The following is a 288,358-nucleotide window of genomic DNA, read 5'->3' as shown; positions in this document are numbered from 1 at the left end:
TACATTCTGGGCTTCATGTCTAGTGATTCTAACTCCATTTCTTCAGTGTTTCCAATCAGTCTCCCTGGGATGAAAAATTTCTCCAATATCGTTCTAGTGTATTCTAAGAGTATTTTGGCACCAGCAATGTGTTATTAAAATACTGCAAAAGCATGAAAATGCTTATTAGGATAAAAGAGATCTATTTCTCTCTAGATATACATAGTAGAAATTCTTCTCTTCTTGCTTTGTAGGGTTGTTTGTTTATGGTTTGTTTTTTTTTGTTTGTTTTTTTTTACCAAATCCGCAAAATAAAAATATGGTCTGGGCAGAGAGGTCACTTGTGTTAATGACCCTTGTCCATGTACCCTCTTATCTTCAGAGGACTCATTTAATCACATTTACCCCCACTTAGAGTAATTTGTCTTCTTTTACTAGACAGAGTCTGTAAACAGGAATAATGACAAACCTAAACTAACACCTGGAGAATGCTTTGCTTTGTACCAAGGCTTTCTCTGTTTGAGACTAAAGGTGATCCGATCGGTCATATGGTGATGAATAAATAAACGAACTCTCTGGGGCCGTTTGTGGGCACTTGCTGCAGAATACCTCGCAAAAAAATAAATAAGTGCCTCTCTCCCATCTTATCCCAGTTTGTTCTTTTCTCTAAAGAAGCTGGTCTACTTTTCTTTTCTCTCAATAACTTCCTACTGCCGTGGGTAACTCACCAGTGCTAATTAGACAAAATAATGCTGCTAAAAAAAAAGAAGAAGAAGAAATAACACATCTGTCATGAACTCCCACCAGATCTTTTAGAAATGAGACATTTTAAATATTTTATGCTGAACACAAAATATCTTGAGGAAATAGTTTTCTATTCTGTATCCCAAAACAAAACCATCAGTGTGCTGCTTAAAAACATTCCACTTTATTTTATTTAAAATTTCCTCACACTTGAAATGTAGGTCCTACTGGCTACACATGAAATCCAGATTGTAAAGTAGAAAAAACTTAATGGAACTAGAATAAAATGAAAGATACAATTTTATTTTTGAAAACCTTGCCTTTATCAAGTGACACTAGAAAAATGTTCCATTTCACTATCTAGAGACAACTGTGTTTCATGTGTGTTTGTATAACTGATTAAAATGAAGTTTGGTTTCATTTGGTTTTTGCAATGGCTGAAATGACTGACAGACCATGTAGAAATGAAGGAGACTGAAATAACGTTCATAGTCACACATTAAGCTTCTGGTAGCATGATTACCAGAGAAGGCGATGGCACCCCACTCCAGTACTCTTGCCTGGAGAATCCCCTGGATGGAGAAGCCTGGTGGGCTACACTCCATGGGGTTGCTAAGAGTCGGACACGACTGAGCAACTTCACTTTCACTTCTCACTTTCATGCATTGGAGAAGGAAATGGCAACCCACTCCAGTGTTCTTGCCTGGAGAATCCCAGGGACGGGGGAGCCTGGTGGGCTGCTGTCTCGGGGGTTGCACAGAGTCGGACACGACTGAAGTGACTCAGCAGCAGCAGCAGCAGCAGTGTGATTACAACTGAAGCAACTTAGCAGACACCCAGTGTGATTAAAACAGTCAAATCTGAGTGTGATTTTCTATAGTTTTCTAAATTACTTAGAGATTAATAGTAGCTAATGCCCAACCTCATACTTGCAAATCATAGTTCACATGTAAATAAGGAGATTTTTAAAATTCTCTTTTCTTCACATTTAAGCACAGTTTAGTTCTGGACTAAATTTTGTAGTCATTAGTGTCTTTAAGTATTCCTTAGCCATCATCCTTTTTCTGTCTTCTTTCCCTTATTAATAAAGGCTTTATATGTACTAGAACATCAGTGATGCAGGCCATATTTTTGTCACACCTTTTTCCAAAACTGCCATGCAAATGTGGTTAGCCCTTTAGTTCATATTGTTCTTAGGTCCATCACTTTAAAAATATTGAACCCAGTCATGCCCAAGCCAGATCCTTAAAGAGATTTGGAACTGTTTTATTTTTCATATGTAAGTATATTCATAATTTAGAACCAATAATTGATTATGAAGTAATAAAATACTTCCTAAAGATTTGGAGATAATTCTCAGCCCCACTCAGACCCACAGGGAATGGTAAGCTGATCATCAGCAAGACTCACTCGCCTCCTCCTCAAAGCTGTGTCTCCTTAGGCAGTGTTCAGTGCTATGCCTGCACACTTACCCGTCCTTTTCACCGAAGTAAAAAAGCATTAGTACATCTCTAACAGTCCTACTTTTCTTCACACTGCCTTCTACCTCGAGCCTTTTCTAAGCTAGTTCTTTTCTTCCCATTTAAAGTTTAAATGATCGTTTATTTTACTACCAATCAGTCTAAAAATAAAATCAGCTCATGAAAATGGTATTCTCCCTGAGCTTTGAGTTTCTTACTCAGCTTAAGAGCTTATTTGAAAAATTACTGGAAAATTCTGGAAAGAATCAGTTACAAATCCAATTTTTTTTCTATAAACCAAATTTTGCTTTATTTTTTAATAACGTCTAAAGACTGACGATGTTTTCAATTTCTAGTTATAGCTGTAATTCCCACTTTTTACTAATCAGATTTGGGGGATGGTTTTAATTATACATAAAGGTCTTTAAGGAGTTCAGTCTTCAGCTTTTATTATTTGCCATTTAGAAGAAACTCTCAAGTAACACTGTAATTCTACTTTAGCTTACTTTATCAGCCAAAATTCCTTTTTTACACTTGGATTTTTGTCTTTATTCTTACTTCACATAGCGAAAACTGAATGTTGGGCTTTTGTCTGTCTATTATAATTCTTATATTCCAAACTTTTTAGTTGTTTAAAAAGCTAATAGTAAAATTGTTATTGAGCATTATTTCCCGGTAACAATTGATATAACAGTAATAATGACAGTATGAATTCATGTTGTTAGACTAATTTGGCTTCTTCAAGATTCTGGAGGATTTGAAATTACTAGTGTCCTGTCAGATAAAGTCTATGCAAAATGTCTTATTTTAAGGGTTTGTAATGCTTCCCATACTAATGAGAAAAGCAGGTCGTCATTTCCAAGTGTGTAGTCAGTGCCGGTGTTTGTACACCACAGTGGAAGTCCTGGAACAGTGGCATTCTGGACGCTCCTGTGAGGAGCAAAAAGAAAACTTCTTTCCTCTTGTAAAGCACTTTTTCAGGACTTCAAATAAGAAAAAAATATATAGTACAATTACTTTAAATAGTAGAGTCGTGAATGAAAGTAGTGTGGATCTTTTCAGCATTGTAAAGTACTCAATCACCGTTGCATTTTATATATAAACAGAAGACTGGGTATAATTCTTGAGAAAATCTTGCCCTTTCTAAACTTATAATTTTTGCATATTTAGACATGTACATGTTTATCATCTTCCATTATGCATTATACATAACAAAGTACAACAAAGAAATAATGAAACTGTCTTTAAATTGTTTCTGCAGAAATATTCATTTTGTATGAATTAAAACAGTCTGCTGTTTTGGTTTTTTTTTTTTTTTAATGACATTGAGAGCATTTCTAAGTGCAACTCACAAGTCTTGATCATGATAAGTATATTTCCTTCACCTTCAGAAAAAGGCTACTTAATTTACTTCAGCCTTGAAGATCCATAGATTTACTCTCCACAGACCGAGGAAACAGAAAGGAACAGAAAGAAGGCAAGTGATGCCAAAGCAGGTAGAGCAAGGAGAAGATAAAGGCAAGGGCCAGACTGTTTGGGGAGCTCTAAACCCAGAAACCACCTTCCCGTTTTGCTCTGAGGACAGTGGGATGCCACTGGAGATCCTCAAATTACAGATCAGATACCAGAGAGAAAGTAGACTGGTTGGGGAGCGAAAATGCAAGGAGCTGAGCACTTAGGAAGCTATTGCAGTAGCCTCGGCAGGAGATGACTGTGGCTTGAACCATAGCAGCGGTGGAGATAGGAAGGAGCGACCAACATGTCTGAATCATTTAGATGTGGGAGGTGCCAGCAAGTGAAGGGACAAAGGGTGATTTCTCCATTTCTAGCTTGAACATCTGGGTGAGGTCAGTTACTGAGATGGGGAAGTCTGGGAGAGGAATAGATTTGGGAATGATAATTGCAAGTAAAATGTTGACATTTGACCATACTCTCTTTTTTAATCTTTAAACATTTATTGAAGAAAACATTCTGGAGATCAGAGGTGGGTTACAAGGGAAGAAAGAAAAATAGCAAATGCATGACATTAAAGTTTTTCTTTCATCAGCACAGGAGACTTCTAACTATAAGTGAACTAGAAGTTATTCAGCTAGAAGGTGCGGATCTAACAGTGTTTGATGAATATTTAAAACTCACCATTGACTAATATTAACATTAGGGCTTCACTGGTGGCTCAGAGGGTAAAGCGTCTGCCTGCAATGTAGGAGACCCGGCTTCGATCCCTGGGTTGGGAAGATCCCCTGGAGAAGGAAGTGGCAACACACTCCAGTACTTTTGCCTGGAAAATCCAGTGGACAGAGAAGCCTGGTAGGCTTTCACTTCACTATGGACTAACATAGGCTATTCAGTTCAATTCATTTCAGTCAGTCATGTCCAACTCTTTGTAACCCCATGGACTACAGCACACCAGGCTTCCCTGTCCATCACCAACTCCCGGAGTTTACTCAAACTTATGCCCATTGAGTCAGTGATGCCATCCAACCGTCTCATTTTCTATCATCTCCTTCTCCTCCCGCCTTCAATCTTTCCCAGCATCAGGGTCTTTTCAAATGAATCAGCTCTTGGCATGAGGTGGCCAAAGTATTGGACTTTCAGCTTCGACATCAGACCTTCCAATGAATATTCAAGACTGATCTCCTTTAGGATGGACTGGTTGGACCTCCCTGCAGTCCAAGGGACTTTCGAGGCTTCTCCAACACCACAGTTCAAAAGCATCCGTTCTTCAGCACCCAGCTTTCTTCACAGTCTATCGGCCGTACACACCCTCACATTTAGCCACTTCTCACTTGTGCAGATTACATGCAAGTTGTTCACGTCAGCTGTTTCCCACTGTGATGGAGACAGTTTTTCAGTAGCCCCAACGTAACTATAAGCACATAACTTTAAAAGCAAGTTCTCATTCAAACTGACAGTTGCCGGGGGGAAGCTTGGTGGAAGGGATAGTTAGGGAATTGGGGATGGACATGTACAGACTGCTGTATTTAAAACAGGTAACCAACATGGACCTACTGTATAGCACATGGAACTCTGCTCGATGTTCTATGGCAGCCTGGATGAGAGGGTAGCTTAGGGGAGAATGGATACATGTATATGAATGGCTGAGTCCCATCACTGTTCAGCTGAAACTGTCACAACATTATTTGTTAATTGGTTATACCCTAATACAAAATAAGAAGTTCAAAAGTTTGTGATTACTAAAAAGAGAAAGAGATATTTCAGAGATTAGAAAATAAAAAGCAAGTTCTCTTTCCCTGGATTTCTTTTTTAAAGAATTTTAATGACATTTTAGTAAGAATCCACAGCTTAATGTTACCTTACAAATTTAGGAATTCTGTTTTATACAGTTTATCTTTTCCCCCAGTGGGTAAGTAATCCTTTGCAAAAAGAGTAACCCAGTCAAACTTAGGGAAAAAAAGAGTCTCTTATACCTTTTGTCACTTAAGGATGAAGAAAAGATGTTCCCAGATGCTACCTAATTCTTCCCACTTCCGTGATAGCCGTTTACCATTTTAGTGTTGTGGTTCAAATGTTTGAAAACCATATCCTGCAACTGTTCAGCATCCTCACCTTTTTAAAAGGTAACATTTGTGTGTTTTGTGTATTGTTCATGTGCTACAACTCAGAGGAGCAAGGTTATCTACTTTGGCAGACTATGCTATGCTAAGTCACTTCAGTCGTGTCCGACTCTGTGCGACCCCATAGACGGCAGCCCACCAGGCTCCCCCGTCCCTGGGATTCTCCAGGCAAGAACACTGGAGTGGATTGCCATTTCCTTCTCCAATGCATGAAAGTGAGAAGTGAAAGTGAAGTCGCTCGGTCGTGTCCGACTCTTAGCAACCCCATGGATTGTAGCCTAACAGGCTCCTCCGTCCATGGGATTTTCCAGGCAAGAATACTGGAGTGGGGTGTCATTGCGTTCTCCGTTGGCAGACTAGTTTGTGTTTTTATTCTCAATTTTTATGTGGTGGGGAATACAGCAGTAATAAGGAAAACCTAATTGGGAAGGGACAGATTTGGTCTTTTACTTCAAACATACAAAGTGTTTACATAAAAAAGTTATGATCACCATTTGTACCAACATGGTTGGACCTAGAGACTGTCATATTGAGTGAAATCAGACAGAGAAAGACAAGTGTCATATGCTATTACTTACATGTAGAATCTGAAAAATGGTACAAATGAACTTATATCCAAAGCAGAAGTAGAGTCACGGATGGAGAAAACATGGTTACGGGGGAAAAAGGGAGGGGAGGGAGAAATTGGGAGGTTTGGATTGACACATGCACTATATATAAAACTAATCAGAACCTACTGTATAGCAGAGGGAACTCTACTCAATATTGTAATGGCCTATATGGGAAAAGAATTTTTAAAAAGTGGATATATGTATAACTGATACACTTTGCTGTATAGCCAAAACTAACACACCGCTATAAATAAACTGTACTTCAATAAAAAATTTTTAAAACGAAAATAAAGTTATGATCCCATCAACTTGATTTAGATACTTAAATATTTAGAGAATATTTAAATGTCTTAAATATTTAGAGAATACCACGGAGAAGCCAGTGGCACCCCACTCCAGTACTCTTGCCTGGAAAATCCCATGGGCGGAGGAGCCTGGTAGGCTGCAGTCCATGGGGTCGCTGAGGGTCAGGCACGACTGAGCGACTTCACTTTCACTTTTCACTTTCATGCACTGGAGAAGGAAATGGCAACCCACTCCAGTATTCTTGCCTGGAGAATCCCAGGGACGGGGGAGCCTGATGGGCTGCCGTCTATGGGGTCGCACAGAGTCGGACACGAGCAGCAGCAGAGAATACCAGTGTTATCCAAAGTCATTACTCAAACATTACACACATTTTTGTATAATTATCAGCTTGCTTTTGTGAACATCAAATTACAGGTCCATCCTGTTTCCCCCATGGCAGATTGACAGATCAGGTAGATTGAGTAGATGTGTTGTATATTGATGCTAGTAAAGCTATCCATTGTCTCATTCATGGCCTGATGATCAATAATAAGGAGGAAACATGATGAATGATAAGATTAAGAGAGAAGACTTTGATAAGAAGCGGGCCTTACCAAGTGTGATGATAGAGGAGAACAAAATACAGAGTGAAATGAAATTGGGAAATAGCCCCAGGTTTATAGACTTAGGTACCCTGTTCCTAAAACTCAAAAAAAAAGAAAAAGAAAAAAAAAAAAAAAACAGTTAAATAACATCTTACATGTATTGAATTAAATGGATTCAAATTTGCATTTTCTTCCGTCTAGCTGTCTGTTGGTATTTGGGGAAGTTCCTGATTTTTTCCCCACCATGTTGCTTTTTAGAAGCCCTGTCAACCAAAATCCTATTCCCATTCCTTTGTTATCCTTATACAATGGAAAAGGCATCTGCTCTGCTTTTGAAGATTATAGTCCTTTATGCCCTACAAAGAAAATACCATTGACTCAACATAGTATTAATATTTGTATACCACTTTTCAAATTAAGGTAACTTTATCTTATTAAAAAAGAACAACCCCCCCCCCCAAAATTAAACTTAGTTGTAAAAAAAAAAAAAAAAACACTAATATACGAAAAAATGAGTATACAATCATGAGTATCTAATGTAGTCTTTCTTTGTTCCTCCTTTACCATCTAAACTTTATCTCTTTGAGGTCATCACATCCAGTCCCATCACTTTATGGCAAATAGATGGGGAAACAGTGGAAACAGTGTCAGACTTTATTTTTCTGGGCTCCAGAATCACTGCAGATGGTGACTGCAGCCATGAAATTAAAAGACACTTGCTCCTTGGAAGGAAAGTTATGACCAACCTAGACAGCATATTAAAAAGCAGAGACATTACTTTGCCAAAAAAGGTCCGCCTAGTCAAGGCTATGGTTTTTCCAGTGGTCATGTATGGATGTGAGAGTTGGAATATAAAGAAAGCTGAGTGCCAAAGAATTGGAGCCTTTGAACTGTGGTGTTGGAGAAGACTCTTGAGAGTCCCTTGGACTGCAGTCCATCCTAAAGGAGATCAGTCCTGGGTGTTCATTGGAAGGACTGATGCTAAAGCTGAAACTCCAGTACTTTGGCCACCTCATGCAAAGAGCTGACTCGTTTGAAAAGACCCTGATGCTGGGAAAAATTGAGGGCAGGGGGAGAAAGGGACAACAGAGGATGAGATGGTTGGATGGCATCACTGACTCGATGGACATGGGTTTGGGTGGACTCTGGGAGTTGTTGATGGACAGGGGGGCCTGGAGTGCTGTGGTTCATGGGGTCACAAAGAGTCGGACATGACTGAATAACTGAACTGAGGTTATCAAAAGTGACATTTGAATCTGTCATATCTCAGTTCAGTTCAGTCGCTCAGTCGTGTCCAACTCTTTGCAACCCCATGGACTGCAGCACGCCAGGCTTCCCTGTCCATTACCAACTCCAAGAGCTTACTCAAACTCATGTCCATTGAGTCAGTGATGCCATCCAACCATCTCATCTGTTGTCCCCTTCTCCCGCCTTCAATCTTTCTCAGCATCAAGGTCTTTTCCAATAACTCAGTTCTTCGCATCAGGTGGCCAAAGTATTGGAGTTTCAGCTTCAACATCAGTCCTTCCAATGAATATTCAGGACTGATCTCCTTTAGGATAGACTGGTTGGATCTCCTTGCAGTCCAAGGGACTCTCAAGAGTCTTCTCCAACCACAGTTCAAAGGCATCAATTCTTTGGCACTCAGCTTTCTCTGTGGTCCAACTCTCACATCCATACATGACTACTGGAAAAACAATAGCTTTGACTAGATAGACCTTTATCAGCAAAGTAATGTCTCTACTTTTTAATATGCTGTCTAGGTTTATCATAGTTTTTTTCCAAGAAGCAAGTGCCTTTTCATTTCATGGCTGCAGTCACCATCTGCAGTGATTTTGGAGCCCCCAAAAATAAAGCCTGACACTGTTTCTACTGTTTCCCCATCTATTTGCCATGAAGTGATGGGACTGGATACCATGATCTTAGTTTTTTGAATGTTGAGTTTTAAGCCAGCTTTTTCACTTTCCTGTTTCACTTTCATCAAGAGGCTCTTTAGTTCCTCTTTGCTTTATGCCATAAGTGTGGTATCATCTGCATATCTGAGGTTATTGATATTTCTTCTGGCAATCTTAATTCCAGTTTGTGCTTCATCCAGCCCAGCATTTCACATGATGTACTCTGCATTTAAGTTAAATAAGCAGGGTGACAATATATAGTCTTGATGTACTCCTTTCCCAATTTGGAACCAGTCCATTGTTCCATGACATTGTCATATCTAGTCATTGTGAAATTCACCTCTGTGTGCAAGTGTTTTATGAGTTTACTTATAAATTGACTCAATAAGTCAATGAATACCAATAACTAAATTATGGCTTTACTTACAGAAATGTGTTGTTAAGAGTCCTAAGTTGTTAGCATCGCTCAAGAATATCTTTTTTCTTTTTTGGTACCCTTTTACCAGCCTTTCCCTCTATCCCCCACCATCCCCCAGCCCCTGGAAACTCAACGTTTGTTTAAGACTCAACATATAAGTGATACCTTGCAGTATTTGTCTTCCTCTGCCTGGTCTGTTTCACACAGCATAATGTCTTCCAGGTTCATCCATGTTGTCACAGATGACAGAGTTTCCTTCTTTTAAAGCTGAATAATACTTCATTGTGTGTGTATATCCATGTTGATGGGCACTTAGGTGGTTCCTATGCCTTAGCTATTGCGAGTAATGCTGCAGTGTACATGAAAATACAGATATCTCATCCACATGATGGTTTCCAGTTTTCCCAATAGCATTACTGAAAAGATATTTCCCTTATTGTATATTCTTCACTCCTTTGTCACAAATTAATTGACCGTATGTATACATGGGTTTATTTCTCGACTCTGTTGCACTGATCTATCTCTTTTTATGCCAACGCTGTACTATTTTGATTATTACATGTTTGTAATATATTTGAAGGGGCTTCCCAGATGGCCCTAGTGGTAATGCAGGTGACGTAAGAGACCTGAGTTTGATCCCTGGGTGTGGAATCGAGGAGGGCATGGCAACCCACTCCAGTATTCTTGTCTAGAGAATCCCATGAACAGAGGAGCCTGGCAGGCTACAGTCCACAAGAGTTGGATACGACTGACGTGACTTAGCACGCACATACGTAGCATCATATCATATGAAAATAAGGACAGTTTTGCTTCTTCCTTTCCAGGTTGGAGATCTTTTGTTTCTTTTCCTTGCCCAATAGCTCTGAATGGGACTTCTAATACTCTGTTGAGTACAAGTGGCAAGAATGAAAACCCTTGTCTTGTTTCTGGTCTTAGAAAAAGTTTCAACATTTCACCATTGAGTATGATGTTAGATGTGGGCTTGTCGTGTGCTTATTATGTTGGAGTACGTTCCGTCTATGCGTAGTTTGTTGAGAGTTCTCAGGAGTATGCTGAATGACTAACACTACCTCAGGCACTATAGGAGATTCTAGATATATAGAAATGGTAGGTATATTTCTTATCCATTACAAGCTTTCAGTTTAAAGAAAATTCTAACGTTTACTTCAAGAAGTACTAAACAGTCAGAAGGTAGGGAAATGAACAGGTTATCGAGAAGAGAGAGAGGGCAAAATAGAGCTTCAACCTAAAGGTAGGAATACAGAAGGAGAAGAGAGGAAAGGAAAGCAGTTGAAAGGGTTTAAAAACTAACATTGCAAAAGAACAAAAGAAACAAATAATGTCAAAAACCTGTTCACTGCCAGTTTTATAGATACAGCTCATGACCACGAACTGATATAACAATGGAATAACTATGTTGGATGTTGTCTCAGAGCATGGATTGCAATATGAAGTTTACAGACACATTTCTGGACTCTAAAAGGCTAAAAAGTCCAACTCTCCTTTTATGAAACACAAATTATACCCCATTTCTTGTATTTACAGGTCATGAATAAAGTTTCTTTTAAAGATTTTCAGTCCGTTGTCCACTGATAATCCATGTACGTGGTTAGCAGCAGTTACTGATGGTCTCCTGTATCTAACCACCACACCGTGACTGGAGCCTTAAGTTAAAAGCTCCTAAACTGACAGCTTTGAACCAATTTGAAGAAAGTCAGGTATATGCATTGTTGAGTAGGAAGGTAAGCATTCCAGGAAACAGACGGAATATGGCAAGCACAGAACTGTAGAAGTGGTAACAAGGGAATAAAAACGAATTTTATTGATTTAGTTAGTACCTGTCATTTGTTAGAAGCTTACATAATCTTCTTTGGAATGGCCTATTAACACAGATTTAATAATAAATCTCCATTCCTCTATTAAACGAGCCAGAACAAGTAGTATTCGGTACACGTCCCTGTAAGAAAGGCTACAGCAACGTGGTGATAGTTTTATGAATTTCTAAAAGTTGACCTAAGCACCAAGGGGTTTGGGTTAGAGAAAAATACACTGTCTGCATATTTTTTCCTTTGCAAGTTTCATAGTATGAAATGTGTATCCGGTTTTTCATGAACAAGCTTTTTTTTTTAAATCATCTTGACTGATTTATTTCTAATTATCAAAGCGGGCAATATGCCCTCCATATGTCATTCGTGTGAAATGACTGCATGTGCCCCGAATAAGATCTGGATGCAGAGGATCTATGCGTCTTACATGTATTCAAATGAAGACCGGAGTCTTTTAAGACACCCACCCAGGTATCTTGTGTAGTCTTCTATCAGGACTGTATCTCTGTTGCAGTTTGTATGACACCACCTGTTTGGAACAGGATAAAGACTCAACGCTGACTGTCGGCGCTGATTTCAAACTAAATACTCATCTAGTCCTCTGTGGCTACCATTGTTATCATGCATTCAGAACAGCTTCCCTTTGCTGATCTGCCATTTTCCTGCAAATCACTGTTCCCTTGTATGATTTCTAGTGAGACAAGCTTCGACCTGGCTGCCTTTCTCTCAGTAATAGAGAAAAGAAATGTCTCTGGTGCCCATGCTGCAAAGAAAGTTGATTCATGTGTAAATTATCGTTTGGCCTTTATATGCTTGGCCTGTGGAGAGTACACAGGCAGATAAAGACTCTGTGGGTCAGGGCTCAGGACGGGCAGGTTTCTCCCGTGGCTACAATTGTTGTCACAGATTATCAGACATGCTGTGATCTCGTATCATTATTTATTTGCGGTTTTCCATGTAAAATAAATGCTAACACAGGAAATGCTTCTGTATACGATACTGTGTACCTGTCCCGGTTTTGTTCTGTCAGCTCATGTTTTAACTACTGAAAAGTGCTTTCTGTTTTCTTGAAGTTCGAACCAGTATCTTTCTGTTTCTGCCATCAGTGCTTCAGCTCCAGTGTATCTCTTTCATTCGCTTCTACTAGCGTTGTCGTTTTTTCAAGCTTGGTTGTTGTCCACGTTTGTTGGGAACTATAGATAGTATCTCCGTAAGGTACCCTGTTAATCAAAGTAGATGTAAATTGCTGTGTGGGGTGTGTATAGTGGCTTTATAGACACTATGCAGAAATCAGATAGTTATATAAATCTATTTTATATAACTTACCTGTGACTCAGTTGGTTTTCTTTAAAGTAAAATTACTTAACCTGCCCTCATTATTATCCACATTACTAAAAGAGGTAAGCAAATCTGAATTTATAAGGTAAATCTCTGTATACATACAGTCCATTAAGAAAAGTATTAATAAATCCCACAATGATATAATGCCTTCAGTCTACTTTTATTGTGAAGGTTTTATAATATGTGTCATAAGGATATACCGGGTGTATCTATTTCTGCAACTTTATTTATTTGTGTAATTCATATTATGTGTATATATTTTCACATTATGATCCATGTACTTTTTTTAAAGCACGTTAGAAACCAAGAGAATATAACACCTACCTTACTGAACTGATGTTTATCAGAACTCTTGATTCATGAACCCTTCGGTAGACTTTCCTCTTATTACAGTAAAATTTAGTGTTTTAAATAATACAGTTGGTATTTTTAAATCTTCCTTCATTTCTTTCAAAACGATTTCTTCACTGGTGAAGACATTGTGTCCAGAAACAAATTTCTTTCACTGGGCAAAAAGGTATGATTTCCCAGTGCAACTTTTGGTATTGCAGTGGGAAAATAGCCCACTGTTTATTTTGTGTGCGTTCTTGTAGTTAAGCACAGTTTATTGTCCCCCAAACCTGAACTTTCCCTCCCCGTCCACTCCCCCTGCTGAAGCTCCGCTGTGGTCTGGCAGGAGGCAGCCCGGCTCTGTCATCGCAAATGCCCTTAGACCAGTGTTTCCCTGACCAGCCCTTACCACGGCCTCCTTGGCATGGAGCAGGAGGGGGACGGGTGTGTATATATTCAACCTACTTCTTTCTTCCCCTGACCTATTAAAATCACTTTACTCATTTTCTCCTATTTTTTTTTTTTTTCCTTATCTCCTCCTTGGCTGAAGTAATTCACTGAGTTTAGCCTAACTGGAAAACGTAAAACAAGAGGAAACTTCTAAATTTCTTTTCAGGGACCGGCACCACTAGCTCAGCTACCTTGCATGCCTGCGTGCTAAGTAGCGGCAGTCATGTCCAACTCTTTGTGACCCCATGGATGTAGCTCACCAGACTCCTCTGTCCATGGGATTCTCCAGGCAAGAACACTGGAGTGGGTTGCCATGCCCTCTTCCAGGGCATCTTCCTAACCCAGGGATGGAACCCAGGTCTTCTGCATTGCTGGCAGATTCTTTACCAGGGAAGCCCTCAGGTGCCTTCCTCAGCCCTAAATAATAACTGTATCAAAAAGTTCATATTTTGAGCCTGCGTAAACTGGTCCAGATAATCTAACCATTCTATCACTTGATTGACTACGGTTGTCCATAGTATGGTTCCAACCAGGAGAGGGACTAGGGAAAGCTCAGCTGAGGAATACAGAGGTTGGCTGACACAGTAAGAAGACAGCCGTGGGTGAGACTCGAAGGTGAAGTTATCGAGAGCAGTCTTGCTTAATCCCGTCTCTCTACCCAGTGATGCACTCTCAGTGTTCCTGTAACGCATGCAGAATTACGAGGAAGTCACATGCTTTTGTTTGCACAGTTGTATAATTGATGTCTACTAAGGACATTAGTTGGGATTCCCAGACGGTGCCGCAGTAAGAAGCATCTGCTTGCCAATGCAGGAGACATGGGAGGCGTGGGTTCAATCCCTGGGTGGGGAAGATGCGCTGGAGGAGGAAATGACAACCCCCTCCAGTATTCTTGCCTGGAAAAATCCCATGGTCAGAGGAGCCTGGTGGGCTACAGTGTATAGGGTCGCAAACAGTTGCAGATGACTGAGCAGTCGAGCACTCATGCATTCAAGGACATTAGTTAGGTGTGTATAAATATATTTCATGTATATGGTATCCAGCATATAAATATAACACTTGAGTATAAGTATCAACAGTTGTGGCAATTTTCCTAAGAATATATCATATGCATCTGTGTTGAGAAAGGCATGCTATAATTATGACAATTAAAGACATTTAAAGGTAGTGAACAGATTTGTTTTTCTGTATACTAATTTATTTACCCTGGTAGCTGAACTCAATACAGCATCTCCTTTTTAGTTTATCCATGAGGGGATATAGTGTGTTTCAATTTAAGCCCTTTTGTCTACAAGCAGTAGAGACCCGCTCAGCTCATTTGGATTGAATTTATAATTTGTCTCCTAAAGAAGATTTTTATAGGAAACGTGTAAGAACTGAACTCTATGCTGAAAATTTAGTTCAAGCTATTTAGACTTTATAATGTTGCTGTAATGTGAAATGAATCCAGCAGGGGTGATTGTGAGGGTAATCATTGTCTTGTGATCGGAAAGTCATTGACAATTAATATTGCTGTGTGAAACAGCCACTCTTGCCCATTGTCTCCCAGGACACATTTTCCCTAGACGAGTCTCATTTCTCTCTTAATTCTTCTGTTCACTGTGTATTGACCAACTTCTTCCTCTTACTTGGGGCTTCCCTGGTGGCTCAGTGGTAAATAATCCCCCTACCAATGCAGGAGACCCAGGTTCGAGCCCTGGGTCAGGAAGATCCCCTGGAGAAGGAAATGGCAACCCACTCTTGTCTGGAGAGTCTCATGGACAAAGGAGCTTACTCTCCCTGCCCACTGAGAACCTTGGCAAATGCATGGTCTTTAGGTCTCTCTAGTTCTCACTTCAGCTGCAGTCCTCCAACAGTCTCTTTGTTTCTTCCATTTAAATTCTTCAGAAAAAACAAAAAAAATTTTTTTTCATCTCTTTGCTTAGATCAGAGATGGTGGTCCTTTGAGTTGGCTGCATCAGTGTCCATCCCTGGCTCAGCCAGCTGGAGACAGGAGGCACAGGGTCATGTGATAGAAAAGATGGCCCCTGCTGTCCCTGGAAACAGGTCTATAAGTAATGCAGTTTCACTAAAAGGGGTGGTTGATGAGCACACATTATGATTGGCACCTCTGGTATATAAGCTTTCTTCAGATGGAACACCAGGCTACTAAAAACCTATTGCTTAAATGTTGCTTCCTCAGGGAGGTCCCAGACTAGACCGCATACGTGCTCCTAGGATGTGCTGTCCTGATACTCTGCATTTAATCATTATCATACTAAAACTCAACCATCGTTAGTGTAATTCCTTATTCAGTGCCTCTCCTCTCGCATAAACTCTAGTTTAGTGTGTCAAAACAGGGACCATATCTTTCTTGCTCACTGTTCTGTCTTGTACCTGTCCAGTTTCTGGCTCATAACAACACCCAAATGTTTGTTGTTTGAGAAATAAGTGCCTCAAACCTATAGGAATCAAGTGTTTCAAATCAGAAGTTTAGTCATCTTCCAAAAACCAGCTTTCCTTCCTTCCTAAATGTCCTCATTTCTGACAGTGATATTATCAGTATCTGTCACACCCATACCGACTCACCCCTCTCTTAACCCTCGAGTCAGTCGTGTTGGCTGGTTCTTTCTTTTATCTGTTTTATCTATTTTTTCTTCTGCATTCTGACTTCTGCTGCCTTGGTCCAGGTCTTCTTCACCTCCACCTAACTGGTTGTGTGGTTCCTAAAATGTCGCCCTTTATCATATCCTGCACAGCTTCCTAAAAAGCAGCTTTTCACACCTCTTTCTCTATGGAAAAAAAAAAAAACTTTGTTGGCTCCCCTTGTGTGTAAAGAATGGAATCCAAATTCTTCAGTTCTTTGCTCTCTTGTTCCTGCTAAATCTCCGGTTCAGCTTGCTACTACCATCCTATATGAGCTGTTTCATGCTATCCAAAAGATCTAACTCTGACCTCCGAATACCTTATTAGCATTTCTCTCCATTTTTTTGTTCTCTTAACCTCTTGCGTATCCTTTCAAAACCCATTTCGGTTTACCCTTTCTTCATGAAGCTGTCCCTCCTGCCCAGACCTCAGCAACCACTTCTTACTCTAAAGTTAGAGGACTTATGACCTCTGCCCTTCAGCTGGCCTTTAGCATATGCCACCTTACAATAATGTTTCTCTTTTTGGCATGTGCATACTGTTTCTCTTTTTTGCATGTGGATAGTGAAGAGAGTGAAATGCAGTCAGGCTTCCTTGGCTCAAATCCTGCCTCTGCAAGTTACTATCTGAGTAACTAAGCAAGTTAGTTAACCTCCGTAAACTTCAGCTGTGTCATCTCTAAGATGGAGACAGTAACAGTGCATCCAACATAGAGAATTCAGCGTAGCAATGCATCTAAAGCATAGTAAGTGCTCAGTCGATGTTTTCTATAAAATTATTTGCACATTATTGATTAATTGGCCATTTTCTGATACCTGTCACGTGCTACACACTGTGCTAAGTAGGTTCAGTATAAAGGGGTTAAAACCTCTGCTCGCAAGGAAGTTGCCTCTGTTTTATCTCCCCGCTGGACCATAAGCCCCTTGCCGTCTCATTCATAAAATTCATACATATTTACTGAATATCTGCTGTCTTCAGAAGCCCCATGCCAAGCTTTAGAAGTTAAGTGGAGGCATAATATAAAGTCCATGACCTTCAAGACCTTCACAACTGAAGCCCCTGCCATTGTACTTTGCACACAGAGAGAGCTTAAGTGTTTATTGGCATCAGTGAGCATGGCAGTGACGATGAGGACTCCAGAGCACCACAATTTCTAGCCTCTCTTTAGAGCTGTTAACTTTATTTGGCTTCTTCATGTCTTCATTTTCCAGTGAATGAATGCCAGGAAGTCTTTTTCAATTTTTTTTTTTTCTCTCTGATCAAGACTTAGATAATGTCTGCTTCTTTTGGTAGCTAAATATCCCCCAAACTCAAGCTTCTTGCTTCAGTGAGAAGATATTATGGTATTGCCAATGGAAACCACTTCACATTTGGGCAACATCATGATGTCTAAGTGGCTCAGATTCAAGTTTCAGTAGAGATTCTGGTTCCTGCACATTTGCTGTCAAAAACCCCTTTATAGGAGCCAAACTGTGGAATCCTTCCAAGTGGTAGGCACTATTAGAAGTACCATTAAAGTATTGCAGAGTTTCAAAAGATTATGAAATTCTGCTTTTTTAACATAAATTGTACTATGGTACTTCCATAAAAATTTAATCAATCCCTTATTTCTGCCATGGGGCTAAAGGCAATTAATATCCCCTTTTTTTTTAATTTCTGGCATCACAGATTTTAGAGACAACTCCAAGTTGAAACTTCTAAAATAATTTTATACTAATTTATAGAACAGTGGATATATAGAACAATTCTGAGAATAAAACTTAAAGAAGACGTGATTATTTCTGTGTATGACTTGTAGCTTAGTCCCCTCCCCATACTCTGTCCCTCTCTATTTCCTTGGTCACCTTGCAGGAAATAAGACACATTGACTTAACAGTTAAAATAAAGGTTTGTATAAGTTCAGAAGCTTTTTTAATTTATCATGAAATTTTCCTCTAGTCAAGTCAAGAAAGGAAATAGTAACTATATCTTTCTCACTTGAAAAGCAAAAGCATACATCTGAATAGCCATCTGAAAAGATATTTACCTTGTAATAAATACCAAAGAAATCATCACATAGTGTTTATTTGTAAACAAGCAATTATTTGTAAAGTTACTTGTTTGGTGTCTACTTCCATATTATACTGTATACTCCTAGAAGTCATTGAGCACATCTGTCTTGTTAACCATCACATCCTCACTCCTGGGAAAAAAATGTTGGTTGAAATTAAAATAAAATGAAATTACATGGATTCTTATCTAAGGAGCACTGACTAACATCATAGGCCACATATTCCGTGAAAATATTATACAAAAATACAGTTAGCATTTCAATTTTTTAGCTTTATTGAGGTATAATTGACAAATCAAATTTAAGATATTTAAGGTGTACAATGTGATGATTTAATTTACATATACACAGTGAAAGAATCGGAGAAGGCAATGGCACCCCACTCCAGTACTCTTGCCTGGAAAATCCCATGGGCGGAGGAGCCTGAAGGGCTGCAGTCCATGGGGTCGAGAAGAGTTGGACACGACTGAGCGACTTCACTTTCACTTTTCACTTTCATGCATCGGAGAAGGAAATGGCAACCCACTCCAGTGTTCTTGCCTGGAGAATCCCAGGGACGGGGGAGCCTGGTGGGCTGCCGTCTATGGGGTCACACAGAGTCGGACTCGACTGAAGCGACTTAGCAGCAGCAGCAGCAGCAGTGAAAGAATTCCTCCTACCTAATGAATTAACATATCCATCACCATAAATATCTTTTTTCTCTTTCTTTATGAGAGTATTTGTTATACTCTCTTAGCAAATGTCAATTACACAACTCAGTGTTATCAGCTATTACAGTCACCATGTTATAGTAATACATCCTACCTACTCATCCTAAAAGTCTGTACGCTTTTACCAGCCTCTCTCTATTTCTTCTAACCCCCAGCCCCTGGCAAGCGCTTTTCTTCTCTGTTTTTATGAGGTGACTTTTTCAGATTCCATATGTAAGTGATACCGGGCAGTATTGTCTTTCCCTGTGGCTCGTTTCAGTTAGCATAATGCCCTAAAGGGCCATCCATGTTGTCACAGATGGCAGGATTTCCTTCTCTCACGGCTGAAATAGTATCCAGTATAAGTACCACATCTCCTTCCTTCATTCTTTGATGGACACAGGTTATTTCCATGTCTTGGTTATTGTGAACAATGCTGCAGTATTCTCGGAAATGCAGATGATCTTCAGTATCCTGATTTCCTTTCCTTTGGCTGTGTTTGGATTTTTAGACCTATATGAAATGGCTGTTCTGACAGGTGTGGAGATGGTATCTCATTGTGGGTTTGATTTGCATCTCCTTGATTATATTGAGTACCTTTTCATGTATCTGTCTACTTTGGGAAAATGTCTATTATGTTCCTCTGCCCATTTTTAATAAGATTTTTTTTGGGGGGGGGGGTTTTGAGTTTTATGAGTTCTTTATGTATTTTGAATGTTAACCCTTTATGAGATATGTGACTTGCAAACATTTTCCCCCATTTCATAGGTTGCTTTTTCATTTTGTTGATGGTTTCCTTTGCTCTGAAGATGCTTTTTAGTTTGATGTAGTTAGTCCCCCTTGTTGATTGCTTTTGTTACTTTCACTTCTGGTATCAATCCAAAAAAATCACTGCCAAGACCAGTGTCAAGGAGCTTACCCGCTGTTTTCTTGCAGTTTTAGGTCTTACACGCAAGTGCTTAATCCATTTGAACTGATTTTTGAGTATGGTGTAAAACAGGCCCGGTCTCGTTCATTTCCTGTGTCCGTTCAGTTTCCCAACCCATTTATTGAAGAGACTGTCCTTTACCCATTGTGTATTCTTGGCTCCTCTGTCAAAAAGAAATTTTTATTGTATGTGCATGGATTTGTTTCTGGGGTCTCTCTTCTGCTGATTTATTTTTCCATTATTATGCTAATATCATACTCCTTTGATTTCTGTATGTTTGCAGTATATTTCTAAATCAGGAAGTATGATGGCTCCAACTTTGTTCTTCTTTCTTAGGATTGCTTTGCCTATTCAGAGTCTTTTGTGGTTCTGCACACATTTTAGGATTGTTTGTTCTGTTTCTGTGAAAAGTGCCATTGAAATTTTGGTAGGGATTTCATTGAATTCATAGATTGCTCTGAGTGGTATGGACATTTTAGCAATATTAATTCTTCTAGTCTATGAGCGCAGAATATCTTTCCATTTATTTGTGTATTCCTCACTTTCTTTCATCACTGTCTACAGTTTTAAATCTATAAATCTTTTACCTTCTTGTTAAATTTACTGCTAAGTATTTTATCCTTTTCTGATGCAATTATAAATGAGATTATTTTCTTAGTTTCTTTTTTTGATATTGTTAACTTTTTTTATTGATGATCAATCAAAGCCTATAAGCAGGGAGAGCAGAAAAGAAATACAATACAATAAAAATAAAACTAAGGTAACATTAAATCATGGCTCAATGATGAGATTTCGATAGGAGATAACATTAATTTTTACTGTGACTTACTGTAACTTTACTATAACCAAAGATGGAAAGATCTGGAACATGGATAGTAGCATTCGTCTCACACAGATTTTTGACAGGAGTTGAACGTTGGAGAATCCAAAGGTAAAAGCAGTGATGGGAGTCTGGGTGATCATTTCTGGGTTCCTGACTAAAACAAATGCAGACGAGCTATAGTACAGTTGGTACTCTGTTAGAAACATGAGGAAGCATAACTGAAAATTGGATAGAAAGTCATTCAGCCTTCACAGAGAATAGACTGGAGTCTCATACTAGCCTAGTATAGATAATAGCCATTTATTTAATAAAACTCTGTGAAAAATTAGAAACATTGTTTTAAAGAAAATAGGGCACATTATGTAGCAAATGTAATTACTGTTGTTTTTGGCAGAAAAGTCTCTGTATTAGTTTACTTTTCTAGAGGTACAGTGTAGTAGAAATAGTGTGTCAATTCAATTGGGAGATTCGTAATGCTATGTCATTTGCATTATAGGCAGAATTGATGTATCCAAATATTCTCATATAACATTTAAATTTCATTTTAATACCATTTATCGTGAAGTACAGTTTGGAATAAGGCAGGTATGTCTTAGATTCCTTTCGAGGGCCGTTGGAACTGTCATCTCCAGGATAAACCCTGTGTCTTCGTTTCTTTGTATGCCCACTGCCCGTGTGTCCAGTGTACACACGGCACTTAGGAGATGTGTGGAGCTCTCTTAAGGTTATTATCCTTCAGCCTGTTTCTTCAAGACAACATTGTACTTAGGCTACAAGGTACTAACTTTGTTTTTCAATTTAACATCTCTATACTGTGAAGTAATCATCATTTTCATTTGTATTACATTATTTTCTATCGATTGCTGACAAAATGTAAGACATGTCATGGAAAATCAGATATGACACCTCTAGAAGATCAGCAGGAAGGCCCAAGGGAACTTACTCTCCAGCTTTCTTTGTAGATGTTTAGTAGCTCAATGCAACATTGATCTTGCCCACCATAACTATGTCCCCGTCTTCCCACTTCTAGCACATTCTTTCAGAGGACTGTAGCAGCCTCCCAACAAGTGCAGAAGGATACAAATTGGTTGGGAATTGGTACTATTAACTGTGATCTGAGAAAGGCCGCAGTTGCTATGGTATCAATGTTCCGTTTATCTTATCTCAGATCTACAGATATTGCAGAGTGTTAACTTACTCCTGTATCAAATTCTCAGTCTTCTCTCTGACATATGGAAGTCACACCTTTTACAGAAGCGCATCTTCCATATCCACAGTTCACACTTACTGAGGCATGACGTATGCAAATAGTCAGCAGCTAACCCCTGGCTGGGAGAGGGGATGGTATACAAAACCGAAAACATACCTGCATGGTCCCTGACCTTACATAGAGCCCTGTGGAGCCTCACTGAGACAGGACTCTCCCGAACGGAAAGATTTTTTTCTACCATATAAGTGATTATACAGGGGCCTAAAGCTGCCTCCCTGAACGAATTTCAAAGAATCTGCTATGTAGTGTTACAGATAGTTTTGGTCTTTCTTTCCGGGTGGGAAACAAAAGAAAAATGTGTAGTGTTCTGTTTGTGTTTGTTTCTGTTTAAATGTGAAAATACTTTGAAAATCAAAATGGTGAACAGTGTCTTATTTCTTCTCTTTACCGTACTTTTGCAAAACGAATGTGAATTGTACATGAGTCCTTAAAATTATTTCTGTGGAATAGAAATAGCTCTTTTTAGTGAGAACCCTGTTAACACAGAAGCTATAAAGTGGTATTGAATTCCGTTTTGAACCAAATACACAGTGAAAATTATGTTTCTTATATTTTCAGAAGCTTTTAACAATCATATTTTTTATGATCATTTTACTGGAATGATTGGGTTACTGAGACTAACAGGCTTATCAGCAGGTTAGAAGCAAAACCTGCATTATCTTGTCATTTTTAGTATTTGGAACTTTGCATCTACATTTTTCAAAAAGCATTTAAAGAATTTTTTATTCTTTTATTTTTTCATAATAGTATATTTCTTTCTCTGGAAAAGAAAACATTTGACGTTAAGTACTTAGCTCAGAAAATAGCTGTATCTCACTTTTTTAAATTCACCGTTACTGAACTCCCACTATTCAGAAGACTCTACCAGTCAGTCATTCAATCAGCAGATGCTTGTTGCACTTCTGAGGTGCGCCCGACACTGTTCTAGGCGCTGAGATGGATAGAGCAGGACACACAGCAAAGCCTCTGCCTTGAAGGAGCTTGTGTATCACTTGAGGCAGATGGCAGTTAATGTAAAAGCCAAAAAACAAGCTAGTAAATAAAGAAAAAATAAGTATTATTTCAGATGTTACTAAGTGTTGTGATATACAGTTAACAGGGTAGAAGATTGGGAGTGACTGGGCAGGAAATAAAGGAGCAGAGATGCTCCTTTAGCTAACTTTTTTTCACACTTCGAGCCTGCCCAGTCCTGCTGCTGCTACTGCCCTCCATTAAATTATTAACACATTCTCTTTGGGCGTGCGTGCTAAGTCGTTTCAGTCATGTCCGGCTCTGCGGCCCGTGGACTGTAGTGCGGCGGGCTCCATTGTCCATGAGATTGTCCAGGCAAGAATACTGGGGTGGCTTGCCATGCCCTCCTCTAAGGGATCTTCCCGAGCCTGGGATTGAACCCACATCTCTTATGTCTCCTGCATTGGCAAGAGGGTTCTTTACCATTAGTGCCAACACTGGGACGCCCCATTCTCTTTGTACCACAGAGTAGTGTGACATCACTGACTGAGTTGTTTTCTCCAGAAGTGATGAAAATACACTTGTCCAACCACACTTCCTGCACCTTCCCTCGTACTCTGGTAACTGGTTGAAAAAGGTGACGCTTCCCACCTATACCCCTCACTACTTACACTGTGGTTTTCCCTAAGGCGTGGAAGAAGCACCAGATGCTGGGCAGCAACAAAAAGCAATCTCAAGTGTCCACTGTAGATATCAAGTCGAGAATATTTGAAGAGGATACCAGATTTAAAGACTCAAAACACTCAGAATGATAGAGTCACTGAACATAGTCAGAAAAGTGAGGGAAACGGATGGATATGAGGCAAAGCATTAAGTTTTCCATTGCTAATATATTCTAACTGTAAATCTGTCCTATAAATTGGCTCAAGCCAGTCTCCACTTATATATATACATAGTCATTTATATGCAAATGGTAATATAACTGAAAAGTAAGCTCTTAGAGGGAATGTATCTAGAGAGTAAAGAACACAAATAACTCATCTCATCTGAAACTGGCAGATAATATTTCTGTTTGGATCTTGCTTTAAAATGTATAAAATGCTTTCACATATAACATCTCATGGAGCCATCAAGAACAATGCTGTGAAATAGGTATCGTGATTATCTGCATTTTATATGTGAACAAACCGAGGCTCAGCAAGGTGATCCACACAGAACCATAAAGCTGGAATGTTAGAATTAGACATTTCACCCAGGGGTTGTATCTGCAAGGCCGTTATGTTCTCCAGAACACTACAAATAGATATTTTACGGGAGGAAGCAGACACAAGAGGAAGGAGTCAGAGAGATGATAGGATTGAGTCTGAAGCTACGGCTAACAGGTCAGTGAGAAAGTAATCAACGGTGTCTTTTAGCAACAGAAAGCTAGAACAGAAAAAGTGGATCTCACATTCAGTTAGAAAACTAATCAATGATTTTTGAAAGGAAAGTTTCCAAACAGCAAAGTGATGATGATAAAAGCTTTGCAGTTATCAAGGAGGGATTTGATTTAAAAAAAAAAAGAAAATGGAGGGTTCTTATGCCGAGGGTGTGTTCAAGTAATTCTATAAGCAAACAGGTATTAAGAATCAATGTATAGCTAAGATAAGGAATAAAGTTCGGGAAGCATGAGCGTGCCAAAAGGAACGAGGATAATGTAATAGAAACATAAAGACATCAAAGAGAGGAGAAATACATTTTCGTGTGATTGTCTCGCAACTAAGCATCCTAAAGTACAAAATGCATTTCTGTGATCTGTTGTGGAAGGAAGAACAGACACAAAGAAAGGAAGTTATTTCAAGCTGGAGTTATAGAAACCGTAGCAAATGCTTCCTCAGCATTCTCCATTACCGTGTGGTGGAATGCTAGTGACTGTGAAGGGGCACAGCGAGGACCACAAGCTTCATCACAGGGCACGCTCTCCAGATTTTCTCTCTTACACAAAGCCCTTTCTAGGGTCACCATAAACTCTCTTCCAGTGGCCTCTGGGGAAGTAGATGCCAAGAAGCATTCAAGGTCATTACATAGAAAACTACTCAGAATCACCAATTTTCTTTTTTCCTCCCTGTGTTTGTTTTTTTTTTTTAATTTTTCTGAATACAACTAAATGATAAGCTCTTCAAGGACGAAGACCAACATGTCTAGTTTATTCATCCTCACACTTAGCACAGTGTGTATAGCATATAGGAGCAACCCAATCCATGTTTACTGAACTAAACTGAATTATTTTAAAATGTAAAATCGGAGTCACTCATTCATTCAGATACTCAGCATACTGACACTAAAGTCAGAAACACAAGTTTGAGTCCAGACACTGCCCACTTGCCAGTTTTGTGACTGTGGGCACTTCATAATATTACCTCTCTGGGCCTCAGTTTTCATTTCTGTGAGTTAGGAATGTTGACTTCTCTATTACTAAGCCCACTAGATTGTTATAAGGACAGAATCTGATAATGCAGATGAAGATAAACCAGAAGTTATCAAGTGCTATACCAAAAAATGGCATTTTTCTATGGAACCAGTAGTGCCAAGATGCTCCCGTGGTTGACAGGTTTCTTCATCAAATCTAAATGCTGAGTTCAATAAAGGTAAGCAGGCTTATTATGAGCAGATCTTAGAATCTTTCAGTTGCAAATAAACTTTGTGAAAGTATGAAAATGGGCTAGAATGAATGTCTTTTTCTTTAAGACCGAAAGAAAGACTTTTGGTCCCAGTGGGAGAGGGAGAGGATGGGAAGCCTTGAGAGAGTAGTGCTGGAACATGTATATTACCAGGTGAAATAGATAGCCAGTGGAAAATTGCTGTATGGTGCAGGGAACCCAAAGCCGGTTTTCTGTGACAACCTAGGTTTAAGGAGGTTGGAGAGAGAGGGGACATGTATATGCCTGTGGTTGATGCATGTTGATGTATGGCAGGAACCATCACTATGCTGTATAGCAATTCTCCTCCAATTAAAAATAGAATTTTAAAAAAGCTTCCAGTTCATATGAGTGAAGTGAAAGTCACTCAGTCGTGTCCGACTCTTTGCGACAGCATGGACTATACAGTCTGTGAAATTCTCCAGGCCAGAATACTGGAGTGGGCAGCCTTTCCCTTCTCCAGTGGGTCTTCCCAACCCAAGGATTGAACCCCGGTTTCCCGCCTTGCAGGCGGATTCTTTACCGGCTGAGCCACAAGGGAAGCCCAGGTCATGTAAGTCACATAACAGTCAGTCTTATTTTTCAGGGAGCATCATGTGCCGGGTGCTGTCCTTGCATTTTACGTACATGAACCTAAGTTCTCATCACCAACTGCAGTGAATGTATTGTTGTTATTTAATCCCATTTTTACGGATTAAAAAAGAAAGAGGAATTAAAGAACTTGCTCAGGATTACAGCTGGCAAATAGCATTTTTACATTTAAGGAAACTAGCACTAAGATAAGTGACTTAAGCAGTATTTGCTCTTTCTTTTATTCTCTTTTTTTCACCCTGCTACAACTCTAGTTCATATCTATATTTCCTCTAGACCAAAGTATTCCAAAGTGTGTTCTGTGAAATAAAATCCACGCAACTCTGCCCAGAGAAGCACGTTGGTCAGATATGTTTGGGAGATGGTACACCCTGAAATCCTCCTTGTCTGTGTCACAGGGCACATTAATCCCTCTGAGAAAAGCTGCTGTAAGGAGCCTTCCAAAACTTTTAACAGAACCTTAAATCAGCAGCCCTGTTGATGTCCCACAAAGCCAGAGGTCCATGGAATGAACTTTTAGAAAGGTTGAGTGTTGTTAATTAGTAAATGCAATAATCATAATGCCAGTTTGTACCAAAAGATGTGGAGTACCATCTTCACCATAAAACATGTAAAGTTGTAAACGCACAGTTGATCTGATAATTTTCCTAAATGAGTTTGACCAATTTCCTAAAGATTTTTCCATGTAATGTTTTCTTAATTTTGACCACAGTTGGGGCTATAACAAAAGATAACAGAAATTCAGATCATTTTTTCAAGTGAGAAACTATACCCTAGCAGACGGTTGGATCTATTCTGTATTACTGAGAAGTATTACCTTGATCATTAAAAACAAGGGTAAGTCAGTGATTTTAATCTAATGGAGTAAACATTTCAACTTGGAGGAAAAGCCAATGACAGAACTATTTCTTTCTCTTCTAAAACCAAGAGGAGAATAAAGAATGTTAATTCATTTAGCTCTGTCAGACCAAGATCCTCAATTACTTGAGTCATTTAAAACTTCTTTTGAGTAAGAATAGCTTGGTACCCAAATTCATTTGAACGTCAAATACTTTTGGATCAACTCGAATAAAAAATACTGTTTTGTCTCTTTTTCTCCTTGGAAAACATAATGTGCATTGCCTGTTTTCGTTACTTCATTGTCATGTATTTTGTTAAAGTGGCATAGAGTTTAAGTTATTATTATATGCCCATTAGTTCTGCTGCCTTGGGATGTAATGACTCATATTAGTAGTCTATGTAATAAAAAGGGTTGGTGAATTTTTACTGAACTGTCCTTTTGGGACTATAATTTTTAATATCCTCTGGAAGCCTTGCAAATCCTTTAATGATAAAGTGCTCTTACTCTGTCTTTATCATCGACAAGTTCATAAAGACCAGAACTGTTTGCTGTAGATGTTGAACCCAACACGCTGTTGATATGATAAGTTCCATGCTTAAAGAGTCACCAAGAATACGTAATTAAAATGTTGCCATCCTAAGGCAGATAAGGTGATTCTGTAATCTTGTTAGCAGTAACACTTGACTGAGGTTTCTACAATTTATTACATGAGTTTATCTATTTGAGGTAGTTACAAACACCATGTAATTATTATAGACATATTCTTGTCCTAAGCTTTAAATCATGTAGGACTGTAGAAGAACAGAACTGATACAGACTAATTAGCTCAGTTGCTAGTATGTGTTCAGTCGTGTCTGACTCTTTGTGACCCCATTTACTGTAGCCCACCAGGCTCCTCTGTCCAAGGAATTTTTCAGGCAAGAATACTGGAGTGCAGTGCCATTTCCTACTCCAGGGGGTCTTCCCAGCCCAGGGATCAAACCCATGTCTCTTGTGTCTCCTGCATTGGGATGCCCATTTTAATTATATTTCCATAGATTCTTTTTAACCTGTTCCAAATTTCATATGGGCTTCCCTTGTGGCTCAGATGGTAAAGAATCTGCCTGCAATGCAAGAAACCTGGATTCAATCCCTGGGTCTGGACGATCCCTTGGAGAAGGGCGTGGCTACCCACTCCAGTATTCTTACCTGGAGAATTCCATGGACAGAGGAGCCTAGCAGGCTAAAGTCCATGGAATCAGAAAGAATCAGACATGACTGAGGGACTAAAACAAAAAAAAACACAAAACTCATATAAATGGCATATAGGGCATCTATTCTTTTGTGTTTGACTTTTTTCACCTAACATATTCTTTTTGAGATTCCTCCAAGTTGTTACTTGTATCACTGGTTCATTCTTTTTAATTACTAAGTTGACCCATTGGAAAAGACTCTGATGCTGGGAGGGATTGGGGGAAGGAGGAGAAGGGGACGACAGAGGATGAGATGGCTGGATGGCATCACTGACTCGATGGACGTGAGTCTCAGTGAACTCCGGGAGTTGGTGATGGACAGGGAGGCCTGGGGTCGCAAAGAGTTGGACACGACTGAGCGACTGATCTGATCTGATCTGATCTGATTCATTTTATGAATATTATCAAAATTTATGTATCCATTTATTTCACCTTAATTTTTACCAGGCATGTTTTGATTGGAAGACGAATTCTGGGTTGGTGAGGGTGTTCTTTTCCCCTCGTTTTGTTTGTTTTTAATAATTATGTTATTGTCGTCTAGCCCCCATTGTTTCTGATGAGAAGGTGACTATCATCCGTATCACTGTTCAACTGTATGTATTATGTCCCTTTTCCCCTGGCTACTTTCAGGTTTTTTCTTTGTCTGTGGATTTTAGTGGTCTTACTATGATGCGCCTAATGTGATATCCTTTGCATTTACCCTGTTCAGCATTTCCTTGACTTTGATACATAAGTTGGTGTTTTTACAAAACTTGGGGTTCATGGATATTACTTATTTTTGCTGCCCTATTCTCTCTTTTTTCTTCTCTGGGACTCCAATTACATATAAATTAAATGGTTTTATATTGTCTTACAAGTCACTTAAGCTGTGTTCATGTTTTTCCCAGTCTTCTTTCTATTTTTTTTTTTTAGCTCTGTTGATTCCACTTGGTCAGTTTTCAAGTTTACTGGAGCTTTCTTCTGCTTCAATTAAGTATATCCAGTGAATTTTCCTTTCAGATATTATAATTTACAGTTCTAGTTTTTCCACTTGGTCGTTTTTTAAGGTTTCAGTTTGTCTGCTAAAACACTGTTATCTTTCACTTAATTCATCCATCTCTTTAAGTCTTTGTGTGTGTGTGTGTGTGTGTGTATGTGTGTGCTCGCACTCGTGCACGCGTGCACTTAGTCACTCAGTCGTGTCTAACTCTTTGCAACCCCATGGACTGTAGCCCACCAGGGTCCTCTCCCCATGGGATTCTCTAGGCAAGAATACTGGAGTTGCCATTTCCTACTCCAGGGAATCTTCCCAACCCAGGGATCAAACCCATGTCTCCTGCGTCTCCTGCGCTGGCAGGCAGACCCTTTACCACTGAGCCACCATCTTCCTGGATGCATTTCTAGTCTGAGTTTGCTGACTCTGATGTCCAGATCATCTTTCTGTTTCTATTGTTTTCTTTGGTTCACATCTTCCTATTTCTTTGTGTACCTAGTAAGTTTTTACTACATGTTAGATATTGTGGATGATGAATTGTTGTCTCTTGGGATTCTGTCTTATTCTTTTGGCTTTTTTTGTAGTGGGCATGTAAATTATGGATGGATGGTGGATGACCCTGAACTTATTCAGACTTGGTTTTGTACTTTGTTACGGTGAATTTTGCCCTTATTTTTAGAATGAACCCTTAGACATGGGACGCCACCTTTACTCCTAAGGAATAACCCTTCTGGGTATCCATTTATTTCACCTTAATTTTTACCAGGCATGTTTTGATTGGAAGACGAATTCTGGGTTGGTGAGGGTGTTCTTTTCCCCTCGTTTTGTTTGTTTTTAATAATTATGTTATTGTCGTCTAGCCCCCATTGTTTCTGATGAGAAGGTGACTATCATCCGTATCACTGTTCAACTGTATGTATTATGTCCCTTTTCCCCTGGCTACTTTCAGGTTTTTTCTTTGTCTGTGGATTTTAGTGATCTTACTATGATGCGCCTAATGTGATATCCTTTGTATTTATCCAGCCTGTATAATTTGATAGGATTCAAACTCTAAACTGTCTCTCCCGTGGTGGACAGCTGCTTAAATCTCTGCTCAGCTGTTTCAGCTTTCCGTCCATAGCCTTCTTCTGATTCCTTGGAGTCTTCTTCATGCAAACATTGTTCAAAATTCCTCTAAAAACTTGAAAGGAATTTATACCTATTTGGAACTTTCCCCCTCTGTGGTTGGCTACTTTTTTCAGGAATTTTCCTTCCTAGTTTCCAGCTGTTCTGGCTCCTAGAATTCCATCTTCTTGACACTTTGAGCCAATAATTACAGTCTTTTGCTTGGATTCTAGCCACCTGGCATTGTGTAGAAAGGAGAATTCTCTCAAGTTAAGAGCCACCCAGTGCAGATCCCTGCTTTGAAGAGTTTAATCTCCAGTTTATACCTGCTTCTGGTTGCTTTCCAGAGCCATCAAATACTTGTATGTCATGTTTTATCCAGAGTTGATTATTGCTACCAGTGGAAGGGTTACCTGATGATCAGAACAAGAATTTTCAGTATAGTATTTTTAAATGTAAGTGCATCGAACTGTGGTTAATTTATCTGTTATTAAAGTACTGCATTTTTGTAAACAAAAAAAGTATGTTTTGCATAGGGAAAACAGCATCTGAAAAAATAGATTTCAGGTTATTTCCGAATGGTGGAATTATTAATGATTTTAATTTTTTTCCTTTTTCTTATCTGTTTTCTTCTTTTTCTCTGTAGCAACCATAGGTTGAACATTATGTTCTTTCTGTGTTGTCCTAAGCAAATTTTTTGTTTATGATGCCTGTTTATAATAATACTTGTGCTTCTTCAATGCATTTCATATTATGACTTCACTAGGTTAACTGCCTAATAAAATCCTAGTAGTATATCTATATGGTAAACAATACTCCTTCTGCTTTTAGGAATAGATAAATTGAGACAAATCAAAGTTAAACAGCTTATCCAGAATTTCATGCATATTGATAGACTAGTCAGAAATAGATTTAAAATTTTAAGTCCCTCAGTTCAGCTGTGTAAACTATTTCTAAGCCATCAGCAACAATGTATGCAGTTAATTCTGCATTCTCTAATGGGTATGGCAGAAAATTATCATAGTTAAATATAAGCCTCAAATATTTTAGAAACTTCACTTTTGTCACTGCTTTTGATCGCCTCTTCATCAGATCTTTTACTGGAGCTTCCAGCAAGTTGAGAATTTGACTGATTTTAATTATAATTCAGATTACCTTCCAAGGTCTAACAAGAAAATGACAGGAAGGCAGGCCTTGAGATAGGAGTTTTCTTCTTTCCTGGATTGCAAACTTCTTTTAAAAATACAATCAAATGAGTATCTGTTATTTACTGATAGATTATGTAAGCTTAAATTGGAATGTTTTAATCATTTTCTTATGTTTTACTAGTTACTAAGATAGTTTACTAGAAATGTCATAGATCTTAATGTTAAAATTAGTGTTGTCATTCTGGAGTTTCAACCTTGAAAGTGTCAGTCGCTCAGTTGTGTCCAACTGTTTGTGACCCGTGGACTGTAGTCTGCCAGGGTCCTTTGCCCATGGGATCCTCCAGGCCAGAATACTGGAATGGGTTGCCATTTCCTCCTCCAGGGGATCTTCCCCACCCAGGGATCAAGCCTGGGTCTCCCGCGTTGCAGGCAAGCTTCCTTACCTTATAAAACTACCTTGTAGAAGATACAAAATAAAGTTATCTTTTAAACATCTACAAAAATGTATGAAAACAAGAATTAATAATTACTAAATCTTGATAGGTTTCCCTCTGTGATCCTAGATTGAATTTTTGTTTAATGTTTTATTTTTTGGCCACGCCACACAGTATTGTGCGATATTAGTTCCCTGACGAGGGGTGGAACCTGCAACCCTGCATGGCAGGTGCGGAATCTTAAGCACTGGACCACGAGGGAAGCCCCTGGACTGGATTTTGTATTAGAAAGTAAAAATGCCATAAGCATAGCTGGCAAAATCGGCATACAGATGGGAAGATAAGAGAGTCTCGTACAAGCGTAAACTCTTCTGAGTTTGATTACTGTAGTTTACATAAGAGGGTTTCTTCATTGTTAGAATATATTCCATATTCTAAAGGGTATGACATTTATAACCCGCCCAGATAATTGAGAAAAAATAATGTGTATACACAAATACGAGTGTGTTCACAGAAGTGCACAGAGTAAAAGAGTAAAGGCTAAAACAAGCATAACGGTTATTCTAAAGTTTGAGTACATAATATTCTTTTTAAACATAATACGCACTGTACCGTCCCTGAGGCAGTTTTCTGCACTGCGTGCCGTGAGAAAATAGCGTCAAGCCCAGAGCTATGTCTCAGTTGCTTAAGAAACTCACTTTCTAATGAAATTCTCTTTTCAGGAACTGCTTTCTTCAACTATAATTTTAGTTTGTAAAAGATTCACTTTTCTAAATCAGGTATTTCCTCTCTGGTGATAAATCTTGAACTGCTATATTTTGGTCAAATGCAATTCTGAAATAAAGTGTGAAATATCATCAGTGATAAAGCACATGTAATGTTCTGACTTACATGTATAAAATGTAAGTTTAAAATTCAGGCAAAGATTATTCCCAAAATTTCAAAACATGTTCTCTAATAATTACGTTAGATACTACATGTCAGTGTCTTAGGCTTGCATCATCCCAGAGTCTCAGCATTTTCTCTATTTCACTTTTAAAGATAAGAAATGAGAGTTTTACAGTTCCCATGTTTCACTGAGACCCATGCTGTCCCTCATCTTTTTGGCTGTTCTTTTGTGGCAGGAAGAGATGTGAGTTATATAAAATTGAAAATGTTGCTTTCTGTGTGAAAGTCTACAAAAAGCTTATTGTGCTGTGTTGGAGGGGAAAAAATTCTTCTTTTTAAAAATATTGGATCTGGAATGCTTATACAGAAACCTGACGTTTAGGAAATGACCTATTGATTGGCTATCTAAAGTTCATTTGTATTTGTGGCTTATAGAAAATTGGTATCTTTCATCAGCTGAGAACAAATACTGATCTTCCCACACTCAAGACACATTCAAGGTGCTGTTTTAACAATAATAATAATAATATGGATATAAAAAAGGAAAATGCAGATTTTGTAGAAGTATCATGCTAACCTATGACAGTTAGGTTAGTTATAATAGTTCTTTTCTGTATTCCATTAACTGTGTCCATATCAGATCACTGTGGCATGGGTCATCATTTTATTTGGGGACACAACTACTGTGGAAAACTTCTGTATTTAATGCCCATCTTTAGAAACATAACCGGGAAATGTGGATCTTACAGCAGATTTTTATCCGGCTTTAAAAGATGAACTTAATGAGGGAATGAAGAAAGAAAAGCCTACAAAAACTAAATACAAAAATGCATTTAACGTTTGTATTCTTTCTTGCCTGCACTATACTGGTTACCGACCAGGAAGAAAGATGCTTTCCAGTTTGGGCATTTTTGTTGTTGTTGGACCATTCACGTGTTTCAATCTCATTCCCCTTTGATCAGTTCAGTTCAGTCTGACTCTCTGCGACCCCATGGACCGCAGCACGCCAGGCCTCCCTGTCCATCACCAACTCCCGGAGATTACTCAAACTCATGTCCATTGAGTTGGTGATGCCATCCAACCATCTCGTTCTCTGTCGTCCCCTTCTCCTCCTGCCTTCAATCTTTCCCAGCATCAGGGTCTTTTGCAATGCGTCGGCTCTTCGCATCAGGTAACCAAAGTATTGGAGTTTCAGCTTCAGCATCAGTCCTTCCAATGAATATTAGGACAGATTTCCTTTAGGATAGACTGGTTTGATCACCTTGCAATTCAAGAGACTCTCAAGAGTCTTATCCAATACCACAGTTCTAAAGTAGTTGTCTGAATAATATAATAATACAATTGTCTTCAAAAAATATGGTTCTCTAAAGAATATATAGGTCACCCATTCCTTTAGATGTGTATGATTTTATCTCTTAAGCACCTGACTGTCAGGTCACCTAAAATTCATTATACTGATGTACACCTATTTTACTTCTCCCAGGTTGCCCTTTAGTAGTGTGCCATAAGCCTGCATTAAGGATGCAGTTATTAAAAACAACTATTCTGCACAACCGATTTGTTTTTACCACCTCGATGCAGTGAATTATCATCAACTGTGTTGCCTTCTCTGTATTTGTCAATGGAAAGCTCAGTCAAATTTTTGACCATCATCTGGCAATTACACAGGTTTACATATGAGTCATCCTTATGTGTTAATCTTACCCTATCCCTGCCTCTACACTATTTCTCTACTGTTTTTCACTTATTTCTCTTTTGTCCTACTATAATGTATATATAAGTCCTCTTAAATGCTTTTTCAATGAAATGTATGAATAAATATTAAATAAGTAAAAGTAACTACTATACTTTTGCTTAATATAATATTATTAAAGTTTTCACTGTAGGGATTAAATCACTGTAGAGATACAATTTTAGCCCCATTTTTTATATTTTGTAAATATATTTTTTTCTAGTCAGTGGGTTATAGCATTCTTTATTAGAGATTCCTGAAGTACTTTTGTCTTGATGATACAGGTCTTCCTTTATTTTTTGTAGGAAAGTTTTTAACAACTCATGATTCCACCAGTCCATAGACATTGTCGTGCCCCCAAACACTGCAGTCTGACTAACTGAAGACATCTTACTGTCAGTAACCAACATCTTCATGTCTCACTGTACAGATTAATCCTCCACCGTAGTTAACCTTCTCAGTGGATTCACAAGCTTTCCCACCCATCAGTGTGACTTTTTAAATTTTCTCTGTGGAAGAGAAATAAAATAATAGATGCCATTCACATTCAGTGATGCCCAAAGGATACAGTTGAGATTCTTTGGGTGGTAATTCCCATCCATTGCCACTTTAACAAGATCCAAGTAATAACTGTAACAATGATTTTAAATATTGGGGGGGTGGGGAAGAGACCTTTATGACCCTATAATCAACTTTAAAATGCTGCTTGGAACCAGGGTACAAAGCAAACAAGTAGGAACAATATGTACTTGGCAAATTTTGTACCACATGTAAAATCTACTTTACATCCATTGCAATATCTCACACCCCAGTATTGCAACTGTTTACAAACCCAAAAGTAAATTTAATTCCCGAGAGGAAAATTTAATTTCTTGAGCAGTAATGAAAGATTCCCCCTGTAAGTCTTCTGGACAGTTGCAGAAAAGCCTATATGGACAGTCCAATTAGAATTTTGAAATGTCTTTTTAGGATAAAATTTAGTACAGATGCAGTAAGGGTTATAATTATAAATAATTTTCATAACCCTTCCTAATAATTACTTAGCCGTATCTATTTCTATTCAGTTTTTAATCATAACTCAGTCCTTAGTGGAACTTAAGGACTGATACTCTAAAATATTATCTGGCATTGAAGTAACCAGTCCTATCTAATATATGCCCACATCATTTTCTAAACTAGGAATAATAGGAATTTACTGTGTTTACATGACATATTTAAGAATATATATTTCATTTAAAATCAATGCATTTTTTATCTTAATGGGAGATATTATTCTATATGTATTGTCGGTGTTGTGTAAATAAGTTCAGGATCCTGTAAGGATTCTTCTCATGTAGAAGGCAGTTGGATTATGTGATTTTTTTTTTTGTTTAAGAAAAGGACATTCAGAGAGGAAATGCCTTGGGGGACAGAACTGAGAATAAAATTAAAGTAGTATCAGACAGGTGAGGGCAAATTCTAGACTTAAATTGAAAAGACATCCCAGTGTCAGGAGCACAGGTGATCCTCCAGAAGCTGTATGCCGTAAGGTGACCGCGAACTTTCATGACCAGTAGTGAGCAACTAGATGACATCACCTGACAAAACCTTTTCTTTGTTTTTTTCTTTTAAAGTGCATCATCACAAAATCAATCAAAATAGACAATGTAATAATTTTATGCCAGATTTATATTATTCACAATAATTTGTTTTATGTGATATTTCATTTGTCTCTATTAGTTAATGTTCTGAGTACACTTGGAGGCTATTTTGCTAATAGTTCACAGTTTCCTTAAATTTACGACTAGAAGAAATGAAAGCTCTAAGAATTACAAAAGAAAAAGCTGAAATTATTCAGATATGATTGTTTATGTAGAAAATTCAAAATCTACAGATAAATTTTTAGGATAACAAGGGTAATTTAGGAAATTTGCTAGATACAAAATAATTATACAAAAACCAATTGCATTTCTATATACCAACAACAAGCAGTTAAAGATCTGTTTATGGTAGCATCAAAAACATGTCATACTAAAAAAAAAAAAAGTTAAGGGACATAGCATGTTCATAAATTCACTCGACACAGTAAACTTGTCTTTTCTCCCCAGATTGATAACAGAAGTTTAAGGTAATTCTTATCAAAATCCCAGCAAGATTTTTTTGTAGATACAACCCTTTGAGGTTTCCAAGACAACCATCACTTCTGACACCAACCACAAGTCGGCGTCACTAAGCCATCTTCAGGTTTCGTCATTTGCCAGGAGCACGCACAGTGCTCACTGTTACAACAGTAAAGGGGTGTAGATTAAAATTAGCCAGGGAGAAGCGCACAGGGCAGAGTCCAGGAAAGTTCCAAGGATGAATTTCCATTTGTCCTCTTCCAGTCGCGTCTTGGCTAGGGCTATCTTTTCCCAGCAACAGTGTGTAAAAATACACATAGAATAGTGCAGACTGGGGAAACTCACTTCAACCATGGTGTCCAGAGTTTTTACTGGGACTCAGCTCATATTGATATGGTTGACCACCTGCATTGCTGACTTTAATCTCCAGATACTCCAGAGGTCCAGCTGAAGCCTTTTGAGGCAAGGTCAAATAAATCATTACTGTACAGTAGACATACATAACTTTATTCTAAAATTTATATAAAAGGGCACAGGAACTAGAATGTTCCAAACAACTTTGAAAAAGAAGAATAAAGTGGGAAGAATCAGACCCTCTGATTTTAATACATCACTGGCAAAGATACAAAGAAAACTAGATCACTCACACATTGCTGGAAGGACTGTAAAATTGTGTGATGACTGTGGGAAACAGTGAGGGAGTTTCTTGCAAAACAAAACATGCAAGTAATATACAGCCCAGCAGTTGTACTCTTGGGCATTTATCCCAGAGAAATGAAGATTATGTCACAGAAAAATTCATACATGAATATTTAGAGCAGCTTTATTTATAATAGCCAAAAAACTGAAAACAACCCAGATACCTTTGAAATGGGAATGGTTAAACTGTGGTACATCCCTATCATGGAACACTACTCAGCAATAAAAAAGAACGAACTATTTATTCATACAACAACCTGGATAAATCTCCAGAGAATTAAGCTGAATGATAAAAGCCAGTCCCATGAGATTATGTACTGCATGATTCCATTTATATAATATTCATCAAATGACCAGATTCTAGAAATGAACAGATTAGTGTTGCCAGAGGTTACAGAAAGGCTGGAAGGAAGGTGGATGTGGCTATAAAGTGAAACATGAGTGATCTTTGTGGTGATGGAAAGTTCTGTAGCTTAACTGTAGCATGTTAATACCCTAGTTGTCGTATTACACTATGGTTTTATAAGGTGCTCCTGTAACAGGAATCATAAGCAGGACACAGGATCCATTTGTGTTATTTCTTACAATTGCATATGAATCTATAATTATCTAAAAATAAAAAGTGTGATTATAAATGAATGAACCCAAAAAATTGAAGTGCAAATCCTCTGTGGAGAAACTGATAAACCTTCATTAAGAGACATTAAAGATGATCTAAATAAATCGCAAGACGTATCACAGTCACCGATTACAGGATTCAACATTGTAGGTATATCAGCTCTCCCTAAATTAGTGTATAGGCTTACTACAATCCCAAGTCATTGAGTGGCTGCGGCAGTCTATAGTGGCTACTTTCCCACCTTGTCTTGCCTTCACCTCCTCCTCCTACTGGCTGCACAGCAGAGGTCTGTGCTTTTGAGAGTCTGACAAAACAATATAAAATGATGCTGTAGATACAAAGGTTCATCTGACTCACGTATGTATTCAGAATACCACTAGCACTTTGCTTTGTAAAGTCACCAGTTTTAATTGCTGTGATCTTCCGTATGCTTCCATTTCCTTTATTTCAAAAGAAGACCCATCATCAAAATAGTGCAAAAACCATAGAAAACATCTATGAATTTATGTTTTATTGTATCTTAATAGCATTTAATAAGTATCAGGTTTCTGGTGAATTCATTTCTAGACAGTTTTTTATACAACACATATCTATTAAGCCTCAGCTGTGATTTCTGGAATAAAAAGTTTTGAAGCATTACCCTCAAAGGATTTGGAGATAAAACAAGATATTTTCATACATGAAATGACTAGTTAAGCAAAGTAAGTATATGATAATATAGTATCTGCTATATATACACAAAACACTGAAACATGAAGAAAGGAAGTGGTTGGTGTAGGGTAAGGAATCAAAGAAGTTTTATTAGAGGAAGTAAATATTGAACTGAATCTGAAAGTAATAAGACATCTCTGAAAATGTTTTATTATAATGCTTAGTCAGTTTAGAAATATTAACTGTATTTAAGCAAAGTGTCGGTATAGCTACGGCCTGTCACAGCTGCTCTGGACTTTAGATTTCTCACTTGTGAAATGGAACTGTTAGATGAACTTTTATCTTGGGTTCTTTCCACGTCTTTACTATCTTATATTTGCTATGTTTCTATCTGCATCTAAATTTGAACCAAGCTCACTACATCTTGGGAGTGCAAGCTCTTGAACAGTTAAAGTTTGACTCTGCAAGTTCTCAGTTCTGACACTGTCCTAAACGTCATTTGATGCTAGTAAATTGTATTTACTAGAGAAGGACGGCATTTAGTTAAGTAGAACTATGAGATACTCTATACTTACCAGCTAGTTACTGGCGGGCTGTGGATCACCTGCACCTACCTCCTCAGTTTGTTGGAGAGAGCAAGAAAAACACTCTACTCCTTGAGTTTTGGTTATAGAGTATCCAACCACTATTACATTCCAATTTTAGAGGATTTTATTTCTAGACTCTAAAAGCTGGTATACACTTCAGTATAGGGTACATTGGTCCATCTGTGTTGAAGATGAGTAAAGTTTGACCACTGCCTTCAAAAACTTCACCATGGTAATCAATCTCTTCTCTGACTGGACTTCAGAATCACAGATGCCCAGACCCTGAGATTTTGAAAAGGTTTAAAAATTGTCAGATGACCTGGGCCTGGGAGAATGGGGGATATTTATAGAAAAACAGTTGATGGATTAAACCCAGAAAAGAAGACTTAATCTAGGGAATGGAGGGCTTTAAACCACGTGGAGGAATTTCTACATAATTTGAAAGATTCTGAAGAAAATTGGATATGTTTGAGCAGAGAAAGAGGTCTGTGACACAGAGGATACTTTAGAATGTTTCATCTGGTAGCAGGGTACAAGACAGAAGAGGGTGAAGGCTGTGAAGTTTGTTAGGAGGAAGTTTCTGGAGGCTAAATAATAGGTCATTAAATCCAGACTGGTAACAGGGGAATAGAAAGGGGAAAAAAAAGAGATTGGAAAAACTTTGCTGAGGTATAACTGTCAGGATTTGGTAACTGATTGGATCAGGAGTCAGGGAAGAAGCAAAAACAAAATCAAAAGCGACTGAGAGGTTTGTCTGTTCATAGAAGCGAAGAAAGTGGGAAAGCCTGCCTGGAGAGTAAGTCCACAGTCACCTCTGGGGGCCTGCAGACATGGAACACAGTGAGAGCACATTCCCAGCCTGGTACCTTTCCACCACACACACCAGCCCAGAGTATCAAGAACCCAGATGCATCAGCGGAGAAGAGCACAGTTGTTAGGAAAATGCTGTTTCTAATCCAGCTACTACTTTGAAATATTTTATTAGGCTGCCTTTCAACTCTTAACTGCATATGACTGTTGCCTACTACTATAACTCACTTTATGTGAAACAGAAGTAGGTGTGTTTTACACTCTGAAGTGTGCGGGAGGAGAATGATCTACAGGTGGGAGGAGTTGATAAGTGCAATCAGGGAGGGTTAAATCCATCATTCCAACTCCCCCATAATCCATTCAGTCTTTACCAAAAAAAAAAAATAAAGGGTACTCTTTAAGTACAAATTATATTTCTCCTTTGATGAAACTCTGCTGCTTGTACTTGGAATAAAATTAAATTAATTCCATTGTACTTGAAATAAAATCAAAACCTTGCACTGTGGCCTGAGAAACCTCACATGGCTTGGAGGCTGCCCACCTCTCTGAATCGTCTTCCACTTTCCCCTCACCCTCCATACTCTGGGCACTGACTCTTCAGTTCCTTGACTGTGACTTGCTCGTCCCCTGCTCAGACCCACCCCCCCTGCACCCCCGCCCCCAACCTCCCCACACCCCTGGCCCTTGTTCTCCCAGGACCCTGCCTACAGCATCCTCCCCAGACCTGCATCTGGCTCCCTCTTTCCATTCTGGTCTCGGGTCAGAAGTCTTTTCCATCAAGTGTAAATGGATGACCACCTCTCCTCCTCTTTGTTCTCTTCACCTCTGCCATTGTGTGTGTGTGTGTGTGTGTGTGTGAGATTCCCCTACAGTGCTTCTGACTCTGAAATTATCAGGTTCATTGGTGTACCTGGTTATCACTTGTCATCCCCACCAGCACATATGCTCCAAGAGCAGAGTCTTTGTATATCACTCACAGGACCCATGGAAAAAACTTCCCACAAAATATATCCTCTAGAATAGAATCCACGGTTGAGGGAAGAGGACCACAGAAGACTCAGATATGTGAACTAGTAAATGATTTTCTTTTGCATAGAAATAAAGTATTTTGCAATCCATTCAGTCTCTCCCTGCTGTCTCTTTCTCATTCTCTCTCTCCCTTCCTCCCCCTTACTTCCCTTCTCTTACTTTCTCTCCCTTTCTCCCCACCTCTCTCTTACTTACACAAACACACACACACACAAAGTCAGACTGGCAGCCATAAGCCATGGGTATGTAGCGAGGAACACAGAGAAGCTGGAAGAAAAGGGAAGCCTGACAAGATATCTAGAAAGCTGCACTAGCCCTCGTGATCAGAAGCAGGCCCAGAAAGCTCTTTGCTGCTTGTGTTGGAAATAATACGATCAAATATCTATGGAAACAGCTATTTCGTGATTCTTTGCATTCCTTATTTAGAGCTCTGTGCTCGTACGATCCTCTGGTAAGTTCAGTTCAGTTCAGTCATGTCCGACTCTTTGTGACCCCATGGACTGCAGCATGCCAGGCCTCCCTGTTTATCACCAACTCCCAGAGTTTACCCAAACTCATGTCCATTGAATCAGTGATGCCATCCAACCATCTCACCCTCTGTTGTCCCCTTCTCCTCCCGCCTTCAGTCTTTCCCAGCATCAGGGTCTTTTCCAGTGAGTCAGTTCTTCGCATCAGGTAGCCAAAGTATTGGAGTTTCAGCTTCAGCATCCAATGAATATTCCAATGAATATTCCAATGAATATTCAGGACTGATTCCTTTAGGATGGACTGGTTGGATCTCCTTGTAGTCCAAGGGACTCTCGAGTCTTCAACACCACAGTTCAAAAGCATCAATTCTTCGGCGCCCAACTTTCTTTATGGTCCAACTCTTACATCCATATGTGACTACTGGAAAAACCATACCTTTGACTGGATGGGCCTTTGTCAGCAAAGTAATGTCTCTGCTTTTTAATATGCTGTCTAGGTTGGTCATAGCTTTTATTCCAAGAAACAAGTGTCTTAATTTCATGGCTGCAGTCACCATCTGCAGTGATTTTGGAGTCCAAGAAAATAAAGTCTCTCACAGTATCGATTGTTTCCCTATTTAATTGCCATGAAGTGATGGGACCAGATGCCATGATCTTCGTTTTTTGAATGTTGAATTTTAAGCCAGCTTTTTCACTCTCCTCTTTCACTTTCATCAAGAGGCTCTTGAGTTCCTCGTCACTTTCTGCCTTAAGGGTAGTGTCATCTGCACGTTTGAGGTTATTGATATTTCTCCCAGTAATCTTGATTTCAGCCTGTGCTTCATCCAGCCTGGCATTTCGCATAATGTATTCTGCATATACATTAAATAAACAGGGTGACAATATACAGCCTTGACGTACTCCTTTCCTGATTTGGAACCAGTCTGTTGTTCCTTGTCCGGTTCTAACTGTTGCTTCTTGACCTGCATACAGATTTCTCAGGAGGCAGGTCAGGTGGTCTGGTATTCCCATCTCTTTCAGAATTTTCCACAGTTTGTTGTGATACACACAGTAGATCACAGAGCTGGTAAAATTACTTTTGAAAATGACAAGGGGAACCTAGAAAAAGAGAACTTTTGCCCACACCTGGGCTCATATTTGACAGGGAAACAGTATTCCTGGAGGCCAGGCCTTGTGACAACACTAAGAGTAGTACACGAGACAAGAGGACTTCCACACCACCTATCTGGGTTTGATGAGCAATTATAGCAACTAAAATGTGTCCATCTTCTATTGGCTAGGAGAGGCGCACTAGAGAGGTCTGCCAGGTTTAGTGTTGAAGACCCATAGCTACTGCAGGCTCTCTACTCTGCCTGAGAAATTTGCTTCCCAAAGTTGTCTCCTTGAATCTTAAGCTGCCCAGTGCCCAAACCACCACCCACTCCCCTTCCATAGATGAGAGAAAAGATGCTGGAGGAAAGGACAGACTTTCCCAGTAGCTGCGAATGACCCAGAAGTTTCTACCACTGATTTTTTTGCCTTTGTTTCAGCCTGTTATCCCTAGTCAAGCTTGATGACTTGCCTTTAGGGTCTCAACACGATCTCAGCCTTAATGGGTTTGCAGCGTTGTTAGCAGTCGAAGACTTGCCTGTCTCTCCTTCCACGAGTAATTTAAGCAGGCATGTGACACGTTTAGTGAGCTGCTCTTGGCATTTTCCTCACTCAGTCTCAGTGATCACCCCACTTTGTTTGCCCCCACCCCCACCCCCACGTGACTGAGTCTCACACTTGTGCCTTCTAACTTGGAGAGTCACCATCAGGAGCCCTTCTGTGTTCAAATGTTGGTAGATTTATTCTTTTAAATGATGTTCTCCTTGGAAGCTCTAGAATTCATTTTGCAATGAATTTTAGTAGTAATATATGTTTTCTTTCTTTTTAGAAGGCACATTATTTTTCCATGCTCTAGTATTTCTCTAATTCTTTACAGCTTTCTAAAAATAACCACTGGTGAGCTCATAAATTCATTAGTTAATCCCACTGGGACTCAATAATGCATATTACAGACCTCCTGATTTTTATATATTAGATTTTCTCAAGAATTCCCTTACCTGTTATTATCAACATAGCTATATTGACAGGGTCTTCATTACTTCCTAATTGCTCATGTTTCTTTTTCTTGTTAAAGATCAATTTTTAAAATAAGCCTCGCCAGTTTGAAAGTATCATAGATATGTTATCCTGTTAATGTGTTTCATATCTTTCTTGTTTTTTTCCTTTCCCCCTTTATCGTAAGAAGCATATAAAATTTATTCATTATCTTTTTCTTTAAAAACAAATTCTTTTGCAGGGGAGGGGGATGTCAGGGAGAGGGTAGGGAAACATAGTTGTTTTTCCTCCTAAAATAAAGATATTAAAAAGGATATTTCATATTCAGAGGTGACTTTGCGAAAAGTGATATTCCCTATTCTAAACCAGACCCTAAAATGTAAATTATGCATAAATTGTTGAAATTATTCCATGACCTTTTGGTTTCAGACCATGTAAAATAAGGTGACTAACAATAACTAGAATAGTGAATGGCTGCCCAAGAAATTCTTCTAAATTATCTTTTCAATGAGACCTTACTCATACTGTCCATCATATTATAGTAGTAAACCTCACCTCTGGAAAATCTGGGTGTGTGTGTGTGTGTGTGTGTGTGCGCGCGCGCACACGCATGTGTGATGTCACTTGAAGACTGATTATTTGCTTTCCCAGAGAATTCTTCACTTTATTAAAAGATTCACTGAAGAAGTAGATAACCTGTTTCTTCCTTTAAAAATATTCTATTTACAGAAATTATATTTAAATATAACTTTTTAAGACATCTACTGCATAAAATGAGGTACAGCTTCACAGTAGTCTACATCTACCAAAGTAAACATCAGGATTTTGGCTGCTAACTCAGTAGCATATTTTGGCATAGTTTTTGCCAAAAAAAAAAAATTCTAAGCACTAAGATCAAGTGAAGAGGAGTATGGACAAGGCAGATTTGCAAGAAACACTTGAATTAAAGTCATCGTAGGAAGAAGTAAGGGGCATTAGACAAGGCAAAAGACAGCAATGTTTTCTTCTCTCATGCTATTCTTTGAGCATTCCACTGACAGAACTATTTCCAACTGTTTCTTGTTTAATTTCTAAATGCTGATACATAAATGCAGCCTCCTTTCTCAGCTCCATTACAAGACACTGTAATGTGTGGTGTGTGTGGAATGTGTTTGTATGCATAAAAGACACATAAAGTCTTTTGGGAAAACTTGACACATTTTAGCAATTTGATCTTCCTCATATGACTTATAGTCTTATCCTTTATACTTAAAGTTTCTAACCTTTTTGACCATTTGTGCTATCTCTACCTCCTTGAAATTTGCTATAGTTCATTTTTTAAACAATTGAGAGATAAAGAACATTCAGTGTAGTATTTTAATTGGAAGATCCCCTGTCTACTACCTTTTGGTTATTTCACAATGAACAACGTCATTGACAAACAGTATTTGTGAAAGAAACATTAAGTAAGAGAAGTAAAAGGCACTTTCTACCCTGTGTAAGGATAAAAGAGCTAGCTGTAGGTAGGGTTCAGGTTATAATAAAATTAATCTCTAATGTAATGAAAAAGAATTAACTTCATTTTTATTTAAGCTGACCCTTGATCATCTAAAAACATACTATTTTAACAAATATTTTGTCGTGCTTTTAACTATCCTTAAATAAATTCTAGAGATAACATAATTCACCTACTTACAAGATTGCTAAATTTTTGTATCCCCCTAGTTAACATATGAAGGAAATAAAAGAAAAATAACCCATAATAATATGCATGCTAAGTCGCTTCAGTCGTGTCCGACTCTGTGCGACCCCATAGACGGCAGCCCACCAGGCTCCGCCGTCCCTGGGATTCTCCAGGCAAGAACACTGGAGTGGGTTGCCATTTCCTTCTCCAGTGCATGAAAGTGAAAAGTGAAAGTGAAGTCCGACTCTAGCGACCCCATGGACTGCAGCCTATCAGGCTCCTCCCTCCATGGGATTTTCCAGGCAAGAGTGCTGGAGTGCGGTGCTATTGCTTTCTCCAAATAATATGCATATCACTATTTAAAGTGCTCAAGAAAACCTGCGTGGGTCCTGTGCATCGGCTCACCAGGAATTCTACATCTACAAATACAGGCCAGTTGCAGGTGTGCTTATCAGTGGCTCAAGAACTGTGAGCAGTGAGGCCAGTGATGAGATATTTCTCATATAGTAATCCATTCTTAGTAATACTCTGAACAACACAAGGTACAAAATTCCTTCACTTTACATGGTACCTGATTCCTGGAAAATTCTGTTATATTAAAGAATCATGCCGGAATACTTTGTTAAACAAATCTAAATTCTAAGCCCATAATCATAAACAAGTTTTACAACTACACAAAACATTTGAAAACCATGTACAGTGCAGAACAATTCTTCACGCTGTAATGCCCTGCAAACTGAAGGATGTCCATCTCCCCGGCCTTCTCCCAATAAATGTCAAAAGCTCCTCCCAATTGTCTTGACCTCCAAAAAATTTTCCTACAGATTTCCAAAATGCCCCAGAGGCCACTACCATGTCCATTAAGAACCACTGATTATGACTGAGCAAGGGCACTTTTTTGTAATAAAGAACTGAGATCCTGCACATTTTTTTTTTTTTTTTTTTTTTGTCCAAGGGTCAGAAAGCTGTGGGTGACTCTGAGGGTGGTGGGTGGTGTTTGCCTAGGCTCCTGTGTGAAACCCCAGCCTCACTGATGAGGTAGGAGAAGTTGCTATGTGCTGCTGGTAAGCCCAGGTGATGAAGGGAAAGGACACTGATGATGGATGCAGCGCCCTAGAAACAAGGAATAAGTCAGGACATGGGATGAGACTCATGGTGTTCTGAGGAGCAGCTCTCCAGTTAGAAATGATGTGTGGGAAAAAAAGAGTAAAAAGTATTTGCATCATTCTCGTGTCATTTTTCTGTCTTATGTATATTTTTTCCATGCCACCCTTACCCTAAACTCACTCCTGTGTTTGTATCATTTTCCACCTTGGAAATGTCTTTATTATAATTATTATTGTACAGCTGAATGGGTCATCACTTAAACTCCAGGAGAACTGTAGTGCATCAGACAAGCGGGGGCCTCAGGGAGTGTTCAGTTCAGCACTTGCTGAGGCCCAGAGGACAGTGATGCTCTTGGTTCCTCTGAGTTATCTGGATTTTGTCCGTGAAGCTGCCCCTTCTAGGGGCCATGGTGGCCTTGTAACCGCCAAACTGAATACTTTTCTTCCACTTGAGTTCTTCCAAACCTCCCTAACACTGTTCATCCAATCCATCCAAGAGATGAGGATCTCTTTCTTCAGCTTCACAGACTGAAGAACAGCACCTAAAACACAATGTAAATGACCTGCAGCCCAGACCTCTTCCTGACTTTCCTATCTTTTATTGAACCATCACCATCCTCCAAGTCACTGTGACTGGAACCAAAGTCACTTCTTTATTTCTCCTCTTTATTCACCAGTAGCAGCCATCGCTTAATTAATAGGCAGGTCTTATTCATTTTTCCTCAATACCTATTGAGCCTATTTTTTTGTTTGTTTTTTGTTTTTTTTCAGAGTCCATAAGCCTGTTCTATACATCAGTGTCTCTTTTGCTGTCTCGTATACAGGGTTATCGTTACCATCTTTCTAAATTCCATATATATGCGTTAGTATACTGTATTGGTGTTTTTCCTTCTGGCTTACTTCACTCTGTATAATAGGCTCCAGTTTCATCCACCTCATTAGAACTGATTCAAATGTATTCTTTTTAATGGCTGAGTAATACTCCATTGTGTATATGTACCACAGCTTTCTTATCCATTCATCTGCTGATGGACATCTAGGTTGCTTCCATGTCCTGGCTAAGAATGGCTGCGATTCAAAAGTCTACAAATAATAAATGCTGGAGAGGGTGTGGAGAAAAGGGAACCCTCTTACACTGGTGGTGGGAATGCAAACTAGTACAGCCACTATGGAGAACAGTGTGGAGATTCCTTAAAAAACTGAAAATAGAACTGCCTTATAATCCAGCAATCCCACTGCTGGGCATACACACTGAGGAAACCAGAAGGGAAAGAGACACGTGTACCCCAATGTTCATCGCTGCACATTTATTTTGATACTGAATTGATTTTATGGACTAGGAAACTGAATTTGCCCCAAAGGTGAATCATCCAGTAAGAGAAAGCCTGCCAGTCTAAAAGGATACAAAAATCAACCTGGGAAAAACCTTTATCTCCTCATTGTGGGAACAACTTAGATTAGGAAAATGGGAGTTTGAAAAGGAGAAAGATGTTCACAGTCCCTAAAAAGAGGAGTTTTTGCTAAGGGTAAAGTTGTGGTAGAGCAAAGACCAGGCCTAACTATAAAACCATGTTTATCTCCTTCAAGTAACATACGTTAGTGCTGACTGGACTAGTTTCCATGATACCTACACATCACTGCCGTTTATTAATAAATGGCTGCTTTTTTAGTTAGCCTAGACTTTCCCCCTTTATTTGCTCTTATGAACAGATGATATAATGGCCTTGTGTTCCCATCCTGACGGAAGAAGTTCCCCTAAAGTGGTATATTTCTTAATTACTAGAAAGCTGCTGTCTGAAGTTTCCATTCTGTTAGTATTGCTATGGGTGGATATTCATACTAATTTTGAATATTTTGATTGACCTTTGGCCTTGAATTTTCAAAAATGGTCTCCAAACATGTTTTTGAAACGTGCATACACAGCCCCAGATGGACATGCAACTACCTAACTTCCAAATGCTATTTTTAAATTATTAAAAATCTACTTTCAGTAATTTAGAAAAGAAAGCCATTTTTATATAAGATATTTATGTTACCACTCCTTAGTTCAGGGAGAATTCTCCCTCCCCAACTTCCTTCTTCATAATTCAGTTTCTAACCCACCTTGCTTATTACTTTACTCCTAGCAATTTCCCTTCCTCTGACAGAGCACACATTCTCATTATTTATTCTCTTAAATTGCAAGGGTAAATACTGAGGGCCAGTGCAGGTCTTCAGTTATCTCAGGGACTTTGGTCTTTTCAGCCCAAGACTAATCAAGCAGAGAGTCATCATAAGCTAAAACTAAAAAGCCTTTGTAGTGACTTTATCACCAGGGAAATTTGTTCATCCTTCATAAAGACTGTCACCAGGAAAGAAAAAAAATAAAGGCGTTAAAATTGCTTCAGACCATTTGACTCCTTAGGTCCCTCTAGATTCATACATTGAATTGGTTTTCAAGGGGTGGGAGGAATTATGAGAGGAGCTCCCTAAGAAAGCTTACAAATTCATCATAGCCTTGATAACATTAGTAAGTCTAAGTGTGATCACTACGGAGGAAATGCCAAATGAGCCTGGAAGCATGGGAAATGAGAAGGAAAAGAGACAATTAACACCTTTTTTTTTCCCTATTGTGTTTGGGGATGGGTGTTTCCATGTAGTATGCATCAGAGAATAGTCAATACAATTGACTTAAAAAATGTTTTTTCATTATAAGTGCTACTAATAATTATTATTGAAATGAAACTGGACTTACAAGACTCTAGAAACAGGGTTGGTCATTTCATAAACCGGTCCAGAAACTGGGCCCCCTTCTAAACATACCCATGAAATATTATTTAAAGTAGGTATGTCTGAGCTTATCTAGAACTGCTCACAAACTTCTTTTGTATTTGGAGAATATAAATGACTCCAAATTCAAAGGAAGTCTTTAAGACTGTTAGCTGAATAAATCAGTGAAAGTTATATACTGACAATAAATATCAGGAAGTTAAATATATTCTAAAGAACTTGAAATTTTACACTTATTGATGCAGGCACACATATATATAATTTTTTTTTCCCCAAGAATTCTACTAAGACATCAAAATCCAGTCAGGCACGTTAGGATTTGCCAGGATAAACCTACACTCATCTTCTTTCTCCCCCTGACTAACATTGAATTTTGCCCAAAATGAGTAAGCAAATGGAAAGATGACCTCATTTTTCAGTCTGAACACAGCAGTGTTGGGGGATATTTCTCACGGATATGACTTCAGTACTAGATCTTAGTTCCAAATGCAGGTTCATTTGGCCAATCTGTAGAGGACAGGAGGGTAGAGAGCATCCTTCTGAGGACACCTATTAAAAGAGGGGCTCTCTAGTAAGGCCAGCTCCCACAGCTAAGTCACAGGCACAGAATATAGCTTTCTGCTCTCTGGTCGAGGCAGCCATAGCATCCTTATTGTTGTAACTCCCAGATTGTGATACTGTCACAAAACTGTTGCTAGGCAACAAATGTGGTTACCAGGACTCAGCGAATAGCTGAAGGGGAAAGCAAAGTGTTGCACCATTGTAGAGTAACCATAGCAATGACCTACTATTACAGACTAAAGAATTATCATTAACAATGTTAAAGTATCAGACAGAGGCCCCGAATCCAGAGACTTCCAGGCAGTGTCCCTCTGCATAATTGAGTGATCTAGGAAGCGATTTCAACCGTTTCAAAGCTATTCACTCATTATTTCTAGGGGGACAGTCTTTGTTGCTGTCATTTTTTTGTTTGTTTGTTTAAAAAGTGTTCCGTTTATACAGCTATTAGTAAAACGATGTAAGCTATCCCAAGGAGTCAAAAACAGGTTAACGGCCTCATCTCTTCTGTCTACATCAATGTTATTATTATTATTATTTTGGTCTGTCTCAAACTGAAGATTTTATTAAAAAAAAAAAAACAAATTTACATTAGCATGAAACTGAAGCCCACAGAAAAGAAGCTGTAGTAAAATTAAAGAGCTCCATAAACTGACCACTTAACTTTCATTTGGTGAGTTGCATTCCTCTTGACAACATAGAGGGGCCTAGAGGCTGTTTTACTAGTGACTGCCTTGAAACATTGAGGGGTTTTGTTTAGCTTCTGTAAAACTGTCCCCTAAGATCTGTTAAAAAAAAAAGGAAAAGAAAAAACACGTAAGCTGCTGGGACACTAAACTCGGACGTGTTTGCTTCTCTCGGAAAGCAAAGAACCGTGAGTGCTCCGCGGTGGGTGCGGCCGCGGCCGGGACGCCGAGCCGCGCCGGGGAGACCAATCCCCGCGCGCGCCGGGCCTGGGGGCGGTGGGTGGTTTTCCCCGGCGGGAGAGGGAGTGGCCCTTCCCCGCCCCGCGCCTCGATTGGCCCGCAGGGGGCTGAGGCCGCGCCTCGGGCGACCGCTGGGAGACTAACGGGCCGCGGCCGCGCATCAGGGTCGGGGGGTGGCCGTGCTGGGGGGGCTCCGGCCCGCGACGGCGGAGTCCCGGGGTCGCGGACCCGGGCGGGCGGAGCCGCGGAGTCGGCCTGCGAGCCTCCCCGCGGGGCGGGGGGGGGACCCACGTGAGCCCTCAGGTACAGGGGTGGTCCCCAGGGGTCGACCCCAGGGGGTCGCAGGCCGCGGAAGGGCGGGGGCTGGGGAATGCTGGGGGGGGGGGGGGGGGACGCGGTCTCCGGGACCGACGATCGGCGGCCCAGTGTCCCCCCGCCCCTCCTCCCGCGCCTGCGGCGCGCGAGGCCACCGCGTAACCCCCCTACCCCTTCCCCTGTCTGTGCGTTTTTTCAGGCACCGACCGCCACGAGCTCACTTCCTGGAAGAGCTTCCCGTCTATTTTCAAATTCTTCACCGAAGCCTCCGAGGCCAAGAGCAGCTCCCTCAAGCCGGCTCTGACGCGGCGCTCGCACCGAATAAAGCACGAAGAGCTGTAAGAGGAGAGCGAGAGCGAGGACGCGGAGGGGGGCGGTAGAGGGGGGGGCGAGGAAGCGCCCCCGGAGCCGGAGTCCGCCCGCCTCACCCCTTCACACACAAACACACACACCCCGCCGGGCCCGGCGAGCCGACTCCCAGCCCCTCATTAGATTGTTTTCCCCCTCGGGCCACAGGGCCGTGATACATATATATAGAGAGAGACACATCTAAACGGCGTTCGGCATTATTTCTAGATGAGTGCACTGTCAAAGCAATCCGGATCCACCGGTCGCGCCGGCGCTTCCTGCGGGCCGAGCCCGCGGCTCCGCGCAGACAGAGGCTGACGGCGCCCTGCCCGGCGCGGCCCGCGCGCCTCAGACGGTCCCGACGGAGCCCGAGCGGGCGCGGCGGGGCGAGCGGCGTCCGCGCGGTCCTACCGCCCGCCGCCGCCGCGTCGCGCCGCTCCCACGGCCCCCAACCCCCGCCCCCCCCGCCCCCCCCACACACACTTTACCCAGAATCGTGTCCATTTTTTGTCTCTCCGAACCCAGGCAAACTTTTTATTCTAGACTTAAAACTCCCATTTTCAATAGAATCTTTTTTCTCTCTCCGAACCCAAGCAAACTTTTTATTCTAGACTTAAAAACTCCATTTTCAATAGAATTTTCCCTAAGGACTTCTTTTTTTTTTTTAAGAAGTTATACAGTTACCCATCCAAAACCAAACTCAAACCCCCCAAAGCCAAGTTCAAATTCAGAACATGCATGCGGTGATGTACTGTGTAGTTTGAGTGGGGCAACTTGTGCTTTCCCTAACAATCTTATTTTTGAGACCAGAAGTGCACACACACACACACACACACACCCCCAAAAAATGGATAAAGTACCGAATCCACGTTATGGCGGAAAATCCTTGCCAGTTGAATATGAGACTTTACACAGGTCTCTAATTGCAGAAGAGTGTTCAAACCAGTGCATAATGATGAGCAAATCGTTTAAGTGTATGAGTGAAAGGTTTCATTTTCAGTGAAATTTCCAACTTCATCACTAGAATTTACTTTCCAAAATACACAGTGTGTATTGGGTAGCATTGTAATTTAGATAGCATAGTTAAGTCTTGTTTAAATCTTAATGTAGAGGAAGTTTGTTGTTAATCTTAAGTGGATTGATATGTTCTGAGCTTTGGGGGTGGGGGGTTGTTAGGCCTTTTTAGGGAGATAATTTTTTATCCTCATCAGGAAAATGAACTTGTCTGCTCTTGAACCTTTTCCTTCTGAAAGACTTAGTGGAACTAAGATGATTCTTTTTAGTTTTCTGCTCCAACAGTATGAAAGACTTTTCTCCTCCCAACCCAATGGTATAATTCATAGTTCTCCACCTCCTTTGTAAGGTTTTGCCCTACAGTTTCAACAGTTAAGTTTTTTAATCCAGCTAAGATCTGGCCAACAACACTGTGAAGTATAAGGTAAAAAAAAAAGTTAAGATTTTGCTGACTTTTAAATTCACATGTTAAATCTTAACATTATCAATTTTTTAATTGCTTGTATAATTTAATTACCTAGAGAAGATTCTGTTTCTAATAAGTGAGGATCTGAATTTAATATTTTTCCATCCTTTTTTACAGTATATGCAACAATATGCCTGCCTTATTTGAGGTCATGATAAAATGTACCCAAAATGACTTAGGACTGTCTGACTCCTCAGAAGAATAACTTAAAAGGAAAACCTCATTCTTTTTATATTATGAATCGATTTCAGCAAGTTTTAAAACTGATAGTATCTGTGTTTGGTACACAAGTGCTTTAATTAGTTCTCATAATTTTAATGATGCTAAGTTAAGGTGATCTTTCTTCAGTAGTCTTATATGAGTATCTTTTGATGTTATTTTAGCAGAAACAGCATAGGTGGGAAAATCAAAACATCGTTTTATCCAAGTATAACTCCAACAATGTCAAGCATGTTGGTCTGCAATCTTTTCTGTTTAGAAGTAATGGTGAACTGTGTTAACTAATGGTACCTTCCACTGACAGGCTTTGAGAATTTATATTGATTGTATGTATTTGTCAAAGTGTTACAAATTGTGTGGTGTTTTCAGTATCTGAAAATGTTCATAGGGAACTGATTTTATTGTTTTTTTTTTTTTAATCAGCACTTGTACAGTAGTCGGTTTGTGAAGCTTCTACAACTGAATTAGAGCAAATACGCTCGGGTTATAAACCAAATCACTCCTATTCCTTCTCTTCAGTTTTCTCACCTCTTTCTTTAAAAACCTTTACTGGTAACTGGAGTAAATCACTGTTTAAATTGCCTTTAAAACTACTGTGTTATTAGGCCTTATTTACACTATCTATAGAGAGCTATTTGCAAACTTAAGTTGTGTAAATACAGTTTCTACTTGTGGATCTAAGCTGTTGCCACCGCGAGAGAGCTAGGCATCCCGCCCTAGACTTCCAGCTGATTATTAGTAAGATTCCTTGTAATGTGGAATTTTTTATAACCTGTTGATTACAGGTTTCTTGGTATGAATATAATACTGTTATATTCACCTCAATTTTCCAAGAATAACAAGTTAGTTGGTAGTAGCCTGCCTGCTTGAACGAGATAAAGGGTTAACAAAATTTCTGCTCTGATCTCCCATTCTGATTTCTTTAAACAAGTTTTCAGCAGAGTAGAGGTTTAAAGTTTGGAAGTGGGTTTTTATCTTTCTTTTTTTAACTGTATAGTGAGTTCTTAGAGGAAGTGTAATGGGAAGCAAGGAGTTGCTGATAAATCTAAGGTTCAGAATAGTCCTGTTAAAACTTAAAAGCCAGATCCTGGCTTTGGAGCTTTCTAAAGATACATAACCATACAGCCATTAAAGGTTTTCATGGATATTTGAATGGGGAAGGAGGAGATGTACTTGTAATAATTGTTCTTTTCTCAAGTTTCTACCTTGTGCTTCAACTTGGATTACTTTATTGTTTATACCAAAAGAAAACTAAAGCACAGGAGTTTCCTATATATGATATATTTCTGTTTACTATTTTAAAATAAAAAATAATTTTCCCAATATTCAGTGATGTGTTATTCTTGTTCAGAAGTTCATTTTATCACATATAGAGGTCAATAAAAGCAGAAACTTAAAAAGAATGATGGGACAGCATTTATCAATATTATAAACCTTACAGCTGCTTATTATTACTATTATTATTGCTGTAAAGTAATATCCTAACTTCAGTTGAGTCACTCTTTAGGTTGGAACTTTCACAAAGCTAACATTTGTTTTTAAGACCTGAAATATCTCCTTAGCTACAAGGAAATTAGAACCTGTTGTTAAACTATCATTTTATAAGATATATTTTACTATATATGGTAAACAAATGTGTTTTCCAGAAGGAGTCTGCTGAGATTAAATTGCTCCCAAATCCCTATATAGATCCTGGATGTGTTATTACCTCTAATCTAAAAATATCCTGTTTACATGTATTTCACAGCTTTTCCTTCTTTAAAACCTGTAACTCCTTTGAGGGAGTGTGGATGACAAAATAATGTTTCCTGTATTATCAGTGCTAATAAATTAGAATTTTTCATTTTTCTCTGGATTACCGGGGGGCGGGGGTGGGGGCGGGTTCCGATCCAGACACATGTGTGTCTCCCGTTGTAATCATGGATTGTAACTGTAAACTGACAGGGTCCTTTCGGTGTCTGTAATCCTAGCTCATTTCAGAAAGATTACTATTACAGAAAGTCTAAAATTTTCTCAAAAACTTTGCCTATGCCTCTATAGAGAAAAAAAAGTCTTTAAATAAATGTAAAATAGTCTCATTTTTGAAATATGGGTGGCAAAAAAGGATAATAGTGGTGGTTATTTCATGATTACTTATTAGGAGGTATAATAATATAAAATAAAAGACTCCAGGAGGTACCCCCTTTCAAAAATTGAATACTTTCCTTCCTTCCTTCCTTCCTTGTATAGTGTGACTGAGTGGGAGTCTCTTGAATTGTTCGTCTTCCTTTTATCTAATATTCTATTAATCTCCAAAAAGATCAGTTTGAGTCTGGGAAAGGGTTTTTAATCAACACTTCACAGAGCTTAAAGCTACCCTACCTAAAGCGTCAGCTTTGTTAGGCGGTTTTAGATTTAAAGCACTGCAACTGTCATGCACTGTACTAAAAGTAAAGAATGTACACCAAGTGGAAGACGTTGAAAAGAGGAAAATAGCACAAAGTCGATTAACAGATTCGAGAATAGAAGTAGCCATCAAAGCATTCCAGCGTTTATCTCAAAATCTATGTAGGGTTAAAAAAAAAAAGGCAACAATGATAGTTTTAAACCTCACACTTAGGAGGGATGAATGTTGATTTAATTGATTCATTTGGATCGATGTTTTTAAAGTTTCACACCACTGATCTTTCATGCAGTGATGTCTTTAGCAGTCAGTGGTCTGACATGAGCCTTCTCAGATTTCATCAGTGGAGCTGTCTGTGACATCTGAAATTATGCAACAGCCTGCGCAATGGTAACTCTGGAATTGGGAGACCTTGATGCCAAAGAGCATGGTTACATTCAAGAACTCTTGTTAATTCTTAGCACAAAGGTTTTAGAGGAGTGGTAATTATAAATGAACCTTAAAGGTTAAAGTCACCAAATATTATGTAGTGGGCTTTAATTGCTAGATAGGAGAAAATCGTCCTGAAAGTTTGACCATTAAGTGGATATCATGCAGTGACCAGCCTTTTCCCTTTGAATGGAAAAAAGCTTGAAAATGGAAATTTGACTTAATCCATGAGGCCTTCCAGGCAACTTTTCCCAGTCCTTTGCCTTGAGATTTGTTTAAAAAAAAAAAAAAACCTTTCATTATATTCTTTGTATTGTTGAGTTCTATTTGAAACAGACATGAAACATGTTTCTAGAGAGAAATCTAGAGAGGCCCTGCATTTTTCTTTCCAGATCATTCCACTTTTTCTTCCTTGGCTAATGCATCGGGTAATATGGGAGACTGTCATAGGTAAAATAATGTTGAACTGTACTTTGTAGCCAGCCTGCAGTACCAATACAAAGAATCCGAAATGAAAAGACAACCAACACCCCCACGAATGATATGTCTCTTTTTAAAGTTTACAATTTGAATAATGAACTTGGATAGAAACTTGGCAGGAAAACAAACCATGGCACCATCACATCACCAACCATTTTCACTTTTCTGTCCAATTTCAGAGTGCATGTGTTTGTGAGTATTTCACTAGATCAGTGACAGCTCTTTATTTGCATAATTATATGCTCTGGTCTGAAGAGAAAACTAACCCCCAAATTTCATGGGTCACCAAACTGCAACAATCAATGTTTTATCACGTATGCTAAGCAAAATCTAAGAAGCTATATGAAGTTTCTTGGGGAGTTTTTACTCCTCAGAAAATTAAAGAGTTTTCCCCTCCTGAATAGATTCAAAATCTTTCCAAGTTCTTTGTAACTGAATTCTGTTTGAAGGCAAAACTAGAGATTAACATGTAGATCTGGATCTTAAACTGACTAGCATTACTTCAAAGTGGCTTAAGAAGAGCAGCATTTTTGGAACGCTAAACTTTTAAATTCTAAGTATTGCCCTTCATGCTAACAGGTAAAAATTATTGGTCAAATTATGATGAGCCAAACTGAAGTCCAAATTAACAGCAATTGAATATAAAGTTCATTACCTTTTTTGAAATACTCAGGGTTTTTTTAAGACCTAACAGAAAAATATGTATATATGCATATATATCTGTGTGTATGTGTACACACAGACATGTACGTATCCATCCATGGGGCATATATGGCCATTCCACCAGGATAGACAACATATACAGTATATGTGTATCTTTTCAGTGCAGGTAACCTAGTAGGTAGTCCATATATGTTGGTCACGAGGATTGTTTGTAAATTTACTTTCTCTTAAATAAATTTTTCCTGTTGAAATTCTGCAAGACATTGTAATAAACATTTTGAATGCCTCAAGTTCATTTGCATCTGTAAATTATCTGTATGTAATGTGTGTAAGGTTGACTTTATTTCATTAAAGAAGAGTTGATATAAACCATTGGTGTCTTTAGTTTATAGGCAATTGGCCAGACTTGAAATAAAATACAACACAAAGACACATGCAGAGTGACTGTTTGTTATGGAATTATTCAAAATCCTGGAAAATATACTTTTACCTAGGCTTTTAAGGAGCATACTAGGTGCATGATTTAATTCTATTGCAAAAGGACTAGGTCTGTATTTCACTTAAAAGCATAAAATGCAATGCCTTTTTTTAAAGTGACCTGTTAGTAATAATAAATTAACAATTTATCATGTAATTTACTTTCATCAAGAAAAACATTAGAAAAAGAAACATTGAGCTAAAAATTTTAAGAAGTACATGGTTTTGAAGTATTTTATTCTCTGTCTTGGAGAGGGAGAAGTCTTTAGGTCAGGCATCTGAAATTTCCCAAAGTGTCCCATTACTTCAAGCAAAAAAGAAACCAATCTCTCCCAAGTTCTTAATTAAAGTTGGATTACAAGTGGAAAACTCTTCTTTTTTAGTGCAAAAACTTAAACATCTGCTTATCAGGAGCACAGCACATCTCACCTTGCTACTGTCTTTCCAAAATGTGCACCTGCTTATTATACTCTCTCTGCACCACCCTTCATCTGCCTCCCCAGAATCTGCTGTTTGTCTTGGATTCCTCTGCGTGAAAATTCCTCAAAACTGAATCTGTAAATACAAATAAAGTTTAGCTTTTCTGTCAGAATGAGCTAGTAAGCAAATGTTAACACTGCTGTCTGACTAAGCAGTAAAGACTGAAAAATAAAGAGTAGAACCCTTCTTGATTACCATTTAAAGATTTATAGGTTGGGGACCTATGAGCGGCTGAGATCAATTTGCATTTTATTTTTAATGTACAAACTTAAAAGGAAAATAATAGGCAATATGTATACCTAATTACTTTTTTTCCCTCCTTGTGACCTTTGTGGGACCTTACGATGAGTTTCAGGGCTCTCAGTTTTCTCTTCTGCCTAGGACACAGAAAAATCTGTTACTTCACACAGAATTCTACACATGGAGCAGTTGCCCCTATAGCTGAAAGGGCTAGCATTCTCTTTTTATCATTTTCATTTCTTTTTGCTCAAGTACTACCTAATCCCATTGTGCCTGAAAAAGGTACCTCTGATTCAGTTCATCTTCATGTACCTCCAAAGAGTTTCCCAAAGGGTTGCTTTCTTCTTTGTTTTAACTATGATTACATGGCTTTTTTCCAATAAATGTTCCTACCTTCTCTGGGTACTGATAATCAGGATTTACCAACTGAAGAAATATTGACGGTTTGTTTTGGTGGTTTTGGCTTTGAGATTTTGGGGGGGGGGGGTTGTTGCTTTTGCTTGTTTTTTTTTTGTTGGTTTTTTTTTTTTTTGCTTTGCCTCAGTAAATTACTTAATATCATCCCCTGGAATAGCCATCTCTAAAAATAACCCTAGCACAGAGTGTCACAATTTGGCTTTCATACAGTTTCAAAAGAAAACCATTAAAATTGCATTGATCTCACAAATATTGATCTGGTGCTTGATATCAAATATCAAATGAGATGCTGTCAGTTGCTGCTGATCATCGTGTCAGCTGTTTGAATTCTTGTCCCTTCTTCATTGTCACATGGATTCAAGTTGCTAAGGCTAACATTTTTCATGTTAACACAATTAGCCATGTTTTTCACACTTTTGGTTTGACCAAACATAGTTACTATTCTACCTGAAATTTCATCACATAGTTTCACACACACACATTACACATACAAACTTTTTGTAAAAAACATGTATTTTACACATATGTAAAACCTATATATGTTTTTTTCTCTTTCTTAAAAGAAGTATGCTTTGCTTCCTAGGTAAGCAATGTTTCTATTTAGTTCTTTATTCTAATTTTGAAATACTTTCTATTTGTATATTGTCTTTCTGGACACCTGTCTTTTAAGAAATCTAATTTGTTTTAAGAGAATGCAGTTATTATAATACCATTTTGAAGCTTAAAGTGAAATCAGCCATTTCAGATTCACACACACACACACACAACAATACATAAACCACTTCTTTTATTCTTGCTAACAAAAAACATAACTGCAGTATTTGGCTAGCATGAAGTTTAGAGAATTACTTAAATATATGATATTTTTAAAAATAATTTCTCAGTAAGCTCATCTAATGGGCTAAGTCATGCGGTTGTATTAGTATATGATATCAAACCTGAAAATAGCTAAATGCCTTTGGATATGTTTAAAGTCTCAAATCACCCTTTCTTCTTTCCTCCTTCCTCTTTACTTTGTATGTCAGTAATTGATAATTACATTACTTTGAAAAATTGGAACACTTTAGGGAGGAAACCGTCCTGTAATGACCAGTTACTGCTGACTCAGCTGTGCAGACAGAGAAATAGGGTAGAACTCTCGTAGAGAGCTGTTTAAATTATACATCATTATGCGTATTTTCCACATTCATGGGAAGAAAAAAATATCTCAGCAGCTAAAGTTTTCGGTTTCTCCGTCTCTTTTTTTTTTTTTCTTTTACACCTGAGCTCGGTTTGGGTGCCGCAAAAAGAAGCGAAATGAAGCCGCGTTCTTCCCAGCACCATGGACAGCACCCAGCGCGCCCCCCTTCCCGCTCCCCTCCGCCAGAACCCCGAAGTTGCAGCCCTCGCCTGATTCCTCTCTCCGACCACCCCCTCACCGTAGGAAACTGGCTCAAAATCTTACGATCTGAGCCCAAAGCGACAATGGGTTTTAAAAGTCTACAGTTCGTGGGTGGAGAGGCTTGCTTGCTCCGTGCCCGGTGTTAACTAGAGTGCCCCAGAGTTGACACACCATTTGCCTGCTCCCCGAAATTTGCATCTACTTTATCATGAAAGCAGCGCCACTCTCAGTCGCTTGTGGTAGAAGTCTTGGCCGCAACTTTGACCAACTTTTCACCACCACCTATAAGCTGGCCAGAGCTGTACCGGCTCACCGCTTTAAGAGCTCTGTGCTATGAGCTTCATCCTCCCTGGGCTGGTGATCTCAGCCACGAGAGACCTGTGGTCCGAGAGCTGTACGTCCAGACCCATTGGGCCCTCGGTCGCACGGCTCTGTCTGGGACTAGAGCCGTTTCCCCGGGGTGCACCCAGGTGCTGGTTTATTACCTCCCGGTAGCAGGTGGCTCTGCAGCGGGCGCCCGGTCCGCGGCGTGCTAAAGAGCTTGCCAGAAACTTATCTGACAGCACTAAAGAGGGGGCGCGCCTGGCTCAGTACCCACCATTACCTCTTTTCCTACTTTCAGACCTCAACTCCAAGATCCAAATTTCCGCAGGTCTCACTGTTTGGATCTCCGTTTTACCGTAGGGTTAAGCAAAGTACAATAAAGATCACTTTCCGCTGGTGTCTTTTCATTGCGTCATCTCCCTAGCAACATATAAGTCAGCACGCTTAAGACTAGTTTTTAAAGATTTCCAACTGCACCTTCCTTTACTGAAACTTGCCTCACTTGTTGGACTTTGAGTGAAATCTCTTCCCTGCCTCCTGAACCCTGTTCTAATCATCTAGTCTCTTGAATCGACTTTGAGGACAAAAGTATTCCATTCTGAGTAGGCAAGACGGCCCAAACCAAATTTCTATTAAAATATCGATTGTACAAAAATCGTTTCAAATCAGCTTGATCCAAACTTGATCAGAAAGGGCCAGGAAAGTAAAAAGGGGAAAGACTTTGGTATCTTACGGTAGGGGGTTTCTTTCCTCTAAAATAGCCTCGATAAACTGATTACAAAACAGCCTTTGTATAGTAACGTGAATTACAATACGTTTCAGGATAAAATGATCCTCTATTTGCCACAGTATAACAATGAAAATTTTCTGTGAATTCCTCAGTTTAGCGGTCAGTCAGCTTCAAAACTCTATTGTTCTATCTCTTAAGACATACAAATATTAAATATTTCATAGGTTAACAATTTAGTCTGTTTTCTCACACAGTGCTGCTTGCACAAAATGTTTGCCCCCTTTTTGGTGTGCAAAGTCACTGCTGAGTTATCCCCAAAGATAATTTTTTTTCCTCATAGTTTGGTCAATTTTGTTGTCTCAAGAGTCGTTTTGTCCAAACTCTAAGACAAGTCCGTGCTACAAGAGAAACTCAGCCATGCTGGGAGCTGTTTTACACTAGCGGCATGACCCTGTGAAAACTAGGCAAAGGCAGCGTGGCAGCTGAAGTGTGCAGGATAGCAAAGGGCACCTGTTGAATAATCGTGACTCAGAGATTCGAATATTCTTGACCAGGATCCGCCTCCCCGTGGTGAGACTAAAACTGAAATATCACGATAATGTTTGAATGTCTTTGGTTGGTGTATTTTCCCAGAGCTTATTCTCTGAATTGAGCTTCCATCTTTGGGTAAATTCATTCTTAGCTACCGAGGTTCGGTAACAAGAAAGGGAATCAGGTGTGAAGGACATGGGGCTTTCCTCTGCTGGTTCGGGGGACTTGTGGAGATTTGGGGGAAGTACAGAGCAGTTACTGAACTCCTGGGTGCCTAACATTTGTTTCTTCAGTCTGGGTTTTGGGGAACCTCTTTCCTTGACTGGAGATTTTTCCTTATGACCTGGGGACAGAGTGGCTAAGATTCCTAATTTATTAATCAGGAATTTCTTACTTTAAAAAAAAAAAGTGTATTCTTGACACAGTTTCAGAATGACTTTTCTGGGTTAGTCTAAGTAAATCAGAAACTCCCAGACCTGGGTGGATATTTCAGGACCACCTTTGCCAGAGAAAAACATGGTGAAAAGAAGTACAAGAAACCTTCTTTTAAGGAGACAAATCACAATCAAGACACTGAGTGAAATGATTAGGTCCCCGGAAAGGAGGTTCTCCAGTGATGTTTGCTCACCACCTGTATGTGTTCGGTGAAACTTTAAGCCATTTTACAGCATAGATGGCCACCCCCATACACCTTATTCCAAACTTTTTCTTTAATTCCAAGCCCACTCTTCTAGAGGATTGCTTCTGTCCTATTTATTTGTTCTCCTTCAAAGTCATTTAAAATAAGTTTCCTGTCTCTTGCGCATTTGTCAATGTCAAATATACGCTATTTAGTTAAAGAAAAGTGTGTATTTCACATGTTATAAAAGAACAGATTTCTTTGGTTTCTTGGAAATCAGTAATCTCTTAAATACTTTCCAAGACCCCCTGCGGAGGTCTTGGAAACCATGTAAACAATAACTACCAAACTTCAACATGACAATATTAGTTAAAATCTGCAGGATGATTATTCAAATTCAGGGTAGGTAATAGGGAGTGATTTCCTATCCTGAGATAAGAAAGGACCCAAGGTGTCTTCTGCAACTTGCCTAGAGAGCTAGCCATCTTGGAGAATCCGGAGGTAATTCTAAACTAGCTTACCTGGAATCTTAAAAGCTAGACTGGTCATCAAATGACCGAGCTGGGAGATGGTTGTGTGACCACAGGGAGGTTGCAAAATACATTTACCCCTTAAAAAAAAAAAAAAAAGCATGATATCAGTCTTTCCTGACATAATTAAAGGTGTGGGTAACACTCTCTTATTTTGTCTCATGCTGTGAAAAAAGATCACCTGCACCTCTGATGAATAAAACTTTAAAGAAAGTTTCAAATAAATCCAACAGTTTAATTTCTGCTTCTTAAAGTTAGTGTGTATGTGAATAAATAGAAAAGGCATTAAAGCAACTGAGTTACACATTAGCTATCTAGTAGTTTAACATTAGACAAGAAAATACACCTAGTTTTTCAACTTACCCAACTTTTAAAACTATATGTGTTCCTGGACAGTAATACCTGATTGGATTAAGTTTGCCGGAGATTGTAAACTAAGCTTTCAAGAAGGTAATAAAATATATTAACTCTCTTGAGTAAGTGGTTGGGAGGGATTTATAAGCATTTGAGGATCCGGTGATCCACTGGAAGCACAGTTTACTCAATTTTGAATTTTTCTGATCAACTTTCAACCCTGAGAAAACGAGAGCCATTTGCCTAACTTAATCTGGAACGTATGTTTGCACCAGTAGCAGGTTTTTTGGTTTGTGGTTGGGGCTGATCAAGTTGTAAATTTTCCGCTTTAGGTTTTCAGCGCCTGCTGGTTTCAGCCTAACACCTAGAGAGAGGCTTTTCGGGGCTCTCCACCAAAGCAGCCATGGTTTGACAAAAGGTTTCCAAACCACCCAGCTCTGAGTGTTACCGATTTTCCTGAAGATGGGACATTTCTATACAAATTAGTTCTCTGAATCCAAAAGACAAGTAACAAGTTACATTCTCTTTTGTCAAAATGTTTGTAAAATACCTACATGGAGGGTCCCCCCCATTTGCCTTCCTCACCTGCAACCTTTTCTTTGAGGGACACACACCGGTTGAGAGCAGTGAGTGCTGTGGAAGTGACATCTTCCTTCATTCGACAAAACAATATACAGGTCCTTTTGGCTCATCTTAATTTTTTTTCCCATCAGAAACAGAACTGTTGGTATTCTGTCTCTTTGTGCTTCCACACAAAGGATTTTTTTATAAGTGTTCTGAATATCTGAGAAGAATCACCTCGTGATTAAAATAAATAGACATTTAGAATCCACAAATCACCCTTCACAAGCTTTATGGTAGCTTTTATGACTAATACTGAAACACATTCCTTTATGGACCTGAAATTTAGTATTTGGTCTTTAAACAAATGATAATACTTTAAAATCAATGCATGGTATACCATAATGATAAATCAAAGCAGTAAGTTTCCTAAGACTAGCTTGACTCATCTTGAAATGGAAATAGGTATTAGTGGTGGGAGCGGGAGGTTAACTCTTGGTGGTAAACCTCAAGGGCTATAACTAAGTGTCTGGACCTGCTGATTTATCTTCTTCCTGAAAACCTCAATCAGATTACTGGAGGAAAAGTTACCCAAGTGCTTTTTGAAACGCATCAGAACTGGTAATTGAGCCATAAATGTGCCCTAAATTCAGGTGCAGAGTTGCACTAAATTTTATTATTATACAGATGAAGGTGGGCAGCTCCCATCTGGGCGCTACCTTAATCAAACAGTGAACAAGGGTGAAGAAACAAGGGCAGTAAGAGCATTACCAGCACTGTGCGAATCAAATGCCCACAACTAGTTGAGAACAACGGTGCTAAAAAGCTGCTTTAATTCTGAAACGCAAAGTCCTGAGACACCGAGCGCCATCTAGCAAGCAAAGTTAGAATCAAAGTCAAGCACAGAGCACAGAGCAGCTAGGGAATTGGGAGGTAAAGGGGGGCTTGAGAGGCACTCGCTGCGACTTAACCACTGGCCCTGTCTCACCTGAACCCAGCGTTGCTCGCGGGGTTTCTGCTCTTCGCCCCACCAGCCAGCTCAAACAGACTTAACTCCTGAGGTGAGACAGACCCTTTCTGCCTCAAGCTAAGGCTAAAGGACAGCTCCTCACAGGGTTGCTTATTGTCTTTAATTAGAACAAGCGGCCTTGCCGTTTCCACCATCCCCACCTCCAAAACCAGTGGCGGCTAGCTAACTCTGCACCTTCCTCTCCAGATGGGGACAAAGATCAGTGCCTGAAAGGCTCACCTTGGGCTGACACGACTCCCAGGGCTTCGGCGCAGAGGAAAGCACATCGCTGGGAAATCCTAGCAGGATTTGAGAAGTCATTCTGAGTTTACAAGGCTGCCTAGACGTCTCCTGACAGGCGATTCGAGCCATCTCTGAGTGGCATGAGACACAGATTTCCTTAACAAGGCTCGGCTGGTCATGGAAACTGGATGCTGCCTTCAAAATATAAATAATATAACTTTATTCTTCTCCAGGCAACCAGGTCTTTGATATCTCCTTTGGCTGAAGCAAAGTCCAAAGGTGGCCAGCATGTTGCCAAATAGCCCTGTTAGATTGTAGCTTGAGGGGGGAAAACAGCACTTTCTCCATCTTTAAGGGTTTGAATGATGTTACCTAATTATATGAATATTCTGTGGAACTGAGCTAACAAAACACAGCTTCTGAGATTTGTGATGTGAAGAAAATCAAGAAAAAATCACTGGTTTCTGGATAGGCAAAAATGCCATATTTTTCCTTTAAACTAAGTCGGTCTGAATTCAGAAGACTAAGGGGTTCATCTCATGTCTGCTTTCTAAAGTACTTCTGTTGGTTCTTCCCGGAATTTCATTTACAGTTTGGTGGTGGGGGAAATCCATGTAGATACATGTTAGCCTTAAACTACTCCTAATTTCCTGCTACTGAATATTGTCTTTATAATAACTCATTGATTCAGAGAATACAGAAGGCAGAGCTTGGGTTTTCTATTGTTCTGTCCCCTGCCCCCACCCCACACATACAAATTTTCCCAGTGAAGTGTTTTGTAAAAAAAAAAAAAAAAAAACCTAACCAACCAACCAAACAAAAACCTTAGGAAATGAATATTAAAATATTCCAAATGAGTTTTAAATGCTACCCCAATCTGAGGTTTGCTTCTCAGTGAAAAAAGGCATGGCATAATAGATATGAAATAGCAATTCTCTATTTTCTGCTAATCTATTTACTGTGCAAAACAACCACATTGAGAATCAAGGAACTGCTAGATAAGAATATACTCAAAATGTTCATTAAAACACCTCCACAGGTTATAGTATTTACAGGGGGAAAAAAATCCCCTAAAATCATAACCCACTTAACAAACCCAAGCCAGTAAGGAGCTTAAGCGACAGTTTACAAAACATCTAAAACGTTTCTATGAAACCTCCTTGTCTTCTTATGCCTCAAAACACATGTAAAGATCTGAAGATGGAAAATGTAGGTACAATTCACACTGCCTCCTCTTCCCCTTTTCCTCTCTGAAGTTCAGAGAAGTTCCCAGGTCAGTCTTGCCTCAGATCACAATAAAAATTTAACTTTTTTTTTGTTATTGGTGTCTAGTTAAATAGCACATTTCTCCCATCAAGGTCTTCTTAAACACGGAAGCTTCTCCTAGACAGGGTACCCAGCTGTTTAATTTAACATTGATTTATTGCTTTTAAAAGTAAATTTACACACATGCCAGCAGCGCTCCGTTTTGTTTCCCCAGACCCTGAGATTTATTTTCTACTTAGCGCTTGTCTGACAAAACAATGTCCTTTAACTTTATTACACATCGATGAGGAAATCTGTCTTATTTTTGTTCAGATTTATTGCTGGGTTGTTTGTGGGGACTTCTGTGATCCAGAAAGGCCGAGATCCGAAAATAAATAGAAAATTAAACAGAGTTGATCACAAAATAATAGTCAAAACCTAGAATATGGCCCAGCATATTCTGACCTGCTGGGGGATGAAGTGGGGTGAAGGATGAAGCTCCCTCTGTGAGCCCAGTCACTCAAAAAGAAAAAAAAAATATTCTAATGGGCACATAGCATTTGAAAGTTGAGTAGCCAAATCTGTGTTCTATAAGGTCTCCAAGTTCTTGGTTAAAATATATTTGGAATTCGAGGGCAGGGAACTGCGATGTGTAGGCTCCCCACCCCACAGCCGCCTTACCTCCCTGCAGAACTCCCAATTATCACATGTTTGTGATGGTTGAGCCCAAGGGAATTAAGATGGACTTTGAAGCAGCTTTTACGGTACACTTCATCTACATTTGGGTTTTCTTTAGTTCTCATTAAAAGGGCCACTTTCTTCTTTTCATTGATATACTGTCTTTGTGTCCTTCATTTCACACTCTTTAAAAAAGTTCTCTCATCAGATCAAGTGCAAAAAGGAGGGATGACATAATAACCATCATAATCATGATAACAACAACAAACAACTGGAACTGTGGGTTTAAATCTTTTTTTTTTAAGAAGGTTTTTCTCCTCTCTAAGGCATGGTCCTTCAACAACACTTAAAAAAAGCTGAGGTTGAGAATGGACATAATAAACGTGTTTCTAAGGTTAAGTTGGAAATCCAGACAGGCTGCGAAACTCGGCGCGTGTGTGATGATGAGCTTTACTTTTCCAGCCTGATTTCTCAGAGGCATCCAACATCTTCGAAGTGTTCAAATAAGGACACACTCTTTTCTAGGAAGAAGTAAACTTGTGATGGGTTTTGTTATTGGGATGAGGGAAAACTTTCTTACCCTCACAAACACCTCATCTTTAAAGACCTCAGTGTGAGAGCTTGACCATTCCACTCCGGTCAGTGAGTCCACAAAAACATGTTAAAATGTTTCAATAGTTTTTTACAAACCCCAGAAGATTTTTTTTAAGCTAATGGATCTTTATTTTTCTCCTCCTGAAACACAGTGAGACACGTTGGCACGCGCACTTCCTACCTTAAAAAGAAAGAAAAAGGGAAAGACAAGACAAGGGAAGAGAGATCTCTGTCTTTAAGGAGGGGGAAGAGGGGGGAAGGAACTCTTAGAAACCTTGAAAATTCTCCCCTTCATTTTAGGAGCTTCTCCCCAACCCCTCTGGCCGTTCAGCTCTTTGAAAAGGAGTCCTGTCACTCAGAAAGGAGCTGTGCCTCCAACCTCCTCCCCATCCACCCACCCAGCCGGCCCCCCTCAGCCTCGCCGCCTGGCTCCGGCCCACCCTGCGGCCCTCCCCGCGCGCGCACACACACACACACGCACACACACGCACACACGCGCACACACACACACACACACACACACACACACACACACACACACACACACGAGTTTCTTCCAAGTGCTTTTTCAAGTAAAAGCTGGAGAGATGAGAGGTGCGGCTTCTCCAACGCGGAGCCAGACAAGTACTTCTCAGCTCGCGGAGCGCGGCCCGGCGCGAGGCCCGGCGCGCCTTGCACGTCCCGAAGCCCTTGGGCACCCGGGGCAAGCCGGCCCTCCCCGCGGCGCTCCGGCCGCTCACGCGCCCGCGCCCCGCGCCCCACGGAGCCCTTTGTTCGGCCTGGGTACCCACGGGCCGCCGCCGCGGGAAGGATGCTCGGGGTGGGATGGCGGGGGGTGACCGCGGGGTCGGCCCCAGGCTGACGCCCCAGGCGCCGGGCAGATCAAGATTCCTGGCACTTTGGGGCCCTCGGACCGGGGTCACCCCCCATGTTTCAAACCCGTGGCACAAAGAGGGGGTGAGGGGCCCAGGGCGGGCGCGCTCCTCACAGGGCTGTAACCACTGTGCTGACTTCCCTCCTCCACCCCATCCGCCTCACCAGTTTCTCGTCTTTTTTTTTTTCTTTTCTCTTGTCTTACCCTCTTCCACGCTCAGAGGCTCAGTGGGTGGGAGTGTGTGTGTGTGTAAATGTATGTGTGTGTGCAGTTAGGTGGAAATTTCATAAGAATATGCCCCGCACTTATAAAGTTGCCAGGATGGGGGAGTATGCTCCCGAGCGGTGGGAGAGTTTAAGCGACTTATTTGGGAGGAAATAGGGGGTCAGATTTGGTCTAAGTGGAACATCTGCAAAACATTCAAGCAGCTTATTCAACAAAGAATCTAGCCATTTATTGTAGAAATAATAAAAAGCCACTAATGATTATGGTTCCCACCCCTTCCCCCAAAAGGCCAAACCCTAATGAAATAATTCAAAGGTAGGCCTCATTTCCTAATAGTGGAATTAAACAACAACAAAAAAGAGCCCAACTAAACTTTCCAGCTCTGCCTTCTTAAGGGCCTGGGAACCTTGCTGAGAAATTAGGTAAATAAAAGGCGAGTTGGAATTTCTGTTGAGTTCAGGCTGCAGTGCCCCGACTTGCCGGAGTTCTGCCTTGATACACAATGACAAATTCCTCTTTAAATAATAAAATGTGAAAGACTCTTCAGGATGCAAAGATGTCTGGGGTTAAGTAGCTTTTTAAACCATCAGTTTTAAAATGCCTTGTGCAATGAATACACTACCTTTAAATCCGAAAACAATTATAAATATGCTATACATCTGGGTGCCAGTTTATCTCTCCATATTTCTTTTTAAAATGAGGAACGCATTCATAAAAAGCTACTTGGCACACTTTATTTTAGGAAAGCAGATGTTAATTTTTTCACGTATCATTTTATGACCAAGTACATGTGTAACGTTGGAAAGCATCCAGAACGCCTCTATTATTTGCTAAATGACTGTGAGTTGAGGCATATTATTCTCAGCCTAACCATGGTATAGGTTATACCCATAAAGTAAACATCTGTGATTTTTTTTTTTCTTCTTTAAACCAGGGGATGGGGGGTATATAGAGTTACTATAAACGAGGGAGGGGAAAAAAAAAAGAGTTCGACTAGGAAGCGCACACCTGTGTGGTAGCAAATAGGATATTTATATTGTTCGGTGCAAAACAAAGTTCACAGTCGGGCACTTGGGGATATTTACATGACGGGAGATAAAGTTGAAAGCCTTTCCCGGCGTGCCAAATGGGATTCTCCCTGTGGCCTTCTGCGTGGCAAGATAACAGGTATTGAGCGCTCCTGGCGGCGTCGGGCCTCCGCAGCCGCCTCCCTCCCCCGCCAGCCGGTCCGGGCCCAGCCCGAGTCGAGCCGGGCGCTCGGGCTCTAGGAATTCCCAGGCTCTGCGGCAATTTCCGCGGGGTTCCCAGCCTAGAAATCTGTTCAGGAAGCGTCCTCATTTGCCCTGCGTCGCTCGAGGACGCCGGCGCCCGGGATCAGCCAGTGGCGTGATAATTAATGGAATACAATATTTATGGTCGGATGTATTGACTCGGAGGCAAGCGCGCCGTGTAGACAGTCCGTGGGGGTCTGACAAACAGGGGGGTGAGTGAACAAACATAATGACCGGAGTACTTATGTCTATCCGGTTGACTCACTTAAACCCGAGGTATGGAACATCATGATAAATATTAATATCCACCTAGACAGTCCCGCCGTCCTCCTAAGCTCTCCCTTCCGGCGCGCTGCCCTTTACAAAAAGGCCAGAGAGGAGGTTGTTTTTTTTTTTTTTTTAACATAAAATGCTACAAAATATGAAAAATAGGTCACCAATAAAATTGGTCTCAGCATGGAGCGTAATTGCAACAAAGTGCCGCCGAGTAAAATCGAGGAGTGAGCTGGCTGGGGCGGCACAGTCGCGAACCATCTGGTGTGTATTAAAAGTGGTGCTGTAAATATTGCTGAGAGCTAATGCATTATCGGCTTCTATAAGTGCTCGGGGCCTGTAAGCTTTCCATATGTTAGAATATGTAGATCGCGGGAGAGGAGAGAAAGGTGTTCTACCAACCCCCGACTTCGCAAGCATTGTTTTGCCCACTGTTGGTGGAACTGGGGCCCCCGAGTGTAGAAGACTCATTCCCATGCGGTCCTCTGTTCCTCCGGTTTGCTTTTTCTCTTTTTCTTTAGCTCTTTCTCCCAGCTCCCTCCTTCCATCCCCTCCTCCTCACTCCCTTCTCTCCAAGGGGATAGGACAGGCCTTGCTGACGTCACTTCACATCAGTAGAAGAGAGTAACTGTTTCAGAGAGAGAGGGAGGAAAAAAAAATCATCTGTTTTTCATCAGTGCTCAAGTTTTGCCTTTTTAATAGAAATGAGCTGCTCAGGCTGAGTACTCCTTCTGATTTGGAGCTTATGGGGGGTGGTCCAAGAGCTTGGGAGGTGTTCTTCATCTCAGGGGCTGAATCATCCTGGAAGCGGGTCTGAGGCCAGAATGAGCGCCAATTGATGAAACCAATTAAAAAAAGGAGATGCAAAGATGATGTCTTCTAGAGTAGCTTTCACATCCACACCTCCTAGGCAAACTTTTGCCAAGGAGGGTGGAGGGCTTCTGGTTCCCTGACACTTCTGTTTGGAGTCCTGGAACTTCTTCCCTCTTCTCTGGTTCCTCTCTTCCTAATTCCACCCCCCACATACTGAAACCGCCACACACAGCACAGCTAATAATTTTCCTGCTGTCACATTACTTTTCTAGGGAAAACAGTGAGAGTCCTCCCTTTCCTGATGATACCCTGCTTTCAAGAATTTACCATAATTACCCCTTCATCTCCTCTGAGCCACCCCCCCCCCATATTTCACACTACACGTTTTTACTCAAAGCCTGTGCAAAGAAATTTCCCTACATTGTCCCACAGATCATTTTTTCCTTTCCCCTAGTTGTCCTCTTCACTCCATTCTTCCTATTCTATGTCATCTTCCCCTTCCTCTCCACCTCTCCCTCTTGTGCACACACCTCCAGGAGTTCAAGTGTGGATAAACCCGCTGGTCATGACAACACAAGTTCAATCAGCAAATAAATAAAACTCTTACTTTTTTTTTTTTGGCTGCCGGCTGCATTCCCCCTCTGGCCGTTGCCTCCTTTAATTATAGGAGCTATATTTCTTCCCTGGGAGATATTCGAGGGGATTTTTTAGCAGGAAACTCGCTTCTGCTGAGTTACTTTAGAGCCAGGACCAGTGAGTGAGTGGCCGGTACTCAGAGGCTTTGAGTGAAGTGCAGATTGAGACATATCGAGTTCCCTCTAAAAGGATCATTTCATGTGGGAGGTTGGACACAAAGTTTGCACTCGTGACTGGCATTCCAGTGAGAGACATGCATATTTTAAAACAACAAAGCAAGCTGGAAAGAAGGCTTAGGGGAGGAGAAAAAAACTTGGAAAGAAGTTACTAAGTGACAAACATCTGTCAACATGGGATAATTTGTACACTATCTGCCTCCTTTGATGGTGGTTCAAGGCAGAGGATCTAAGAAAGCAAAGTGGATACATATTTATCCCTGTGAAATATGGTGAAAACACACTTTTCTCCCCAATAGGTGTAAGGTGATTAAAGTTGCTTGAATGAATATTATTTTTTAATGTTTCTTAAAATAGTAGAGACCTCTAAAATTGCTTATTTCTGATAGTACAAAAACTAGATCTTAATCTTGAAAGAAGTTCATTTAAACAACGAAGAGCGATAAAGTAATAGCAGGATATTTATTATAGAAAATAAAATGAATCTCATCATAACAAACAAACAAACAAAAAAAAAAACCCACAAAAGCAAGCTGAAGAAAGAAGAGAAACAAAAAGCTCAAACAACCCCTGGTTGCTATAGTCTAGAAATCTTTTAACTACAAGTACCAGATTTACATGTGTCTGTGAGCCAAACATATAAACATCCACCTCTCTGCGTGTCAACAAGGAGAAAAGGCAAAATATTTTTCAGAGGATTTTCTGTCTCATTTAAGCTTGGAGTTTCAACAAGCCTATTATAGCAAAAAAGTTTCTTTCTTGGGGATGAAAGTTTCTAAAAGCAGAGTAAAAGATCAGGCAAGATCCTAGGATCTTTTCTTTTCTTTAATACCCAGAATCTCCAACAACCAAATGTAAGTTCAGGCTCCAGCTTCCACGGAGAAATCTTTTTCTCCTCCAGATCTGAAGACAAAAGGAGAGGAGGCCTGGTGGTGAGCGGGATATCTCTGTTAGTTGTCAGCGCAGGTCCATGGGTTAGGAATGCTAATGAGCCTCTTGGCCAGCTGAAGACTCGGTTCTCTCTCGCACACCCTCACGCTCACACACACTCAGGCTCATGCATGCCGACTGACAAGCACACAGAGGCTCGTGCACGACCCTGTCTCTCTCCTTTTTCCTCTGAGCCTAGAGATCGATCGCTGACCCCACTGTTGGGCCAACGCTTTATTTATCTGGCTGTGCAATGATATTATCAGCCTTAAACGTTAATATACAGCAAATGTCTTCCTAAATCAACACAATAGGATAGCTTGCGGAGACCAGCCTGGTCTGTCTTAAAGAAATCCCTGGCTATCTCTCTCTCTTCCTCCCTCCTCTCTGTTACAGACACCCCTTTCTCCTTTCCACCTTCACTACTGGGGCTCTTTTATACCTTGGGCTTGGGGATTTGATCTCTTTCTCTCAGCTTGGTTGGAGGAGGCCTCAGCCGACTAGGAGATGGATAGACACATTATCCACCCATCACTGTGATCTCCTTCAGGGGTTGCCTTGTCAGCTGCCTCCAACTGCCTGGATCCACTCTATTCCCATGATCCCGGATTGCTCAAAATTGGGGTAGAGGAGAAGGCGAGGGGTGGCCAACCGAGTGTGCAACCTTGCACCGTGTTAATTGTTTTCTTTCCTCTCAATTACATTCATAAACCTATTTTCTGCATTGCCTGTTATTTCTTTGTGCTTCAAAATTGAAACCACGTGCAGCCTTCGTCCCTCAGCACACACAATAAATGCGCTGCGTCCCCCACCCCCACCCCACCCCGCACCTCCTCCCCCAGCCCATCACACAACTATTTACATCTTGGTTACTCACTCCGCGCTCCGGGGCCCCCGGAGAAGAAATTGGCCCCACGGGACTAGGTGAGGCTTTGAGTAAAGCATCTCTCAAGTCCGGATCGTATCTCGTATCTCGGGCCCCCCACTCCGGGAGAGAGGCTCGTGAACTCCCCGGGCCGGCCTCCGCCCACCCCTGCCTCGCACAGGTGGTTGTGGCTGACTCTGGGACGAGCTAGCGGGGAGGACATCCAGGCAGAAAGGCAGCTCTGTCGTCTCCGGGCGGCCCACCCGCCGGCCGCCGGGGTCAGCGGTGGCGGCGGACGAGCCTTCCGCGCCCCTGCTCCACGCAGACACCGGGTAGGAGCGGCCAGTCCCCTGGGAGCCTTCCAGACCCAGGTCCTCCCAGGCAGAGGAGTGCCCCCCCACCACCACCCCCTAAATAAATAAATAAAGTCCAAGGGGGGAGGGGGAGCTGGAAAATGGATTCGCTGACAAGGAGAGATAATAAATGAGGGGCGCTTTCAGATAGATATCTCAGACGTGAAATTGCGCCCAGCTGGTTGTGTAAGCAAACAAATAGTTTCATGTTAGGAACTCTCAACTTGGGGCTTGATGAATAGAACACGACAGAGGTAAATGGGTCTTTAACTCATTTAGGAATACAACTCTTTGGCTTTCCGAGCAAAAGGCCCAGTGACGCCACGGATCCCGAGCAGGCCCTCTAACAAGAGTTTTATTAGTTCCCCACTTGGGTTTCCCCGCAATCCCCTCCCCAACGCTCCTTCGTGGTTTCCCACTGCGGAGACGTTCAGGTGATGTGTTCTGAGACATCGAGGAGCTTACGAGGTGATGCTGCCACTGTAGGAGGTAGAAGGACTGCCTACCAGCGGAGGTGGAGAAGGAGGATTCAAAAAATAAATAAATAAAAACCAACTTTTGCCTGTTTCAAGCAGACTAGCTCAGGTAGCCTTGGGTGCGGGGGGACTGCAGATCCCCGGCGCTCCTGGCGCAGAGTTGGCCCGCGGGGCTTCCAGGAGCGGACAGACCCCCTTTGCAGCAGCCAGAGACCCGTGAGCCTGAACCCCCCGAGGGGAGAGTTCCAGAAGCCCTAGGTGGTCCTGAGGGGGCCCATCCCCCACCCCAGGGCTTTCGGCCAGGCCTGGTCGCAGGTTGAGTTGTGCGTGTCGGGGGCAAAGGTCAGATTTTAACTCCCTTGGGCCCGTCCTTGTCCTTCCACGGCGGCTGAGGGCCGCAGCCCCGGGGCCCTAGAGATTCCTGGAGGAGAGCCAGCCCCAAGACAGTCTTTTTTTGATGTTTTCAGCAAAGCTGGGTGGCTAAAGTAGTTTAAATCGACTTCAAAGGCCCCTCAGATTCTCAGTCACCCAGCAAGTGTTTGGGTTAGAAAAGGGAACGCTTGGCTTTTAGATGTCACAGGTAATTTCCAGAAGGAAGTCACCTTGTGTGGGCCGCTCTCCACCTGTTAAGATGGCTTTCCTCAGGCCCTGGGTCGGGATGGCGGGGGGGGGGGGGGGGGGGGGGTTGCTGTTGGTTCTACACCCCTCCCCCACCCCGCAGTGAGACCAGCTCCGCTCCCCCTGCACTCCCAGCGGCCGGTCTGGCCTACACCTGCCCGCGGGCCTCACACCCGGGGCCCAGGGCTCCTCCTGGCGCCTTTTGCTCCAACGCGGCTCGCTGCTCAGGGGCCTCCAGGCGGCCACCCAAGGCAGAGACGCCCCCAGTCCAGGCGGCCTTCTGCCCAGTGGCTCCCAGGGTCTGAGGACGTCCAGGATCCAGAGCACGGCCACCCCGGCCTTTCCTGGGCTGCTCCTCCGTGGGGCGACCGGCCCTTACCCCCCCCCTCCCCGTGCATCCCCTAACAACTCCCCGAAACCCCCGCCCCCCACCGGCCACTGGTCAGCTGGGCCAAGGAGCGTTTAGATGGCTGGGAGCAGAGACAAGGCTTCCTGGTCGTCAGAAGCCTCAACCGGTGGCTTAGATGCCTCCGTCTCAGTTCCTAAACCTTCCCTTAGTGCGAGCAGATTCCTGCGGCAGGACTGCGCCGCCCTGAGAGATGAAAGCCTCGACGGGCGGACACCGCACCCTCTGTCCGGCTCTGCAGGAGGCGCCCACAGGGCCTCGGAGTCCCCAGGAGGCTCCATGTTTCTGGCTGAGATACAGAGACCTCTTAGGATGACTGTCTCCGTGTGTCTAATGCAGGCAGGGACCACCCCAGCCACCCAGGAGACGGCAGATGGAAACCCCCTACCTGCAGCTCCCCCAGGCAGGGCTGCCTGAGAACTCAACAGAGCATCTCTTCTACCTTGCGCCGAGCCTCCCTCCAGGTTCCTAGACCAAGCCTGTGAGGGACTCTGTGAGACCCCGGGAAGGCCAGGTCTCCTTCCTATGCTGTGCTGGTCCTCTGCCCACCCACCCCTGCCCAGTTTAGGCCCAGGCTTATTTAGAAAGGTCACTGGGATCCCCCCGGCTGTAGGCAATGTTCCTGGCCCTGTCCAGCAAGAGCCAAGTTAACCAAGTCCGAGGGTCAGCCCCAGACCCCCTGGAACAAGTGCTTCCTACACCCAGACCTTGGTTTCCCGGACCAGTCCCACACTGGGTGCCTTGTACCTCCATATTGAAATTAATTGAAAAATATGTTTCTGACCTGGGAAAATGTTTATCTGTTTTCATCAGAGGGATCACACTGTAATGAATATATTTACATCTCATTTCAAGAAAGGCAGGGAAGATGGGTGAGAGCTTGGAGATGGCTCAGCTCCCCTCCCCCACCCCCAGCATTGCCCCCAGGAAGGCCCGGTGAGACTTCCTGGGAGGTGGTCTGCGGTTGAATATGAGTTCTTCCCACACCCCTCCTGGCTTGGGTGCCCAACCTGCAAACAATTCAGCCTAGGCCCCCAAAACATTGTCCCTGGGTGTGGTGCAAAGGATGAGGCCCAGAGCTGGGTGGGACCTGCAGGAAGGCAGGAGGGACCCAGTGGCCTGAGGGGGGCTTTCCACACCCCACACACCTCATCAGTCTAGCTGTCCTAGGGCTCAGGCCTGTCCCCAGGCAGACCTGCAGGGGCTTCTTCACAGAAAGTGGTGCCAGGCTGCACTGCACCCGGAATATTAAAACTTTAGGTGGACTGGAGCCACCTGGAGACTTCGAGACAGCAAACTGAGAGCAAACTTTGCCACTGACTTCTGAAAGTATAGCTTTGGCCTCATCCATGGCTGTTTGGGGCTGGGGGAGAAAGGGGAGAAGCAAAGAGGTGTTATTCTAAAAGACCTGGCTTTATTAATACATTAAGAAAAAGCTCCCTTGGCTATGTGTGTTCTTGCAGCACCAACTCGGATCCTATAAAACATTCATGCTCTGAAAGCTGTTATAGAGGGCACCCTCCCTTGCACCCCCCAAGGAGAGGCCTCAGGAGGAGGTTTCTGCCCTAAAAAGTCCACTAGGACTCCAATGAAGCTTCTCAAAAAAAAATCAGCAGCTCTAGTCCAGCTCCCAGACCCCCAGGTTCCAGGTCCACAAGTCTAAGTGCCACAGGGGGGCCCTTCCAGATGTCCAATGGAGCTTGGAGGGCCCTCCAGGGAACCCCTGTCACAGGGTCTGGAGTGAAGGGCAAAGCATAGCCAGCTCTTTAGCAAACCATAAGGGGAGCAAAGCCAGGGCTCACAGCTGAAACCCCAGTTCTCTCTAGAGAAGAGCTAGAAAGAGGCTGAGCCTCTAGTCACAGCCAAGTGCAGAGGCATCTTTCTGTCCTGAAACCCCTATGTCCAGGGCTCCATGCCTCTCCAGCCAGGCATGTTGCCACCTGCAGAGGCTGAAGCTGGCGGCACAGAGACTCGACCCTACGGGGACCAGGTCCGTCCCAGCCTCTCAGCCAGCTGGGTGCTGGCTGCCCACCACCTACAAGGCCACTGTGGCTGCTGCCCGCGTCCGCACGGAAGGGTGATCTCCCTGCCCACTCTGTCCCACGCAGAGCCTGGGCTTCCACACTTACAATCCCAAAGCAGCTCCTTGGTTTTAGGAAATAAATCTAGCCAACTTGGTAATGGACCTTAAAGTTGCCCCCCTCTCCCCGCCATTCTAATAATAATTGGAGTGGAAATTAATTGGAGGGTTCTCTTGCACTGATGACATCTGTCAAGCAACCAGACACGTGGGTTTTGCTAAATTCTTTTTATTTTTTGTTTAAATTTTCACTTCGATTTTAATTCTTGAAGAACAGCCTCGACAACATATATCGCACTCATTATAAGAAGCAAAGGGTTATATCAAAAATTATTAGTATAGAATCACAGGAAATCTGGTTTGGAACCAGAAAAAAATACAAAACAGATATAGATACATAGACACAGGACAATTTTTTTTATAATTATTTGGAAAATGTTATTTTCCCCTAATTCTTGTTTCTTTTTTTATGTGCATACGATGTTTAAATTTTACAAAAAAATGAAAATAAAGACTAGTATTTTACAAAATGAATAACAATGTCTGTGTGTGTGTGGTGTGTGTGTCTGTGTGTGTGTTTCTACATAGGATTCGGTCCACTTTCATGGGTGTTGTTTTCTGTACAGAATATATCCACATCCGTCCACAATAAATCCTGGAAGGTCCTTTAGTCTCCTTCTGTTTTATTAAAATTTTCATGGTCCTCTCTTCCCAAATTGGTTTTCTTTTTCTCACCAGACACAAGGGTCTGTTTTCTTTCCTTTCCAACGTATTCCCGGATCTGATACTAAAAAGAGTCTCTCTCTCTCTTTTTTTTTTTCTCCAGGTTTGCAGCTTCGGTTTGCCTGTCTGCGCGGTGGGCGGCTCCTGTCGCCCCCGGCCCTCCTCCCCGCCTGCCCGGCCCTGCCGCACCCAGCATCGGCCGCCTGGTGTCTCCGCGGCTTTGGAGTCCACGGCCCCCCGCCGGTGCTGTGAGTCTCTAGGGGCTGGGGGCAGGTGGGAAGCGCCCAAGGTCTAGGAGCACTGGATGGACATGTAAGGCCAGTTGAAGCTGCTCCCGGATAGTAACATGTCGCGGATGAGAGTTTCGATGGGGGTTTTACCTACCAAACGGACGAAGAAGAGTTGCTCGATGACCGAGGACGACACGGTGCGCAACGAGGGCAGCCGCAGCAGCAGTTTGCCGAAGCGGCTGGGCTGGTTAGGGTACTGGCTCCTCACATATTCCTCCAGCGCGCACTGCGACTTCTCTTGGAGGCTTTCGATGTGGGCCGCATCCGACAGGCCACAGGCGTCTGCCCGCGCGGCCACAGCAAGGAGAGATCAGGGGAGGGGCACACGGTTAGGTCAGCTACCAGCAAGGCCACAGACAACACGCCATTCCGTTTTTTTTAATAAGAAGCAAAGGGGGGGAAACAAATTGGAGGAAAAATAAAAATCCTCCCCGTGGCTCCCTACTCCTTCTTCCCTATTTCCTTCCCCCCAGCCCCCAAGACCAATAAAAATATAAATCAAATCCCCACCATGCCTAGGGGAGCCGAAGAGAGGAGCGCACACTTGCAGACACACTCTCTCTAGTTCCTTTGTGTTTCCTCTTTCACCTTTGGGTTAAATAATGTACGATGCTGGAGCCATGTTTGCTATACGGAGCAACCTGGCCTCCGCCTGCAGGGGAGCATCTTTTCCGCTGTGCTCATTAAAGGAAGGACTTCTGCCCCCTTTGCCCCGGATTTTTGGGGTGTCCAGGAGCCCTGAAGAAATATGCAGCCTGGAGGCGGCTCTGAAACACTTCTTGGGAGTCCCTCTCTCAAACCCAAACGACCCCAAGCAGGAGAACCTAGATTGTGTAGTGATCAGACGCATGGGAGGGGGTAAGGAATTGTAGGCTGGCAGAACCTGCAATCAGATCAAGTCCAGGCTTTAGCAAGATAGGATTTGCGATCCACTATCTATGCAAGCAAGAGGTCTGCAGCAAATCCTTAGTGAGGGTGAACACTTCTATCGGTGCCTTAGATCAAGTAATTGAAAACTGGTCACATCTCTGTAAGCTGTATAATAATCAGAAGGAATATGGCTTAGTTACTTTAGGCTGCAGAAAGGAGACAACTTCAGCTATCAGACACAAAGCTGGGCTGGGGGCAGCTGCTGCTGCTGCTGCTTGAGAACTGGGCAGTGGGGGCTGAAGGAGGATTTGGGGAGACAGGCTTCCTGTCACAGGACTAAGAGAGAAAAATGCACTTATATGCAAGGAAACGTCTGAAAACCTGTGTGTTTAATCTCATGTCAACCAGCGGCTCTTCTTGGTCTACTAAAAATATTTTGAGACAGCAGCTTATACTGTATCAACGAATCAGAGGCAAGCCAGTGGAGGGGAAGGTGGAATCAGAGGAAGCGAAGGCTTCTTCTCCTAGTTCAAACACCCATGTTGTTTCCTGTATTAATAATAAATATTTAAAAAAACAGGAAGATCACAGAGGAGCCCTTAGCCAGTCAGGAGGTTGACTAGAGATCAAAGACGGAGTTTGCTAATATATAGATAGATCTGGGAAGAAATGCATGGCGATGCCCCCCCTCCCCCAAGGACTCTGTCTACTTGTGAATGGGCAAGTGTAACCCAAAGAAGACACAGAGAATGATTCAAAGAGGAACCTGTGTCTGCTGAGTTTCTTGAGCTTTATGTCTCTATTTCAAGAACTGGGACTTACAAAGCATTCTAACACCTTCATCTACAAGGCTATGGCCTTGAGCAAAAATACAAATAAAACCAGTGATAATTCAAGAACTTCTGAGGCAGGTCTCCTTTGACCCCAGATCCAGATTGGGTTCCTTTCAGATGTCTAATGACTCTAGCCGGCCAGTCGGGTGCATCCACACTAGCCTGACTTGGGAAGTCAGGGAGATTTTATGGCTACAGGCTGAGGGCAGGAGCACTTTGGTGCTTCAGTGCTTGGAGAGGGGACCCTGAGGTCTGCCCTTAGCTCTGCAGGCTAACCTGATCCTGCTCTATGACCCCTGGGCAGACTCATATTTACATATATCTTGCTTTACAGGCTTTATCTGCCCCTTATGGCACAGGATCCCACTCAGCCTTAGAAAATGCAGCATGCAAGGGACTCACTGGCACCCCAGCAGATTTTTTTTTTTTTAAAGACCCACATGGCATCTCTTTGGATCTGTAAAATATGTATCTGATGTTTACACTTAGGGCCCCCAGTGTGCAAGGTCACTACCTGTCCCCCAGCTAGGCAACTCCCAGGGAGCTGGAAAGGCATGCCTGGGCCCTGTGTTTGCTTCCTTGTCAGAGTTCTTTCCTGCTTTGAAGGTAGGATGCCTGTAGCTGGGCGCCTGCTGCAAAGTGCCAGCCGGCCAGCACTGTGGCCTCCTCCAGGGCAGAAGCCCTAGACTGGGTCTGGCTTTGCACTCTAGATATTCATTCCTACTCCATATATTTTTGCCACAGGATTCCCCCAACTGTGGAGTGATAGTGTGAGCTCTCAGACCAAGTAGGTGGTTGAGGCAGCAAAACTAGATGAGCAGGGGGTGAGATCCAGTATATATTTACACTCCATGAGTTATACCCCAGATAAGAAAAGGAGGCAGAATGTGCAAAATCCATGTCTCGCTTTTTATATGGGAGTGTCAATGTGGGAACCCTCGATATTTCCTCTACAGTGTATGGAAAAGAAATTATGTAAATAAATAACCATTACCGCTCAGGCCTTCCCGGCTTAGCCTTTGTAGTGCAGAGAATGTATTTCATGTTGTGCATTCAGAAGAGTTTAGTGTTCAGGAAATATAGATGTAATCAGCTGCCATAACTAGAAATCAAAGTTATTATTGTGCTGAAAATGGATTTATTGTATTTATGTTAACTAGATGGCTCCTTTCAGGGAAAGTCTCATTTATTTGAGAGAATATTTAGGTGTATGAATTAATGAATTTTTTTTTAAGTAAGTTCAGGTCATGACCTAGTCCTTGGATGCCGTCCAGAATATTAAGGATTAAACATACCATCCGGAGGCCAAATGTGAAAACCACCACAGGGAACCCCCGTGCCAGCTTCAAATACTTAGCCGGAGCAAACCTCGTTGGACAATATGTCTAAAACTGTCTTTTCCATCATTCAAAGTTTGCTTAAAAGTTGGATGACTTTGAGAAGGCTTCCCATGAATTCCCTTCTGGCTAGCAATCAAAACAAGTTTAGTCAAAAGTGGAAATGTGTTATATGGAGGGGGGGTGAATTACTACTGACAGCTCTATTTCCATTTTCAGATAGTCTTCTTGCAATTTTCCCAACAAAATAATGTCATTGTTCACTTCTCGGCCTCCCCTGCACCTTGAAGACTTGGTTTAAGAAATGTCTTTAGGAAAACTTTTTTTTAAAAAAAGAAGACTTTTCACAGGGACATTTTAGGATGGAAAGTTGAAAGAAAAGCATGAATAATTCCACAATCTTCCCTGCAGCCTGCACGGTCCTCGCCTCTCTCTGGGAAAGGGCAGGAGATCAGAAAAGTCAAGGGGGTTCAAAGAACCTTAGGAGGGGACAAGGAAAAGGGAGGGAGACTTTGCTTGAGAAGACCTCTGTCCAGCTCCAAGTCACATTTCTGCTTCAAGACACCTCACTGGGTGAGATTTTAAAACCCCAGCTTCCCCGACACTGGCTTGCTTCCTGATTAATTTGGCTAAAGAGCTGGGTAGTGGAGAGCCAGCCAGGCCCTAGGCCTGCCAGAACTAAAGCAGCCGGGTCGCTACTTCCCAGGCTCTTTGTCACTTTTGAAAAACACGTTTCCATCAAGAAGACTTATTAAGATAAAACGCATTCAAACACCGAGGAGGCGATTCAATAAATCTTCCATTTGTTTTAAGGTTCTCACTTTATCCTCTTGCAAAGAATAACTCCCTCTCCCACTAGCAGACCTGCATTTGCACTGAAAGTAAAAGGGGGGCAGTCCAAGTCCATGGCTCAGGCCACCCTGCATACAAATGAGATGCTCTTGTCTAAATAAATTATCTGCTGTTCAGATCGATATTAATACTACATTTGCTACATTACAATATTGTGCAAATTTAAGAGTCATTTTAATACAATGTAAATACGATTCTTCACGCATGAAAGCCAGGAAATATTGATAGATTATACCACTGCTTACTGTTCAGCAAGGCCTTGGGAGAGGGGTTTTGCCATCCCTACTCAAGAATGGTTTTAATTTGGCCTTTGGAGGTCCTGGCTCTAGGATAGATTTATTAGGATGGTTTATTTGTTCTCTGAATGGAGGAATTAAAAACAATAGCGCCAATAACGGTGGTAAAAACGGCAGCTAACTCTACTCACAGTGGGCAAGGCCGGAGACCCAGTCTGAGCAGCTCTGTTCCCCACCAGCGTCCTTTCTGGCTTTGTTTATATTTCCCCCCATTACCTGCTGTCCTGGGTGTTTATATGTTTCCCTCTTGCAGGTTACAATAATAAAAGGGGGGCAGTGTTCTCAGAGGCTCAGACGAGAGCCTTCAAAGGCTACGCTAATGCACTTTCCTGGAAGTTAATTTGAACCATCTATCATAAGAGAAATTGTTAACATGCATGTTACCACTGCCTACATTTAATTCGATATTTTTAAGGCACTCTGTTAAATTTCCAACGTTCGTGCGCCTCGCATGGGCTATGAGATTTATCTCCGGGCGGGAATCCTCGCATACTTGCGGGTTCTCCGGCATTGCTTTTGTTTTTTATCTTTCTTGTTTAGGTCGAATCCATTTTTTACGACCCTCAATAACCTCAGCAACTGCAAACATGAATGGTTTCCGATAAGGGAAAATCAGGCAGCCATAAAGCGGGATTATTTATGATTTATTTGCGCGGATTCTTCTCTTGCCACCTCTCCGTGTGTGTGTGCCTCACTGTGTCGGGAAACTCAGCCAGGGACCGTGCCACGCAGAGGAGAAAGCCACGTTCCCACGTTCCCTTCCTTTCCTCTCCTCCCCCAGAAACGCCGAGCTCAGGCACACACGCGCGCACACACATCGCACACACATGCACACCGCACACACGCGCGCAGCCAGACGGATCCACGGCACCGCCTCCCCGTCACCGCCCCCCCCAACTCCGACCCGGCCAGACACGCGCCCGCCGCCGCCGCCGCCGCCCCGCGTGGGGCTCCAGGCCGCCGGACCGGGCCGAGCCGGGCCACCGAGCGGCCCGCAGCCGCACCGCCTCGCCTCCCGCACCGCCGCGCTCCCAAGATGGCAGCGGCGCTACCGGCCGCTTCCCTCGCGCGGGCACCGCAGGCTCCGGGCTCGGCCCGGCCTCCCGCGGACCGACGAGGGCCCGGGCCGCCCCGGGAGCCGAGGCGCGGAGCGGGGCCGGCGGGCGGGCGCTCCCGGCGCCGGCCTGGCCCTCCCAGCGGCCGCAGCCTCACCTGACGTGAACAGCACGATGGCTTTGAGGCAGCTGTACTCGGCCGAGTCGACGTGCAGCGCCTTGAGCTTCTCCACCTGCTCCTGGAAGATGCGGATGTGGTCCATGAAGGCCACGACGCGGTCGGCGGACATGGGCGAGGCGTGCAGGCCGGCGGCGGCCAGCAGCGGCGCCACGTGCAGCGGCATGGAGCACTGGGCTGCGTTGAGCACGAACAGCTCGCTCCAGGTCAGGCGGAGCAGGGACACCTGGTCGGTGATCTGCAGATCCGGGAAGAAGGGGATGTTGCGGGCCCACTCGACGGCGCTGAAGAGCAGGCGCGCGGCCAGCTCGCAGATGTTCTCGATGCCCATGATGTTGTTGGGCTGCATGCACTGGCTGCCGTAACGCGACGTGGGGTAGGGCTCCGCGCGCAGCAGCAGCGAGATGTAGCCGGACAGGTAGCAGTGGCCGTTGAGGGGGTCCCCGTTGGTGAGTGCGTACTGGCCTGGATTGGGTTGAGTGGGAGGCATTCTTCCTCGCTGAACCGCTGACAAAAAGAAAGAGAGAAAAGAGGCAATGTGCATCCAGGGGGCTTGCGAACAGTCCGGGCCGCCCCGCAGCGCACCGACACAATGCGGAGGCTGGTCTCCGCGGCCACCAGCGCCGAGCATCTTCCTTGGCGCTGGCCTTCACTCCCGGCCCACACCCGGAGGAAGACGGCGTAGGGGTGAAGCCCTCCAGCTCCGTGGCTCGATCCGCCCGGCCATCTCGGGCGCTCTTGTCCACCCCAGACCCAGGCAGAACTAGGCCTGAGTTAAGGGCTTCCCCGCTCCAGCCCAGAGTGACCGAGAAAGTGCACCCCAACCCCTCGACCACCACCAGGTCACACGCAGATTAATGACATCCCACTCACCCCTCCAGAAGGAACCCAATCAGGATAAAACAAAAACAAAAACCAGGCGAAACCAGAGAAAAGGTTGTGGTTCTAGGCACATGCCTAGCTGCCTCTTCATTTGCAAGCAAGCAGGTTTTGTTCAAAACATTTCCATATTCTCTAAAAATGCTATGGAATTATCCTTAAAACAGACAGAAGTTACATACCCTACTCACCACTTACAACTTTTGAATAGCAAACTAGTATCCTGCACCCCTCCCCTATCCCCTCCTCCCCACCACCCCACACAAAGTTCTCACTGTTAAAAACAACAGAAAATTGAAAAAAAAAAAATCAAGAAAGAAGTTGAACTTACAGTAGCCAAACATTATTGAAAAAAGTGGAAAATATAATTAATGTCTGTCCTGTGAGGTGCCACAGCAACCTGCAGCCAGCTTTTGCCCAGTGAATGCACGAGCTTGCAACTGCAAAAACACTGGATTCATTAACCATCTGAATGCAGAACGTAAGCATGCTTTGAGTTCTTAAAGCTGACCAAAGTTTTTTTTTTTTTTTTATGTATATGTTTTACTTCAACAGTGCCAGCGTTTTAAATTGCCATGTAAACAAAGACAACTTTAGGAAAAGTTAGGGCTACTGAACTCTCCCCCCCCCAACAAATTAATATAGATATGTCCATGTAGACGTAGCTTTCTTAATTCAGGTTGTACACTATTTTCTTAAGTTTGCACTGATTCTCATTTTAATGCAAGCCTCAATGCAATTTAAACTCTTAAAACATAACTGGCTAGAATACTTTTTTCTAATTATAGTTTTGAACTTGGCAGTTATTTTTCAATTAAATGAGAGTACAATTCAAAGTTTGTTTTTTTTTTTTTCCTTCAGATGCCTATAAAATCTCCCTGGAGCTAGAAATGAAGTCGTCATATTTGCCTGCTCCTTGAGATCTGAAGAAATTCAATTTCTTTTCTTGTGGCATATAAAATATAATTTTAAAGTCAATTACAAGAAGAAGTAATCTGCATTCTGCAAAATTGACTGGTTTGCTAATTTGACTATAAGACATCTTTAATGATTGTCAGGAGATAAACTTTAACTGTAAATGGCTAGATATATTTATAAGAAAAGTGCTGCATTTCTTGCCACATGAACATGAAGCATATCTAAATACAACATCAAAAGTTGTGTTAAAAGAAACCAAAGCCATACAACACAGGGATTAAATGATGTCGAAGCTCATGCCAGCTGCAGTCTATGCATTATAGCCAAATCAGAAGGATCGGTAAATGCCGTTGTTAATTGTAATTTGTATGCAGTATTTAAACAGAGGGTGGAGTTTGATGAAGAAATAAAACGAGTATCATGCTTAAAAAAAAAAAATGACACGACTATGAAAGCACGGTTCAGTCACAAACTTTCCTTTGAAAGTAGAGGGGTGAAAACAAGGCCACAGCTCTGGAGGAGGCGGCCCCAGCTCGGTGGAGAGGAGAGGGAACCAGTGAACAGGCCAGAAGCCCCCCCTCGCCCCCCTTCCCTCCTAATTAGACCTACAAGTGCAATAAATCTCACTCCTCTTTTTCCAAGCTAAGCTTCCAAAAGGATGATGCAGTCAGGGATCTATGGTTCAGAATCCTCCAGTCTCCTCCAGCCCTCCCCCATCTTAAATAAAGGGCAATGAAGACATGGAGAGGAAAGGGGAATGAAAAAGAACAAAAACACAAAAACCACAGAAACCGAGTTTTCTGGGGGTAATAAGCAGCCCTCCCCCCAAGTTCATGCCAGCACAGCTCCAAGCATCCTCACGCACACGCGGGAAAGAGACACACACCGAGCACATCCAAGACAGAGGGAGGGGATTTTCCAGCACAGCTCACGATCCTAGGGGCACCGTCCCGAGCAGGCAGCGGGCGGGGTGGAGAAGCCGGGGAGACGAGCGCAGGCCGGGAGGGGGAGACAGCGGCAGCGAGCTGGGGCGGGGGGTAGGGGGTGGGGTGGGGGAGACGCCGGGGGAGGAAGGCAGCGGGGATGGGGGGAGCTGGGACGGGCCGGGACCGCAGGAGCCCCAGCCCCAGACAGCAGCCACCCCCGCGAGAGAGGGAGAGAGAGAGAGAGAGAAAGAGGGCCGGGGAGGCGGGCGAAGCTCCGGGAGAAAAAGCACGGAAGAAATATTCACCTTCCCGCCTCATGCCCACTTTCAGGCACTTCTTGAGGCGGCAGTATTGGCACTGGTTGCGGTGGTGCTGGTCGATGGGACAGTTCCTGTTGGCACGGCATGTGTAAGTTAAGTTCCTGCGGACGCTCCTCTTGAAGAAACTTTTGCAGCCCTCGCAGGTGAATTGGCCGTAGTGCTTGCCGCTCGACTTGTCCCCGCACACCACGCACTCGATGTGCTGCTGGCTCTGGCCCGAGCCGGGCGGGCCCTGGCCCTTGTCCCCTGCCGTGCCGGGGGTGGCGGGTGCTCCGGGCTGGCCCGGGGTCTGCGGCGTGTGCGGCGCGCCCGAGCCCGCCTGCTGCTGCTGCTGCTCGCCGGCGCCGCCGCCGCCGCCGCGGGCCGCCTGCGCTGCGGGGTTGGGGCCGCCGGGGTTGCCCCCGGCCACGTCGTCCTGCGGATCTCGCCAGCTGCTAACTACCATTGCCATATCTTTGGGCCCGGGGAGCGCTGGGGGGGAGCCGAGCTGCTCGCCGAGGGCCGCGGGGCGCGCGGGCGCGCTGGGAGGGGAAGGGGAAGGGGAAGGGGGGAGGGGGCGGGGGCGGGGGGCCCGCCCGGCGCCCCGGGGTCGCGGGAGCCGAGCCCGAGCTGGGCACCGGCTGCTGCCTCCGCCGCCGCCGCCGCCGCCGCCGCCGCCGCCGCTACTGCCTCGGCCGCCCCGCTGCTGCTGCTGCGCGCCCGCCCGCCCTGCTGGCGTTTTGTTGTGGTTCCTGCTGTTTTCTTTCTCTCTTTTTGCAGCCCCCCCAGGCTCTCAGGCTCCCCCCCCAACACCCCTGCTCCCCTCGCCCGCTCCCCCCCGCGCTCCGATCTTGGGGGGGCCCGCTCTCCTTCCCCCCCTCCCCACCCCCCCCCAGCGAGCAAGCTCCCTTCTCTCGCTTTTTTCTTCTTCCCCCAAGTTGCAAAATCAGAAATGGCACAGGCGGCAGCCGGGAGCGGCGCGGGGCGCAGCGCCGGGGGCGGCGGGCATGGGCCACGGCGCGCGCACACACTCACCCTCCGCCTTGCCCGCACCCCCGCGCGCACACACACACACACGCACACACACTCGCACACACACTCGCTCACCCGCGCCGGACGCCCGCCCGCCCGCCGGCCGGCCGGCCGCTCGGGCTACGCGCTGCGCGCCTGCAGAGCAGACATAGAGGAAGCCGGCGAGGGCGGCGGCGGCGGCGGCGGCGAAGGAGGAGGTCGCGGCCGCAGGCGCCTCTGGAGCCTCTGTCTCAGCTGCAGCGGCGAGCGCCGCTGGAGGAGCCGGGGCCCGGGCCGGAGTCCGAGCTGGAGCCGGGGCCGCAGTCGGAGCGCGAGCCGGGGATTGGGGCTGCCCGCGCCGCCGCCGCCGCCGCCGCCGCCGCCGCTGTCCCGGCGGGAGCCCTCGCTGGGCTCGGGATTGAGGGGAGCGCGGTGAGCCCGAGCCGGGCGCGAGGCGAGGCGGCCGGCGGCGATCAGGGCGCGCTGGTGTCGGGCGGCCAGGTCCAGGGCCGGACGCAGCCAGCCATTCAGGAAGGCAGCGCTGGAGAGCGGGAGGCAGCCAGCGAGGAGGATCACACACTTTGCTCTTTTTGTTGTACCGGTGGCGCCGGGCTCTCGCTGCCTTCTTCTTTCGGGAGGTGACGGAGGGGGAGAAAAACACGAAATAATTCACGCCGGCGACGAATTCACAGCGGAACAGAAAAAATCAAAATCAGAAGAAAAAGAATTGCGCAAAAAAAAAAAAAAAAAAAAAGCAAGAGAGACATCCAAAGTAGGTCGAATAAATAATCCTCTTCTTTTCCTCTTTCTTGCTCCTTCTTCTGCTTCTTCTGCTATAACACACAGAGCTAGTTAAAAAAACCCTGGAGATCGCCCAAAAATGTTCTTTTTTTAGTATTTTAAATAAGTGCTCTTCAGCCGGGAACCAACACCCTCCCTCCAAAAAAAAATCATATATGTATAAAATAACGATAAGAAGAATACGAAGGGGGTGCCTCCTCCTCCTCCTCTCTCTCTCTCTCTTTTTTTTTTTTAAGTTTAGCCCTCACTCTTCTGCAGGAATGGAGTAAAAGAGACAAGGAGGAGGGAGAAAAAGGAGAGAAAGAAGAATACGGGGAAACAACTAATAGAATATGTAAGAAAAGAGAAAGGGGAGAGAGGAGAGAGAAAGAGAGATAGAGAGAGAGAGGCGGAGGAGAGAGAGAGAGGAGAAAGAGAGAGAGAGAGAGAGAAGAGAGAGAGAGACCCCAAAATTGAATGCGTTTAAACGGGAGGACTCGCAGAGCAGTGTTTCCGAAAGGGGGATCTGTGCGAATGTCTGTATATAGTGAACTTTGACACTACTATTGAAACTGACACGTTTCTATGGAGATCGCTGCCTTATATGGAGCTCGTGTCAAGGAGCCAAGAGAAGGGCTGCTGGCAACTGATAATCAAAGGCGACTGACTGGTCAGAGCCCTGAATTGGGGGGAGAGAAAATGGGAGGCTAAGGTTAGCCAAGCCTCCCGCACGCCATTGGTTGGAGAGCCCCTCCCCCCTCCTCTTTTTCTTTTCTTTTTTTTTCTTTCCCCTCCCTCTCAGCTACCTACTGACGGGGATGGCGAGGGGAGGAGGAAAGAAAGTGGGGGGGGGGGGCGGGTTGTGTGCTTCTGACAAGCGCAATTTACATTGAGATCGCCCTGCGCTGCTATTTACTCTGAGACCTGATTAGTATGGGTCGTCTATGGTCACACACACACACATACACACGCACACATACACCAACACCAGAGGGGGAAGGGACGGCGAGGGGAAGAATGCCTTCCAATGGGTAAAAAAGAGAATCAGGCATTATTTTGTTTTCTTCTGAAAAGTTTTTAAATTTAGCTTTTATGAGCATGAACACGATCACTGGAAATGTTAGGAAAATTTTAAATGGGAATTAAAACTCTTACCGTTCTAACGAGTCCTGAAAAATATTCTGGGTTTGTATTGTTTTGTTTTTTCACATACAAGCACAGCCCTAGAGTAGATTCTGCTCATTTTATATTCCTTTAAGAAACAAAGTAGGGACTTGCTGTTTTCCGCACCCCCCCCCCTCGGTCCAACGTATATTTTGGTTTTAAAATGAAAGGTTCAATTATGACAAAACGCACTCCTGGAATTCGCAGAAATTGCCCCCCAAATCAGTCCGAATCAATGGTTCCTCTTCATCCCAAAGGTGATTTTTAAAATAAACTCCCCCCCCCCCCGATTTTTCCTCCTTTTTTCCCTTCCCCTTTTTGATATCCTCAGGCTGATCTAACCTCCAAAGAACGCTCCAATAATTGTTAATAAAAGAATAGTAAGTTCTTCTATTGCTGCGGGGTGGGGGCCTGGTCAGTGCGGGCCGCGTCCGAGTCCCAGGAAAAGGGGGAAAGGGGTGAGAGAGAAGAGATGCGGATGGGGATGGGAGGTGGGGAGGAGGAAGGAGGTGGGGAAGAGAGGGAAGAAAGGACGGAGGGGGGCAGAGGCGGGGGGGAGTAGGGAGGGGGCAGAGAGAGAGACAGACAGACAGAGGGAAAGAGACGGGAGAGACCCCCGGTTCCCAAAGGCGATTGGTCGCCGGAGGAGGCCCGGGCGGGAGGAGCGGGTCCCGCCGCGAGGCCTGCAGGAATCGCTGGCTCCGGCTGCCACCTAGCGGACGGGAGCCGCGTCCCGGAGACGCGCGGTCGGGTCCCCTCCTCCTCCCAGCCTCCTCCTCCCGACAAGCAGCCCTGTGCCTTTTCTGCAAACCAAGACACAGCACTTTGAAAATTCTTTCAATGGATTTTTTTTCCCTCCTCCTTCTTCCTTGAAAGATCGTACTGAGGGAAAATGATACTTCTATTAGTTACATATTCTCCAATCGCACACTCGCATCTTTCCCCCCCACCCCACCACCTCCTCGTTCTACGATCGCTCCCCTAGGCAGGCTCAGGCGGGCGCGCAGCGGCGCCGAGTGACAAAGCCGCCGCCCGCAGCCGCCTGGGGGTGCGGAGCTGCGCGCCTGCCCGCCGCCCCTCGACTCCGGACAGCATCAAAGTTTGTCTCAGCTCCAGCACCCCCGAGCCTCCACACGCCCTCAGGTGAAGGTGGGAGTAAAAAAAAGGCCACGCTGTTATTGCCGGAGGTAGGGTTTGTGTGTTTCAATACTCGTTCTCCCTTTAAATGTCATCAGGGAGGGGGTTTGGGGGAAGCGCTGCGCCTTCGGGGTGCGTTTTGCGCTTCCCGGTCTCTCTCCAGTCCTACTGAGAGTCAGGAACCCGGCGACCGCTTAGTGACGAGCGACGACGCGAAAGAGCAGAATAAAGGCTTTTCCGTGTCTTGCCCCCCGCCCCGCCGCCCCGCAGCCCCTCCAGTTCGAATAATGAAGGAACACAGTCCATGCACTCTGCAAGCAGCCGCCCCATTGTACGCTGCAGGGGAGGCGACGGGGGCCGGCGAGGGCTCCTTGCCCTTTCTCGTCTCCCCAAATAATCGCGCCGAAGGCTCCTGGTCAGTTAAAAGGTGAAAGGAGGAGAACACGATTAAAAGAACAACAACAAAAAAAAAAAAAAAAAAAAGGAAGGAAGGAATGAGAAAAAAAGAAGGAAAGAAGGAAGCAAAAGAATGAGTTTTCTCATATGAATTCTAAATGTTCCTAGAGTACAAAGGCAGGCAGTCGAGGGCAGAGGAAGCAGGCAGAGAGAGAGGGAGACCGGGAGAAGGAAAAGAGAACTTGGAGAGAGACGGAGCGAGTGCAAGAGGCAGCGCGAAGCAAGCGCCAGGGAACCGGAGGCTCCCCCCGCCAGGACGCCCGGCTCTCGGGCCCGGCCGCCCTCGGACCCTGGACCGGAAGTCTTGGGCTCCAGAAGCCAGAGCCGGCCCATCTCTGCCCCACCAGGCAAGTAACGCGATGATTATCGTTTCTTTTGAACTAGGGGTGGTTGTTGCAACGCGGACAGGCCGGGAGGCAGCGATTGCTCGCACGGGTTCCGCAGGCCAGGGGGCGGGGGGATGCCCTCGGTCTAGCCAGCCGGGGAGGGTCGAGAAGAACTTTCCGCAGGGGGGCCTGCTCCGGAGCCGCCCTCCCCCCGGCCTCTGTCCCGCGGCGGAGTGGAAAACAGGGATCGCGGCCCGCGGCGCCGCCCTGGAGCTGAGGATTGCGCCCCACCGAGCCTCGGTCCAGATTCAAAACTGATTGCCCCTCCATCCCCATTCGCCACCCTCCTCCCCCACCAGCGGGAACAGGCTGCGGAGCCTCCAGCCTGGAGGGGGGGCGGGCGGAGGGTCCACAGGTTGGGCAATCCGCGCCGCCGCCCCTCAACACCCCCCCATCTCCTCTTGGCGGGTGCCAAGCCGGAGCCGCGGTGGAGTCGGCGCGTAGCCCGCGCCTTGCCCGGCTGCAGCCAGGCCTGGGTGAACTCGGCTCCCGCGCCCACCTGCGGACGCCGTTTGCAACGGGATCCCCCTAATGTAATGCGATCGATGGCTGCCTGTTTGATGTGGGTGAGAGCGTCAGCGGATTAAAAGGGACCCGCAAGCCGCTCTCCCCAGCGGAGAACCCGCGGCGGCTGTGGCGAGAGAGCCCGAGATCTGCAGCCAGCTCAGCAACCAGGGGACTGGGCCAGTCCGGGGGCGGGGGCGGGGAGGGGTCACTTCCCCCAGGGGTGAGGACTGAGCCCGAGTGCATGAAAGGAAGAGCCGCAATTAAAACCGACCAGCGAGCTCTCCTCCGCGCAGGCAGGGGCGCGCGTTTGCGTCAGAGGGCGCGCGGGGCGGGCGCGAGGGGCGGGGGGAGCCGACGCCCGGGGCCGCGCCCGAGGGCTGGGTGGGCGCGGGAAGGAGCCCGCGGAGCTGCCTTGGCCTTCCCTTGGCCCGGCGGGCTAGGGGCTAAGGCGGGGCCGGAGGACGAGCGGCGACTCCCCGAGAGCCGTGGGGGCCCACTCACCCTCTCTAAGGGGCTTCTTCCTGCCGTCCCCCCTACCCTGAGCTTCCAAACTTGGAAGAGGCCCAGGGGGATCAGGCGTGCCCCCCGGGGGGCTGGGAAAGAAGTGGAGACCTCGAGCGGCTTCAGGCGAAGCCTCCTGCTTCTCCGGAAGGAAGGGAGGGAGGGGTGCGCCCCCCCACCCCCCGGCCTCAGTTACGGAAAGGGGGTCGGGCGGCTGTTGGAGATGGTGCTCTGAGCCGTGGAAACCCTCGGGTTTTCAAAGCAGGGGGACAGATCCCGCTCCTGCAGGGCATATGCGCCAACTTGTCGTGAGAGGGGGCAAGAAGAAACCGAATCTTTTCGAGAAGAGGCGCTTTCCCCTTCTTGGACTCTAGAAGTCCGAGACTTTTCCCCCTCTTGGACTCCAGCCTAAGCGGCACTCTAGGCTCAGTTTCTCTTCTGGACTCTGTCGTTCTCCTATCGCCTTTGCGCGCCCGCAGAGCGCCTCCACTCGGGCTGAACACCCCACCCCCAGCTCAGCTTCTAGGGGAGCTTAGGCTTTGTCTCTGCGAGGCTGTAGTTTGTTCCTAGTTCAATTTGGCACTCTGGTCCTGAGGCTGGATGCGCCCCACACTCAACCAGGAGATAATGGTATCTGTTGTTGTTGGGGAGGGCACTTAAGAGAAAGTGATCATATTTTGCGGGAGCAGGTAGGTCCTCAAAGTGTGAAAAATACACCCACGGGATTTTCAGGCATGCTCAGCTGCAAGGGCAGAAAAACATTTGGAATTTGCGTCTTTCTTCCACTCAACCTCTTTCCCAGGTCTCTCTCCCTCCGTTCTCCACCAAGGCCTTGTTTGGTGGGGGGGACCTCTAACTTGAGTCTTAGCGTGTGGACTTGGCTCCTGGATCCAGATCCACTGTGGCCCTTGTCTCAGCACCCTCCTTGAGACTGCCAGCGTCGTGGCCATATATAGTCAGCCCTCTCCCAGGTCTCCCTTCTAAAGCCATCCTCTGTCCTAGTCCTCATGGTCTAGTTCAATGCACAGAGTCTCCGTGTGTCTCCCCAAGGGACATGAGAAGGTACTCTCCGTTTGGGGAGAGAAATCAGGCTTATTAATACCTCTTGTGGATTGGCAGCATCAGAGCTCAGCCTTATTCACTTTTTAAACACCTTCCACACAACACTTGCTCTCTTTTAGTGTGATAGCCAATAAACAGTTGTGACCTGGTGGGAGAAGGAAAGACGCAGTGGTTTCACATACAGCATGACTTGCATTCCAGGCCCCAGAGGGGCCACGAAGACTTTCTAGTTGATGAACAACCCCCCTCCCCACTATCTTTCTTTCCACTAAGGCTGGAATCATTCTTCACTAATCCTGTGACCTCTTTGATATTGGTATTTTGCTTTCCCAAACTCAATGGATCGTTTGTTTTGTTTTGTTTTGTTTTGGTAAATCATACTGAAAAAAAAAGGTGGCCTTGTAAAAACGTTTTCTCAATCTAGTTCAAGAGCCCCTACAAATGACCAGATATGTGTAGAAAATTCTCTCCTGTATGTGTTCCCTATCCCCTAAATCGTTACAAATGGTACTTTTCTGTTTTGAGAAACCATAGAACAGCAATGACCCCATTTTATCAGGCCCATCTGGAGAAATGAACGAACATGCCTGCAATTGTTGGGAGGAAGGTCAGTTCTTCTGATCTTACTGCAGACCTTTCCCAAAGAGCTGATTTTAAAGGTGCCGAATCAATTAGTCTCCCTTGGTATGAGATTAAGGCTGTGAAAAATGAAGTTGAAAAAGATGTATTTAAAATGATCTTGCATAGGTCTTTTGAAGAAAAGGATGAAGAGAGGCATAGTAATGCCTGCCTAATGCTTTGTGATTGTTTTAAAAACAAAATCCCAAACAAACAAACAAACAAAAGCCTTGCCTATGTCAGAAACCACCCCCCTCTTGCAAGACTGAACTCAGTCTGTATTGTGGCTGCCCAGCTGTAAAAAGGTCTGCCTTTGTCAATGTGAAAACAAGGGTGGAAAGGCCAAGTTGGGAGTCAGACTTCTGATGGACTGCCTGCTCTCAGCCTGCCTCTGTAGTTGAACCAGGGATCCAGCAGGCTTCTGCACTCACTAGCACGCTGGTATGTCTGGGTACTACTTCTTGGTCACCTTTGGGCTGAAATGCCCAGACAAAAGTGATTTTCCTTTAAAAGCAGTTTAGTTTTCTATCACAAACTGGCCAGTTAAAGCCTGTGTTTTGGAAAAGAGACATAAGGGAAACACTTCCCGTTTTTTTGCTTGGGCCCCCAGTTAAAGGGCCCAGGAGTAGCCTCAGGAAAATGGCAGGAGAGCAAGTGTTGACCTTTGGATGCAAATCAAGCCTTTTGTAGGAGGAAAAGTGACAACAGTTTCTAGCACGCCCAGCGCCAGTGAAGCCAGGGACAAATATTTACTTTTTGTAAAAATCAAGCCTTAGCTATGTGAATGCATTTATGCAAAAATTAAGAACTGGAGACAGTGTTAGGAAATGTATTTCTTTATTTTAAATGTCTGGCTTGAGTGAAGAATAACTGTGTGGCTCTTCTTCCTAGGGAAAATGACTTGGATTTGGAAGAAAAGTTCAAGTTTGAAATAAGTTTGAAACTTCTTAGAGTACATTGGCAACACAATTAACTACACTCTGTAATACCTTCTCTTAATAGTTACCTGTCAGAGCACCTATTTCTTTTACTCCAGGATTAGCCCATCAGAAGTAGATCTGAGTTGGACATTCACTGATTAAAAGCTGCTGGAATATGTTTAAATCTTCAATGCCACTTTCTTCACTGCCTATAAAGTAAACCAAAGTAGTGGAAAAGTATTGGCTCACAGAGCCAGCAGATCTGTCGGTAACTATGGTCATGCTGCAATCCTGTTTTACCCATCAGAAGTTTGATGTAAATAAAAACCTAATATTTCTCTCTAAACTGTCAGTGGAAAGATATGTTTATTACAGTGTCCTCCATTAGTGGGGGAGAGGGGCTTTAGGTAAAGTTCAAATGAAAAAGCAACGAGCATAGTACACCACTGATACAAACCACATGGAGCAGTAAATAATTATGCCCTGTTTTGCTGTGTGTATTTTATTTACCCACTTCAGAGGTGGATAATAAACCTAGCCCATCTGTGGGAGGAGTTAATAAAGTATTCCCAATGCGTGATCTAACAAACTTGGTGATAGTTCTATGTTTTATTGTTAACCATTTGCGTGAAATCTTCTGAAGCTGAAAAGAGAAAGGACAGGGCTTTTGTGTTGGTTGATCCTTGGCTATTCTAGGGCTCAGGTTGGTGTGAAAGGGACGAGGAGGTCACTTGAAATCTCCTTTTATCTACTCTTATTTTCTCTCTGGATCAGCAACTTTGAATAGACATCATCTAATCGCGCTTAATGGAAAGAAACTATGGGGAGCAATGAAAATGCCTTTACTCCAGGAGTGAATACATGTGTGTGGACAGCTAGCTGAGCTTGCACAGGACTACATCTCTGTACACATGTGCTTAGAGATTTTGGGGGGTGTAAGGATGTATACATAAATGTGTCCCATACATTCTGGGTTTGGGTGGGTTTTTTTTTTTTGCCCTTACACATAAGTGTGCATACACACATTAGGATTCTCTACCAAGTCCAGGCTGATTCTTTTTTCAGCTCCCCCCACCCCACTCTCTAGGATGTCATATTTAAGTCCTGAATAAAAAAGCAAGTAATTGAGAACACGATGAGCAGTCTTTTAGTGAAGACATCTTATTTCCTTTCCACTTTCAACTGGAAGCCACATTGACAGGAGAATTTCTCTTTAGAGGGTACAAAGTGTATGACAGGTGGGAAGTGATGGGGTAAGATGAGACCATTACTTTCGATTTCTCCCCAGTAATTTTTTTTTTTTTTGGTTTTTATTGGAATTAAATTGGCTAAAACAAAAATAACTGGAAAACAAGAGCCTGACATTAGGCAGTTTAAAAGTTTGCTTTTTTTTTTTTTTTTTTGCTATAGATATTTCCAAATCTTTCAAGCTGAATAACTGATTATAATTTGCTCTGAAATGAGAACTGTTATAGTAAGTCTCACATGTTGACTACAATACTATTTGAATTGTCTTCTTAGCCATTGTTACATGTCCTTCATAAAGGAGAAACAGTCTCAGGTTGTTAGGTATGAATGGCTATCAAGAAAAGGACATTTGATTTCTAGGGCTGAAGGCACTGGGCTTTACTTCCTAAGAAACTGTTCTGGCCCTCACCTCCCAATCCCATATTCTTCTAAGTAAAATTCGCATTGCTCTCAGAGTGTAAATTCCTTTAAGGGAATACTCGGTTACCAGGGCTACAAGTTCCCATCTAGCCTGGCAGCCTCCCCGCCCCCTGCTCCAGACTGCAGAGACCCTTGGCTGTCACAGCTGGGACCTTGGGCCCCCTCCCCTAACACCCCAGCCTAGCGGAGATCGCAGTTCCAAAGTTCGAGGTTGGGTGGGAGAGGATTAATCCCTCTTTAACTCTTCTTCCTCCCGCCCTCAGTTCTGAACCCCAACGGATCGTTTCCTGGGGTTTCCTGGTGAATAGGAGTGTAGGAGCTGCCCTGTCCAATAAAGATTAAATTAAGTAGAAGAATCCCAGCCGCTGGATATTTGGAAGCTCCGGTGGGGCGTCAAACCGACGTTTAACACATTTTTTCCACTCACTGTGCACAAATCTTGGACCTGTTGGGCTTAACTTTAGAAAGGAAAAAGAAAAAAGCTAAGGAAAGTACGAAAAAGAGAAAGGAAAAGAAAAAGAAAAAGCAAAAAAAGGAATTCATGTAAACCCACCAGCTTCAAGGGGACTTTGCACTCAGAGAGGCTGAAGGCAGAAGCAGGGCTTTCTAGTCTGCCTGACCTTTCTAGTCTTTTCTTTCACCAACCGCTCTGAGAATTGAAAGAATTGAAAGATCCCTCTCCCCCGACCTGGAAGAGGGCTCGGGGTTTTGCTGTTTTGGAGTCTGAGTCTACTTTTATCCTTTAGGGACAGTTAGGTGGCCCAGGGTCACAGCTTCGTGTGCAGCAGGAAAGGTGTGCCAGCAGAACGCAGTCACCTCCTCTATGCTGATTTTTTTTTTTTTTTAGCACTCAGCTTTTGGTAGCACAAACTGAGAACTGAGCAGTTTCTTTCAGTTACTGGCCAGCAGAAGAAACAATGGCTTTCTCTGTCGGCGGCAGCGCTTAGTGCGCTGGACACTGACCTTGAAGCTGAGGCCCGGCCAGGCGCTTCCTCCCCTGGGAACCATCCTGACTCCCCAAACACCGGGCTCACTCCCACCTGCTCTTCTAGTCCCAGTGCGAAGTCTGGTGGGGGCAAAAGGCAAGTCCCTTCGTACGAACCTTGCAGGGTTCGTCCATGCAAATACAACACTGAATAAATTAACCTCAAACCAGCTAGTTGGGGTGTAGTAGTTTAGCAGGACTAATTGCAGACAATGGAGCTGAAATGACTTTTCCAATTAGCTGCTGGTTGGAGTTTAGTTGGAGGAACTGTCAGCTCCAACGATGGGTAATTGCTTTATTGCTCACAAAACTATCATCTATTTAGAACATATGTGCTAATTACTCTGGATGGGCGTCGAAAAAGAGACCATAAATCTAATAGCACTTTAAAAAGTCTATGGTGCTTGTAAGCAACCCCAGTCCCTTGCACTTGTTTCTCCTGCCCAGGTCGGCGTGATGGATGGCTATCTTTCAGAAAGGCTAAGGTTTGGATTGGAGGCACCGACGGGAGGCCCTGGTCAAATCGCGTGCAGGAGAGCGAGCGGCCAGGGCCCGCTGTGCCGAGGCGATAAATCACTGTCATCAAAAGCAGTCCCCTCTTTAGCCACGGACTTTTTTTTTTTTTTTCATTTTCGCAAAAGATTACTTTAGAAATCTTTTAATTGGATTATGCTGGGAAATTAATCTCCTCTAGCCTTGGCTAAATTTATTGTGTCCACTATCGGGAGGAAGGCCCTGTAACTGCAGCGAGGGCCACGTCCCCTTGCTCCCCACCCCCTTTCCTCCGCCCTCCAGGGTCTCCCAGCCGCGTGCGGCAGGACAGCCGTGTTCCAAGTCCCCAGGAATGACTAGGGTGAGGAAGAGTGGAAAGGCACATCACGGCGGGCGGTCTCTAGTGCACCTCCTTTGTCCTAAACGCCACGTTTCCGTCCAGGATTCCCTAGCTCCAGTTCTACCATCTCCATAGCACCGCGTCTTCCTCCACAAGGGGTCCTGGGGGCCCGACACCAGGGAGGAAGGAGGCTGGAGTGGCGGGAAGAGGAAGTGAGGTGTACCGGTGGAGGGCTGCCAGCCAAAGTCACTACTTTGCCCTCTTGCCACAACTCCGCTGTCCCCGTTCCGGGTCTCCGGCCAGGGAGCTGGGGCTTCGCTCGCACTCTGCACTCTACTTTTCTGCGTAAAGACGCACGGCTAGCTCTTGGCGTTTTTCCTGGCGTAACTCAGGAGACACTTCCCCTTGACGGCTCAGCAGTTGAGGTCCGAGGGCTAGGGCCCTCCCCGTTCCCCGCGGCTCCTGGAGCGCCAGCGCACTGTCGGGTGGGAACCTCCCTTCCAGCCCCCGGAAACCAGAGTCCTTAGCCTGGTCCTGCGCAGCTCCGGCGGCTGCGGAAACTGCTGGTCCGGCCCGCCCGCCGCTTATCTCCGCGGGAGATGACAACATCTGCCCGAAACGGGATACCTACTTTTGCAGCTCAATTTAGCTCTTAATAGCAGCCCTCTGAGGTGTGGTTAATTGACGGGGGATGAAGGCATAATGACTGGACGGGGAGATGCCAATGAGCCTTTAATATACTTTTAAAAGAAACAACAACCACCCCCCAAACACCGGCGAGTCATTGCCCGCTGGGAGGATAAGACCCGGGTCTGGAGGCAGGAAGAGCGACGCCAGTGCTGTTTGTGTCTAGAGGCTCGCGGTGAGGGGTGAGCCCTGGCTCTCTGGGCTGGGGCACCCGGAAACCGGCAGGGCGCGCAGCTTCAGCTGGCAGGGTGCTGTCGCGTGTCCGCGGAGAGCGGAGCGTGGCGAGCACCCGGCAAGCTCGGGATGACAGGTGACCCGACCTAATGGCGAGGAGGAGAGCCCTGGGCCATGGAGAACGCCGCCTCTCCCCGGGCGCGGCCCCTCGATCAGCCCTTACCCTGGGCGGGGCTGGGTGCCCACCGAGACGGGCGCCTTCGTCTGCCCTCCTTCCCCGGCTGCAGCTACCCCGGCATCCAGCTGAGAGCGAAATGGCCAAGTGGCGGTGCCACGCGGACACCCGCGGGGTTCCTAGGCCTGGACAACCTCGGAGGAACCTCAGGACCAGGAGAGAGAGATGCACGCGTCGGGTGTGTGTGTGTGTGTGTGTGTGTGTGTGTGTGTGTGTGTGTGTGTGTGTGTGTAGATCGCCGAAAGTCAGAGTCAGAGTACAGCAGCCCCAGCACGTGGCCGGATTCTGCGGGGTCTGCCCAGAGCCCGGTGGCCGGCGGTTCTGGGATTCACCCGCGCGCACCTAGGTCCCGCCGCCCTTGCGCAACCACCCACTCAGACTTCTGCCAGCCACTCTCTCCAGGGCACTTTCCCTTCCCCTTCACCCCATCCCCCTTCGCTCGGTTCTAGTTTACTCTCCAGAGGGTCAGAGGAGGGTGTTACACTGCACAAGCCCCCAATTTAGGCTCACACACAAACACACGAGAAGGAGAACCATCGGGTCGTCTCTTCTGTTGGCAAAGGGGAACCCCCCTTCTGGTGCGGGGCGGCGGTGTTCCCAGCCGGTTTGGCAAGCATCCTGTTTCACACTTAGGGGTAACCTTGAGGCTTCAGGTTTGAGCTCCCTCTGGAAGCGGAAGGAGAAATGACTCCAATCACCGTCCATATATATATATGTGTGTATATATATATATATATTTATGGTATTGAGAGATCGCAGGTGTTTCAGCTGCTACTATTATTTGTCGGACTTCCTCCCAGAGCAACGTAACAGGAGTAAAGAGTCCCGGGGAAAGTTCCTTTCCCTGAACCGTCTCGCGGAGAGGGCGGGCGTTGTCACAGGGCAAACAAAGCTCTGAGGTAAAAGATTTGAAGAAGGGCAGTGAGGTGTCCTCGTTCGCAGAAGTGTGCCTGTGTCGGGGCAGGGGCGGGGGGTGCTTCTGTCTTTCCACTGTCACTGTCTAACCTCGTCTGCTGTGATTCTGCCGTCTGTGATGTCTAGGAATTCGGGACTCACGGTGGCCTAACCGTCGAGCGCCCCCCCCCCCCCCCGCCCCGACCGCCACCCCTCCGCAGCCCCAGGCGAGGAGGACTGCCAGGCCGCGGTCTCCAAGGCCGTCGGACGCCCCCAAGGCCGACTGGCCCCCAAGTGCGTGCCTCAGGGACCGAGAGTCCCAGATCGAGGTCTGTGTCCTGGTAGGTAGGCGACTCCCGCTCAGGACCTCCTTGCACCGGGGTGAAGTGTGTGACCTGGCGGCGGGTCCCCGAGAGGCCGTCGGGGGCCCGCCGGGGTTCTAAAGTGATGGCGGCGGTCCCTTCGTCCGCCATCTAGCGTGGCCCTTGGCGCTGCCGACGCCCGGCGCCGCCTCAGGGGAGGGAAGCCCCTGCCGGAAGCCCGCGTCGTCCCCACGGCCGTCTAGGGCCCTCGCTGCCCCTGTCGCCTCACATTCTTCAGCCCCACAGGGGCGTCCCCGGAGAACGAATTCTGCGCTCTGCGCACCCATCTTCCCTTCAGGGCCCCCCTGGGGTTCCTTCCCTCGAGGCCCGTGCTCTCGGGTCGGAGCCGGGCCCGGGGTGGGCGGTGGGGTGGGGTGAGGGGAAGGCCTTCCTGGAGGCGAGGCCCACATCCGGGCACAAAGGCCCGCTCGCGGGGTGGGGCGGCCGGGCGCTCGACGCGAGCCGGGGGCACTCCGAGCGGCCGAAGGGCCTGGGCCGTGCCGGGATGGGCCGCGTCGGGCCCTCCTCCGAGCACTGGAGCCGCGCCTTCGCGGGCGCCAAAGGCCCCCCACACCTCGTGGGCGGGCCAGAGCGACCGAGGCCCCGGGCCCGCGCGGCGTGGAAGGTTCAGGAAGGAAGCCAGGCCCGACCGGGGGGTGGCGCACGTCCCCGAACCCCGGGCACGCGCCCTCGGTCGGGCTCTGGCGGGTCTCCCCTCGGTTCCGCGCCGCCAGCCTCTCCGAAATGGACCCGGAGGGAGGGAGCCGGCCTCCGCCCAGCCTTGTAAGGTGCTGAGGGAGACCTACCGTCGAGCGAGACGCCTTGTGCGAGGCTAACTCCCTGCGCTTCTCGCTTCTCTCCTTTCTTGGGCCCGGAGCGCCCTGGGCTGCCCCACGGGTTGCCCGTCTCGGCCCGCAGGTCCTCTTTAGGTGTTGGGTGTAGAGACAAGAGGATAGGGAGCAAGGTCCTGGGGGGCAAGGCGGGGAGACCTCAAACCCCACTTTCTAGTGTAAGGGGGAGCTTGATTTTAAGAAGTTGGACAATCACTGGGAGTTTACGTTGTGGCCTTCGGCAGCGTGGAAAATATCCATCTACAAGGCGGGAAACAGCACAGAGAAACTTCTGCGTAGTTAATTAAAAATGATTTTTTTGGAAGCCCCGTATCTGGGGAGTGTTCCCAGAGATTGTTTTATCATGTCTCAATCTACAGAGTTGCTGTGTATCTCGCCTCTGGTACACTGAATAGGATCTTCCTTCAGACAGGAATGGAGAAACGGAAACACCACCACCCTGGGGCCGAACTTTCTGGACGGATGGGGGGCGGAGGGGGGTAGGAAAAGTCCAGATGTTGCACTAGAGGCGCTGCAAGTGTGAGCAGGTAATGCGGAGAAGAGTGACATTGTTAACAGAAAGCATCTAATTAACAATGACTTCATTTGATTGGAAGGATGAAAAAGCCTTTTTAAATCAATCCAGATTCACTGGCCTAAAACTCAGGCAATTTATGAATATGGAGCCTGACGGGGTCTGCTTTCTTTCAAAGATGTCATCTTAGGGGTAATAGCATAGGTGAAGTCATTTGGTTACACTGTGGAAACTTTTATAGTGCCTTCCTTGGGAATTTAATTCAGTGCTTCTTCATTTTATTAGGAACAGACCGACTCCATCAACTGCGCTCTCCCTGTTTGGAGGCAGGACTGCTTGAAGCAATTAGGTTCACCAATTAGCATAGTTTTACTGACCCCAGAAGCAGCACTGCTCCTTAGATTATCCATTTCTTCAAAGTCGGGGGAAAGCTGGAGCACAACACGCTTCCCAGGTGTCCAGGTTGGGGAAAGAAGCCCACAAGCAGGGTAGCGGAGCAGCGCAGAAAGCTTTTTAATATTCCCCAAGTGTCTGTTTCAGCAACTTTGGTGGCTTTTTCTCCTCCTCTCTGATTCTGGAGCCTATAGTATCTCTATCTTTTGACATACCCTGTAAAGCCTCTCTCTTTTGGTTGTATTTTTGGCAGAATTGCTTTTGAGAAAGTGAATTGTCTCCTTTCTTTTCTGTCTGCCTGCATGCTAATGATGCCCTGGACAATGTTGGGGGCCAAAAGGAAACTGCTGAAGGGTTCCTTTAAACCCTGAGGTGAGGAGGTAAAGGCGCAGGTCACTGGGGGTGAGTGCCTGTGTGTGCCTGCAGGCACCTAAAAACCTTCGAGGAGAGGCCAGAGATGGGTATGGGAGATAAGTCCTTGCTTTCCCTAATATTGAAGGTTTACCTGCAAGGCTTTGTTGCAGTCTCTTCATTGTGACCTCAGCTAGCTGGTGGCCAACATCGTCAGTAAATATCTGGAGCCCAAATCAGTGTGAGAGAGAAGGGGCTTTGGTCTTGTCACCATCATGGGTATTGAAGGGATGACATTTACATAGCTATTGCCTCCCTCCTCCATCTCTCCCTTCCCCCACCCACACTCGTGCCTAAAATATATATTCCTCTGTTAGATTTCACTAGATTAAATTGCTGACAGTTCATCAGTAGCAGCAACAATGTAATACCTCTAACCTTATTAAATCAATAAATACTAGATCCATGCATTGAATTAAAAATGCATCAGCAGGTCCAGGAATTGCAGTCATATGGCCATGGACCTCAGAATCGAAGATGCCACTCAGAAATCGACTAGTTAGCATTTATTTAACTTTTTTTTTCTGATTCATGATTAGATATTCTGGGTTTTAACATTTCAGGGACCATTGTGACAGGTTTGTTTCTGTTTTATTTCTTGAAAATTCTTTTCTTTCATTAACTTCTCTCATTTAGCTGTGAAAAAGATGCATGCATTTAACAATAGTAATACACTGTGACTTTATAATTCTTGTCATTCGTTTTCATCTAGGGAATATACTTCACTCAGAATACATTGCTCTAGGATGACACACTCAGGTGCATAAATTTCTCCATAGGCATAAATAAATTTAGATACATATGTTTTTGTGTATATATAAACAAATACACAGTGTAAATGTATTGCTGTACATTGATTATAAGTTTATTTTTAAAAATAAACCATATTTATCTTTCATTTTCTAGTATAAGCCAGAGAGCTATTTATCATGATAAAGCAAGTTATTTATTTATAACCTGGTTGGCTTGTTGGACTTTATACCATAAGAAATGAAATTAAAGTTTTCATGCCTTTAGACTTAACGCAATACTTAGGAAGTTGTATATATCTTATACCTCAAATGTGGTTTACCAGGAATTGGTCAGTTAAGTTATAGATTAATAGGTGAATTTACCGTTAGTCCCTACTGCAAACAGAATGTGTTTAATACCTAGAAATTTGATGGAAAAAGTAATATTTGTTCATACTGATTAATGATGCTAATTATTTTAAAACACCCATCCCTTATTGATGTCAGCCAGCATATATGGTACTGAATTCTGAAGATACAGTCATCAGGCCTTGGGTTCACCACACTGTGAAGGAAAAAAAAAAATCTTTATTTGATGAAATAGGCAATCAACTGAAATCTATCCTCTTTAAATAAACTGATTCCTCAGTATTTTCCCAGTGTTGGTGTAAGTTGTTGTCTGTGATGTCCCCCAGGGCTCTCTGCTCTGCTCTCTGATTTGGTATATAAAAGCAGCTCTGAATGATGGATTACTGTGTCATTGCAGCCTGCGAAGGATTAATTTGTTTCATTGATTTCTCTTTAGGCAGATTGCCAGAATTTGCTGCTTCCCACCTTTCCTCAAGACTTCTAGAAGTAATAGACAGTAATAGCCTAAGACAAATCAGCTCTTTCTTGTAAAAATAGAATCCTGAAATTAGGAATCCTACAAAAGCTTATGGCAAACTTTTGATTTGCATTTTGGGAGAGCAGTTAATAGGCTACTTAATATGCTTTAGAATTATTTTTAATTGAAAAATTTCCTTAATTTTGTGACTTAAAATACATCATTTTAATAGCTCTTAAGTAAGCGTTTGTAATGTTTGTTCCATAAAACTTTTCCTTAATTTGTGAGGAAAAAAAAAAATTTAACTCAGGAAAAAATGCAATGTCTATGTGACTGACAAATACTTTTCTTTCTATGCTAGATTTTGGGATGGAACAACATGTCAGCATAACTTTAAGTCGATTTACGTATAAACATTTGTAAGAATATTTGACCCAAAGAATTTTTAGAAACTTTGGACAAGGACAGAGAGTATTAGAGCATAGAAACAGAATTGTTTAACTGTTTAAAGAAAAATTTATCATTTTCTGATTAAAAAGGTAGTATCTGCTCAGAGAATTTGAAAAAGTTAGAAATGACATTTTGTATGTTTTTCTAAGAGTTTTCCCCCCAAACATTTTATATATATACTGTAGCTATAGACATAAACTGTCCTGCTTTTCTTCTGTTGGTGTTATACAATGAAAATTTTCTTATATAATTAAAATTATCATTAAAGTCATTTATATCACTTTATTTTTTCACATATATGATTTAAGTAACCATTGGTCTACTATTAGTTACATTTCTACTTTTCCATGATTATAAATAAAGTTATGAAGAATAGCATTTAAAATAAAACTATCATCCCTCTGGTTAATTTTGTTACAATATATCATTAGCAAAGAAACTACTTGGATTGAGAGTATAGGCTATTTTTTAAAAGTCTTGATATGAACTGCCAAATTGTTTTTGGAAAGGTTCTTCCAGTTATACTGGTACTGTTTAAAAAATGTTCTCTGTAGAGGCAGCATTTTAATTCATGTTACATTAGCAAAGAAAACAGAACCACACTTTTCCTTGTGTTCTGAAAGCAGTGGTAGCATTTTGCATATACTTAGTCTCTCAGAAGTATTTTCCCAACTGCAGATGTGAAATAGGCTGGTTATACAAATCTATTTGTTTCCCTTCTGTAGTGCTGAAAATTATATTGATTTAATGATCTCAAGTTGTACTTTTTATGCAATTAGTTGTGTAGTAAAAACTAATATTGTCATGTGCTAATGTCTTTTTTTCCTCTGTTGTGCTATGGTAGTAGTCCATGCAGTATCAGCAAGTTTATGCTTTTCCTGTGCTTTGCTGAAAGGAAAAAGGAACATCTGTTTCCATTATATATCTGCATCATAATGATAACAACTAAATAGCTATTATAGTAGTGTACAGTAAATATATTTTGCTGAATGACCTACACTTTCTTGTTGGAAAATTTCAGGGATTTCAGAAGCACTTAGTTTTTACAGGTAGGTTCCATGTTGAGGTTTAGAAAGGCCTTAGCTTACTTTTGGTAAGCCATTTCAGTTCCTGTTTGTCTCATTAACAACAAATAAAGAATCCTGATGATTAAACAGTAGCTCCTTAGGTGAGACTCTTGAATCTGTTTCTCTTAGGCATATACAAATTATTGGGTATTTCACTCACTATTCTTAAATGGGTTAATCAATCTACTAGTAATACAGTTCCTTTTATGTTTTGTGCCATTTGTGTATTTTTAATATTTTACTAGGCTGGAAATATAGCCTATTTTACTCTTGTATTCTTATATTAGGGGGCATAGTGATATTTACCTTTTAAACTCAACAGAAGAATGTTTAAAATAGTTTCCAGAGAAATTTCATTTATTTCACTCAGATTTTGGTTAAAGATGTTTTGGTGGTTACTTAAAAAATTACTAGAAAACATTCTAGACAAAAAATGACATATAAAGAGAAACAAGCATTCTTGTACTCTGAACTCATTTTGAGAAATAAAATGCTACCAGAACAACTGATGCTCTTCCTGATTCTATTCCCTTATGGCTTCTTGAAGAGAGAATTATCATCCTAAATTTGATAATTTTCAACCTTTTTTGCCTTTTATTTACTTTTTTCACGTGGCCTAAAAATTTGACATAAGTTACTTGTCATTTTAAGTAAATTTTAAAAATTGAAGCTGCAATGCCTATTAGAACCCTTCTCATCTAATTGCCTATGGCTGGGTATACTTCTCTGCTTTACTGTCCTCATCTGTGAAGTTGGAAATGGGTCTGTGTGATCTCTAATATTTTCCTAGGCATAATTTTTAAAAAGTTTTTTGATTTCCTCTTGTTTTCCCTGTGATACAAAATAAAACATAATGAACAAGAGATAGAGGTCCAGAGAGGTTAAGTAACTTGCCTGAGACCATGAAGGTAAATCACAGAGCTGGGAATAAAACTCAGTTCTTTTCACTTCCATTCAAACTCCTTTCTTCAGTTCACATTGTCTGTCTTCTTTGGGTACAGGCTGGCTGACTGCTGCTCTAGCCTGTGATTAAAGACGATCCACAGGCTTGCATGATTTTGATTGTGCATGCAGGAAAGTTTTTTTTTTTCCTCTTAGACTATCTTTTCTGTGGGGAAAAACATTGAAGCCATATCACCCTGAAAGCTACTTATAGAATGAAAGAATGTGTGCCCTGCAGTGCCTGTGATTCCCTTCTATATTTTCTGGACTTCCCTGGAAAGAATGACAGTTTGGATATAATGAGACTTTCAATAGGCTCCTTACCCTATCATTAATTATCTGATTTTTGTCAGGGGGTAACTGCACCAGGAAAATAGGGAGGGGCACAAACACAAGTGTCTCTTTGCATGTACTTGTATCTACTTTTCAATATGTTTTGGCAGTCAGGACCTTAACAAATTACTTCTTCCTTCTTTATGTTGCTTATGCTATGGTCAAATCACAAATGACTTTCTTTTGGAAAATGAGTTCATTTCTTGTTTCTATTTAGCAGCCAACTTACCAGAGCACTAAAGTGAAAGTAGTGCAAATAGAATAATGTAGAAACATGTTTTTAAAATCTCTATGGAGCAAAACCCCATTCTAAAAATGGCAACTTTGAATTACATGCATCTTTGTTCTCTTTCAGGTTTTTACTCTAACAAATGTAATTTGTTGATGAGTAAGCTTGAGTCATAATATTCACACAGACAGTGCCATGCCTCTCCTGTGAAAAAATAGCAGTGTAACTAGAAGTGAGTTCTGTGTCCTATTGTAAAACTATCTTTCCCCAAATCTGTTGCTTCAAGACCAAAAAGTTGGCTTAATAAATTGTTTGCTTCCTTCTATAAATACATACTTGGAAACTTGTAATGGTAGTTAATTCTTTTTAGGGCCAATGAAACTACTAATAGTAGCTTTGTCAATGCTATAAATATTCTCAAGGTGGTTGTATTTTAACAATAAGCCAGGTAACACATTTTTCTCTGAGTATTTTAGATTAATTAGCTTATGTTCAGCAGCTTGTAGTAAATTTCCCATAGTATGTTAGGTTGAGTAGGAAAGACCCAATGCGATCAGACACCAGCATTTAGTACCTCTTATTTAGCCATTGCTTCATGTGATTATACTCACTGAATACGATTTCTTTAATTTCTGTAGCATTTCTATCTAGAGAGAGAGCTGTGGTATGTGTATATGAAGTGTGTGTTGCTCAGTCATATCTGACCCTTTGCGACCCCATGGACTGTAGACTGCCAGGCTCCTCTGTCCATGGGATTCTCCAAGCAAGAATACTAGAGTGGGTTGACATTCCCTTCTCCAAGGGATCTTCCCAACCCAGGGATTGAACCCAGGTCTCCTGCATTGCAGGCTGATTCTATACCATCTGAGCCACCAGGGAAACCCCTGTGTATATGTGTGTGTATTTCAAAAGGCAGTTCTTATCTAATTGAAAGTTCTGGTGAACATCTGTAGTCTGTAGTATAAAGAATTCTCTATACTGGTTAAATCCCCCATATTGCTTTAGCAGGTAGGTGAAACTCAAGAGAAAAGGTGTAGGTTAAGGAAACTACCTCCTGACTAACCCATTTTCTTCCTGACCACAGGATAAATCTGGTTGGTGGTGGTGAGTATACAGACTTTTAACCATCAAGCCAACAATGCTAATATCAGAAAGGTCCCTGTAGACAGAAGGATATATAGTCTGTGTATAGTCCACAGTTACCACCTTACTTATAATAGTAGACAGGTGGTGTGCTGTTTGCAAAAACATCAACCAAATATGGTAAAAAGATAATTTTCTTTTGGCCATATGGACTACCAGGATTATATTTAGGTCCTTCGATGTCTGCACCGATTCTCCTCTGTTCTTAATGACTTCACTTTATTTATTGGGCTTCCCTAGTGGCTTAGACGGTAAAGTGTCTGTCTGCAATGCAGGAGACCCTGGTTCGATCCCTGGGTTTAGGATTATATTTAGGTCCTTCGATGTCTGCATCAATTCTCCTCTGTTCTTAATGATTTCACTTTATTTATTAAGATTTTTAAAAATTGAAGTATAGTTGATTTACAATGTCGTGTTTCTGGTGTCCAGAAAAGAAAGATATATATATACTTTCCCATTATGGGTTATAACAGGATATTGAATATAGTTCCCTGTGTTATATAGTAGTATCATGTTTGTTGTATATTTAGTGGTTTATATCTGCTAATCCCAAAAGTGAAGTCACTCAGGCGGGTCCGACTGTTTGCAACCCCGTGGACTGAGGCCACCAGGCTCCTCTGTCCATGGGATTCCCAGGCAAAAATACAAGCTCCTAATTTATTCCTCCCCAACCCCTTTTCCCTTTGGTAACCATAAATTTGTTTTATATGTCTGTGGGTCTGTTTCTGTTTTGTAAATAAGTTCATTGTATCTTATTTTAGATTCTACATATACATGATATCATGTGGTATTAACCACAAAAAAGAATGAAATAATATTTGCAGCAATCTGGTAGTGAGTATCATACTAAGTGAAGTAAATCAGAAGGAGAAAGACTTTGCTTTAGGCCAAGTTAAGATTATTATAAAACCAGCATTGACTGTATAGCTTCTGACACAGCCAATATACACTTTCCATCTGTGACCTTGGAATTTGTCTGTGGGTTACAGGGGGTAGAATTTTCTTCTACTAATATTAGAATTTGCACGTTGTAAAATTTTGTTCACGGCTTGTTCTGAATTCCCAGCTCTTTAGAATTTTCCTATTACTTGATTCTTAGAAGAGTTATGTTACGGTTGTGCTTATTGTTCTTGAAGTATCAGATCAGATCAGATCAGATCAGTCACTCAGTTGTGTCCGACTCTTTGTGACCCCATGAATTGCAGCACACCAGGCCTCCCTGTCCATCACCAACTCCCGGAGTTCACTGAGACTCACGTCCATCGAGTCAGTGATGCCATCCAGCCATCTCATCCTCTGTCGTCCCCTTCTCCTCCTGCCCCCAAACCCTCCCAGCATCAGAGTCTTTGCCAATGAGTCAACTCTTCGCATGAGGTGGCCAAAGTACTGGAGTTTCAGCTTTAGCATCATTCCTTCCAAAGAAATCCCAGGGCTGATCTCCTTCAGAATGGACTGGTTGGATCTCCTTGCAGTCCAAGGGACTCTCAAGAGTCTTCTCCAACACCACAGTTCAAAAGCATCAATTCTTCGGCGCTCAGCCTTCTTCACAGTCTAACTCTCACATCCATACATGACCACAGGAAAAACCATAGCCTTGACTAGACGGACCTTTGTTGGCAAAGTAATGTCTCTACTTTTGAATATGCTATCTAGGTTGGTCATAACTTTCCTTCCAAGGAGTAAGCATCTTTTAATTTCATGGCTGCGGTCACCATCTGCAGTGATTTTGGAGCCCAGAAAAATAAAGTCTGACACTGTTTCCACTGTTTCCCCATCTGTTTCCCATGAAGTGATGGGACCGGATGCCATGATCTTCGTTTTCTGAATGTTGAGCTTTAAGCCAACTTTTTCACTCTCTACTTTCACTTTCATCAAGAGGCTTTTTAGTTCCTCTTCACTTTCTGCCATAAGGGTGGTGTCATCTGCATATCTGAGGTTATTGATATTTCTCCCGGCAATCTTGATTCCAGCTTGTGTTTCTTCCAGTCCAGCATTTCTCATGATGTACTCTGCATATAAGTTAAATAAACAGGGTGACAATATACAGCCTTGACGTACTCCTTTTCCTATTTGGAACTAGTCTGTTGTTCCATGTCCAGTTCTAACTGGACTTGCTTCCTGACCTGCATACAAATTTGTCAAGAGGCAGGTCAGGTGGTCTGGTATTCCCATTTCTTTCAGAATTTTCCATAGTTAATTGTGATCCACACAGTCAAAGGCTTTGGCATAGTCAGTAAAGCAGAAATAGATGTTTTTCTGGAACTCTCTTGCTTTTTCCATGATCCAGCAGATGTTGGAAATTTGATCTCTGGTTCCTCTTCCTTTTCTAAAACCAGCTTGAACATCAGGAAGTTCACGGTTCACATATTGCTGCAGCCTGGTTTGGAGAATTTTGAGCATTACTTTACTAGCGTGTGAGATGAGTGCAATTGTGCGGTAGTTTGAGCATTCTTTGGCATTGCCGTTCTTTGGGATTGGAATGAAAACTGACCTTTTCCAGTCCTGTGGCCACTGCTGAGTTTTCCAAATTTGCTGGCATATTGAGTGCAGCACTTTCACAGCATCATCTTTCAGGATTTGGAATAGCTCAACTGGAATTCTATCACCTCCACTAGCTTGAAGTATAGTTAACATTTATTGAGTTCTTTTGCTTAAGCATGTGAAGTAGATAAAGGCATAGTCCCTGTCTTCAGGGGGATAATAATTGATACTGTCTTTTGCCAATAATTTAACATATTGTATTTTCTTAATATAATGAATTTGTGTGATTTTATATTTATTAGGACATAAAAGAAAAAGAAAATATGCTTAGTTTTCTGTTGCTGTTCTTTACCTTTTGAGAAGATTCTTAGAATTATAATTTGAGCTCAGCCAAAATGATATTTTATTATTTTTTATTATACAAGTATGGCATTATAATGTGACATTTGTATACACTACAAAGTGATCACCACCATAAGTCTAGTTGCCCCTCTCATCCATTTCACCCACCTCTTCCCACTCACTTCCTCTCTCATAAACGCTAATCTGATTTCTGTATTTATTAGCTTGTTTTTATTTTATTTTGTTTTGTTTTGTTTTTTTTTCTGATTGCACATGAGTGAAGTAGTGTGATATTTGTCTTTCTCCATCTGACTTATTTCAGTTAGCATAATACATTTGTCAAGGACCACCCATGTTATTGCAAAGGGCTAGATTTCACTCTTTTTATGACTGATTAATTTTTCATTACACATAAACATGCATCACATCTTTTTCATTCATTCATGTACCATTGGGCACTTCAATTTCTTCCATGTCTTCGCTATTATAAATAAGCTGTAATGAGCATAAGGGTACACACCTATTTTAGAACTAGTGTTTTCATATTCTTTGGATAAATACCCAGAAGAGGAACAGCTGGGTCATATGGTAGTTCTATTATTAATTTTTTGAGGGATCTCCACTTTGTTTTAATACTATGTTATTCTTTATTTTTTATTGAATTACAATAAAATTGTAATTTGAATTTTACAGTTGAATTACAATATTGTGTTAATTACTGCTGTACAACTCAGTGACTCAGTTATACGTATATACACATTCTTTTTCGTATTCTTTTTGATTATGGTTTTCCACAGGATACTGAATATAGTTCCCTGCTCTATACAGGAGGGCTTTGTTGTCTCTTCATTCTGTATATACCAGTTTGCCTCTGCTAATCCCCAACTCCCAATCTAACCGTGTCCCATGCCCTCCCCTTCACAGCCATCAGTCTATTCTCTATATCCCTGACTCTATTTATGTTTCATAGATGGGTTCATTTGTGTCACAGTTTAGATTCTACATATGAGTGATACCATATGGTAATTGTCTTTCTCTGTTTCAACTTATTTTACTTAGTATGTTAATCTCTAGTTGCATCCATGTTACTGCAAATGCCATTATTTCATTCTTTTTATATGGCTGGATTGCATATATGTGCCACGTCTTCTTTATCCATTCGCCTGTTGAAGTACATTTAGGTTGTCCCCATGTCTTGGGTATTGTAAACAGTGCTAATGTGAACATAGGGGTGCATGTAGCCTTTAGAATTACTGTTTTGTCTGGATATATGCCCAGGAGTGGAACTGCTGGATCGTATGGTAATTCTATTTTTAATTTTCTGAGAAACCTCCATACTGTTTTCTACAGTGGCTACACCAACTTACATTCCCACCAACAGTGTAAGAGGGTTCTCTTTTCTCCACACCCTCTTTAGCATTTGTTATTTGTAGACTTTTTAATTGTGGCCATTCTGACTGGCATGAGGCGTTAGCTCATTGTAGTTTTGGTTTGCATTTCTCTAATAACTAGTCATGTTGAGTATCTTTTCATGTGCCTGTTGGCCATCTGTATTTCTTCTTTGGAGAAGCATCTCTTTAGGTCTTCTGCACATTAAAAAATTTTTTTGTTGTTGTCAAGTTGTATGAACTGTTTGTATATTTTGGAAATTAAGCCTTTGTTGGTGCATCATTTACAAATATTTTCTCCCATTCTGTAGATTGTCTTTTCATTTTGTTTATGGTTCTTTTGCTGTGCAAAAGCTTGTGAGTTTGATTAGGTCCCATTTATTTATTCTTGTTTTTACTTCTATTGCCTGAGGAGTCTGATCTAAGAAAGCATTTGTACAATTTATGTCAGAGAATGTTTTGCCTGTGTTTTCTTCTAGGAGTTTTATGGTGTCATGTCTTATGTTTAAGCCTTTAAGCCATTTTTCCAAAGCAATCCTGAAGGAAAAGAACTAAGTAGGAGGCGTAGCCCTCACAGACAATACAGTACTATAAAGCTACAGTAATCAAAACAGCATGGCACAGAAACAGGCAAATGGATCGATGGAGCAGAATAGAGAGCTCAGAAATTAATCTACACACCTATGGTTAATTAATTTTTGACAAAGGAGGCAAGAATATACAATGGGAAAAAGACAGTTTCTTCAGCAAGTGGTGTTGGGCAGGTTAGCTAGCTGCATATAAATGAAGTTAAAACACATTCTCTCACCATACACAAAAATAAGCCAAGAAAAATACTGTCATAATATAGTATTTTGAATCAATAGAATATGGCGTTAGCTAACTTTAAATAAGTTAAAAAATAAGACCTAAGAATTTTTCTTTATGCTCTGTTTATATTAAATATGCCAATCTGTCTAAATAAAATATAATTACATAATATTTTTTGAAAGGTGACCTCCATTTCCTTATTTGGCAAGAAGCAGATTCATTTTTTAAAGAAACTAAATTGCAAAGTCTATTTGAATTAACATTAGGACATATACTAAGTATGAAGGCAAAACATGTTTTTTTATAAATGTTTAGAAATATACATATGTTTGGTCTGGACCTCATGTTATCTTTAATATTATTTAATTTATTACAGCATTGAACATATTTTTATTTGTTGTTTTTCAGTCACTAAGTTGTGTCTGACTCTTTGCTACCCTGTGAACTGCAGCATGCAAGGCTTTCTTGTTCTCCACCATCTCCCTGAGTTTGCTCAAACTCATGTCCACTGAGTCAGTGATGCCATCCAACCATCTCATCCTCTGTTGCCCACTTCTCCTTTTGCCCTTAATCTTTCCCAGCATCAGGGTCTTTTCCCAGCATCATCACACTTTTATACTTCACCAAATTTTATTAAGAGTACTATAGAATAATTTACTATTTGGCATTCTCACAGGGAGAAGTGTGTTGTTGGTACATTTTCTAACAAATTTGACCAATGTAGATCCTGCTGGCTCAGTGGTAAAGAATCTGTATGCCAATAGAGGAGATGCAAGTTTGATTCCTGGGTCAGAAAGATACCCCAGAGAAGGAAATGGCAACCCACTCAAGTGTTCCTACCTGCGAAATCCCACAGACAGAGGAGCCTGGCGGACTGTAGTCCATGGGGTTACAAAAGAATTGGACATGACTTAGCACCTAAACAACAACAACAACAACAGATGATAGCTACTTTAGGTGAAAAGGTTGACAAAAAAAATACCACCACTCTCTCTGTAGTAGTTTCAGTCTTTTTTAGACTTAATTAATTTCTTTTTTTTGCCATGCTACATGGCTTGTAAGATCTTAGTTCTCCAACCAGGAATTGAACTTTGGCCATGGCAGTGAAAATGCCAAGTCTTGACCACTGGAATGCCAGGGAATTGTCTTTTATTTCTTAATATATAGATGTATAAGTGTCATTTAAGTATAAGTTTTGGAAACAGTGTCAGACTTTATTTTTGGGGGCTCCAAAATCACTGCAGATGGTGATTGCAGCCATGAAATTAAAGGATGCTTACTCCTTGGAAGGAAAGTTATGACCAACCTAGATAGCATATTCAAAAGGAGAGTCATTACTTTGCCAACAAAGGTCCGTCTAATCAAGTCTATGGTTTTTCCAGTGGTCATGTATGGATGTGAAAGTTGGACTGTGAGGAAAGCTGAGCACCGAAGAATTGATGCTTTTGAACTGTGGTGTTGGAGAAGACTCTTGAGAGTCCCTTGGACTGCAAGGAGATCCAACCAGTCCATTCTGAAGGCGATCAGCCCTGGGTGTTCTTTGGAAGGAATGATGCTAAAGCTGAAACTCCAATATTTTGGCCACCTCATGTGAAGAGTTGACTCATTGGAAAAGACTCTGATGCTGGCAGGGATTGGAGGCAGGAGGAGAAGGGGATGACAGAGGATGAAATAGCTAGATGGCATCACCGACTCGATGCACATGAGTTTGGGTAAACTCCGGGAGTTGGTGATGGACAGGGAGGCCTGGCGTGCTGCGATTCATGGGGTCGCAAAGAGTTGGACATGACTGAGCGACTGAACTAACTGATTGCAGTGAGCAGTGGAGGTATAATTTATATCTTGTGAAGAGTGTTTGCATGATATAACAAGATTCTTTTGAATTTTGGTAATCAGTTAAGTTTTGCATTATTTTAAAAAAGGCAAAAATACATCAGTAATACCTGATGGAAAGTTATAATGGATGATACCATACCATTAGAGTTAACCTGATGTCAGTCTAGGTTGTAAAGGTAGTTTGACATCTTAGCATGTCTGACAGTTTGTGACCCCATGGACTGTAGCCTGCCAGGCTCCTCTGTCGATGGGATTCTCCAGGCAAGACTATTGAAATGGGTTGCTTTGTCCTCCTCCAGGGCATCTTCCCAATTCAGGGATCAAACCCGGGTCTCCCGCATTGCAGGCAGATTCTTTACCAGCTGAGCCACCAGGGAAGCCCCATGGGATGCTATCATCCTCCAATGTAATGCTATATGTATAAAGGTACTATATAGGATGAAGACTGAATCATATCCCATTAGAATTTTTTGGCACCAGGTTGGTTTAGCTGCTAAATAGCACTTTTGCTATAAAGTTTAAAAATGAATAGGAAGAAATTATTTCTGATTTGCATTCTTTCTTCAGAATGTTTTCATCTTTAGTGACTTTCAAAGGAAAAAATCATGGTTTCCTTTAGTGGATGTGCTGTTTTGCTAGGGCTGCTGTAACAAAGCACCACAAATGAGGGTAGCTTAAGTAACAGTAACTTACTGTCTCTCAGTTCTGTAAGCTAGAAGACCAAGACTGAGATGTTGGCAGGGCTGGTTCTTCTGAGGGCCGTGAGGGAGAAAATCTATTCCATGCCTCTTCTGTAGCTTGTGATGGTGTGCTGGCAGTCTTTGGTGTTCTCTGACTTGTAGATGCATAAACCTGAACCTGGCCTTCGTCTTCATGTGGTATCCTCCCTGTGTATATTATTGTGTCAGTGTTCAAATTTCCTCTATTTATAAGGACATCAGTCATATTGAATTAGCGTTCACCCTAATGACCTCATTTTAACTTGATTATCTGCAAAAACCCTATTTCTAAATAAGGTTGCATTTGCAGGTACTGAGAGTTAGGATCTCAACATCTTGTAGGGGGCACAGTGCAACTCATAATAGTAAGCAATTTCTTCTGAGATAATAGATTTGAAAATTCTTTTGTAGTGGTTATATACATAAAATTTCAGTTTATTAAGTCATTGGTATAATTATATGCACATATATCCATAAATGAGTCATGTCTGAATATTTGTTTTAGAATAGGACTGATTTTGCACTAGCATTGTTTTTTTATTCACTAGTATCGTAGAAAATTGTAGGAAGAACAAAGTGAAAGTGAAGTCATTCAGTCGTGTCCAATTCTTTGCGACCCTGTGGACTGTAGCCCACCAGGCTCCTCCGTCCATGGGATTCTCCAGGCAAGAATCCTGGAGTGGGTTTCCATTTCCTTCTCCAGGGGATCTTCCCAACCCAGGTATCGAACCCAGGTCTTCTGCATTGCAGGCAGACCCTTTAACCTCTGAGCCACCAGGGAAGCCCAAACTGGGGAACTATTCAAGAAGGGTTTCAATAAATAATGTGGTTGGATGTCACAGTGTGTGGGGCAGATAATGAGCTTTTGGTTATGCATGTATAATATCATTATAGCTGTTGGTGACCATGCTAAAGCCTTTGATTGTGTGGATCACAACAAACTGTGGAAAATTCTTAAAGAGGTGGAAATACCAGATCGCTTTACTTGTCACCTGAGAAACCTATATGCAGGTCAAGAAGCAACAGTTAGAACCGGACATGGAACAATGGACTGGTTCAAAATTGAGAAAGGAGTACATCAAGGCTGTATATTGTCATCCTGCTTATTTAACTTATATGCAGAGTACATCATGAGAAATGCCAGGTTGGTTGAAGCACAAGCTGGAATCAAGATTGCTGGGAGAAATAGCAACAACCTTAGATAGACAAATGATACCGCTCTAATGACAGAAATCAAAGAGGGACTAAAGAGCCTCTTGATGAGGGTGAATGCAAAGAGTGACAAAGCTGGCTTAAAACTCAACATACAAAAAATGAAGATCATGGCATCCAGTCCCATCACTTCATGGCAAATAGATGGGGAAAAATTGGAAGCAATGACACATTTTATTTTCTTGGGCTCCAGGTCACTGTGGATGGTGACTGCAGCCATGAAATTAAAAGATGCTTGCTCCTTGGAAGAAAAGCTGTGACAAACATAGATAGCATATTAAAAAGCAGAGATGTCATTTTGTTGACAAAGGTCCAGCTAGTCAAAGCTGTAGTTTTTCCAGTAGTCATGTACAGGTGTGAGAGCCGGACCATAAAGGAAACTGAGCACCGAAGAATTGATGCTTTTGAAATGTGGTATTGGAGAAGACTCTTGAGAGTCCCTTGGACTGCAAGGAAATCAAACCAGTCAATCCTAAAGGAAAACAGTCCTGAATATTCATTGGAAGGACTGATGCTGAAGCTGAAGCTGAATCCCCAGTACTTTGACCACTTGATGTGAAGAGGTAGCCAAGTAATTGAAAAAGACCCTGATGCTGGGAAAGATTGAAAGCAGGAGGAGAAGGGGGCAACAGGATGAAATGGTTGGATGGCATCACTGACTCGATGGACATGAGTTTGAGCAAGCTCTGGGAATTGGTGATGGACAGGGAAGCCTAGCATGCTGCAGTCTATGGGGTTACAAAGAGTTAGACATGACTTAGCAACTGAACAACAACAAATGATGAGGTTAGGATTTAGATAGGCATTCAGGGTAAGAGGAAATTACAGAAGCAGAAAGGGAATGGGTTTATGTTCCCATGTAGGCGTGCGTATTTTATGTCTAGTGGGCTGTGGTCGTGAAGGGAGCCTTTGGAGTCAATTATGTTGTCAAGGAATCCTGGCACTGGCCATTTAGGGTTAATGCCAGTTGTAGCTTTTATGTTTCAAGAAATTGCCCTGAAATTTATTTTTAATTCTAGTGTGTGGGAAATTTTGAATATATCAGTAACAAGAAGAAAAGTATAACCTGTAATCCCAGTACCCTGAGCTAGTCATTATATTTTGGTATCTTGATATAATTTCTTTGAAATTCCTACTCTGCTGTTTGGTTGAGGTTATATCACATAAACAGTTTTCTAAAATAAGAATCTGTAGTAGTCTCTAAATGTATATCTAAGTTTAAGATCCGCTGGGTAACAAACCTAATGGTCACCCATGAACTAGGTCACCATAGTTTTCATAAACCATTAAAGTCAAGTCATCTTTGTCTCATAATTTGGTCCCATGCCTCTCTCGTCTTGTCTTCCCTCTGATGTTTCACACTGCTGCCAAGATCTTTTTAATGGTCATGTCATATTCTTGGCTTATCTCCTTTAGTCGGGACAGAGCTGTAGCCTTTTAGTATCATAAGGCATCTCTATGATCTTCCGTATGTCTTTTTTTCCCCTCATTTGCTACTTTTCCAAAGGCTTATCAAAATTCTCAATATATCGTGTACTCTTTTGCATATCAATAATTTTTCACTCTTTCTCTTGCTTAGAATGCCCTTTCTCTGTTTATCTTTCTGTTCAGCAGCTACTTATTTGTTAGTACTCATCTTACATGACATCTCCTCTCTAAAGCCTTTGTTCTAAGCCAGTTTTCCTCCCTTTTAGTATCTGTAGCACTTTCTATTAAACTTGTTATAAACTGATTTCAGTGTATTATAATGGCTATTTTCCATCTTTATCTTTCTTACTAGACTGAGTTATTTAAGGGCAGTGATCATTTACACTAATATCCATGGAAGTTAACATGGTACCTAGTAGGTGTTTGAGCAAAACATTTGTTGAATTAATAAATCATTTTATCTTTTCATCTCATACTGTCCTGCCAAGAATGATGGGTGTTCAGTTCAGTTCAGTTCAGTTGCTCAGTTGTGTCCGACTCTTTGCGACCCCATGAATTGCAACACGCCAGGCCTCCCTGTCCATCACCAACTCCCGGGGTTTACTCAGACTCACATCCATCGAGTCAGTGATGCCATCCAGCCATCTCATCCTCTGTCGTCCCCTTCTCCTCCTGCCCCCAATCCCTCCCAGCATCAGGGTCTTTTCCAATGAGTCAACTCTTCGCATGAGGTGGCCAAAGTACTGGAGTTTCAGCTTTAGCATCATTCCTTCCAAAGAAATCCCAGGGCTGATCGCCTGCAGAATGGACTGGTTGGATCTCCTTGCAGTCCAAGGGATGGGTGTAGTTAGCATTAATGATGATTTTGTGGGTGACAAATGGACAAGTAAGATAACTAGTTCAGTTCAATTTACCAAACATTTATTAAGCATTTAAAAATTGGAAGGTGCTCTGCTAGGCATTGTGAAAATGGGAACCACAATGAAAAGGAAGTTTAGGAGTTTGCAGCCTAATTCTCAGTTTTGATGAGTTGGGTGAGAGATGATGGTAAGGAAAATAATGAAGAGGTGATAAGGAGAATGACCTTTTAAAACAGAATTGTGACTGGAAACAGTTTAGTCTGCTGCTGCTGCTGCTAAGTCACTTCAGTCGTGTCCGACTCTGTGCGACCCCATAGATGGCAGCCCACCAGGCTCCCCCGTCTCTGGGATTCTCCAGGCAAGAACACTGGAGTGGGTTGCCATTTCCTCCTCCAGTGCATGAAAGTGAAAGTGAAATCGCTCAGTCATGTCCGACTCCTAGTGGGTGACCTCATGGACTGCAGCCTACCAGGCTTCTCCATCCATGGGATTTTCCAGGCAAGAGTACTGGAGTGGGGTGCCATTGCCTTCTCTGACAGTTTAGTCTAGTGCCTTAGAATTAACAGTTTATTTGTTTACAGGTGGCAGTAGACCCCCATCACAGGTGGTAGCAAATTTTCTCAACATTCCTATTGAAATTTCCTTATCTCCATTTGCAGGAGGAGCCCCAGAGCCTCATCCCTGTGGTAGCTAACTTGTTCTGGTATGATGCTGTGCTCTTCTACTTCATGCTTCCTGTTCTAGCAGAGGACCTGGGTTGGAATTTAGCTGTTTATTATTGCAGGAACTATGTAGAAGTGGAAGTGGGGAATGTTTCAATAATACTGATATTATGATTTCTTTGAGATTGTGTACTATGCCTTGTTATTTTTATACTTGATACGGAACCCCGTATCAACCCCTCCAAATAGACTCAGAGGCTTCCCTGGTGGCTCAGAATCTGTTTGCAATGCAGGAGACCCAGGTTGGATCCCTGGGTCGGGAAGACACCGTGGAGAAGGAAATGGCAACCCACTCTAGTATTCTTGCCTGGAGAATTCCACAGACAGAGGATCCTGGCGGGCTACAGTCCATGGGGTTGCACAGGGTCGGACATGACTGAGCGACTAATACTGCTCATCATAGGTACTTAGCATCATGCTTTTGTTTAAATTGTATCCAGTTGTTAGCTGCTGCTTACTCATTTTTTTCTTTTTTTATTAAATTTAAAAAATTTTAATTTTTTGGCTACTTTGGCCATACTACGTGGCTTGTGGGATCTTAATTCCCTGACCAGGGAGCAAACCCACGACCCCTGCATTGGAAGCACAAAGTCTTCACCACTGGACCTCCAGGGAAGTTCTGCTTCTTACTGACTTTTAACAAATATTAATCTCTTACTTCCTTAAATAACAAAGAAGCCCATACATTAATTTTACTTTTACTATAAAGTATATCTTCAGCAATGTTTAGCTAGCTTCCTCAACTCTTATGAAGGAGATTCATCTGGCAACTGATTAAATTCCGTATCAGGAATATTTAATTACAAAACCTCTGTTCTGCATTAACATGAATGAACACTGAAGCTAGTAACGAAAGTACTTTTTCTTCATGAAAAGTAGAAGTATTTTTCAGGATTCTGGGAAATATTGAAATAATTTTGGTTGTAGTCATACTGTTTTTAATGCTATTGAGAATATTGCTAACATTAACAAAAATATTCTGTAATTTCCTCAGTTATTGCTACTGGTGATGAGGGATGTAAAGTTGGCATGCTTTCATGTTTTGAGCATTTTCATTATATACTTCGGGTTTTACATGTCAGATGCAATTTTTGTTGTAGTTAAGATGGCTGAGAACATTTTTACTTAGGGATAGAGGTCAGGCTGTGGTTATTTGTATTTTTAGGTCAGTGATATATAGAATACAATTAATGTATCAGAGTAAATGCATATGCAATTTTGTTTTTAAGTATTATACAGTACTTATATATTTTTGTGACTTCATTTTTAGTTCATCAAAATATAGTGGTTGGGACCAAGGCATAGGTTTCATTTCTATATTGATAATTTTATTTTGTTACTTTCTGTGACTATTGGTAACACTTATCTTGCAGATACAAGCTCTTATTCACCAGGGATCTTTGGCAAGAGAATGGCTGTATCAGAAAGTCTATCTTCACTGTGGAAAATCAGCTTGAAGCTCATCTTTGTTGATGGTGAGTCAGTGTCATCTTCATACAGGAAAGATCATACTAGCATTATTTTATATTTTCAGTGTTATCAAACAACTATTTGGTTTAAACTTTTTTTTGAGACAGTATTTTGGGAGTGACAGAGGCTGAGATGGTTGAATGACATAACCGACTCAAGGGACTAGAAAGTGAAAGTCGCTCAGTCATGTAGGACTTTGTGACTCCATGGACTATACAATCCATGGAATTCTCTAGGCCAGAATGCTCGAGTGGGGAGCTGTTCCCTTCTCCAGGGGATCTTCCCAATCCAAGGATCGAACCCAGGTCTCCTGCATCGCAGGCAGATTCTTTACCAGCTGAGCCACCAGGGAAGCCCCAATGGATTTGAGTTTGAGCAAACTCCTGGAGATGGTGAAGGACAGGGAAGCCTAGCATGCTGCAGTCCATGAAATTGCAGAGCTGGACATGACTGAGTGACTAAACAACAACATTAGAATGTTAAACCATAGTGCTTCATTACTTGTGTCTAAAGGATTGCATAAAATTGGAATGGAAGTAATAATTTTCTATTTATGAATATACCTAATAAAAGTAGTTTGATTACCTTCTTTCTCTCACCTCTGTTCTTGTTTCTATATAACACATGGTAACACGACTGAAGCGACTTAGCAGCAGCAGCAGCAGCTGACTTATAATTCATGACTTTTATTTGAATAAATATGGGTAGAATAGAACCACCTGTATTACATGCCTATTTTAAAATATATTACTGAGGTTTAGGAAATTTCAGAATAATTGCAGTATAATTGTAAAGATTTTTTTCCATTTTCAAATATATAGATTATGATTTTTCAATGGGTACCTGATGTTAATGCTTGCTGCATGTTTTCTATCTCAGAAACACAGTGAATGACTACATATGTATGTTTAATATTATCACAAGAATTAGTAGTGTATAGAAATCTGTAGTTCAGGTTGATATCATTTAATGCATATTTAATAATCATAACTTCATTTTACTATAGTAATTACATTTTTGACTTGACCCAAATTTACCTAATCTTGAGTATAAGCAAGAGAGTTCCAGAAAAACATCTATTTCTGCTTTATTGACTATGCCAAAGCCTTTGACTCTGTGGATCACAATAAACTGTGGAAAATTCTTCAAGAGATGGGAATACCAGACCACCTGACCTGCCTCTTGAGAAACCTATATGCAGGTCAGGAAGCAACAGTTAGAACTGGACATGGAACAACAGATTGGTTCCAAATAGGAAAAGGAGTACCTCAAGGCTGTATATTGTCACCCTGCTTATTTAACTTATTTGCAGAGGACATCATGAGAACCGCTGGGCTGGAAGAAGTACAAGCTGGAATCAAGATTGCTGGGAGAATAACCTCAGAATATCAATAACCTCAGATATGCAGATGACACCACCCTTATGGCAGAAAGTGAAGAGGAACTAAAAAGCCTCTTGACGAAAGTGAAGAGGAGAGTGAAAAAGTTGCCTTAAAGCTCAACATTCAGAAGACGAAGATCATGGCATCTGGTCCCATCACTTCATGGTAAATAGACTGGGAAACAATGGAAACTGTGAGAGACTTTATTTTCTTGGACTCCAAAATCACTGCAGATGGTGACTGCAGCCATGAAATTAAAAGACGCTTACTCCTTGGAAGGAAAGTTATGACCAACCTAGATAGCATATTCAAAAGCAGAGACATTACTTTGCCAACAAAGGTTCGTCTAGTCAAGGCTATGGTTTTTCCTGTGGTCATGTATGGATGTGAGAGTTGGACTGTGAAGAAAGCTGAGCACCAAAGAATTGATGCTTTTGAACTGTGGTGTTGGAGAAGACTCTTGAGAGTCCCTAGGACTTCAAGGAGATCCAACCAGTCCATTCTAAAGGAGATCAGCCCTGGGTGTTCTTTGGAAGGGATGATGCTAAAGCTGAAACTCCAGTACTTTGGCCACCTCATGTGAAGAGTTGACTCATTGGAAAAGACTCTGATGCTGGGAGGGATTGGGGGCAGGAGGAGAAGGGGACGACAGAGGATGAGATGGCTGGATGGCATCACCGACTCGATGGACGTGAGTTTGAGTGAACTCTGGGAGTTGGTGATGGGCAGGGAGGCCTGGCGTGCTGCGATTCATGGGGTTGCAAAGAGTCGGACACGGCTGAGCGACTGAACTGAACTGAACTGAGTATATGTATAAGTAACTTGATACAGTTACCATGTTGCTTTGGCCCTCTATTCTAGTTATTTTCATTTGAGTCAGCTCTATTGTCAGACTGTCAAAGTAAATTTTCTTTTACAGTCTTGCTTTATTAGTATTCTACTTTTTTGTTGCTTTATTGTTATTCTCTTTTTGTTGTTGTTGTTGTTTTTTCAGGTTATAAACAAATCTCAAGATCGGAGACTGTTAGGACTGATGCTCACCGAAGTCAAAGAAAGACCTCACTCTAGGGAGAAGATCCTTATACTACAGGTACATGTCATTATGTGATTATAACCAGCCTCATCATCTATACTAAATCTTTTAGTAAGAGGCAATGAAATTCAAAAAAGGAATGACGTGACACTGTATTTGGAAAAAAGATTTGACTGTAGTTTTCCTTTTCCTGAAAGAGGCTCCCAATAGTCCTATAGTGATTGGACTCACCCTTCCCATGCTCTGGAAGTAATTAAGTATAATTTGATGCATTTTTCAAAACCTTTTTCCTTTAAAACATTGTTTTTAGATGATTTTCTCATATTATTATTTTCACATTAAGCCTACATCAAATATTTTCAGTTGGACTAGACTTTCGTAATTTCTTTAATAGTCTATGCAAATAAACCAAATTTTTTTAGTGTATAAATGAGTTTATCATAACTAGAATAATTTCTATTCTATCTATAATAATAAGATACTATTTATTGAATAATTAATGTTTGCTCAGCCCTGTGCTAAGTACTTTCTCTACTCATTGTGTCTTCATAACAGTGTTGTGGGACAGAAATAATTATCCCAGGCTTATAGATAAGGCAACTAAGACTCAAAGAGGTTAATAATTTGTATAAAGTGAAGTGAAGTCACTCAGTCCTGTCTGACTCTTTGCAACCCCATGGACTGTAGCCTGTTGGGCTCCTCCATCCATGGGACTTTCCAGGCAAAAGTACTGGAGTGGGTTGCCATTTCCTTCTCCAGGGTATAAGATTGTGGCTAATCCAGGATTCCAACCCTGGACTCTGACCTCAGAGTTCCTGTTTATAAATGCTGCATTAAGCTACATGAAGCTTTTACATATGCAATTCAGGACTGGGGTACTTTATTTTTGAAACATAGTCTGGCTAGTTCATAGTGATTTTGTACTACTGATTGAAGTATACCAAAATGTGTCTATGTTAAACATTTGCTATCATAACTTTAAATGGACATAACGTTTGAAAGTCAATATATTATCCGTGTTGTATGTGTATGTATATACATATATCACATGTATGACTTCTCTAAGTAGAATCTTGATATGCTTCCTTGGTAAACTTGGTATATTTTTAGTGTTTGCCACACTCTTCAGAATTGCTGTTCAATTCACAAGTCTGCTAGAGGCTGAGACCCTTGTTTTGGGAGATTATTTACATATGAATATAAAATAAGTAGGCCAAAATAGTGGTATTAGTTCTCTATAAGCTACATAATAAAATGTAAAATGTTAATTTGACCATTGTGAAGGAAGCCAAATGCATAAATTGTTTAGACATTATGGAAACCTATGGCCCTGTGATTTTTATGCTTAAAGTTCTTCAAAAGTTTCTATTGTTTGTAAGACATATATTGTGTTAGTGTACAAATAGAACTTTTGTTATTGATCTGTTACATACTACTTCAGGCTTACTTCAGGCTTACTTCTGGCTTACTTCTGGCAGCCTTCTTCCTCACCACCCAACTTCATATATATTCTTTACATGTCAACTTCAGTTAAACTGAGTAGCTTGTGGTCACCCTATGGTAATTTGCTATTTGGCACTTCTTTATTAATATTCTCCTTCTTACCATTATGGTCTTTTCTCCTTGCTTCCTGGTGAATAGTGACTTTTCATATAAGATTCAACTTTGTTATCTGTCTCAAGCTTTTTGTGACTCCTGACCTCTGTCATTGTACCTTACATTCTTTGAGTCTTTCCAGTACATAGATCTATTCTAGAACCTTTATTTTATTTGTTTTCCTGTATGAATCTTTCTAACTAGATTATGGGTCTCTCAAGGGTGAGTACAAAGGCTGTGTGTCTGATTCATTTTTACATCCCCCGTTTTTAGCACAGTATCTGACACATGCTGCTGCTGCTGCTGCTAAGTCGCTTAAGTCGTGTCTGACTCTGTGCGACCCCATAGACGGCAGCCCACCAGGCTCTGCTGTCCCTGAGATTCTCCAGGCAAGAACACTGGAGTGGGTTGCCATTTCCTTCTCCAATGCATTAAAGTGAAAAGTGAAAGTGAAGTTGCTCAGTCGTGCCCAACTCTTAGCGACCCCATGGACTGCAGCCTACCAGGCTCCTCCATCCATGGGAATTTCCAGGCAAGAGTACTTCAGTGGGGTGCCATTGCCTTCTCCATCTGACGCATAATGGACACTTAATAAGCATTTGTTGAATGAATGGTTAATCTCTGTAGGAAAGGGAAGATGATTCTCACAGTTGGTGTGATAATGGTGATAAATTGAATTCCAAAGAAGAGCGCTGCTATACTTTTCAGGGACTATCCAGAATGAAAACCAGTGTCTTTCCTGAGGTCTCACCGTAATTGTCCTTGCTTCTTGGAGTCAGTATAGTGTATGCATGGAATTTTGTTATCTTGAGCATTTATTATTGGAAATTAATCCACAAAATGTAAATAGTTGAATTTTTCATAAGTATTAGATTTCAATAATGGGTAGAATAGGTCTTGACTTAAGGACTTATTACTTATAAGGAGAGCCACGGGTGGTCTGGTGTTGTAATCAGTCTAAATTTGGATAAAGACTTTTTTGCTTGAAAATTATGAAAAATACAACAAAGAATGAGCCTATTTGTTATCACATTTACAGTTTTATTTGCTTTACAACTGGGTAGTTCTTCTGTTATGCCATCTTCATAACATGCTAATAATAGCCAATATTATCAGAGTGACAAATTCTTACATAATTTAGTATTTTTACATTTTGAAAAACACTCATTTATCATATTACCCCTTTAGTAATATGCCAAGCTGTAAGTTGGTTTATATTTTTTATATTTGTAATTTAATAAGATTATACTAATAACTATAGATATATCTATTATATACTTTAATATGACTGTATATTATAATAATTAATATTATATTATGTATTAGTTCAGTTCAGTTCAGTTGCTCAGTTGTGTCCGATATTTAGCAATAAATATATATTATTTAATAACATATGTTAGAGGGCAAAAGTTCTTTGGCCATCAGCTTATGTTATAGTTTTAACTGAGGAAATAGTATGTGATGAAGATATTAAAGGAGGTTTAAGGCTTCTGATATTAACAAAATTCTGTTAAATGATTTTAGACTATATAGAAACAACTTGAGAAAGTATTCTGAACTACAATAAGCTATCCAGAAATAGCATAGTCACAAAATAATTTAAATAAAATAAGGCAAGTATTGAGGGAGTTGGAAGATAATGAAATTTTCTGTGCTAAAGCTATAATCACTAAGACTTTTAATTTTGTAGGGAGACATTAAATACTCTGGTCATTCAACTTGTGTATCCTTTAGCCTATTTAATAGTCAAAAACTTCTAAGTAAATATGTACGATTTAATTTGTGCTGCTGAGAAACAGCGATCAAAAATGGCAATAAAAGTCACATAATGAAATAAGAATACTAAAAAAAAATCCAGGGATTTTACTGTGGCTCATTATTCATTCCATTTCTGGCAGCCTTCATGATTACAAATCACTTGATTGACTAACTAGACATTCTCAAAGTGAATTATGAATCAGGTTCATTTTTCCTGGTTGATAGTTGGCACATGCTGTAACTCATACTTTGTGATATATCAAATTCTTGTAACAGTAATAAGAGATATAATCAACTCTTTACTTCAGGAAAACTAAATTACCTTTTCAAAAAATGAAATGCGGTTGCTAACATTTTAACAACACAATGTAATTCCCGCTTCTGTGTCCCAGGGTGGAAATCACAGTGATGACGTTATTTTTCAGATAAAAAAAAATCTTTAGAATGATTTTCCATCAGGCATAAAACTCCTATTGATATCAGTCCCCCATAGGCTGCTTGGGCAGTTGCCTGAGCCTAGGTTGCAGAAAACAACAGTTACATTTCTTTCTTAGTATTTAAAAAATGCATGTTGGAGGAATTGTATATTTTTGTACAATTCTTTTGTAGGAAATGTGTTTTCCCCTAAATACCTAATTCATAATGAAGCAATGATATTGCAGACTGTAAAATGTGAAGCATTTTAATGCTTATTAATAGGTCTCTTTTTGAGTAGGGAAAAGTGACCTGAATCTTGAATCTTTTCATTTGTAAAACGAAATAAAGGGGTCAATTCTGCTTTCAAATGTATTCTGTTTTCTTTTGACTTAGAGTTCTTCATGCATAACTACACTGGGAATTGAATGGTGGAAAATTCCTGTAGTATAATTGCATTTCCTTTGATTCTATCCACCCAAGCAATTGAAAAATAAAATGGATGCTCCATACTGTGATATATTCAAAATTTGAGAATTTTGCACAAAATTCAGTCATTGCCATAGTAAAAATATGGTTCCTTCATTGAAAACTCTGAGGCTTGAGAATGTAGGACGTCAATTGCTTAACAGTATTATTATGAGATTCTCTTACTAATAAAAATATTATATATGATAAAGTAATTCTTTGTTGCTTATAAAGGCAAAATCAAAGTTAATGGGAGCTTTGCACATAGAAGCGTCATGGAATTGTACTATCATAATTTCTCTCTATGTAAATGCACAGTAATTAATATCTTAAGAGTTCCAACGCCTTTTAACTTTCTTTGCTTTCTTTTATGAATAAGATTTATTTAAATTAGAACTAAAAATTGTTTTATTGCTGTTTCATTGCCTTTAAAAATGTTTTACAAAAGTTTTTTTTCTGAATAAAGTCTTACACTATATTAATTTATGTGGAAAGGTGGATAGTAACTTATAATTACATATAATTTTATAAACATAGCTATCATCTTTTAGTTTTAATGTTGTGTTACTCTAGAATTGTCTGCAGTTCTTGAATTTATGCTTTAGTCACCTTGAAATTTAATTTTTGTCCCCTAACACCATTAATTATGTGCTTAGTAGTTAAAATTGCTATTAAACATCTTTTATGGGATTAAAATTTTATTCCTGATTAGGCAATGAATTATATATTTAATCAATTATTCATTTAAAAATTATGACCAAAAGATTAATTCTCCAAAGATGTTTTTAACAATATAAACCATCCTAGTAGAATTGAAATTGCAGAATTAGTAATTAGAAATGAGAAGACAAAGGATCAACTTATTAATTTTATCAGTAGAGAAACAAACTTTAAATCTTTTATGACTTTGGCAGATTTTGTGTAATGACCATAAACTAAAGTAGGACCATAAAATACTGTCATTTTCCAGCCTGGCTCAGTGCTTTTTACCTCTGTGACATAGCTGTACATTTGAAATCTAGAAACATTTATTGTACTTCTTTAGGTATATTGAGGTAAGCAATAGATAGTAAAATGGGCTTTTGTTGCTGTGACCTGGCTATAAGACTTGGGAATAGAAGAAGACTAGCATGGAAAGGAGGACACAAGAACATTTTTTAAAGTCACAGAAATGGGCTGAATTATTTTAATCATTTGTTTATGTTGATTAAGTAAAATAGATTTCTAGATTGTCTACATTTTGTGATATATAACCTGATTGCTTCTATTAATTGATTCACTTGAAAAATTTAGCATTAGTAGAGTGAGAGAGAATGGAAGTGTCTGTAAATTATGGGAAAACTGAAGCAAAATATATAAGAATAAATTTCTGGTATTTACATTTCTAGGTGAGTATTTAACAGGGTCAGAATGTTCAGTGTAAATAAAATATGCCAAAGGCTTTTGTTCCAGTTTACACTTTAACCCTTGACATTTAATCTCCATCTCTTTTATCACTAAATGTACATATAGGAAAGTAAAATTTGCATTTTTGTAACATGTTCCAAGTGTCTCATATTATATAAATATATATTGCATTTCTCAATATCAACATTACACTGGTGTACCTTTTCTAGTTTTGTACAATAAAAGTAGCAGTTTTATCCTAATGATATAAAGTGAATCTTTAAGTAGCATCTGGTGTATTAAAATATATGGCCCTTTTGAATATTTTTGGTTAAATCCATCCTTGGCATAGATTTGATAAGCTCTTTATTTCTCTCATGTAGGTATATGCTAAGGAGTGGAACTAAGGATTAATAGGTGTGGAGTACATGTGTTCCCCATCCTGAATCTCCTCCCACCTCCCTTGGCGGGTTCATGTCAATGTATGGCAAAACCAATACAATATTGTAAAGTAATTAGCCTCCAATTAAAATAAATAAATTAAAAAAACCCAACCAACCAACCACACAAATAAAAAATAGATGTGGAGTACACAATTATATCTTACTTTTTATTATATGAACACTAATAGGGTATTAGTGCATGTTGTATGATTTTAAGTCTTATGCTATTAATGTGATGGATAATCTATAAAAGGATTTTTAAAGAAATTCCTTTCTACTGGATTTAATGATATATGGTTAAAAAATAGTACATGGTTCTGATACTGAGAAATCTCTATCTTATTATGCAAAAATATTCAAGGGACTTGAATTTTAAAGATGATAGATGCTGGTTGGAATCAGTACTTTAGCATTGATATCAAAGAAGAATAGAAAAGACACATATTGTTTTAGTTAAAACTATAGGTTGAAAGCAACACACAATATTATTTTTGGTGTATTCTACTTTTCATGTTGACTTAGTACTTTAAAGCCTCAAACAAATCATTCAATTCAGTGGTGTATTAGTCAGGGCTCCCCAGAGAAACAGAACCAATAGATATATGTATAATAAACATATACACACATGCATTTATGATTTATTTTAAGAAAGTGGCTCACTTGATTGAGGGGACTGTCAAGTCTAAATTCTGTAGGGCAAGTTTGCAGAAGATAGGGAGAAGATAATGCTGCAGTCTGGAGGAAGAATCTTCTTGCCTGGGACCTTCAATTTTTGCTCTTAAGGCCTTCAACTCATGGTTGAGGCTCACCCAAGTTACTGAGGATAATTTCTGTTACCTAAAGTCAGCTGATTGGAGATAGTAACAATATTTACAGAATACCTACATAGTAACACCTAACTTAGTGTTTGATTATCAGTTCAGTTCAGTCGCTCAGTTGTGTCCGACTCTTTTTGACCCCATGGACTGCAGCATGCCAGGCTTCCCTGTCCATCACCAACTCCTGGAGTGTTGCTCAAACTCATATCTGTTGAGTCGGTGATGCTATCCAACTATCTCATCCTCTGTCATCCCCTTCTCCTCTTGCCTTCAATCTTTCCCAGCATTAGGGTCTTTTCTATTGAGTCAGTTCTTTGAATCAGGTGGCCAATGTATTGGAGTTTCAGCTTCAACATCAGTCTTTCCAACGAATATTCAGGACTGATTTCCTTTAGGATTGACTGGTTTGGTCTCCTTGCAGTCCAAGGGACTCTCAAGAGTCTTCTCTAACACCACAGTTCAAAAACATCAATTCTTCGATGCTCAGCTTTTTTTTATAGTCCAACTCTCATATCCATACATGACTACTGGAAAAACCATAGCTTTGACTAGACAGACCTTTGTTGGCAGGGTAATATATCTGCTTTTTAATATGCTGTCTAGGTTGGTCATAGTTTTTCTTCCAAGGAGCAAGCGTCTTAATTTTATGGCTGCAGTCACCATCTGCAGTGATTTTAGAGACTCCAAAAATAAAGTCTCTCACTGTTTCCATTGTTTCCTCATCTATAACTGGGTATTATAGCATAGCCAGGTTGACACATAAAATTAGCCATCAGAGTTGGTCATTTAAAAAACCTGTTTATGTCACAAGTCACAGAAATGCATAGAGTCAAACCATCACTGCAAAATATATTAGACAACGTTCTTGAAATGAAAACTATCAATTCCAGAGATAATAGCTGATACCCATTTTTTGATTAACAAATATCGAGTGCTCTGAATGTGTCTATACTGGGAAAGAATGGCATGGAAAACCATGAATGGACTCTACCCTTATGTAGTTTACTGGTTAATGTTGATGCTTGGGAAAAAGGCAAAAATCGTTAACCCAACGATGAACCCACTTGACAAAAGCCCAGTTTTCCTTTGACTTGCCTTATGTAAATGTATATACACAAACCTTATGATTTGTGTACAATAGTCAACTTTCTCTTCATTTATATTACTTCCATATTGTTCATATTTTAGTTCATTGGTACTGTGGAGCTGACTATTCTTTAAGCACCATACACTTTGATCTATAAGTAGAAACTCCTCTCTGTATCAATTTACATTGCCCCTATGTTTATGATTATGTGCTATAATAATAATAATAACTTTTTTAAAATTGAGAATTTATTATATGCCAGATACTTTATAAAACATCTCTCTAGTTCCTTCATTCATACTTCTGTTTTAGAGATGAGGAAATTGATTTCAGAAAGGTAAGTAACTTGCCAGGTTTGTACAGACTGTAGGTGATGAAACATGTTTTTGCTGTTCAGTTGCTAAGTTGTGTCTGACTCTTTTTGACCCCATGGACTGCAGCACGCCAGGCTCTCCTGTTCTTCAATATCTCCCGGAGTTTACTCTGATTCATGTCTACTGAGTCGGTGATTCCACCCAAACACCTCATCCTCTGTTGTCTCCCTTTTGCCTTCAGTCTTTCCCAGCATCAGGGTCTTTTGCAATGAATCAGCTCTTTGCATCAGGTGGCCAAAGTATTAGAGCTTCAGCTTCAGCATCAGTCCTTCCAATGAATATTCAGGGTTGATTTCTTTTAGGATTGACTGGTTTGATCTCTTTGCAGTCCAGGGGAATCTCAAGAGTCTTCTCCAGCACCACAATTCAAAAACATCAGTTCTTTGACACTCAGCTTTCTCTATGGTCCAACTCTTACATGTGTACATGACTACTGGAAAAATCATAGCTTTGATTATATGGACCTTTGTTGGCAAAGTGATGTCTCTGCTTTTTAATATGCTGTCCAGGTTGGCCATAGCTTTTCTCCCAAGTAGCAAGCATCTTTTAATTTCATGGCTGCAGTCACTGTCCACAGTGATTTTGAAGCCTAAGAAAATAAAATCTGTCACTATTTCCACTTTTCCCCCATCTATTTGCCATGAAGTGATGGGACAGGATGTAATGATCTCAGTTTTTTGAATGTTGAGTTTTAAGCCAGCTTTTTCACACTCCTCACTCACCCTCATCAAAAGGCTCTTTAGTCCCTCTTTGCTTTCTGCCTTCTGCCATTAGAATGCTATCATCTGCATATCTCAGGTTGTTGATATTTCTCTCATCAATCTTGAATCCACTTACTGATTCATCCAGTCTGGCATGGAACATGTCTGAAATTCAATTCTGTCTGAATATGAGGCCCACGTTTTTCTCCTATTGTACCCAAGTTATCTTTGTATGAAGCTTCTTAGGTTGGCTACTGGATCTCTTGGAACAGCCTATATAATTATATATTTCTCAGAATATAAGGATCTCTGTTCATTTTCATTATACTTTAGGGCTAAATGAAGATTTGTGTGTTCTACTGAATATACAATTTTTGGTAGGTAGGTGACTAAAATGTGCTATTTCCCTTTTTGCCTTGGATGCCTATTAGCTCAAGTTTTAATACTGATACTACTTACTTTTAGTAATTTCCTCATGTGTGGTTGCTTATTTAACTGTGTTCTTGTTGCTGTTTAGTCGCTACGTCATTTTCAACTTTTGTGACCCCATGGACTGTAGCCCACCAGGCTCCTCTGTCCATGGGATTTCCTAGGCAAGAATACTGGAGTGGGTTGCCATTTCCTTCTCCAGGGGATCTTTGACTCAGGGATTGAACCCACATCTCTTGTGTTGGCAGGCGAATTCTTTACCCCTGAATTTGTTCATGTAATTATTGAGCTTCCTTTGTCTTTAATTTTATATTAACCTGTTTCATAAAATTTTTTCAATTATAAATCAGCACAGTCTTTTTAAAAGGGAGGTAGGGATTATAGATAGATGAAAATGAATACAGAACAGTTGTGTATTATTCTGTAATCTGATTGCTTTTTTCCCACTGTTGTGTCTATATACTTAAAATAGTAGATAACACATAGTAGATGTTAGTGAATCAGTGGATTGAATTAATGTACCTTCTATCAGACATCTAGTTGATTCTAAGGGTTTAAATTTGATCACACTCAATGCATTTACTGATGTGGTAGGCTTTGCTGTTCTGTTTTTCACTTTCTATTTGACGTGTCTTTTCTGTTTTGCTCTCCATTTTTGCTTTCTTTTGGATTGATGTGATGATTAATTTAATGTGTCAGCTTGACCAGGCCACAGGGTGCCCAGATATTTTATCAAACATTCTGAATGAGATTAACATTTGAATTGGTAGTTTGAGTAAAGCAGATTGCCCTCCTCAATATACGTGCATCTCATCCAATTTGTTAAAGATTTAAAGAGATCAAAAAGGATGAGTAAGAAGGAACTCCTTCTGCCTTATTGCCTTTGAGCTGGGACATTTGCTTTTTCCCCATAGTCAGACTCAACCTGAAACATCTTCCTGGCTCCCAAACCTACTGGCTTTTAGACTAGAATCATACCATTGATTTTCCTGTTTCTTAGGCCTTTGGACTTGGACTGGAACTATACCATCAGCTCTCCTGGGTCTCCAGGTTGCTGACTGTAAATCTTGGGTCTTGTCAGCCTCCATAATTGCATTGGCCAGTTTCTTATAATAAGTATTTCTCTCTCTCTCTCTCGACACACACATGTAACACACATGACAAACCCTACTGTTTTTGGTTCTGTTCCTCTGAGTAACCTTGACTAATACAGAGTGCTGTCTTCTGTGCTTAGTCGCTCAGTTGTGTCCAACTCTTTGAGACCCCATGGACTGTAGCCTGCCAGGCTCCTCTGTCCATGAGATTCTCCAGGCAAGAATACTGGAGTGGGTTGCAATGCCCTCCTCCAGGGGATCTTCCCAACCCAGGGATCGAACCCAAGTCTCCCACATTGCAGGCAGGTCACATTGCATCTCTCAGATTCGTTACCATCTGAGCCACCAGGGAAGCCCTAACAATGGATAATTTTTTTAAATGATTTTATTTTCCCTCTAATAAAGAAGTTATATATTCTGTTTCTATTCACTTATTGGTTACTCTGGAAGTTATAATAAACATAATTATCAGAGTCTTAAGTTATTATCGGAGAAGGCAGTGGCAACCCACTCCAGTACTCTTGCCTGGAAAATCCCATGGATGGAGGAGCCTGGTAGGCTGCAGTCCATGGGGTCGCTAAGAGTCAGACACAACTGAGTGACTTCACTTTCACTTTTCACTTTCATGCATTGGAGAAGGAAATGGCAACCCACTCCAGTATTCTTGCCTGGAGAATCCCAGGGACGGCGGAGCCTGGTGGGCTGCCATCTATGGGGTCACACAGAGTCAGACATGACTGAAGTGACTTAGCAGCAGCAGCAGCAGCAACAAGTTATTATTATTACTTTTAGCTTCCTTCTTGATAATATAAAGACGCTTTAACCCCAGTTCCCCCTCTCCTGAAAATTGTTGTTTTATGATTATTTTTAATCCCATGAAACTTTATTATTACTAATTTTTATACTTGATATTTATGTACGTACACTCACGTATTTGTCACTTTATTGTTGCTGGTTCTTTCTTGCATGTTAGCTCATTCATCTGGGAGCTCATTCCTTCTTCTTGTTGCCTTGTGCGGTTGCCCAGTCACGTCTGACTCTTTGCGACCCCATGGACTGCAGCATGCCAGGCCTCCCTGTTCCTCACAATATCCCAGAGTTTGCCCAAGTTCATGTTCATTGCCTCGATGATGCCATCCAGCCATCTCATCCTCTGATGTGCTCTTCTCCTTCTGCCCTCAATCTTTCCCAACATCAGGGACCTTTCCGGTGAGTCATCTGTTTGCATCAGATGACCAAAATACTGGAGCTTCAGCTTCGTCATCAGTCCTTCCAGTGAATATTCAGGGTTGATATCCCTTAAGATTGACTGGTTTGATCTCCTTGCTGTCCAAGGGACTTTCAAGAGTCTTCTCCAGCACCACAGTTTGAAGGCATCAGTTCTTTGGCGTCCTGCCTTCTTGCAGTCCCAGCTTCCACTGGGAAGACCGTAGTCTTGACTATACATACCTTTTCAACACACTGTCTAGATCTGTCATTGCTTTCCTGCCAAGAAACAATTATCTTCTGATTTCATGGCTGCGGTCACCGTCCATAGTGATTTTGCAGTCCAAGTAGAAGAAATCTGTCACTATTTCCACTTTTCCCCCTTTTATTTGCCATACAGTAATGGGGCCGGATGCTGTGATCTTAGTTTTTCAATATTTAGTCTTAAGCCGGCTCTTTCACTCTCCTCCTTCACCCTCATCAAAAGACTCTTTAGTTCCTCTTCGCTTCCTGCCATTAGAGTGGTATCGTCTGCATATCTGAGGTTGCTGATGTTTCTCCTGCCTAAGTTGATTTCAACTTGCATTTCTGACTTGCATCCAGCCTGGCATTTCTCATGATGTGCTCAGCATATAGGTTAAACAAACAGGGTGACAGCAGACAGCCCAGTAGAACTCCTTTCTTGATCTTGAACCAATCAGTTATTGCATACAGGGTTCTAACTGCTGCTTTTTGACCTGCATACAGGTTTCTCAGGAGACAGGTAAGATGGTCTGGTATTCCCATCTTTCTAAGAGCTTTCCACAGTTCGTCATGATCCACACAGTTAAAGGCTTTAGTGTAGTTGATGAAACAGAGATAGATGTTTTTCTGAAATTCTCTTGCTTTCTCTATAATCCAGTGAATGTTGGCAATTTGATCTCTGGTTCATCTTCCTTTTCTAAACCCAGGCTGGACATCTAAAAGTTCTTGGTTTGCATAATGCTGAAGCCTAGCATGCAAGTATTTAAGCATGATCTTACTAGCATGGGAGATGAATGTGATTGTCCGATGGTTAGCTTAGTCGCTCATTCCTGTTATCTGTAGTTTATTCTTTAGCAGTTCTTCTAGAGTATCTGCTGATTACAAACTCCAGTTTCATTGTTCTGAAGAAGGCTCTGTGTGTGTGTGTGCTTAGTCATGCAGTCATGTCTGACTCTGCGACCTCATGAACTATAGCCCACCAGGCCCCTCTGTCCAAGGGGATTCTCCAGGCAAGAATATTGGAGTGTGTTGCCACCCCTCCTCCAGGGGAATCTTCCCAACTCAGGATCTCCCACATTGCAGTCAGATTATTTACCGTCTGAGCCACCAGAGAAGCCCAAGAATACTGAAGTGGGCAGCCTCTCCCTTCTCCAGGGGATCTTCCTGACCCAGGAATTGAACTGGTGTCTCCTGCATTGAAGGCAGATTCTCTACCAGCTGAGCTATCAGGGAGGCCCGAAGAAGTCTCTGTTTTGTGTTAATTCTTTAAATATATTTCACTGGGAATAAAATTCAGGGATGGCAATTTTGTTTGTCATCGTGTATAAGATCTCAGTGTCTTGTTTTCTGGTTTTCACTGTTGTTTTTGTGACATGAATTACCAGTCTGATGTTCATATATGTATATACGTATGTATAGTCATACGTGTTTGTATATATATATATGTTTGTATATATAGCTTTGGGGTATATCATTTCACCCATTGCAAGTATTTATTCAATGACTTTTTTTTTTTTTAGTAAATTTAACAAATTGTGCAGCCTTCACCACTGATCAGATTTCAGGCACTTCTGTCACCCAAATAAGATCCTTTATGTTCATTAATTGTTAATGTCCATTCCCTCTCCTTTTTCTTAAGTTTAAGTATAGTTGATTCACAATGTTATATTTCAAGTGTACAGAGAGTGATCCAGTTATGTGTGTACATGTATATATTCTTTTTCAGATTCTTTTCTATTGTAGATTATTACCAGATATTGAGTACAGTTTCCTGTGCTATATTGTAGGTCCTTGTTGTTTTTATCTATTTTGTATATAGTAGTGTGTATCAGTTCGGAGAAGGCAATGGCACCCCACTCCAGTACTCTTGCCTGGAAAATCCATGGACAGAGGAGCCTGGTAGGCTGCAATTCATGGGGTCGCTAAGAGTCGGGAACGACTGAGCGACTTCACTTTCACTTTTCACTTTCATGCACTGGAGAAGGAAATGGCAACCCACTCCAGTGTTCTTGCCTGGAGAATCCCAGGGACGGGGAAGCCTGGTGGGCTGCTCTCTCTGGGGTCGAACAGAGTCGGACACAACTGAAGTGACTTAGCAGCAGCAGCAGTGTGTATCAGTTAATATAAACTCCTAATTTATCCCCCATGACTTTCCCCTTTGGTAACTTCTATCCATTTTTCTTACCCTGGACAATATTAATCTATTTTCTTTCTCTGTAGATTTTTCTTTCCTGGAAATTTCATATAAATCAAATCATACAATATGTGGTCTCTTATGTTGGTATTCTTTGACTTAGAATAATACATATATTTTCACACTGGAAATCTTTGATGTCTAACTGTTTGGTGTACTCAGTAAGTATTCACTATCATCATTCATTTATGAAAATTATGAAAGCTTCTGAAATATTAAAATGTGCTTAAGTATGAAAATACTTTATATATGATAATTTCATTAGGATGATTTATTGTGCTTTCACTTGTGTAATGTTACTGTTACTGTTTAATATTAACATTTTTATTTTCAATTTTTATTTCTTTAAAAAAATTTTTATTTTATATTGGAGTTAGTTAACAGTGCTGTGTTAGTTTCAGGTGTTCAGCAAAGTGATTCAGTCATACATATACATACATTTACTCTTCTTCGAATTATTTTTCCATTTAGCTTATTATAGAATATTGAGCAGAATTCCCTGTGCTATACAGTAGGTCCTTGTTGGTTAACTCTTTTACATATAGCAGCGTGTACATATCAATCCCCAAATCCTGGTCTATTCCTCCCCCTACCCTTTTCTCCTAGAATAACAGTTTTGAGGTTCGTGTGTTGAAGCATGTGTTAATAGTTTGTTGTTTTATTGATGAGCAGTGTTCCACTGTATGCATACACTGCATCATGTCCGCCCATTCATCAGTTGATGCACATTTAGTTTTTTATAGTTTTTGACTATGAATATGAATAATGCTGCTAAGAGGATCCATGTATAAGTCTTTGTGTAAATACATATTTTCATTTCTCTTGGATAGATACCTAAGTGTAAAATCATTCAATGATTTGGAAAATTTATTTTTAACTTTTAATGAGACTTCAGACTTTCCAAAGTAGTTGCATTATTTTGTGTTCCTACCGGCAAAGTATGAGGACTCCTTTTTTCCACATCCTTGCTAACATTTGTTATTATCCTTTTTTAAAAAAAGTTATTACAGTCATCCTAATGGATGTGAAATTGCTTCTCATTGTGATTTTAATTTGCATTTTCCTAAACTAACATGGAATACCTTTTTGTGTGTTTATTAGCCACCCATATATCTTCTTTGGTGAAATGTTTTGTCAAAAATTTTACCCAATTTTTGATTGGGTTGTTTGTCTTGTATACAAAGAGTTCTTTGCATATTTTGTACACAAAGTCTTTATAAGATATATGTTTCCCAAATATTTTCTCCCAATCTGTTGCTTATCTTTTAATTTTCATAATAGCATCTTTTGAAGTGTAAAGGATTTGAATTTTGATGAGGTTTAATCTACCAGATTATAAAGAATGCACCATGTTTTTGGTGTCATATCAAAGAAATTTTTGCCTGACCTAAGGTATTGAAGATAATCACCTGTGTTTTCTTTTAAAAGTTAGTTTTGGCTCTAACATTTACATCTGTGATTTATTTTGTATAGTGTGAAATAAAGGTGTAACTTTATCTTTTGGCATATGCATATAGAGCTTTCCTAGTACTATTAATTAAAAAGCCTATCTTCCTTCAGTGAATTTCCTTTGCACCTTTATTGAAAATAAGTTCTGTTCTAGTGATTTACATGTCTGTCCTTGTGCTGGTACTACACTGTTCACAACTACTCGAGTAGCTTTACGTCAAGTTTTGAAATTGGGAAGCATATGTTGTCCAGCTTTGTCATTTTCAAAATTGTTTTGGCGTTCTACATGAATTCTATATAAATTTTGTAATTCTATGTAATTTGCAATTCTAAACACATTTTAGGATCATCTTGCCAATATCTGCTAAAAGACTGCTGAAAATCTGGTAGCAATTGATATATGAATCAACCTGGGGAGAATTACTATTCTGAACGTTATTGAACTTTCCACTCCATGAACCTGGTATCTGAGCTTCTTTTGAAGGTAATCTTTGTCTGTCCCTCCCTCTACTGTGCCCTGATGGCTTTTAAGGTCTTTCTCTTTCCTTTTGGTTTTAAACAGTTTCATGATAATGTGTTTTAAGTGTGGACTTCCTTTTATTTATACTGCTTGGGAACTTTTGGCTTCCTGCATACATGTATTGCGGAGAAGGCAATGGCACCCCACTCCAGTACTCTTGCCTGGAAAATCCCATGGATGGAGGAGCCTGGTGGGCTGCAGTCCATGGGGTCGCTGAAGAGTCAGACACGACTGAGCAACTTCACTTTCACTTGTCACTTTCATGCATTGGAGAAGGAGATGGCAACCCACTCCAGTGTTCTTGCCTGGAGAATCCCAGGGACAGGGGAGCCTGGTGGGCTACTGTTTATGGGGTCGCACAGAGTTGGACATGACTGAAGTGACTTAGCAGTAGCAGCAGCAGCATACATGCATTGGAGAAGGAAATGGCAACCCACTCCAGTATTCTTGCCTAGAGAATCCTGTGGACAGAGGAGCCTGGTGGGCTGCTGTCTATGGGGTCGCAGAGTTGGACACCACTGAAATGACTTAGCAGCAGCAGCATACATGGATTGATGTTTTTCATCAATTCCGGAAAATTTTGTTGCTCTCTTATCTCTTTTTAATTGAATATAAAATATCATCAGTTTTAAGATGTACCATTTATGTACCACTAAAAGAGAAAGAATATACTACTAATGCCTTAATAATAGTTAATGAATTAATTGGTCATATTGACCCTAATCACTTAGAAATTTATGATTTTCTCAAAGGATCTGGCAAACATTTCTTCAGTTGCATTGCTTGATGTAGGGTCTCACATGTATCTTTGTAAGAAAGCATATCACAATTTCATATACTTGTATCTTGTTTTCTTAGATTCTGTAACTAGTTAGTTGTTTCTTTGCAACATGTTCAAGTCAGTTCAAAGTACTCTATCGAAATACTATAAACTGGGTGGCTTAAACAACAGTTATCTCCTACAATTCTGAAGGTTGGGAAGTCTCACATCAAGGAGCTGGCATAGTCTGTGTCTGATGAGGACCCTCTTCCTGGTTTATAGATGGCCATCTTCTTTCTGTATTTTCCTATGGTGAGGAAGAAAGATTCTTTCTCTCATGTCTCTTCTTATAAGGGCACTAATTCCATTCATGAAAGCTCCTTGCTCAAGACCTGATTACCTCACAAAGGTCCTACCTCTAAATACCATCAAATTGGGATTAGGACTTAAGCATATGAACTTTGGTGGGGTGGACACAAATATTTAGCCCATATTATAAGAATATAAGGGCTTTCCTGATGGCTCAGACAGGAAAGAATCTGCCTGCAGTGCGGGAGACCTGGGTTTGATCCCTGGGTCGAGAAGATCCTCTGAAGAAGGGAATAGCTACTGCTCCAGTATTCTTGCCCAGAGAATTCCATGGACAGAGGAGCATAAGAAAATAATCACCACTAATTTGTGGTCATAATTTCAGTTATGAATATTTGTTTCACTAATATCTGATTGAGAAATGCCTCTTGAGAAACCTGTATGCAGGTCAGGAAGCAACAGTTAGAACTGGACATGGAACAACAGACTGGTTCCAAATAGGAAAAGGAGTACGTCAAGGCTGTATATTGTCACCCTGCTTATTTAATTTCTATGCAGAGTACATCATGAGAACTGCTGGGCTGGAAGAAGCACAAGCTGGAATCAAGATTGCTGGGAGAAATATCAATAACCTCAGATATGCAGATGACACCACCCTAATGGCAGAAAGTGAAGAAGAACTAAAGAGCCTCTTGATGAAAGTGAAAGAGAAGAGTGAAAAAGTTGGCTTAAAGCTCAACATTCAGAAAACTAAGATCATGGCATCTGGTCCCATCACTTCATGGCAAATATATGTGGGAACAGTGGCTGACTTTATTTTTCTGGGCTCCAAAATCACTGCGGATGGTGATTTCAGCCATGAAATTAAAAGACGCTTACTCCTTGGAAGGAAAGTTATGACCAACCTAGACAGCATATTAAAAAGCAGAGATATTACTTTGTCAACAAAGGTCCGTCTAGTTAAGGCTATGGTTTTTCCAGTAGTCATGTATGGATGTGAGAGTTGAAGTATAAAGAAAGCCGAGCACTGAAGAATTGATGCTTTTAGTCCTAAAGGAAATCAGTCCTGAATATTCGTTGGAAGGACTGACGCTGAAGCTGAAGCTCTGATACTTTGACCACCTGATGTGAATGACTGACTCTTTAGAAAAGACCCTGATGCTGGGAAAGACTGAAGGCAGGAGGAGAAGGGGACGAGAGAGGATGAAATGGTTGGATGGCATCACTGACTCGATGGACATGAGTTTGAGCAAGCTCTGGGAGTTGGTGATGGACAGGGAAGCCTGGTGTGCTGCAGTCCATGGGGTTGCAAAGAGTTGGACATGTCTGAGTAACTAAGCTCAACTGAACATTTGGATGCATGTATCTTTTTGAATTATGGTTTTCTCTGTATATATGCCCAGGAGTGGGATTGCGGGATTATAAGGTAGTTCTATTTTTAGTTTTTTAAGGAACCTCCATACTGTTCTCCATAGTGTCTATACCAATTTGCATTCTCACCATCAGTGAGAAGGGTTCCCTTTTCTCCACACCCTCTCCAGCATTTACTTTTCATAGATTTTTTGATGATAGTCATTCTGAGCAATGTGAGGTGATACCTTATTGTAGTTTTGATTTGCATTTTTCCAATGATTAGTGATATTGAACATCTTTTTATGTGTTTCTTGCCCATGTCTATGTCTTCTTTGGAGAAATATCTGTTTAGAACTTCTGACCTTTTTTTTTTTTTGATTGGCTTGTTGATTGTTTTTTTTTTTCTTAAACTCTTTGTGACCCCCATGGACTGTAGCCTGCCAGGTACCTCTGTTCATGGGGATTCTCCAGGCAAGAATACTGAAGTGGGTTGCCATGCCCTCTTCCAGGGGATCTTCCCAGTTCAGTAATCAAACCCAGGTCTCCTGCATTGCAGGCAGATTCTTTACTGTCTGAGCCACCAGGGATCCCAAGAATACTGGTGTGGATAGGCTATCCCTTCTCCAGGGGGTTTTCCTGACCCACGAATTGAACTGGGGTTTCTTGCATTGCAGGTGGATTCTTTAGCAGGTAAGCTACCCAAGAAGCCCAGTAATTAGTGATGAACATCTTTTCATGTGTTTCTTGGCCATCTGAATGTCTTCTTGGTAGAAATGTCTGTTTAGAACTTCTGACCATTTTTTTTTTTGATTGGGTTGTCGATTGGTTTTTTTTTTTTTTTAATATTGACTGCATGAACTGTTTGTGTATTTTGGAGATTAATCCCTTGTTGATCACTTTGTTTGAAATATTTTCTCCCATTCTGTGGGTTGTCTTTTTGCTTTGCTTATGGTTTCTTTTTCTGTGCAAAAGCCTTTAAGTTTAGTTAGGTTCCATTTGTTTATTGTTATTTTTATTTTCATTACTTTAGGAGGTAGATCAAAAAAGATCCTGCTTCGATTTATGTTAGAGAGTGTTCTATGTTTTCCTGTAAGACTTTTATAGTATCTGGTGTTAAATTTAGGTCTTTAATCCACTTTGAGTTGTGTGTGTGTGTGTGTGTGTGGTGTTAGGGTGTGTCCTACTTTCATTTTTTCACCTGTAGCTGTCCACTTTTCCCAGTACCACTGTTGGAGAGACAGTCTTTTATCCACTGTATGTTCTTGCCTCCTTTGTCATAGATTAGTTGACCATAGATGGATGGGTTTATTTCTGGCTTTCTATCCTGTTCTGTTGATCTATATTTCTGTTTTTGTGCCAGTATCATTCTGCTTCGATAACTGTAGCTTTGTAGTATAGCCTGAAGTCAGGGAGCCCGATTCCTCCATCTCTGTTTTTCTTTCTCAAGATTGCTTTCGCCATTTGGGGGCTTTTCTGTTTCCATACAAATTGTAAATTTTTTGTTCTAATTCTGTGAAAAATGCCATTGATAGTTTGATGATATTGCATTGAATCTGTAGATTTCTTTGGGTAGTGCAGTGATTTTGACTATGTTGACTCTTCTAATCCAAGAACATGGTGTATCTTTTCATTTGTTTGTGTCATCTTTGATTTCTTCCATCAGTATTTTATAGTTTTCTGAGTACAGGTCTTTTGCCTCATCAGATAGGTTTGTTCCTAGGTATTTTGTTCTTTTTGTTGTGATGGCAAATGTGATTGTTTCCTTAATTTATCTTTTTGATCTTTTGTTTTTAGTGTATAAGAATGCAATAAATTTCTGTGTATTAATTTTGTATTTTGCAACTTTATCAGATTCACTAATGAGCTCTAGTAGTTTTCTGGAGGCATCTTTAGGATTTTCTATGTATAGCATCATGCTGTCTGCAAACAGTGACAGTTTTACTTCTTTTCCAGTTTGTATTCCTTTTATTTCTTTCTCTCCTCTGGTTGCTATGGCTAGAATGTCCAAAACTATGTTGAATAAATGTGGTGACAGTGGACATCCTTGTTTTGTTCCTGAGCCTAGAGGAAATGCTTTCAGTTTTTCACCATTGATCATGATGTTTGCTGTGACTTTGTCATTTATTGATTTCATTATGTTGAGGTAGGTCCTCTCTATTCCCACTTTCTGGAGGATATTTTTATCATAAATGGGTGTTGAATTTTGTCAAAAGGTTTTCAGTGTACTGAGATTATCATATATTTTTAATCTTTAATTTGTTAATGTGGTGTATCACATTGGTTGATTTATGTGTACTAAAGAATCCTTGCATCCCTGGAATCAGATCAGATCAGATCAGATCAGTCTGGGATATATCTCACTTAATCGTGGCCTATGATCCTTTTAATGTGTTCTGGATTCAGTTTGCTAGTATTTTGTTGAGAATTTTTGTGTCATGTTCAGCAATGATATTGGCCTATAATTTTCTTTTTTGTGATATCTTTGTCTGGTTTTGGTATTAGGGTGATAGTGGCCTTGTAGAATGAGCTTGGGAGTGTTCCTTCCTTTGCAGTTTTTAGGAAGAGTTTCCGAAGGATGGATGTTAACTATACTCTAAACATTTAATAGAATTTGCCTTTGAAGCCACGTGGTCCTGGACTTTTATTTGTTGAAAAATTTTTAATAATAGTTCCAATTTCAGTACTCATGATTGGTCTATTTGTATTTTCTTCCTGGTTCAGTCTTAGGAAGTTGTACTTTTCTAAGGATTTGTCCATTTCTTTTAGGTTGTCCATTATTGGCATATAGTTGCTTGTAGTAGGCTCTTATGATTCTTTATATTTCTGTGGTGTCTGTTGTAACTTCTTATTTTTAATTTCTAATTTCACAGATTTGAGTCTGCTCCCTTTTTTTCTTGATGGGTCTGGCTAAAGGTTTATCTATTCTGTTTATCTTCTCAGAGAACCAGCTTTTACTTTCTTTGCTGTTGTTTTCTTCTTCTCTGTTTCATTTATTTCTGCTCTGATCTTTATGATTTCTTTCCTTCTACTAACTTTTTAAAATTTTTTTATTTATTTATTTTTGGCTGTGCTGGGTCTTAGTTGTTGCAGGGGCTTTTCTGTAGTCCAGGAGAGTGGGCTCTGCTCTTCTTTGTAGTAAGCAGGCTTCTCATTGCAGTGGCTTCTCTTGTGGAGCATGGGCTCTAGGGCACGCAGGCTTCAGTAGTTGCCATGCATGGGCTCAATAGTTTTGGTTCTGGGGCTCTAGAGTACAGTCTTAATATTTGTGGCACACAGGCTTAGTTACACTGCGGCCTGTGAGATCTTTCTGGACCCTGGACCAAATCCGTGTCTCCTGCATCAGTAGGTGGATTCTTTACCCCTGAGCCACCAGGGAAGCCCTAACTTTGGGTTTTGTTTGTTATTCTTTTTCTAGTTGCTTTAGATGTAAGATTAGGTTGTTTATTGGAGATATCTTTGTTTGTTTGCTTCCTGATGTAAGATTGTATTGCTATAAACTTTCCTCTTACAACTGCTTTTGCTGCTTCTAAAGGTTTTGGATCATGTTTTCATATTCATTTGTCTCTAGGTATGTTTTTAATTTCCTCTTTGATTTCTTTAGTATCCTTTGGTTCTTTAGTAACATATTATCAGTTTAAGAATTTTTTTACCTTAGTGAAAATGAACCAAGATACAAGGTAAGACAGAGCCTGCAGCTGGAGGGTCAGAGCATTGTTGAACCCCTATGAAGAGTTGGGGAAATGTGAGGGAAAACAAATGAAGTGAGAGGTATCATTGGAAGGCATTTTGAGGCATTTATTTCTAAACTGTTAAAGTGAGAAACCCATTTTCTTTTATTAAACCAGCCAATCATGTGTCATCAAAGCATTCATATACCTTCATATACAGTGGAATAGTGACTTATCTTCCTTTATTGATGTTCCCAGGTTTTCCCCTCTAGAATCTCTCAATTCCAGTCATGTCACAAAAATTTTATTGTGTTTTTTTTCAGTGGATAAAAAATGTCCGCTTGTGAATGTGTGAGTTTTAAATTACTTTGAAAGGAAAATTCTTTATCTGAATCCTCATTTCTAGGACATGTTCTTTAGTTGTCACTTTGTGTCATAAATCTGTTTAAACTAATGTCTGTTTGCATTATAGAGGAAACACTAAGGTCTTCAAAGCAAATTTTAGTGCTGAAATGTCAGAGAAGTAAAGGAATTTTAGCAATCAGATAGGATTCCATAAGGACAACCCCTTGAGCCTGTTTGATAGAGCATCAGAGCTATGAAGAATGATGGGCTTTGTAATCAGTATCTGTGAGTGAGCTATAGCCCTTGAAATAAAGAGAAAGGGAATCCAGAAACATCTATAGGTCTGTGAAAGATCTTATCTTTTTTCCTTTTTAAACAGATGACACACACTCATCAGGCATATTCTTCCTTAGTGGAAGAGGGCTTTCAACATAGATGCTATGCTATGCTATGCTAAGTCACTTCAGTCGTGTCCGACTCTGTGTGACCCCATAGACGGCAGCCCACCAGGCTTCCCTGTCCCTGGGATTCTCCAGGCAAGAACACTGGAGTGGGTTGCTATTTCCTTCTCCAGTGCATGAAAGTGAAAAGTGAAAGTGAAGTCACTCAGTCATGTCCAACTCTTAGCGACCCCATGGACTGCAGCCTACCAGGCTCCTCCATCCATGGGATTTTCCAGGCAAGAGTACTGGAGTGGGGTGCCATTGCCTTCTCCATCAACATAGATAACTTCCCATTTTTTTTTTCTTGGCACATTTACCCTCTAGCTCCCAAAATGCCATTCTTTCCTGTATGTAAAATTATTAACAACTATAATATATATTTTTGAAATATTCCAGTGAATATTTAAAGATAAATATATCACATAGCAATTTAGTAAGTTAATTGGCAGCCCAGAGTACATTCATGGTCATGAGGCATATTCAAGAAGCTTTTTAGATTGCACATTATAGACTTTCTAAAAGAGTTTATCATTGATTAATCCATATAGGTCTTAAGATACTTTGACATCAGCCTAATTTTCCTTTAAAAATCTTGATTTCTTATTCATATTTATTCATTTTCTTTAAAAAATTTATATTTTTAAATTTAAATTTTAAAGCTCTCCATTTATTTATTTTTACATTCATTTCTTCTTCTTTTCTTTCTCTTTTCCCTCTTATATTTTTCTTTGCTTTTTTTGGAGGGGGTAATGACTGCAACTATGCCACAGACTTGGCCAAAGACAGTCACAGATGAGAAAAGTTCAGGCCTTATTCATTCAATTTCTAATAGGTCTCTCTGCCTAAGGATGGCCTCATAACACTCTTTACTCTAGTAGCATGTGGGCTGACTTTCCTTATTGTACTTCCTGCTCTGCAGATGTCATAGTTAGTCTTTCGGAAAAGATACTGCTTTCTAAAATTGCATACCATCCGACTTTTATAGATATCTGTTTTAAAATCTATTATTACTGAAACAGTTGTTGGCTTCTAGACAAATCGAGAACCAAGAGCTGGGAGAGTACCTCTTGGGAAATGATCTTCCATGTAATATGCCTAGCCTAACCTTGCTAATAATCCAGGTGATGGTGAATCCCTTAAAAATGTTCATGGGAGGAGGATTGGTAGAGGTTCTAAGTCAAACTCTTAGTACAGCTTTTACACTATCCTGGTTCTAACTTAGTTATTTCTTGGGTGATCCTCTTTGTTTGGTAGGATCATGGGAGTATCCTTTGGGTATAAGGCCCTCCTGCTCTTCCTCCTCATTATTTGGATTAAGAATGTATTTGTGACTACTTAGTAAGGAAAATGAAAGTCTCACTACTAAGAATTACATGATTTTAAAATATGGAACTGAGATTTATTTTCACGAAAATGTTTTACTATAATACTGCTTTCTTTTAATGTTAAATTGAGAAAACCTTTACTTTCTTTTTTTAAAATGTCATTCTTATTGGAAAGTCTTCATTCTACTTGTCATTGAGTGAATAATATCTTAGGAAAGATTTTAGTGTGGAATAAGGAGAGTAATTATAGCTGGAAAAATGTAAGACATAATATTCCCCCTCCAGCATTCTTGCCTGGAGAATTCCATGGATGGAGGAGCCTGATGGGCTGTGGTCCATGGGGTCGCAAAGAGTCGGACACGACTGAGCAACTAATACACACACACACACACAAGACATAATATTAAAAGACCAGGATTGGCATCCTCATTCTATTATTTATTAGCCAAGTGACTTTGGGAAAGTCAGTTTACCGTTCTTACCTTTAGTTTCTTCATTTGCAAAATAGGAATGCTATTACTTCACAGGATTATTATAAGACTTAAATGAAATATTTGTGATGGTACTTTATAAAGTGCAAAGTGGTATTTAAATTTCTAATATTCTAAGTAATAATGTGTTATTTTACTTGTGTACTTGGTGAGTTATTTTCTAAAGGCCATGGTTTTAGAGACAGTAAAGTCACATTGCTGTAAGTTCAAATTCCAAATCTTCCTCCTGCTAGGAGTGTGGCCTGATCTCTCTTAGTGTCACTTTCTTCATCTATAAAATGAGAGTGATAATAGTATCTATCTCATAGGGTTGTTGTGAAGATTAAATTATCTAATCCATGTCAAAATCCTTCCACATTCAATACATGTTACCTATTGTCATTATTATTCTTAGATTTTAAAAAAGAAACTCTTTTCGTAAAGTAATGATCATCCTTACCATTTTTCAAGTGGCCATTCTGTTGTGACATATCCAAGCAATTAACTCAATTTTTCCTTAGTAGTAGATACATATGTGTGGAGAAGGCAGTGGCACCCCACTCCAGTACTCTTGCCTGGAAAATCCCATGGACGGAGGAGCCTAGTGGGCTGCAGTCCATGGGGTTGCAAAGAGTCGGACACGAGTGAGCGACTTCATTTTCACTTTTTACTTTCATGCATTGGAGAAGGAAATGGCAACCCACTCCAGTGTTCTTGCCTGGAGAATCCCAGGGACGGCGGAGCCTGGTGGGCTGTCATCTATGGGGTCACACAAAGTTGGACACGACTGAAGTGACTTAGCAGCAGCAGCAGCAGATATATATGTGAATACAGTGTTACACTGTATTTTCTTCAGTTTCTTCAGTTAAGAAAACTCATTAACTTTATTTCAAATGTTGGTATCCCTGATAAGTTGTGTGCATATCATATTTTGGCAAATGTAATTATATTTTGGGTGTGTGTCTGTGTTTAGTTGCTCAGTCGTGTCCAACTCTTGTGACTCCATGGATTGTAGCCTGCCAGGCTCCTCTGTCCTTGGGATTTCCCAGGCAAGAGTACTGAAGTGGATTGCCATTTCCTTCTCTTGTATTTTGGGTATGGCAAGGAAATTCAGAAAATAAGTCCTGAAAATAAATTCATTGAATAATAAAGGACCCTTTTAAATGTGATTACTCACTATTTTATTCATTCTTGAAATCAATTTTCACTTAAAAAAGGAAATCTGGCTATATTTATACTCACTAATAATTTGTGAGAATTAATTATGTAATCTATTTGAAAAGGATCACTGAAATGATCAAAGAAGCAGCGTTGAAGAATTAGTTAAAACATGCTGGAGATAATGAAATTAATGAAGTAATTTCTTCAGGTAAATGCTTAATATAAAGTCTGACTAAAACAGAGGCTAGAGTTAAATACACACACAGGTTAGAGTTTTGAAAATATATGAATAACTTAAAGATTGTGTGATTTTTTGTTGTGTGCTGATAAGTTGAACAAGATCTAGGGCAGAATAATAGTTGAGATCAACTTGTAACATTGAGGTTAAAAATTTATGCTTTTTCTGTTCTCTGCAGAAGGCATGGCTTATTCTCCTTGTAGTTCATTTGTGATTGCTTTCACATTTTGTGTGTTAATACTTCGGTGAAGTATTCAATATACAGGTGAATTAAATGTTTGAGGATTGCTGTATAGTTCTATACTCATTTCATCAGTCAGAATGTTGCAGTTTTGGCTTAACTGCAAAAAGAACCCAAGTCTCATGGTTTCTGTGACAACCTAAGGTCAGGTGACCTGGATATGTCCTGCCAAGCTGTTCCTGTGGAATAAATAGGCTGTTTGTAAACAGCATGGCTAAGCATTCTTTCACAAGATTTCAAGTTCACAAAGTATGAGGCAACTGGGTAAAAGGTCAAAGGTTAAAGGTAATAAGTCATTTTGGGCCTGTTCTTTTATGGAGTCTTTGGCTGCCTTTCAGACTGAGGTCTTGGAAGTAGTTCACACACAGGCCTTTTGCCAAAAGACTACTGAGAGTTGGCTCAGGCAGGATTCTATTACAAAATTTTCTCTCTTTCACTCTCTCTTTAGGTCTGAATCTTGCCTTCTGAAATTTATAAAAATGCAAGGAATTTTTAAAAAGTAAGTATATAAGTGAGACAACCAGATAAATTCATGTTTTAGAAGTAAATCTAGAATTTTTTTTCTTAGGGACAGAGGTCCACAAACTAAATTTATTATGATAAATTCTTAGAAAATGAATTGCCAAATACATTTTTGAAAAAAGAGAAGTATATTGAAATAACAAATAAGATTAAAAGTATTGGCAGAAAAATTTGGGGCAATTGTAGGCTTTTTGAAAGAGGCAATAAATATCTGTTCCACCTAAGCCACCAGAGGCAGTCTTTAAACAGTCTAGTGAGATATTTTAACTAATGAGCTCTCCTACTATTATATGTTATGCTACTGAGTGTTAAGATTTGCTGTGTATTATGAAGAAAAAGGTATAATTAGGCTTCCTCAATATTTGTTTCCCTTTAGATTTATTGCTGTTGTTATTCTTGCTCAGAGTAGGAATTCATTCCAGGAACAGAAAAAACAAAGTGAATATTAGATTTACCTTCTCTGACATTAAATCTTGGCTTTAAGAGCTTTCTTCAGCTTCTTGGCTATCATATTTGTCTACATTATTTGTTTCCTTCTGTTTGCACACCACTATAGATATACAATTTTTATCTTGGTCAATTTTGGTATTCGTTCTTCCTTGGATTTGAAATATTTTGTTAATAAAGATGTGGGCACTGGATATTCTTAAGGTAGAAAAAGGTAGGACAAGGGACAATGAAAAAATGGCAGAAGAACTATTCCCAAAGACAGAGTGCGAGCCATAGGTCATTTGAACTGTAAAATCACTCTTCTGTGGGGTGGTAGCAGTTACAAAGAAATAACCCAGATAAAGGAAAAAATAAAAACATTTCATTGGGAAACTTAGTGTAACTCCTAGTAGAAACCAAAGCACACAGTTTGGATTCTAACCAGGGATAGCTTGGCTTTCATTATTTTATTGTACTGATGAGGATAGGCTTGGGAATGATGGGACTTTCCAGTGTGCTTCTTAAGTCCAGTTTCTTTTTTTTCCCTTGTATTACAGTGAAACAAACACATTTATCTCTTAAACAGTATTTTTCTGAGAATATCTTAACTCACAGGTGGTCTTGTTTTTACTCTCTTCAGGAAAAAAATTTCTCTGAAGTTCTGTAAGTCATTTGCCTTTTTCTTTACCTTGAATTCCTTAATATCAGGAACATGCTGCACTATAAGGTATTACATATGTTGATAAACAGTTTTCTGTTTCTTATTAAATAAGAGGACAATGACTTCCAATCAGACTGTGTTGGAAAAATTAGAAAATGACAACTTTTAAAAGAACTTATTTTTGAAAGTTTAGACAGATCTTTACTTCTTTTTCCCATATAAAAGTTGTCAAAGAAAAACTTGAAAAATGTTTATTTACTTTTTAAAAATATTAACTTCAGAAAAGTAATCTTGGACAAGTCACTGAGTCTACCTGAATCTATTTTGTCATGGAGTCTAGAATTTGATCTTTACAGTTTTCCCCAACTCCAAACTAAGTTGCATCTTACCAAATGTTTGTAGGATTGAGGAACTGACTTGCTAAATTTGGTATTTCTGTCACTTTTCTCAGTGAATAAAATGTTAAGGAGAAAGTGAATCAGGACCTTGAAGTAAGAAAGATGCGGTGAATCCATTTAAAAAAGGCAATTACCATTGTATTCCCTCTTTTGCCTGCTTCCCTTCGACACTTCTACTACTGCTGGAGCTAATACCATTGGTCCTGCTGCTGCTGCCTCTGATGAGAAGAAAAGACGAGGCTGGTAAGGCCAGCAAGTGGACTTCTCTAGGGCCTAAAGGAGAAGGCTAGGTGATCTCTGGTGGAACCAGAGATGCATACTTCTGGTATAGAACTCTCAGTCATGAATGAAATGACCACTTGAAAACCTCCAAATCAGGAAGGACTTTGATTCTAATTAAAAATACAAATATTAGGTTTCTTACATTTCTTGGTTATTATAAATAATGCAAAGAACACGGGAGTGCTGATACTTCTTCAATATCTTTGTTTTAATTTCCTCTGGATATATTTCCAGAAGTGAGATTACTGGACCATATGGTAGTTCTACTTGAAATTTTTTTGAGGAACTTTCATACTCTTTTCCATAGTGGTTGCATCAATTTACATTTCCACCAATAGTGCACAGGGTTCCCCTTTCTCTACATCTTACCAACTCTTGTCTTTTTTATGATCAGTTCAGTTCAGTCACTCAGTTGTGTCCAACTCTTTGCAACCCCATGGACTGCAGCATGCCAGGCCTCCCTGTCCATCACCAACTCCCGAAGTTTACTCAAACTCATGTCCATTGAGTCGGTGATGCCATCCAACCATCTCATCCTCTGTCATCCTCTTCTTCTCCCACCTTCAATCTTTCCCAGCATCAGGGTCTTTTCAGATGAGTCAGTTCTTCTCATCAGGTGGCCAAAGTATTGGAGTTTCAGCTTCAGCATCAGTCCTTCCAATGAATATTCAGGACTGATTTCCTTTAGGATGGACTGGTTGGATCTCCTTGCAGTCCAAGGGACTCTCAAGGGTCTTCTCCAACACCACAGTTCAAAAGCATCAGTTCTTTGGTGCTCAGCTTCCATTATAGTCCAACTTTCACATCTATACATGGCTACTGGAAAAACCATAGCCTTGACTATACGGGACCTTTGTTGGCAAAGTAATATCTATGCTTATTAATATGCTGTTTAGGTTGGTCATAGCTTTTCTTCCAAGGAGCAAGTTTCTTTTAATTTCATGGTTGCAATCACTATCTGCAGTAATTTTGGAGTCCAAGAAAATAAAGTCTCTCACTGTTTCCATTATTTCCCCTTCTATTTGCCATGAAGTCATGAGACCCGCAGAGAAGGTGATGGCACCCCACTCCAGTACTCTTGCCCGGAAAATCCCATGGATGGAGGAGCCTGGTAGGCTGCAGTCCATGGGGCCACTAAGAGTTGGACACGACTGAGTGACTTCCCTTTCACTTTCACGAATTGGAGAAGGAAATGGCAACCCACTCCAGTATTCTTGCATGGAGAATCCCAGGGATGGGGGAGCCTGGTGGACTGCCGTCTATGGGATTGCACAGAGTCAGACATGACTGAAGCGACTTAGCAGCAGCAGCAGCAGCAGTAGCCGCATGGGACCCAATGTCATGATCTTCATTTTCTGAATGTTGAGTTTTAAGCCAACTTTTTCACTGTCCTCTTTCACTTGCATCAAGAGACTCTTTAGTTCTTCACTTTCTGCCATAAGGGTGGTGTCATCTGCATACCTGAGATTATTGATATTTCTCCTGGCAGTCTTGATTCCAGCTTGTGCTTCATCCAGCCTGGCATTTTGCATAATATACTTTGCATATAAGTTAAATAAGCAAGGTAACAATATACAGCCTTGACATACTCCTCTCCCAATTTGGAACCAGTCTGTTGTTCCATGTCCAGTTCTAACTGTTGCTTCTTGACTTGCATACAGATTTCTCAGGAAGCAGGTCAGGTGGTCTGGTATTCCCATCTCTTTAAGAATTTTCCATAGTTTGTTGTGATCCACACAGTCAAAGGCTTTGGCGTAGTCAATAAAGTAGAAGTAGATGTTTTTCTGGAACTTTCTTGCTTTTTCGATGATCCAGCGGATGTTGGCAATTTGATCTCTGGTTCCTCTGCCTTTTCTAAATCCAGCTTGAACATCTGAAAGTTTATGGTTCACATACTGTGGAAGCCTGGCTTGAAGAATTTTAAGCATTATTTTGCTAGTGAGATGAGTGCAGTTGTGCAGTAGTTTGAACATTCTTTGGTATTACCTTTCTTTTTGATGATAGCTATTCTAAATAGGTGTGAGATGATGTCCTGTGGTTTTAATTTGCATTTTCTTGATGATTAGAGATGTTGAGCGTCTTTTATGTACCTTTTGGCTGTTGGTATGTTTTTGTAAAAATGTCTGTTCAGTTCCTCTGCCCACTTATAAATCAGATTTTTTGGCTGTTGAGCTGTATGGATTGTTTATATATTTTGGATATTAACCCTTTATGATATGTATGATTTGCAACTATTTTTTTTTTCTTTTCATTGGTTTCCTCTTCATTTTGTTCATAGTTTCCTTTGCTGAGCAGAAGCTTTTGAGTTTTATATAATCCTTTTTTTTAAATTTTTGCTGCACCATGTGGCAGGCAGGATTTTATTTCCCCCTACCAGTGATCATGGGGTTGCAAAGAGTTGGACACGACTGAGCAACTGAACCGAACTGAACTGAACCAGTGATCAGACCTACATGCCCTGCAATGGAAGCATGGTGTCTTAACCACTGGACCACCAGGAAAATACCCTCAATTGTTTATTTTTGCTTTTCTTGCCTTTGCTCTTATATTGATAGCTTATAGTGAACCGTGTCAGATTTATGATCTCTGAAGGAGAAGATTTAGCTTCAGGACCAGGGACCAGTCTTGATCACTCAAGAGCTTTGGTGTAGCAGAGTTTTATTAAAGTGAAAAAGGGACAGAGAAAGTTTCTGACATAGACATCAGAAGAGGGACAGAGAGTGCCCCCTGGCTAGTCTTAGCAAGGGAATTGTATACTTTTTAAATTGGTTATTACACTAAATCAAAAGAATGTCTCAAGGTTGTAAAGATCTTACTAGACCCACTCCCACAATTTACATTTTAAGATGACAGGGTTAGAACTAACAATAGAAAGATCTTACTTAGATCCATTCTCATAATATACATTCTAAGATAACAGGATTAGTCAGAAGGTTTTCAAGGAGAAACTGTCCTCAAGCAGGATACATTGTTATTATATATAATCTTTACTAAATAATGTAGAAAAAAAGTTTGTCCCTTCCTCCTCTGAGAATCTAGACCCTGTCTCCTTCTTGAGAGCCCCAGACCCCTTTTATCTCCTCGCGGACCCCGCACTTCTCATCAACCTGCCTAGGAATTGACTCTCTCAGTATCCAATCCAGAAATTCATTACCAAGACCTGATGTCAATGCGCTTCAGTCAGTTCAGTTGCTCAGTCGTGTCTGACTCTTTGTGACCCCATGGACTGCAGCACACCAGGCTCCTCTGTCTATCACCAACTCCTGGAGTTTACCCAAGCTCATGTCCATCGAGTCGGTGCTGCCATCCAACCATCTCATCCTCTGTCGTCTCCTTCTCCTCCCACCTTCAGTCTTTCCCAGGATCAGGGTCTTTTCAAATGAGTCAGCTCTTCATATCAGGTGGCCAAAGTATTGGAGTTTCAGCTTCAACATCAGTCCTTCCAATGAATATTCAGAACTGATTTCCTTCAGGATGTACTGGTTGGATCTCCTTGCAGTCCAAGAGACTCTCAAGAGTCTTCTCCAACACCACAGTTTGAAAGCATCAATTCTTTGGCGCGTCAATGAGCTTACCTTCTGTGTTTTCTTCTAGGACTTTTGCAGTTTCAGGTCTTTGTTCAAATCTTTAATCCATTTTGAGTTGATTTTGTGTATGGTAGAAGATAGGGGTCCAGTTTCATTCTTTGCATGTACTTAATGCCCAAACCATACTGTTTTGATTACTATAGATATATTGTTAGAAATCAGGAAATGTGGATTCTTCCAGCCTTGTCCTTTTTTTTTTTTTCCTCAAGATTGCTTTGGCTACTTGAAGTCCTTTGTGGTTCCGTATGCATTTTAGCTGTTTTTTCTGTTTTTGTGAAAAATGCCATTGTTATTTTCATAGTGACTGCATTGAATCTGTAGATTGCTTTGAGTAGTGTTGACATTTTAATAATATTAATTTTCCAAGCCATGAACACTGAGATTCTTTCCATTTTTATATGTCTTCTTCAGTTTCTTTCATCAGTGTCTCATAGTTTTCAGTGTATAAATCTTTCACATTCTTGGTTCAGTTTATTCTTAGGTATTTTAGTCTTTTGATGCAATTACGATTGGGATTATTTTCTTAATTTCTCTTTCTGATATAAAAAATGTATGGGAATACAGTTTATTTTTATATTAATTTTTGTATCCTGCAACATTACTGAATTTATTGATTAGTCCTAACTGTGTGTGTGTGTGTAGTATCTTGAGGATTTTCTGTATGTAATATGTCATCTACAAACAGAGACAGTTTTAATTCTTCCTTTCCAATTTGAATGTCTTTTTTGGTTCTAATTATTGCCAGATAGCTCTGGGTAGGACTTCCTGTACTGTGTTGAATAAAAGTGATGAAAGTGGGCATCCCTGTCTTGTTCCTGGACTTAGAGGAAAGCTTTCAATTTTTTTGTCACTGAGTATGATGTTAGCCTTGGCTTGTCATGGATGGCCTTTATTAGCTTGAGGTATGCACACTTAATACCTAGTTTGTGAGAATTTTATCACTAATAGATGTTAAATTTTTGGGATGCTTTTTCTGTATCTATTGAGATGATAATATGATTTTTATCCTTCATTTTGTTAATATTGTGCATCATATTGATGGATTTGCAGACATTGAACCATTCTTGTATCCCTGGCATAAATCCCACTTAGTCATGGTTTGTGATCCTTTTAATGTTTTGTTGGACTTGGTTTGTCAGTATTTTGTTGAGGATTTTTACAACTGTGTTCATCAGGGATATTGGCCTGTAATTTTCTTTTCTTGTAATATCCTTGTCCAGTTTCAGTTTCATGGTAGAGATGGCTTCATACAATGAGTTTGGAATTGTTCATTCCTCTTCTGTCTTTTCGAAGAGCTTGAGAAGGATTGGTATGAATTCCTTAAACGTTTGGTAGAATTCGCAGTGAAGCTGTTCAGTCCTAGACTTTTTATTTTTGGAGGCTTTGGTTACTGATTTCTTGTCTGTTCAGATTTTCAGTTGTGATTCAGTCTTGGTAGGTTGTATGTTTCTATTCATCTAGGTGGTCTAATTTTTTGCCAGAGAATTCCACACACAAATCTCTTATGATCATTTGTTTTGATATCAGTTGTAATATTTCCTCTTTCACCTATTATTTTATTTGTTTGACTCCTCTTTTTTCTTGGTAAATTTTAGCTAAAGGGTTATCTATTTTGCTTATCTTTTCAAAAAAACCAGCTCTTAGTTTCACTGATCTTTCCTTTTTTTTATTGAAGTATGGTTGATTTACTTTATTGAAGTATAGTTGATGTTGTGTTAACTTCAGATGTACAGAAAGTGATTCAGTTATACAGATATATATTTATTTATTTTCACATTGGAGAAGGATATGGCAACCCACTCCAGAATTTCTTGCCTGGAGAATCCCATGGACAGAGGAGCCTGGTGGGTTATAGTCCATGGGGTCGCAAAGAATTGGACTGAAGTGACTTAGCAGGTGTGCATTTTCATATTGTTTTCCATTATAAGTTATTATAAGATATTGAACATAGTTCCTTGTGCTGTACAGTAAGTCCTTGTTGCTTATCTAGTAGTTTGTATCTGTTAACCCCATGCTCCCAATTTATCCCTCCCCCACCCTGTTTCCCCGTTGGCAACCATAAGTTTGTTTTCTGTGTCTGTGAGTCTGTTTCTATTTTGTATATAGATTTATTTGTATCATTTTTTTTTAAGATTCTATGTGTAAGTGATACTATATTTATCTTTCTCTAATATTTCATTCTTTTTTGTGGCTAACATTCCATTGCACATTTATGCCATGTTTTGTTAAGCCAATCATCTGTTGATGGGTACTTGGGTTGTTTCTATGTCTTGGCTATTATAAATAGTGTCTCTATGAATACTGGGGTGCATGTATCTTTTTGAATTAGAGATTTCATCTTTTCTGTTTATATACCCAGGAGTGGGATAATTGCTGGACTATATAGTAGCTCTATTTTTTTTTTAAGAAAACTCCATATTGTTTTTCATAGTGGCTAGACCAATTTACAGATGGCCAAGAGGCACATGAAAGATGCTCAACATCACTGTTAGAGAAATGTAAATCAAAACCATAGTAAGGTATCACCTAATACCAATGAGAACAGCCATCATCAAAAAGTCTACAGGTAAGTGCTGGAGAGGGTGTGGAGAAAAGGAAACACTTCCACACTATTGGGGCAAATATAAATTGGTCTGAGTGATGTTGAGCATCTTTTCAGGTGCCTCTTGGCCATCTGTATGTCTTCTTTGGAGAAATGTTCACTTATCTTTTCTATTGTCTTTTTAGTCTCTGTTTCATTCATTTCTGCTCTGATCTTTGTTATTTCCTTCCTTCTACTAACTGTTGACTTAGTTCTTCTTTTTTAGTTCCTTGAGGTATAAACTTAGGCTGTTTATTTGGTCTGCTTGATGGTGCCCTATAAGTCCTTTAAGCTGTCATCACTCTTTTTCATTATCTTTTCTTTTGCTCCTCTGATTGGATGCATCCTACTGCCCTATTTTCAAGTTCACTGATCCTTTCTTCCATTTCATCTAGTCCCTGTATTGAAATTTTCAGTTCAGTTATTGTATTTTTCAGCTCTGTGATTTCTATTTGGTATATTCTTGTGTTATCTCTTTGTTGAAATTCTCACTCAGTTCATGCATTGTCTTCCTGGCCTTGGTGAACATCTTTGTGATCATTATTTTGAACTCTATTAGGTAATCAGTTATCTCTGTTTCATTAATACCTCTCTGGAGTTTTATCCTCTTATTTAGTTTGGAACATATTGCTGCTTCCTCAAAATTTTTTACTCTGTATGTTGATTCTGGTCTTAGAACAGACACCTTCCAGTGATGGAGTGGCCCCATATAGGAAGATAAACCTTACTGTTCTGCTGGCCCAAGTTCTTGGTTGTTGCTCAAACCTTTGTGATCATTCAACCTGCTTTATTTGTTCTTAGTGCTTCCCAGTGTTTGAGGATGTGCTGATACCTGTTGTAATGTGGATATTTTCTTGTGTACCTGATATGAGTGTCACTCAGCTAGTTACTGGATTTTTTCAGAGGGGATTACTTTGGGTATAACTGAGTTTGGTATGCTCATGGGAGAAGGTGAGTTCAGGAGTCTCCTATGTTGTCATTTGGACTAGAACTCAGAAATAAGTTTTATTAGAAAATTTAAAGGTTCTGGACATCATCTGTATGATACATAACTGGTATTTCATCCTGCTTCCAGCTCCAGCCAGATCAATTCCTCTGTAGCAAAGCTCAGAGTGTCAGCAGTTTTTGTTTTTCAGTGTCCATCAGTGGGACTCACCCACAATGGAATATTATTCAGCCATGAAAAAGAAGGAAATCCTGCCATTTGTGACAAAATGGACCTTGAAGGTATTCTGCTAAATGAAATAAGCCAGACAAAGATAAGTAATTTATAATATCACTTACACGTGAAGTAAAACAAACAAACTTCAAATTTATATAAACAAAAAATAGAAAAGTGGTTACCAGGAACTGGAAGGTGAGGGAAATATGGAGAGGTTGATAAAAGGCCACAAGATGTCAGCTGTGAAACATGTAATGCCTAAGATCTAGTGTAAACATAGTGGCTGTTGTTGATAACCCTGTTAAAAAATATAGCTGTTCCAGATATTGGAATTTGAATTTCAGACTGTCAGTTATGAATTCTATGACTTATTTTTGGACGAATAATTTAACATATTTGAATCACAGTTTTTAATTTGTAAAATGAATATAAGGCTGATGTAAGAATACAGTGAGTCATTTTTTCAAAAAAGAATCTTGTGAACTATAAACTTATTACAGAGTTACCTGTTTTTCATAAGTATGAAAGTTGTGAATATTTGTACAAAGTAACTTTACCCCCTTTTCTGAAACATAGCAATTTATTGTTTATATTTTATATTAACAGATCTACATGAATAAAAGTGAGGTTTGCATTTTAGATTCAGAGCTAAGATTCCCGGTTCCTCAGTGTCTCCATAATATAAATTAATTTATATTATTGAAAATGATGCATCATGTGATTACGAATTCACCTATGATTACTTTGGCTTTGACTCCCCCAGAAAAGGGAAGTAGAGAATTGTAGATACTTTGAAATAAATAAACTATTAAGGAGAAAATGAGGAATAAAAATTTTTTGGCACAATTGTGTCTCAAGATAACTGCCAAATTTTTCACTATTTCTGTTATCTAAGTGGAGAAGACTCTTGAGAGTCCCTTGGACTTCAAGGAGATCCAACCAGGCCATTCTAAAGGAGATCAGTCCTGGGTGTTCATTGGAAGGACTGATGCTAAAGCTGAAACTCCAGTACTTCGGCCACCTCATGTGAAGAGTTGACTCATTGGAAAAGACTCTGATGCTGGGAGGGATTGGGGGCAGGAGGAGAAAGGGACAACAGAGGATGAGATGGCTGGATGGCATCACCGACTTGATGGACATGAGTTTGAGTGAACTCCAGGAGTTGGTGAAGGACAGGGAGGCCTGGCGTGCTGCGATTCATGGGGTTGCAAAGAGTCGGACACGACTAAGTGACTGAACTGAACTGAACTGATTCTGCAGTCAGGAGAACCTGTGTTTCTTCTGTTGAATGAAAAAGGAGAATATTAACACAGTATTTTTTGCTTGATCTTATTAAAATTTCAATGGTTAGTCTACTTGTCTAGGCATTTTTCTTTGGTTAATTGAGTATGTTAAATATGTGAAAATGACACTGTGGATTGACAGCTTTTCCAGGTAGATCTGACATTCTTTCTTCAGAAAAAGGAGAATATGGAAATGTCCATAGAGTGGAGACTAACCAAATTATTTCCAACTTAAAAGATATAAAAGTAAACAACTAAAACTCAAAATTTTAACTTTGTTTCCCTCCTTATATATATGTGTGTTAGTCACTCAGTCATGTCTGACTCTTTGCAACCACATGGACTGTAGCCTGCCAGGCTCATCTGTTCATGGAATTCTCCAGGCAAGAATACTGGAGTGGGTAGCCATTCCCTTCTCCAGGGGATCTTTCTGACCCAGGGACTGAACCCAGGTCTCCTGCATTGCAGGCAGATTCTTTACTGTCTGAGAGTGAAGAGTAACCAAAACAAATTATTTCCAACTTAAAAGAGGCAAAAGTAAATAAACAACTAAAACTAAAAATTTTAATTTCATTTTCCTCCTTACGTATGTAGTTTTATGCAGTTTTTAAAGATTATTCCATTTACAGTTATTACAAAATATTGGCTATATTCCCTTTGTTGTACAATATATCCTTGCAGACTATCTTAAAACCAACAGTTTGTATGTCTCACTTCCCCACACCTATATTGCTGGTAACCACTGATTTGTTCTCTATGAGTTTCTAAAAAATAAAATTTTAAACAATTTTACTTTTTGAGAATGTAGAAAATAATATAATATATATATGTAATTTGGTTTTTAAATAGGTAGACCACGTTTTTCTTTTTGAAGTATGTGATTTACAGAGTTTAATAAGATCTATTTATTACTATAAATAATGATGAATGTGAATTTGTTTCTTAAAAACCCTATGAATCTTAACATTGAGACTTTATAGTAATGCTCAATTTGTCTTTTTATAAATAGTATTTAAAAAAATCTTAGCTAGGAGAAATGTCAGTTTGTACTTAGTCATCACTGATGAGTAATATTCTAGAATTTTTTCCTCTTAGTTTAGACTTTTTAAATGTTATTTTAGTCTTAATTTTTCAGATGCATTATATTTAAGTGTTACATTGAACAAAATATGTAGCAGCAGTTATTGATTGTAGAATCATTTTCTATAAAAGATCACACATTTCTTTTAATCAAGGTGGATACTTTCCTTTACATCAAACATTAAGAATCATCAGACAATAACAACAGACCTGGGCTCTAACATGCTTGTCTAAATAGAAAGTATGGTTTTATAAGGTATTCTTTTGGCAAATTTAATATACATTTATATATAGATCCATATTCTTTAATGGGGATAACATATAGCCTAAAAAGTAAGTTATTACTGAAATATGCAGTGTAGAAATGGAAGTTAAGGGTTCTCTCAGCATCATAAAGTGTGGCAATTTTTTGAGTATGTCATTATTTCCACACATATGTGAATATTGGTATGGGTATATACCTTTATGCTTTCTATCTTAGTGACTTCTACTAAATTTATAGTATAAATTTACTTAAATACATATATGGAAATTTAATCAAAAAGAGAAATTAAAATATTCTCCCCAATAAATGTAAGTTGGGAGTGAATGTGAGATGTAAATCTTCTTTGCCTGTCAGTCTCATTTTTTTTTTTTTTAATGTGAGCTGGGATGAGTGTGGTTCTAGAGTTCCGTTTCAGTTCAGTTCATTTGCTCAGTTGTGTCCAACTCTTTGCGACCCTATGAATCGCAGCACACTAGGCCTCCCTGTCCATCACCAACTCCTGGAGTTTACCCAAACTCATGTCCATCAAGTCGGTGATGCCATCCAGCCATCTCATCCTCTGTTGTCCCCTTCTCCTCCTGCCCCCAATCCCTCCCAGCATCAGGGTCTTTTCCAATGAGTCAACTCTTCGCATGAGGTGGCCAAAGTACTGGAGTTTCAGCTTCAGCATCAGTCCTTCCAATGAACACCCAGGACTGATCTCCTTTAGAATGGCCTGGTTGGATCTCCTTGCAGTCCAAGGGACTCTTAAGAGTCTTCTCCAATACCACAGTTCAAAAGCATCAATACTTCGGTGCTCAGCTTTCTTCACAGTCCAACTCTCACATCCATACATGACCACAGGAAAAACCATAGACTTGATTAGATGGACCTTTGTTGGCAAAGTAATGTCTCTGCTTTTGAATATGCTATCTAGGTTGGTCATAACTTTCCTTCCAAGGAGTAAGCGCCTTTTAATTTTATGCCTGCAATCACCATCTGCAGTGATTTTGGAGCCCCCAAAAATAAAGTCTGACACTGTTTCCACTGTTTCCCCATCTATTTCCCATAAAAATGTATATGTTTTCAATGTAACATGAAATGCAAGCTAACTAATTCTTCTGATACTCAATCAAAGAAAAAAAACTGACTACGAGAGAAAGCGTGTCCATCTTCAGTGTGCCATTGACCATATGCAAATTTTCCTTATATGCTGACTTTAGATCCTAATCCCTGAGAAGTCACTTAGCTAGTGATTTTTTGGCTTAATTTAAAATGTTAATAGTCTACTAGACTATTTTAATCTACTTTAAGTCTAATTTAATAGACTCTGTCATGATTATTTCTCACATACATGTTGTAGGGAGCCCACAGGAACATGGTGCTGTGGGTTAAATGATTAGTTCTGAGATCTTGAAGCCCAGACCAGTTTCTTTACTGCTACCACCCTACCTTTGTGTATGGATGTTTTGCTTTTATTTTTATACAGCATCCAAAGTACTTTCACCATGCATGTCATTTAACCTTGCCTGTCATATAATTGTTATTAAATTTTTGAGGAGTAAATGAAAAACTGTTGCATGGAGTCATGGTTCCCATTTTAAAGATGAAGAAACAAGTACAGGTGAAGACAAATGTATTACCTTGGAATGATAAGACCTGGGTTCATATTCCATTTCTGAAATTATGTGGATTAGGATTTGGAAAAAACTCTTTTGAGTCTCTGTTTTTTCACCTGTAAAATGGGGTTTTGAGGATAACTGGGAGGATTGAATGGAATCACTTATGTGAAAATGTTTTAAACTGTAAAGTTCCATCAAATACAAAGTCAGGTTTACAGTATTCTACTGCACTGAAAGTAAAGTTGCGTCCGACTCTTTGGATTATACAGTCCATGGAATTCCAGGCCAGAATACTGGAGTGAGTACCCTTTCCCTTCTCCAGGGGATCTTCCCAACCCAGGGATCAAACCCAGGTTTTCTGCATTGCGGGCGGATTCTTTACCAGCTGAGCCACAAGGGAAACCCAAGAATAATGGAGTGGGTAGCCTTTCCCTTCTCCAGGGTATCTTCCTAACCCAGGAATCGAACTGGGGTCTTCTGCATTGCAGGTGGATTCTTTACCAACTGAGCTATCAGGGAAGCTTATTCTACTGCACTACTACTCATAAATCCATCATTTTAATTATATGTTTGAAAAGACCAGCTCAGTGCTCTTTCTACTGTTTGCACACGGTTTCAGGTCTGGATATACTTGGTCTACTTACTACTAGGTCTGTTTCATGTTATTAATATTTATCGTAAATTAAGTTTTGCAAAACTCTTGTTCAAACTTCAAAGATAATTTTATGTCTATAATATATTATAGAAGTCCTTTGAATGAATGTTTCTCTTCTTCTCCCCTCCAACCGCAGTTCAAACTTATATTTGTAAACTACGAAGAGTTATGTAATAGGTTGTCCACACAATTTCATTCTTCCTTCTTTAACTCAAGTCTCTTCCAGAATAAGGGATAAAATTCTTGGTGACCATTTTGTTTATTTCATTCCTGTCTTCTGAAAAGAAGACTTAAAATAAACTTACTAATAACTAATCAGTTATGACATTTAAGTTTTATAGTATGAGCATATGAAAATAAATTACCTGTTTATTATTACCTAGTAACATTATAAATCTATAAAAGATATTGCATATTTCTTAAATTTGTTTCATCTCATCCTGAGATATTTTGAGGATATTGTGCAATTGCATAGCTTTTTTTCTTTGCCTTAAATATCCAATTTATTGTACTTTGAAACAATGGGATTGTACTCTGAAACCTACTGTAAATAAATAAATTAACAAAAGCTAAACTACCAAGAAGTTCGTTGAGGGTTTAGTGGCCAGAGTTTGATTTATGGCTGGGGAGCTGAGATCCTGCAAGCTGCGTTGTGTGACTAAGTAAATAAATAAAAAGACTCTTAATTAAAAAAATTAAATCATTACAGAAGAAAATGTGAAATGGAAATAGGTAGTTGAATAAATAAGGATTGTAGAGGACTAACAGGAGATATCATCAGTGTGTTTCTTACTTGGTAGTTGTTTTCTTTTAGGAAAAATCTTATCAGCTGGAGAGGGTTACTCTTTTCTTTGAAGCTAGCTCTGGTTTCTCTGAAATCAGATTTTGTATTCCCAAGGCTCCACTCTGCAATGCCAGCACAAACATACATTAACAGCTGTACAACACTTTAAAATGAAGGGGTGGAAAGAAGGTATCAAGCAATTGCTTACTGTGCTTTAGAACCTTTAGAAGTTTTTGAAAAGCTTCTGGAGTTTTAGGGAGGGGGAAATAAGAGTTAAAAGACTTCATGAAGAGCATATATCAAATAATAATGTAAATTAATTGAAAAGACTGTATTCTATCAGCGAGAGATTCAGGAAAATACTCCCATTATATTTTACAAACTAAGTACAGGATGGTTTGTGTTAGCTGTGTAATTGAGTAAATCTGCTACATGGTTTCTTTTTGTAGTTTGGTAGATATGTGCTATTCTTGTGAATCTTTTATTAACTAGTGCATTGTGTAGTGAAAGAAATGTAGTAACTCTAAATAAAAAGTGAGATCTCTTGTTTTGATATGAAGTACTCAGATTATTCCGTTCTAGTTTCTTAACTTCACAGAGGTATCCTGCTGGTTTAATTTTAGTATTGCTGCCTTGCATTTCAAGTATCTCTAACTTTATATTATTATTTGTGGTGGCAATATGTTTACATGTGATGTGTATATACTTTGTGCGTACCAAAATACTGCAGTGGGCATACTAAGACGTAGTGCCTTTTGAGGAGAAAATGTCATTCGTTTTTTTCATTCCTTTGTGTGCTGTTTGTGTCAGGTACAAGTTAATTGCCCAGGTGCTAGTATTGCACTACATTAATTATGAAAACTTGGTCATCAGTTTGTTCATGGCAAAATTATTAGTTTCATACTATGTGCCTTTTCAACAGATTCCAGAAATCACTGGATGTACATATTAATAAGGATGCATTCTGTTTTCAGTTTATTACCTTACGTTTAAATATAAAGAGACAAAATTGGTATACAAAAGAGATAAAAGTGATATATTTCTTGGCTATATAGCTGTGCTTTGAGGGAAGTCTTCCGGCATTATCTCCATTCAGTCACCTATATATTGAGGACCAGTTTATTTATAGGAGATGGATAGACTTTCTAAAAGTGAAAGAAAACAATATTCTGTTAATAGCACCCATTGATTAACACGTATTTATTGATCATTTGCTCTCAGTCAGATATTGTGCTAGATGCTGAGGATAAATTATACTTACTTATAATCTAGTGGAAGAGATCGACATTAGTCAAATAACTTTAGAGTTAAATTTTGAATTAATTCCTAAGGAGAGGTATGTGGGATCTTATGAGAAAATACAACATTTGAGAGAAATATAAAAATGATAGGTACATATTTGAATGATAAAAATGATAAAAGAATTAGGAAACTACCCTTAGTAATTGATAACAATTATTACATGTGTCATATATCCCAGAGTTCTAGTGGTAAGAGTTTTGACAAAATTATGGGTGGGAGTAATTTTCCGTTGGCTAAGTGAACTTAAACAATTTTAATGTAATAAAGAACTATATAAAATAGATGATAAAAGTGATGTTAAGTATAAAATCTGGACCATTATAGAAAACCCCATGGCTTTATTTTATATGCTTGGAATTGGTGTAATAAATTCATATGTTAAATTATTTTTTTTTTACACATCACTTTCTTATACAGTATTTCTTTGCCTTGAAATACAGGAAAATATAGCAACTTGGAAACTATGAAGATAGCCAAAATATAATTCCTTTTTTTAAGATTTTAATGGAAACATTAAAATTTATATCATTTTTTATTGAGGTTTTTAACTTTTTTGAAACTTAACTTTATAAAGGAAAGCCATTAGCTTCACTTTAAATTCGTCAGTTTTGCTTTGTTACATGGACTATTCATAATGTTGTTTAAATTGCATTTACTATAAGACAATTAAAAATTAAAAATGATTTTTAGTTTTATAAAATATTTCTCTTTATTTTCACAATCAAAGTGTAAATTTGAAATTCCTTAAACTGGCTCTGTAGCATTCAGGTCTAGTTGTCGTTCAGTCACAGTCGTGTCCAAGTCTTTGTGGCCCCACAGACTTTATCACGCCAAGCTCCTCTGTCTTCCACTGTCTCCCAGAGTTTGTTCAGATTCATGTCCATTGAGTCAGTAATACTATCTGTCTCATCCTCTGCCGCTCCCTTCCCTTTTTGCCTTCAATCTTTCCCAGCATCAGGGTCGTTTCCAATGAGTCGGCTCTTTACATCAGGCAGTCAAAGTATTGGAACTTCAGCTTCAGCAACAGTCCTTCCAGTGAATATTCAGGGCTGATTTCCTTGAAATGACTGGTTTGATTGCCAGTCACTCCTAAAGGAGAGTTCTAGTTACACTGTTATATAATGTTAAATCTGCCTCCCTAAGTTTTTAATTCAATGTATCAGAAAGAATTGCCCCTAGTAAAATATTCTCTTGCTTAAAGGGAAAAAAAGGGGTATAACAGTGTTTAACTTCTTACTAGTTACTGAATGGTAGGTAATTTACAAATAATTTCGAATTTATATACTATTAGCATTTCCTCTGTTTGCTGGGAAACTGGCCAGACTTTATGACAGCACAGAACCTCTCATTTTCATTACACAAGCTCTTTGAATGAATTTCATATTTTAATGGATGCTGGAGGTAAAAATCCCTTGGTTGGTTGGAAGCTGAGAGAAGAAAAACATATGCCTTTGGATTGTATATTTTAATCATGAGGATAGTGCCATTTATGTTCATTCCCCCCCACCCCACCCCTTTTGGCTATTTTCAATTTAGATTTATCAAAAAGTAGCAATTTACTGCATTTATAGTTTTTGGTATAGAATATTCAGTACTGGGTGTTACTAGAAATACCAAACTGAAATATTTTCTTCTCTCTTCTCTCTCAGTCCTTGGATTTCAAACAAATGTTCCTTTAAGTAGTCTTGAATTCAACATTCAGCCGTGTTATTTTGGCTTTGAATATACAGTATAACATGAAAGAAAAGTTGAGTGTTTCAAAGTAAACTGTATATATTCAAATTCACTGTAATCTTATCTATAAACTCCTAGTTTATAATGGTCTCCATAAGGGTCAACTGTTACAGTTAGGATTAATGAACATAAAATGCTCTTCTCGTCTTTGTGTAGAGGACATACTCTTCCCTATTTCTCAATCCTTGCAGTCTCCAAGCTTGAATTTTCCCTTATGCTAAAAAACAAAAATACTTAGGTACAGTAAGAATACTGCCCTTCCCCTCATCATGGTTGAGAAGTGAATCACAGGAGACATTTGTTAAGTTCTGTACATGTCTTATGAAAGGTGATGAAGGTCAGAAATGTCTCCATAATTTTGCCACAAAATAAACCCCAAAGCAAGAGATTATTACTACCATTTCCTGCTGTTTGTACCATTATTCAAAATAATTTAACCCCAGAACCTCACAACTTAGTAATAGTCATGCAGGTTAAATTTCTCCAATCTGGACATTTCTTTCACAGAGTTAGATACAGCATGGAGGGACCCAATTCTTTCCCATTCTCTGATGCATAATGACATGGGGAGAACACCGAATGAATTGAGACCTCTGGTTAATGTAAAATGAAGCAAAATGTGCATTGAAACTAGGCATAAGTTTTATACTTTTATGAGTTGAAGAAAATTCATGTGAGCAAAGATGTAGCTTATGTAGAGAATCACATTTTCCGTTGAGGACATGGGATAAATGTGATTTTCTGTTGAGAAAAAGAAAAGCAACCACGCAACAGAAAAGCTTCAGGCTTTAAAAAGTGAGTTTTTCTTCCCAAATACACAGCCCAACAATAGCAAAAAACGAACAACTCAGTGAAAAAATGGGCAGAAGGTCTACATAAATACTTCTCCAATGGGAACATACAGATGGCCAATAGGCACATGAAAAGGCGCTCAGAGTCACTAATTACTTGAGAAATGCAAATCAAAACTACAGTGAGGTACCACTTCATGCCAGTTAGAATGGCTATCTTCAAAAAGTGTACAAATAACAAATGCTGGAGAGAGTGTGGTGAAAATAGAACCCTTCTACATTGTTGGTGGGAATGTAAATTGGGATAGCTGCTATGGAAAACAGTATGGAGGTTCCTCAGAAAACTAAAAATAGAATTACCATATCATCCAGCAATCTCACTCCTCGGCATATATCTGGATGAAATTATAATTTCAAAAAAAAAACATGTACCCTTATATTAATAGCAGCACTGTTCACAATAGCCAAAGACATGGAATCAGCCTAAATGCCTTTCAACAGATAAATGGATAAAGATATGGTACGTATATACAACGGACTATTACACAATCATTAAAAAGAACAAAATAATGCCATTTGCAGCACCATTGCTTCCAGCAACATGGATGCAATTAGAGACTATCATACTAAGTGAAGTAAGTCAGTAAGAGAAAAACAAATACCACATGATACCACTTATATGTGGAATCTAAAGTATGGCACAAATGAACCTATCTGTGAAACCAGAACAGAATCGGGGACACAGAGAATAGACTTGTGGTTACCAAGAGGGAGAGGGGTGGTGGAGGGTTGGATTGGGATTGGGTATATAGAGAATGGATAAATGACAAGGTCCAACTGTATTGCACAAGGAATGTATTCAATATCCTGAGGTAAACCATAATGGAAAATAATATAAAAAAGGATATATATATATATACACACACATATATATATAAAAGTTGCTTTGCTATGCATCAAAATTAAGTTTTTAAAATCAACTGTACCTCAATAAAAATAAAGAAAAATGAGGTTTTTTTAAAACCATGGATCATTAACTGGCTAATCATAAATTTACTTTTTTTTTCTGTTTTATGGACAATAGGAGGTAGGATCAGACAACGATAAGGTACTGTGGATTTCAGGTGTGCAGATATTTTGACACTTTGATACAAAGGAATGATTATTCTAAATTACTTATTAAGTATGTATTTGAAAGAAGAAAGAAAACTCAAAATTTCTAATCTTAAAAAAAATTGACAGTGATTTCAGTCTCCTAGTTCATCCTGTACAAATGAGGAAACTTAGGTAAATAGAACACAGAATGCAAATGTAAACCAGTACTAGAAACTTAATCTAAACTACCTTGACCACCCTTGGTCCAATGCTATTTTCAGTATTTTATTCAATATATTTATAATAGTTCTAATTTATCAATAAGATAAATACTTGATTTTCTCCATTTTGTTGCATTTAGAATTTAAAATAACACATTTTTGAAGTATATTTGTTGGTCTTTGAAAATTAACTGTAAAAATAATGTAAGTTAGGAGCTATACTGGCATCAGTTCAGTTCGGTTGCTCAGTCGTGTCCAAGTCTGCAACCCCATGAATCATAGCATGCCAGGCCTCCCTGTCCATCATCAACTCCCCGAGTCCACCCAAACCCATGTCCATCGAGTCGACGATGCCACCCAACCATCTCATCCTCTGTTGTCCCCTTCTCCTCCTGCCCTCAATCTTTCCCAGCATCAGGGTCTTTTCCAATGAGTCAGCTCTTTGCATGAGGTGGCCAAAGTATTGGAGTTTCAGCTTCAACATCAGTCCTTCCTATGAACACCCAGGACTGATCTCCTTTAGAATGGACTGGTTGGATCTCCTTGCAGTCCAAGGGACTCTCAAGAGTCTTCTGCAACACCACAGTTCAAAAGCATCAATTCTTCAGTACTCAGCTTTCTTTATAGTCCAACTCTCACATCCATACATGACCACAGGAAAAACCATAGCCTTGACTAGACAGACCTTTGTTGACAAAGTAATGTCTCTGCTTTTTAATATGCTGTCTAGGTTGGTCATAACTTTCCTTCCAAGGTGTAAGCATCTTTTAATTTCATGGCTGAAATCACCATCCACAGTGATTTTGGAGCCCAGAAAAATAAAGTCAGACACCGTTTCCACATCTGTTTGCCTTGAAGTGATGGGACTGGATGCCATGATCTTCATTTTCTGAATATTGAGCTTTAAGCCAACTTTTTCACTCTCTTTCACTCTCATCAAGAGGCTCTTTAGTTCTTCTTCACTTTCTGGCATAAGGGTGGTGTCATCTGCATATCTGAGGTTATTGATATTTCTCCTGGCAACCTTGATTCCAGCTTGTGCTTTTTCCAGCCCAGCGTTTCTCATGATGTACTCTGCATATAAGTTAAATAAGCAGGGTGACAATATACAGCCTTGACGTACTCCTTTTCTTATTTGGAACCAGTCTGTTGTTCCATGTCCAGTTCTAACTGTTGCTTCCTGACCTGCATACAGGTATACTAACATATTATGTCACAAGTTTGCTCTGTAGTCTGCTTTTTTCAGTGTTACATATATTCACTGAGACTAACATGTGAAAGTGGAAGTCATTCAGTTGTGTCTGACTCTTTGAGACCCTATGGACTCTATAGGCCAGAATACTGGAGTGGGTAGCCTTTCCCTTCTCCAGAGGATCTTCCTGACCCAGGAATAGAACTGAGGTCTCCTGCATTGCAGGTGGATTCTTTACCAGCTGAGCTATCAGGGAATATATGATGGTTGATCTCCTGGTTTTTTAGCTCTCTAGATATGATAAAGATTTAAATATTGTTTACTTTCAAAAAGTTATTTAAAAATATAAATTAATATATATTTCGAAGAAATTAAAATGAAACTTTTAAATTAGGAAATATTAGAAAAATTAAATTAGGAAGTGTTTCATGCAAAAAATACACTTATCAGACTAATTTAACATATATTAGCATTTTGACGTATTTATTGTATATATTTTTGTTGTTTTAAGAAATAAAAGGTCACAGAGACTGGGGAATCCCTTCGCATACCGTTTTAGCCCACTTCACTTCTCCAGCACTATCCTGAAGTTGGTGTGTATTCTTCCTCTAAGATTTTATATTTCTATGTATGTATGTACCCATAAATGATGTATACCTGCTCTGCCAATATGGTGGCCAACAGCCATTTAAATTAGAATTAAAATACAATGAAATACATGAAATTCCTCAGGAGCACGAACCACATTACAAGTGTTCAGTAGTCACACGTGCCTTAGGGTACTGTGTTAGTGCAGATACAGAACATTTACATCATGGCAGAAAGTTCTGATATATACCATTGCTTTCATGTTCTTAAACTTCATACAAATGATATCACACTATTCATTTTCTGGAACTTGTTTCACTCAGTCTAATGTTTTTGAGATTTATCTATAATGACACACTGGTTTATGGGCATTTAGACTATTTCCAGCCTAACCTGCAGTGGCCCTTTTATGCTTGTTTCCTTACACGTGGGTGTACGTTTCTTGGGGGCATGCATTTATTGGTTGTAATCATTGTCAACTTTACATGATGTTGCCAACTCAATCCCTAAAGTAGCTATACCAACTTATACTTCAACCAGTATAAAGATTTTCTTGCATACTTGCTGATTTTTAAATTTATTAGACTGTAGTGTCAAATGTTATTTTGTTTTAATATACATTTTTCCTAATATTAATATTTTGAATGAGCAACATTTCATATGTTTATTGGCTGTTTGGATTTCCTTTTCTGGGAATTTTGTGTTTGTATTCCTTTTTAAAAAATGTTTTTTGTCTTTTTGATTTAGAAGTTCTTTATAATTATTTTTGGTTATATCTATTATAAAATATCTCATTTTATGGCTTATCTTTTTACTTTGTTAGTAATGTTTTAATGTATAGAAGTTTTACAATTTTTTGTGTAACTTTTTTAGCCTTCCCTTTAATACTTGTACTTTTTTGGCTCTTGTTTAAGTAGGCTTTTCCTGTTTTGATGGCATATGGCTAATTTCCTCCTTTTTCCTCTAATAGTGTTATAATTTTGCCTTCTAGATTTAGCTTTTTTAAACCCACCTGGGATTTATTTTATGAGACACTGATCTAGTTTTTCCTCCATTTGTATAAATTAATTTCTCAGCATCATTTAAAAAGTAATTTCTCCTTTTCTCAGTGACTTGTCTTGCTAACTTTTTCATCTTCCAAATTGCCATCAGTGGGTGGATCTGTTTCTGGGTTCTCTATTTTGTGTGGTTAGGTTTGTTCATCTCTGTGCCAGTATCATGCCATCTAAATAACAAAGCTTTTTAATATGACAGTGGATGGTGGGTAAGACTTGTTGATCTTCAGAATTGTGCTATTTTCAGTCTGTACTCTCATGTGTGAATTTATGGGGTTATTTTGTCAAGATCTGTTAACACCCTTCATGAGATTTCTGTTGGAATTGAATTTATAGAATAATTTAGTGAAAATAGACATTTTATGAAACTCAGTCTTTCCATCCACCAACATGGTATATCTTTCCATTCATCTGTGTTTCTTTTTATGCCTGACAATAAAGGTTTATGATTTCCTTTATAGAGGTCTTACTCAGATTTTGTAAGATATCTTAAGTACATTATGATTTTGTTTCTATTGTGAATGAGATCTTTAATTACATTTCTACTTGATTGTTCTTTGTGTACAGGAATGCTATTAATTTTTTGTATATTGATCTTGTATCCAGTAACCTGTTGAACTGTATTTTTAGTCATAACAATTTTTAGATTCTCTTGGATCTTCTATATAATTATATTATCTGCAAATAATAACTGTTTAAGAAATATTTAATAGGCTTTCTTGTATAAGGTTGAATAAAGCAAACATTTTCATCATGTTTCTGACTTCAAATATAAGTTTTACTATTAATATTAGATTAAGGAGATTTCTTTGTATTGTTAGCTTGCTAAGAGGTTCTCAACAAAAGGTAATATAGGCATGCTGATTTTTTTCATGTTGATCCTGCTGATCTTTTAAAAAGATCATATGATTTTTTTATTAATATGTTGATGTGACAATTATATTAATAGGTTTAAAATTTTTATTTATTTGTAATTGAAGGATTATGGCTTTACAGTATTATGTTGGTTTCTACCAAATATCAACATGAATCAGCCATAGGTTTACCCATGTTATAAATAGATTTTTAAGTGTTAGTCTTTCCTTGAGTTCCTGGAATAAACTTGATCATGATAACCTAAATGGGCTTGCTTCTGCTGACTTCAAAAGTCCTAAATCTGCTGTTTGATCCTCAAGACAATGCCATCCTGCCCTGGGCTCAGATTCTTGGGTCGGGAAGATCTCCTTGAAAAGGAAATGGCAACCCATTCCAGTATTCTTGCTTGGAGAATTCCATGGACAGAGGAGCCTGGTGGGCTACACAGTCCATGGAATTGCAAAGAGTCGGACACAACTGAGCTACTTTTACTCACTCATACTCGCATGTAGCTGATGTACACAGACACATAGTCTGCATTATTAAATTGATTAAATTTGCTAATACTTTATGTAGAATTAAAAAAATCTGGGTTAGTAAATGAGACTAGCCTATAGTTTTTTCTTTTACAGTTTTGTGTCTGACTCTTTGCAACCCCATGGACTATATAGCCCATCAGGCTCCTCTGTCCATGGGATTCTCTAGGCAAGAATACTGGAGTGGGTTGCCATTCCCTTCTCCAGGGAATGTTATACTAGCCTTATAAAATGAGCTGAATAGCTTTTTCTGTTTTTCTGTTCTCTAAAATGTCTTGTTTAAAATAAGTGTTACCTGTTTCTTTAAGATTTGATAGTACTTTCTATAAATAGCCTTGGGTTGATGCTTTCTTGTGGATAGATATTTGACTGCTGATTTAATATTTTGATATTCATGAATATATCCCGGTTCTTGATATTCTTCTTGTGTCAAATTTAGGTTGCTTATATAGGCTATTCCGAAAGTCTTACTGTAATTTTAAATTTGAATAACTTCAAGAGTATAAATGCCACAGACTTGTACAATTACTTGGAAGTTTATTTAAATGTATTGTAAGCTTTATGGTTTTTTAATCATGAATAAACTTTTTTTTTTCCAGCCAGAGTTTTTAATCTTTAATCACAGGAACTGAAATAAAACATTAAAATTAAACTTTTATTATTACATTTCTTTACAGTTTCCCCCTTTTTTTTCTTATACACTTTATTTGTTAATGAATTCAGTTTATTAATCTGTTAAATTTCCTGCTGTGTTGGGGCTTTCAAAGACCACTCCTAGATTCAGTGACTCAGTAGGAGGACTCAGGGGTTCAGCATATAGTTGTATTCATGGGTATTTATTATAGCAAAGGCATACAAAGTAATACCAGTAAAGGGAAAAGACAGATGGAGGGCAAAGTGTGGAGGAAACCAGGTACAAGTTTCTAAGAGTCTTCTAGTAGAGTGCCACAGGATGTGCTTAATTTTAACCCTCAGGAAAGAATTGTGACAACACGTGTGAAATACTTTAAAAAGAAGAGCTCATTAGAGATTCAGTACCAGGGTTTTTATTGGAGGTTGACTATGTAGGTATCCTCTGCCTGGCATATACCAAAATTTAAGACTCTGAGAAGGAGAGCAGGTGTTCACCATAAACCACATTGTACAAACAGTTTAAGCACATCGAGCACTCTTACCAGTTTTGGGAATGGTGGGAGCCTTACTGAAATCTGAGTTCCCAGACACCAGCTAAGGTCCAACCTTGCAAACAGGTTTTTCTAAGGATAGAATTTTTGGGCGTGCTTTATTAACTTTTTTCTGTACACCTACATTCAGGATTTTGATGACTGCATCCTCAGTTCAGTTCAGTCACTCAGTCGTGTCCGACTCTTTGCGACCCTATGAATCACAGCACGCCAGGCCTCCCTGTCCATCACTAACTCCTGGAGTTCACTCAAGCTCATGTGCATTGCGTCAATGATGCCATCTAGCCAACTCATCCTCTGTCGTTCCCTTCTCCTCCTGCCCCCAATACCGCCCAGCATCAGGGTCTTTTCTAATGAGTCAACTCTTCGCATGAGGTAGCCAAAGTACTGGAGTTTCAGCTTTAGCATCATTCCTTCCAAAGAAATCCCAGGGCTGATCTCCTTCAGAATGGACTGGTTGGATCTCCTTGCAGTCCAAGGGACTCTCAAGAGTCTTCTCCAACACCACAGTTCAAAAGCATCAATTCTTCAGTGCTCAGCCTTCTTCACAGTCCAGCTCTCACATCCATACATGACCACAGGAAAAACCATAGCCTTGACGCACACAAGAGAAGACTCTACACATGGACATCACCAGATGGTCAACACTGAAATGAGATTGATTATAGTCTTTGCAGCCAAAGATGGAGAAGCTCTATACAGTCAGCAAAAACAAGACTGGGAGCTGACTGTGGCTCAGATCATGAACTCCGTATTGCCAAATTCAGACTTAAATTGAAGAAAGTAGGGAAAACCACTAGACCATTCAGGTATGACCTAAATCAAATCCCTTATGATTATACAGTGGAAGTGAGAAATAGATTTAAGGGCCTAGATCTGGTAGATAGAGTGCCTGGTGAACTATGGACGGAGGTTTGTGACATTGTACAGGAGACAGGGATCAAAACCATCCCCATGGAAAAGAAATGCAAAAAAGCAAAATGGCTGGCTGAGGAGGCCTTACAAATAGCTGTGAAAAGAAGAGAAGCAAAAAGCAAAGGAGAAAAGGAAAGATATAAGCATCTGAATGCAGGGTTCCAAAGAATATCAAGGAGAGGTAAGAAAGCCTTCCTCAGCAATCAATGCAAAGAAAGAGGAAAACAACAGAATGGGAAAGACTAGAGATCTCGTCGAGAAAAGTAGAGATACCAAGAGAACATTTCATGCAAAGATGGGCTCGATAAAGGACAGAAATGGTATAGACCTAACAGAAGCAGAAGATACCAAGAAGAGGTGGCAAGAATACACAGAAAAACTGTACAAAAAAGATCTTCACGACCCAGATAATCACGATGGTATGATCACTCACCTAGAGCCAGACTGCATCCTAGGTGTTGTTAAATATGTTATTCTGTCTCCTGTTTCTGTTAAACAGTAGTTAGATGTAAAAACTTAACTCAGGCTTAATTTTTTTTTTTTCAGGCAAGAATAATTTCGTAGGTGGTGATATATACTTTCTGTTGCGTCATACAAGGAGGCATGTAACATTTGGTTGCTCTTTTTCTCATGCAATGGTAAGGTTAGATTGATGAGAAGTTTCAGCTATTGTCAGTCTGATCCATACCTTATACAATTCCCATTCCTCACCTCCCACCTACAGTTTGCCTAATGATTTTAGCACCCATTGATGCATCTGATTATGCCATTAAGAGCTGCAAAATCTAACTTTCTTTTTTATTTATTAGCTGAAAAATTTCTATAAAGAACTTGTCCTCATCAACTATTCAGTTACTTTCAGGTATAGTTAATGAAGAAAAGATAGTAAAAATAATGCAGGATTCATTCCTTTTACTTAACTGATTTTCATAATAATAGATTGGTTCCCTCATGTCCTCCATTCTCCAAAAGGTGATAGAAGTTTTCATTTTTAAAAATTTTTGTGAGCACATGGATTTTCAATATATTTAGTATTTCCATACTTTTAAATATTATCTTTTTCCTAAAATTGTTCTATCTTTTGCTATCTTTTCAAGTTAGCTATTGAGTCCCTTTGCCAAAGCCTTTGACTATGTGGATCACAATAAACTGGAAAATTCTGAAAGAGATAGGAATACCAGACCACCTGACCTGCCTCTTGAGAAACCTGTATGCAGTTCAGGAAGCAATAGTTAGAACAGGACATGGAACAACAGACTGGTTCCAAATACGAAAAGGAGTACGTCAAGGCTGTATATTGTCACCCTGCTTATTTAACTTAGATGCAGAGTACATAATGAGGAACGCTGGGCTGGAAGAAGCACAAGCTGTAATCAAGATTGCCGGGAGAAATATCAATAACCTCAGATATGCAGACGACACCACCCTTATGGCAGAAAGTGAAGAAGAACTAAAGAGCCTCTTGATGAAAGTGAAAGAGAGTGAAAAAGTTGGCTTAAAGTTCAACATTCAGAAAACTAAGATCATGGCATCCGGTCCCATCATTTCATGTCAGATAGATGGGGAAACAGTGGAAACAGTGTCAGACTTTATTTTTTGGGGCTCCAAAATCACGGCAGATGGTGATTGCAGCCATGAAATTAAAAGACGCTTACTCCTTGGAAGAAAAGTTATGACCAACCTAGATAGAATATTCAAAAGCAGAGACATTACTCTGCCAACAAAGGTCCGTCTAGTCAAGGCTATGGTTTTTCCAGTAGTCATGTATGGATGTGAGATTTGGACTGTGAAGAAAGCCGAGCGTTGAAGAATTGATGCTTTTGAACTGTGGTGTTGGAGAAGACTCTTGAGAGTCCCTTGGACTGCAAGGAGATCCAGCCAGTCCATCCTAAAGGAGATCAGTCCTGGGTGTTCATTAGAAGGACTCATGTTGAAGTTGAAACTCCAATATTTTGGCTACCTCATGCGACGAGTTGACTCATTTGAAAAGACCCTGATGTTGGGAAAGATTGAAGGCAGGAGGAAAAGGGGACGACAGAGGATGAGATGGTTAGATGGCATCACCGACTCAATGGACATGAGTTTGGGTAAACTCCGGGAGTTGGTGATGGACAGGGAGGCCTGGAGTGCTGCGGTTCATGGGGTCACAAAGAGTCGGACACAACTGAGCGACTGAACTGAACTGAATGGGCTTCCTTGATGGGTCAGTGGTAAAGAATCTGCCTGTAATGCAGGAGACACAGGTTTGATTCCTGGTCAGGGAAGATCCTTTAGAGAAGGAAATGGAAACCTACTCCAGTATTCCTGCCTGGGAAATCCCATGGACAGAGGAGCATGGTGGGCCATAGTCCATGGAGTCACAAGAGTCAGACATGACCTAGCAACTAAACCACCACCACCATTGAGCCCTTTTACATAATATCATTAACCTTTACTTATCTTACTACTTTCTGGTATACTAAGATATTTCAGGTTCATCTTGTGTGTTTCCTACCCTAGATCTGATATCAGCTGTTCTAAGTAAACTTAGTTCTTTTGGTGCAAAATGGTATTTAGAGATTATAATTTGGATGATGGGGTGCTTGGTGTTCTGGATTTGTCATTGTATCTAGGCCTTTTTAATGTAATATGAAGAGCTAGGCTAGGTGAATTTTTTTTAGAGAAATATGTCTCATGAATTTATCCTGATATTTCTGCTCAAATTTGAGATTACAGGATTTTTACTTAGCTTCTTTTATTTTTGTGTGTTGACTTGTATGCTGAAAACATTGATTTCTTGTGATATTAATATAATTATTTGCTCTCTCTATGTTAATCAGTATAATAAGACCAATGCCATTAAAAACATGGTTATTGAAATTGTTTAAAATTTCTTTGTAGTTCTTTTGGTCTTTGTTGTATCCTATTATAGCAACTCACTCCAGTGTTCTTGCCTGGGATTTCCCATGGACAGAAGAGCCTGAAGGGCTACGGTCCATGGTGTTGCAAGAGTTGGACACACTTAGCAACTAAACCACATTAAGGATTTACAATCAAATTACTTGGTTTTGAAACCACTTGAAATAATTGCTCTCTGTGTGTTTGAGCTTCATCAACTCGATACCTAGATTAGTTTGTTTCATTTTACTTGTATATTTTGGGAATCACTTTTAAAAATTCTTGATTCGATTTGGTTTATAATTAGATGTTAGATGTTTACATAGTTTCAAAGTCAAATATAGAAAATAAGATAAATTTGGAGAAGTCTAGCTTCTATTCTTCTCCCTTCCACTCTTTTTTCCTTTCCCACAGGCAAATAATTTAATCACCTGTGATCCCCGCCCCCCTTTTTTTTTAAGAAAAGAGAACCAAATGTGTGTTCTTTCTTAGATAAACATATACATACTCTTCACATGTTCAGAGCCCAGCTTTTTTAAAATTTAATAATATTCTTGGATGTCATACCATAATAGTATAGTATATAAAAATTCTTATTAGGCTCTATTTTTTAAATTTGGCATGGGATTACCATACCATGCATGTAATGCAAATTTGAACCCCAAACCTATCTTTAAGTTTTGTTCTCTCATAGGAAATTTTTTTCTTATTTTGAGCTTTTGGCAGAGAGTCAGCTTCCTTGCTGCTCTCCAAGGCTTGTGAGTAGAGATTATGTTTTTAATACCCCTTTTTATGGAGTGAGCAATCTCTTATTATCTGAATTTTTTACTCAAGTATCTTAGTTCTTTTCCAATGTTCCTACTTGTGTGGGCCCCAAACTGTGTATTTTATCCTCCCTACATAAGGACCTTAAAGCCTCAGCTGCTGGCTCTTAGGCCCTATTTCTACTCTGTACTTCTTAAATTATCATGCTGTCAGCTTATATTCTTGTCACTCTGGCTTTGAGTACTCTTTGTTTCTGGTGCCTGGATATTTCTAAACTATGTATTTTTTGTTTGCTTGTTTGTATTTCATCCAGACCTTCTCTGTGTTTGGAACAGGAGTAATTCATATGTCATCTTGCCAGAAGTAGATCGACAACATTTATTTTCTGTCACCCATGTCTATCATCCCTTTCCTGTACTTAGCTGGCTGAAGGAACATACACATTCACACATGTGAAACAATTTTATAAACTATATCTTATAACTAAAATTATGACATTTCCTACCAAACTTCTCTTTCTTTCACTTGAAAGTATTGATGTTCTGTCGTAGTTATTTTAAGGTATTTTTAGTACGTTCTCCTCCTTTTTCTCCTCTCTGCCTTGCTTATTTTTCTCTTTCTTTTAGTCAAAGAAAAATTTATGTAAGGAACCTAGGTCAACTAGTCTTATTGCTTTTTTCAAAATACCAAGAAATAAAGTCATAGGGCTTTTAGACAACAGCACCATAGTGAATATAAATTATTTTTAGTAAAATAGAAAACAATTGCCTAAGTATAATTTGTGGACTCTAGTACAGATTATTGGTTTAGGGTATTTCTTGAGTGTTTGAAAAATGTTTATCTAATGACATTTATTTCTGTTTTTACTTGTATTATCTTCTACTGTGTCTTCCTGTTGCTTTCTTTTACACCTCTCATTAAAACTATATCTAGTGTTAGCATGTCACATAGAAGATCTTTTGTATTTAAAACGTTTGAACTGGATTTCTTACAGTATGTTTTTGCAAGTTAAAATATGGAGGCAGTATGAATATGCATTAAATAGTTTAGAAGTGTAAAGTCATAGTTAAATATTCAGATTCCTCAAAGAAATCTGTAGCTTTCAGAATAATTCTCCTTTGAGGATGAGACATTTATTAGAATTTTGAGCAGAGGTAAGAACTTTGCCACCTGGGTTTCCCAGGTGATGCTAGTGGTAAAGAACTTGCCTGCAAATGCAGAAGACATAAGAGATGCTGTTTCAATCCCTGGGTTGGGAAGATCCCCTGGAGAAGAAAATGGCAACCCACTCCAGTATTCTTGCTTGAAAAATCCCATGGATAGAGGAACCTGGTGGGCTACAGTCCATGCAATTGCAAAGAGTCAAACATGACTGAAGTGAATGAGCACAAAAATTTTGCAAAAGTATGAAAAAAATCGTTTGAACCATTTTCCAGTTTCTTTTCCATTGAAAGAATTTTTAAAAATTCAGTTAAAATTAACATACAATATTATATTAGTTTAAGGTGAATATAAATATAGAATAGTGATTTGATACTTTTGTACATCATGAAATGATCACTGCAATAAGGCCAGTTACCAGCAGTGACATATAAAGTTGTTATGGTATTATTGGGTAGATTCCTTATGTGTACATTACATCCTTATGACGTTTATTTCATAGCTGGAAGCTCGTATTTAATCATCTCTTTCAATTTGTTTTCTATGTTTATATTTCTGTTTTGTTTATTTGTTTAGTTTTTCAGATTCCACATATAAGTGGTTATCTGTTTTGGTATCAGGGTGATGCTGTTCTTATAAATTGAGTTTGGAAGCATTTTTCCCTCTGCAATTTTTTGGAATAATTTGAGGAAGGCAGGTGTTAACTCTTCTTTAGATGTTTGGTAGAATTCATCTGTGAAGCTATTTGGACCTTGACTTCTGTATTTTTGGAATTTTTTGGTTATTAATTCAATTTTGTAGGACTTCCCAAGTGGTGCTGGTAGTAAAAAATCCACCCATCAGTGCAGGAGAGGTAAGAGATGCAGGTTCGATCCCTGAGTCTGGAAGACCCCTGGAGGAGGAAATGGCACCCCACTCCAGTATTCTTGCTGGGAGAATCTCATGGACAGAGGAGCCTGGCGGGCTGCCGTTCATGGGGTTGCAAAGAGTTGCACATGATTGAGCATCAGTTTTGTTAACAGTAATGAGCCTGTTCAGATTTTCTATTTACCCATGATTCAGTTTTGAAAGATTATATCTTTGTAGGAATTTTCCCATGTCTTCTAGGTTATCTAATTTCTTGGCATATAATTATTTATAGTATTCTCTTTTGATCTTGTATTTATGTGATTTCAGGTGCAAATTCTCCTCTTTCACTTCTGATTTTATTTATTTGGCTTTTTTTCCTGATGCATCTGGCTAAAGATTTGTCAATTTTGTTTGCCTTCCCGAAGACCCAACTATTACTTTCACTGATATTTTCTATTGATTTTTTAGTTTTTATTTCTACTCTGTTCTTTATAATTTTCTTCCTTCTACTAACTTTGGGCTTTGTTGTTTTTCTAGTTCCTTTAAATGTACATTTAGATTCTTTACTTCAGATTTTTCTTGTTTCCTGAGATAGAGCTAGAACAGCTTTTGCGGCATCCCATAGATTTGGACTGTTGCGTTTCCATTTTTTTTGTCTCAAGGTATTTTTTGTTTTTTTTTAAGCTTCTCTTTGATTTGTTTGTTGAAATTGGTTGTTTACTATCATGTTATTCAGACTTCATGTGCTTGTGTTCTTTTTTTTCCAGTTTTCTTCCTGAGATTAATTTCTAGTTTCATTCTGTATGGTCAGAAAAGATGCTTGATATGGTTTCAGTCTTCTTAAGTTTATTGAGACTTATGTTTTGGCCTACCATGTGATCTGTCCCAGAGAAAGTTCCATGTGCACTTGAACAGAGTGTACATCTGCCGCTTTTGGATGGAATGGGGATACTAAAGCTCCCTAGAATTATAGTATTGCTGTGCATTTCTTCCTTTATTTCTGTTTACATTTGCTTTACATATTTAGGTGCTCCTATGTTAGGGTGCCGTGTTTTCAAATGTTATATCCTTCTGCTGGATTGAATTCTTAGTCATTGTGTGATATCTTCCCTTCTCTGTTGTTAGTCTTTGTTTCAAAGTTCATTTAGCCTGATATGAGTATGGATGCCTAGCTTTCCTTTGTTCCCTTTGCATAGAATAACTTTTCCGCCCTTTCACTTTTAGCCTATGTCTGTTTTTATATTTGAGGTGAGTCTCTTGCAGGCAGCATAAAGATGAATTCTGTTTTTTATCCATTCAACTACGCTGTGTCTTTTGATTAGGGCATTTAGTCCATTTATACTTAATTATTGATAAGGATGTACTTATTGCCATTTTGTTAATTGTTTTCTGATTTTTTTTTTAATAGTTCTTCTCTGTTCCTGTCTTTTTCTCTCTTCTTCTCTTGTGGTTCAGTGGATTCCTTTAGTGTTTTGTTTGTATGCCTTTCTCTTTATTTTTTGTATATCCATTGTTGATTTTTGGTTTGTGTTTACCATGTTGTTCATATATACTGACCTGTATAAATATCCATCTGTTTTTAGTTGATAGTCACTTACATTCAAAGACATTCTAAAAGTCCTACATTTTTTAACCACTCCACCCCATTTTATGTTTCTGATACCAAGTTTTACATCTTTTAAAAAATTTTGTGTATCCCTTAACTGCCACAACATTGTACCATAGTTGATGGGACTACTTTCCTCTTTTGTCCTTTTTTTGCTAGCTTTTTAAATGGCAGATCAACTTGCCTTTGCTATATATTTGCCTTTACCAGTGAGATTTTTTTTCCCCATATATTCTTATTTATACTTATAGCCTTTTCTGCTTAAAGATGACCCTTTATCATTTTCTGTAAGTCCAAGTTAGTGGTGTTGAACTCCTTTAGTTTTTGTTTGTCTGGGAAACTCTTTATCTCTCTTTCAATTTTAAATGATAAACTTGCCAGATGGAGTATTCTACGTTATAAGTTTTTTCCTGTCAGCAATTTAAGTATATCCTGCCATTCCCTTCTGGCCTGTAAAGTTTCTGCTGAAAAATCATCTGGTAGTCTTCCCTTGTGTGTGATTAGTTATTTTTCTCTCGCTACCTTTTAGATTCTCTCTTTAACTTTTGCCATTTTAATTGTACGTCTTGGTGTGGGTCTCTTTAGGTCCATCTTGTTTGGGACTCTGTGCTTTCTATGATCAGATATCTGTATCCTTCACTGGGTTAGGGAGGTTTTCAGCCATTATTGCTTCAGGCAAGTTTTTTTTTTTTTTTTTTTTGGTCTCTTTCTTTTTTCTCCTTCTAAGACACTTACAGTGCAAATATCTGCATACTTGATGTTATCTCAGAGGCAGGTTCCTTAAACTACCCTCATTTAAAAACTTTCTTTTTGCTGTTCTGATTGGGTGATTTCCACTCCTCTGTCTTCCAGATTATTCATTCTTCCGTGTTGTCTAATCTGCTGTTTATTTCCTCTAGTGTATTTTTTATTTCAATTATTGTATTCTTTAGTTCTGACTGATTCTTTCTTATATTGTCTAAGTTTTTGTTGAAATTCTCTTCTCCTGAGTTCAGTGGGCATCCTTATAACAGTTTCTTTGACTTCTTTATCAGGTAAACTACTTATCTCCATTTCTTTAGCATTTTTCCCCCATCAGGCATTGTTATTTTGTTTGAAACAAACAAACAAAAGTTTGTTTGAAACTTTGTTTCTCTCAGTTAGGTGAAACAGCTTCTTCTCCTGGTCTTGAAGGAGTGGCCCTGTCTGGCAATACCCTCTGTGTAGAATAGACTAGAACTTGGTGGCTTTGGCAGGCTTGCTGGAGCAAGAGTGGCCAAGGACAGGCCCTGGGGAGCACTGCCTCTGAAGCTGATTTGTCAGGGCAGCTGGGGCTGGAACAGGCTTGCTGCTGCTGCTAAGTCACTTCAGTCGTGTCCGATTCTGTGCGACCCCAGAGACGGCAGCCCACCAGGCTCCCCCGTCCCTGGGATTCTCCAGGCAAGAATAATGGAGTGGGTTGCCATTTCCTTCTCCAATGCATGAAAGTGAAAAGTGAAAGTGAAGTCACTCAGTCGTGTCCAACTCCTAGCAACCCCATGGACTGCAGCCCACCAGGCTCCTCCGTCCATGGGATTTTCCAGGCAAGAGTACTGGAGTGGGGTGCCATTACCTTCTCCACAGGCTTAGGTTGGGGTTATTCCTTGGGGAGTGCTGTGCCAAGATCATATTGGTAGGGCAATTGGGTCTGAAGTGTACCCTGGCTGGGGGCAGTTTCTAGGCCAAAGTTTTCTTGGTGCAGCTGGAGCCTGGAGCAGGTGTGGGCAAGAGAGTCCTAGGGAGACTAAATGATGGCTCTCACTGATCCTTTGATCTCAGAGAGAGCTCCAGCAGTTCTCTTTCCATTTTGCAGAAGCTCTAGGATTAGTCAATGAATTTCTTCCTGTGCATTCTGGGTGCCCTTTAAAACTGCTGTTTTTTTTTCACTGTCTCCCAGGGTGTGTGCTTCTGCACTTAGGGCCCTAAGTAATTACCCTCCCGTCTTCAAATTGCTGTGTCAGGAATGGGGTTCCCATGGATCCTGTGTTTCTGTCTTTCCTGCTCATTTCTATGTGGTCCTTCTACGTGCAGTAGTCGTTCAGTCAGCCTATAGTCTTTTCCAAGAGGAGTTGCTCTATATGTGGGTATGGATTTGATGTTCCATGGGAGGTGAACTTAGGGTCTTCCTTAAACATCATCTTGTACCTCTTCAATCTCATTTTTGAGTTTCTTAAGTGATAAAAGCAATAGTAGTTTTACTGCTACTTATTTTTGTTAGCTTTTATCTTGTGTTACATACAACATTTTAACCAGAGAGAAAAACAATGGAAGAAATACAATTAAATCTTTCTTTAGACTACTTAAAGTGACTGTGTAACCAGAAAGGGTTAATTTTGAATTTACACTGGATTTACTTCTGTGACTTTAACCCTTTTTGTTATTATAAGCATACATAATGGCCTAAGGGAGATAACCTGACCCCACCCACCTGTGGAGGACTGTGACATTGTTGAGTCCTTTGTGTGGCAAATAAAGCCCAGGGCCCCAGAAATTCACTTTTGGGGAGGTAGAAATCACATAAACATGTGACATCTTTGTTTGTTGATATGGCAGGAGATATTCCATTTTACACCACCCATGAAATGATTGTAAGGAAGTGAAACAAACACATCTCCCTATCTGAGGCTTGCCATTCTAGGAGATAATTTTGCAGAAATTAAATTTTTATTTGTTTCCTCACTTCCCCCCATTTCCGATCCTTAAAAGAATCTGACATCCAGGCCCTGACAAGATGGTTATTTTGAGGCACTAGCCTGCCATCTTCTTGGTCAGTGGGCTCCCTATCCAGTTCCAACACTTCATCTGGGATTCACTGACTTATCTTGCAGTAAGCAGAGCAAGCTTGAACTCAGTAACAACTCTAATGTACCCTAAAAGATATTAATACTATTAATACTATGTTTTCTTTTGTGTTATAAGGCTTATTTTTAAAGAAATTTTGAAGCATAATATTCAGTTATTTTTTAAAAGACTACTTAGAAAATCCATTGTGAAATGGTGTAATGCTATTTAAACTTGTGTGGCGATCAGCAAAGTTAAAAATGAAATGTTTTCTAATTGACCCTTAATTGAGGTTATGGAGGTTTACTGATGTCAGTAAATGTCTAACTGACATTTACTGGCATATTTATGAAGACATGAGGAATGTGAGAAACTTGGTGAGAATCTTAATATGTACTTCAGGCTATGACATTCACCGTCATTTTCTTTATATATTCATCTGTGTCATCGATGTCATCTGTGTCAAAGTTATATCAACTTTTATGAATATGTATTACATTAATTTTACTTGAAATTAGTATATACATTAGAAAACGAATTTAGGTGGAGACAATAAAACACGTTAATTAATAAGGAAAAATGGAGTTCAACAAAGTAACAACCCAAGGTCCTGTAGTTGTCACTATTCCACAGTGATGTGGAGTTAAGAGAAAAAAACTAAATGTTTCTTGATTGAATATGGAAAAGCCAATCTTTTATCCACATGTTTAAAACAGAAGCATGTCTTTTTTCAAAACCTGTAAACCAACTAGTTGAAAGATTGACTGCTGAGTGAAGAGAACAAACCTTATATTTGGTTTCAGGTAGCTGGAGTTTTAATCACAGTTCTGGTGATGAGGGGAACGGAAAGGTTTGCCTTTCACACAGCAGCTTTAACAAACATAGCATAATATCTCCAGTGCTATCCTAGTAATTTCCTGCTTTTCAGTCTTCTTCATGCACATTCTACACATTGCATTAATAGAAACTGTATCAAGAAAACTGGGCTTTGAGTTATTTGACATTTATCACAGTCTACAGGAATGACTAGATAAAGCAGCTACTAATCACAGGAGCAGTGTAGAAGAATTATATCTTTTAAAAGATACTAAATGTATTACAAAAATTTAAGTGCTACATCTTGGAAGTCTCATCATTTAGGCGGAGTATTCAGAGTCATTGAGTTTCTTCTCATGTAGTTTTCTTTGTATGTAAGCTGCCTTATTGAGAATTGGCATCATTTAATGCAGGTATGTGTATCCATGGTGAAAAGGAAGCTAACTATAGCAAACAGTAACCTTTGTACCTGCATATAAGATATCTTTCTTTTGCTGGTAAGGAAGAGACAGTCATCTTTTTTTCATGTGCCCATAGATTTTGACTCCTTTAGAGGGATCAGAATTAGTTGAAAAGTTGTTATTCTTTGAGATACCAAAGATGAATATTCAATTAACAAGAACAACAAGAGAAAAATAACGCAAAAGTCATGATATGTAAATTAAGACTGCCTGGCAACAAGTATTTAAATGGCAAAGCTAGAAAGACATTAAAAACACCTTATGTTTTTTTGTTTTCAACCCATGAACAAATAAATGTAGAAAACATGTTTATCTGTTTAGCAGGACAGTTTCCATAATGCATATATTGAAAGAGAATGTCTATTTCAGAGTACTCAAGATAAAGAGATACAGTAAAAAGAGAAGGGAATAATAGCAGAATTACTTGAATAAAAGCAGTTCTGACAAAGTTGAGGGTGGGGTTTCTCCTGTAAGGTTCAAGCCATGATATGCCCCCAGCTCTGATTTCTTGAGTAGATGTTATATGAAAAAAATTTCCCTTGGATTGGAGAATTCATAGGTTGGGCTTACTAGCATCATTAACATCACAACAGTTTATTTTCCTCACAGACAAGCCTGCTTGATCAAAGTAAGACGTAAATTGTTAGAATGCTTTGATAATTATTTATATAAAGACAAAGATAATATGTGGGTTTTGTTTTTATTTCATATTACTGTCTATGAATGAATAGAGGAATTCTATTTGTTCACTTTGATTTTATTAACTTTCAAGGATACCTAGTAATATTTGAAAAATTGATATTTAGTCTTAGAGAAATAATTCATTCATTTTTTCCTTCTAATTATTCAGCGTGGGGATATTGAGTTTCTTCTTCATATTGTAGTCTTCAAATCATAGTCATGATGTAAATTTAGCACTGATACTGTCTATCTTCTACAACAGTTTTGAGAAATATATACTGTATTTAATTTCTAGTATTTAAAAAACACTCTTCCTGATTTTAAAGTTGTAAAATAAATTTAGAGAGCCTGAGGAGAACTTTCCAAAATAATTTATAACTAGTTGAGTGCTTTGAAATGAATTTATTTCCCTTAAAAATTAGATGTCCAATAATAGCCATATTTGTATACACAAATATGCCTTATTTTACAAATTTACAGAGTTATATAAGATTACAAATGATGGAAATAAATTGTTTTTTCCAAATAGAAGACAAAAGTACATATTATCTTAGGATTCCTAACTTACCTCTATTACCTGGTCTTGACTAAAAGCCTAGTTTCTCCTTCCTGTCTTTTCGTGAAAAGCATATAAATATTTACATTTCATTTAGGAAACTGTGTACTTTTAAGGGTCATCAGTTCAGTTCAGTTCAGTCGCTCAGTCGTGTCTGACTCTTTGCGACCTCATGAACTGTAGCACGCCAGGCCTCCTTGTCCATCACCAACTCCTGGAGTTCACTGAGACTCACGTCCATCAAGTCAGTCATGCCATCCAGCCATCTCATCCTCTGCCGTCCCCTTCTCCTCCTGCCCCCAATCCCTCCCAGCATCAGAGTCTTTTCCAATGAGTCAACTCTTCGCATCAGGTGGCCAAAGTATTGGAGTTTCAGCTCTAGCATCATTCCTTCCAAAGAAATCCCAGGGCTGATCTCCTTCAGAATGGACAGGTTGGATCTCCTTGCAGTCCAAGGGACTCTCAAGAGTCTTCTCCAACACCACAGTTCAAAAGCATCAGTTCTTCGGCACTCAGCCTTCTTCACAGTCCAACTCTCACATCCATACATGACCACAGGAAAAACCATAGCCTTGACTAGATGAACCTTTGTTGGCAAAGTAATGTCTCTGCTTTTCAATATGCTATCTAGGTTGGTCATAACTTTCCCTCCAAGGAGTAAGCGTCTTTTAATTTCATGGCTGCAGTCACCATCTGCAGTGATTTTGGAGCCCCCCAAAATAAAGTCTGACACTGTTTCCACTGTTTCCCCATCTATTTCCCATGAAGTGATCGGACTGGATGCCGTGATCTTAGTTTTCTGAATGTTGAGCTTTAAGCCAACTTTTTCACTCTCCACTTTCACTTTCATCAAGAGGCTTTTTAGTTCCTCTTCACTTTCTGCCATAAGGGTGGTGTCATCTGCATATATGAGGTTATTGATATTTCTCCTGGCAATCTTGATTCCAGCTTGTGCTTCTTCCAGTCCAGTAGAAGTGGTTAAAGTGACATTCTGTCATATTCCTGATCTTAAGGAAATGCTTTCCTTCTTTTACTATTGAGTATGACTGTGAATTCCTTATAAATTCTCCTTATAATGTTAGGGAAGTTCCCTTCTATCCCAGTTTGTGGGTCTTTTTATCGTGAGAGGGTGTAGAATTTTGTCAAATGTTCCATTTGTGTGTTTTGAGATGATAATGTCATTATTTCCCCTTTCACTGTCTCAATAGGGTTTGTTTTACATTGATTGATTTTCAGAAGTTTAACCTCGATGGAATTCCTGACCTAAATCCCATTTGGTGATGGTGTATAATTTTCTTTAATGTGCTTTTGGATTTGGTTTGCTACTGTTTTGTTAAGGGATTTTGTGTGTTTATTCATAAGACATATTTATCTGTGGTTTTCTTATGATATCTTTGGTATTAGTTACTATATCTTTGGTATTACTGACCTCATAAAGTGTTCTAGCTTTGTCAGTTTTTTGGAAGAGTTTGAGAAGGAATCATGTTAATTCTTCTTTAAATATTTGATAGAACCCACCACTGAAGTCATATGGTCCTGACTTTTCTTTTGGGGGAGATTTTTATTAACCGATGCAATCTCTTCTCTTGTTGTAAGTCTGTTAAGGTTCTACTCTTGGACTTACTTCCCTTGTGGTCCAGCGGTTAAGAGTCTGCACTCCCAATGCAGCAGGCATGGATTCCATCCCTGATCAGGGACTTAAGATCCTGTATGCCACATGGTGAGGAAAAAAAGACTTTCTTCTCTTTTGATAACTTGCATTTTCCAAGGAATTTGTCCATTTCATCTAGATTGTCTAACATGTTGGTATAAAACTGTTCACAGTATTTTCTTATAATCCTTTTGATTTCTGTGAGGTTAGTAGTAGTTATTTGCATCTTCTTTCTTTTTTTCTTAATCTTGTTAAAGGTTTGTAATTTTTGTTGATTTTTTTTTTTTTCAAATAAACAAGCTTTGGTTTCATTGATTCTCTCTACTGCTTTTCTCTATTTTGTTTCTCTGTGCTGTAATCCCTAATATTTCTTTCTAACGGCTTTGTGTTTAGTTTCAGCTTCTTTTCTAGTTCCTTAGAGTGTGTAGTTGGGTTGTTTATTTGAAATCTTTTTTTTTAGTGGAGGTGTTTATAGCTACAAACTTCTCTTAGAGCAGTGGTTATGCTGTATCCTCTAAGTTTTTGGTGTATTGTGTTTTTATATCAAAATATTTTCTAACTTCCTTAGTGATTTCTTCCCTGATCTTATATTGCTTAAGAGTGTTATTTAGAGTTTTCCAGTTTTTCTTTTGTTGTTGATATCTAGCTTTGTTCCATTGTGGTTGGTTCCATTGTAATCACTCATTGTATGATTTTGGGTATTTTGAAGTTTGAGAATTCTTTTATGACCTAACATATGGTCTATTCTAGAGAATGTTCTACATGCAGGTGAGAATATATGTTTTGCCATTGTTAGGTGGCATGTTCTATGTTGGTCTGTCAGATGTAGTTGATTTATAATGTTATTCAAGTCTTTTACTATGATTTTCTGTCTACATGTCCTCTGCATTATTGAAAGTGGGCTTTTGAAGTTTCCAACTATTATTGGAGACTATTTCTTCCTTCAGTTATGTCACTGCTTGCTTCATATATTATGAGGCTGTATTGTTTGATATATATATATATAATTGTTATATTTTCTAAAGGCAATGGCACCCCACTCCAGTACTCTTGCCTGGAAAATCCCATGGACGGAGGAGCCTGGTAGGCTGCAGTCCATGGGGTCACTAAGAGTCGGATACAACTGAGCGACTTCACTTTCACTTTTCACTTTCCTGCATTGGAGAAGGAAATGGCAACCCACTCCAGTGTTCTTGCCTGGAGAATCCCAGGGACGGGGGAGCCTGGTGGGCTGCCGTCTATGGGGTCTTACAGAGTCAGACACGACTGAAGCGACTTAGCAGCAGCAGCAGCAGTGCATTGATCCTTCACTATAAAATGTCTTTCTTTGTCTCTTGCAACAGTTTTGTATGTAAAATCAGTTTTTTCTGATATTAATAAAGGTAGCCAGATTTCCTTTTGGTTGCTGTTTATAAAAATGAATTTTGTCTGATATAGTAGCCAGGCTTCCTTTTGGTTACTGTTTGCATGGAGTTTCTTTTTCCATCCCTTGACTCTTAGCCTATCTGTGTCATTGGGTCTCAAATGCATCTCTTAAAAGCTGCATATAGCTGTATTATGTTTTTTAAAAAATATTCTGCCAATTGACAAGCTTAACTCATTCACCTTTAAAGTAATTACTGATAATGAAGGATTTATATCTGCAATTGTGCTGTTTTTTGTATTATTTTTTGTTGTTCCTCAGATTCTCTAATACTGACTTATTTTGTGTTTGATTTTTTTTCTGTATATCATTTCCCTTTCCATTTCTTTTTACATATATTTTTAGGTATTAGTGGTTACCATGGGAATTACAGTTAACATCCTAAATTTATAAAACTCTAGTTTGAACTGATACCAAGTTAGCTTCAGTAGCATACGTTGACTCTACTCCTAACTGGCGCCATCTTCTCCTTTATGTTATTACTGTCATAGATTGTGTCTTTATGCATTGTATGTCCATTAGTATAGATTTATGATTATTGTTTTATACATTTGTTTATTAAATGAAATAGGAAATAAAAAAGAGAAGTTACGTAGCAAAAATATAGCATTATTAGGTTTTATATTTATCTGTGTAGTTACCTTTACCATTGTTCTTTATCTCTTTGTGTAGCTTTAGGTTACTGTCTAGTATCCTTTTATTTCAACCTGAAGGACTCCCTTTAGTATTTCTCATAGAGTAGATAACTAGTAATGAATTCCCTTATCTTCCATTTAGCTAAGAATGTCATAATTTGTTCTTTGTATTTGAAGGGTTGTTTTGCTGAATGCAGAATTCCTGGTTGACATGTTTTTCCTTTCAGTCTTTAAATATATTGTTCTACTGCCATTTGGTCTCCATGATTTTTGATGAGAAATACACTGTTAATCTTTTTGAGAAGCCATTTGAGAAGCCATTGATGTGATCAATCACTTTTCTCCTGCTGCTTTCAAGTTTCTTTCCATCTTTGTCTTTTAGCAGTTTGATAATAATATATCACGATGTGGATTTCTTTGAGTTTGTCCTGCTTGGAGTTTGTTGAAGTTCTTGTGCTCAGTCGCTTCAGTCGTGTCTGACTCTTTGCAACCCAATGCACTGTAGCCCGGCAGTCTCCTCTGTCCATGGGATTCTCCTGGCAAGAATACTGTAGTGGGTTGCCATTCTCTTCTCCAGTTGAGGTTCTTGGATGTGTGTATTTATGTATTTCATAAAGTTTAGGAAGTTTTTGGATAGTATTTCAAATATTTTTTTCTTCCTTTTTTCCTTTCTTTTCTCCTTCTGGGACTCTATATATGTTGATATGTTTGATGGTGTCCCATAAGTCTCTGAAGCCTTTTTCCTTTTTTTCTTTCTACTCCTCACACTGGGCAGTTAACAGTTGCCCTATCTTCAAATTTGAAGACTCCTTCTTGAATCTGTTGTTGAATGTGTCTTGTGAATATTTAAATTTTACCTGTAATACTTTTCAATTACCAAATTTCTACTTTGATTTTTAAAAATAATTTAATTTATTTTAATTCTTTGTCCATGGTTTTCTTTAGCTCTTTTAGCATATTTAAAGCAGTAACTTTCAAGTCTTAGTCTTGTAAGTTAATGCCTGGGCTTCCTCAGGATGGTTTCCATCAATTTCTTTCTTACTTTTTATGTCCTGTGAATGAGTGATGCATTCCTACTACTTGTTTGTGTGCTTTGTAATTATCTTGTTGAGATCTGGACATTTTGAATATTGTAATTCTGAAAATCTGGTTCTCCTACTACACCAAAGACTATTATTATATGATGAAGTCTGCAGTTGTTCATTTGTTTAGTGACTTTTCTACATTTTTTTTTTTTGAAAAGCCTATATTCCTAGTCTTGTGTTGTCACTGAAGTCTATGTTCTGTTATCTCTGTGGTCAGCTAGTGACCTGACAGAAATTTCCTTAAATGCCTGGATACAATAAGAGTTTAAAAAGTGTAAAAGGAATTCTGTCTCTTTAACTTCCTTCAGTGGTGCCAGGGAAGCAGTTCAAACCATTAAGCTTGAATTAATGGTCAGCCTCTGTGCTGGCCACTTAGTGACCCGCCAGGTCACAAAACATAGAACTCTGGTTTTTTGAAGGAGAAGATCTTACTGTCCACCCTGATGCTAAAAGGGTTGAATCAGGAGTGGAGGATTATTGGTCCTTATGCATGATGTTGCAATTCATGAAAATTTGCTGGCTTCTTTGTTTGTCAAGCACTTCCTGGGATGCTCCATGTGTTCAATTAGACGCCAGAGTTCTAAATTCTAGCAGTTCTTGCAGCTCAATAGTTGTTTTGGTGAAGGGGCTGACTCTAGAGCTTTATACTCTGTGATCTTCCATAATATCACTCCCTTCCATGGTCATTCTTAAAAGAGCAATACGTTTCATTGTCACTCATTGGTAATTAAATGACAGGAGCAAGGGAAAAGATGAAAACAAGTTCTTACAGAGGAAATAAGCCATGAGAATCATCAATAAATATCACTTGCTTGAACAGTATAAACTGTCAGATGAATGCTACAGAGTTTTCCTAGTATCAGTTCCATATAGCTCCTCCCTTTAAAGAAATTTTTATTCTAGTCTAGCATCAATACTGTGAATGAAAGCCTTTGTTGGAAGGCTTGACAGATGACATTGATTTTCATTGTGAATTTAGATGTGGAGTATTGTCACTATAACATGTGAACTGAGATGTGGAGTCTGTGGGGCAGCCTTATCTCTTGCTGCTGACATGGGTGCCATATTGTCTGTCTTTCTACTTGCTCCCCTTTCTCAAATCTGTGGGTGGGTCATGAACAACTGCTTCATGGCTGTGTGTGGGCCGTATGTTGTGGAGGCCTCTTACAGACAATGCTCTTTCATTGGGCAGAGAAGTTGCTGCATTGGCTTCTCTCCCATTTCAGAAAGCTGAGTATGTGATGTCACTGCAGCCTTTCCAGTCTATACCAGCTTGAGCAGCAGGATCCTAGGACTGAAAATCAAACCAGGGGCTTGATATTTGGTGATAAGTGGCATTGCTTTTGGACTTTTGAATCTGATTATAATGTAAGGAGGTACTTTTTTGAACATGGGTTAATATGTATTTACTTATTCTGAAAATTCACTAGACTTCAGCTGTTGAATTCCACAAATGGTGATGCTCATCAAAGGTTTTGGTAACTACTCAGAAGAGAATAATAGAGTGTATTAGGAAAAAATACTTTCAGTAAGAGATCTTGGGTTGACTGGCAGGCTGACTGTCTGTCCAGCTCTTCTACACATACTCAATGCTACAGGTATTAGCAAGCTTAATCTTTAATAATGTAAGTGAATAAAAATGAAAATGACTTGTTTCCCTTTTTTTTTGATCTGTATTAAACATTCGTGACTAATTTTGGTAAATTTAGGTGAAATAGTTTGCTATGGTTGAATTTAAATGCTGGAAAAAGAGGGTTATGAAAAAATGCCTATCAAAATATTAGCTATATCATGTGAGAGGACTGAACATAGTATCTGGATAGTATAAAAAATTTCTTTAAAAATATTTTTATTATACTTAAAACATCGAAATTATAATGATCTATTAAGAAACAAATAGTTTTAATCTTTTCCATAGTTCTCTCTGTGATGTTAATGCAGTGTTCACTTACATTGATGCTTGAGTTTAATATTACTTTGTCTAGTATTAACATTGCCAATACCATAGCTTTGGTAATGCACATTTGAATATTTAATTATGTTCTATAAACAGCTTCTCTAATGCTACATTTTCAGTGAATATGATGGGCCTTCTGTTAGTGCTGGCATTTGAGCGATCTTGCTTTCTATTTTTCTGTTACATATACAATGCGAAGTATTCCCACCTGAGATTTCCCCGAAGTTTCTCTTGGGAAACAGAACCTAATTTGAAAGATGTTTTCTGTTGTATGTTGCTCAGATCAAGCTTTGCATTGAATCAAGCCAAATGATGAAAACAGTCCAGCCTTCTTTCCAGCAGAATGCAATTACCTCTAAGGCCTATAGTAAAAGACCAACTAATTGAGAACACTTGTCTTTGTTTTCAGTTAGCAAAGATTCTTACTAAGAGTGTCCATTTTTTGAATTCAAAAAGGTGGGTTTACTTTTAATGAACTAAGAGTTGGGAGATCTTAAAATTAAAGCATGTGCAGGTTATCATCTTCCTCAAGGGGACATACACTACCCCTGTGCTCGTGTGAAGTAATAATGAGATACCATAAGCAAACAGTAGATGATTCATGTCAGATGGCTCTTCAATAACGTTAGGGGGGAAAAAAGCAGCTGATGTATGGGATATTGAAGGCAGATTAAGTTGTTAATGTATATTAGTATATTCTTAATTTCCTTTTAATTGAAAAAGACATATTGACTTTAATTAGAACCATTTCACAGGAACTGTCAATTAGCACATGTCAAACTAGTTAATTCAGAACAGAATTCTTTTAATTAGGGTCTGCTTTCCTTTAACTATGGGGCCAATGAAATCAGCCTTTCCTTATCTAGATTTTAAATGTCTCTAAGACATATAATACAAATGTAGACTCTTATCTATTATTAGAAGCCCATATGGATAACATTAAAATGATGATGCTGGCATTGTTCATGCAGCACAAATCAGAGTCCCTTTATGACTGTTAGAAAAAAAAATGGCTTTGAACAAAGACTATTTTAAATACCAGATTTATCCTACTTTAAAGAGACTACAAAATTTATGACATGCATGTTCACATTTAAAGTATTATTTAATACGTCTGCTCAAATAAATGGGCCTATTCAAACGTTTTGTGTGTTCTATCAGCCGAAGACACATAAAACATTGTCAAGCCATACAGCAACATTTTTCCCTTAAATGAACTGTAATCAAAAAGGGAAAACAGACTGAATGAATTTTTTTTGCATGACATAAAAATAGCATTGTTAACTTTCATTGCATCCAGAGATTTAATACCCATAGTTGATGCAGTGACTAAACCATTGGTAGTAAGCTAATGTGATCTTAGTAATCAGACAGTGTAAAATCCGCAACTTGGCTCTTGCTTAATGTAATGATGTGGAATTACAGCATTTTAGTTACAGTTGGCATGAGGATTGGCACATAGAATAAGCTTGGTGGGGCAGGGCTGTGTGGTGTTCACCTACAGAATAGGTACGCTTATAATTTTAAAAGAAGATTTTAAATTATGTGTAAAGAGAGAGTTAATAGGAGATCCAGCTTACTTTATCATGTGAGGTTTAGTCACTATTTTACTCAGTTATAGCAAGCAAGGGTTACAGGAATTAATAAAAAGAATATTAATAAGTTAAACTTGAGATTCTAAAGATAATTATCTAGTAAGATATTATGTGTAACCTCAACTTGTTCATCTTATTGTAGGTACATTTAACTTCATAACAGTAGTGTGCCTTTCTAAAGTATGCTATACTGTAACTATATCAGTGGTTACATTTGTGCAACTGAATTAAATGAAGAATTGTAGTAATTTTCTAATATTGATCAACACAGGCAAAAGAACAAGGGCAATAAACAAATGAAAAAATACTACCAAAAAACTCCATTCTTTTCCTTCCAGAGCTGACTGTTCTCTTCTGAACTATTTCTAGAGCTACCTTACCTCTCTGTGTTTGACAGTGATGACCTACATTCAGCATGTCCGTATTTTGTTTAGATCTGTAGCTTTTAACTTTTTGGTGTCACTTGAATCTCTGATGAAAGATATTAATCCTCTTCCCAGAAAAATTCACATACTCATACGTGCACTAAAATATTCAGGATGGGAAATCTTAACTTCTTAAAAAATAATCTGGCAAAACTTGCTAAAGGATGTAACCTCAGTTTGTTATAACTAACAACTTGTAGTTTTGCAGACCCTATACTTGGTTCTGGGAATTTAACAATGAGTAAGATAAAACCTTAGCATCTGACTCACTGTGACAAGTTATTAGCACATTTTCAGAAATTACTGTATGATTCTTATTTTAACCACTTTTACTCTCTGAACTGTTTAAAGTTTTATCTGTATTTACAAATCTTGCACAAGTATTCAATCTGACCAACAATTTTACATAAAAATTGTTTGACAAAGGGACTTCCTTGGTGGCTTAGTGGTAAAGCATCGGCCTGCCAGTTCAGGAGACACAGGTTTGATCCTTGATCTGGGAAGATCTCACATGCTGTGGAGCAATTAAGCCCACGCCCCACAACTACTGAGCCTGTGCTCCAGAGGCTGGGAGCCACACTACTGAAGCCTGTGCACCCCAGAGCCCATGCTCGGCAACAAGAGAAGCCACCGCAATGAGAAGCCAAAGCACTGAAGCTAGAGAGTAGACCTGCTTGCCACAACTAGAGAAAAGCCCCTGCAGCAATGAAGACCCAGTACAGCCATAAATAAATAAAATTATTTTTAAAAATTGCCTGAAAAATATAATTACTAGATCATTAGTGGAGGTTAATTTTATGGCTTTAACTCAACAGATTTTATTGATCCTTTTAATCTTATTTATAATTCTATTTTGTTTAATAATCATAGGTAATATTAATATCCTTATTTGGACCCACCTTTTATTTCTGTTTATTCATTTAGATTATATAATTTACAGTTATTTACAAAGAAGACATAAAGCATACTAATATCATTTTTATAAGTTAGTCTCATTTAAGCTTAAAATAAACCATTGCTAATGATCTTGGGTGGCGGTGCTAGTTAATTTCTTGATTATGCATGATAGGTTATCCAGACTGTGCCAGGGTTTAAATTTGAATAGTGGCTGAGCAAGGTCTGTGCTGTGTGTGCTAAGTTGCTTCAGTCATGTCCAGCTGTTTGTGACCCTGTGGACCGTAGCCCACCAGGTTCCTCTGTCCACGGGATTCTCCAGGCAAGAATACTAGAGTGGGTTTCCATGCCCTCCTCCAGGGGATCTTCCCAACCCAGGGACTGGACCTGTGTCTCTTATGTCTCCTGCATTGGCAGGCGGGCTCTTTATCACTAGCACCGCCTGGAAAGCCCAAGATAGGTCTACTTTCCAGGAATATCAACACACCCAGTCTTATTTCCATTCTATCTTAAAAGGGGTATATTTTTGGTCTTTAAGAGTGTACTATAGCATTATTAAATAAATATATAAAAATATAAATAGATATAAATATTTACTTATATATATTTATAGATATATACATAAACACAAATATTTAAATGTATAAATAAATATATAAATATACATATGCTTAAGTATACTTATGTATTTAGTATGTTGCTGCTGCTAAGTCACTTCAGTCATGTCCGACTCTGTGTGACCCCGTAGACGGCAGCCCACCAGGCTCCCCCGTCCCTGGGATTCTCCAGGCAAGAACACTGGAGTGGGTTGCCATTTCCTTCTCCAATGCACGAAAGTGAAAAGTGAAAGTGAAGTTGCTCAGTCGTGTCCGACCCTCAGCGACCCCATGGACTGCAGCCCACCAGGCTCCTCCGTCCACGGGACTTTCCTTACTTTAGTCCAAATTTGCTCCGTGATTATCTGTAGCAATTTAAATTCCTTTGTCTATTTTGGCTTTTGAAAAACTGACCCTTAGTGTTTTGCCAGCAACGATTTTGACTTTAGGAAGTTTATAGAACCCATGGGCCTTAACTTAGTTTAATCATCTTTTTTGACCTTAGGAAGTTTATAGAACACATGGGCTTTAACTTAGTTTAATTATCTTAATGGTATAGTGGTAGAGGTTTTATATATTGTTAAAAATAGGCAAAAATTATTCATATCATGTGTTTGTGAACCAAAACCATAGCCATTTAACTCTGACTTTGTTAGCAGAATTTTAACAGATTATTTAAATTATTAAAAGCTATGATTTCTAATAGTTTTACCCAAACAGGAACCTTCTAGAAGTCCCTAGAATGCTTCATTTAAAGGAAAGTAGCATTGAGGTTAAAATTTTTAGTGGTTAGATTTTAAGAGTTAAAATAGAAACTTTCTCAATTATTTTATCTCCTTTCTAGATCCTTAATCAAGTTGTATTAATTTATTAGGAGCTAAATGCATCATTGTGTGTGGGATTTATGTTTACTCTGTAATATATAATCCCTTCTCCGTTTTCTACCTAATGATAAACAGTTGTCTAGCATAAATTAATTATATATTATAATATTTATTTATCTGTGGCTGTGTCAGGTCTTACTTGTGGCACGCAGGCTCCAGAGTGCGTGGGCTTGGTAGTTGTAGCATGTGGGCTTAGCTGCCCTGAGGCCTGTGGGATCTTAGTTCCCCAAGCAGGAATAGAACCCATGTCCCCTGCCTTGGAAGGTGGATTCTTAACCTACTGGACCACCAGGGAAGTCCCTATTATATTGTAATTTAATAAATTTAATTTTTTGTAACTTGAGTGTGTTCATATAGCTTTTGGAAAGTGATAGACATTTGTTTCTATTTTTGTTTTTATCAGCCAATCTCAATTAGTTTGGTTCAATACTGTATTTATTGAACACCTATAATTTCCAGACACAGTTAATGTTAGGCATTATCTTATTGAATATTACTTGAAGCATTTATTTGCTTTTCTCTTGGCTATGTGGAGTCTGTTTATTATTAATGTTCAATGAATTAGCTATTGGCTGTTTCAAAATTATTTACTTAGTGTTTTACAATTGAAATATTTTCAAGGGCATTATCTGATGCAGGATGAATAATCCCATCATTACAGTTTAACTATTTCCTTCACTGATATTTTTAGAAGGTTCTGTATATGGAAAAGCTTGTTCAAATTCTAGTGTCATTATTTACTAGCTTTGTGTACTTAGATAAGTTACCTAACCTCTCTGAGCCTCAGTTCCCTCCTCTGAAAAATAATAATACCTACATTACAATATTGCAAGGATTAAATGAAATCTGTAAAGTGTTGAAGTATGTAAAGCTTTGGTTTTCCCAATGGTTTTGTACAGATGTGAGAGTTGAAAGAAGGTTGAAAGTGAAAGTCACTCAGTGGTATCTGACTCTTTGCAACCCCATGGACTGTAGCCCACCAAGCTCCTCTGTCCATGGAATTCTCTAGGCCAGAATACTGGAGTGGGTAGACGTTCCCTTCTCCAGGGGATCTTCCCGACCCGGGGGATCGAACCCAGGTCTCCTGTGTTGCAGGCTGATTCTTTACTGTCTGAACCACCAGGGAAACCTGAGTGCCGAAGAATTGATGCTTTCAAATTGTGGTGCTGGAGAAGACTCTTGAGAGTCCCTTGGACAGTAAAGAGATCAAACCAGTCAACCCTAAAGAAAATCAGTCCTGAATATTCATTGGAAGAGCTGTTGTAGAAGCTCCATTACTTTATCTGATTTGAAGAGTGAACTCACTGGAAAAGAACCTGATGCTGGGAAGGATTGAAGGCAAAAGGAGAAAGGACGGCAGAGGATGAGATGGTTAGATAGCATCACCAATTCAGTAGACATGAATTTGAGCAAACTCCGGGAGATAGTGGAGGACAGAGGAGCCTGGCGGGCTATAGTCTGTGAGGTCTCAAAGAGTCAGCAACTGAACACCACCAACAACAGAAAAGCTTTTAGCATCATGTCAGTTAACGTATCAGAGAAGGCAATGGCACCCCACTCCAGTACTCTTGCCTGGAAAATCCCACAGACGGAGGAGCCTGGTGGGCTTCAGTCCATGGGGTTGTGAAGAGTCGGACACGACTGAGCGACTTCACTTTCACTTTTCACTTTCATGCATTGGAGAAGGAAATGGCAACCCACTCCAGTGTTCTTGCCTGGAGAATCCCAGGAACGGGGGAGCCTGTTGGGCTGCCGTCTGTGGGGTCGCACAGAGTCGGACACGACTGAAGTGACTTAGCAGCAGCAGCAGTTAACTTACTCAGTAAATATTTGTTCCTATCCCATGCAAGTTTGTTGTACTAACTGTCTTTACTGGGAAAAACAGCTATCTGTTAAATAAATTCACCCTCAGATGGAAATACAAATTGTTAACATGAGTGCTCTACTAATTTGATTACTGATGGATATTAGCAGGGGAACTATAGCAGTATTCCTGGTGCTTGAGGGAAAGCTAGCTGATGACAGTCATCTACTTTTGACCAGCCATCTTTTCTTCTCTGTGCTTGTGAAATGGTCTATGACTGTCACTGAAATGACTTCTAACAAAACCCCTTAGTTTATAATAGTTCAGTATAGGATATTAAAATATTCTTGAATAGCAGTATTAGCTCCTGAAAATACAAAAGAGGTATATAAAAATAACCTATAATGATGCCAACCACAGGTAATTGCTGTAAATATTTTGGTATGGTTTATGTATGTGTGCTGAGAATTTTAAGTCATAATATTTTATTCATAATTGTGATTTAAATGGCTGCGTGGTATTTATTTTAAATCTAAGCTTTGTTTTGAGCTTTGCATTTTTTTTTTGTCCTTCTGCTCTAGTAAGTCATGTTGGAATACACATCTTTATATATATATATAAACTTTATTTCTGATTATTTTTTTAGGTTAATTCTTAGGAATAGAGTTACTGGTCAAAGAAAATAAACAGTAATATTTTATAAATGTTATTCCAAATTGCTTTCTAGAAAGGTATCAGTTTATACCCCCATGAACCCCAAATGTGACATTCTGACAGAAGAGAGTTACTTTTTTGAATATACAGTTTGGCTGGTAGTTAAGACAGTTGATTTGTATATAGTTTTTTGCTAATTGATTCTTGTGTAATTGATTCAATTTGGCACTTATTTAGGAAGAGGCCAAATAACATTCTAATGACCGATGGGATCTTGACTGAGATTTTAAGAAAAGATAGCTTTTAGTTTAAAAGTAATGATTAAAGTAATATTTGTTAAGTGGTAACTGGTATGCCAGTGTGCCATAGTCATATCTTGATTTTTTTGTATGTGTTATTAGGTCTCTTCAGGGCTAAATGCTGTAGTGATTTTTAGAGGAAAATGAGATTCTTCTAATGTGCCATTAAAATATTTGCAATATTGGCAGTATACATTATAGAGAAACTTGAGGGTAAAAATCAGCTCACTTTATTTTGTAGTAAAATAAAAAATAGGGAAAATTTGCTAACATGATAATATCTAATGAGGGAAATGTTCTGTGCAGATGTCGGGTTTTCTATTAATCCCTAAAATGACTATATACTTTTATGTATATGAGTAACATCAGATACAAACATGTTGCTAGGAATATACATCTACTTAAAAAAAGATAAACACAACATGAGTTTAGAATTTTAATACTGTTTTAAAGGTGATTTAAACCTTTGGATAATGTTAAGTTTTGAGATTTCAACAAAGATCTAATATCTATGTATGCCACTTCTGAGAGTTATTTAGATATTTTTTCTCTTGTTTAACTGCATTTAGTACAGCTTCTAACACAGAAAAGTAAGAACTGAGTCCTGTATAATGTATCATTTATGGGGCACTGGGAAAAGTAATTCTACTTGGTTATTTTTGAAGCCTCCTTCTAGGCACACTGGCAACCAATTTTATTATATATATCTTTATATATATATTATATCTTTATTCTAGCATGTAGATAACAAGGTCATATGCTTTTCAGCTAACACAAAGGGCATATGAAAAGGAAAGAGAACTATTTTTGTTTTGCTTTTGTCATTAGTGTTAGTTGCTCTGTTGTGTCCAACTCTCTGTGGCCCCCATGGACTGTAGCCCGCCAGGCTCCTCTGTCCTTGGAATTTCCAGGCAAGAATACTGGGGTGGGTAGCCATTCCCTTCTCCAGGGGATCTTCCTGACCCAGCGCTCGAACCTGCTTCTCCTGAACTGGCAGGCGGGTTCTTTACTGTCTGAACCACCAGGGAAGGAGTTTTCATATTATCTTTGTACATTGGACACCTTTTCATATTATACTATGCTAATAGCAGTGTCACATTTCATTAACACCAAGTTAGTGGAAATGAAAAGCAGAATGTTTTGTTGCTCTTACTATTGTTTCAGGTTTTTGTCCTGTAAATACTTAACTTTTATGGTAATGAATTATTTCAGAAGGAGAGTGCCTTAGGGAGATATGTTCTGTTTTAAGCCAGAGTAGGCTGCTAACCTAAATTTGGACCTATCCCTTCCAAAGTAAATATATTGTGACATTAATACGGATAAATACAAACAGTTGTTGTATTTTGCACTCTTGAACGTCACTGAAGTCACAGCTTCATTGAGGAGTGGGAAGAGAGATATACATGCACAAATGACCACCCTTTGCATTGAAATTGGCATTCTTCAGTCCTGGAACTAAGCAAAACAAATAATAAAGTCACACTGCTAGCTATACATACTTTACACTAACTTCACACCAACCCTATTGGACTTGATAGTACGGGCTTGAATGTACAATGACAGAGACAGGGAGTGTGGGTTTGGAGAGTTGGAGAGATGAAACAGGGGTATGTGTAGAGGAGATTAATACTCTAGGCTTTTGATTTTTAATTTGCGTAATTAACTTTTTTCTCTCTCAAGTCTTGAATATAGAGTTGTAATTGGAATTAATTTAAGCATAGGTACCAAAATAATGGAATAAATCATTTAAGACAAGTATCTTGTTTGTTGTTGAATATATTGATTAGCTTTAAGTAGGTGATCATGTTAGTTTATAAATCTTAATGCCTTGTTACTTATAAATATGCTTGGTATTAAAAACATCTCTCCTCGCTTTGATTTTTCTTTGGTATCTAAAATTAATGGGCAAAACATGAACTTTATTATGAATTCCTCCTAAATTTTTTTTTTTTTTTACAGTTTATTTTCTCAAGACTCCTTTTGGATTACAGAGATCATGTTCTTCCTGTAGACTCCTGTGGAAGAATTTAAAATGAGTAAGTTGATGTTCTGGGGTATTATATTTTGAGAGGTATTTGACTGAAATTAATATATATTATTATGTTGGCTGCTGCTAATGTGTCAGAAATTATCCTTCAAAGAGTCGAGTTGAACACCGAGCCCAGTGTCATCTGATGAGAGCTGAGAAGAGGCACATGTACACAATCATTTATGAGTCTGACGAGACTGCTTGTCAGTTTTCTTTTGTTTTAGCTTGTATCAGCACTGGGGTCAACTTAATAAAACAAGGTAATGCTAGGCCTAGGGTTTAGGCCCAGCATACTTTAGTGGGTGTGTCATAAGTTTTAAAAGCAGTTTGAGGATAGAAGTCAAATATGTTGAGTCTGTTGTGCAACACAGTGCCCATAGTTAAAAATATGATAGTGTGCACTTTAAAATGGTGAAGATAAATCTCATTTTTTCACTTTCATTTTCTTTATGTGCTCTTACAACAGCACAAAACCACAAAAGAATACAAGGAAATTTTTGAGAGTCTAGATATGTTTGTAGTACCTTAATTGTGGTGATGTGTGCACACATGTCCAAACTCATCAAAATATATACATTAAAATATGTGCAATTATCTATATGTCAGTTATACCTCAGTAAAACTAAAAATGATGATTATCTTTTAAAGATATGTTCTGGAGAAGGAAGAAAAGAACATTAAACAGATGAATTCCCAAAGCAGTCGGGATTCTTGATGTAGGAGGTGAAAGGGAGTGCCTTCACGTTTGTTTTTCAGTCTGTTGCATTGATGATGAGTACCTGATACTGATCATCAATGTACTGATCATCAGTACTGATACTGATGTTGATGCTGATTTTGGTGTTCTTAGCATCTAAAGAATATCAAATATACTCTTTAAGAGTTTCTCATTAGAGATCTTTTCTTTTACTCAGGCCACTGATTCACAAGAAAAAACCTTGTGAAGACAATATACAAGTGAAAAACAATTTATGACTGAGGAAGCAAAAGAGGACAAGGAAGAGAGGTGGCAAAAGTGGGTGCATAAGGGCTTCCCAGGTAGCGCCAGTGGTAGAGAACACACCTGCCAATGCAGGAGATATAAGAGACATGGCTTCCGTGCCTGGGTCAGGGAGACCCCTGGAGAAGGGCATGGCAAACCACTCCAGTATTCTTGCCTGGAGAATCCCATGGACAGAGGAGCCTGGCAGGCTACAGTCCACGGGGTCACAAAGAGTTGGACACCACTGAAGTGACTTAGCATGCAATATTGCTAGAGGAAACGTGAGAGGAAGGAGAATGACAGGGAGTGAATGGGATTATAAAAAGAGATTTTTCTCCATTTTTCTCAGGCTTCCGCCATCTGTGGCCTGGTGTCATTCTTTTTCCTTCCATCCTGCCTACTATCCTCTAGCTATTAAAAATCTTACTCTAATTCCGATGCTAATCTAGTTCCTTCAGCCTTCTACCTTTCCATCTGTGAGTATTCTAGATTCACATGACCACCATTACTATTACTGGTCTTCTCATTCCACCGTCAGTTGCATTTGCTGAAAGCTTTCCTTGAATAGTCAAATCTTTCACATAGTTAATTCAATAGATTCCCTGTCAGTGATAATTCACTGTTGCCAGGCATTGTTCTAAGCTCTGGGGATAAAATAGTTAATGAGATGAAATCTTGGTCCTCATCACACATATATATATTGCAACAGATGAGTAAATATGTATTTGATTTGCTGTAGGGAAAAAAAAGCAGATTAAATGGGTAGAGAATAACATAGTATCCTACTTTAGAAAAAGCAGTCAAGAAAGTTTTCTCTGTGGAGGCGATACTTGAGCAGAAATCTGAAGTGAGGAAACAAACCATATGAGTTTCCCATATCGGAAATGTAGCTGAGTTTCCCAGACCAGCTACATATCGGAAGTGTGTAGCTGGAAGTGGAATGACTCAAATGCAGAGGCTTATGTTTGATGTCTTCAGGAGTTAGTAAGAAGCACGGTGGGTAGAGGAGGAGAGTGGTAGGAAATGAGGTTAAGAGTTAGGCAGAGGCACAGTACAGCCTAATCGGGACCCCAGTGAAGCCCTTGGACTTTATTCTAAGTGTGATGGCAAGTCATTACTCTTAGCGGGTCGAGAGCAGGGAAGCAATGTGGACTTACTTCCCTTGAGGAGTATTTTTTTCAAATGAAAGTAGAGATGCAGGGTATCAGGAGAATTCTAGGTTGCAGGAGAATTCTTATCCAGTTGCATTTATTAATATAAACACTTCGGTTCGGATAGGAAGTAGTTGTTCAGAGATAGCCTCCACTGGATAACACTACTCAAGTTCTATTTTACCTTTGGAAGAATGTTACAGTGCTATAAGGTACTGTTTTCCTAGAAAGATTTTATTAATTAGTACTTCTAGAGACCAGTGGAAATGAAGTCAGTGGAGGCTGAACGGGGAACCTAATATCCTGCCTTCCTATCTTTTTCATTAAGCCTAGAATATAGAAGTGCAAGTAATATACTTAAACTTATCAGTTTGTTACAAAGAGTTAGATTTTGCTTATTATTTTGTATAGCCATTCCTGTCAGACTTTTCCCAGCCACATCCATTCACTATTGAGGACAGATGAAAGAGCCATTAGATGAGCCATTATCTTTGTGAGATTAAATGCACTGCACTTTATTACAAAGTTTTGAGTATATTAAAGCCAGGAAAGCTTTATTAATGGTTATTAATAGTCTACAAGGTGATAATATTATTTTAGAAGTTTTAGTGAAATTTATTGTAAGTAGGAGTCAGCAGACTGTTTCTGTAAAAGGCCAGATAGTAAATATTTTGGGTTTTGTGGGCCATATAGTCTCTGTTTTAAATCTTGTTACTCTGCACAACTTTGTCATTGTAGTTCAGATGTAGTCATCAGATCAGATCAGATCAGTCGATCAGTCGTGTCCGACTCTTTGCAACCCCATGAATCACAGCACGCCAGGCCTCCCTGTCCATCACCAACTCCCGGAGTTCACTCAGATTCACGTCCATCAAGTCAGTGATGCCATCCAGCCATCTCATCCTCTGTCGTCCCCTTCTCCTCCTGCTCCCAATCCCTCCCAACATCAGAGTATTTGCCAATGAGTCAACTCTTCGCATCAGGTGGCCAAAGTACTGAAGTTTCAGCTTTAGCATCATTCCTTCCAAAGAAATCCCAGGGCTGATCTCCTTCAGAATGGACCAGTTGGATCTCCTTGCAGTCCAAGGGACTCTCAAGAGTCTTCTCCAACACCACAGTTCAAAAGCATCAATTCTTCGGTGCTCAGCCTTCTTCACAGTCCAACTCTCACATCCATACATGACCACTGGAAAAACCATAGCCTTGACTAGACGAACCTTTGTTGGCAAAGTAATGTCTCTGCTTTTGAACGTGCTATCTAGGTTGGTCATAACTTTCCCTCCAAGGAGTAAGCATCTTTTAATTTCATGGCTGCAGTCACCATCTGCAGTGACTTTGGAGCCCAGAAAAATAAAGTCCAACACTGTTTCCACTGTTTCCCCATCTATTTCCCATAAAGTGATGGGACCGGATGCCATGATCTTCGTTTTCTGAATGTTGAGCTTTAAGCCAACTTTTTCACTCTCCACTGTCACTTTCATCAAGAGGCTTTTGAGTTCCTCTTCACTTTCTGCCATAAGGGTGGTGTCATCTGCATATCTGAGGTTATTGATATTTCTCCCGGCAATCTTGATTCCAGTTTGTGTTTCTTCCAGTCCAGCATTTCTCATGATGTACTCTGCATATAAGTTAAATAAGCAGCGTGACAATATACAGCCTTGACGAACTCCTTTTCCTATTTGGAACCAGTCTGTTGTTCCATGTCAGACAAAACATAAACTAATGATTGTGATTGTGGCCCAATAAAACTTTATTTATAAAACAGGGGTGGACAGGTTTGGCCTGCTAACTCATGCTATTAAGAATCTTGTGAAAATTATGACTGCCATTTATTGAGCATGAACAGAGTAGTGGGTAATGTTATGGATACATTGTATTGTTATTTAATTAATCCTGACCACAAAAAGGAAGCTGAGGCTCAGAAGTTTTAAAATTATTACTCCAAGTTCATACAGCAAATTGCAGGGTCATTACTAGAACCCAGATTTATCTGTGAGTGTGGTGATAGTCTTTGTTTTTCTTTCTAAAAATATTCCTTTATTTGGCTGCATGAGTCTTGGTTACTGCATGTGGGCTCTTTCATTGTGGTGCACAGACAGACTCTCTAGCTGTGGCCTGTGGGCTCAGTAGTTGTGGCACCTGGGCTTGATAGACTTATTCTTTATATGAAGGAAAATGCTCTGTGAGTTTAAGAACTTTGCTTTTAATAATCTAAAAGAACCAGGTCATTAAAATATAAGGTTGTGCTAGAATGATCTTACTGAAAATCATTTTATAACCAATAATTCAGCTATTGGCCAAAGAAAACTCTGAAAATTTAAATTAGGGTAACCAACTAGTGATTACCAGGATACCAGTGTCTCCCTAAGCTATTCACACTGCTGGGATCATAGACATTCTTAAAACCTACTGTGCTATACCGATTGCCTTAAAGATCTCTCTTTTTTATTTTTTTGAGGGGCTACATTGGCTGCCCTGGGTAAAGTCTTGGAAGAAAGCTCAGCAGCATTTAAAATTTCTCTTCTCAAAATTCTAACCAGGGGCCAAAAATACCTCTTGAAAAGGCTAGTAAGCAGATGTGAGGATCTTTCATCCTAAAGTGTTAGATGAAGTTAAGTGTCCAGTTAAACTGTCATCTTAGCTTCACCATCTTTGTGCTCCTGGCCTGGAAGCAGACTTGAGTTACATATAGATTAAATCAAAATCTGCCTTACATGAATAAATCCTTGAAAAAAAATACATTTTCTCTTTTTCTCATGAAAGCGTCTAATGGCTCTGTAACTTCAAACCTCAGAGTGGGAGGGTACTGAAATTAGGAGAACTTTAGTGTTTTGGCATACCAGTATGTGTGTATGTGTGTTTGAGTATATGTTAGAAGATAAGAAAAACTCTACAATTAAAATCCCTTTCCTTTGGTTTCTTTCCCTTCAAGATTACAATTCCCTTTCTGATTTTTGAAAGTGTGATCTGATTATATATTTAAAGTAAATAATTATTTATTGGGTATCCACTATATGTCAGGCATGATGGTATAACATAGAGGGTATAGATAATGAGTTAAACACACTGTCTTCAAGAAGATTACCAGAGATTAATACTCAGTATTATGGCTTGGTGTTAAAGATTCTGTCTGCCAACCAGATGTGGGGTTTGATCCCTGGGTCAGGAAGATCCCCTGTAGAAAGAAATGGCACCCCACTCCAGTATTCTTGCCTGGGAAATCTCATGGACAGAGGAGCCTGGCAGGCTACAGTCCATGGGGTCTCAAAGAGTCAGACACGACTTATTGACTAAATAGCAACAACAAGAAATTAAATGCTAAAACATGAGTAAGCACATAGGAAAGACATATAACCGTACTTTGGGAGTCAGAGAAGGTTTCCTGAAAGAAAATTTGAGCTAAGTCATGAAAAATAGGAGCTAGACCAAACGAGAAGCAGGATAATCTTATTTGAATTTTCCCCAGTTCAGTCAACATGATATATCTGAATGAAGCATGCTTAAAATATCATTTAAAAGGAAAAAAAAAGAAAAGAGGCCTGTTTTTTGAATGCCCTGAACCAAAAGAAAAGATAGATTTGACACCAATCACCTCTTCTGAGTCTAGTAACAGGAAGGGCATGTTTGCTTATAACCTGAGCATTCTCTTCATCAGAATAAATGTGGCTGGCAAAAAAATAAAATAAAAATGGCCCTTCTTGACTGTGTTGGACCCCCTTTTCATTACCAGTTCTAACAGAGGAAAGTCTTAGAGTTCAGCTATGCTCATGAATGAGGAAGAGAGAAGTTTTGATGAATTAACTAAGGTCTACCCCACCCAACTTACATTTTGCTCCACAGTTTTTGATGTTAGAAGTGGGCTAATCTTTCTTTCTGTTTTCCTTCCTCCCTCCTCCCAGTAATATAATCACAAATAGAATTCCAAGAAACATTCGACATAAATTCTGACCTTAAAATACTTCGTAACTTTGACAAGTTTGGGCTTTATCCTGAGGGCAATAAAATGACATAACCAGATCATTACAGCAGCAACGTGAAGAATGGGTGAAGTAGGGGAACGCTAGGGACGCTGACACAAATTAGGCATGTAGGTGAGAGCGGGTAATGATGCGAACCAGGGTGAAGGCAGGGGAAGTCGAAATTTAGATGGTAGAATAATTCAGACATGGTGATGCTCCGGATATGGTGAATGAGGGGCAAGAGTCAAGACTGATGGTCAGGTTTCTGACTTGGACAGTGGAGTAGACAGAGGTGCTTGTATGAAGACTGAGGACACAAAGGAAGGAGGAGCATTAAGGAGTTCTTAAGCAGCTGCAGCTGCTAGGCTGGCTCACCACACTCTGTAGATTCCTGTAAGAAGGAAACAATGAACCCAGTCAGATTTAGACAGTTTATTGCTCATAGCAAAGTAGTCAGTATAATCTGCATGTTCATATTGGTTCCCCAAGTCCTGTAGTACAGAATGAGGCTCAGGGTGATGCCATGCCCTCAGACGCAGGTGGATCTGTGTCCTCCCAGGCTTGTAAAAGCCTACTAGCAAAACTGGCCAACCTTGTCTCAGAGGATGACATTATCTTTATTATCCTTGTCAGGGAACAGTATGCCCTCTAACCTGGAGGGATAGACCATTCCTACTCTGAGGCACACAGAAATACCGTAGAGAATAGACTCCTAACAGCAAGATAATGATTTCAGTTTTGACATAATGAATTTGAAATGCCCATTATATCTAAATCAAGGTATTCAGTAGACAGTTAACTATTTATAAGAATATTCAGTATAGTACTTATAGAAGTGAGATAATAAAAAATAAAATCTATGAACTTTAGCTATGTCAAAACAATACTATTGATAGTAATTTTAAAGACAGTTACAGCAGGTGGTTACCAAGTTACCTAATTAAACACTATGATATCATTAAATGTGTAAATTTATTATTGTATTCATTACAAACTGAGTTCACATAGACTTAGTCTTCTGTTGCTTGTGGGATTTGATTATCTGCTAATAACCTCAAAACCTTAGAAAGTAGTATGGTTGCAGGATATTTATGATACACTGTGGAGCTGGCCTCTGACTGTGCCTTTTGTCCACTTTAGTCTAAACAAGTCCTCTCCAATAAAAATAAAATATAAGCGAGACTTCCCTGGTGGTCCTGTGGTTAAGAATCTGCCTTCCAGTACAGGGGACATGGGTTCAATTTCTGCTTGGGAGCTAAAATCCCACATGCTGCTAGGCAGCAAAGCCTGCGCACTGCAACAAAGACTCAGGACAGTCAAAAATTCAAATAAAATAAAATGTGAGACATGTATGCAATTTAAATTTTTTAGTAGCCACATTAAAAAAGTAAAAAGAAACAGATGAATTTAATATTTTATTTAACCCAATATGTCAAATATTGTTTCAACATATAAACAACATAAAATTATTAGTGAGATATTTTATATTTTTTTCATACTAAGTCTTTGAAATCTAATGTGTATCTTACACTGATGTGTGTCTCAGTTTGGACTAGATATATTACAGAGTGCTCAACAGACATGTGTGGCTACTGGCTACCATATTGGACAGCTCAGGTCTAGCCCTCAAGAACAAGAAGCTGTATTTCATCATATGTGATGAATATAGTTCTTCTTTGTATGTTAGAAGACTAAATACTATGCTGTGCCTTTTATCTTAGATAATTGAGTACTATAGGATAACTAACATTATAATGAAAAAGCAAATGGCCACTGAATTTATATATATATATATGTATATATTTTAGAGATCGTGAGTTTCACTTAAAATCAGTTCTTACAGTGCTTAAAATAGTTATCTTTGTAAGTGAGTTAGGTCTTTGGATGTATTATTGGTAAATCACTCAAGGATTTTACTAGATGGACTAGGTAGCCAGGAGGTTTAAAGTATAGTTTGGGGTACATGACTTACTCTTCAAAAATCAGTTACATGTTAGGAGAATTTATTCTATCCTATTATATTATGTAATGAGGCATCTCATCATTTTGTGGCCTGTAAGCATTTACTTATTTGCTGTGTTGAAAAATGTATTGATTCCTCTATACAGAAGCATCTTGAAACCTAACTTAATGAAAAATAGATGTTGAGGGGAAAGATAAGCTGTCTATATGCCTTCAGTATAGGAGCTAGAAATAATATACTTTGGAAAGTCTGAAGTATGTTAGTAGTTTTAGAAAAAGACTAGGTAAGTAGCTTGACAAACTTAAGATCTTCTAAGAAACTGATGATGCATAGTAATGACTTACCAAGTTTGCCTTGGAAAAGTGCTGTTAAGTCATGGACTTTGCTGTGTATTTTAGCAAGGACACTTTTAACCCTGATCTGTGAAATGTAATCACATTAAATTGTATATTGAAACAACATACTCAGGGAAAAGTGAGTTTCTCTGCTGAATGTGAATGAAAGCACCTGACTTATAAAGTCTTGGATATCTCTTTGATGGTGATTATTATCTGTGATTCTTTGTTGAGGGTTTTTTGCTTGTTTTTTAAAGACTTACTTGGGATAATCAAATGTTAAATGTTACATAGTTTAAAACATATTCTTTTAGAGAGCAGTTTTGTAAGGCAAATAGTTCTACATTATTCTAGTTTATTGATACTTTTATTTAGGAGTAAACAGTTTTAAAAATTAGACTGATTCATAGCAAAATGATATAGATGTGGATATGCTGTGTATAATAAGGAAGTGAACTGAATAAGTGGATCAATAAGGAATCTTCTGCTCTGCTCTCAGAAGAAGCAGAGTGGATAGCATCTATTTTGTTTCAATGACCCAGAAGGACTATGCATATACCAGTAAACACTTTAGAAAGTTTGTCAATTGACTGTGGTAAAATAAACCAGTGAGGGTTAAGATCATGTTTCTGACATAACCATTGATGGGTTAAACCGATTGTTATTTTATATCTTGCTTTGGAATGGAGCTTTGGGAATGAAGGGTTTATCATCAAGAGTTTTCAAAGGGTGTTTTAAAAAGTTTGAGAACATTTGTTCTGCTGTAATAAAAGTGGTCAGTGGAGGCCTCCCCGAGAAAGGGATGTTTGAGCTATGGCTTAAAGGAGACATGGGAACAGCTACAGAGCTGTCTGGGGAGGAAGCTTCCAGGCCAAGGACACAAGGGATGCCAGGCCCTTAATGCAGGAGCATGCCTGGCAGGTTGAGGGATGGTGTGGTAGCCAGTATAGCCACAGAAACAAAAGGATTACCATCATTTATTCTCCGTCTTCTCTGTATTCTAGATACTTTTTATACAAACCTGACTTGAAATAAGGAAAATTGGAGGAAAAAATATTATAGCAGAAAAATGGGTTTCAAATTTTTAAAAGCATTGTTTGGAAACAAATCCCAAAATAAAAATAAAAGTGATGTTAAAGCTCACAAAGTGATAGGGACATGTCAAAAGGCCTCAGTAGTCAGATCAGAGGGACTCCCACTGGCCAAATCTGAGAGAATTCAGCTTCAAAATAATGAGATTGAGTGTGTGCTAAGTTGCTTCAGTCATATACGACTCTGTGCCACCATGGACTGTAGCCCACCTGACTTCTCTGTCCATGGGATTTCCCAGGCAAGAAAACTGTAGTGGGTAGCCATTTCCTACTCTGGGGGATCTTCCTGATCCAGGGATGGGACCCTCATCTCCTGCAGCTCCCACATTGCAGGCAGATTCTTTACCGCTGAGCCAGGGGGGAAGCCCAATGAGATTAATAAATGCTAATCTATTAAATTAAAACATCCATGAGTTCATACTTACAGTAAACAAGTGAATAAATAAGGGGATCAGATCAGGTCAGATCAGTCGCTCAGTCCTGTCCGACTCTTTGTGACCCCATGAATCGCAGCACGCCAGGCCTCCCGGTCCATCACCAACTCCCGGAGTTCACTCAGACTCACATCCATTGAGTCCGTGATGCCATCCAGCTATCTCATCCTCTGTCATCCCATTCTCCTCTTGCTCCCAATCCCTCCCAGCACCAGAGTCTTTTCCAATGCGTCAACTCTTCACATGAGGTGGCCAAAGTACTGGAGTTTCAGCTTCAGCATCATTCCTTCCAAAGAAATCCCAGGGCTGATCTTCAGAATGGACTGGTTGGATCTCCTTGCAGTCCAAGGGACTCTCAAGAGTCTTATCCAACACCACCCTTCAAAAGCATCGATTCTTCGGCACTCAGCCTTCTTCACAGTCCAACTCTCACATCCATACATGACCACAGGAAAAACCATAGCCTTGACTAGATGAACCTTTGTTGGCAAAGTAATGTCTCTGCTTTTGAACGTGCTATCTAGGTTGGTCATAACTTTCCTTCCAAGGAGTAAGCGTCTTTTAATTTCATGGCTGCAATCACCATCTGTAGTGATTTTGGAGCCCAGAAAAATAAAGTCTGACACTGTTTCCACTGTTTCCCCATCTATTTCCCATGAAATGATGGGACCGGATGCCATGATCTTCGTTTTCTGAATGTTGAGGCTTAAGCCAACTTTTTCACTCTCCACTTTCACCTTCATCAAGAGGCTTTTGAGTTCCTCTTCACTTTCTGCCATAAGGGTGGTGTCATCTGCATATCTGAGGTTATTGATGTTTCTCCCTGCAATCTTGATTCCAGCTTGTGTTTCTTCCAGTCCAGCGTTTCTCATGATGTACTCTGCATATAAGTTAAATAAGCAGGGTGACAATATACAGCCTTGACAAACTCCTTTTCCTATTTGGAACCAGTCTGTTGTTCCATGTCCAGTTCTATCTGTTGCTTCCTGACCTGCATACAAATTTCTCAAGAGGCAGATCAGGTGGTCTGGTATTCCCATCTCTTTCAGAATTTTCCACAGTTTATTGTGATCCACACAGTCAAAGGCTTTGGCATAGTCAATAAAGCAGAAATAGATGTTTTTCTGGAACTCTCTTGCTTTTTCCATGATCCAGTGGATGTTGGCAATTTGATCTCTGGCTCCTCTTCCTTTTCTAAAACCAGCTTGAACATCAGGAAGTTCACGGTTCACATATTGCTGAAGCCTGGCTTGGAGAATTTTAAGCATTACTTTACTAGCGTGTGAGATGAGTGAAATTGTGCGGTAGTTTGAGCATTCTTTGGCATTGCCTTTCTTTGGGATTGGAATGAAAACTGACCTTTCCCAGTCCTGTGGCCACTGCTGAGTTTTCCAAATTTGCTGGCATATTGAGTGCCGCACTTTCACAGAATCATCTTTCAGGATTTGAAATAGCTCAACTGGAATTCCATCACCTCCACTAACTTTGTTTGTAGTGATGCTTTCTAAGGCCCACTTGACTTCACATTCCAGGGAATAGGATACCATATAAATAAATGTAGGAGGAAGGATAGTGTTAGGAAATCACCATTTTGCAACCATTTTAACCACCAGGCAAGGGTCATCCATGGATGCTAAAACCAGTGAGTGAGAAATGGATGAGGGCTAAAATATTTACAAAGTTATAAAAATATCTTTCCATGAATTGTTCTTTAATTACTAAGTAAAACATATTTTACAGTGGAGTAACCTTGTAGATAGTACTTTAACTACTTAAGTAAGTAAGCACAGTCAGGATCACCAATAACTGGACGAACCATATTATATGTTTCCTGATGTGATATACTGAAAAGAACACAATATCATTTATATAATGTTTCTGCCAAAAATGTATAACCTAAATCTAATTATGAGAAACTAGACAAACCCATACTGAAAGTTCCTTTTCCGAAGAAAATTGTTTGTACTATTTATAAATGTCAGTATTATAAAAGGCAAAGAAAGGCTGATTTTGGACCAGAAAACATTGCTGTAAAAGGAATTTTGGAGGCAGTTGAAAAAATTTAAGTAAGTTGTATAGATTAGGTAACAGCATTGTGTCAGTATTAAATTTCCTGATTTTGATTATCATACTGTAATAATATAAGTGAATATCTTTGTTCCTGGGAAATCTACCTGGAAGTATTTAGAGGTAATGGAACAAGGTTTTGTAACTTTCAAACAGTTCAGAAAATAAAAGATGGATACTGTGTAAAAAGAGAAAGAAGAGGAGAAGAGAAGAGAGAAAGGGTAGGAAAGAATGATAAAGCAGTTGTAGCAAAATGTTAAAGTCTGGGTTAAGCACATACAATAGTTCTTTGTACTGTGCTTGTAATTTTCCTGTATATTTAAAATTATTTCAAAAAAGTTGTAAGCAAAAAGTGATGGTGTTCTGGATGAATTAGTTCTGGAACACCTTCTATATGATATTGCTCCTTCATTAATTTTCTTCTAAAAAGAACGTCTGAGGCACCCCTGAATACAATCTGAAAATCTGCTCTTAAAATGATGATTCCTTCCAGCTATGAAAACAGAGAAAGTGGAAAGTTTTACATATAATAATGATATTATATATGCAAGAGGATAACTGATATTTTCAGTTATCTAGCTCTGCTGCTGCTGCTAAGTCACTTCAGTCAAGTCCGATTCTGTGCAACCCCATAGACGGCAGCTCACCAGGCTCCCCCGTCCCTGGGATTCTCCAGGCAAGAACACTGGAGTGGGTTGCCGTTTCCTTCTCCAACGCATGAAAGTGAAAAGTGAAAGTGAAGTTGCTCAGTTGTGTCCGACTCTTAGTGACCCCATGGACTGCAGCCTACCAGGCTCCTCCATTCATGGGATTTTCCAAGCAAGAGTACTGGAGTGGGGTGCCACTGCCTTCTCCATATCTAGCTCTAGCAAGAGGTTATTTGCAGAGATTGTTGGTAATTATTGATGGACAGTTTTTTTAAAAAGGAGCATGTGGAAAAAAGTTAGGCAGTAGAGCAAAGTCTATATTTGGCCCAAGGGTTCAAGGGAGAGACTACTTGTAGGTAGTTAGGAAGAAGATTTTTAAGATAGCTACAATAAAATTTAGGGTTTTTTTAGGTTTAAATTTACAATTGAAATGAGGTTTAGGGAGGTTCAGAGCATGTAAATTCTAGTTTATGTTTATGATTGTGGTAATGTGGCTGCTATCACTAAAGTGAACTTTGTAAGTCTGAGGACAGATGATGAAAAAAAGATTCAGGATAGATATGAGAGCAATCAAAGGAGCAGTGTGAAAAGTATCATACCTGAGGCCACTTTAGCTGTGGTACTGAGTTAGTACCAGTTAGTCCTCGGAATCAATATCCATAATGTCAGAGAAAAGCCCTACCTGAGCTCGGTATTTCCTTGTAAAGTTAACAACATAATCTCTATGGTAGATAGTACTTTAGAGAGGACAGAATTTGAAGGTCTAGAAAACATTGTGAAGCCACTGAAATTATGGAATTGTTTTAAGATGCGAGCAGCAAATGAATCACTTTAGTTTGGCTGCAAGGGAATTCTAGTTTTCTTAATGGAAGAAGAAAACCAACAAAGGAGAACAAAATAACTTATCTACTTTTCACCTATTTGTGAGCTAAATACGAAAACCTTGTAAGAGATGAGGAATGGCAAAAGACGGAAAATTAGTGTATAAGATACGAAAGAACATTGTTTTTAGACCTGCCACGATATATTGAAACTACCAGGGGGTAGTTTTGGCATAGAAAGCAGACAAAGAAAGAATGAAAATAAACTTTGTTAAAAGTTGTAGCTGTTCCCTTCTCCAGGGGATCTTCCCAATCCAGGGATCAACCCAGGTCTCCTGCATTGCAGGTAGATTATTTACCAGCTGAGCCACAAGGGAAGCTCAAGAATACTGGAGTGGGTAGCCTATCCCTTCTCCAGCAGATCTTCCTGACCTGAGAATTGGACGGAGGTCTCCTGCATTGCAGGCAGATTCTTTACCAACTGAGCTATCAGGGAAACCCCTCAAACTATGCATACATCAAAGTGAAGAAGAGCAGTAATGCTTACAATATACTGATGCTTATATATACATAACCTGTGGTTTCTTGGCGATTTGGAAAATAATAAAATGAAAAATGGCTCCTTATGGATAAAGGTGATATGTGAAGTGAAAGTTGCTCAGTCGTGTCTGACTCTTTGCGACCCCATGGACTATACAGTCCATGGAATTCTCCAGGCCAGAATACTGGAGTGGGTAGCCTTTCCCTTTTCCAGGGGATTTTCCCAACCCAGGGATTGAACCCAGGTCTCCTGCATTGTGGGTGAACTCTTTACCAGCTGAGTCACAAGGGAAGCACAATTGGTATTCAGTTCAGTTCAGTTCAGTCGCTCAGTCGTGTCTGACTCTTTGCAACCGCATGAATCGCAGCACGCCAGGCCTCCCTGTCCATCACCATCTCCCAGAGTTCACTCAAACTCACGTCCATCGAGTCAGTGATGCCATCCAGCCATCTCATCCTCTGTCGTCCCCTTCTCCTCCTGCCCCCAATCCCTCCCAGCATCAGAGTCTTTTCCAGTGAGTCAACTCTTCGCATGAGGTGGCCAAAGTACTGGAGTTTCAGCTTTAGCATCATTCCTTCCAAAGAACACCAGGGCTGATCTCCTTTAGAATGGCCTGGTTGGATCTCCTTGCAGTCCAGGGGACTCTCAAGAGTCTTCTCCAACACCACAGTTCAAAAGCATCAATTCTTCGGCACTCAGCTTTCTTCACAGTCCAACTCTCGCATCCATACATGACCACTGGAAAAACCATAGCCTTGACAATTGGTATAAAAATGAATTTTTCTTAGATTTTCGGAAAATACAAACTTAAAAAGGGATGTTAAATGGAAAATGATCTGCATTTTTAATCTTTATGGGCATGATATTAAAATAAATAGAACTAACCCAAAGAGGAAAGCATGTTAACAAAAGGACCTGTGGCTGTTGACAGTGTATAGACGGGGTGCTTTATGAAGCTTTGCCATAGAACCACCAGTGCAATGGTTCTATACAATACAGTATAGTGGTGGTTGGAATAAAGGAGTAGGAGAATGGGTAATTTAATGACCACTTATAATAGGTGTTACCCTCTAAGATATGATAAAAGCAACCAAATGCAGCACTCCGGGGCACAAGATGATTGGCTAAAGGAGTTGGGAAGATGTCCTAGTTGGTGGACCTTTGCTTGGCTGTTCAGGGAACCTTTTTCTCCAGATATTATCTGCTGCTATCTGTAGAACTCAAACATGGAGGGCTCAGTGGTTTGCTGGTCTCTAGAACATCTTGTGTTTTAATGATCATGATAAATGCTTAAAGAATATAAATATGGTGTTTCTGTGGAATTAATGACTACATGTCTTCTGATTGGTGTTTTCATTTTAATCATCATTTAAGTGATTTCCCAGTCACAGATTTTATTTAAAAGCTTGAATATATATAAAACATCTGACATTTTTGTTATTATAATGGACTAGGTTTTAAACACTGGGACTACAGTTCTACCCAGTGAAAAGCACAGGTGTTCTAACAAGCAATAATAGCAAATAAGATGTGGTGTTTTTATTTTGTAAAACAGTATGGACGTGTATAGTACACACAAGGATCTAGAATATCAGGCTGTTTTAACAGTAATCAATTTTAGTAGAATTTACTTGATTTAACATCTTCCTTTTAGGTTGGAATATGTTTTCTTAAAGAGGATCAGACAAATGCCTGATTCTGGGAACAAAGACTTTTGAAAGCTGACAGCTTACTGACAGTTATGATGAGCATTTTATTTCAGACTTATAAAACATATTAATCATGCTTGTTCACAGTATGGTGGTCCAAAGAGGGTTATATTCTTTTTGAGAGATACTTTAACTGAAGAGCATGTGACACATCTTCCACGAGTACAAAGCTACAATTTTCTTTTTTCCTTCTAAATGAGTAAATACTTTTCTCAGGTTTAAAGAAGGAAGAGTACTGCAGGAATCTGTTTATTATCAGACTATTTGCAAAAGACCTCTGCACCATTCATTGAACCTTGAAAAACACTCGAAAATATGGGTTGCATTTGCAAACTTCAGGGTATGACATGGAAAGCTGGCAAGCTGCCTGGCTTCTACTTAAAGAATTGTCATTCTGGGAAAAATAAATTTCTCTAACTAGACAAAAGTCAATGTTTTCATGTTTTACTGCAATCAAACTGATAGAGCTGACAATTTAATGTCTCAACACTTAAAATATCTGTGGATAATCAGTTACCTCAATCAATCATAAACACAAATCCTTCTATTTTTGAAGCTTGTGTGTCTGTGACTAAGATATAAGACAGTTGGGTGAGCCCCTTCCCCCACAACACCTCATCATCTACCCCCCACCCCCCACCAGCCTCCTAATATTCCTGATTTGTCTTTAGCTATGCAGATATTTATATACATTTTGCATCTGGAAATAACTTTTAACAACTCAAGTGTGATCAAATTTAGAAACTTTTCTTTCACTGTCCTGTTTTATTTAATTTTTATGGGTAGTTTGTAGACTGTATGCCTGTCAGAAAAATGTGGAAGTGTGCTGGCATTCCCGCTGAAGACATCATTATGAGTGGAAAAATGCTCAAGGCTTTTTCAAAGTGGGTGCTGAAACATACATTTCCTTTCTCTGACTCCAGGGGATGCTGGTAGCTACCCCAAACAGACAGGTATTTTGGGGTCAAATGGTGTAGTGCCAAGCCCTCAGGATTTCCTGGCAAGCACACTGAACGGCTCACTTCTGGAAACCAATCATAATGATGATGATGATACAGCAAGGGAGGCAGTGACAACAACATAAAAAGCCGCCTGAGGAGCTGGATTCCAGGTAGCTCTAGATTTGGCGGAGCTGACAGGTTCAGTTCTCTAAGCTTTGGTATTGATAATGACGGGAAACTTCAGACAGTTTTAGAAGTCTGTTTCTATTAAGCTATGCTGTGGTGTTTTTGCAACTTGAGAACAAGTTTACTGGGGCACAACATTTTTCTTTCAACATGGTAAGAATTCACGTGATGGTGTTACATTCCTCACAGATAATTACTCTGAGCACGCAATAAGCCAACTTTAAAGTATTCTTTTCCGTATTTTTCATGTATAGTGATATATGTGGGTATATGTATATATAGGCAAACACATTCACCACCACTGCCTCCTTTTTGTTTCTTTGATTACTTAGGACTTTGCAATCAAACCAAGCAGAGTTTTAGGACCCTTGGGGCAGCATCTTTTAGTTCCACATCAGGCAGCGTTGCAAAACAATCAATCTTGCTCTTGCACTCACTTGGCGGAAGTGCCACGACATGGATTGTGCAGTGCTTTGCTCTTGCCATGAAGCCTGGGTGACAAAAGTTTTTACAAGAAGCTGACTGTATTTGAGGTTATGAATATGCAATGATTCTCATTAGTATTGAAGCACCAGAGCAGGGGCTGACATCCCCCGCCACTTTGAGTTGCTGCAGAATCGGCTAATGAATTGTCTTGCTTTTTCATGCACACAGTCTGCTCTTGTGGCTTCTAAGTTCCAAGGGGAGTTGCCCAGTTTGAGTAGACCATTGACTGCAGAAATTAATTGTCAGGAATTGCTCGTGATTTTATGAGATAATATTTAAAGAGTGCTTAGATTGTCAAAACAGAAACTTTGTATGATGGTATTATAAATAGGAAGATTTAGAAAGCTCCATGAGAACGTATGTATGTTCGTATATACACAACTGTATATAGATATGCTTCCATCCTAGATTACTGTACAGTAAATACATCTAAATATAGATGAAATCAAGTAATAGAAATCTGACATTTTGCTGATTTGTCTATTATCCTTCCATACAGAACAAACAGAGATGATAGAAAATTCCCCGAATGAATAGAGTTGAAACACAAAGCTATTCCATCAACTCTTTACCATATTCTTTCTTTCTTTTTTATTCCTGGGTCTCTGCCAAACATTTTGCAGCTCATACACATACCATCTTTCATGAATATGTTACTGATAAGGATACATTTCTAGCCACTGATTAAGATATCTGAGCTGATTTGCAGTGTGTAAGGAAATGCAGAAGTGCTCAGACATCATCTAGAATGGTCCCTTTTCAATAGGATAAATTAAATGTGTTTTTCTACGCTCCTCCTCCCTTCAAATTTCCTTTCACTAAGAGGAAACTTCTGTGGCTTGCTGCAGATTGTAAAGAATGGATTGAATTGAAGTGGATAATATATGCTAAAAGGTAAGGGATATGTTACAAACTGTGCAAGTAGGGTAATGAACAAAGGGTAAGTTTTTATATTAAAGAGCTTGCTCTACGTTCATGTAATGAAAAGGCATCCCTTGCACCAAAACAGGTATGTGTTATTTTTGTAGAGCTTTGAGGAGAGTGTTATTACAATTGGCATACATATTCAACCCCTCACTGGGAATAAGAACAAAACTAAAACCCAGGAACATAAACATGTAAGGGTACTAAGTATGAGCATAGCTTAAAATAAATGCAGTCTGACAAAAGTGGCTCAATTACTGTATATCAAACACTTGTCACCTCTGCTGGCCTTAATGCCTTCACACGACTAGGAACAAATCAGTGATAAAATCTCAAGAAAGATGAAACCAGTCTAGACCTTTGCAAAGACCATCAGTCCTTCCACAGAGCTGTGAAATTATTTGTTCATGTAATCTTGGCTTCCTATTTAATGGACATAACACACCATCCACTCCTAGACCAAAGCCACCAAGGGCAATCTTTTTCTTATTTTTTTTAATTGGACACAGAGAAGACCAATCATATCTGATCATGTAACAAGCTACTAAATTATTCAGTTTTGTTCCTAAATTTGCATTCTGATTGTATTTTACTGTCTGTATAGGATTTATTTTTTTATTTTTATTTTTAATTGGAGGCTAATTACTTTACAATATTGTAGTGGTTTTTGCCATACATTCACATGAATCAGCCATGGGTGTACATGTGCTCCACATCCTGAACCCCCCTCCCACCTCCCTCCCCATCCCATCCCTCAGGGTCAGCCCAGTGCACCAGCCCTGAGCACCCTGTCTCATGCATCGAACCTGGACTGGTGATCTGTTTCACATATGATAATATACGTGTTTCAATGCTATTGTCTCAAATCATCCCACCCTCACCTTCTCCCACAGAGTCCAAAAGACTTTTCTATACATCTGTGTCTCTTTTGCTGTCTCATATATAAGGTCATCATTACCGTCTTTCTAAATTCCATATATATGTGTTAGTATACTGTATTGGTGTTTTTCTTTCTGACTTACTTCACTCTGTATAATAGGCTCCGGTTTCATCCACCTCATTAGAACTGATTCAAATGTATTCTTTTTAATGGCTCAGTAATATTCCCTTGTGTATATATTACACAGCTTTCTTATCCATTTGTCTGCAGATGGACATCTAGGTTGCTTCCATGTCCTGGCTATTATAAACGGTGCTGCAATGAACATTGGGGTACACGTGTCTCTTTCAATTCTGGTTTCCTCGGTGTGTATGCCCAGCAGTGGGATGGCTGGGTCATATGGCAGTTCTATTTCCAGTTTTTTAAGGAATCTCCACATTGTACTCTGTAGTGGTTGTACTAGTTTGCATTCCGACCAACAGTGTAAGAGGGTTCCCTTCTCTCCACACCCTCTCCAGCATTTATTGTTTGTAGACTTTTGGATCACAGCCATTCTGACCAGCATGAGATGGTACTTCATTATGGTTTTGATTTGCATTTCTCCGATAATGAGTGATGTTGAGCATCTTTTCATGTGTTTGTTAGCCATCTGTATGTCTTCTTTGGAGAAATGTCTGTTTAGTTCTTTGGCCCATTTTTTGATTGGGTCATTTATTTTTCTGGAATTGAGCTGCAGGAGTTGCTTGTATATTTTTGAGATTAATTCTTTGTAAGTTGCTTCATTTGCTATTATTTTCTCCCATTCTGAAGGCTGTGTAGGATTTAAAGAACTCACTGTTTTAAGGTGCCTGTGTGTGTGTGTTGTGTTAGTCGCTCAGTCATGTCCAGCTCTTTGCGACCCCATGGACTGTAGCTTGCCAGGCTCCTCTTTCCATGGAATTTTCCAGGCAAAAATACTAGAGTGGGTTGCCATTCCCCTCTCCAGGGGATCTTCCCGACCCAGGGATTGAACCCATTTTTTCCTGCATTTCAGACAGATTCTTTAACGACTGAGCCACCAGGGAACCCCTTTTAAGGTGCCTATGTAATCAGAAATACAGTACCTTTATAATCACTCGCAAGAGTTTTCTGATTTCTCTGTGCTATTTTCCTAGGTATCCAAACATTTGGAAAGGTCTGCTTGGTTATGTGGAAATAAAGTATTCAACTCAGTGGAACACATTCAGATTTTAAAATATGAAAGTGGGAAAATTTTAGCTGAAACATTTATATTTAAACATAAAATGTTCAAATTTAATGGAAATATTAACCAATATCTGTTTCTATGACTATGAGAATCACAGTATAAGTGAAAATAGTTTTAATTGTATAGTTTTATAAAACTATGGAGGTTTTACTTTGGCTTGTAATTATTAGCATCTGCATTTTAGACTTTATGATGGCCATGAAAACATTATTTATGGAAGGTTTATTCAAATATACGGAGAAGGCAATGGCAACCCACTCCAGTACTCTTGCCTGGAAAATCCCATGGACGGAGGAGCCTGGTGGGCTGCAGTCCATGAGGTCGCTAAGAGTCGGACACGACTGGGCAACTTCACTTTCACTTTTCACTTTCATGCACTGGAGAAGGAAATGGCAACCCACTCCAGTGTTCTTGCCTGGAGAATCCCAGGGACGGGGGAGACTGGTGGGCTGCCGTCTATGGGGTCGCACAGGGTCAGACACGACTGAAGTGACTTAGCAGCAGCAGCAGCAGCATTCAAATATAATTTGGTGCTTATTGCTTTTATCAGATATTGAAGTCTGATGAAATAAAATGCAAGGAACTTGTGCTTCTGAGGCCTTTTGTTGGTTGTTGTTTTAGTTGCTAAGTCAAGTCCTACTCTTATCACTACCACATAGACTGTAGCCCACCAAGCTCTGCTGTCCATGGAATTTCCCAGGTAAGAATACTGGAGTGGTTTCCTGTTTCCTTCTCCGGGGGATCTTCCTGATCCTGCATCACCTGTATTGGCAGGCAGATTCTTTACCACTGAGCCACTAGGGAAGCCCTTCTGAGTCCTTACTGACAATCGTGTATCACACCTCCTTTTCTGTACACAACTATAATACAACAGCAGACAAAACAATATATTATGTTGTTTCTATTCATATTATGCTAAGCTGTCCTGCTACATATCTGTAGTAGAATTTGGACCTTGCAAGGAAATGGCTAATATACGTATGGATTTAGGCAATTATCTGCTTCCTTTTTCTAACTCTATAACCGAATATATCCGTAATTAATGTTCTGACATGGTGTTGTGCAGTGGACCAAGAACTGGAGTATCCTAAGGCAGACCAAGCACCAGAGATAACCCGATCTCTCTCTCTCTCTTTCTGTCTCTGCCTCACACACACACCTCACAGGGGAAGGAGTGAGAGAAGAGTTCAGCCTTTGATGAGCTTACCTAAAATTTTGCCAGTAGAAGTTACTTTACTTTGAGCATATATGTTCAAAGCTACATTTCCCTGTCAGCCATAACATTTATTGAGGACAGTCTGGGTGCTGGGAGTGGGGAGAGGTAGATTAGGAGAATCCTGGGGATCGGGAAGTTTACAGTGAAACTGCAGTGAAAGATAGCAGGAGGATGTTGGGGATTCATTTATGGAGCTTAATATCAACAAATGTAGATTGATCTAGTGCATATTTAGTGCCAAAGTGTTTCAGAGCTGCCATTGCATTGTGAGAACAGCCTCAGCAGGGACAGCTGTAGAGACTTCTTACAGGAGACAAGTTCCTATTTGGATTTTGGAAGTTTCAAGATTCTATTAAAATGTATTAAATTTGGCTTTAACTTTGGAACAGGACTTCAGTGTGTCTAAATTCACCTTATATTGATTTCAGTGGTCATATTTTCTTTTGAAGTGATATAGTTTGAAGTTTAGAATTGTATTTAAAATGTGCTTTTTTTTTTTTCCACTTAAGCATTATTTCCTTAAGTGGGCTTCCCTGACAGCTCAGTTGGTGAAGAATCCACGTGCAATGCCGGAGATCCCAGTTCGATTCACGGGTCAGTAAGATCTGTTGGAGAAGGGATAAGGCTGCCCACTCTTAGGCTTCCCTGGTGGCTCAGCTGGTAAAGAATCTGCTTGCAATTCGGGAGACCTGGCCTTGATCTCTGGGTTGGGAAGATCTCCTGGAGAAGGGCTACCCACTCTTATAGAAGGGCTATACGCATGGACTTTGTAGTCCATGGGGTTACAAAGAGTCGGACACAACTGAGGGACTTTCACTTTCCCTTTTTCCTTAAGTAGGCCGGAAAAAAAACCTTGTTTACCACAACCACCCTTTCCCCAACATCCTCCTGCTATCTTTCACCCCAGTTTCACTGTGAACTTCCCAATCCCCAGGATTCTCCTAATCTACCTCTCCCTACTCCCAGCAACCAGAATGTCCTTAATAAATGTAAAAGGAAAAAAGTAAAAGTGAAAGTGGCTCAGTCGTGTCTGACTCTGCGACCCCATGTCCATGGAATTCTCCAGGCCAGAATACTGAAGCGGGTAGCCTTTCTCTTCTCCAGGGGATCTTCCCAACCCAGGGATTGAACCCAGGTCTCCCACATTACAGGCAAATTCTTTACCAGCTGAGCCACAAGAGAAGCCCCAGTGGTTTGTAAATGGGAGCCCTCACAAAGGAAAAAAATGAGGGAATTAAAACTATTAGCACAATATTATTTTAAACAACTCTGTTTCACAACCCAGATAATCACAATGGTGTGATCACTCACCTAGAGCCAGACATCCCGAAATGTGAAGTCAAGTGGGCCTTAGAAAGCATCACTACGAACAAAGCTAGTGGAGGTGATGGAATTCCAGTTGAGCTATTTCAAATCCTGAAAGATGATGCTGTGAAAGTGCTGCACTCAATATGCCAGCAAATTTGGAAAACTCAGCAATGGCCACAGGACTGGAAAAGGTCAGTTTTCATTCCAATCCCAAAGAAAGGCAATGCCAAAGAATACTCAAATTACCGCACAATTGCACTCATCTCACACGCTAGTAAAGTAATGCTCAAAATTCTCCAAGCCAGTCTTCAGCAATACATGAACTGTGAACTTCCAGATGTTCAAGCTGGTTTTAGGAAAGGCAGAGGAATCAGAGATCAAATTGCCAACATCTGTTAGATCATGGAAAAAGCAAGAGAGTTCCAGAAAAACATCTATTTCTGCTTTATTAACTATGCCAAAGCCTTGGACTGTGTGAATCACAATAAACTGTGGAAAATTCTTAAAGAGATGGGAATACCAGACCACCTGACCTGCCTCTTGAAAAACCTGTATGCAGCTCAGGAAGCAACAGTTAGACCTGGACATGGAACAACAGACTGGTTCCAAATAGGAAAAAGCTACGTCAAGGCTGTATATTGTCACCCTGCTTATTTTGCTTATATGCTGAGTACATCTTGAGAAACATTGGGCTGAAAGAAGCACAAGCTGGAATCAAGATTGCCGGGAGAAATATCAATAACCTCAGATATGCAGATGACACCACCCTTATGGCAGAAAGTGAAGAGGAACTAAAAAGCCTCTTGATAAAAGTGAAAGAGGAGAGTGAAAAAATTGGCTTAAAGCTCAACACTCAGAAAACGAAGATCATGGCATCTGGTCCTATCACTTCATGAGAAATAGATGGGGAAACAGTGGAAACTGTGTCAGACTTTATTTTTTGGGGCTCCAAAGTCACTGGAGATGGTGATTGCAGCCATGAAATTAAAAGATGCTTACTCCTTGGAAGGAAAGTTATGACCAACCTAGATAGTATATTAAAAAGCAGAGATATTACTTTGCCAACAAAGGTCCGTCTAATCAAGGCTATGGTTTTTCCAGTGGTCATGTATGGATGTGAGAGTTGGACATCCAAAGAAAGCTGAGCACTTAAGAATTGATGCTTTTGAACTGTGGTGTTGGAGAACACTCTTGAGAGTCCTTGAACTGCAAGGAGATCCAACCAGTCCATACTAAAGGAGATCAGTCCTGGGTGTTCATTGGAAGGACTGATGCTGAGGCTGAAACTCCAATACTTTGGCCACCTGATGCGAAGAGTTGACTCATTGGAAAAGACTCTGATGCTGGGAGGGATTGGAGGCAGGAGGAGAAGGGGACGACAGAGGATGAGATGGCTGGGTGGCATCACTGACTCGATGCACATGAGTTTGAGTGAACTCCAGGAGTTGGTGATGGACAGGGAGGCCTGGCATGATGCGATTCATGGGGTTGCAAAGAGTCGGACATGACTGAGTGACTGAACTGAACTGAACTGAACTGATTCTTCCTTAACTCTCTCCCCAGTCGTCTTGCCTAAGTATATATGTAAATGCTGACTCCATATTGATGCCCAGCAAAATATACAGAGTCCTAAGTCCTATATTACCAGATGTAATGACTATATGTTCTGGGAACTTTTATTCCTTCATGTGGTCCCTAAAAACTGATGTAATTATGTAATTACTAGCCGCAGGCCTGGATTACCCCTTCCTTTATTTCCACACTGTTCTTCTTCTTACCTCTCCCCACCCTCCACTGGCCACTTTTCTCAGATGTTAATTATAAAGGCTTGAGTTTACACCATCCCAGGTCATTTGCTTTCCTAGTAGGAAACTCTGCATTTTGATATGTATTGGGTTATGGTAAGGCAATGGGGCTTCTGTGCTTGGAACCCTGAGACCATATTGTGAATGAGGCCAGTCTATACTGCTGGGAGATAAGTAACTACCTGCAGGAGAGCAGAGGCTCTGGCTAATTGTCAGCTAACCCCTAGACCTGTGAGTGAGAGCATCTTGGATCATCCTAGCTACCAGCTGATCCACCATTGACTATGGACAGAGTCCCATAGTCATAGGGAAATCTGTTGTCATCCTGGACAGGATAACCCAACTGAGTTGCACAGTTAGGAACTAAATAAAGTGTTTAGCCACTAGGTTTGGGGTGTTTTGTTACTAGCTAAGCTAATCCACAAAAGATCTGAGTAAAATGCAGGGAATGTACGAAGAAGAAGTGACTGAAGATGATGTATAACATTTGCAATATCATGGTAAGAAATTCAGACCTATTTTGTAGGACCAGGTTTCCCAAACTTCATTGACTAGTGTACCATTTTTATCTTTTAAAAAATATCTGCATACTCCCTCAGTTAGATTTTTATTTAAATTGTCCAATTTTTATACCAAAAGCTTACTTTAAAAGTAAGCTTAATAATTTCTACTTTTCTAAGCCTATTAAAATATATAAATATAAAAATCTGGTCTAAAAAATCAAATTTTTGGTATCAAAAAATCATCTCATGTATTTTGAGTGCCGCATTCTAGAATTTCCTGCTGTAATCAGTAGGAATCAGGATCACAAGGCAAAGAATCTGGAGTATGGAGAGGCTGCTGGCAAGGAGAAGTGAGGAGGCTACCGTGGTCCAGACGGAATATGGCACATGATTGACAGACTAAGGTGTATTCCTGAGGAAGAAGAGAAAATACCTGGAAACAGATTTGTGGTATGTGGGGTGGGAATGGGGAGTATGAAGTATCCACTGAGTAGATAATAAGAAGGGAAGAAAAGGAAAAAAAAAAAAGGTAATAGATCTGCTGTACTTAATGAGTTTGAATTAATATGTCATTTGAAAACAGAGGCTTACAAATTTTTTTTTGGCACTGCATGGCTTGCAGGATCTTAGTTCCCCAACCAGGGATTGAACCTGGGCCACTACAGTGAAAGTGTTGAGTCCTAGTGACTGAACTGCCAGAGAATTCCCTTAAAATGTTACTTCTGAAATCACCAGCATATAGGTGACAATATCATCAAGAGGAACTGTTTAGTACAGAGATTCTCAGCTTGTTTTTGTTTTTTTCACCCCCGAACTTTTATGGGATATGATTTACTCCCGCTATAAACAGATTCAAATAGGTGATGATTCTCAGATGGGGGTAGAAAGTACTTGTTTCACTTGAAAAATAATGCCCCCATATGATTCTGATACACTGCCCTCTACTCCTTGATTTAGAGTGAGCGATGAGGACAGTGGTGTAGAAGAGGAATCAGTAGAAAGGGGCAGAGCGGCTAAGAAGTCAGCTCCTCTAAGAGGGAGAGAACTTTCACATATGAGAAGGGACCTAAAGACAAAGGGCCATGGTACTGAATTCTGTAGAGAAGTTTAGGAGCATGATTCTTTAAGTAAAACTGGTTTATCATAGTACAGTACTGGGCATAAAATAAGAGCACAGTTAAGTATTTGGGTGAATGACTTATGTAGAACTCTTTTGTGCTTGAAACACTTCACAGGCCTTAAATATCCAAGGCAGACAGGATGTGTAATAATTGTACTGCTTTGGGCTCCAAAATCAATGTGGGGGGTTTAAAATTCTGTTTCTCTGTCCACAATCGGTGACTTAGAAATATGCTCACTGGGGCACCATAGTCCTGATCTCAGCGCAAAGCGATGTTTGAGGCTGTTTGCCAGAACTAGTGTCAGTCGGCACTTGCTATGGCCACCCCACAGCGATGGCGCCCGGGAGTAAATTATTTGTCTTAACGATGATTTGGGTTGATGGAGTGAATAGACTTGCCTGGCAGACCAGGAATGCCATCAGCCTATCTGTATCACAGGTAGGTTTTACATTCATAAGAGCAGTTCCTTTTATCACTGCTGTTGTGCTTTAAAAACAACATACATTTCTACCAGATCAGGACAGCAGAGTTTGCTCAGACCACGGTTTGGTGCCTGCGTGGGATGCTCAGAGCACACTCAGCAGCACACACCGGCTTGACATCTGGCATCCATGCCTCCTGTGAGATTGGCTTCCCTCTGGCTGTGCCCTGAAAGATTCCCCACTGGGCCCCTTCTGTCCCACAGTGTAAACACATCACAGGAAATGAACAAGTACAGATTCAACTTTTCCGGAAGGAACGGAGAACCCTCTCCCAGCTGGAAACCTGCGGTGTTTCAGTGTCCAGGAAGTCTGACCAGCCTTTAGGGAAGAGGCTGTTGTCTGTGGCACCTTAGTCCCTTTCTCCTTCTAAGCTTCCCACATGCTTCCTATAGCCTTGTTCTAAGTCATCCAGCTGAGGAAAATTGCTTCAGGACATTTAAATTGTGAAATAAGGCTTGCTTGTCTTTTACTATAGATTCATTAGTGCCAATGGATTTAGTTATTTACAGTTGTAAATTTGGCAGTTTTTTGTTTTTTTTTTTTTTACTGAGGTAGGGGACTCTCTAAAAGAATTGAAGCAATATAAAGCTAAATTTGTAAATAATTATTCACTTTGACTTGTTTTAATATGAAGATAAAAATATTAAAACGGTTAAAGAAAATAGTTATATAACAAGGAAGTTAAGACCCCAAAGAGGGGTCAAACTTTCCTAGAAGAGGAAAAAAACCTTTCCACATTTCCCTTACCGTCTTCCCAATTCCATTTTTCACTCCAGTCTAATGAATGCATTTTACATAAAATTCTCACACTCCCTTTGCTGTCTTCCTACCACTGCAAATACAGCACAGCCCGTCTTTCAGATCCACTTCAAGAAAAGACAGACTTGAAAGGCTCTCCCCCATGGTTTTGTCTGAAGTGGCTGCCATCCTGCCGCACACACAAGGGATCCAGTTGCTGGGCTGGGGGAATCCCAGAGGCGAGTGGAGGGAGCCAGCTAGACCGACCGACCGATCGCTTAGCCGAGTGAGTCAGGCGGGCCTGTGTGAAAGGATGTAGGTGAGCCAGAAACTAATGGGAAAAATAGGGGGTTGTCGCTCATTTTGATGTGGGGGAAATCTGAAAGGTCCTTCTGCGTGCCAGGGTATTTGAATATTTGGCAAACAGCTGGCTGGGCTCTGGGAGAGGGCCTCTTGATTCGCCTCATCAGATGTTCAAAGATAAAATAAGGCAGCCAGCACGCCGGCACATAGCTCATAGCCTTGCAGTCGGATGTGAATGTAGATTTGAATTGTGATATCAATGTCATGGTGGCACATGCTTTGAGAAAGTACTCACAGAGAATAATTGAAAGATTCAGTGTGAAGCTTCTGAAAGTCGTAATTTAAAGTTCCAGAAGCCTCCATATTACTCTCACCATTAAAATTTAAAATGACAGCGGCCCAATTATGTATGGTTATTTTCTTAAATAAAATCGTATTTCTACTCCGAGTGAAAGATTCATTGCTGCCCACTAATCTCTGTCAGGAGAGCCAATCCCAGTTGCGTCCAGTGTCAGCAGCTAAGATGGCTCGCTTTATCCTGGAGACAATGAAGCAACTGCGGGCAGCAGCGCTGGAAGGCCTATGAAGGAGCCGGACTTGCAGGAGGTTGATTTGCATGATAATCACCATCATGGATCCTCCCTGGTGCCAGCCTCCACACTTAACCAAAGGCCAGTATAACTTTAATAGCAGCCAAGAAGCCCAAGCAAGGGCTGTAGCCCCCACTTTACAAAACCGAACCTGAATGATGTCAAAAACTGCTAGTTAAGAGGTGGCAACTGGTTGTAAAACTAAACCACATTGAGGACTGGAGTCTTGGAACAGAACTTAAAAACCTGATAAAGAATATAGTTTGGGGGACTGTTGAAAGATACGGAGCTTTCTGACTTTTTTTTTAACTCACAGAAAACTGTTTAGCAGAGGAACCCGTTTGCTAGAAGGACTTCTATGGCCATGGAAACCAAGGCATGAACACAGATCAGTGAAAATAACAGAAACTTTTCCAGTGCAGAAACTTTAGTCTCGATCAGTTAAAAATATGGGGCCAGACTTTTAGACTATGAATCTTTCCAGCAGTTTCTTTGGTCTGTTTGATTTTACTTTATACTGCACTGTGGTTTGGGGAATATGGTGTAATAGTAGCCAGAATTGCAATGAAAAACTGCACAGGGCCAGTCAAGCTTAAACCATTGTTATTTATCAAAACCTTTATTCTTTAGTGTTCCCAGGGACAGAGGAGCATGTGAACTACTAATATTATGATGCATGATGTTGAATGATATAGAGTATATATACATCAATAGTAATCTAAGCAATGTCTTATAAATAATAGAGCACATGATTTCTCAAAAGTTTCACAGTGTGATAAAACATTTATAAGTAGGTCTTGGTTCTTCTGAGTTTTGTCATGACTTCAGTACAGCCAGTCCTGTGGCAGTTTGCAAGTTTAATTTTGTTGTCTGGCTTTAGCCCGAGAATCTGTCCACCTTTTTATAAAACTAATCCTGTGATATGAACTCGGTTTTCTTCCTTCTGTTCTGCCTCAGATCACCATGATTTTTACTCTTTCTCCCCTTTTATTTGTGTCTCAGTAAGGGGATTCAATGGACATGGGTTTGGGTGGACTCCGGCAGTTGGTGATGGACAGGGAGGCCTGGCGTGCTATGGTTCATGGGGTTGCAAAGAGTCAGACACGACTGAGCGACTGAACTGAACTGAGGAGGTGTCCACCTTCCCTTGTGTAAATGGTCCCATCACTGTCTGTGCTTAGATTCTTGGTATAAATTATTTTGACTCTTCAACTTTGCACATTTGACATCTTGTTAGCCTCGTCCTTAATAACTCTTAAATTCCCTACTCTGTTTCCTTTCTTTCAATTCTTCCCGACTTGTCTACTTTCTTCCTTCTGTCTTCTCACCATTTACACTTTAACGTCTTGCAAAGTAGATTGAGCCACCCCTGATACTACTCTCTCAGACAAAGATTGTATTCTTTTTTGTCAGACCACTTTTCTCACTCTGCTGTAGAGGAAGAGCAACTTCCCTATTTAGTAAATTTGGAGTAAGTAAGTGGGCCAGCTCAGCTTCCTGCCACCCTCCTTCTAGCTGTAGAAGGGCCTGTCCACTGAGAGCCACATTCTCCCGAACCCCGGCCCAGCACTGGCTTGGCTTGTGGCGATGCCCAAGTTTTGTAGTTTAGACAGCTAGGCTTGGTTTGGCTTTCACCCTAAGCTACTTCCTTCACCCTGGTCTCAATCAGTAATACAGGTTGTATTTTGTACTACTTATAAACTTGTTTGGAATGCAGGAAAGGAAGGGTATCTCAATTTTGGGGAATTGGTTAGAAATCTAAATAAATACAATAATGTGTGCAAGTGAAAAGTTAAAAGTCCTCCTTTCCTGATCTCACTTTCCAGAGGTTTGGTTCTTCTCTCTCTCTTTCTTTCCCCACTCTGTAAGGACACAGCAAAAAAGGTGGCTGTCTATAAGCGAGAAAGCAGTTCCTCACCAAGAATCAGATCTGCTAGTACTTTGATCTTGGACTTCCCAGTGTCCAGAACTATGAGAAATAAATGTTGTTTCTGTCACCCAGGTCATGGTATTTTGTTACAGCAGCCTGGGCTGACTTATTCTTCCTGATGTTTCTATGCATGTACAAATGTGTGTATATGTATGTAAAATAAATGTTTTTACTTAAATATCACATAACAAATATATATATATAGGTATATATTTACATTTCTCTAAAACAGATCTTTTTGTTTCATATATGTCCATATTCTCCATATATATTTATTTATTTATATACATACATAGTATTTTCCCATCATATTTATATACATACATTGTATATTCAAGGTATGTATACATACATTGTATATATTGTATGTATATTTATATACATACAATATATATTCCCCCCAGGATTTATATACATACATTGTATTTTCCCGTCGTACCACACTATATGTTTTGTTCTGCACCTTCCTCTTTTCCCTGAACACCCTTTCATGTCAGTAGAGACCTATGTTATTATTTTTAATGGTTGAATAGCGGTCTGTGGCTTGAAAGGTCCTTAAGAAATCATTCTTCAACTGCTGGCCATTTAGCTCATTTCACATTTTTGCAATTACAAGCAGTGCTATAGTGAAAATGGTAGGGTTTTAAATTTGTATAAACGTGTTAGTATTTTTGTAGGAAAGATTGCTGGAAGTGGACTTGCTATGTATCTCATAACATTTAGTTGATTGATAACAATCAGAGACTCATAGGGCTTCCCTGGTGGCTCAGACAGTAAAGAATCTGCCTGCACTGTGGGAGACCCAGGTTCAATCCCTGAGTAGGGCAGATCCCCTGGAGAAGGGACTGGCAACCCATTCCGGTATTCTTGCCTGGAGAATTCCATGGACAGAGGAGCCTTGCAGGCTACAGTCTGTGGGGTTGTAAAGAGTCAGATACGACTGAGCGATTACCACTAAAGAGACTCATAGGTTGGGAAGAATTCTGAGAACTCAGAGTTCATCACACGCTGCCAGGAAGGATGTTTTGTTTTCACTCTGACTTTGAAAAGTTCAGAGAATGAGAAACAATGCTCTTTATCATGAATGCCTTATAATCACTTGAAATTGACTGTGAAAGAAAAAGTAATAGTTATGATGCTCTGGCTGAGTGAGTTAGAAGTGAAAGACTGACTCCTCAGGTTAAATACTTTGGTGAGCCTATCAAGCATCGCAAGATACAGGATTATCAGAGTTACGTCAGTTGCAGATAGTTGGATCAATTAACATTCATATAGTAGTGTAGTTAGTATCTTGCAACAGGAAGTTACTTCACTCAGTTTCTGAGACTGCTGGGCTATCCCTTAAGATGGCTCTCAGCTGACCCACTGTCTCTAAGCCTTGCCTCTATCCCTAGGAAGCAGGTGACCTATTGAGAGTCTAGCCAGACTACAACGTGAACTTAAATCTGGTTCAACAGTGCATCATGCCTGAATGAATAGTTGGGCTGCCCTTCATTTTTATCTCAAGACTGTTTCCCTTGCAGAGAGGGACATGGCAGCTTCTTTACAAGCTGATTTAAAGAAAAGAAAAAAAACATGATGTAATATGACAGAGTTTTGGGATCCTGGTCATTTCAGGTGGCCCCCTCTGATGCAAGTAGGACTTGTTTAAAATCTTTACAACACTGTGATGACTTCTATGACAAAACTGTATATGACGAACTCGGCTCCCAGAGTGGACATGTGCTTGACTGTCACAGCTTGTACATTTTTCCCACTCAGGGTGCACATGGAAGCATGTCTTCATTAGAAACAAGTGCAGCATGAGAGGTAAAGACGACCATGTTAAACAGCCAGGAATTTTCACCTAATTGCACATTTGTACAACACTGCAAAAAGGATCAGGCAGCCTGGCTATGTTAGACATTTCACTGCTCACCAAAGAGATTTGAAATGGACTTTTAATTATTATTGCCGATTTGCTATGGTTATATTCCTTAATATGGACATCTGATTAGGATTAATTTTCTTTAATTGATGGATAGAGCGCTTACACTTGTAAGGTTGCATTTGTTGATACATATTGGCATATGTACTGTATTGTGGTATTGGCATATGGCATATTGCGACTTTTTGCTGGACTGCAAATAATAGGCACTTCTTATCTGTTTTAGTTTTGAGGTCATTTCTCCTTCCTTCACCTTTGTATGGTTTTTCAGATTTGTTCATGGAGATAGAGCAGGGCTAAGTGACTATTAAACTCTTTCCTATATGCAGTAAAACTCATTAACATGGACCTCACTAAATTTGGAATTTATGATAATAAGGGCTTGAGTTAAAGTTTACTTTTGGATTGTCTCTGAACTAAAGCTTTGCTGAGCTAATAAATAGTGTACATATAATCACAGGGGGATGGCACTCTTACTTTCAAAAGCAGCCTTTCCTAGCACACTAGAGAAAAGGCTTTGCAGAAGAGGCAATAAGGTAGTGTGGAGATGGCCTAGTACAAAGATTGTGCCACATACTAGCTGTGTGACCTTGAACTTACTTAGCTTCTCTGAGTATCTTTTCCCTCATCTATAAAATGGAGACAGTTATCTAATTTGTGGGGTTGCTGTGAAGGTTAGATTTAATGTAAAGTGCCTGGTGTCCGGTATGTGCTTCGTAAGTGGCAGATAATTATTACCAATCTAAAATAATTAGTGAGCTAATTTCACATACTTCTCATTTTTTTAAGTAATGCAGGGTTCCTTGGCACTAAGGCAGAGTTTTGTTAACCTAATCTGAGATATTGCTTTATTATTCTAATTGATTAAAGGAAAACCCCAGCAGATTGGTGTGGTGGTAAAGAACATGAGCTTTGGAGCCAGGCAAACTGAGGTGTGAAAGTAATTCTATCACTCATTAGCTATGTGGCCTTAGGCAAGTTACTTAATATCTCTCAGGTTTTGTTTTCTAATTTGTAAAAATGGGATGGTAATGCCTGCTCCAGGACTTTCGTAAGGACTTGGTGAGATAATGCTTATAAAGTGTTCAGCCAGTGATTTTCATGTAGTAAACTCTCAAATATCAGCTGATATTGCTATTATCAGCTAATATTGCTATTATCATGATTTTTTGGACAGTAGTCCTTATGTAGACTTTTCATTAATTCAGACTTATCTTTTCAGTTCACTTAATTAATGAACTTCATTCGAGACAATCTCCATTCTAGATGAAAATTTCAAGTATGTAAGTAAAAAAAAAGTTATGGAGAAGGAAAATGGCTAAATATGTGGGGTGAAAGCAAACAATAATATTTTAAAAGTGGGGGCATAAGGTCCCAAGTTAGATTAAATTATGTCATAATCACTTTTGTGCATAATCTTTGCATCCTTCGTGAAAGGTGCTTTATATTAGAACCAGAGCTTTACGTAGACGTAGTAGAAAGTGTGGACTGGCGGTCAGCTATCGTTCATCGGTGAGAGAAGCAGTGTGTCCTTTTCAACTTTATTTCCATCTTCTTTCTTTTCCCTTATGTTTCATGGGCTATGTGGATGAGAAATGTAAGCAGTATAATGTCCTGCAAGGAGACTGTGATCTATCCTCCCCTTAATGACAGGCTTACACAGTTTGTCAGAATCCATCATCTCAACAGATCAGACTGAATTACTTCAGTGACTGGCGAACAGTACCACTTGTGGCGAAATGCAAGCAGCTAAGGGTGTGTGTGTGTGTGTGTGTGTGTGTGTGTGTATTAAGTGCTCTTCAATAGGAGAAATGTATTTTACTGAAAACTCTATCCATGCTATTTTTGTAGAGGCAAGCAGTGTTCATCTTCCTTGGGGAAAATAAAAGGATTATTTTTTTGGAGATTCTGAATGATTACAATACAAATTCACAACCTTGAATGAGTTTTAAAAATCAGGTATTTTTGTGCATCATATGCATGTACAATGGAACCTTGTAATAAAAGCTAGAGGAGATAGAACCAATAATACTCTTGGGGCTACATGCCTTTCACTTTCCAGGGCTGCTCAGTTTAAGCAGATACTTTTAGAAAAGGAAAGTCAGTTCATTAAATTGACAACCAATGGTTTAATATATATGGTTTAACATATAAAAATTTTCACAATAATAAGTTCACAAGTCAGAAAGAAAACCTTTCTTTCTGACTTTTGTCAGACCACGTTTTCTAAGTTTGGGCCAGAAAATGTGATTGCTATAATGTACTCCCTGTTGATTAATTGTGTTATTTCAGATATTCACTGGAAGTACCTAATGGTTGGTTGTTAAGGTATGGCATTATTTGTCTAGATAGCAAAAGGAACAGCAGTAATAACTAATTTATTGAATGATTGCTGTATACAGACACTGCTAGAAGCTGGGGATATAGCAGGAAGCAAAAAAAAAAAAAAAAAAGACAGCCTTATGTTGTTAACGGCAACCTATGAAGTATGTATAGATAAATAAACAAGTCCATGCCATGTTGTGCTTAGTCATGTCCTGACTCTTTGCGACCCCATGCACTGTAGCCCACCAGGCTCCTCTGTCCATGGGGATTCTCCAGGCAAGAATACTGGAGTGGGTTGCCATGGCGTCCTCCGGGGGATCTTCCCAAACCAGGGATCCAACCAGGGTCTCCTGCATTGCAGGTGGATTCTTTACCAGCTGAGCTACCAGGGAAGCTCAAACAAGTTAACAGAGTTTATATAATTTGTCCAAAGGTGGATAGCTAGTAAGTGGCAGAGCTCGAACTACAGTGCTGTCTTTGTTGCAGCGGTCTAACCTGTGCTCCACTATGCAGTGACTTAAACAAGCTAGAAGGAGCTCCTTGACACAGTAGGGGAGCCATTTCAGCCATATCAGCTGTGGACTGCTTATGCATAGGCTGTTGAATAAGGCAGAAGTAAACTTCTCTCTTACTATTACACTATCCCTCGGCGTGAGCCTCATTCATGTGTCTGAAGATTTTTATAAGCATTTGCTTTAAAGGCATTCCTTAGATGTTGCACCCCTAACTTCTACTCACATCCTACTGGCCATACCTAACTGCCAAGAAGGTTTGAAAATATAATCTTTATGGTCACGTACATCTCAAAATTCAGAGGTTCTATTAATAAAGGGAAAAAGGGGAGAATGGATATAACAGGACAAATTGATAGTCTCTGTATCATACGATAATTGAGAGCATTGTTTCAGACTTGGACAAGTGACCAATGATCTCATGACTTTGCATCCATTTTCCATTTCTTTCCAAGTAGTATATCAAGGTTGTATGTGTGTGTGTGTGTGTGTGTGTATATATACATATATGTATATGTATATATGTATATAGTGTGTATGATATATTTAAATGTTCAAAATACATGAGATATCATGAATATGATTCTACAGTGGGACTTAGTCATCAACTGTAAGTATTAATTACAAAATTTCACAATAGAACAAGGCCACTTGCTTTAATTTTTGGCAGAAAGCCTTGCAAAACCCTCAGAATTTGTCTTGCTTGCATTCTTACTCTCACAATGATCCCACATGCCGAGATCTATGTTGTAAGAGGTGTATTTGTAGAGAAATGGCTTTATAAAAATAAAATTACCTTAAGCTTTTGAGTGAGGAAGGTATCATACATAAATCATAAACAACTCTGACCTAGAACTTCAAGGTTTCCTAAAATTCCTGGTCTCTTCTGATAAAGTTTAGATATTTACTATAGAAAAATCAATTAATGAATATTTATTCAGTGTATACTGTGTTTAGCAGTTATGTGAGATGGACCCACAGACTTTTATCTGGGTATCTCCTGGGGCTACAGGTAGTGGAGGAGATAACAATAGGTTAGACCTTCAGCACATACACAGATCTTCTTATTTGTTACCTGGGTGCTGCCCTACCACCTGCCGTCACCTCTCTCCCAAAACTAATGCAGTTTCTGATGTGCTCAGCTATCCATGTGGAGCTGCCTAGAAATATTGTGTCATGCACACAGACAGTCCTCATTGGTCCCTTTCTCCTGGGTCCAGCTCTTTAGATCCTGTTTCACTAGTGGCTAGATGAGGCAGAAGGAAAAAAAGAAAGGGAAAGTTTAAGTTAGAGCTGGTCTGATTATTCTGGCCTAGGTATTATCTAGGTGGGTGGAGGTGGTAGTTGGGGAGCATGTCTGAAGTGACCTGTTTTGTCTTACCCGCCACATGGAAGTAGAGAGAAGCAGTCCAGAGTGAGAATCCTAGAAGGTAATTGCAAAGAAACCACAGAAGCCTGCAGGTTAGAACTTTGTGTTCTTCTCAATATAGCAAAAGCTCCACCCCCTTTTAAGTTTAGTTGAACCCAGTAACTTGAGTCACTTTGTCTCTTTCCCTCCTTGGCTGTGGGGCTGGGAAGTGAACTAGGGGTAAAGGAGATGGAACTAGAGCTTTGCTCTCCTGTTAGAAGGTCAACATCAAGTACTTTGGAGGCTCCATCACAACTCTTAAGACATGGCCTTTATCCCAGTTCTCAAAGACTAACAGCCTGGGAAGCTAGTGTATATGAAACAGGTAGTGAAAACCAAGCATTTAAATTGTGTGATATTGATCATTCCAGAGGAATCCAGATAAGGGATAAGTCAATGTGGATTTGTTTCTTGGAGAAGGCTTCTTAGATCATGTCACTAGTGAGAGGATGAAAGGAGCTAATTAGGAAGGAAGAAAAGAAGGGGTGAACAAAGACTCAAAATGAGCTTAGAGGTCAGTAGACTTGTATGTCTGAAGCACAGACCTCATGGTGGAGACTAGGAAATGAAGTGAAATAGGAAAGTGGAATACTTCAAAAATCAGGCAGGAGTAATCACGTAAGGTTTTTTTTTCCCCCTTTCTTTTTTAAAACTGTCGACCTCATTTTTAATGGTATGAAGTAAGGATAAATTGGTAAGTGATGAATGAATGAATATTGTAAAGACATTTTAGTGTTAGAATTTGTCTAGGATAGGAAAAGGGGGTTCCTATGCAGGACCTCAGTAACACAGGTTGCCAGGAAGCAGGAGGAAGTGAAGATGAGGTGTGTGAGGGTCTGTGAGCCTGGCTTCACTAGGGTTAGCTAGCAGATCAGTCCTCAGAGACCAGGAGGATGTCTTGGGATGGTTTCAGGGAAGATGCTGGATATGAGGAAAGCCAATTCAGCAGGAGATTTGGGCAACTAGAGGGTAGATAGCAGGTGAGATAACAGAGTCAGGAAAGGTGGTATCATGGCAGTGGGCAGTCTATTCACAGCTGAATCCCGGCCAGCAACTGGAGTCCTGCAGTAGAATCTGGGGAAAGTTGTATCAGGGTCTTCATCAAGTAGATTTTGGGTTCTGGGAAAGACACAAAGCCATGTTGGAAATGGGAAAGCTAGTGCAGAAACAGCTTGGAAGATTGGACCAGCGTGTCTGGGCTTGGTAGGGAGACCACAGGAAATATTATGATGAAGCAGTTTAGCGTGAACTCAGTGCAATTTAGCGCATTTGTGGCCACGGAGGACTGAGTTGCTTCTCTTTTGCCTACCTATTGATGGACTGAAGGTCATAGCTATGCTAAACCTCTTTTTTTTTAAACTTTTATTTTGTATTAGGGTATAGCTGATTAACAATGTTGGAAGAGTTTCAGGCGAACACCGAAGGGACTCAGCCATGCATATACGTGTATCCATTCTCCTCCAAACTCCCCTCCCATCCAGGCTGCCACATGACATTGAGCAGTGTTCCCTGTGCTGTAAAGTAGGTCTTTATTGGTCACCCATTTCAAATATTATGCTAAACCTCTTAGGTGGAGATTTCAGGGCCCTAACTCAGGGATCTTGGGATGAATGGCTGAAGAGGAGGCCCGGTGGAAGCAGCATGACTTAGAAGGAGTTGAGACGTCAGCAGAGGAGACAGAGGCACAGCCAGGAGCCTGTCATAGTCCAGGCAGAGGAGAATAGGCCTATCAAAGCAGGGGAATTTTAGTAGCAATTCAGAAGAAAAGGGGTCTGCAAAAGACATTTCAGATTAAGAAGTAACAGGCTTCAGTGACAAGGTTGATGTAACAGAGAAGGAAGGACCTGAAATGACTCGGTGGGTTTTAAATGCTCATGTAATATGACATTTTTGTGCATGAGCTGAAGTGTGTTTTAAACACATGTGCAATTACTTTTGGCCAATTTTTAGAAACTCAAATAAATAAATTAGTTAACAAATTGAGTGTGTTAAGGCTAAGCTTACTTGCGTGTTGATCGGCTTTCTATCCCACTGCAGTGGGACATCTCAGAGTGACAGTCACACTTGAGCACGTAAATGAGTAAACATTTCCTGCAAAGATGTCTTCCTTTTCAGGTGTAAGATTGTGTTGCTCATATACACGTGCATGGATGTGACTGAAAAGCCCAAGGCGGGACCTACCTGCATCTCCCCAGGCTGTTCTCACGGGGCCTCTGCCGTAGAGCCGATCCTTGAGGTGTGCGTGCGTCCTGCTTCTACGCACCTGGTTAGTTCAGAGCTTTGCTGAAGAAAGTGTCTTCCTGCCTGCCCACACTACTTCACAATGGGCTTCTCTTCGTATAACTGTTGTGTCCCAGCCAGACACTTTGGTGCTTCTCGTGGGACACAGGTGGGAACGCACTGTTCATGGAGGGGTAGGGCTCTGAACCTCAGGAGAGGTTTTATTGCCATTTATCAAGGCAAAGAAAAAAACCCAGAATCTTTACCTGGGTAGGGAACCTTTGTTTTCAAAATGCACAAATTTGTGGTATTTCTGATTTTATTAGGCTTGGATCTGCACCTGGGGTGGCATGGATTTCAAAGTCATTATTTAAGGTAAGGAAATAAAACTTTAAACAACATTATCCTGAGAGATCCTGGCTGTGTTTTTGAAACGTTGAGCTAAATGATTTTAGCAATCAGCAAAAGACCAACCATTGTGCTTCTGAAAAGTCGTTCTTTGAAAGGCTTAGATTAATAATTTGTTTGCATTTTGTTCTCAGGTGTACTGTCTGTAGGGTGGAGGTGGACCAAAGACCTGCTTCACTGGATACCGGCTTCAAATCACCTTTCATATTTTCTTGTTGGGAAGACAACTGTTGGAGAGTCGTCTTGTTATCATCAGCAAAAAATGGAAACAGATCAAGACATTAAAAATGCCACCGTGGCCAGCAGTTAATGATGCCCGAGTAATGCAAGCTTTGGCAAAGGAATTTTTCAAGACGTGTGCTTCACCAGCCAGGAATCAGGAAAGGCTGAACTATCCTTTTTGTCTCAGCTGTTTCTTAAATCAATGCAACCCCTCCAAATTAAAGTGAATTGAAACAGTCATTGCCTTTTCAACTTAACTGAGTGCTTACTATGTGTGAATCACTGTGCAGAATAGGGAGGGAAAATGAGGGAGGCAAATAAGATGTGGTCCCGACCTTGAATGTATTTACAATTAGTTTCAAGAGACAGTTTTTTTTTGGGGGGGAGGGTTTCTGCTTCTAAGTGTGTCCCTAAAATAGGAAACAGTACTGGAGTGGGTAGCCTTTCCCTTCTCCAGGGGATCTTCCCAACCCAGGAATCAAACCCAGGTCTCCCACATTGCAGGCGGATTCTTTACCAGCTGAGCCACAAGGAAGCCCTAAATTTCTTTAATACAAAACAAAACTCTTAATGTGGGTAACTCAGGGCATCTTAATTCCATTTTTTTGGTCTTCTGATAGTTCCCAATTTATTGATTTAATATACATTCAGTAGGCTTTAGAAGTATTAATACATTATAGTTGGAGTAAATTTGAATAAATCCCTTCCCCCTCCTTAGGTGTAGACTGTATATTGGAGAAATATATTGTGTTCATACATTTCTTGGGGAGCTGGGAGGTGAATTATACCTGTTGTCTCTATAGGCCTCTGCCTTCCATGCCCTCGGGGCCTGCCATTCTGAGTGAGTTATTAGCATAGAGAAGGGAAAGGTTTGGCTCAAACTTGTGGGTGCTGCTCATGGACCCAAGAAAGGGCAAGGAATGTGCAAAACAGACCCAAGCAAAGGCTCTGTATAACAATTTGGCCATTTCAGTATTCATTGCATTGTTGTCTGTATTCCATGAGTTGGATGACTATATAATTTTTCCAAAAAGTTATTTCTGATCTGGGAATAAGTCATGATTTTTCCAGTGTTAAGATGCTAATATGACTGTAGACACAAACAGTGTCTGTGACACACTTTAGTATGTATGAGCCAACAATAGACATGTCTTTGTCTTGAGTAATGTCCACATCTGAATTGAAAATGTGCCAGCTTTTTTTTCTTTAGCATCATCAACAGACTTCTTAATTAAGCTGCCAATACGTGCCATCAATAGCATTGTGTGCTGTGTGTCAAATGAATTGTGTAAGTGCTGTTTCTCTCATTTAATAAACAATGTTGCTCCCTATAAAATGGATTTAAAGTGTTCTTTTAATGGAGCATTCTCTCAGTCCCTAAAAAATTTGATGAGAATTCTCAAATCATTCTTTTTTATTTAATTTCTAGAAACTTTGATTTGGCTCCTGAGTAAGGAATAAACCTAATCTGACCAATGACTTTAATTATATGATTCATCCTTAATACAACGTATTGTCACACCCCTAAACTCCTGGTGGTGATACTGGATATTTGATGTGTCACTTTCAGTTTGTGTAAACTAACTTCCAGGAAGTCTGAGTTGTGAACTTGTATGGTACAAGACTGTAAATGTTTATTTACTGTTCTGAGAGATCTAGAGGGACCACCTGTGTATTCCTTGTGCCTAGGACAGAGCCTGGTACATAGATACATGTTCAGCGAATATATGGTGATCAAGGCATATAAAGTAGCTTTTCTTCACCTATGACTTGTAAAGCTCTGTAAAGGACAGAGGGGTCTTGCTAACAGAGTATGCACCTCTGTTGGTTTGGAGTTTACAGTCAGTGTACTTAGAATGAGTCCAAATCAGCTGGATTTGATTTATTGTCTGGTCCGCTGGTCTCTTAACTGGTGTCTAGGGTTCACCAGTCCAGCCCTGTCATTGGTACCAACCTCCTCTCTGCGTCCCCTGACCCTTGCCCCACTCTGCACTGGGGGCGTTGGGGGGTGGGCAGGGCTGTTCTGCTTCTCCTCCTCTGGCTTGTCCACAGGGGAAGAGCAATCACTCTATTCACTGGGTCCTCATGGTGTGCCAGGGGCTGAGCTCGGTGCTTTCACGTGTCCTCTTACTTAATTATCTCATTTAAACCACACAACGACCACTTGAAGTGGACATGATCCATTTCAGAGACATCTATCTTAAGTCATGGGATCTAAATCCAGATCTCTTAGATTCCAGAGCCTGAACTATTAACCCCTACCCTCTGCTGCATGCCACGGCAAACTCCCACTGCCTGGGCGTGGGGGAGGCACTTCAAATCTGGTTATAGTCCTAGATTCATTGCATTTAGTATTCCTCAACAGCAAACTGTCTAACATAAAACCCAGCGAATCACAGTTGTTTGGAGAATGGGGGAGGGCAGAGCAACTGGCAGAAAGCAAAGTTGGAAACAAACCAATTTGAGTCAAACCTTTAGCCTTTACCTCATAATCCTTTTTCCTTGGTAAACTTTCTTTTCTTTTTTTTTTTTTAACATAGCCTGACACCATGTGATAAATCAAAGCCTGACTTAATTGACCCAGAATTGATCCCCATATGTCTTTTGGGGGAGCATGTTTTAAGTCTGGTTGTTGATGCTGAGAAATAATTGCCACCCTAGAAAGGTAATTACATATGCCATTGTTTATACACATAATAGGCTCTGAATGCACGTTCTGCGCAGAGGGGAAGAGAACCCTGCTTGCACATTAGGGGTGTGTGCTCTGTATTGTGTCAGAATGCCACAAATAGCATTTGAACTGCTGCCGATTACTGTTGATTTCCCTGATGTGTGTGTGTGTGTGTGTGAGAGAGAAGGCGGGGGGTGGGGGGGGGACGGCGGTGTGGGGGGTGGAGTGGGGAGAGGGAGAGTTCAGGAGTGAGGAAGGGGACTGTTGGTGGAAGGCTGTTGGTTGAGCTGAAATGGCAGTGATTTGCTTTTCCTTAATTTTTTACTTAACCACAACCTCTTCTGGATCTGATTCATTTACCTTGGTCTGCTTAAAAGGACTTTTCTTCCTGCTTGGCATATGCTTATTAATGAGTTCTCATATTTCTTTTCATCAAGGGCTGTTTACTTTGTGGAAATACAAAGTGAGAGTCTTTCCCCACAACATCCTTCTAAATGCCCTGGTTTTGACCACCGCTTTAAGTACACCAAGCGGTCAGCTAAAAAAGTAGCCAGTGCCTTTCCTCTCACTGTGCTTTCTGGTAAAACATAAATGGGACTTAAACCACAAATGACCAATTAAAGCACTTCATGCCTTTCCCTTTAGCCATGAGACAGTAGTTATCCGAAGTAAATACAACAAACAGGCTATTTTGTGGTATCTAAGCCTAGGAGCATATATATATATATATATATATATTTTTTTTTTTTTTTTTAAATCAAAGCCTGAAAAAGCGAAATGTCATGCCTTTTTGTAGTGCTGCACAATGAAAGAAATACATATGTATTCCAATATGGACCTGGGCATTATTTGAAGCTGAAGCAATTCATCCTGGGCCATTCTCTGCCAGAGTGTCCAGCAAATTGCATGACCTGCTTGTTAGGGCTTGACAACGGTGTTTGTGCCTCACAAAGGCCTCCGCAGCACTGGGCAGCAGTGGAATGTCAGGATGAGCACACTTCACACGCAGATGTGGAACCATAATAGCCCGTGAGGAGATGCATGTGGCGGGGAGCGTAGGGTGGGGGCCGGTTGTGGAGGGGTGTGCGGTGTGAGTATGTGGGTGGGGAGCTGGGGGAGGGGGAGGCCAACAGTTAGCAGTAGGGACGTGGCCCCACTGACCACATTTAATCAGCCCTCTGTAAACAATCCAACGTTTTCATTGTTCTCTAAAAACTAATAAAGAGAAACAAGCACTTCTCATTCATCTTGAAGTAATTTTCTGTCAGGTTGGAGCCCCTTGTGGCCTCCAGCTTGGGCAGTGCTAGCTGTGTGATACAACAACTATTGCAATTTATTTTACAAACTCTGGTCATTCACATGTCAGTTAGCGTTCACCAAGCCGGCATCTGAAATTGTGCAGTTAACGAGTTTTACAACATTTCTATCAAGAGAAACTGTTTAGCATAACTGACTCTTAAGGAGTTATTATACCTCTAAAAATCCATTTTAAGGGGCATTATTTAAATAAAATAGAAAAACGGTTCACTGCCTTTTAAAGGGGCTACAAAAAAAGTCCATCAGCTCCAGTGCAGTAATCCTCAGCTTAAAGCACTCTTGAGAGCACTTCTGGGAATTGTCAGCATAATGAAATGTTTTGTGAAATGTCCAGATAGATTCCTCTACTCAACAATTTTACGGCACCATATTTATTTTCCTTCCAGTTTTTAAAGAAGTAAATTACTTTTTGAGAGGATGACTCTATGTTGTATAGATTAACTAAGCACATTATTACCCAGGTTGTAGCAAAAGAGATGGTTCCGTTTGCAGTGTCATCTGTATGCATCTTCAGACAGGGGCAAAGAAAGAGAAAAGCGGCTTTTCCCCCCTTAGTGCTTTTAGCTCCAATAGAGCTAATAGAGTTTTGCATTTTCCCCATGCCACATTTTTTTCAAACTTTTAAACAACTTTGGTATGCGGTAGCATCTGTAATTGCATTCTTTAGACTTTTCTTATCCTAAATAAATGCAGGAAACCCATACCCATGGACACTGGCATGTGTATAATGATACATATCATTTGAATTTGGCCCACTTTAATAGGAGATGCTTGAACATTTTGCTTAAAGGATACAGTCCTCACATTCACTGAGATGGTCGATGACCCCAAACCAATTAATAGCTAGAGTCCATAATGGAGCACTACATGGCTTAGCAGCAAGTTCATTTAGTGTATTATATTACCTACTGGGAGTAGGAGCCACCACTTGTAATGTCAACGGCTTAATAGTTCCTTCTAGGATGACCAAGACCAGGAGAAAAATTATGTTCTGCTGTAACAAGAGGTATTTCATATCTTCAGGAGGTGTATCTATAACATGGCACATTTTCATTTTGCCACAAACGGTCCCCTAATTCCTTAGACTGATGTTTGCGCACACAACTTTAATTTTCTGAGGGACATGGGCAGGTGTTCTTTGCCTGTTAGCTGTATCTGCCCATAAGAAGCACACTAACATCCATGAACCAAATACAATTTGACATAATTTATGCCTTTATTACCTCCTACAGAATGATATTATTTCATGCTGGCACATTAATGTTTCCAGCATGTGACTTTTATTCCTGGAAATTTTACCTTCTGAAGTTCAAATATTGAGGCATGACTTTAAAATTTTTCTCAGTGCTTTAGATTTGGGGAAAATGCAACTTATTGCAAATGCAACTTTTAAAACTTTTTTTGACATTTGGTGGCACTGCACAGATGATGTTCCGTTAATGGGCAAAAATCATACCTGAAAACTCTCACCTTTTCTTGGCCAAATAGCTTGTTTTTATTCTGTTTCATATTTTTGCAACAATATTTTTGCAAACAATATTTCATCACTTTGCTGCTAGTTGTTCCCCTAGTGGTGGGCACTAGGGGAACAAATAGGAGTTGTTGATCAAAAAATGTTTAAGTGATTGCAACTTGAATCTGCTGAAGTACTGAGATGTGTCTTAATATTCAGAATCAGGGCAGAGGGAGTGAGTGTGTAAATTTCTCACTGCTGCCATCACACATTGTCACAAGTAAAACAGCACAAATTTATTGTCTCACGGTTCAATAGGTCGGCAGTCTCCCTGGGCTAAAATCACTTGCTGACAGAGCTGCATTCCTTCCGGAGTCTCTAGGGGGGACTCTCCGTCTTTGCCTCTCCTAGCTTCCAGAGGTGGCCTGCCTTCCTTGGCTTGTGGCCCCTTCCTCCGGTGTTTTAAAACTAGCAATGCTGAGTCAAATTCTTCTCACGTCGCATCTGTCTGATCCCATTCCATTGTCACATCTCTCTCTCTCTCACTGCAGCCAGAAAAATGTCCCCTCTCTTCCTTTGAGGACTCATGTGATTAGACTGGACCCCCCTGGCTAATCCAGGATGAATGCTCTTCCCACCTCGAGACCCATACCCTAGGTGGCGTCTGCAACATCTCTCCTGCCACACGGGTATCATAGTCACAGGTTCTGGAGAAAAGGACCCAGAAATTCTTGAAGAGGGAGCAGGGCAGTAGTCCGCTTACCACTTGAAGTTTCAGAATTCTTTCTCATACTAATATTTGAAAGATTAATAACAATCACCAGCCTGGTAGCCTCTAAGCAATAAAAATCAAGCACAAAAATAGTTTAAAGTTTTTGAGTATGCATTTCAATATATACACATTTCCTTCTAAACTGTAATATTATCTATATTAATAGTGTATATACTAGTAGTAAATCTTCCATTTCTTTTTAATATATATATAGTAAATAAAAGCAGACCCTCTAATGGCTTCTTTGTACCCCAGTACATCAATTTGTGTGCCCTTACCATGTAACTCTTAATTTTGGAAAAGAAAGGAAAAAGATGAAGTTTGGATTAGCTTGTAAACATGTAGTTCTTGACTCTTTCAGACACGTAAGCCTTCAATGTGAGGAAGAGACAGCAGAGACCTTTATGGTAGTCTCTAACGGTGTTTCAAAGTGAGGAAAAAAGTCATTTGTTTTAATTACGTGCCCAAAACTGTCCTGAAAGTTGAGAGATGCACAGTATAGAATTATGAGACAAATGCCATCTTATGAAAGACTAGAAAGATGTTGTTTACCAGAAATCTCCAAAACATGAGTTAGTCACTTGTTTAGAATGAGGCCAGATCTCATCAGAAGAGCTACTCATGTCAGTGCACTTGAGAATCTCAAGAAACCAATGACTGTTCTGAACACCTGTAGCAAGGTCTGTATGAAACTGGGCTGTGGGAAAAGGTGATTCTGTTAAGTTCACTTGAAGTCATATTTTCAACTTTGAAAAATGTCTCTATTACACCAGCCACATTTGATCTCCATGGCACGTAGGTTTATTTCAGTGTAGGAAAACCAGATATTGTAACACACGCCAACGATTTAAGTCCCGTTGTGTTATTTTCTGAGATGTTTTCAGAACAGTCAGCCTAGAAAACGGGATATGGCTAAGACGTGCTGATGCACCTCTGAAATCAAAAAGAGCTTCTGCTGGTGAAAGAAAGTAGGTTGCCACAAAAATGTACATCAATTAGGAAACAAGTCAACAAGTGTTTGCCAAGTGCCGTAAGTGTCCCGGAGGCAGTCTGGGCAGTATATTTTTATTTGATTTGCCCCAGGCCACTTCCATTCTCTTCCTGAAAGATGGACAGGTAGTCTCCTTAAATCCTTCGCTGTTGGTTTCCATCAGTGGTCTCAAAGTGTAACTGCTAACGTATCAGTGATTACTGTACAAAGGAGTTAACCATTACAGCTAAATTTCCCCACTGAAACCCAATCCAGGGATTAGCAACAATAGGGAATCTGTTTTATTTGCATTTAATTTGTACCTTCACACTATTATCACCAATGTTTTAGTTTCAGGAAATGTGGTCTCAGGCTATTATAACCACATTTCATGCTGCTGTTTCACTGTTATTTGATCTCTATGGTTGGAAATGACTTACTGAAAAAATAAAGCTAGCATACTTTATTTTAATTATACCAGTGCTGTGTCTAAATAAAAAATGTACTTTATATTTAATGTGGAGCACAGATTAACAGTTTTATGGGACATAAAATCTATCTATATCATTTTCTATTTACACATCAGTTATATATCTTTCTCTCAGCAAAACAAATGCCTATGGTGTGAAAACGAGGAAGGCAAGCATCGAAGTTACAATCACATGGGCAGTAAATAACATCTTAATTGGTCTGGAATGCCGGAGTTTGATTTTTTTTTTTTTTCCGCCCAGCTTTTATTTATTGATCTCTATAGCTTATTTATCTTCCCAGTGATTTGTACAAGTCTATCTTCTTTCCTCAATAAACCAGTCTATGGTGGCTTTATATTGCAAATCCCATCTGGGGAAATGGTTTTAGTGAGGGAAGTACACTTGCTCCTGGAAAAGCCATTATTTAAAGCTTTTGTAGAGGTAAGGGTAACTGCTCAGTTTTTACACTTTGTCTTCTGGAAAAAAGAAGGAAAGAAGAAGTGCAGCTATTACAAAGTTGCCACCCAATATGTGTTTCGGCAATTCTTTTTACTCTCCACTTGTTTGGCAGCAGTAGGGAAACAAAGAAGAATTTAGTGTACACTGAGACATGTCTTCTAAATTTTCCTCTGCATGATTTAGATCCTAGCGAGGGTAGCAAACAGGAATGGATTGTGTATGTCTCATACATCACATGTAAACCCTGGATTTTCTTCTGTATGCATTTCTACAGCTCTGTTCCTAATACCTTTTTTTTTAAATAGCACTTTTGGATAAACTACATTTCAAATGACACATTATGCTCCATAGTGCAGTTGAGAACTGGCAAATGTAACCAGTCTCAGGAAAGCTGGTTGGCAAAAACTCCACCGCTTTTCCTAGCATATAGATATCCAAAGCTGAAGCTGACCCTGGAAAATTAGTGATTTTTTTTCCTTTCTAAATCAATGATTCCCCTTTTCATCAGATCAGCACTTCCAGTGCTCGTGGTGATTCTGTTTGGTTGTCTTGATCTCACAGAATATTAGAAGAGTGCTCTGAAAGATTTCTTCTGTTGATAGCTGAGGGAAAAACAAGTTTACAGATGGCAATGCTATACTTATGCTAGGCAAGTGATGCTTTGCAAAGTGATTCTATAAACATATTCCAAAGAGGAGACTCTGCTATCCCATCATCACCCTAATATAACCTTAACTGCCTTTAAATGAGCTAATGAAAATGTGGGGCAGGTCTTTTAGAGAATGCATTTGCATTTGCCATAATTAGTGGCAGGCAGATCTCACTACATCCAGGGGGAATCTCCAGACAACTGCTTGGGCGACTATTAGTGCTTAATTTCTGAATGTCAAACCCTGCACATCTTAATTTCTAGAGAATAAGCTCAATTGAACTTGCTCCCCAGTTATGCAAAAACTGCTCAGATAAAACCAAGTGGACACCAATGTAATGAATGTGGTTATTAAATTGTTTCAATTGAAAGAACCCTATTCTTACACCATCATAATGGGAACAATTTATCCCCACTGATCGGCCTGTCTCTCTCTTTCTCTCTCTCTCTTTTTCTGAGCTCTCTTTGATCTTGAAGCATATTGCGGTGGTGTGTCCTATTGAAAAGCGAAACTGGGGCAATTTTAATGCTTTTGTACCTTACCAGTGCTCTATTTTTTCGCTGTTTAAAAATAGCTGTTAATTATAAGTGCAGTTTAAATGTCTCAAGTGACCCAGAAATGCAGGTTGGAATGAGACAGATTGTGTGTCTCATATGAAACAGATGTATTTTCACAGAGCATTCTGAATTCAGTCTTCCCTCCGTATCCTCCTCTTGAGTTATTTCAATCAGGTATTGAGCTGGTCTAGTACTGTGCTACGAAATCCCACACATTTGAACAGCGTGAAAGAAAAGCAGATCTATTTTTTGTGCGTGTGTGTGTGTGTGTGTGTGCCACAAAGAGAAGCCTCTTTTGTAAATCAGTCCCTCCTCTGTGAGTGAATATTGTGAGGCTGGTGTTAGGTCAGGGGACAAGGGCCACTTTCCTGGCCAGGAAGACCACATGATTTTCTACAGCTCCACTCCAGCGTCTCTTGGGTCATGGGCTTTGCATTTAAAGAACACTGCAGGAGCAACAAATAGGACCTCGATTGAGGTCCTTCTTCAGCTTTATTCAATGGTGTGATTCAAGTGTTTGTCGCTAAGTCGTGTCTGACTACTTGCGACCCCATAGATTGTAGCCCGCCAGGCTTCTCTGTCCATGGGATTCTCCAGGCAAGAATACTGGAGTGGGTATCCATTGCCTTCTCCAGGGGGTCTTCCTGACCCAGGGATCGAACCCAGGCCTCCTGCATTGCAGGCAGAATCTTTACTCTCTGAGCCACCAGGGAAGCCCCAATTCAAAAGTACCTGATGACAAATTAATCTCCTGCTAGATTGCAAGATCTCTGATTCGTCACTGGTTTCAGGAACTGTGTTTTTAGTTCCTTGCTAACTTATAACCATCCTGGAGATGGTTACACTGCTGGTGATGTTTGGGGGACCAAGGTTTTAATAAGTCATGCATTAACTCAGTCAAATCACATTATTCACTTATTCTGCTATGGCCTGAACAAATCTGGTACTCACCTAATTATATGTGCTTATATACTGCAGGTTCGAAGGTGCTCCTCCTATCTAGTGCCATTCCAAGAAATGGTTTCAAATTTGAATTTAAAACAGAGTGCATTCCAGTGGTTTAATGATCTTTTCCAGGTTTCTTAAGATCTTTGGTAAACATCCCAAAGCCACCTGAATCTGAACATCTGCACCGTGAAGGAATTCGAGACTCATCGCCCTTCCTCCACTTGGATTCAGATCTGTGGTCCAGTCTCCCTCGCTATCTGGACGAGAGCATGTCTCAGAGAGGGGAGGGCAGTTTATATGAATTGTCTGCCTACCTGCTTATAATTAGAAATGCCCCACAGAGGAGTTCTTCATTGCTATATAGCAATGGCATTGAACAGTTATGGTCGGGGCTCAGGGACTGACTTTTTAAGTTCTTTCTAGAAAATGTGTAGATATTTTCATCAAATTCTAAATGCAGGCACTGATTTGAACATTTTTTCACAGCTAATTTTTCATCAGTAGTTTTAACTTGATTGATTTGATTCTAATGTAGTCATTCTGATTCTAGTCGCTCCAATTGTTTAATAAGATTTCTGTAATTTAGTGTTTATAATCTTATAAGTGACAGTCTACTTGGGTTACCGTTTCATGACAAGCTGATGGTTTATTTTCAGGAAAAGGAGAAGGTTTGGCCTCAGGCAAGTTTAAATGAATTTATAGGATAGAGTTGGAGCTCAAAACAAATTCAGAAAAAATATTCTTTAAATGTGTATCTTATAAAAAGATTCGACTCACTGAGCTACATTTATATTGCTGTTGGAAGAGGATGATAACACATTTAGAGACAATACAAATTATATATTTCTAAGCATAGTAACTCTGAAAGAACTGTTGGGAAAGGCATTCTCCTGTGGACCTCATTCACCCTCATAAGCGCGACCTTGGGCCTGGAAACTTCCTTCCCAAGAGAGAGGAAGTCCTTGCAGCATGTGCTGGACTGGCCACCTTGTAGGGCACGTCTCTTCCTGTTTCACACTCAGCGTGTGCTCCCTTGTTCTGCTCAAACGTGTGTGCCATGTGGTACCCAGCTAACCTCACCACTACATCTATCCCCGTAGAGGATGGGGCCCTTCATTCTGCAGCACAAGAGGGATTCGTGCAGGCAGTGGCGCTGTGGCTGCTGCTGCTGCTCTGTCATGACCTCTGGCCATGTGGGGCCAACTACCGAAGCTGACGATGCTCTGTCTCTTCTTTATGTGAGTCAAGTGTCATTGCGTCCAATGCCCAGCTGCGTTGCATATTCCTTGGTGACTTAGATACCAAGATGCAGTGGGCAGTGGTGTTCTAACTTCTCCTGGTGAAAAGCGACAGATACTACTTCTCAATAAGAACAGATTACTATATAAGATAGAAGGGCTGGGAAATGTCTTTGATCCTCAGTTTCAACCAGGCTACGGTAGAAGTGGAAAAGAGACTGGTGTCAACCTGGGGACATTGATAGCTATCAATTGTGGACATTGAATGAACAGGACTGTGAAATCCAGATCTGGATAAGAGTCCTCATAGATGATAGGTGTGGTTAGACTCTGGGTAAAACCTGATTTTGAGAGATCATCAGGCTGGCATGGGGATGTCCTAGTTGTAAAAGCCAGGTGTTAGAATTATCCATGAAAAAAAAAAAATGAGGATCAGAGCAAACAGTGAGCTGGGAGCCAGGTAGACATTTAAGGAAAAGGGAGCCTCTAATTCCAGATGGTCAAATGAGGAAGTGGTCCCAAACCAGGCAATCGCCAGCAACCCGGTGCCTGGAGAGTGAAAGAGGAATGGCCAAACAAGCAGGGGCACAGGTATGAAGCTTTGGAAACAGAAAGGACTATGATGGATGAGGCAGCTTTCTGACTTCAGGTGCCAGAGACAGGGAGGACCCTTAGTCAGATACACAGGTGGACCAAAGTGGGAGGGAACTGGATGCTGGCTGTGCCAAGGTGAGACCTGGCTTCTGGAAGGCAGATGTTGAGAACCGGGGTGCCTGAGACTGCAAGAACTGCCTTCCAGCTTCCCTCTCTGTGCCTTGAGCCCTGTCTCTCTGACGGTTCTTGTCTTCCAACTCCCTCAGAAATGTCCCAGTAATAACCTGATATAAGGGGCTTTCCAGATGGCTCGGTGGTAAAGAATCCACCTGCCAATGGAGGAGACGCAGGAGACGTAGGTTTGATCCCTGAATAGGGACGATTCCCTGGAGAAGGAAATGGCAACCTGCTCCAGTATTCTTGCCTGGAAAATCTGATAACTTAGCGACTGAGCACGTATGCATCCTGATTTAAGCCTTTCTCAGACATGCCACCTCATACAAAGGCAGGAAGTCTCTACACCCAAATATACGCAAAGGTCAAGGGAAATTGTAGGTGAATTTAATTTTCTTTTCATTTGTTATTGGTATTCTGTACAGTGATCCTTTATTACCTTTGTAAGAGTCTAAAATTTAAATTCAAGTTAATTTCTATATAACATTACATTGTATAGGTTTAAGATGTATAACATAATTATTTGATAAATATATATATATTGTTAAGTGATTAGCACAATCATTAACATCCTTCACTAGTTACAGTTTTTTTCTTGTGATGAGAATTTTGAAGATCTATTCTCTTCAGTTCAGTTCAGTTCAGTTGCTCAGTCATGTCCGACTCTTTGTGACCCCATGAATCGCAGCACACCAGGCCTCCCTGTCCATCACCATCTCCCGGAGTTCACTCAAACTCACGTCCATCAAGTCGGTGATGCCATCCAGCCATCTCATCCTCTGTTGTCCCCTTCTCCTCCTGCCCCCAATCCCTCCTAGCATCAGAGTCTTTTCCAATGAGTCAACTCTTCGCATGAGGTGGCCAAAGTACTGGAGTTTCAGCTTTAGCATCATTCCTTCCAAAGAACACCCAGGGCTGATCTCCTCTAGAATGGACTGGTTGGATCTCCTTGCAGTCCAAGGGACTCTCAAGAGTCTTCTCCAACACCACAGTTCAAAAGCATCAATTCTTCAGTGCTCAGCCTTCTTCACAGTCCAACTCTCGCAACCATACATGACCACTGGAAAAACCATAGCCTTGACTAGACGGACCTTTGTTGGCAAAGTAATGTCTCTGCTTTTCAATATGCTATCGAGGTTGGTCATAACTTTTCTTCCAAGGAGTAAGCGTCTTTTAATTTCATGGCTGCAGTCACCATCTGCAGTGATTCTGGAGCCCCCCAAAATAAAGTCTGACACTGTTTCCATTGTTTCCCCACCTATTTGCCGCAGCTTTCAAATATATAATACAGTATTGTTAACAATAGTTACCGTGTTGTACAATATATCCCCAGAAGTTACCTTATAATTGGAAATTTGTACCTTTTGGCCATCTTTACTTCTTTTTCCCACCTCCAAACCCACCTGGGGCAACCACCAATCTGTTCTCTGTTTCTATGTATTTGGGTTTTTTAGAGTCCACAAATAAGTGAGATCATATAGTATTTGTCGTCCTTGTCTAACTTATTTCATTCAACATAATGTCCTAAAGGTTCACCTGTATTATTACAAATAGCAGGATTTCTTTTTTACGGTTGAATAATATTCCTTTCTGTGTGTAATATTTTCTTTATTCATTCCTCTGTTGATAGACACGTTGTTTCCATGTCTTGGTAATTGTAAATAAAACTACAATGAACATGAGGGTGCATATCTCTCTTTGAGATAGTTATTTTATTTCATTTGGATATATAGTGGAGTTGCTAGATCATGTGATGATTAGGATTTTTTGGTGGCTCAGATAGTAAAGAATCTGCCTGCAATGCAGGAGACCTGGGTTCGATCCCTGGGTCAGGAAGATCCCCTGGAGAAGGAAATGGCAACCCACTCCAGTATTCTTGCCTAGAGAATCCTATGGACAGAGGAGCCTGGTGGGCTACAGTCCACGCGGTCTCAAAGAGTTGGGTATGACTGAGCGAATAACACACACATGGTAATTCTGTTTTTAATCTTTCTAGGAAACTCCATTCTGTATTCTATTTTTTTATTGAAGTATAGTTGATTTAAAATGTGTTAGTTTTTGGCATACAGAAAAGTGGATCAGATATATATGGGCTTCCCAGGTGGCGCCAGTAGTAAATCACCTGCCTGCTAATGCAGGATAGGGAGGAGATGCAGGTTCAGTTCCTGGGTTGGGAAGATCCCCTGGAGAAGGGCATTGCAACCCACTCCAGTATTCTTGTCTGGAGAATCCTATGGACAGAGAAGGCTGGGGGGCTACAGTCCATAGTGTCGCAAAGAGCTGGACATGACTGAAGCGATTTAGCACACGTGCACACATACACACACACACACACAACATATATATATGTCCATATTTATAACAATTTTCCATTGTATGTTATTACAAGATATTAGATAAAATCCCACAACAAGTAAGACCTTGTTGTGTGTCTATTTTTCTATATAGTAGTTTGTATCTGCTAATTTCAGATTCCGAATTTATGCCTTCCACTTTCCCTTTTGGTAACTGTGTGTTTTCTATGTCTCTGAGTCTGCTTCTGTTTTGTAAATAAGTTCATTTGTACCGTATTTTAGATTCCACATATAAGTGATATCATATGATATTTGTCTTTTTCTGTCTGACTCACTTCATTTCACATGATAATCTCTGGTTGCATCCGTGTTGCTGCAGATGGCATCATTCATTATTTTGATGGCTGCATAGTATTCCATTGTGTGCATTAATGAGCATTTAGGTTGTTTCCAAGTCTTGGCTATTATAAATAGTGCGGCAATAAAAACTGGGGTGCATCTATTCATATTCCCGCCCAAAGATGTGATAACAGACATTGTATGTATCACGGGCAGGTGGATCCTTATCCCCTGAGCCATCAGGGAAGTCCTAAAACTGACATTTTTATTTACATTGCTGTGATCCTTGGGTCTTATTTCTTAATTGGGTCTGCACTCAGAGGGACAGTAGCCAGTAAACAATACCGAGAAATATTACCGTCTATTTGTGCTTCTAACTCCTCCAAAGCTATAAGGTTTGACAATCATATGTGAAGTGCCTAGCCCTGCGCTGGTCAATAGTGGAGATTAAAGAAACGGAAGCTGATGGTAAGGATCCCTGTCTTAGTTGTTTCCTTACCATCATTAATGGGTCATGGACGCGTCACTAGTCCTGTGGGCTGGCAAGTGTTTTTCTTTCCTATATTATTGTGCACCAGCATAATGTTTCCCAAGATCCACCCTTCCTTCTGTATTACTATGACAGCTGTTTCCTTACCTTGTTATCAAGGGCCATTTTTCATTAGTGGAAAGGGAAGATTTTTTTTTTTTTTAATCTTCCCAGGGCTCTGTGGCTGTCTTTGGACTGTTTGGATATGTGAAAGAACCAAATTATTAAGAAACTCTATCCCGGGTGTCAGAAGCCGGAGAGCGGATTTCCCCACATGCCTGAGCTCTGCTGGAGCTGGCAGGATTCTTTTTCGGAGGACAGTTCGTTTTTGGCTGCCTCAGTACTGATTTCCTCCTCCCCACCAGACCTGTTCTCCCCGAGAACCCACCTTTGGGCGATGGATCCTTCCTGCTTCCTGTTGCCGAGGCTTCAGTTTGTGCAATGGCTCTTTAAGCTGTCCGATCACTTTCTCTCCCACCCTGTCCTTTCATTGTGCAGCGGGGCAGGGGCTCGGGTCTCTGCCTCCTGTGTTCCTGCCCCCCTGCACTTGCTCCACCGTAGTGGCTTAGAGACTCAGCCAGACGCCCCCAGCAGCACAGCGGCCCATCACCAACCTCCTCCTTCTCCCCTCTGGCCTGGCACCTCTCGCCCTCAGTCACTGTCTGGCTGTCTTCTCCCCCAAACTTGCGGTCCACGACCGCTCGAGTCACCTGCCGTTTTTTAAGAGCCCTGCCCAGATCCCATCCTTTCCTGCTGACCCTGCTTCCCTGTCTCTCCTGACCCTTCCGTGTTCTCGCCTCCCGCATCCTCCAGCAGCACCTTCACCACCTCCCTGTCTAAACTCTGCCCTCGCTGGCCCTGCAACCTGCAATAGGCTTCCTCCTGAAAGTCTTCCAGGCCTTTCAGGAATCCATTCAAATTCTAACTCCCCAGAGGGGTTTTTCCTGGACCCCCCTCCCATCCTTCCTCACTCTTCGTGCCTTTTCTCTGCTTTATTATTTTCTTCTTTTTCATCATACCTTTAACTAGCAGATATTCAGTTATACTTTCATTTGCTTGCTTTTTGTTTATTACCTATATCCACCACCCCCACACCCTCAGGCTCCATTCCAGATTATAATCAAGCCCCCTGAGAGCAAGATTTTTTTCTGTGTTTTGTTCACTCGGGCCCAGAACTTAAAATAGGGACTGGAAGCTAGTAGGTGCTCAGTGGATGACCCTCCCTGTGTGCTCAGTGGCTTCAGTTGTGTCTGACTCTTTGCAACCCCCATGGGCTGTAGCCCACCAGGCTCCTCTGTCCATGGGTTTCTCCAGGCAAGAATACTGGAGTGGGTTGCCATGCCCTCCTCCAAGGAATCTTCCTGACCTAGGATTGAACCCATGTCTCTTATGTCTCCTGCATTGACAGGCAGGTTCTTTACCACTAGCGCTACCTGGGAAGCCCTTACCCTACCCTATGGTAACGCAGTTCCATCATTCTTGATAACCTTAGCTGGTTATGAATTAACACATGTTGATAAATGTGTCAGGTATAAAAGGGAAAGTGTTAATTTATAAGTATAGACTTATAATCTCTTCTGTGAAAAAAGTTTTCTTCTTTTCTAGCAAATTCATTTGCCCAAAACCTGACCTGAGCTTGTATAGTGTAAGTATAATATTTATTTAACTCAGTATGACTCTTCTTATATGTCACTGCCTACATATTAATGCGCTTGATTGCAGGGTGCTTTTCCAGACTGAATGCACCATGCAGTTTGTGCATTATCCTAATCTTAGAATTTGAAAAGTTCTGAGTTTCTGAATATATCTGGCCCTAAGGATTTCAGATAAGGGAGTGCAGACCAAAGTTTGCAATCCCTTTTTTTTTTCCATTCTCTTCTAAAGAGGGTAAAGGGAAGAGAGAGAGGTAAGGAGGTGAAGCGAATTAGCACAAGGCGAGATGGGGAAGTAGTTTGGGGGAATTTATGAAGAGAAAGAAAGGGAGAGAGAGCTGCCTTTTAGAACTTTGGGATATGTTAGGAAGATTTTTAAGGAATTAGGTCTTGCTGCATATTATGTAAGGCAATTCCTCCATGCTACTAACTCCAGATCTACAATAAAAACTTCCATTATATTTTAGTGTTTTATGTACTTAGATTTTTATTTTGTATGCATCATAGTGCTGAGATAAAGTTTGAGGGACACCCAGTACATTTCTGATTCTGTGCATGAAGTGAAAGTGAAAGTCACCCAGTCAGGTCTGACTCTTTGTGACCTCAAGGACTATACAGTCCATGGAATTTAGCCTATCCCTTCTCCAACTGATCTTCCTGACCCAGGGATTGAACCCAGGTCTCCTGTGGGTAGATTGTTTACCAACTGAGCTATTAGTGCATGTTTGTATCATGAGTTTGTGCATCTTCAGAAGAAATTACATATCTATTAGTGGTTTTTACTTCCTGTTCTGACAGTTCTTTTCAGAGCCCAGGAATATGGATAGGTCCTTACCAGAATATAAATAAAACCTATCTAGATGGTCATAAGATTAATTACATAAATTAATACATGAGACACCAGTTGAAGATAAGTTTGGGTTGGTGTTGAAATATTATCTGTTAAGCAATTGCATTAGGTACTCTGCCAGGAACTTTCAGATCAGATCAGATCAGTTCAGTCGCTCAGTCGTGTCCGACTCTTTGCGACCCCATGAACCGCAGCACGCCAGGCCTCCCTGTCCATCACCAATTCCCGGAGTTCACCCAGACTCATGTCCATCGAGTCAGTGATGCCATCCAGCCATCTCATCCTCTGTCGTCCCCTTCTCCTCCTGCCCCCAATCCCTCCCAGCATCAGAGTCTTTTCCAATGAGTCAACTCTTCGCATGAGGTGGCCAAAGTACTGGAGTTTCAGCTTTAGCATCATTCCCTCCAAAGAAATTCCAGGGCCGATCTCCTTCGGAATGGACTGGTTGGATCTCCTTGCAGTCCAAGGGACTCTCAAGAGTCTTCTCCAACACCACACTTCAAAAGCATCAATTCTTCAGCGCTCAGCCTTCTTCACAGTCCAACTCTCACATCCATACATGACCACAGGAAAAACCATAGCCTTGACTAGACGAACCTTTGTTGGCAAAGCAATGTCTCTGCTTTTGAATATGCTATCTAGGTTGGTCATGACTTTCCTTTCAAGGAGTAAGCGTCTTTTAATTTCATGGCTGCAGTCACCATCTGCAGTGATTTTGGAGCCCAGAAAAATAAAGTCTGACACTGTTTCCACTGTTTCCCCATCTATTTCCCATGAAGTGGTGGGACCGGATGCCATGATCTTCGTTTTCTGAATGTTGAGCTTTAAGCCAACTTTTTCACTCTCCACTTTCACTTTCATCAAGAGGCTTTTTAGTTCCTCTTCACTTTCTGCCATAAGGGTGGTGTCATCTGCATATCTGAGGTTATTGATATTTCTCCCGGCAATCTGGATTCCAGTTTGTGTTTCTTCCAGTCCAGCATTTCTCATGATGTACTCTGCATATAAGTTAAATAAACCGGGTGACAATATACAGCCTTGACGAACTCCTTTTCCTATTTGGAACCAGTCTGTTGTTTCATGTCCAGTTCTAACTGTTGCTTCCTGACCTGCATACAAATTTCTCAAGAGGCAGATCAGGTGGTCTGGTATTCCCATCTCTTTAAGAATTTTCCGCAGTTTATTGTGATCCACACACTCAAAGGCTTTGGCATAGTCAATAAAGCAGAAATAGATGTTTTTCTGGAACTCTCTTGCTTTTTCGATTGCCAAGAAAATGCACTGGTCATAACAAACACCCTCTTCCAACAACACAAGAGAAGTCTCTATACATGGACATCACCAGATGGTCAACACCGGAATCAGATTGATTATATTCTTTGCAGCTAAAGATGGAGAAGCTCTATACAGTCAGCAAAAACAAGACCAGGAGCTGACTGTGGCTCAGACCATGAACTCCTTATTGCCAAATTCAGACTTAAATTGAAGAAAGTAGGGAAAACCACTAGACCATTCAGGTAGGACCTAAATCAAATCCCTTGTGATTATACAGTAGAAATGATAAATAGATTTAAGGGCCTAGATCTGAGAGATAGAGTGTCAGATGGACTATGGAATGAGGTTCGTGACATTGTACAGGAGACAGGGATCAAGACCATTCCCGTGGAAAAGAAATGCAAAAAAGCAAAATGGCTGTCTGGGGAGGCCTTACAAATAGCTGTGAAAAGAAGAGAAGCAAAAAGCAAAGCAGAAAAGGAAAGACATAAACATCTGAATGCAGAGTTCCAAAGAATAGCAAGAAGAGATAAGAAAGCCTTCTTCAGTGATCAATGCAAAGAAATAGAGGAAAACAACAGAATGGGAAAGACTAGGGATCTCTTCAAGAAAATTAGAGATACCAAAGGAACATTTCATGCAAAGATGAACTCAATAAAGGACAGAAATGGTACGGACCTAACAGAAGCAGAAGATATTAAGAAGAGATGGCAAGAATACACAGAAGAACTGTACAAAAAAGATCTTCATGACCCAGATAATCATGATGGTGTGATCACTGACCTAGAGCCAGACATCGTGGAATGTGAAGTCAAGTGGGCCTTAGAAATCATCACTACGAACAAAGCTAGTGGAGGTGATGGAATTCCAGTTGAGCTATTCCAAATCCTGAAAGATGATGCTGTGAAAGTACTGCACTCAATATGCCAGCAAATTTGGAAGACTCAGCAGTGGCCACAGGACTGGAAAAGGTCAGTTTTCATTCCAATCCCAAAGGAAGGCAATGCCAAAGAATGCTCAAACTACCACACAATTGCACTCATCTCACACGCTAGTAAAGTAACGCTCAAAATTCTCCAAGCCAGGCTTCAGCAATATGTGAACCGTGAACTTCCTGATGTTCAAGCTGGTTTTAGAAAAGGCAGAGGAACCAGAGATCAAATTGCCAACATCCGCAGGAACTTTCACCTATGTCAAATTCTAAATTCTAAGGAAATCTGAATGATATTTATTTCTCTGTTGTGTTTTAATCAAATGTTAGTATTTCCCCGTCCCTTGTATGGTATTGTCTTTTAGTGTGGAGTAGAATTGAAGGCATTTTTGTTTTGCTTTGATTTTGCCATATAATGGTTAATTTCCTAGAATAAAATATCGAGATGATTGCATTTGTCATTTTTCTTCTGGACATTTATCAATATGTAAACATAGACTTAATCATAGTTTATCTGGGTTGTTGGGAAATTGTCTCAACATTATTGCTTAAAATTTTCTCACTGGTTAAAACAATTAGATTCTATCTTTGTCATGCTTTCTTTGTTTCTAGTACTTTACAGTGTGGCAAGCAGGAACTGCAGAGCCTTGTTCCTTCAGTGAGTATTTTCTGCCTTGCTCTTGGGCAGAGCATGACTGTCTGCAAGTCAGGGGAGAAGGGAAGGATTCATGCCAGGAGAATTAGTTAGCCCATGACCAAAGAGCATCCAAACCCTATGAATGGGGGAGTTAAAGGTAATCAGAGTTCCTGAATCTGATGATGTCTTGATAATATTAGGTGGCTGTTCTAAATTAACTGTAGTTGGTATATCAGAAAAAAAGATTTGCTATACTAGTGGAAGGCACAGTGTGGTTAATTTATATAATATGACAAGATAACTAGTATTGGGGAATATATTGGTAATTCTTAAAGTAATTTTTGCCTCTCCTTTCACACTATCTTGAGTAAATAGCTTTTGGGTATTGCCTAGGTAACAATATTTCAATTTCATTCAAAATGATCACTATTATGATAGTAAAGATCAAATTTCATTAAATCTAGACACATCATACTTGTCATTTTAAGACTTCAAAATATTTTCTCTTTTTAAAGGAATACCCAATCCCATATGTGTTAAAAGTTATAATGTAAATACAAAAATCTTTACATAAACTTCATAATTATGAAAAAATTACACTACCTACTGTGTGCCAAGGTATTGTGCAAGGGGCTTTAAATGTATTCTTCTAAGTCTCACAACAGCCCTGAGAGAGGGGAATTGTTAAGCTCATTTAAGGAACATGCTCACGGTCATCTAGGTAGTCAGCAACAGATTCAGGATTTGAACGTGAGTGTATCTGACTGTCAACGCCTTTGAAATCTTCCAGAATGCCATGCTGCCTTCTCCCTCCATGTAAACAAATGATGGTAGCTCACAAGACACATTATGTGTTGAGTATGTTTCAGAAGAAGAAGGAAAAAAAAAGCCTAAATCCAGATGATGACAGAAAATGACAGCCTATAAAATGTTCCAACAATTTGTAAAACATGGGTGTTGCTTTTAAAGCTTCATGACTTAGAATGACTAACAAATACCTGGCAAAAGTTGCAGAGACAATTGCTAAGATTTAACTATTTTTAAACTAGAAGAGTTCACATGTTTCTCTCTGTGATTTACTTAGGCTTCTTTAAAGATCATGAGTATTCGGTGAGTGTGAAGCAGATTGGAACTCTGAAATTTGATCAGTGAGACTGCTTTGGCATGAGTATAGATTTTTCAAGGGAGCAGTAGCATACTCTCCCTGGTTTTGCTAGCTCCAGTGTCATGATGGCGGCACAGGACCCTGTGGTTTGAAAGCAAAATCTTACTATTTCCATTGTTTTGATTCAATGTAAATAATAATATTCATTTTGCTTTGAATCAAATATAACATTCAAAGGAAGCATAAGATGTTGATACCTATGAAAGGACGATATGAGTTTCAAAAATTTGAAAAACTCTTTGCTGAAGAAACTTCTTCCTTTCAGACTGCTTGCCTTCTGCTGACTCACTAGAGCACAGAGGCCTCTATGGTAGACTTGCTTCTAGGGTGAGTTACTAAGAAAAACAAGCATCTTACTTATAATAATAATGCCTTTATAATACAGTATAAAATACAGTTTGAAAAGTTAATACATAAATTGATAATTTCTACTGTAACCAAGAAATCCATTTTGAAGCTTCTAAGTACAAGTAAAGCACCTTATAAGGTAGAAGGTTACCTGAATCCATTTTAATCATTAGTCCATTTGAATCTTCCCCTGAACACTTGGGCCATTTTCATGGCTTTTGGTTAGTTCAGTGTTTTCTATTTGTCCTAAGCTACTGGTAACAGTACACTAAACCCCAGGCATTTAGTGTTTTCAAATGATTCATGGTTCCTTAGAGCACAGGGAGGTTTATAGTGGTCAGGTGTCAAATTTCTGCGTTAGCTCTCAGATCTTTTCTGCTATTTTGTGTTAAGTCTTGATGCGCACTCACTTCCCTTTTCTCTCAGGGAGTTGAGCTGCCTTTTATAAAGTGGAGGCACCTTGTAAATACCTCTGTTGCTGCCCTGTCACTTCTGACTCCAGTCTGTCTCCTTCACCATGGGATATGTCCTGGCTTTTTCTAAAGGGATCAGACCTTCTACTCTCAAATTCAGAAGTGAAATAAAAGATGTGAGAGCTGTATAATTAAGGAGGGGGAAAGGAAAGAACTGACATTGGCTGAGTACCTGTGGCCGGCATGCTGGCCGGGCCTTACATATGTTATCTTATTTGGTCTAGATAGACCCTAGACACCTTAAATCCACTGTACTTATAGTATGCTGATGATGGCGTCAGCTCAATTTCAGGCTCTTCTGATGGTCTTTCTGATGAAAACTTTTGTCATTTGCTTTGTGTATAATTGAGAAAGAGTTGGGGGCGGGAGGATGGGTTTGTTGTTCTAATTGTGCTACATGTTGACAGATCATGGTTGGTTAGCGCAATGGGGGTCAGAATGTCTCCAGAACGGCTTTGTTTCTGAGTGCTGATATGGTGAGAGCCATGTGGATGGCATATGGAAAGCTTGGGGCAGCCTAAGTCAGCTCTTGGTGGGCTGGGACTGGTGACTGAGGACACGATGAACAGACAAGGAGTAAATTCAAGGTTTCAACCACCCAGTTAACTAGATATTAACTTTACACTCCTTTCCCAGTATGGACTATAGTTAAGGCTGGTGGCCACAGCTCCAGGTGAATCCAGCTTTGGGGCCCAGTCTGGCTTGTCACTATGTACCGGTATCAGGAGACAGTATAGTGTAATAGAGAGGGTCAGCATGCTGCCTCTGGAGGGAAGCCGCCTTGTACGAATCCTGGTCCTACCTCAAACTGCCTTGGGGACTTTGGATAAGTCACTTAACCTCTCATAGAATCAGTTCTTTCCAACTATAAAATGAGAGTAATCACAGCACCCACAATGCATGTAGAGTACAAAGCACAGAGCCTGGTATATTGTTAGTACTCATTTGTAATTTTTTTTCATACTAATGGGCTTCTCTGGTGGCTCACATGGTAAAGAATCTGCCTGCAATGCACAAGACCAGGGTTCGATCCCTGAGTCAGGTAGATCCCTTGGAAAAGGGAAAGGCTGCCCACTCCAATATTCTTGCCTGGAGAATTCCATGGACAGAGGAGCCTGGTGGACTACAGTCCAAGATAACAGCAACAACACTATTATTTTTAAATCTATAGACCCAATAAGAATAAATCAACTTAATGACTTCAAGGAAGCTAATGCCATTAACATGATGGCCTCTTAAATTTCCATATAATGCTAATTTATGCACTTAGTGATCTTAATTGTCAGGAAACGTTTCCTCATTTTTAACCTAAATCCTGAATGCTATAGAGAGGTTCTCATTCCTCTTGAACTACCCATGGAGATTGTTTTCCTTAGAGTCTTCATTTTCTATAAAATTTTCTCCATCCTTCCCAGAAGGCCCAAATTTCATTAGATTTTTGGAGGACATGGAATGTAAGTTTAACCCTTGCAATAGCATCATTTTAGTCTATTTTGTCACCTCAAGTAAATTCTTCAGAAGAAAACCAAAGTTCTTTCCCTTCATTTTTCGTGACTATTTTATAACGGGAGGAACTATATGGATAATAAGCATTGTGGCAAAATCATTCTTTGGTAAGGGCAGTTTGAAACCATCTATTTAGTGGGATATTTTGGAAAAAAGAAAAAGAAAAGTCATGTCAGCCCAAATTTTGTTTTGGGCATATTTAGGTGACAAAGTTATTTTATAGGAATTGGTTTTACTTTCCTTAGTCTTTCCTTAATGTGGTTGCATAATTCATGTTCATGTTAAGTGTTATTAAAATAAATGTAACTGTTTTAAATTTGATAAGCACATAAATTCTTTTCTTTCAGTGGAAGCATATATGCCGTGAAAAATTTCACTGTCGGACAATTCATATCAGTAGAGACAGATCTCATAAGATGTCTTCTTATTTCAGCTACAAATCAGAAAGGCTGCGTGCTGTACTCCCGAGAAGACGTGTGCATGCATTATAAATTCTCTTTCACATTCTAGAAATTACAACCAGGGACTTCAGGTAGTGTTGAAAGCTCTTTCAAATTATTAAATGCTGGAGACCAGAACTTTTCAAATTTTAATGAGTGGAGGAGTCACCCAGGGGATCTTGTTGGAATGCAGATTCTGATTTAGTAGATTTGGGGTGGAGCCTGGAAGTTAGCTTTTCTAACAAGTCGCAGGTGATGCTCACGCTGCTGGTCCTGGGAAACATCAAGATTGTGGACTTACCTTCCTGTTTGCGACTTCTACCCATCTCAGGAACTCTACAGGGTATTCTGTACGCCAAAAGTAGGGGGCAACTGAAGTCAGTGAGAAGGGATGATAAAACAAATAATCACATAGGTAAATACAAGTCTCACGATAAATACTTGAGTCACTATAGTTTGTGGTCTCTCGGGACAGCAAGTCTGAGTCAGCTCTTCTGCGTTGTGGTTCCATTCTCCCAAGATTCATTATTCACTATTGTGATTATCATTACTTTGCCTCTGCCATTTCTATGTTTGGTTTCTTTCACAAAGCCTGGGAAGACAATGCAGGCTGCAAGATCCAAGGAGGTTCCGAGCTCAGATAAAGATGTAGCCTTCATAGGAAAACCAGTATCTGCCCTGAAATTTGGTGGTTTTGTGTGTATGTGTCGGGGGGAGGGGGGTTGTTTACAAGCATACATTACCTTCTACTATTTCTATTTATACCAGAGTGCCTAAAATAGTGTCAGATACTTAGGAGTTGTTTAATACAGAATTTGGTGGCTGACTCCTACAGTGGTGTAAGAATGCTCATTTGCACTAGAAAACAATTCTGAAGGAGGATGTGAGGTCTGCGCATTAAAGGAATAGCATTCTCCCTATTAGGGGAGAATAGGTTGGCATGGTGCCTCACTTCTTCAAACCCAGCAGGGCTGGGGGATTGTTGTAGTTTAAATGTTAGTTAAATACTGGCCCACACTGTCCTTCATGTTGAAGAGAGAAGCCAAGATGAGAGGTATTAAACAACAGAATTAGTTGCCAAAGGCAGTAACCCTGGAAAACGTGAGAAAACTAACGCATAACTCTATTTAAAAAGAAAAAAACAAACAAACCTCAACTTTTGCTTTGTTTGATTTTGTTGAAAGTTTAGGAAAAGGGATAGCCCCTTTAAAAAGGCTTGAAAGAAGTTTCTAGAGAAGTTAATTGGTAATCTTTACTATTATGGGAATAATGGTAACTTTTATAGCTTCAAAGGGTTCTGGAATGAATGATTAGAAAGTTACTGTCCAGGGCTCCTCTTGCTATTTGAAAGAGAGGCTGTTCTGGTTTTTCAGGGTCTGGGCTGCTCATAGGGGGCTGGTGGAAGATTGTCTCATTTTGGCCAGTTGAAAGGGAGCTGCTGGGAGTCAAGCTATGTGACAGAAGTGTGCCTGTGCAAAAAGAGCCAAAAAGAGACATCCTTCTGGGAAGATAATACAAGAATCAGGGACCCCAAAGCCGTCCTTTTCTTCACATGAGTGTGTGTGAATCATAAACTGCTGCTACAGTTATTTCAGTTAGTCCAGATGGTTGACCAAGTTGCCACAAACCGTGAATCTCTAGCAGGTACTGTTTTCTGTTGTTGGTATTGTTTGTTTGTTTTAATATGGAAAACAACCTGTGTTTTTCTTAAGGAAGCATAATGTTAGAGTAATAACTGATAATGCTAGTTTGGGCTGGTATAACAAAAATACCATAGACTGGGGGTCTTCAACAACAAACATTTATTTCTCATAGTTTTGGAAGCTGGGAAGTCCAAGATCAAGGCACCAGCAAATTTAGTGCCTCATGAGGGCACATTTCCTGGTTGATAGGCAGCTATCTTCTTGCTGGGCTTTCACGTGGCAGAAGGGGTGAGGGAGTACTCTGAGGTCTGTTTTATAGGGCACTAATCCCATTCCTATATGCAGGTCAGGAAGCAACAGTTAGAACTGGACATGGAACAACAGACTGGTTCCAAATAGGAAAAGGAGTACGTCAAGGCTGTACACTGTAACCCTGATTATTTAACTTACATGCAGAATACATCATGAGAAACACTGGGCTGGAAGAAGCACAAGCTGGAATCAAGATTGCTGGGAGAAATATCAATAACCTCAGATTTGCAGATGATACCACTCTTATGGCAGAAAGCAAAGAAGTACTAAAGAGCCTCTTGATGAAAGTGAAAGAGGAGAGTAAAAAAGTTGGCTTAAAGCTCAACATTCAGAAAACGAAGATCATAGCATCTGGTCCGATCACTTCATGGGAAATAGATGGGGAAACCATGGAAACAGTGTCAGACTTTATTTTTTTGGGCTCCAAGTCACTGGAGGTGGTGATTGCAGCCATGAAATTAAAAGATGCTTACTCCTTGGAAAGAAAGTTATGACCAACCTAGATAGCATATTCAAAAGCAGAGACATTACTTTGCCAACAAAGGTCCGTCTAGTCAAGTCTATGGTTTTTCCAGTGGTCATGTGTGGATGTGAGAGTTGGACTATGAAGAAAGCTGAGCACTGAAGAATTGATGCTTTTGAACTGTGGTGTTGGAGAAGACTCTTGAGAGTCCCTTGGACTGCAAGAAGATCCAACCAGTCTATCCTAAGGGAGATCAGTCCTGGGTGTTCATTGGAAGGACTGATGTTGAAGCTGAAACTCTAATACTTTGGCCACCTCATGTGAAGAGTTGCCTCGTTGGAAAAGACCCTGATACTGGGAGGGATTGTGGGCCGGAGGAGAAGGGGATGACAGAGGATGAGATGGCTGGATGGCATCAGCGACTCGATGGACATGAGTTTGAGTAAACTCTGGAAGTTGGTGATGGACAGGGAAGCCTGGCGTGCTGCGATTCATGGGGTCGCAAAGAGTCGGACACGACTGAGCAACTGAAATGAACTGAATCCCATTCATGGGGGCTCCACCCTCTTGACCTAATCACCTTCTGAAGACCCCACCTTGAACTACCATCATTTACGAGACTGAAAAGTGAAAGTCTCTCAATCATGTCTGATTCTTTGCAATGCCTTGGACTATACAGTCCATGGAGTTCTCCAGGCCAGAATACTGGAGTGGGTAGCCATTCCCTTCTCTAGGGGATCTTCCCAACCCAGGGGGATCAAATCCAGGTCTCCCACATTGCAGGTGGATTCTTTACCAACTGAGCCACCATTAGGTTTTGGCATATAAATTTTGGGAGGATACAAACATTCAATCTATAGCAAGTAATATTTAAAGACCAGAAAATAACAAGGCCAACTTTTAAGAACTGATTTTAAATTACATCATAACCTAGGTTTATTAAACAAAAGTTAGCATCTGTATTATATCTTTAATATACATTTTCATTTGTATGTAATTGTGACCATATAGGTTTACTTCCAGTTTCTGACTTCCATGCTTGGCTGACCTCTGAAATGGAAGCTTAACCTCTTTCTTTTCTTTATGGCATTGTCCCTAAATGAGGCATAGAACTCACAGGAAGGATCATGGAAGGACCCTCTCTTTACCCCAGACAGTTTTAACAGGCTCTAAGCCAGTTCCCCGGAGAAGGCAATGGCACCCCACTCCAGTACTCTTGCTTGGAAAATCCCATGGATGGAGGAGCCTGGTGCGCTACAGTCCATGGGGTCGCTAGGAGTCAGACATGACTGAGCGACTTCACTTTCACTTTTCACTTTCACACATCGGAGAAGGAAATGGCAACCCACTCCAGTGTTCTTGCCTGGAGAATCCCAGGGACGGGGGTGCCTGGTGGGCTGCCGTCTATGGGGTTGCACAGAGTCAGACACGACTGATGCGACTTAGCAGCAGCAGCAGCAGCAGGCCAGTTCCCAGGTGGCGTGGTGGTAAAGAATCTGCCTGCCAGTGCAGGAGACACAGGAGGGGCAGGTTCAATCCCTGGGTCAAGAGGATCCCTTGGAGTAGGAAATGGCAACCCACTCTTGTATTCTTGCCTGGAAAACTCCATGGACAGCCATGGCGGGCTATAGTCCATGGAATCACACAGAGTCAGACACGACTGAGCATGCACACACGTGTATGCAGGCAGAAGGCAGGGTGGGTGGCCTATGAGTGGGGTTCTTTAGTTGCAAGTGACAGAACTAACCCTAGGTTATTTGAGGAATAGGGAATTTATAGGAAAAATGTGAGAAGAGGCGAAGCTCAGCAGGAAGTCTGTAACTCCCAAACTCGGAAAAGGATAGACCCGGAGCAGCTTCAGGGGTTTGGGCAGCAGTCTCATGGCATCATTGCTGGAACGAGAGAGCCCATCTAACTTGCCTCCTTGCATCCTCCTGCTCAAGACTCACCTCCCACAAAAGTAAGCATGTCCTTAGCCCTTTAGCTAAAGATGGTGGAAGACACTTTGTTCCCCAAAGAGTTTATGCCTTGGGGGAGCAATAGTTCCCTAACACAAAATTGAGATGCAGTCATAGAAGGGGGAAGGAAGTCAAGTGGGTGAGAAAAACAGATGTACAGAGGTGCAAAGAATAAGCAGGGACTGAGAAGATGGTTCTTCATCAGTTCTTTCTGTTGCAGGAGGGATTTTGAGTCTATAATCTAGTTGTTGGGCTCTGAGGGCAGACCTCTTTAACTGTGTTGCTCACGTGTTCAGCTTTTAATAAGTGTTGCTTTCTCAGTGGGTACCATTGCTGAGGAGATGCTGATTATTTATTTATTTTTTAAATTTGATTTCCATCTTGAATCCTGGAGATTTGCCACCCTTGTAAAGAAAACTAAGGAAAGATGTCAATAACCTTGCTTAATGCTCCAATAAATAATATTTATTTGGTCATTTCAAAACCATTTCCTTCTCCTTGGCCAACCTTTGCATTCACAGTTGCATGCATGCATGTGCGTGCACACACACACACACACACACACACTTCTGGGAAATGTTTCCAGACACATGGTGGAAACAGTGAAGGCGATGACAAGACCGTTTCCCAGGTGCCATGAGCATATTAATCATCAAAGAGGAGAAGGAAAAAAGTCTGAAGTTTTGTGATTCTTGAGCCTTTGCTTGCAATTGATTAGGCCAAATGGATTTAGCGTGATTGGCCTTGCTGGCAGTTTTAACTCTGTAGTTGATGATAAAGAAAAAATGCTTTTTTATTGGAATTCAGACATACATTACCCTATCCTAGTCTGCAGGATGTATGCAATGTGTAATCACATAGAGTCATTTTTAAAAATCGGCAAATCCTCTTCTTTTAATTTTGTGTAATTCTAAGCAAGGTTTAGTTTTTTAGCTTAAAACAAAATTGTTGGCTAACTGTTTTTTGAAAAGCTTGTGGCAGTCACAACCCAGCTGAGAACAAGTGGCATAATTCTAAGGGTATTAGGGGAATATATAACCTCAAAAAATTATTTCCATCGTCCACAGGTGACCATTTCCCTTAGTAACAAAGGTTAACATTTATTGAGCACTATCTGCCAGGCACTATCATAAATGCTTTTCATGAAAAAGGGAGTTTAATTTCCACAAAAATCTTAAGAGGTCTGAACTTTTACTATCTCAGTTTTACAGATGAATCTGAGGCCCAATGAGATAAAGTAATATTTAACAATGAAGCCTAGATTTAAACTCAGGAAGCTGACAGACTTTTGTTTAAACACCATACTGTGTTTCTTCTCATGCTGTGGGGTAAAATTTAGAAAACAAATTGGCTCTTATTTTTTCCATTTATTTTTATCCCACGGTCCTTCTCCCGTTCAAGTTGGAATCTTGTAGCATTTGCTGCTTGGGAAGGGGTCATTATAGTCAAACCCCTTAGGAGAGTAGCCATGGGAAGATAGTCAAATTGTTGACTTTAGAGTTTCAGAAAGATTCAAGCATGGGATTGGATGATGTGGAATGGTACTAAGGATACTTTGTTAGAGTCAGGACCTCCCACTCTTATAATGTTTGCTGATAAGGGAGGGACCATGTATAAAAGAAAAGGGAATCAAGCTGAAGCTGGAGGGATGCTTCATCCTTTAGGGTAGGTTTTAAGAAGGGGATTTGAGGATTGAGTCTTAAATCAGGGGTGAGAGCCATTGATAAAATGCTTAGATTTGCCACTTTGTAAAAGAAGGGTTTGAAATAGATACTAAACTCTCTAAAAAGTAGAAAAGTCCTATATCTTATACACCTGAATTTTGCTTGAGAGTTACTCCCTCTGAACTCCAGTAAGTCTACCAAGTCCTTTGCCTAGAAGTCTTATAAAAACCATTAAAGCAGGAAGAAAATACCCGATGGCTCAACTGAGGTCAAATAAATTAGCGGGAAAACCAGTTTTCTGAACTGGCAATCCTCATTTTGCCTGGTCTAGGTACATGTGAGTTTCAGTTGCCATCACTCCCCCAACAAAATGGTTCAAATTTCAGTATTAATCTCAAGTAATTTGTCCACAGGATAAACTTTGCTGCTAGCTCTCCAGCTCACAAATCATGACATCAAAAACAAATGCACCCTTCTTTATGGAGAAGTAGTTCTCCATTAGTCTTCCCAGGTAGAGCAATGGTAAGGAATCTGCTGCCGATGCAGGAGTCACAAGAGACATAGGTTTGATTCCTGGGTTGGGAAGATCCCCTGGAGACAGAAATGCAAACTGCTCAAGTATTCTTGCCTGGAAAATTCCATGGACAGAGGATCCGGGTTGGCTACAGTCCATGAGGTCTCAAAGAGTCACACCTGACTAAGAGTGAGCACACACACACAATATTCCATTGTGTATGTATGTTATATCTTCTTTATCCATTCATCCATTGATGGATGCTTACATTGTTTCCATACGTTAGCTATTGTAAATAGTGCTGCAGTGAACATAGGAGTGCATATATCTTTTCAGATTCATGTTTTCAGGTTCTCTAGATAAATATGCAGAAGTAGAATAGCTCGGTAATATGGCAATTCTATTCTTTTTTTGTTTTGTTTTGAGTAATTTCCATCCTGTTTTCCATAGTGGCTGTACCAATTTACAGTCCCATCAACAGTGTACAAGTGTTTTCTTTTCTCCAAACTCTCTCAAACATTTATTATTTTTTCAGTTCAGTTCAGTCACTCAGTCGTGTCCGACTCTTTGCGACCCCATGGACTGCAGCACGCCAAGCCTCCCTGTCCATCACCAACTCCCAGAGTTTACTCACACTCGTGCCCATTGAGTCAGTGATGCCATCCAATCATCTCATCCTCTGTCGTCCCCTTCTCCTCCCTCCTTCAATCTTTCCCAGCATCAGGGTCTTTTCTGTTGAGTCAGTTCTTTGCATCAGGTGGCCAAAGTATTGAAGTTTCAGCTTCAGCATCAGTCCTTCCCATGAATATTCAGGACTGATTTCCTTTAGAATGGACTGGTTGGATCTCCTTGCAGTCCAAGGGACTCTTAAGAGTCTTCTCCAACACCACACTTCAAAAGCATCAATTCTTCGGTGCTCAGCTTTCTTTATAGTCCAACTGTCATGTCCATAGATGAGTAGTGGAAAAACCATAGCTTTGACTAGATGGACCTTTGTTGGCAAAGTAATGCTGTCTAGGTTTGTCATAACTTTCCTTCCAAGAAGCAAGCGTCTTTTTATTTCATGGCTGTAGTCACCATCTGCAGTGATTTTGGAGCCCCCCAAAATAAAGTCTGTTACTGTTTCCACTGTTTCCTCATCTATTCGCCATGACATGATGGGACCAGATGCCATGATCTTAGTAATTGTTTTTTATCTTTTTGTTAATAGCTATTCTAATATCTGTGAGGGCATAGCTCATTGTGGTTTTGATTTGCATTTCCCTAATAATTAGTGATGTGGAACACCTTTTCATGTGTCTGTTGGCCATCTGTATGTCTAAGTGTCCTTCGATGGATGATTGGATAAAGATGTGGTGCATAAACGCAATGGAATACTGCTAAGCCATAAAAAGAATGAAATCCCGCCATTTGCAACAATGTGGATGGACCCTGAAGGTATTATGCTGAATGAAATAAGTCAGACAAAGGCAAATATCATATGATTTCACTCGTATGTGGAATTTCACAAAACATAACAAAACAAACTCATAGGGATCAGGCTAGTGTTTACTAGAAGAGAAAGGGGTTGGGAGTGGGGAAAATGGGTGGAGGGGGTCAGTGCATGGTGATGGACTTCTGGTGATGTTCACTTTGTAGTACATGCTATGCTATGCTAAGTCACTTCAGTCGTGTCCGACTCTGTGCGACCCCATGGACGGCAGCCCACCAGGCTTCCCCGTCCCCGGGATTCTCCAGGCAAGAACACTGGAGTGGGTTGCCATTTCCTTCTCCAATGCATGAAAGTGAAAAGTGAAAGTGAAGTCGCTCAGTCGTGTCCAACTCTTCGTGACCCCATGGACTGCAGCCTACCAGGCTCCTCTGTCCATGGGATTTTCCAGGCAAGAGTACTGGAGTGGGGTGCCATTGCCTTCTCCGTTGTAGTATATATGATGTCAAATTATAATTTTTCATATATATATATATATGAACACTATGATTAGTGACACTGATCATGTGATGAGTCATTGATTAGATAAACCTTATGATCAGTGACCGGAGAAGGCAATGGCACTCCACTCCAGTACTCTTCCTGGAAAACCCCATGGACGGAGGAGCCTGGTAGGCTGCAGTCCATGGGGTCGCTAAGGGTCGGACATGACTGAACGACTTCACTTTCACTTTTCACCTTCATGCATTGGAGAAGGACATGGCAACCCACTCCAGTGTTCTTGCCTGGAGAATCCCAGGGACGGGGGAGCCTGGTGGGCTGCTGTCTATGGGGTCGCACAGACTCGGACACGACTGAAGCGACTTAGCAGCAGCAGCAGCAGCATGATCAGTGACAATCACATCACTTTATTCAGTGCTTGTCACTGATGGCTCACTGTGCATCTGTTATTCAATTCATGCACAGATAGCAAAGTGCATAGTGATGTTGTGTCTTTGTCATCCAGTGATAAGCTCACATGACTTTTTACAAAACTAGATCCTTGAAACAGGGAACTGGCCAACAAAGATGAAAGTGCAGCGAACAAACAAAAAGACTCTGGAAGTAAAATTGGAAAGTGGTTGTGAACAATAGGATGAAGATATCCCAGAGGAAGTGACGATAGTGAAAAAAAAAGCTCAAAACAAAAAAGCTCACATTAAAGAACTCTTCGAGATATTATATGATATTTAAATCAAGCAACAAAGAATGAAAGGTTAGAAGTTGACCCAAACTTAGAAAAGAATGTAATAACTCAGTAAGACAGAAAAGATATTTGCTCCATATCCTATCATACAATGAAAAGGCAAGCACTGTTTAAACTACTTTTGATGAGATCCTTACAAAAATTTTAAACACATTTATTTACATTTAAACACATTTATACACATTTAAGCACATTATTTCTAGTGTTTTAAATTACAGTGTATAAAATAAATATTAATTTTTCTTTTGTTTTAGTTTCCCTATGTTTTTATAATTGACAGTAAGAGGTGATATATCATCTGGCAAAAACTTCCAGAGGTGACGAAGCAATCAGAATTTCTCATTGATTATTAAGATGACATGCATGGTCATTTATATCATCTCACACCGTGTAATATGAAGACTATCAGTATCCAGAAATGTTCCTTTACCTACATATTTAAAACCAACCTCAAAATATCTCCATCTCAAAAAACTGTACACCTAAAAATTCTCATGGTGTTCTCAACAGTTGTCCTGAAACTGGTGTTCCATGCATGCAGTGGAAGAGAAAAATGTGCCGTGAACTCTGTTCTGAGGCGTTAGAAGTCCTTTAGGAGTGTGCTTAGTCAGTGCCTTCTCTCCGACAAGCCTTCGATGTCCCAGGGTCCCCCTCGGCTTTTTAATAGTCCTATGTGGTTGTCATTGCTCATTTTTGGTGTTGTTATCACATTGTCTCATAAGCAAACCTATGGTCATTGTGTGGGATGTTCACAAACCCGGTCCCTGCATTCCAGCCATTACTACTCATTCTCCCTGTCATGCTTTATGTGGGAATATGCCTTGTGGGACAGGAAACAATCAGACACTTATGTTAGCAGAGAGGATAACAGATGTGCTCTTCTTTTATTGTCTCTTGGGTTCTTTTAGATCATCTGAAAGGGCTACATGAAGTTTAAAAATATTTCACCAAAAATGCTTAATGCAAGGAAAAGTTGTGCTTTCCACACATGATGTTTCTCGAGACAACCTTCAAATGCTCCGAGAAAAAAGAAAGGTTAAAACTTTTAAATAGAGGGTTTACTAGGTGAAAAAGTATTCCCTAGAAACTCTTTAAATATGCTTTTAGGTGTAATTATCAGTGACTTTAAGGAAAGGAAGGAAAAACAAAAACAGAAATTGGGGAAATGGATATTTGTTAAGTAGCTTATAAATCCTAGTCTTTTACAAGACTGGTAAGTTGGTTTTATAATTTCTTGAAATGCATATACTAGGTATTGTGTGTGTATATATATATGTGTGTGTGTGTGTGTGTGCTATAAGACACTACTGAGAAAAGTCATGCAACAGGCTGAAATAAATTATTTAAAAAGAGATATCTGTCAAACATTTTATCAAGAAGATGTAAAAAACTCCTGCATATCAATAAAAAAAAGACAAGCAACTTTATGAAAATGGGGAAATGATTAGGTCAGGCACTTCAAAAAGAAGACAGGCAACTGGACAATAAACACGTGACAATGGGATCCAAATCATTTGCCATCAGGGAAATGTAAATTAGAACCACAAGACAGACTTCAAAATGACTAGAATGGCTTCTGTTAAAAAGGACTTACAACACCAAATATCTGTGAGATATGCAGAAATTGGATCTTCTAAACATTACAGGAGGGGTATAAAATGGTATAACAAGTTTGAAAACTGTCTGGTACCTTTTTACAAAGTTAAACATAAATAATACCTATATTTGCATAATTATACTCCATTGTTTCCTACCCAAGAGAAATTAAAACTTACATCCACAAAAGACTTGTACAAGAATGTTCATAGTGGTTTTATTCACCGGTTCAGTTCAGTTCATTTCAGTCGCTCAGTCATGTCTGACTGTTGTGACTTCATGGAATGCAGAGCACGAGGCTTCCCTGTCTATCACCAACTCCCAGAGCTTACTCAAACTTATGTCCATTGAGTCAGTGATGCCATCCAGCCACCTCATCCTCTGTTGTCCCCTTCTCCTCCTGCCTTCAGTCTTTCTCAGCATCAGGATCTTTTCCAATGAGTCAGTTCTTTGCATCAGGTGGCCAAATTATTGGAGTTTCAGCTTTAGCATCAGTCCTTCTAATGAATATTCAGGGTTGATCTCCTTTAGGATGGACTGATTTGATCTCCTTGCAGTCCAAGGGATTCTCAAGAGTCTTCTCCAACACCGCAGTTTGAAAGCATCAGTTCTTCAACGTTCAGCCTTCTTTATGGTCCAACTCTCACATCCATATGTGACTACTGGAAAAACCATCGCTTTGACTAGACAGACCTTTGTCAGTTTTATTCATAATAGCCCCAAATTGGAAATGTCTCAATGTTTAACAACAGAAGAATAAATATATAAACTGTGGTATTTTCCTACAATGGAGTACTACTTAGCAAAAAATAAAATAGAATGAACTAAGGGTGCTTAACTATATGGGTGAATCTCAATATGTGGAGCAAAACATTCCAGACTCAAAAGAGTAAATACTGTGTGATTCCATGTATATGAAATTCAAGGAATGATAAAACTAACATTGTGAGATTTTGAAATCAAAACAGTGCTTGTCTTGTGGAAGGAGGATGTATGAGAAAATTTCATAGAGAGATGAAAATCTATATTTTTATTTAGTTATTGGTTACATGTGTGTTTGGAAGGACTGATGCTAAAGCTGAAACTCCAGTACTTTGGCCACCTCATGCGAAGAGTTGACTCATTGGAAAAGACTCTGATGCTGGGAGGGGTTGGGGGCAGGAGGAGAAGGGGATGACAGAGGATGAGATGGCTGGATGGCATCACTGACTCAATGGACATGAGTTTGGGTGAACTCCAGGCGTTGGTGATAGACAGGGAGGCCTGGCGTGCTGCAATTCATGGGGTCGCAAAGAGTCAGACTCTACTAAGCGACTGAACTGAACTGAACATGTGTGTTTACATTTATGTATTTAACTTAAGGATTTCATGGTATGTAAATTTCACCTAAATAAAATTAAAACTTTCATTATTCAAAGATTTCACATTTCTTGTAACAATGATCAAGATATTAGATTTTAAAGAGTAGTAGTTGCTTGGTTACTAACATCTGCTTTTATCTTACTATGAAGTTTCCCTGTCAAATCTAATCTTTGTGGTTTTGTTTGAAATTTGAATGGGGTTCTTCACAGGAGAGTATTTTCACCCAAAATGGGACTCTGGTGTCAAATTGTAAATTGAAAATCAAGATAAAACAACATAATCTAAGTTCCGGAGCTGAAAAATTGGCATTTCTTTGGAACAATTGTAAAATATGTGAAAAAAATGTTTAATCTGTATGAACCTTACCCATAAGCACTGTGCAGGGAGTTGATAAATACCTGGAAGTTGTCACTGAAAAAAGGTAACAAGCGCAGAGCAGCTATTTGAAATAAGCATCCTTTTTCAGTTCCACCCCTAATCTGATCTATAAGATCAGTGATCTTTTTCAAAGGTCCAGGGGCTTTTTCCATGTCAGTAATGGTTCTGTGTAGTCCATGGTTCTATTTTATTGAATGCAAAAAATGGATCTAAAGAAGGTGGGTTAAACAAAGTGGACTCATTCTGTTTGGGAGCAAAGAACAGAATGAGTAGAGACCAGTTATCAAATCTGTCTCATTGCTTGGCTCAAGCTAGGGAAGAAGGCTGGGTAGGTACTGATGCAAGGAAAATCACTCTACAATCTTCTTCGACTGAGTACAGACTAGAGTCTTAGAAGGCTCTACACCATGTCACTATGTCTTATCTTTCAAATGTCTGCTACTCACCTTTACTTCAATCACGCTGGCCTCCACAGGCCGGGTATGCTCTTACCTCAGTGCCTTTGCACTTGCTTTGCCTAGAATTCCTTTCCTCCAGATAACCATGGAGCTCACTCTTTCATCTCTTCGAAGTCTTTGTTCAAATGCCATCTTCTCCACAAGGCCTTCCCTGACCCCAGTAGTTAAAATCGAACATCTCTGCTTTATTGGACACTCTGAATTTCCCTGTTCTTGTTAATGCTTTTTCCTTAGTAGTACATCACCTCCTCATACTTTATACCATTTACTTATGTGTTTAGCTTATTGTATGTCTTCTCACACTAGAATGCAAGCTTCACAAGGATGAGTACTGGAACAGTGCCTAGCTTAAAGCGGGTACTCAGCGTGTATCCAAAGATGGAGTGACTGAATATAGCTGGGAAAGTGCCTGTGAGTAAGCCTGGAGACTCCTGATCCAGACTATCTAGGTGGAAATCTGACTCTGCTAGTTCCTGGCTATGTAACCTTGATCCAGTCACCTAGTATCTGTCCCTCAGTCAAATGGCATCTTCCTCACCTGACTGTGGTGAGGATTAGATACTGCAGAGCATTTAGGACAGTGTCCGGCATGTTTAGGCTCTACAAATATTAGTTATTGCTGATAGTAGTCTATGGATAAATTTTCTTCAGGTCCTATGTGCTGTTATAAGGGAGTTTAAAATGAGGGGGTCTAAGCGTCTGAGAATTTAGAGGTAAATTTTCATATAATTCCATTTTCCCAGAAAGCCCTTTCACACACTGCCTATTGCATTTCAATTTATTCTCTTAAAAAAATTCTCACATTTGAGACCCAGCTCAAATGTGACCTTCTTGGTGCTGCTGCTGCTGCTAAGTCGCTTCAGTCGTGTCTGACTCTGTGTGACCCCATAGACGGCAGCCCACCAGGCTCCCCCGTCCCTGGGATTCTCCAGGCAAGAACACTGGAGTGGGTTGCCATTTCCTTCTCCAATGCATGAAAGTGAAAAGTGAAAGTGAAGTTGCTCAGTTGTCCAACCCTTCTTGGTGAGGCCACCCCCAATTTTCCCAGGTAGTGTCAGCTCTCTTTGCTTTGAATGCAAAGCATTCATTTATTCATATGTTTATTTTGCAAGGATTTATTGAACATCTAATTGTGGGCCAGACGAGGCACTCAGGATATAGGGAAGACTAAGATGCAGCTTTGACTTTGAGGGGTATGTAGTTTGTTAGCAAATGCAGACATATACAGAAAAAAGGGCACAGTGGCGTCATCTGATTGTTGGCAGGTAGAGTGCTTATCTGTTTAATCTCTGTTCTGTCTCCTGGAATGTAAGCTTCTGTAGCCAGAGTCTCTGCTGCTATTGCTGCTAAGTCGCTTCAGTCGTGTCCGACTCTGTGCGATCCCATAGACGTCAGCCCACCAGGCTCTCCTGCCCCTGGGATTCTCCAGGCAAGAACACTGGACTGGGTTGCCATTTCCTTCTCCAATGCGTGAAAGTGAAAAGTGAAAGTGAAGTCGCTCAGTCGTGTCCGACTCTTAGCGACCCCATGGACTGCAGCCTACCAGGCTCCTCCATCCATGGGATTTTCCAGCCAAGAGTACTGGAGTAGGGTGCCATTGCCTTCTCCGAGCCAGAGTCTCTACATTTCAGTTATTCTTTGTCACAATTCCATCTAGAGTGCTGGTCTGGCACAGGACATGTACTTAAATGTGCTTATTGAAATAATTGATGTAATTGGGGAAAAGGAGAAATGCATAACAGAAAGACGAGTAAAAGAAATGATGATGATGATATTAACAGCCAGTACTTACTGAGTGCTTACTGTGGGTCAGTTACCGATCTAAGGACTATGCATATTTTACTTCAGTTTAACCTATGTAACAATGGAAATAGCAAGGTATTATCATTTGTATTCCATGGATGAGGAAACAGGTTCAGAAAAGCTAAGCAATGTGTCTGGGGACAGAACCATGGTTACAACTCAGCATGGTTTGCTTCCAAAGATTATTTTTGCCTGCTACTCTGTACATCAGTAGGATGTTAGCTGGTGTCATTCTGGAAACTTTTTGTGGTCAGATACTTGTATCTGAGTATTTGATATTTCTTTTCCTGCTATTTTTCTTTCTCCAAACGCTTCAGACACAATTATGGACACAAAGCTTGTAGACAAACGGCTCCAGGGAGTTGTGTTTCAATTAGCAAAGTTGAGGCCAGTGTGCTCAGCTTTCTGGATTCTGACATACCTCCTCTCATCTTTTCCTTTTTTTTCAGTGTAGTTTAAAATGTGCTGATAGAGAATTAGACTGCTGACAGTAGCACCAACCTACCCATCAAAAAGAAGGAGGCAGTGGGGAACAGTTAGGAAGAACATAAAGATATTCCTTTCCATTTCTTAAAAGCTTTTACTGGTGGAGAGAGAGCCAGAATGATAGGAGATAGTCCAAGGGGACCTTGCCTTTCATGAGTTTAAAGGTACTTAGTGTGGGGTGAAAAGTTATTTTTCTTTTTTGGCTTCTCTAAATAAGGATAGACAGATCATATTAGAAAACAAAGGAGGATTCTATTTCAGCATCTGATGTAGTATTGGGCTTGGAAATTATTGTATATTCTGATATATTTTAATGAGTATCTATTTAGTCAAAATTTATAAGGGAACATAAAATCAAGTAGTTTGAATATTCACAATTAGTTAAAATCCACATTTTTCCTCTCAAATGAGCTAGTCAGGATGAGAACTCGAGTTTATTTTAGCAGACTTACCCCAAGAACACTGACTGCAAGATGCCATTGGCTAGCTGTTTGAGGAGTCAGTACACACAGAACAAAAGGGGGGAAAAGTCAGCTATTTCTGTTACATTAGTTAGGAATAGAAGTAGCAGGATTTGACATTTTAAGCAAACCCAGGAATGGGTTTACTTTGAGGCCAATGCATGATCATCTAAGCTTGATAACTTCTTCAGCCCTGATATGGACCAAAAATATCAATTAATTTAGACCACATTCCAACAGTGAGCTTGTAAATTGTGTTCTTATTATGGTTTCTCCCAAGAAAATCTAAATATATTAATACTAGCAGAATTATTGTAAAAGGACAAATTTGATAACACTAAATGAAATGATAAGACCTCTGATAGTAAAATTAGAGTTATGCATGGGGGAAGATAAAGCAATTCTAATATAATGGTTATTACAACATCAGGATTGTTATTATCTTAGAATTGATATTATATCAATTATATGCTTTTTGATAGCAAATCTTAATAAGTTAATTTATTAAGATTTGCTATCAAAAAGTATATACTATGTGTTGTCAATGTTAAGAGACTGTTGTACTGATACTATTTTTGTATTTTTTATAGACAATAAAAATTATGTTCTTAAACATCAGATTCAAACATCTATTTACATAGTTCAGTTCAGTTCAGTTCAGTCGATCACTCATGTCCGACTCTTTGTGACCCCATGAATCGCAGCACGCCAGGCCTCCCTATCCATCACCAACTCCCAGAGTTCACCCAGACTCACGTCCATCGAGTCAGTGATGCCATCCAGCCATCTCATCCTCTGTCATCCCCTTCTCCTCCTGCCCCCAATCCCTCCCAGCATCAGAATCTTTTCCAATGAGTCAACTCTTCACATGAGGTGGCCAAAGTACTGGAGTTTCAGCTTTAGCATCATTCCTTCCAAAGAAATCCCAGGGCTGATCTCCTTCAGAATAGACTGGTTGGATCTCCTTGCAGTCCAAGGGACTCTCAAGAGTCTTCTCCAACACCACAGTTCAAAAGCATCAATTCTTCAGTGCTCAGCCTTCTTCACAGTCCAACTCTCACATCCATACATGACCACAGGAAAAACCATAGCCTTGACTAGACAGACCTTACATAAGCTTATATTAAATCCAACTTTAGCATAGTTTGAGTAGTTAAAGTCTGACTGACTCTGATTTGAAGATTTCCATGACCATTTCTCCTAGAACTCAGCTGATACTCTTATTATACTTCTTTCCATTTACTTTATTATTCTTGGAGTAGAACTATGTTAATTATTTATTTTTATAACAGAATACAAGCAGCATGAGGTTATAGAGTACAGACAGCCTGATATGTCTTTTTGATGTCAGACTGGAACAGGCATTCAATAATATTTGCTGAATGAATGAATAATAACTTGAAGGTACATCTTCCTATCTGGTAATCATAATCATTATATTAACCAGCAATTATTGAGTAGTTACCATATCTTAGGCATAACATCTTTGGCTTTTTATACATCATTTCTCACAGAGAGGGAAGATTAGAGAATTTTAAGTACCTCATCCCAGTTCAGATGGCCAGCAAGTCTAAGCTCAAAGTCTTGCAGAGTCTTGCAGAAGCTGTTCCTTTTCCTTGTTCTGCAGGATTTTCCCCACCCTTTTTCTGTTAGTCTCACAAGTAGCAAGTTCTGCAAACTGGACACTGCTAGTTGAGAGGGTTGTCCCAGCCCTGCTCTCCATCCCTTCTGTGGGGTCTGATCTCCTCCTCAGCTCCAGGGCCACGAGGTGGATTTATCAGCCCTGAGTCATTCTCCTTCAAGCTGTTGCTCACTAGTGGCCCCTGTGATCTACAGACATTCTCTTTTCCTCCTTCCCTGCCTGTGTACTGAGCTGATGTCTTCCAAGCAACATGATGTTTCTCATCAGCACTTTCGTCCGATTGAAGGGAGATACTATCGGAACTGCTTGGCAAATACCATGTTTAATTGGAAGTCTCTTTGACTTTGCATTTTTAATTGTATTAACAACAGTGGACTGGAGTGACTTAAAAAATGTTTATTACTTGACCTAGTTGAGGC

General features: G+C 40.3%; 2 protein-coding genes and 3 long non-coding RNA genes across 34 annotated transcripts in view; 2 read left to right on the top strand and 3 right to left on the bottom strand.

The window, feature by feature from the left end:
• ARB2A (ARB2 cotranscriptional regulator A) overlaps nucleotides 1-54,231 on the top strand; it is a 419,837-nt gene extending 365,606 nt beyond the window's left edge. For all 5 annotated transcript variants that reach the window (XM_086413098.1, XM_086413086.1, XM_086413091.1 and 2 more), the window contains one exon: nucleotides 51,059-54,231. In XM_086413098.1, coding sequence (XP_086269224.1) covers nucleotides 51,059-51,201 — 143 coding nt within the window. In that variant the 3' untranslated portion in view covers nucleotides 51,202-54,231. The remainder of the gene's footprint in view (nucleotides 1-51,058) is intronic.
• LOC147369977 (uncharacterized) lies at nucleotides 36,127-50,567 on the bottom strand. The gene is made up of 2 exons (XR_015168286.1): nucleotides 50,275-50,567; nucleotides 36,127-37,029 (listed from the first exon to the last, which is right to left on the bottom strand). It is a non-coding gene; the product is annotated as an uncharacterized LOC147369977 (long non-coding RNA).
• Nucleotides 54,232-69,384: 15,153 nt separating the features above from the next.
• On the bottom strand, nucleotides 69,385-74,419 carry LOC147369975 (uncharacterized). Its single transcript, XR_015168284.1, has 2 exons — nucleotides 73,350-74,419; nucleotides 69,385-70,545 (listed from the first exon to the last, which is right to left on the bottom strand). It is a non-coding gene; the product is annotated as an uncharacterized LOC147369975 (long non-coding RNA).
• A 3,064-nt stretch (nucleotides 74,420-77,483) lies between these two features.
• NR2F1 (nuclear receptor subfamily 2 group F member 1) lies at nucleotides 77,484-87,518 on the bottom strand. 2 transcript variants are annotated; one of them, XM_086413076.1, is made up of 4 exons: nucleotides 86,733-87,325; nucleotides 84,170-84,211; nucleotides 83,684-83,942; nucleotides 77,484-78,565 (listed from the first exon to the last, which is right to left on the bottom strand). In XM_086413076.1, the coding sequence occupies exons 1-4, from the start codon at nucleotides 87,196-87,198 to the stop codon at nucleotides 78,472-78,474; spliced, it is 861 nt and encodes a 286-aa protein (XP_086269202.1). In that variant the 5' UTR covers nucleotides 87,199-87,325; the 3' UTR covers nucleotides 77,484-78,471. The 2 variants fall into 2 exon arrangements, with proteins under 2 accessions (XP_086269202.1, XP_086269201.1); XM_086413075.1 differs by having other exon boundaries at nucleotides 83,684-84,211; nucleotides 86,733-87,518.
• A 2,816-nt stretch (nucleotides 87,519-90,334) lies between these two features.
• On the top strand, nucleotides 90,335-246,052 carry LOC147369973 (uncharacterized). Of its 25 annotated transcripts, XR_015168270.1 has the most exons (11): nucleotides 90,675-90,868; nucleotides 91,383-91,621; nucleotides 120,731-120,774; nucleotides 122,167-122,268; nucleotides 124,640-124,735; nucleotides 138,916-139,050; nucleotides 140,683-140,822; nucleotides 206,362-206,438; nucleotides 245,078-245,228; nucleotides 245,509-245,557; nucleotides 245,725-246,052. It is a non-coding gene; the product is annotated as an uncharacterized LOC147369973 (long non-coding RNA). The 25 variants fall into 25 exon arrangements; XR_015168279.1 differs by lacking the exons at nucleotides 90,675-90,868; nucleotides 91,383-91,621 and adding an exon at nucleotides 92,062-92,226; XR_015168261.1 differs by lacking the exons at nucleotides 138,916-139,050; nucleotides 140,683-140,822 and having other exon boundaries at nucleotides 90,466-90,868.
• Nucleotides 246,053-288,358: the final 42,306 nt, after the last annotated feature.

This window comes from Bos grunniens, chromosome 7, assembly GCF_055505025.1.
Source record: "Bos grunniens cultivar Pamir isolate PY7600 chromosome 7, Bosgru_T2T1.0, whole genome shotgun sequence".
NCBI lineage: Eukaryota > Metazoa > Chordata > Mammalia > Artiodactyla > Bovidae > Bos > Bos grunniens.
The sequence above is the reverse complement of the archived record's forward strand: the minus strand, read 5'-3'. Positions and strand labels throughout refer to the sequence as shown.

Excerpts from the sequence above, each read along its gene's own strand:
- NR2F1 (XM_086413075.1), bottom strand. The coding sequence starts at position 87,198 with ATGGCAATGGTAGTTAGCAGCTGGCGAGATCCGCAGGACGACGTGGCC. Across the intron at positions 84,212-86,732 it reads AGTGGGCATGAGGCGGGAAG|CGGTTCAGCGAGGAAGAATG; the intron begins GTGAATATTTCT and ends TCTTTTTGTCAG. Across the intron at positions 78,566-83,683 it reads CATCGTGCTGTTCACGTCAG|ACGCCTGTGGCCTGTCGGAT; the intron begins GTGAGGCTGCGG and ends CCGCGCGGGCAG.